The 288,358-nt window shown below is 38.1% G+C and overlaps 3 protein-coding genes, 1 non-coding gene and 2 pseudogenes across 8 annotated transcripts; 4 read left to right on the top strand and 2 right to left on the bottom strand.

Moving 5' to 3' along the window:
* Nucleotides 1-42,085: 42,085 nt before the first annotated feature.
* On the top strand, nucleotides 42,086-42,220 carry LOC111761905 (small nucleolar RNA SNORA70). Its single transcript, XR_002795139.1, has one exon. It is a non-coding gene; the product is annotated as a small nucleolar RNA SNORA70 (small nucleolar RNA).
* Nucleotides 42,221-71,364: 29,144 nt separating this feature from the next.
* Nucleotides 71,365-80,552, top strand: DORIP1 (dopamine receptor interacting protein 1). Of its 2 annotated transcripts, none has more exons than XM_004483423.5 (5): nucleotides 71,365-71,489; nucleotides 74,097-74,621; nucleotides 76,712-76,801; nucleotides 77,880-78,014; nucleotides 78,616-80,552. In XM_004483423.5, the coding sequence occupies exons 2-5, from the start codon at nucleotides 74,098-74,100 to the stop codon at nucleotides 78,797-78,799; spliced, it is 933 nt and encodes a 310-aa protein (XP_004483480.2). In that variant the 5' UTR covers nucleotides 71,365-71,489; nucleotide 74,097; the 3' UTR covers nucleotides 78,800-80,552. The 2 variants fall into 2 exon arrangements, with proteins under 2 accessions (XP_004483480.2, XP_058149460.1); XM_058293477.1 differs by lacking the exon at nucleotides 71,365-71,489 and adding an exon at nucleotides 71,491-71,618.
* Nucleotides 80,553-98,980: 18,428 nt separating this feature from the next.
* KLHL28 (kelch like family member 28) lies at nucleotides 98,981-125,043 on the bottom strand. Of its 4 annotated transcripts, none has more exons than XM_004483424.3 (5): nucleotides 124,523-125,043; nucleotides 114,583-115,481; nucleotides 106,735-107,178; nucleotides 104,807-105,015; nucleotides 98,981-103,442 (listed from the first exon to the last, which is right to left on the bottom strand). In XM_004483424.3, the coding sequence occupies exons 2-5, from the start codon at nucleotides 115,479-115,481 to the stop codon at nucleotides 103,279-103,281; spliced, it is 1,716 nt and encodes a 571-aa protein (XP_004483481.1). In that variant the 5' UTR covers nucleotides 124,523-125,043; the 3' UTR covers nucleotides 98,981-103,278. The 4 variants fall into 4 exon arrangements, with proteins under 4 accessions (XP_004483481.1, XP_004483482.1, XP_058149459.1 ...); XM_004483425.3 differs by having other exon boundaries at nucleotides 124,805-125,011; XM_058293476.2 differs by having other exon boundaries at nucleotides 123,879-124,919.
* Nucleotides 125,044-125,118: 75 nt separating this feature from the next.
* TOGARAM1 (TOG array regulator of axonemal microtubules 1) lies at nucleotides 125,119-252,669 on the top strand. The gene is given in 22 exon segments (XM_012521568.4): nucleotides 125,119-127,431; nucleotides 162,557-162,710; nucleotides 171,889-172,023; nucleotides 182,104-182,412; nucleotides 183,612-183,871; nucleotides 188,107-188,339; nucleotides 190,929-191,026; nucleotides 195,484-195,633; nucleotides 205,548-205,646; nucleotides 206,771-206,890; nucleotides 206,893-206,945; nucleotides 208,098-208,251; nucleotides 218,612-218,765; nucleotides 231,907-232,012; nucleotides 232,758-232,993; nucleotides 233,428-233,586; nucleotides 236,351-236,477; nucleotides 237,729-237,847; nucleotides 246,293-246,482; nucleotides 247,907-248,126; nucleotides 250,604-250,690; nucleotides 251,527-252,669. Coding segments are annotated over 22 exon segments (5,463 nt in total). The 5' UTR covers nucleotides 125,119-125,385; the 3' UTR covers nucleotides 251,781-252,669.
* Nucleotides 252,670-263,731: 11,062 nt separating this feature from the next.
* LOC101445329 (guanine nucleotide-binding protein subunit beta-4 pseudogene) lies at nucleotides 263,732-264,471 on the bottom strand (annotated as a pseudogene).
* Nucleotides 264,472-264,567: 96 nt separating this feature from the next.
* LOC101445778 (mitochondrial ornithine transporter 1 pseudogene) lies at nucleotides 264,568-277,011 on the top strand (annotated as a pseudogene).
* The last annotated feature ends 11,347 nt before the right edge of the window (nucleotides 277,012-288,358 follow it).

Below are 288,358 nucleotides of genomic sequence, written 5' to 3'. Positions count from 1 at the left end.
TTCATTTTGCAATAAAAAAATAAACTGCTTTTCTATCCTAAGCATACCCGCATGTTGAAAGTGCTGCTGAAACCCACCTACAGACAAAATCATCCATTTTCCACCCTCTCTGAATGATTTTTGTCTTACATACATGTAAAACCAGACAGGTAAAACTAACCAGAGAAGTTTCTATGCCTTTGCTATTCACTTCCTTCCTCCTCCCCAATCAAATTCCTGTCTCAACTGCTTCTTCTTCCAGAGAGTAAATTCATTATTGTCTGATAATCTACTTACTCTGCTACCCTTCCCAAAGGGTTTGCATTTTCACCAGGTAAAATGCCTGTTTAGACATATTTCAGACTTCAGGGACCTCAAATAAGGTCATAGCTTTTAAACTTCAGTATTATAAGGATCATTAAGAACTTATTTAGAATGCTATTCTCTTTTCTCATTCCACCAGATTTTTTTTCCCATAAATGTAAGGTAGAGCCCAGAGACCTGCATTTATAACAAAGCAGTCACCTATCTCTACCCCCGTGATGCTTATGCAAGGGGTCTGAAGATCACTCTGAGGAAATGTTGTAAAGGAAGATATTTGAGGACTAAGGAAGTCTTGGTTATCAGAAACTATTTGCAACTATATCTCTCTGCCTTTTTCTTTAACTAGTATTAGCACCTACTTGCAATTCATTTCCTAACCAATTGTAATTTCTCTGCTGCTCACCCTGCAAATCCAGATCCACAAGTGCCCACCTTTTCAACAGGCATATAAATTGCCTGTTTGTTCAGAGGACCTTCATTTTAATGTCAGGTTCCTTCTCTGTTATTCTAGTTCTGAGAGCTTTAGTCTAGTGACATATTTGATTCATATACCATGATCCCTGACCTTAGACTTCTCCCTTTTCTGCCCATTTAGCACGTGCCTGCCTACCAAGATTTCCAAGCTCAGAAAGTTGTCCATTTCTGGTGACTACAAACCCCATTCACTCTCCCATTTTACTGATGCAGAGCCCAGGATGCTGACTGTCTTCCAAAAGTCACTTAAATCTTTTAAAATGTGGATAGTTAGTGATGGGACCCAGAAACACATGTTTAATGAGTTCCCCAGGTAACTCCTTTATTTAATCCATGTGAGAATCACACTGATTAAATCACACTGATATTCTGTTCACAGAATATCAAACTTGCCTAATAATAAAGATCATCTAGAACAGAGGTTCTTAACAAGGGTCCACGAGCTTGAATTTAAATTTTTAAAAAAACATTATTCTTGTCGAGATGTGTTGTGAGGGTGTGATATATTTATTAAATAATACACAATATAGTGTGGACTTAGTAAGGGGTCCATGGTTTTCACCTGACTGGCAAAGGGGTCCGTGGAACAAAAAAGTTAAGAACCCCTGATCTACAGACTGGGTAAAAAAAAATACAGTTTCCCAAATCTCATCCTCTAGTGATTCTAATTAGACTTTATTTTTGACAAGTGTTCTAAGTAATACTAGTAATCAGGCAATTTGGGGAAACCGTGATCTAAAGTAATGATATTAAGGATTAAGGACAGAGAAAACTTTTTGAGTTCAGTTTTATATTAGGTTGAGTATTAAAGTTAGGAGAAGAAAGCTAGCTAGTATTAGAGAAGTAATCCTCAGAAGATAACATGTATCTTAACAAGGAGTCTGGCACTCATAATTCATGTCTCACAAATGCAAATATTGTAAGTGGTAATGAAGGGATTCTTTTTTAAAATACTTGAGTCCTTAAAACTGATGTGGCAAGAGAGATTTTTTTCAGTGCCTTTTAAAGAGATTCATTACTTCAATTCTTTGACTCATGTTTCAAATTTAGCCTTGCCAATAGAGCATTTAAATTAGGAAAATCTTTGGCAGATATACTGTAAATGTAAGACTGTTTAAACTATATATCTTTGAAACACAATTCTAAGTACATAACTACTACTGACATTTATTTTGAATGTTCTGAGTTAAATATTGGTAGCCCAGTTCTCTCTCATCATCCAGTAAATTTCTGCTAAATCTCAGAATCTCTTTGGAATTATTTTAGTAGTACAAATCATTGATGCCCTAAAATAAATAATGAGAATGGGAGGAAGGGTTCAAATATTGATTTAATAAGACTAGGCACCTGGTGTCACTCTTTTTACAAGTTGTTCAGTAATAATTAAATTACTAGAAGTTCATGGATTGCAGTTACAAATATATATTTATACAAATATGCTACAAAATGAAAAAAAATTTTTTTGAGAAGTACAGCTAGAAGTTGGAGGTGGAAAGCCCTATGTGGTCTCCAGTTTGTGCACATAATATATGGGATTCCTCTTTTCAGTAGTGTCATTCTTGAGGAAAGAACGAAAGGATTAGTTATTTTCAAATCTTCATCTGAGATAACAAGGGGTAATGAAAAAAAGCAGTTGGATTTTGGAGATATATGACCTGACTTCAAATCTTGAATGCCACTTATCAGCTGTGTGACCTGGCAAATTACATCATATTTTTGCACCTCAGTTGCCTCAACCATAAAGAAAAATAACAGCTTTTGCCTATTTCTACCACAAACGGTTATCCTGAGATGTTTCTAAAATGAAAGAAAACTCATTTATGAAAATGCTACATAAACTCAAGCTGCTTCACAAACCTAATGTATTGTTTCCCAACTCTGCTTTATCCAATTATGTTAATAATTTTCCTTATCACAAAATCTTTTTCAACAAAATATTTTCCCCACTTTCTTTCCTCTCTATATTTTATTGCACCATCCAAAGCTTTTTCACCAAAGTGTCTGCCAAGTTCAGAGAACTTTGGGGCCTCCCTGCCTTTGATACATCTGATGCTAACACAAACTACTGGTGCCAGTACTAGGAAGGATCAGAATGCTAAGGACCCTCATGCCGGTTAGGCCCCTGAAACACTCTCCACCCTAAACATGTGATCAGGCTTGCAGAGTGCTGCTGCTAATCCTCTTCTCACTTGCTCTACTAATTTCCTGTTGCTGCTAGAACAAATTACCACAGACCAAGTAGCTTAAAAAAACACAAATTTATTCTCCTACATTTCTGAACATCAAAAGAAGTCCTAAATGGGCCTTCGAGGGCTAAAATCAGAATATCATCAGGGTTGTATTCCTTCTGGAATCTCTAAAGAAGAATCCATTTCCTTACCTATTCTAGCTTCTAGAAGCCACCTGCATTCCTTGGCCATGGTCCCTTCCTTCATTGTCAAAGCCAAGATCACATCTTCATGTCTTTCTCTCTCCTTCTTCCGCCTCTTCCTTTCTCCTTGCCCCTCTTCCCTCCTACTTTCCTCCTCTCCTCCCCTCTTCCCCCAGCCCCTCCCTTCTGATCTCTTTCTCTGACTCTGACCCTCTTGCCTCCCTCTTATAAGGACCTTTGTGACTACATTGGGCCCACCTGGATAATCCAGGATAACCTCCCCAAATCAAGATCCTTAATCACATCTGCAAAGTCCCTTTTGCCAAGTAAGGCAATATATTCACAGATTTTGGGGGTTAGGGCATGACATCTTTGAGGGGAACATTATTCTGTCTACCATACTTGCTCTGTCTGCTCTGCCTTTGGAGGATATCTCCCCTAGATCAGCTGCAGAGTAGGAGTCTGTCTACCCAGGTCTCTATCCTTCTGTTCCCAACAATAATTGGCTACAAACACCTCTCATTTTTAAAGTTTTTATTGCTAATCACCATGGAAAATTAATAGGAGCAAAAAAATTTTTAAACGAGGAACATTATGACAAAGAAATATGACAAAATTAGACATAGTACACCACAGTGGGTGAGAACTCAGACTTTAATGTCAGCAAGACCTGAGTCAGAGTCGCGGTTACCAGCTTGTGCATTAACTACATCTCAATTTATTCATGTTGGTTACTACTCAAGTCAGACTGGGGATCTGCTTCAGTACATATAAGCCTCCTCTGGAGGGAGAGAATTTGACAGTTTAATCTTCAGGATTGAAAAAGAAATGGCCATAAATTGTTGTGAAGGAGTAGAATGTCTTAAATGGGGCGTGGCCTCTGGAGCCAGGCTACCTCCTCGATTACTTAAGTCTCAGGGCGTGTAAACCATTTAGACCAGTGCCTGGTACATAAAATATGCTGTGAAAGCGTTGGCTTTGCTGTGATCATGGGGTTTTCTTAGCCAAGAAATAGTCTAAAAGAGAGCCAGGCCTAATCCATTAACATATCTATTTTAAGTAGGCACAATTACAATGTGGATGATAAGAGTATTAGCTAAATTGTGAGTGCTTACTATGTGCCAGGCAGCTTGCTGGGCAATTCATATGATCTCATTTAATCCTCACAACACTATAAAAGAGGTCTATTACAATTTCCATTCAAGTGTGAGGGTCGTATAATCTACTTCCTTCCTGTCCCCAAGCCCCAGACAATGTTGTTTCTTACTCCATGTGTTTGCTCACTTTACCCTTACCACCCCATCCCACTTACACCCACTGTCTTACCATTTATTCACATACAAACACACACCCCATCTCCCAGGCTGGGCTAGGAGGGCTTCCTCTGTTCTCCCATAATCATCTGTTCATACTATTAATACTACTATCATAACACACAAAATCATATCATATCATATTTTTACATATCTCACTTCCCATTATACTGTGGAGTCTTGACAGCCAGGACCAAGTCTTCATAACAATTATATTTTAGCCTCTTATATAGTAGCTGGCACATAATAAATGTTCAACACAGTAAGGAAATATGAGAAGTTTATTAGACAAATGAAATCATGAGCAAAACATACAAAGCATTTAAAGATTTTTTATACGGGACTACTCATATCACAAGTTGGAGCTAATCTAAATGACCAGCAGTAGGGATTGGTTAAATGTATTCTATTTCCCCCAAAAAATCCTCTCCCATGTTTTCCAAGATATTTAAAGTCATGGAAAAGTGCTTGTTAGATAATGCTTAGGAAACAAGTAGGAAACAAAACAACATAGATAATGTGATTGTAACAGTGTTAAAAAATAACCATACAAATAGAAAATATACTGTAAAAACTACTAAAATACTAACACTAATTGCATGTCTATGAGCGAATTATGGGTGATTTTTATTACCTTCTGAAACTTTTCAATTTTTTCAAATATTTTCCAAAAATTTCAAAAAATTATCATTTTTATAAATACTTTTATACAATACACATCCACTATAGAAAAATTAGAAAATTCAGATAAACAATAGTAAGAAATTAAAATCACATGTAATACTACCATAACCACTGTTTACATACCAATAACAATCCAGATTTTTAACAGCCTGAACCTGGTAAGGTACAATCCAGAAACAGAATTCTTTTCCTACCACTTCTTTCAAACTGTCCGTCCGTCATCACTCCCTTCCCCTCCCCTTAGACATTTTGAGTGGGTCCCATTGCTTTGCTCTCACTTTCGGGTATAAGAACAATTTATCTTCTCGCCCATCTCAGAACTTATCCAAGGATTAGAGACCTTCTGGGCAGGGTGGGGAGGCCATGATTGTTCTTTAGCCCTCCTTGTTCTACCTCCTCCCTCCTTCTTCTGGCTGTGACTAGGAAGTTGGGTCTGACTTAGGAGGAAGGATGAGAAGAAAAGGACTTTTACTTAGCTGATACTGTTGTATCAATTACCTGCTGTCATGGCAGGTGAACAAATTTCGGTCCTCTATCATGGAGTGAAGGGCATTATCAAGGGTACATCCATCCAGATCATTCCCTGACACCAACAATGATCTCTGGGTACAAACCTGTCCCTCAGCATTTGCTTCTTAGAAATTCACCCACAACCATGGCTGCCCCCCGCCCCCGCCATGACAAGTAGCGCTCTTCAGTGTCCACTGGACTCACAATCTTTGCCCCTACCTATCCCCACGGCTGCACTCTCTCCAAAGTCCACAGGCAGCCTCCCAAAGTCAAGCCTGTCCAAACAAGGGGCAGTCATCAATTTCCTTACATTTGGCCCCAATGTCCTGGGCACAGATATCCAGTGTTCCCTAGAAATCGCTCATATTCCACACTGTGCATTTCCGCTCGGCACAGTGAAGGTCTGTGTGTGTGCGCTGTTCAGCAGACATCCAGGAGAAGAGGGAAATACTAAGGTCCCCTTCTTGCTAGAACCCCTCCTGGCTCATCAAGGGGCTTGCTTGGTGCCCCCTTCATTCAAAGACCTCTGCACTACTTCTTCAAAGAATCCTCCTCTCAAATATCCAGGCTGTACTTGCAAAGGCTGCTGATGGTGACAGATACCAGGCCGATCTGGCCCAGTATCTCATAGCCAGTCCCCCGGTGATGTGCCTTACACATCTTTTGAAATTGTGGGGACATTTATTGTCCATTGTCCTCAGCTTTGAGCTTTTAACCAGAATTCAATGACAACAGAAGCCGCATTTAACATCAGTTATGTATATACACCTTTTTTACAAAAATGGTATTTTAGGTACACATTAATAAGTATTATGTATCAATAGTACTGCTGGTCTATTATGTACTTGGTATCAACAAAGATAAAAAGATGAATATGATTAAAAAAAAATCTCTGTCCTTAAAAAGCCTGCTATCCAGCAGGGAAGGCAAAACATGTGAACAAATAGCCGCAAAAAAAGCATTACAAATGCCATAAAAGTGACCAAAAAAAGCTACAAAGCATTATATAGAAAAGGAAGATTGCTTCCAGTGTGGGATATAGAGGAACATTTCTTGGGAGACGTTAAATTTCAGCTCAACTTTGAAGAACTGGTGAGGTCTCAATAGAGTGAAATGAATTGGGGGGCAGGGGGGAAATAGGGACAGGGACACATATTCCAGGGACAGGAAACAGTGTGAGTAAAAGCACGGCATTTCTTTAGGGAATAGTGAGTAGTTCAGTTTTCTGAGGAATACCATATTATGGAGGAGGATTGTAAAAACATGTCTTGGGATTGCATCAGTGAGGGGTAGCTAGAATATTTCATTTGTTCATTTGGCAGTGGGGAAGGCCCCAAAGAACTGAGTTACAAAGACACCAAGCTCTGTAAGGGCTAAAGGCAAGAAAAGTAGCTTTCTAGAAGGAGTTTGCAATAATCCCTACCTGAACTAGGATAGTGGTCATGGGAATAAGAAGGAACACAGTGATCCAGGTGACCATCCTTAACTTCCCAAGCATGCAGCCCATCAATCACCCTGATAAAAGAAGTAAAGCCTTGCTGGAGAGGTTTTAGGCTTACTGTACACTAGTGACGACAGATTTGCACTAGGAATACAAATTCCACTCAAGGCCAGGGTAATACATTTTCAAAGAGGATGTCTAGTGTTAAGGGTCCAGGCTGAAATCACAGAAAGAAACAAAGTGAACTAGCTAAAAGGGACTCAAATTCACCAAGAGAGAGGCAAAGGGTCACAGGCTCATGTCAGGAATTTTAAATGGCAGGGAAGTGGAAAGGGATGGCAAACTGACTAGCATCTTCTTGAACCTACCTCCATAATAAACCTTCCCAGAATAGCCAAATCTCGGGATGCCCAGGGTGAGTAATGATCTGTGCTAACTGAATAATAACAACAAATTCTCCCAATGGATTGTGACTATTTAGACTTGTAGTGCTAATTTGAAGTGCTAGACAGCATTCAATTTCTATAATAGGTGCCCTAATAAAGTGCCATCCATAACCTGGAATTGTTAACATTCTAGGCAGTCTTTATAGTTATTATCATAAATGCCAAATTTAATGGCTACTAAGACTTTGCTGCATCCTAAACCAGATACAGCCCCATGTAGCTACCTTGATGTTTTACAAATTTCATTTTGGTGCCAGATATAATTAGTGATCAACATTTCAAGGTTGGGTCAAAAGGGGAAATAATGAAAGGAGAAGAAAACTATCATTGGCAAATGAAGGTCATCTTTGTAGAAGCAGGGACACCAACTGTGCATGACAAGCAGAAAAATCCTTGAGCGTCTTTGCTGGTACTGTACTGCCATCTAGAGGTAGAACAACATGCCTACGCCACGCAACAGTGGTCAAAGCCAACTTGAATGCTTTAAATAAATTCAAGTACAATTAAGATAAAATATGAAACGTGAAATTCTAAAGTTATCTTTTCAAAGAACTCCTGCTTCAAAAGGCAATAGGAATGGCTTCTGAATTAAAAATGAAGGTAAGGAAGTTTTGAGTAAAGGATATGCATTTTCCCAGATATATGAAATATGAGGGTCAGTGAATTTAGCATGCAATTTGCTACAGTATAAAGATCAAGACATAAACAAATTAAAAAGACACCGGGAGAAGACAAGAAAAAGGAAAAATTTGCTGCGAAGGCAAGAGCCATTAAGGGTTTGACCAGCAGAAAATGGTTCCAAATATTTGCAGAGACAGTAAAGTTTACTCAATTTTCAACAACAAGTAGCTAAATTATGAGTCATTTGCATGTTTAAAGACTAATTGAAGTAAATGATCCTCAATAGCATTTTGTTTTAACATGGAACAATGTTATAAACTATAACCTGGGCTAGAACTAATGAGGAGCCCAAAAAAAGAATGTCTAAAACACTGTTAGTTGCCCCAAGGATAAAGGCCCTTCACCTTCCCTAAGGCCAGAGTTCTGAGCTTTTGGCTCCACTCATGTAATATTTCAGAATTGAGAGGAGGTTTAGGAACACAAAAAGTAGGACAGTGTCACCCCAGTGACAACTGAGGTTACCCTGATCTCTGAAATGTGTAGGAATTGGCCTAAACCCCTATCTTAGGTCCCAAGGGAAGGCTACTCTCTCTAGGATTTCTGTGAATTCCTGAGAGCTCTTGGTCTCATAATTGTCTTGCCCTCAATTAATTTCTTGCTGAATTCCCTAAGGCATTCAAATCTCATCTTCCCAGTCATTCCCTGATATGGTACCAGGCCTTTCCTTAATATTCTCAAAACACTACTACCACAAGGCATGTGGAAAAGTCATACTTAATTGAGGGTTTAGGAAGACAAAGAACACACTGATATGGACAACCCTGTTCTTACAAAGTTGAATATGGGGAAATTATATGCCACTCCCTTAGGGCAGAAACAGCTCCAATCAGTGGTAGTTTTAAATAAGTGTTTTACTTCTGATTAACAACAGTCAATTCAATCTCTGGGCCCAAGAGACTGTTAGCAGGCACCTTCTCCCATGTCTTCCAATTCCTTCACATAGTACATTGGAAAAAATACTATATTTGTATAATATCACATATTTTTTTCAAAGTGCTATTGTGTAGCCTAACAAAGTGATTTAAAAAAAAAAAGTTAATCAAAAACTATCAAACTCATGGAGTTTCCCTTTGGGGTGATATTGTTTCAGAATTAGATAGAAGTAGTGATTGCACAACACTGTAGATATATTAAAAATGCCACTGAATTGTTTGCTTCGAAATGTTTAATTCTATGTTATGTGAATATCACCTCGATAAAAAAAAATAAAAACTCCCAAACTATTAAGAGGCCATGAGAAGGTGGTGTGGTTATTGATCATGAAACACCAAATGCTTCATAGAGTCAGTTTCTTCTGGGCTTTTAATGCCTTTTTATACTCTACTACTCAACCTTGATGTTGTTTGTCTGCTTATAAAACCTCTCAGCCACCACCCAGCAAAGCAGGGAAGCGCATGGAGTATGAGGAAAAAAAAACTTCCGTGGTAACAGATACTGTGTCAAGCATGAATTTATTCTCAGATTGAGAAAGTAAAGCTGATTTTTTTAATGTAACTGATATGTAGTGAATTTTTTAAAAATCGGTAGGCTCACAGATGTTTGCATATATTTAAATTTTGCATCCACGGCCTGTGTACCTAAGTGACCAATTCCAAGCATGAAGAGATTTAAAAGGGCAGCAGAGTAGGGCCATGGAGTTCTGCTGTTTCTTAAGCTTCAACCTCAAATTGTATCAGTTTTCTTAGTTATTTCTCCCTTTTTCTCCTTCTTACATGGGGAAATTATAACTTACCTGGCACTTACATTATCTAGTTTCAGATTAAGGTTTTATCTCCCTATGTCTATTCTTAACAAATACAAATAATCTCTAGATGGGAGGCCAGAACAAGCAAAGCCTTTTGAATTCCACAGAGCTCCATGCCTGGATTTGTCCTCACAAATCCCATATGCAAGGTCCTCCTGACTCTAGTGTTGGTTTTATGCTTACTTCTCAGCCCCCATAGCTAACTTTTATCCTTCCCTTTGCTCAAGTAGGTTGGCATATCACCTTTAGATATCATACATTGAATGGTCCCCAAGAGATTCTAGCTTTGCTGATTGTCATGTCCTTGCTGGGGTCATCTCTGCCCACCTCAGGCCATCTCCTATATCTCACACTCTCCCCAGCAGGCTTATACTTAGACAAAGATTTTGAAGTATTCATTGTGAACAGTGCCTTTGACTGTGTAAACTGTCACAATGAACAAGTAGGACTCCTGGTGTACAATAAGGAAGCAAGTTTATTTTGTCAGGCACTACTTGAAGCTAGATCAACACCCTTCCCAGACCAAAAAAAATGATAATAAGACAAGCTTCATGACTTTTCTGTTTCCTTTTAACAATGCCAACAGTTCTCCCTGTCGGAGTCGACGGACCTGAAGGGTATCGGGAATGAAAGACAAAGAGAGAAGGGAGGATGATGGGGGCAAGATGGTGGCTGAGTGAGCTTACCTGACGGTCTCTCCTGCAAAGAAGCAGCTGGGCAGCGTTGGAGGTTCTCCAGGGCCAGGCTGTTTCGGGATTTTTGCAGGGCAGGAAGTGTCTGGACATGGATTTGGTGGGAAGGTAACGGAGAGGATTAGTCTATAAGATATAATTGAAACTCTATTGCACGGAGGTGAGAGCTGCGTGCGGGCCCCTCCCTCCTGGGGGGGAGGGGTGGAGCCATGGAACTGGCACTGCGGTCACGCTTTTTGGAGGCTCTGCAGTACTGGGGAATTCCCGAGCCCTGGGTGGGCTGTTAGGGGGTTGACAGGATGGGACGCCTTTGCAGACCAATTTGGGGAGACAAACGGGGGTTTTGTTGTGGAGCAGGGAATTTTTGATTGCGGACACAAGTAATAGCGCTTCTGCCTGGAGCCCCACCCCCCCAAACCCGACTGCCGATCTGCAGCGGACTTAGATTGCTGGCAATAAAGGGACTTAATCGGGAGGCTGTTACAGGGTGTGGCAGAGTGGGGGTGGGGAACACGTCTGGAAGCCGATTAGGGAATATTTTGCGAAGCTTGGGAATTCCAGTTTTGGACTCTGTTGTCAGCATTTCTGGCTGGAGCCCCACCCCCGGGCCTGGCTTCTGATCTGCGTCATTAAATTCGCTGCAGTGTGGAGGCGCCCTCAGGTGGCCATTCCGGGGGCTTACAGGGTGGGAGCTGTCCTGAAGCCGAACTGATGATACATCCACAGAATAGACCCCAGTGAGTGAGTGAATTGCGGGGTTTAGACATAAGATAGAGTTTGCGGATCTGACTTCCCCCATAGGGCTGGCACCCAGCTGCGGAGATCCCTGAAGGCTGTGTTACACTGCGGTGCTCCCAGGCTCCCTGTTGACCAGATTTGAGGTTGCCAGGTCTGAGTCCCCTAAACCCTGGTGGCCCAAACCCCAGAGATTCACACATCTTGAGTCTTCAATATCTCAGACTTTCCATCCCTGAATCCATCACACCTTGAGGTTCATCTGAGGTCCTTGAATGCCCTAGCCCTCAACGTTTGCATTTTTTCTTTTTTGTTTCATTTTGTTCTATTTTTATTTTCATTTTATCTTATTTTTTTTTAATGTCCTGATTGCTAACATTGCATTATCCCCTAGTCTTTTCTTCCAGCGTATCCCCCAAAGTCTTTTTTTTTCCAGTTATTTAGGGTTTTTTTTTTTTTTTTTGGTGTTGCTGTTGTGGTTGATGTATATCTTTTTTTTCTTTCCCCTACCTGTTCCCCGCCCTTTACCCACCCCCTTTTTCTTTCTTCCTTTCTTCTCTTTTTTTTCTCTGTTTTTTCTCTCTCTCTTGTCCCTCATTTTCTTCTTATTTTATTTTATCTTAATTATACAATAGGTGCTTCAGGGAACACCTCACATTTGCTGGGTTTTCTCATCCTCCACTGCCTCATTTCTGTGTGAATTGATTTTGGCTACCTACACTATTCCCTTTCCCCTACATCTTGATATCCTCCATCATCTACTGTCTCTCCTATATTCCACCTCCCTTTCTTTGATCCACAAAGTGTCTAACTCTTAATTTCTAATACCTTTGTTTTGTTTTCTGTCTGTTATCCACTCTTGAAACTACTACCTTTCTTTTCTCTTTCCCTCTCTCATGAAAATACTAGCTTTTTAATTCATACCATATTCCTCCCATATTCAGTCGACTACCTCATTATAGGTACTATACCTACTGCTATAATTCTACACAACTTACATGAATCTAATATCCATCCTCCCAGATCTCATATTGTTGCTCTGTTAACATTTATGACCAATACTACTTTACACTTTTTCCTTGCTTACACAATTGCCTTTCCTTGGCCCTAATACTTTCCTTTAAAGTGAACTCAACCAGCAGTAAGAAATTAGAATAAGAAGAACAAAGTGACAAAGAGAAGATATAACACTTATGCAAAAACAACAGCTAATTAATCCCCAAGACTAGACAAAGAAGCTAAGGAACTGATTAAACCCATCAAGATAAAATGATGACCAGACAGCAACAAAAATCTACAAACCAAACCAGTAATCAGGAAAACATGGCTGAATCCAATGAACAAACTGAAAATCAGGAAGGGGAGCAGAACTTCGCACAAGAAATGAAAGATCTCAGAACATTTATCACCGACAAATTTAATGAAGTAAAGGAAGAGGTTAACAACATGAAGACAACACTTGGAGGGGAAATTGCAGACATAACCAAAAAGATAACAGATATGATGGGAATGAACACCACAGTTCAAGAAATCAAAAATACTCTTGCAGCAAATATCAGCAGACTAGAAGAGGCAGAGCAGAGAATTAGTGATGTGGAAGACAGTACATCGGAAATCAAACAGGTAGTAGAATTGGTTGATACAAAGATAGAAAAAATCCAGCTAGGACTTAGGGACCTGAATGATAATGCAAAATGCTCAAACATACATATTATAGGCATTCCAGAAGGAGAAGAGAAGGCAAAGGGGTCAGAAGGAGTGTTGCAGGAAATAATGGCTGAAAACTTCCCAAATCTACTGAAAGAGACAGATGTACATATCCAAGAAGCACAGCGCATTCCAATTGTCATAAACCCCAACAGGCCCACCCCAAGACATATACTTGTCAAATTATCCAACGCTCAAGACAAAGAGAAAATTCTAAAAGCAGCAAGAGAAAAGAAAACCATCACATACAAGGGAAGCTCCATAAGATTAAGTGCTGATTTCTCATCTGAAACCATGGAGGCAAGAAGGCAGTGGTATGATATAGTCAAGGTACTAAAGGAAAAAAATTTCCAACCAAGAATACTCTATCCAGCTAAACTAGCATTCAAAAATGATGGAGAGTTCAAAATATTCACAGATAAACAGAAACTGAAAGAGTATGCCAACAAGAAACCTCCCCTTCAAGAAATTCTAAAGGGATTCTGCAGGAAGAAAGGAAAAAACAGGACAGGTAGAGTTGGAGGAGAGTGTAAGAGCAACAAAAAAGATAAAAAGAGAAGGAAAAAAAATGCAAAATATGACAAACAACTCCAATCAAAATATGGCTAACACAAATAATTCCTTAGAAAGTAATAACACTGAATGTCAACAGATTAAACTCACCTATCAAAAGATTCAGACTGGGACATTGGATAAGGAAATATGACCCATCTATATGCTGTCTACAAGAGACACATCTTAGACCCAGAGATTCATGGAGGTTGAAAGTGAATGGCTGGAAAACAATCATACAAGCAAACAATAACCAAAAAAAAGCAGGAGTAGCTATATTAATATCAGACAAAATAGACTTTAAATGTGAAACAATTGTGAGAGACAAAGAAGGATACTACATTTTAGTAAAAGGGACAATCTGTCAAGAAGATCGAACAATCATAAATATTTATGCTTCTAACAAGAGTGCCTCTAAATACATGACGCAAACGCTGGAAAAACTAAGTGAAAGAATAGATGCATCTACAATTATAGTGGGGGATTTTAATACACCACTATCAACTCTGGACAGAACATCTCAAAAGAGAATCAACTAAAGAAACAAAATATTTGAACAGTATATTAGAGGAGCTGGATCTAATAGACATATATAGATCATTACACCCAAACACAGCAGGATATACATTTTTCTCAAGTGCACATGGATCATTCTCCAAGATAGACCATATGCTAGGCCACAAAGAAAGGCTTAATGAATTCAGAAAGAGCGAAATCATACAAAATAATATCTCTGACCACAGAGTGAAGCTGGAAATTTGCAAGGGCCAGAGGCCCAGATTTCACACCATGATTTGGAAATTAAACAGCACACTCTTAGAAAAACAGTGGGTCAAAGAGGAAATCTCAAAAGAAATCAACGACTGCCTTGAAACAAATGATAATGATAACACAACATACCAAAATTTATGGGATGCAGCAAAAGCAGTATTGAGAGGGAAATTTATAGCCATAAATTCATATATCAAAAAAGAAGAAAGAGCAAAAATTGAAGAACTAACTGCACATTTGGAGGAATTAGGGAAAAAAACAACAAAGTAATCCAACAGGAAGAAGAAGGAAGGAAATAACAAAGATAAGAGCAGAACTAAATGAAATAGAAAATAAGAAAGCACTTGAAAAGATAAACAAGACCAAGAGCTGGTTTTTTGAGAAGATCAACAAAATTGACAAACCTTTAGCAAGACTAACAAAGAAAAAGAGAGAGAAGATGCAAATACACAAAATAAGAAATGAGAAAGGAGATTTCACCACTGACCTCACAGAAATAAAGACTATCATAAGAGGATACTTTGAAAAACTATATTCCAACAAAAATGACAATTCAGAGGAAATGGACAAATTCCTAGAAACACATAAGCAGCCCATATTGATGAAAGAAGAAATTGATGATCTCAACAAACCAATCACAAGTAAAGAGATAGAATCCGTCATTAAAAGCCTCCCAACTAAGAAGAGCCCAGGGCCAGATGGCTTCACAGGTGAATTCCACAAAGCATCCGGAAAGAACTAACACCAATCCTGCTGAAACTATTCCAAAAAATTGAAACAGAAGGAACATTGCCTAACTCCTTCTATGATGCCAACATTACCCTAGTACCAAAGCCAAACAAAGACACCACAAGAAAGGAAAATTACAGACCAATTTCTCTAATGAACCTAGATGCAAAAATACTTAACAAAATACTTGCTAATCGTATTCAACAACACATTAAACAAATTATACACCACGACCAAGTGGGATTCATTCCAGGTTTGCAAGGATGGTTCAACATAAGAAAATCAATCAATGTAATACACCATATAAACAGATTGAAGGAAAAAAATCACATGGTTATATCTGTAGATGCAGAAAAAAGCATTTGACAAAATACATCACCCTTTCTTGATAAAAACAGTCCAAAAGATCAGAATACAAGGAAATTTTTTGAACATGATAAAGAGGATATATGAAAAACCTACAGCCAACATTGTTTACAATGGAGAAATCCTAAAATCCTTCCCTCTAAAGTCAGGAACAAGACAAGGATGCCCATTGTCTCCCCTTCTATTTAACATTGTCTTAGAAGTACTTGCTCGAGGCAAGAACCAGATATAAAAGGCATTCAAATTGGAAAGGAAGAAGTCAAAATTTCATTATTTGCAGATGACATGATCCTATACATAGAAAACCCTGACAGATCTACAACAAAACTTCTAGAACTCATAAATGAGTTTAGTAAAGTCGCAGGATATAAGATCAATGCGCAAAAATCAGTGGCATTTCTGTACACCAATAATGAGCAAGCTCAGGAGGAAATCAAGAAACAAATACCATTTACAATAGTAAATAAAAAAATCAAATATTTAGGAATAAATTTAACTAAAGATGTAAAAAACTTATACACTGAGAATTATACAAGACTGTTCAAGGAAATCAAAGAAGACCTAAATAAATGGAAGAATATTCCCTGTTCATGGATAGGAAGACTAAATATTATTAAGCTGTCTATCCTATCAAAACTGATCTACACATTCAATGCAATCCCAATAAAATCAACACAGCCTTCTTTAAGGAACTAGAAAAACTAACTATGAAATTTATTTGGAAAGGAAAGAGGCCCCAAATAGCCAAAGACATCTTGAAAAAGAAAAACAAAATTGGAGGAATCACACTACCGGACTTCAAAACATACTACAAAGCTACAGTAGTGAAAACAGCATGGTATTGGCATAAGGAGAGACACACAGATCCATGGAATCGAATTGAAAGTTCTGATATAGAACCTCATATATATAGCCATATAATATTCAATAAAGCCACCAAACCCTCTCAACTGGGAGAGAATGGCCTATTCAACAAATGGTGCCTGGAGAACTGGATATCCATATGTAGAAGAATGAAAGAGGATTACCATCTCACACCTTATACAACAATCAACTCAAGATGGATCAAAGACCTAAATATAAGAGCCAAGACCATAAAGACCTTGGAAAGCAGTGTAGGAAAACATCTACAGGACCTTGTAATAGGAAATAGCTTCATGAATATCACACCAAAAGCACAAGCAGCAAAAGAACTAATAGATAAATGGGACTTCCTCAACATAAGGTTCTCAAGATTCATCCATGTTATCACGTGTGTTTGTAGTGTATTTGTTCTTACAGCCGAGTAGTATTCCATTGTATGTATATACCACATTTTCTTGATCCACTCATCTGTTGATGGGCATTAGGTGGGGCTTTGCGGGTTTGAGGGGGGCTGGGGATCTGCAGATGGGTAATAGTGCCCAAAAAATGGGGGGGGGGGGGAAGGCTGGGGCAACATACGAACATAGGAGAGTGTCAGGTGTTGGTTGAGAGTAAAATGCTGAGAAAACTATCAAAATATAATTAAGAGGGTTACCTGTTTAGGATGCTCAGAGGGGATGGTCTGACACGGGACGGACTCCGGGGAAATGTCTGAATGCTCATTTTGCAAGGGTGGGTTGTACCATTGGATAGAGACCCAAGTAGCGAGAGTGGGGGTGGACCCACATCCTGGGGAGGACTAATGCTATCAAAAAAGAGGGAACTGTATCTCTCGAGAGAAAGGATGGCTCCCAGGGCATTAGGGCAGATATTTGAACACTGTTGCAAGTATCTCTGGATGTGGCTCCTCGGGAAATGGAGATTGGCTGTCACTGTGGGCCCCAAGGGGAGGGGAAAATGGATGTTAAATGGATGGAACCAAGGTAAATGTGGGGGTAAGAGAGGAGTCTCACAAGAGTACACAAGGATGGATATAAAACATGTAATATTACACCATAAACATATAGGGGATGACAGACTAATAATGTAAACCATAATGTAAAACATAGGACAACTAAAAATTTAGAAAACTGTATATCCTAAAGTGTGGACCACAATGTAAGCACAGATGTCACCTTGTTTGAAAGCTATTGTCTCAGAGTCTGTACATCAGTTTAAGTAAATATGATATGAATAAGTTATAAGAATATCGCTGTGGAAGGGAAAAGGTTTTATGGTGGATGTGTGGGAGTACTGTATATTGTATATATGAATTACTGTGATCTAGGGCTCTTGTGAAGAGAAGCTCTATAATTAGGAAAAAAGAAAAGAAAAAGATAGGATGTAGAATTTTTCCAAATCAATACGTATTCTATATCTAACCTTTAAACCCATCGCTATATTCCATTTTACTAGTAAGGGATCCTGACATTATATTGGGCTTCACTTTTCAGGAAGTTTTGGATCACAGAGTGGTTCAACAATGGCAGTGGAGGAATACTGGAATAGGATGTTATTGACAGGTGATATATGGTTGACAGGGAGTTATACAGGGCATATGTCCAGGGTGCATGGTAATGTTTGGATATACTCATAGTGGAAACAATTAAAAACAAAAGCTGGGGGGGTACTGGGTTCCTGGCCAGGGGTGCTCTGTCATGGTCCCTAGGGGAGCAGCAGCAGTCCCCCAGGTGCAACGGTAAGGACCAGGAAGGAATGAGGGTCCAACAGTGAGCCCCTGATACTAATGACTATGCTTGTGAGCCTATACGCCTGAAATAAGAACAAGGCCTAGAGCAGCACTGTGCCTAGGAGTTTCCTCCTGACAGCCTTCATGTTACTCAAATGTGGCCAGTCTCAAAGCCAAACTCAGCATGTAAATGCAATGCACTCCCCCCAGCGTGGGACATGACACCCGGGGATGAGCCTCCCTGGCACCGAGGGATCACTACCAAGTACCAGCTGATGATGCAACTAGAAAATGACCTTGAATTAAAGGTTCAATGCGGACCAGCAGAATATCCTTGTCTACATATAATAACAGGAGTTTAAAATGCTGTTTGACCTAATGTAAGGGGGAAATGGAAAGGAGAAATGAGTTTATATGGCTATGAGTCTCTAAAAAAGAGTCTGGAGGATGCCAGAAGGATTGTCCTAATGCACACCTGAGCAGAATCTCAGAGACAGATAAAGTAGATACAACCCCAGGTATTGGTTCTTTTGAGGGCTAAAGAGACCCACAGGTTCTATGGTCATGGCAGATAGAGTTCACTGCCATGTCAGTTGGCCCTTCTTTGGAGCTGGTGTTTCTGCGTGATGGAGCTGGACACAGATGGGATCTCTTTTCACAAGACTTTCCATGCTACTTTACTGGAATTGTAGTTGGTGCTGGGGTTTAAGATATATCTAGGGGATTTGAATCTCTGGACTGACAATATGATAGCCAGGCCCTGAGCCTCAAAAGACTTCAACTCCTACACTCTGATTTATTGGACTTACCCCACTCAGCTAACATGGAGTTGAAGAATGTCAACCACCACACCATGGAGCCTAGAATGCCTACAACTGAAAGCAGGAGGATTGCATCCAGTATCCATGTGGAATCTAAGCCTCCTCTTGACATAGATGTGCAATGGACACAACCAATCCAAGGTCCACAGAGAAAATGTGGCATTGGTGTGGGAAAAGTGGCCATGATGGCTGCTGGGTGCGGGGAATGGGAGGAAGAGATGAGATGTGGAGGCATTTTCGGGACTTTGAGTTGTCCTGGGTGGTGCTTCAGGGACAATTACCGGACATTGTAAATCCTCCCAGGGCCCACTGGATGGAACGTGAGAGAGTATGGACTATGATGTGGACCATGACGTGCAGCGATGCCCAGAGATATACTTACCAAATGCAATGGATATGTAATGATGATGGGAGAGACTGTTGCTGCGGGGGGAGTGGTGGGGTGGGGGTGGTGGGGTTGAATGGGACCTCATATTTTTTGAATGTAATATTTTTTAAAAATGAATTTAAAAATTAAATTTAAAAAAAGAGAGAAGGGAGAAGGAAACAGAGAAAGAAAGGGAGAGAGAAAAAGAACGAGAGAGCTGGGATCAGGGGATCTTCGAGTAGAGACTCATCAGACAACTTTATTGATTACGAGGGGCTCTTTATATACCACAGTATACGTGTCTACAAGCAGGACCACGACAGCCTACGTGCCAATAAGCACAGACCTAGCACAAACATAGCTTACGTGACAATAAGGAGCAACTGGTATTAACTATCAGCATTACCTATAGTCTAAGGAATTTTAGAAAAAAACCTTATCTCAAGGTACAAAGTCTAAGTGTTCTATACAGTACAAAAGGTATGAGCTCATCTTTTCTTTCAGCCTTTAACAGCTTCAGCCCATTTGCCCGGAACTCCCAATCACTGCATTCCTTAGGTTGCAAGCATAGTCATGGAGACAGCACGTCTCTCCTTGAGAGGCCACTGTGCCTCAGTTTCCAACACTCCCCTGCCCGAGTCACGTTTCCTTAACCCACCCCTGATTTCAACAGCAGTTATAGTTCTTGGTGAGCTCAGATTCACCCAGAAGCAACAGGATTAATAGAATGATGGAGCATACTATTAAAGACTCAGTTAAGGCACCAGCTCAGGAATAATACCCACAAGATAGGGGCACTGTCCTCCTGATGCAGTACATGTAATTCAACCTATGGCAGATGTACTGAGCTACTACTCAATAGCTAAATATACGTGTACAGACCCAAGGCGTGGTTTTGGCCCCTCTCCACCACTTCCAGTGATTCCACTTGCAAACATTTTGCTTTCCTTCCTGCCATCTTGGGTCCTCTGATAAGAGGACCTGTTTCTCACAGGTCTCTATTTCTACCAGGAGACTTGGCAAGGTGCCACTGAAACTGAAGCTACAATTGCTGCATGGATTTCTCATGCCAGTGAACAGCAAACAAATAAAGGAGTTATTACGCTGCAAGGACAATCTTGAGGAGCCAGGATTGCTGCTAGGTTGTGGGGGCATGGAGGGGTATGTTGGTACCTGGGACATTCATTTATATCTTTGAGTGCTTTCGTATCTGGTTAAAACAGCAAACAAGCAATTGCTTCAATGCCTAATAAAGCAAAATCCAAGGACTCAGACCCTTCAGGTATGATGATCTCAGTCACTGTCAGGCAAGCAAGCTAGACCCTGCCAAAGTGCTGACTGAGGGAAATTGAAAAGGGATGGTAGAAAAGGGAAAAAAGATGAATCATGGCCTTGTGACCCATTGCAGCAGCAGGGACTAAAGCTTTTCTTCTAACCCACTGTATTATGTCCTACATACATACTGAAGTCAGGCACCCATTAAAGACTCAGTGACAAAATGGACTTCACTGGGGTACAAGTGAATGAGCCCAGTGTGAAGCTGCAGTAAATGCCTCCAGTGTCCATATCTCATCCTCAAGGCACACCTCTGATTTTAGCCATAAATTATCTGCAGTAAAGTCAGACTCATCTCCACCCACTTGACCTGTCTCCACTTGGCCATTTCAAGCAAACACCACACTTAATTATGCATTCTATCCCAAGAGGAGGGCATATATCATGTCCAAAGCAAACCATAGCTCTCCCCAAAAGTCTTCCCTCTCTCCAACAACTTCCAACCCTGTTATACCCTAGATGAGAGTAAGGTGTTTAACAGAAATATAACCATTTTCGAATACCTTCTTTGAAAATTTGGCATCATGGACTCCTACCTCTTTTTTTTTTTTTTTCTTTTTTTTTTTTTTAGGGAGTACTGGGATTGAATCCAGGACCTCGTACATGGGAAGCAAGTATTTAAACACTGAGCTACATCCATTCCTTCCCCATTTTTAAATTTTTTATCATTGGTCTGCCCTTTTTTGAGTTGCTGTTTTTCATATTACTGAGTTTAAGAGTTCTTTATATATTCTGGATACAGCCCTTTATCAGATACATGCTTCACATACATTTTTCTCTTAGTCTATAGCTTGTCTCTGTATTCTCTTAACAGTGTCTTTTGAAAAGTGTAAGTTTTTAATTTGCTGAAATCCTACATATCCATTTTTTTCTTTTACAGTTGAGCTTTTTGGTGTCACACCTAAGAAATCTTTGCCGAACCCAAGGGCACAAAGATTTTCTCCTATGTTTTCTTATAGAATTTTGATTTTTTTAGGTCTTACATATAGGTCAATGATCCATTTTGAGTTAATTTTTGTGTATGGTATGCACCCAGGTTCCTTTTTTTTTTTGCAGATAGATAGCCAATTGTTTCTACTCTATTTGTTATAAAAGCTATCCTTTCCACAACCAATCCAAGGTCCACAGAGAAAAGGTGGCATTGGAGTGGGAAAAGTGGACATGGTGGCTGATGGGTATGGGGAATGGCAGGAAGAGATGAGAGGTGGAGGCGCCTTTGGGACTTAGAGTTGCCCTGGATGGTGCTTCAGGGGCAATCACCGGACATTGTAAATCCTCCCAGGGCCCACTGGATGGAATGTGGGAGAGTATGGGCCATGATGTGGACCACTGACCATGGGGTGCAGAGATGCCCAGAGATGTACTTACCAGGTGCAATGGATGTGTCATGATGATGGGAGTGAGGGTTGCTGGGGGGGGGGGGGGAGTGGTGGGGTGGGGGTGGTAGGGTTGAATAGGACCTCATATTTTTTTAATGTAATATTTTTACAAAATCAATTAAAAAAAAAAAAAAAGCTATCCTTTCTCCAGTGCATTGTCATTCTACTTTTGCCAAAAATCAGTTATTCATATTAACATATTTGTGGTATTATTTCTGGACTCCATTCTGTTCCTTTGATCTGTTTGTCTATCTTGATGCCACTACAATGCTATTTTGATTACTAGAGCTTTATAATAATTCTTGAAATCAGATAATATTAGACCTCGAACTTAGTTATTTTCTTTTTCTGGACTTTTGACTATTCTAGACTCTTTATATTTCCATACGCATTTTAGGATCAGCTTGTTGATTTCTACTACTGGCATTCTGACTGGAATTGTTTTGAGTCTATAGATCAGTTATGGGAGAACTGATATCTTAATATTGAGTCTTCCATTTTGTGGGTTTACTTACACAAGAAGTTTTCACACTTTATAACATATTTAAGGGAAGGAGATGTGGCTCAAGCAATTGGGTTCCCATCTACCATATGGGAGGCTCCGGGTTTGATTCCCGGGTCTCCTAGGGAAGGCAAACCTGGCACACACCATGGAGAGTTGACGGCACATGCAGGAGAGAGCTGGCACAGCAAGATGGCACAACAAAGGGACACACAGAGGAAAGACAGTGAGAGACGCAGCAGACCAGAGAGCTGAGATGGCTTAAGTAATTGAGTGCCTCCCTCCTATAACAGAGGTCCCAGGATCGGTTCCTGGTGCCTCCTAAGTAGAAGACAAGCAGACACAGAAAAACAAGCAGCAAATGGACACAAAGAGCAGACAGTGCGCGCAGGCGGTGGTGGGGGGGGTGGGGGAGGGATAAATTAAACAAATCTTTAAAAAAATAAAAATTTTTAAAAAAGAACATATTTAAGAATCCTCTGAGGATGTTTGTTAAGGTTCAGAGTCTCCAAAGATTTTGATTCTGTAGGTGTCAGGGAGGAATATTAATGGTAACTGTCTACTGTCTACTTTGAAATAATTTCAGAAATAATAATTACAGAAAAGTTTAAAAACATTCCAAAGAATTCCCATATTCCTTCACTCAGATTCCTCAGAAGTTAATATTTTACCTTGTTTCCATTTTCTCTCTCTTTCTCTCTGTCTCACTCTCTTTCTCTATATATACATACACACACACTTGTGTTATTTTCTGAACTCTTCTCCCACCTCATTTTGAAATGGATAATCTAGTGTTCTGCCACTTCAGAAGAAACATTTTTATATTAACATCTTAATAGTTGTTTTACTCCAAGTTTGACAAATCCCATATAATAGCTACATCAGGTCTTTCTCTTTTCTTTCTTCTTCCTTCCTTTCTTTCTCTCTCTCTCTAACTTTTTTATTGTGAAGCTTAACATACACACAAATGAAAGTATATAAAATATAGGTATTTTTAAAGTACAATAACAAAATGAACACTGACATCTAGTACCCACAATCTAGCTTAAACTGTTGGGTGTGTGTCAACAATTACACTGCCCTCCCTTCCCCCAGAGGAAACAATTTTCTTTTATTACATATTAATCATTCCTCTGGGTTTTTTTGTTTGTGTTTCACCACATGAATACATCCCATACAAAAATTGTGTACCTTTGCATGTTTTCAGTTTTAGATGAATGGAACTCTATTGCATATTTAACATCTTGATTTTTTTCTTCAACATTATATTTTTGAGATTCACACATGTTGTTCCAAATAAGTGTAATTATTTCATTGTATGACTGTACCATAATTTATCTATTTTACTCTTGATGGACATTTGGATTATTTCCAGTCTGTGGTAACTGCAAATAATACTGCCCTAAATCTTCTTTTATATTACTCCTACAAACATGTGCAAGATTTCCTTTGGGGTACATAACATTTATGAAATAGACTCTCCTTTCCCCAATAATCTCCTATGGCAGTTCCAAGTATATGTGAGTCTGTTTCAGGGCTCGCCATTCTGTTTCATTTATAAATACACCTATCTCTGCAGTCATATTATACAATTTTTTTCTTAAATTCTGTATTCTTTTTTCAGGTCTTTGAAAATTTTTCAAACTTACAAAAAAATTGTTAGTACATTATTGACACCTTTTTCTTGTCCTATACTATTTGAGACTAAGATGCTAACACCCCACTACCCATGAATACGTTAGTGTGTATTTTCTACCAACAAGCACATTCACTTATATAACCACAATACAACCAACAAAATCAGGATATTAACATTAATACACTGCCTTCTCTCCCCAGGGGAGGAAAAGGTTTTGCAATGCTGAGTTGTGTTTAAAAAAACTAGAGAGTCTGATTGTAAAATATTCCTGTATAAAGTAACCTCTAGATTATTAGTGCAAGTTTGCTAGAATATTGAAGATAAGCCTGAGTTAAGAAAACTTCCAAAGAGTTTTTTCATCATTATAGTTTCAACCACATACCTGACAATCTCCCATGTTCATCTGTTCCCCCCAACCCTCCCCCCAATTCCTTGGGCCATCTGACACATCCTCCCAACCCCAGCCCCACTCAAGCCTGCCAAGCCCCACCCAATAAAATCCCTATGCCCCCATCTTATCCCTTCCCTGTACAACTACTTACTTCCACTTTATCATAGATTTCACCCATGTAGGCGTCAGCTCACAAGTTCCCCTCCCCCGCTAATTTCCTTTAAGCCTATCATCCAGTCTCTAGCTCTCTGAGAGAGCTTGGTTTGCTAATTTCATATCACAGAGGTCATGCAGTATTTGTCCTTCAATGCCTGGCTTAGTTCACTCAACATAAGATCCCCAAAATTCATCCATGTTATCACATGTGTTTTCCTTCCTATAGCTGAGTAGTATTCCATTGTATGTATACACCACGTTTTGTTTTTCCATTCATCTGTCGATGGGCATTTGGGTTGATTCCAACTTTTGGCAATAGTGAATAATGCCACTATGAACATTGGTATGCATATATCGGTTTGTGTCCTTATTTTCAGTTCTTCTGGGTACATACCCAGCAGTGGAATTGCTGGGTCATATGGCAAATCTATAGCTAGTTTTTTTAGAAACTGCCAAACTGTCCTCCAGAATGACTGGATCCTTCTGCATTCCCACCAGCAGTGGATGAGTGTTCCCATTCTTCCACATCCTCTCCAACACTTGTAGTCTCCTGTTTTTTTAATAGCCACCAGCCTAATGGGAGTAAGATGGTATCTCATTGCAGTTTTGAACTGTGGTTGACACTGGAGTTAGTATATACTCAGGAGACTTGAATCTCTGGACTGGCCATGGGCCAGCTGGGTCTTGAACCTCAGCAGGGTTGCAACTCCTACTCTTCGTTTGTTGGATTTACCTAGGTCAGCTAACTGGGAGGTAAAGATGGTCAACCACCACACCAGGTAATCAGGAGTGTCTACAACTGCAAGCAGGAGAATCGCATCCATCAACCATGTGGGATCTAAGCCCCCTCTAGATTTAGAGGTGGAGTGGACATCACCATCTCAAGTGTCCACAAGATGGAGGAATAAAATATGGATTAGACTGGGCTTACTAGTATTCTACTATAGAACTATTGTGACTCTAACAATTGAAGAAATTGTATCACTGATGTGGAGACAGCGTCCACAGTAGTTGCTGAGAGCAGGGAGAGGGAAGAAGAGATGTGATGTGGGGGCATTTTTGGGACTTGGAGTTGTCCTAAATTACATTGCAGGTGCAGATGCTGGACATATATATCCTACCACAACCCACTGAATGTACACAGGGAGAGTGTAAACTACAATGTAAACTATAATCGATGCGGTACAGGAGTGCTCCAAAATGTAACCACCAAATGCAATGAATGCGCCATAATGATGAAAGAGATTGTTGATGTGGAAGGAGTGGGGTGGGGTGTGGGGTATATGGGCACCTCTTATTTTTTTTTAATGTAATATTTTTTGTGATCTATATATCTTTTTATAAAAAAGGCAATTAAATAAAAATATTTTTTTAAAAAAAGAGTAGGTGCTTGGGAGCCAGTGTAGCTCAGTGGTTGAGCACCAGCTTCCCTTATACAAGGTACCAGGCTCATTTCCCAGCCCCAGTATCTCAAAAACAAAACAAACGAAAAATGTGATTTTTGAAGGCAGTGCAGCTCAAGTGGTTGGGCACCAGCATACCATGTATGAGAGCCCAGGTTAGCCCTTTTACCTAAGAAAAAAAGAGTAGATCCTTGGTAAGAATTCAACTTCTTGATCTATTCTGGCAATACATCTCTTGGCAGAGAATGGCACTGGTGGTCATGTGCCCATAGGGAACACAGAAGCAGGGGGAAACCCCTCCTAGAGATTCTGCCTTTGCTCATGCTCTTTTTCCATTTTAGGTTTCTGTATTCTTAATTAAATAAATTGGCAACTTGCAGCAGGTGTGTATAGGGACCCCTCCTACCCTTGCATACCCCACTAGCACCTATGTATGGTAAAAATCATTTCATTTCCTCCATTCTCACTGCCCATGCACTACCACCACTGCTGCTGCTGCTTTCACTACCTCTACCAACTCATCTGTCAACAAAGTCCTCCACCACTCCTCCCACTTCCCATCTCCCCTGCTGGTGTGAATTGAATTGTATCCCAAAAATATATATGTTGAAGTTCTAATCCCCAGGACTTCAGAATGTAACGTAATTTGGAAATAGGGTTGTTAGAGATGGAATTGGGCAAGTGAAGATGAGGTCATAAACTAGTGTCTACAACTGCAAGCAAAATAGCCCCATCCATCTGCCCCATGGGATCTAAGCTCCCTCTCAGTTACAAGCAGAGTGGGCATCACCATCCAAAATCCTCAAGATTGGGGAATGAACAATGGACTAAAGTAGACTTATTGTCATTTTACTATACATCTATTATTATTCTAGCAATGGAAGATCTCTTATCACTGATATAAAGGCAGTGGCCATCAGAGGTTCTGAGGGATGGGACAGGGAAGAATAGATATAATATAGGGGCATTTTTGGGACAATGGAATTGTCTTGCATGACATAGAAGTGACAGATACAGGCCATTGTATATTTTGTCATAATCTACAAAGTTGTGTGGGACAGAGTGCAAAGTACAAGTAAACTGTAAGCCATGGTTAGTAGCAATGCTTCAGTATGTGTTCATCAATTGTAACAAATGTACCACACTAATGAGGGATATTGTTGATGTGGAAAAGTGTGGTGTGGAAGGAGGAGGGAGTAGGGCATACGGGAACCCCTTATATTTTTTAAGTAACATTTATGTAATCTAAAGCTACTTAAAATTTTTTTAAATTAATTTAAAAAAATATATGAGATCATACTGGTGCAGTGTGGGTTCTAATCCAACATGACTAGCGGCGGACTGGCCCAGTGGTTAGGGCGTCCGTCTATCACATGGGAGGTCCGCGGTTGAAACCCCGGGCCTCCTTGACCCATGTGGAGTTGGCCCATGCACAGTGCTGATGCGCCCAAGGAGTGCCCTGTCACGCAAGGGTGTCCCCCGCATAGGGGAGCCCCACACGCAAGGAGTGCACTCCGTAAGGAGAGCTGCCCAGTGTGAAAGAAAGTGCAGCCTGCCCAGGAACGGTGCCGCACACACGGAGAGCTGACACAACAAGATGACAGCAACAAAAAGAAACACAGATTCCCGTGCCGCTGACAACAATAGAAGTGGACAAAGAAGACGCAGCAAATAGACACAGAGAACAGACAACCGGGGGGGGGGGGTGGATAAATAATAAATAAATAAGTCTTAATCCAACATGACTGGTATCCTTATAAGAAAAGGAAATTTGAACACAGACAGGTAGGGGAGAACACCATGTGACAATGGAGGCATAGAACATGGTGGAATTTAGCAAGCCATCTCCAGAAGCAGGAGAAAGGCATAGAACAGATTCTTCCCTACAGACTTCAAAGGAAGCATGGCTCTGGCAACACCTTGAATTCAGATATTTTTGCATTCAGAACTATGAGACAATAAATTTGTTATTTTAAGCCATGCAGTTTTTGGTACCTTATTATATTACATTTCTTATATTGAACGACCCTTGCATACCTGGAATTTGATCTTGGTACATAATATTTTAATGTGCTGTTGGATTACATTTGCTAATATTTTGTTGAGGATTTTTGCACCAATATCCATAAGGGATATTGGTTGTAATTTTCTTTTCTTGTAATATTGTTACCTGGTTTTGGTATGAGAGCGATGTTGGCCTCCTAGAATCACTTCGGGAGTATTACCTCCTTGTCAATTTTTTGGAGTATGAGCAGGATTTGGTGTTAATTCTTCTTGGAATGTTTGATAATATTCACCTGTGCAGCCACCTGGCCCTGGGCTTTCTTTGTTGGGAGGTTTTTCATTACTGATTCAACCTCTTTACTTGTTACTGGTCTGTTGAGATACTGTTTCTTCTTCAATAGGTATAAATAGTTTATGTGTTTCTAGGAATTTGCCCATTACATCTATGTTACCTAATTTGTTGACATACAGTTGTTCATAGTATCCTCTTATAGTCCTTTTTGATTTTGTGGAGTTGGTAGTAATGTCCCCTTTTCATTTCTGATTTTCATTCTTTGTGTCCTCTTTCTTTTTCTTTTTCAGTCTACCTAAAGGTTTGTTAATTTTAGAGATCTTTTCAAAAAGTCAACTTTTGGTTTTGTTGTTTCTTTATTGGTTTTTAATTCTCTATTTCATTTATCTCTGCTATAATCTTTGTTATTTCCTTCCTTCTGCTTGCTTTAGGGTTTAGCTTGCTCTTCCTTTTCTAGATCCTCCAGTTACAAGATTAGGTGTCTAATTTGAGATCTTTTTTTTAATGTACACATTTGGAGCTATAGACTTCCTTCTCAGCTTTGCTATATCCCTTAAGTTTTCTTTGATTTTTACCTTTTGTTTTGTTTTATTATTTTTATTCCCACCCCCCACCCCCCACCCCCAAGACAGTTCCCTCATTTGTCTGCTATTTGTCTGCTTGTCTTCTTTAGGAGACACCGAGAACCCAAGACTTCCCATGTGGGAGGTGGGCACTCAATTGCTCGAGCCACATTCACACCCTTCCCTTAAGTTTTTATATACCGTGTTTTCATTTTCATTTACCTCAAGATATGTCCTAATTTTCCTTGTGACTTTTCCTTTGACCTATTGGTTAAGAGTACATTAATTTCCACATATTTATGAATTTTCTATTTCTCCCTCTGTTATTGATTCCCAGCTTCATTCCATTGTGGCTCAAGAAAATATATTCCATGACTTAAATATTTTTTAATTTATTGAGACTTGTTTTGTGACTTAACATATAGTCTGTCCTGGAAAATGACCTATGTGCATTATAGAAGAATGTATATTTTGCTGCTGTTAAGGAAAGTGTTCTATATATGTCTGTTAGATCTAGCTAGTTTAGAGTATCAAATCTTCTATTTCCTTACTGATCTTCTACCTAGATGTTCTATCCATTTTTAAAGTGGTAGATTAAAGTGGTAGATTCATTTTGGGGCTCTGCTGTTAGTTGTATATATATTTATAATTGCTATGTCTTCTTGTTTAACTGACCTAAACTTTATCAGTATATATTGACCCTCTTTGTCTCTCATAACAGTTTTTGACTTAAAGTTTGTTTTATCTGATATTAGTGCAGCTACCCCAACTCTTCTTTGGTTACTACTGTGTGGAAGATATTTTTCCATCCTTTCACTTCAATCTACTCATATCTGAATTGACGGTGAGTCCCTTGTAAACAGCATATGGTTGGATCATGCTTTTTTTGACTAGAGAGATTAATTCATTTACATTTAAAGTAACTACTGATAATGCAGGATGTTCTTCTGCCATTTTGCCATTTAATATTTGTAAGTCTTATACTTTTTTGACCCTCACTTCTTCCATTAATGTCAATTTTCATATTTTTTTTATTTTTTGTACTGTAACATTTTGAGTGTCCCTTCTCTTTTCTCTCTGAATATTTTTCATGTATTTTCTTTGTTGTTACCATGAAGCTAAAATTTAACTTCCTAGCCTATAACAGTCATATTTTACTTGATACCAACTTATCTTCAATAGCATACACATGCACTCTTCCTGTAGTCCTGTCCCCTACCTTTTACTGAACTTGTTACAAATTATATCTTTGTACATTGTATGTCCAAAACCATAAATTTATCATTACTTCTAATGCATTTTCATTTTAGCACCTATAGAAGAAGTGGAGTTACATACTGTAGCAGTTTGATATAGTTATGAATACCAAAAATAGATATTGGATTATATTTGTAAACTGGTCTGTACCTGGGCATGATTAAATTATGTATTGGGCTTTGATTGGGCCACGTCAGTAGGGCATTGAGTCCCCACCCCATGGTGGGTGGGAATTCACAGATAAAGGGCATGGCAAAGGACAGAGTTGGAGCTTTTTGATGCTAGAATTTTGATGCTGGAGTTTTGCTTTTGGAATTTTGATGCTGGAGTCTTGAGATGGAGCCCTTGGAAATAAGTACATAGAGGAGCTTGGTTGTGAGGAAAGTGAAGCAAGCCCCAGGAAGAGAGGAACCCTGAGCCCAGAGAGAAGCAAGTCCCAGGAAGCCTGAATCTTGGCAGACATCAGCAGGCATCTTACTCCAAAACGAAGCAAAAGACTTTGGTTAGGGAAGTAACTTACACCTAATGGGCTAATAACTATAAGCTTCTACACCAAATAAATATCCTTTATAAAAGCCAGCATATTTCTGGTATTTTGCATCAGTACCCCTTTGGCTGGCTAATATTCATACCAAAAAATACAATAGTACTGTCATTTATAATTACCCATAAGGTTTTGTTTACCAGAGATCTTTATTTCTTTATGCCACTTTGATCCACTGTCTAGTGTACTTCCCTTTCAGTCTGAAAAACTCCCTTTAGCATTTCTTATAGGGAAGGTCTAGTTTAAGTGAAGTCCCTCAACTTTTGTTTATCTGAGAATGTCTTAATTTCTCCATTTTTCTTTGTTTTGCTTTGTCTCCTTAATTTTTTAAACTGTATCCAGCTTTTATTAAATACTTTTCATAACTTTTCATAAGCAATCATCATATTTCAGGCAGGACATGGGCAGACAATCATTAACAGTATACAACAACTTTCAAACTCCCTTCTTCAATGGACTACCAAAATCAGAAAGCCACAATATAACCCAATGAAGTCTTCATCTGATGCTCTGAATAGGGGAAATTTAGAGTCAGAGTTGACATTTCACATTTAGCATGTTGTTTAACAACTTTTCAAGAGCCAATCCTGACTTTCGGGAAATGAAATGAAAACAGCAGAATTATCCACAATCTAAAAAGGGAGTCACTACTCTTTTGGCATCACTGGAAAGTTCAGATTGCCTGACTTCCTGGTAACAAAATTTTTGGGGATCAGGTGCCCAATAGGTCTCTAGGTTAAGGGAGTCAAGTGTAAGCTGAAGGCAGAGAGAGAAGTCATGAGGACATAAAAACAAATTTTAGTTTTTCCATACTGCAAGGCATCTGCACCAAGGTGAATAATGTTTATCAACATCAGGGATTCCCTTCTCCTGGGAGTAAAGAGGAAGTCTCTCAAAAAACTAGAGGGGAAAAGTGTTTCCTCCCATGTTAATCCAGCTTCAGAGATATTCTATTAGTGATGTTTGTCCCTTCCCCCCAAAACAATGAAGCGTTCTGTGTGCTAATAACATAGCTTAAAAAAAAGTAAAACAAAATTCTGCATTTTTATAAATATTGATTTAAAAAATAGTATTTCAAACTGTACCGTCACCAAAAGTACACAGTTAATCAAAAATGCACACACTTCACTTGGCATCTCCAGCACCTTCAGCTTTCTGTGCCTGGTCTGTTTTGGCATCTTCATTTTCTGCAGGGTTATTCCCATCCTTGCCAGCATCAGCTTTCCCTCTTTTCCCTTTGGGTACTTTCTCTCCTTTCTTTGCAGGGGCCTTATCAGGCTTGGGTTCTGGCTTTGGAGGAACAGTTTAACAGATCACCTTTCAAATCTTCTCCCCTCTGTGGCTTGGCTTTATCTCTTTTAATATCCCCTTCAGAATTTCTCTTCGGCATGGTGGCAGCAATGAAACATGGGTGCTGGATATGGGGATGCAGCAGCCCGCTGGCTTTGGTCAGTCCGGGGGTTGTTCTCACTTTCTTTTTTCCTGCTCCTGTCTCCTTCATTTTTCAAGCAGTTTTATTCAAATATTATACAATCCACCCAAAGTGTACAATCAAGTTTTGCCAGATATAAAATTCTTGGTTGGCAATTGTTTTCTTTCAGAACCTTAAGTATTTCATACCACTGCATTTTTGCCTCCATGCTTTCTGATGAGAAACTGGCACTTAATCTTATTTAGATTCTCTTGTACATAACTTGCTGCTTTTCTCCTGCAGCTTCCAGAACTCTCCCCTTGCTCTTGTCATTGGGCAATTTGATTACTATGTGTCTGGGCATGGTTCTCTCTAAATTTATCTTGTTTGGGTTTAACTGGGCTTACTGAATATGTATATTCATGTCCTTCATTAAATTTGGGCATTTTTCTGCAACAGTTCTTTGAATATTTCTCCTGCTCTTTTCTCTCTTTCTTCCTCTTCTGGTATTCCCATAATGCATATATTGGTATGTTTGATAGTGTCCCACTGGCCTCTTAGACTCTGTTCAGTCTTTCTAATTCTTATTTTCTTCTATTTCTCAGCCTTGAATCATTGCAATTGTCACCAATTTTTTTCTTCTACCACCTCCAATCTGCTGTTGAAACTGTCTAGGGAACTTTTCATTTCAGTTATTGTGTTCGATTCCAGTATTTCTGTTTGATTCCCACTAAGAATCTCAAATGGATTCTCATATTGTTCATTCATTAATTTCCTCATAACCTTTAGTTGATTTTTTGTATTTTTCTTTATCTCCTTTAGCATATTGAGGACCACCTTTTTTTTTTTAGGTATTTGTCTGGTAAATCCAATGCCTGGTCCTTTTCGTTGACAGTTCCTGGATTTTTATTTTGTTCCTTTGGATGGGCCATCATTTCTGTTTCTTTGTTTGTCTTGTAATCTTTTATACACTTGTGAATTATAGTCTTTTAAAGTGTTAATTCTGGAGTTTAGTCCCTGAACTGCCTGTTCCTTAAGTTTGGTTCCAGATAGTCAAGTTTTTTGAACGCCAAGTGCTAGTCAAAACAGACAAAATAAAGCAAAAAGCACCTTTTCATGTCATTTCAAATTGACTCTGCTTTGAATGATGGTCTCTTTCAGAGCTTACCTTCCCAGCAAGATCAGCCTAAGGCAAATGCGGTCCTCTCTTATCTCAACCTCTGTGGAGTCAAAGAACTTGCTTCTTTCCCCTAGGACCTTACAAATTCCCAGTTTAGAGTTTAGAGTTTACTGGAGTTCCAGTAAATGTCCCCTCTACTCCCTTTGAAATAGACTTTCACCCCCTCCAGGGTGCTCTCTTGAATGATTTAATGGAGGTAATCTGTCTGATTCCCTGGTTCCAATTCTATATACCTAGAAGTGTGATTGGCAGGTCATATAGTAGCTCTATGTTTAAGCTTTTTAAACAAAGAACTTTTTTTTCCATGGTGGCTGCACCATTTTAAATACCCACTATTATTACTTTTTAATAATTTCAGTCATAGCAGAGTTACACAAACATTACAAAGTATTCCTTGTACACCCATGGTTTTCCAATTCAGCAAGTGCCAGCAAAAATTGGTTGCAATTTGTCAGTTTTCCTAAGCCATATTTCCTACTTCAGAAAAAGAGTTCTAAGCTTAATTCCAGAGTAATTCGAATATATTCAAGATTAAATAGTCTATTTAGGGAGCGTCAGGGAAGTACGGAAGCATCACAACCCCTGTTCTTCCCTTGCTCTGTCTTGTTCAGACTATGTGCTTCTATTTTTCATATCTTTCTTTTCTTTTAGCCTGAAAGTAGATAGAATCACCTGAAGAGGATAGGGAATGGAGATGAGAAGAAGGAGGTAAAGATTTGAACTATTTACTTCCTCACCTGTCCAATGGTGATAGGAGAATCTCCCAGCCTGGCCAGTTAGTTGTGATAATAATTGTTTTAGTTTGCCAGAGATACTATGACAAAAACCACAAAATGGGTTCACTTAAACAGCATGTACTTATTGTCTCACTATTCTTAAAGCTAGAAGTTCAAAATGAAGATATCAGCAAGGTCATGTTTGGCATTGCTGCATCAACAGCATTTCCCAAGGCAAATCAAAGCTCCCACATTGCAGTTGCCAGCCATGGATCACCATAGTTTTGTGCTATCTTAAAGAAGGAGGATAAATAAAGAAAACAGGAAGGGAAAAAAAATAGAAAATTCCCTATGGCGTCTACGTTGTCAAGGTGCCAATGATTCCGTGCTAAACATTTTAGGACTACAGTCTGAAATTAGATTTAAATGACTTCAATTAAATCCAAAGTTTACAGAAACTCAAGTTGTTAGCCTGTGAAGCTGCTATTGTCTTATATTATCCTCAGGGGCTCAAGGAAAAGGAACAATCTCTGCCAAGTACTTCTCAGGAAAACCTCAGTTTCCTCAGCATCTTAATTCCCAAGGCCTTGGTTAACCATTACTATTCTAAAGACATCATCACAAAAAATTAAAACCCAATAAATAATAATCCTTTTCTTACTACCACAGAACATGACCATCTCTGGTCAAAAAACAAAAAAAGTGCCTGAACACCAAATCTCTGCCATTTTGAAGTTAGTTTTCTCTAGCCCCACCAAGAGTTTGCCTTTTTCTTTTGTACTCTGCCTACAATATTTGAAACTACCTCTGTAAATCTAAAATCACCTAAAGAAGTTCTCCTCACACCATAAAAATATTTTTCTCTCCTGTCAAGACCAGATCTCTACTTGTACAGGCTACAGTTTCAGTCATGCTACCCTGACCCCAAAATGAACCCCTTTTCTTGCCAAACCCAGCTAGGGCTCCATGCCAGCAATACCATCTGCTGCAGCTGGGTTGCCACAATTTAAGCCAGCTGCTGCACACCACACAGTACTGAAGCTCCCACCCAGCACTTTAACGCCAGAATCCAGATTTCCTAATCATACTCACTTAGCCCCACAGTGAACATCAATATTTAGGAATTCAAGGTGAAATCTGGATGGCATTAGACTGATATTAAGCTCAAGTCCTGTTCTACCACTCCTCTCTCTTGCCTGTTCATTTTCCAACTAAGAAAGATATAGTTATAGAATAGTAATCAGTAGGAAAATTGCCACTTTATTAATAGCAAAGCCAGCATCCAGTAACTCCCAATGCTGATGTCTGACAGAAATTGAAGAGTGTGGTTCATGCCTAGAGGCGTAAGTAGTGTTTCCCATCTCCTTCCCTTAAATCAACAATAGCTAAATCTGCAAAGAACACAGACTCTGGGATTATATAACCACACAACTGCAGACCTGGGAAGGGCAAAGTGAGAGAAAGCCAGAGACAGAGACAGACCTTGCCTAGATAGTTAATCACCACAACTCAAAATGGGAAGAGAGGAAGATGCCTAGTCTGTTGAAAAAGACCATCCTTGAGTGTGCTTACTTTGTGAGGGCAGGAAAAATAAAATAGGATACCAAACATAGGTGTTGACACCTAAGGCACAGTACCCTGTCTCCTAGTAATATAGAGCCCAATGAATGTCTTGACCCTAGCCAACCAGATTATCAACTTTTCCTCTGTTAGGTAGGGGACACTAAGAAAGGTTTGCATAGAGGATAGAAAGTATGGGAAAATACAGTTATATACACACAAACACCTGCCACACAAACATATAAATGTACCAGGTATCTACCTAAACTTGGGTATGGGACAGGACTTAATTCCTAGAGGCACATTAGGACAACATCACAGGTAAACACACAACTTCATAAGAGTAGGGATAAAGACATAAAACCAGTTCTGTTGACTAGATCAGGACAGGGACTAGCGTGAGCCAAGTGAGGTGCCTAGAGTCTCCTTAAATTTTGTGCCCTAGGCCTTTGACTTGCTTCACCCTAGACCTTGCCCTGGACTATATTAACTTGTGGAGTGGGAAGCAATGTGACTCAAAAGATAGTACAAAGGAAGCACAAAAATTTAGGGCTAGCAAGCAAACAAGACCCATAAAAAATGCAAAAACTTAGCAATCATCAACTAACCAGAACCCAGGTCTAAGAGAGTAAATGCATTCTTCCCTATTCCAAAAATCCATGAAGTATGTTGATAGAATATTAAAATTTTTAGTATAAGTCTCATTGTATTAATTATCTATTACTGCATAATAGATTATCCCCAAAACGTAATGGTTTAAAACAACAGCATTTCTTATCTCACAGTTTCATTGAGTCAGGAATCTGGGCATGTCTAAGCTGAGTCTCTCGCAGGCTGCAATCAAGATGTCTGCTGGGAGTGTAGTCCTCTTAAGGCTTACCTGGGGAAGAAAATGCTTCCCAGTTCTCTCACAAGTTTCAGTTCCCTGCTGACTGTCAACCAAAGGCCATCCTCAGTTCCCTGCCAAAGGGGCCTGTTCAGTGTGCAACTTGCTTCATCAAAGTAAGGAAGCTAAAAAGCTAAAAAAAAAAAAAGTGCCAGTAAGATGGAAGTCAATTTTTTTAGAACCCAGTATTGGAATTGAATTCCTATCACTTTTGCCCTATCCTCTTTGTTAGAGCCAAGTCATTAGGTACAGCCCACATGTAAAGGGATGAGATAATGCAAAGATATGAATACCAAGAGGAGTACTTCTGAACCATTTTTAAAGGCTGCCTACCATACCCATGAATATCAGAACTGAGAGATAGAAGATATATTTTTCAAAGCATAAAAGGCACATTCCACATTCACTTTGTACAGTGTCCCAAACAGAAATATCCCTACCTAAGTAAGATTAGGTGATTCCTATAGCTTTGCATCATTTAATTGAATGTGTAATGCTAACAAAGGCCTCATGAAAAATCACTGTAACATCAGGAGTCTATATATTATATTCAGATAGGTGGACCTCAAGAGGATATCTGTGTTTTTATCACCCCAACACACTTTTTTCCACTAGAAAAATGCCCCTTTTTCATATATGATTCTGATGAATTGGTGATCACAGGACCATTCATATCCCTTAGCTAGTCTTGTGACCATCTCCTTTTCAGTGATTGGCCAAAGGGGTGGACACTTGAGCCAAATAGGGCCAGAGTCCTTCCATGATATTTGATATAAATACAATAGAAGTAGAGTCTCTGTCCTATTGAATCATGAACAACAAAAATGAAAGCTTCAAGTTTTCAGCAGCACCTTTTCCACCACATGAGAGGGAATTTCAACTGAGCTGAAAGAGGGAGAAAGAAGAGAGAAAGCTAAGGATATCCTTTGAGCCCATGTAGAGAGTCATGAAGCACTCTTGCCATCTCCATTCTGAACTTCCCTGTTACATGAACCAGTAAAGTCCCCATTTTGCTCAAACTTTTTTGGATTTCTAACATTTGCTTGTAATCAAGAGTCTTGACTAACACAGGCTTGTTTCAAGCTAACTCTTCATACTAATTAATACATACATTCCAGCTGTTTCTCAAACATGCTAAAAGAATAGAGTCACCTTAACAGATTTTCAAAATTACAGATTTCTAGTCCCTACCCAAATCTACTGTTTCAGCATCCTTCGGGGTGGAATCCTTACATCTGAAGTTTTTTAAAACTCCACAAATGATTCGGAAGCCCAGGCAATATGGGCAGCCACTCATCTATTCTATCCACAAAAGGACAAACTCTGAATTCTAAAATGGCTTTCTTCTACTAGAATTGTAGGCATAGCTCTTTTGGTATGGAATCCTATAAGGGAACTAGGTAGGTTTCCCTATACTGACCACCATTAGACTCTTGCCCTCAGGAAATATTTTTTTAAATGCTTTTATAATATTTATTGATTTTTTATTCTACTGACAGAAATCACTGGTGGTCACAAATGATGTTAAAAAATTGTTTTGATGTTCCTTCAATCTTTTATCATAACCCTAGCACAAAAACCAAAGTGGGCAGTAATAACTACCTTTCAGTGCAAATTTCTCTACTAAAAGGCACAAAGCAGAGCTGACCTATGGTCCTACAACCTTTCTTTTACATCTGTACCTGGACAAATTGTTAAAATAATTTCATGTTCTCATGTTGCAATAAGCATTAAGAAAAAAGCATGTTTTAAAATAATGACATCTTGTATTTACAGACACTAGAATATTATTCATCCATAAAAACAGATAAATTCTGATACATCCTACAAGGTGAATGAACCTTGAAGACATCATGTTGAATGAAATCAGCCAGACACAGAAGGACAGATATTTGTCTGATTTCATTTATGTGAAACACTGAAACATGCAAATAGAGAGAGACAAGAAGTAAATTGCAGGCTGGGGTGGAGGGGAGAATGGGAGTTAATGCTTCATGGGTATAGAGTTTCTGTTTAAGGTGATGGAAAGTTCTGGTAATGGACAATGATGGTAGCACAACAGTATGAGTATTAATACCACTGAACTGTATATTGGAAAATAGTTAAATAGAAAATTTTATGTTGTATATATATGTTACAATAAAAACCAAAAAAAAAAAAAAGTCACACAAAGGCTGTTTCCAGTTGGTGATACAGGAAACATCTGGCCTGAAGACCCTTAAACAAGGCTGTATAGTAAGCTGATGGGGTTGGCAGGGACACTGCTCAGCCATTAGTAATGTCACAATATTCCCTTAAAAATTTGTGAATGTACTGATTTGAAAACTGCCATTATGAAAGCATGGAGACCAAACTTTGGGCCATTCTATTTCTACAGAATAATTTATATGGTATGTCAAGAGAAGACAACAAAAGCAAAAAAATGTTCTACAATCTATATCCCGAACAGTTGTGAGATTCTTTACATGATTGCTGTTTTGTATTATCAGCTCTGGGAGGAAAACCACTCTCACGGTCTCCTAAAAAGAATGAAAATCAGTGATTGTATATCACTACTGCCAATCACCTTGGGCATCAAATCAGGAGACAGGTCACCTCAGGACAAGCAATAATCAGATAACATCCACAGCTTCCCCATGACCACGTCTTTTCCAGTCCATCTCTTCTAGGATGGAAGACCAATGCAGAGGAATTTCCAGTTTGGCTTAGACTCTTGAAAATGTCAGGTAAGGGAGCTCATCAGCAGGGGATTGAAGGGGGAATGAGAAACCAGTAGAGATATTATCTATTAATGTTATCTTGGGTCAAAAATAAAGAAACTTCATTTTCAAAATATTTCTGACTTTTTATACCTGTCTCGTGGGGTTCTGATTCATTCACTATTTGCTTTATATCAAGGAACAGCTAATTCATTTGGGCCTGACAAGAAGAGGATCTCTCCAAATATTTTGCCAAAAATTCTCCCAATGCATGGTGTTAATAATAAGGGTGGTATTGGGAATCCTGTATTTTGTTCATGACAGTTCTATAAAGCACAACTTCTCTAATAAAGAAAAAAGCAGTTGAGCATGTTGTCCAATTATAGTCTCCTGAAACATTAATTAGGCCAATTCAAATTGTGTTTGCAGCCATTCTGGTATCCAGATGGATAGCTTATTCAACAGGTTAAGACAATTAGATATCTCTGAGAGTTTATTTAGCAAGTAACTTATCCTGGTGATCTCAAAGGTCAAAATGTTCAAAGACCTTATTGTGATCAATGGTTTATTTTAGAACTTAACCCATGCCTACCCATCCATCACATATACCCACACAAAACATGGTATTTTCCTAACATCTATCAAGGCACATTTACTAAAATCACAATTACAAAAATAGGAGATTAACTGTCCAATGTAAGCCCGATTGGCAGGTAATCTTGTCTCCCAAAACTTCCCTGGCTGATAGGGTGTTTTCCCAAAACTGGTTGTTATGCCTGTGCCTCTCTATCACATTTATTATCTTTTGTGATTTTACTACTGCTAGCAGCTCATCCTTTCCACATTTTCTAGCAATTGGAGGAATGACTACATAACATGCCCACATCTGCAAATGATTAAGAGACCCTGACCATTTTCATTGGCAATTCTCAGTTAAAAAGAAACTAGAAAATAGGTCTTGAAGAACTTTCATGTATGTTGCCTACTTGGGAGGGAGAAGTCTGTATTTTTTCAATAACTCATACTGTACCTCTAATTCAGAAGGACAAATGGATCCTGACCTAAAAGCTATGTTCAGCAAACTGGAATAGCCAATTGGGAATATCTTGATAGCAGCAGGCTTACAACAGACTTGTTATAATTATATCCTGTTCTGATCTAATTAATGTTCTCTGGTTTAGTAACAAGAAAATTTGTGTGGTTACACACATATCTGGGAATCATAAAGAGGAGTACAGTGGATACATCTTAAAGTCAGGTTTGTAATTACCTAACCTTGGGAAATGAAGGTAAAACAGGTTTCAATCTATGTAGGCAGTCTAACTCTGCTGATGTTATTCCTCCACTTAGAAACAGATTCAGAATTAAGACAATGAGTATGCGTCGACACAAAATTAAAAGTCATTTTAATCATTCAGCCAGGAAATAATAATGAAATTCTTGATATAGTAAACTTGTCTCCATAAATAAGATAAAGTGGCTGTGGCAGTAAGAGCCAAATACTACGTCTTCTTCCCAGATCTGGGCGATTAGAGAATATCAGGAAATAAGAGATTAAGCCTTCAGAGACAGAGAGAGTTCTGATGTTACAGCAATTCAAGAGAGGGCCTCAGAAGAAGCTGTTCTACTCTGACCAACAGGAGTTGGTGGTGGGAGGGCACACTGAAAGGTTAGAACCTTGTCCCAGACAGAGGCAGCTGCTGGTGGTCTTATATTCAACCCATTGGATTGATGTCCAAAGACCCAACCCCACTCCCCAAGTGCCCCAAGAACGAGAAAGATGAGAAGGCTGTGGTTCTCTGTCTGAACCATGTGCCCTCACCCAGGGGAAGTGCCAACAGACTAATTAAGAGAGTCATAGATTACAGCCTAGGATTGGAAAAAAAGGTTGCCAGGTGATTAATATCATTTTAATTTTACCTTTTGTCCAGGTACCAAAGTGGGGGGTGGGGTCATGTTAATGAGTGCTTAATTTAATTGCGTTCTGCAGACAGACTAGAGAGAATTAAAATAAGCTATAAATTATTGAAATTAGACCACAGGAGTCATTCCACAAAAAGAAGTCTCTCAGTGTCCTAGCTGCTAAAACAAATACCATATGGTAGGTTGGCTTAACAGAAATTTACACACAGTTTTAAAGCTAGGAGAAGTCCAATACCCACCCAGACATCAGTAAGGTGTTACCTTCTCCCTGAAGACTGTAGGGTTCTGGGGTTCACAGCTGGTGATCATTAGGTTCCTTGGTCTTTCTGTCACATGGTAATGTCTTTTTTTTTTAGTATTTATTTCTTTCTATTTTTTTAAAGATTTATTTATTTACTCCCCATCCTCCTCATTGTTTTGCACTCACTGTCTTCTGTGTCCATTTGCTGTGGCCTCTTTGTGTCTGTTTGTCTTCCTTTAGGAGGCACTGGGAACTAAACCTGGAACCTCCCATGTGGGAGAGAGGCATTCAATCACTTGAGCTACCTTAGCTCCCTGCTCTGTTGTGTCTCTCATTGTCTTTCCTCTTTGTGTCTCCTAGTAGTGTCAGCTTGTGTCAGCTCACCATGCCTGCCCATTACACCAGCTCGCTGTCTTGCTTTCTTCTCCAGGAGGCACTGGGAACTGAACATGGGACCTCCCATGTGGTAGGCAGGAGCTTAATTGCTTGAGCCACGTCTCCTTCCCAGTAATGTCTTCTTTCTCTTCTGGGTTCTGTTAACTTTCGACTTCTTTCCCTGTGGCCTTCTCTATAAGGCCTCCAGTAATAGGATTAAGACCCATCTTGATTCAGTTGGCCCCACCTTAACCAAAAATAACATCTTTGATAGGTCCAATTTACAATGGGCTCACACTCACTGGCTTAAGATAAGAAAATGTTTTTTTCTGCAGCCAATTAAGCCGATTGTCCCCCTCTCCCCATGGGGGCCTGGTGTGCAGTGGCTGCAGGCAGCAGCCCCCTTGGTAGTGTCTGCAGCCTGTTGCTTGTATGGGTTGCCTTAAGGGACCTTGGAGACAGCCCTTGCCTGTTGATGGTCCTGTCTGACCTCCAGTCATCCACAACCTAGGCTCCAGAAAGTTAAGCGAGGTGCCTTTGGAAAGCCCGAGGGGATGATGCCTGGGTCCACATCAGCCAAGTCATTATGTCCATCCACACCAAGCTTCAGAACAAGGTGCATGTGATTGAGGTGCTGTGCAGGACAAACTTCAAGTTCCCTGGCTGCTAGAAAATCCATATCTCCAAGAAGCGGGGTTTTACCAATGTATCACCATATACTTAACACCTTGGAAAGGAAGTGGAAAGGATGCTGATGAATTTGAAGACATAGTGGCTGAGAAGCGCCTCATCTCAAATGGCTGTGGGGTGAAATATATCCCCAGTCATGGTCCCTTGGACAAGTGGTGGGCCCTGCACTCATGAAGGCTTTGCCGGCACTGCCCTTGCCCAATTTGTGCCCTCCAATAAATGACTTCTTGCAAAACAAAAAACAAAAAAAACATGTTTTTCCAATGAGTAAACTCATGAAAGTAAACTCTGGAGTATAGGATACTCGAAAATTGAATATGGTTTGAAAATGGGAGCTGATGATTACTGTATGTAGAATTTTTAATAAAGTTTATTGTAAATGTATGGAAATGAATAGTTGATGGTAATACATTATAGTGAGTATAACACTGCTGATTTATAAATTTGATTGTGACTGAAAGGTGTAGTCTTGGAATGTAATATTTCAATTGAAAGGAAGCTAGAGAATAATGTAGGGACTATATAATATAGTTATTTTGGTGGTAGATGAAGATTGTGGTTAATAGTATAAGAATGTTCTTCCTTTCCAAAGTGTTAAGTATATGGTGATTACATGGGATAAATGTAATTTGTGGATTATAATTAACAGTAATATTTTAATACTTTAATATTTTAATACTTTTAATACTTAATAATATTTATTTTAATATTTTAAATATTTTGCAGCAATGGCAAAGAAGATATTAAAATTCTAAGGGACAACAATAAGGGGAAAGGGGATATGTGATTTTTCCTTTTAGAGTAATGAAAACCCTTCTAAAATTGACTGAGATTATGACAGCACAACTCTGTGATGAATATGACAGCCAATGAGTATACACTTTGAATGGACTGTACAAAGCATGGGACTGTACAACACAATGAACCCTATGGTGGAAGATGGGCTGTGGTTAACAAAACAAATATGAGAACATTCCCTCATGCATTATAACAAGTATGTAACACTAAAACAGGGTGTCATTAACAAGGTGGGTTAGGGGTAAAATGCACCAAATGGAAGATATTGGCTATAGCTAGTAGTAATGTTTGTTTTTTTTTTGGTTTTTTGTGGATTTTTTTTAAGATTTATTTTTTATTTTTTATTTATTTCTCTCCCCTTCCTTCCACCCCCCTCCCCACACCTGTTGTCTGCTCTCTGTGTCCATTCGCTGTGTGTTCTTGCTGTGTGTTCTTCTGTGACTGCTTCTATCCTTATCAGCGGCACTGGGAATCTGTGTCTTTTTTCGTTGCGTCATCTTGCTGTGTCAGCTCTCCGTGTGCGTGGCACCATTCCTGGGCAGGCTGCACCTTCTTTTGCACTGGGCAGCTCTCCTTACTGGGAGTAGTCCTTGCACGTGGGGCTCCCCTACGCGGGGGACACCCCTGCGTGGCACAGCACTCCTTGCGCACATCAGCACTGCACGTGGGCCAGTTTCACACGGGTCAAGAAGGCCCGGGGTTTGAACCGCGGACCTCCCATGTGGTAGACAGACGCCCTAACCACTGGGCCAAGTCCGCTTCCCTAGTAGTAATGTTTTGATGATGTTCTTTCGTAGACTGTAACATTTGTTTCACAACAATGCAAGGTGTTGCTGGTGGGGTGATGTATGGGAGCCCTGTATGGATGATGATATGCATGTTTGTTTTGTAAGTTCACAATTTATACTGTACACTTACTGTTTATGAATGTTCATGTGTGAATGACAAACTTCAAAAAAAAGTTAAAACAAAAAATAAATATTTTTCTGTACATAACTGCAAGCCACCTCAAAGTCCAACAGATGTCTGCTAACAATAAAGAAAGATGGGAAGCAGACATGGCTCAACTGATAGAGTGTCCGCCTACCATATGGAGGATCCAGGGTTCGATCCCCAGGGCCTCCTGATCTATGTGGTAAGCTGGCCCATGTGCACTGCTGCCACGCACAAGGAGTGCCATGCCACACAGGGGCACCCCTGTATGCAAAGAGTGAGCCCCGCAAGGAGAGCCGCCCTGTGTGATAAAATAAGTGCAGCCCACCCAGGAATGGCACCACACACATGGAGAGCTGATGTGGCAAGATGACGCAACCAAAAAGAGACTCAATTTCCTACTGCTGCCAGATAATGCAAGCGGACGCGGAAGAACACACAGCGAAAGGACACAAAGAGCAGACAACGGGGGAAGGGGAGAGAAATAAATTAAATAAATCTTAAAAAAAAAATAAAATAAAATAAAGAAAGAACTCAGTGTCAGCTATGATAATTATTGTTACTATCACTATTGAGTGCTGTTCACTATGCTTTAGGTACTGTTCTAAGTGCTTTTTCACATGTCATAACACATTTAATTCTCACGCCAACCCCTTGAGGTAGACAGCATACCAAATGGTCTCTCCATAGCTACTTGTGCCCATACCAATCTGTTCTCCATAATCAATAAACTCTGTGCAGCACTCCCTTTGAACACCCTACACAAATACACACACACACACATTTCATGGTTCTCACATGCGGCTTTCAGGATAGAGACAAAATGCCTTAACACGGTCTTCAAGAGTGCAACTCAAACTTAATAATTTGCATATGAATCATCCTGGAGATCTTGTTAAAATACAGCTTCTGATTTAGTAGATCTGGGGTGAAACCTGCGATCCAGCATTTCCCAACCTCCCAGGTGACAATGATCCTACAGCTCCTCAGAACACACTTTGAGTTCATTGTCCTTTATAAACTGGCCCCTACCTTCCTCTCAAGTCTTCTCTAGCACCATGTTCTTTTTCATTCATTCTATTCCAGTCTCTTCCCAGCACAGAGACATAGAGCATGCAGTTCCCTCAGTTTGCTTATCCCTCCACTTTGCCTTATTAGCTTATATATCCTTCCATCCTCAGTTCAAGAGTCATTTCTTCAAAGAAGCCTTCCAAGACTTCCCTAAGTCAAATACCAATGTTATAGACCCTAATGGACCTCTCCCTCAAAGTCCTTACTATAGTTGAAATTTGTTTTTATTTGTCAAATTTTTTAAATATTTTTTATATTTAAAGAAGCTTTAGATTTCATATATATTCAGTAAAAATACAGGGGATTCCCATATACCCCACCCCAACCCCTCCCACACTCTCCCACATTAATATCTTTCATTTGTGTGGTACATTTTTATAATTGATGAACACATATTGAAGCATTGCTACTAACCATGGACTATAGTTTACCATATAGTTTACACTGTGCCCTGCACAATTTAACTGGTTTTGACAAAATGTATAATGGCCTGTATCCATCATTGCAATGTCATGCAGGATAATTCCAATGTCCCAAAAATGTTTCCATGTTACACCTATTCTTCCTTCTCCTTCCCCTCAGAATCTCTGGTGGCCACTGCCTCTATATCAATAATACAAGTTCTTCCATTGCTAGAAAAATAATAGAATAATAATAAGTCCATTGTTCATTCCTCAATCTTGAGGATTTTGGGATAGTGATGCCCACTCTGTTTCTGATTGAGAGGGGGCTTAGATACCATAGGGCAGATGGATGGAACTGTCTTGCTTGCAGTTGTAGATACTCTGTTTTTTGAGATGTGTGTTGTCCATTATCATCCTTTTGTTAGTTGTCCTGGGTGAGTCCAATGAACTGGAGAGTAGGGATTGGCTGCAACTCTGCTGAGATTCAGGGCTCAACTGGCATATGAACAGACCAAAGATGTAAATGTCTGGGACATTTATTTAACAAGTATAGTGCTAATTATAGGTTAAAATAAATGGGCCAGAAGAGCCATGTGTAGGGAAATTGTACATGAATCTAAATCTGTTACACTGAAATTTGAAGGTAAGGCCCATTGGTAAGTGCCAAATTCCTGAGATAGTCAGCCCTGTTTATAGTGCCTAGATGTCTCTAGGGCCCTCAGGAGCCTTCCTGTTTGAGGCACTGTTTTATATTTGTTTTTATGAATACTTAATGTCTACCTGTAAGTATAGTGGGGCAGAGACAAAAAAGATATTTTACAACTAAAAATATCTAAAATGAAAAATTCATTGAATGTAGTTCATAGCAGATTAAACTATGCAAAGAGAAGATGCATAAATGTGAATACAGGGCAATAGAAATAATCTTAAGTCAACATGAGGAAAAAATGACCAAAAAAATGAACAGAGATTCAGTGAATTACCAGTTAATATCAAGTATTTACCTATATGTGCAATTAAAGTACCAGAATGAGGAGAGATTGATGCATAAAAAATATATATTTAAAGATGAATGGAAATTATTTTTTCCAAATTTGATGAAAAAATGTAATCCTACAGGTTCATGAACTTCAATAAGCCAAAGCAGGATAGGTGGGAAAGTACATCATAATAAAATTGCTAAAAACTATAAGAAAATCTTAAGAGCAGTAAAAAGAAAAAAATATGATATTCAGAGAACAACAGTAAGAATGGCCATTTCTTTCTCCTGAGAAAGAATGCAAGCCAGAAGGCACTGTAATGAATAACATCTTAGGCTTGGTACTGAAATAAAAAATAAAAAGACTTCCTATGCAGAACTCTAAAACCAACAAAAATAATACTCAAAAGTAATGATACTTTCATAAATATAAAACACGAGAGAATTTGTCGTCAACGGATGTTCCATGATGTCCAGTTATCTGTTACTGGGTAACAAACTACCCTGGAACTCTGTGGCTTAAAAAAATCAAACATTTTATTACATTTCACAATATTGTGAGTCATGGATTTGAATAGGGCATTGGGTGTTCCTTGTGGCATCAATGGAAGTCACTTGATGGTATTCATCTGGTGGACAGCTGGTCTAAAGGGCCTAGAATGGCTTCACCTACATATCTGGCACTCTGGCAGGAATGCTAGAAAGCTGGGCTTTGCTGAGACTGTCAACCAAAAAGCCTACACATGGCTCTTCTAATAGGGGGGTCTCAGAGTAGTTGGGCTTCTTACCTAGAGGTTCACAGATTCAAGAATAAGAGTTCTAGAAATTAAGGTAGAATCCATGTAGACTTTTATGATGCCCTAGAAATCACAAAGTATCACTACTACCATATCCTATTATATGAAGCAAAGAGACCCTCACCTACAGATGGAAGGAATGCCAAAGATTATGTAGAAATGATTTTAATTTACCACAGTTTTCCCTATGACCAAAAATTATCTACATTCCTCCTTCATGCAATATATACTAACCCCTTCCCAAGACCCCTCAAGTGTCTCATCTCATTATGGCATCAAGTTCCATCTCGGAGGGGTCCCGCAGTCTGCGTCCCCTGCCTGCGTGTCTCTAGGGTGCTCTGCCTCCCGGCCTGCTTTTTCTTAGAGCAGCTCCACCTGCTTGGACCCAGGCTGTAGTGCGAGAGAAGGTGCCACAGTCGAGTCTTGGAAGACAGTGATGCTGAACGGCCGGCGTCGGGGAAATTGAAAATGGCACTTTACCTATGCTAGGTCTATAATGGGAAGTGTGACATTTCAATGTTTTTGTTATGGATGCCTTTTTACATCTGTGACCTGTTGCTCTTTGTTTATTTTAATTTCAGTGAAGTGACTCAGCCACTTAAGAATGTGCCCATCAAGGTGTCTGGGCCCCATGGGTTATTCCCCCAAAAATTCTATCCTCGTTTCACTTGAGGTCCAAATCAAGTATTAGAGCCATAATTCAAAGCAAACAAGATTGATGATGTGATAGATAATCAGACTGATGATCCAGGAAAAGGCAACATGAGATTCTCCCCTGAATTGGGAGGCACCAGGAAGCGAACCCAGGACCTCCCATTTGGGAGGTGAGCCCTCGACTACTTGAGCCACATCTGCTCCCCCTCAAGTGATTTTTGACATGCCTGTCAAGCCCTCCCAGCTGGACTAGAACAGTCTGTTCAACAAATGGTACTGAGAAAATAGGAGTCAGTCTCCAAAAGAAAGAAAGAGAACTGCTATCTTACACTATATATAAAAATTAACTCAAAATGAATCAACTACCTAAACCATAAAACTTCTAGAAGAATATGTAAGGAAACATCTTCAAGATCTTGTGGTAGTTTCTTAAACCTTACTCCCAAAGCACAAGCAACAAAGGAAAAAATAAATAAATGGGAACTCCTCAAAATTCAACACTTTTACACCTCAAAGGATTTTATCAAAAGGGTGAAAAAGCAGCTGACTGATTGGGAGAAAATGTGTAGAAATCACATGTCCAATAAAGGTTTAATATTCATGATATATAAAGAGATGTTACAACCCAACAATAAAAGGACAAACTATCTAATTAAAAAATGAGCAAGACTTGAAGAGACATTTGTCCAAAGAAGAAACACAAATGCAAAAAAACTTTGAAAAAATGTTCAACATTACTAGTGATTAGGGAAATGCAAATCAAAGCCACAATGAGATATCATTTCCCACCTATTAGAATGGCTGCAATTAAAAAGAGAGAGAACTGCAAGTATTGGAGAGGATGTGGAGAGATAGGAATGCTTTTTTCACTTCTGGTAGGAATATAGAATGGTACAGCCACTGTGGAGGACTGTTTGGCAGTTCCTAAGGAAGTTGAATATAGACTTACCATGGGACCTGGTAGTACCACTACTGGGTATATACCCAGAAGAACTGAGAGCAGTGACACAAACAGACATCTGCACACCGATGTTCATAGCCGCAATATTCACAGTTGCCAAAAATGGAAACAACTCAGGTGTCTATCAGCTGATGAATGGATAAACAAACTGTGGTGTATATACATGACAGAATGTTATGCAACTGTAAGAAGAAATGAAGTTGTGAAGCATATGACAACGTGGATGAACCTGGAGAACATTATGTTGAGTGAAGCAAGCCAGACATAAAAGGACAAATTCTGTATGATTGCGCTATTATGAACTAAATATATTGTGTGAACTCATGAAGTTAATAATTAGAATATAGGTCACCAGAAAATAGAATGAAGGTAGTAGACAATGGAAGCTGAGAGTTAATCTGTGAAGAATTGGTAAAAAAGCTGTTTGTAAATCTTTGGAAATGAATAGAAATGTTGAAAGCTCGTCATAGTGTTTGTAACTCGAAGTGTTATTATATGGGTATGACAGTGGTTGAAAGGGAAAGGACATGTATATTACTAGAGGAAAAATATGTTCCATGAGACAGTATACTATAGTGAAACTTCATGTGAAATATGAATATGGGTAATATTGCATATATAAGACTTTTTATAAAGTAATAAATACAAATAAACTAGAGAGCAAGAAACAGAATAGCAGGTATGTACAGCAGGGGGAGCATAGAGACATTGAGAGGTGATGAGTGTTGGTTTGCTTTTTGTTTTTAATTATTACTGGAATAATGAAAATGTTAAAATAATGATTAAAATGATGAATGCACAGCTGTGTGATTATTCCAAGTACCATTGATTGTATACTTTGGCAGATTTATGCTTCATTAATGTGTATCAATAAAATTGATTTGTTTTAAAAAAAAAAAGTTCCATCTCAATGTTCAGGATTTCATCATAAGTCAAGTCGTCCAGGAATGGATGAGGTTCCATGGGTTCAGTTTTTTGAGTTCAGATCCTCTTGATTTAAAAACCTGTGAACTAAGAAGAGAAGTTATCTTCACCACACATACCTAACACATAACAGTGGGATATGCATAGGATAGGATCATTGCCATAGACATTTCCATTCAGTGAAGTAAGAAAATAGAAAGCACACAGAAGTCACCATGCCACTAATATTCTAAAATCCTGGTAGGTATATGTCACAAGTTCCTTGGCTAGGGCCCAATCCTGCTCCCTGAAAATGATTTTCCATGATTTTTTGGCTCACCTGTCTGGGATCCTGGTTTAGCTCTCTAAGTCATTCTTTCTTTTCCAAAAGAAATAGCCCATTCCTTGCATCTTTGTAGGCATCTCAGCTTGCATTCTGCCCATAGAAGTTTGGGATGCCAAAGCCTCTTTTCATTTTGTATAGTCTCTGTGCCTTTCAGTACAAGCTGGTATAATTCCTTTAAATTGTTTCTGGATTAGTGTGTGTGTGTGGCAATTTATAAACCACTCCATTACACAAAAATAAATACATCTTCTAGATTAACCCCTCTCTACCTTGGGCTCCCTGTGAGGCTCCTGTGAGACAATGCCCTTAAGAATCTTAGGGTGGCAGACTTGGCCCAGTGGTTAGGGCGGCCGTCTACCACATGGGAGGTCCGTGGTTCAAACCCCGGGCCTCCTTGACCTGTATAGAGCTGGTCCATGCGCAGTGCTGATGCGCGCAAGGAGTGCCCTCCCATTCAGTGGTGTCCCCGCGTAGGGGAGCCCCACGCGCAAAGAGTGCACCCCGTAAGGAGAGCCGCCCAGCGCAAAAGAAAGTGCAGCCTGCCCAGGAATGGCACTGCACACACGGAGAACTGACGCAGCGAGATGATGCAACAAAAAGAAACTCCCGTGCCACTGACAACAACAGAAGTGGACAAAGAAAACGCAGCAAATAGACACAGAGAACAGACAACTGGGGGGGGGGGGAAGGGGAAAGAAATAAATAAATCCTAAAAAAAAATAAAACGTATGACAGATGTCAAGATGGTGATGTAAGACATATCCTATAAAACTCCCCCCAGAAACAACTAATGAAAGGACAAGTCTCACTTGCTTGGAATTCTGGATGATGATAGAGACTGTAAAAAGACCCCACAAACACTGAATCAAAGAAAAAAGAGAAGAAGAGAAAAAACACTGACAAAAGGTAAGAGATTTACAACCCAGACCTGCCAGTCTAGACCCCTCTCCCTCATTTTGTCTCACAAAGGTTAAGTCACAAGAGGCAGCACAGTCCCTGTTCCTCCTGCCACAGGTGCAGACAAAAGAGCCACTCACAGGCATGAGTTAAAACCCCGCACGTATCCAGCACAGGGACCTATCCCTCAGAGACCCAGGTGGAACACAAGTAGCTGAAGAGTACTACATACAAAAGGGCCACCAGGAAATAAGAGCCTGGGTCAAACTGATGACCCACACAGTGTGAGAGGTTCACACACTCAACCTACACTCTGATAGCTGGCTCATTTAACCAAAAAAAACCGGACCTTTTTAGAGTGACCTCATATGGCTCCCAGGGTGGGATACCTAGCAGGAAAGTAACTGGAGACAGAAAAGCTTCACAGGAAAGAAAAAAAAAAAAGGAGGGGGAAACTGAACTTCTGTAAATCAGTATGGGTTCCAGACTGAAACAAATTACAGGCACTGCAGAGAAAATTCTGCATAAAAACAAACAGAAAAGCTCAGGAGTCCCAGAGAAGGAACAGAGGAAAGGAAGCTTTCTCCTGGAGATGAAACAACTGTACATCAAAGGGCAATCTTCAATGTTGTGCAACATATCCAGGGCAAGAATCAAATACAGAAGAACTGGGGAAATCTAAATACTTAAACAAGGGCTAAACTAAAGCTCTAGTATAAGTTGGAGCAAGTGTCAAAGAGCCTTAACACATAGGTGATCTACAAAAGATCCCTAGAAAAGAGGGACAAACTAACCATCAGAATTAGCACATCAAAATGATCAGATGCCCAGACATCAGCAAAAAATTACAAGCCATATTAAGAAACAGAAATACATGACTCATTCAGGGGAACAAATTAAAACTTCAGCAGAGACAGAGTTTGGAACAACTATTCAAAGAAGTTCAAACAAATCTCCTAAATCAACTCAAGGAGATGAAGGAAAACATGGATACACAGCTAAAGGATATTAAGAAGACAATATATGAGCATAAAGAAGAACTTAAAAGTAAAAAAATAAATACAACAGAAATTATGGGGATAAAAGGCAAAATAATAGAGATTAGAAACATGCTAGAGGGGGAAGCAGATGTGTCTCAAGTGATTGAGCTCCCACCTACCACATTAGAGGTCCTGGGTTTGGTTCCCAGTACCTCCTAGAGAAGATAAGCTGGTGCAACAGGCTGGCATGATGGGCTGGTGCACTGAGCTGATGCAACAAGATGACACAACAAGGAGATACAAAGAGGAAACAATGAGAGAGACAACAGAGCAGGGAGTGGAGGTGGTTCAAGCAGTTAAGCTCCTCTCTCCCACATGGGAGGTCCCAAGTTCAGTTCCCAGTGTCTCCTAAAGAGAACATGAGCAGACACAGCACACAGCGAATGGACACAAAGAACAAACTGCAAGTGCAAACAACAGGTAAAGGGGTTAAGTAAATAAAATAAATTTTTAAAAATATATATGCTAGAGGCATACAACAATAGATTTGAATAGGCAGAATAAAAAAATCAGTGAACAAGATGACAATCAGAATAATACAGTCAAAAGAATAGATAGAAGAAAAGAGAATAGAAAACATTAAGCAATGTCTCAGGGATTTGAGTAACAGCATGAAGTGTACAAACATACATGTCATGGATGTCCCAGAAGAAGACAACAAGGGAAGGGGAAGAATATTTGAAGAAAGAATGGCCAAAAATTTCCCAACTCTTGGGGAGTGGATATAGCTCAAGTGGTTGAGTGACTGCTTCCCATACGATGTCCCAGGTTCAATCCCCAGTACCTCCTAAAAACAAAACAAACAAAAAAACAACTCTCATTGGGGAGCAGAAGAAGCTCAGTGGTTCAACGCCTGCTTCCCATGTATAAGGTCCTGGATTCAATCCCTGGTACCTCCTAAAAAAAATTTCCCAACTCTTATGTAAGACATAAATATACATGTCCAAGAAGCACAATGTACTCCAAACAGAATAAATCCAAATAGACCTACCCTGAGACCCATACTAATCAGAATGTCAACTGCCAAAGAAAGGTAAAGAGAATTCTGAAAGCAGCAAGAGAAAAGCAATGCATCACATACAAGGGATTCTCAATAAGACTAAATACCAATTTCTCATCAGAAACCATGGCATCAAGAAAGCAGTGGTATGATATATTTAAGGTACTGAAAGAGAAATACAACTAGCCAAAAATTCTTTATCCAGTGAAGTTCTCCTTCAAAAATGAGGGAGGCAGTGAGACCCCCAAATAAAGGGGAGAATCAGGGCTGCATTGGAAGGAGCAGCACAGTCTGGGGTGAAAAGCTGGGCCTAACAGGCCATGCAGGTAGTGAGGTTCACTCTATGTGACCTGATGGTGCTGTTGTGGCCTCAGCCTAGAGAGGATTCAAGCCAACCAGTGAAGAACCTCTTCCCAAAAATGTTCAACTGAATGAAACAGACTTCAAAGTTATGGCATAAGATGAGTTAATTCTCAGATGGAAAAAATGTGAAGCATATGTGCAAGCTTTGGAGGGCAAGTACACAGATCTTAACTGACTTAAGGGAATCTGAAGAAAAATTAAAGCACTAACAACAAGAGTCTGCACACAGGGGAAAATATCCTCTACCAGCTACCAGCTGAGGCTACCAGCCAAGGAACAAGAAGATTCAAGAATATACTACTCAAATCCAATACCTGAAGCAAGTCCAGCAGTCTAGCATTGCCCAAATGAGATCAACAATGGTTGACCCAGCTATCAACCTGTTTTTCCTAAAAATGAAAGGTGAACTGAAACAGACTAATGACAAACTAGAACAAGCCCAAAATGAACTGAATACCTGGAAGTTTACACCTGACAGGTAAACATACTCCCCAGTCAAGACTTCAAGACTTCCCTGAGAGTCCCACTATGAGAAAGCAGTGGTGGAATAGCTGAATACTTGTTTTACACCAAGACTCAGACTTTTTAGCCACCCCACATACACACATACACACAAAAAAAGCTACATTCTTAGATTCACCAGCTTGTAAGGGTTCATTTAAACCTTACCAGATGAACCACATGTTTCAGCTTTTTTCTCTTCCCCTTGCCTTGCCCTCAAGGCCTGATGGCTACCTCTGAAAACTCCCCTTATGGAACACATAGACACATAAGAAATATTTCTCTTTGAAGAAAATAGAGGGATAAACAGAAGTCTTAAGTCTGTGGCACACTGTCTTCAGACAATTTGGAGGAATGAAAACCTAGGGATTTTAAATCATGAATTAAACATTTAAAATTCCAGTAAAACATAAAAACTGCATCACTCTTAACTTTGAGCATAGTGACTAAGATACAGTGTATATCAGTTTTGTAAATTAGACTGGGGACTTCATGCTTGTTTGCACTTCTGGGTCAAAACTCAAATGAGGTGAATTTTGCCTTTAAAGGGTTGTATGTAGTAAGAACCAACTTTTAATAGTCATGAGCAAATCAAATACTAGATGTCAGTATAAGCAGTTCATACACTTAATCATTTACTTTGCAGCTCTACATTACTTGATTGAGCCTTAAATTGATGTGATTTTAATAAATGTTTTGTTCTTTGAATTGTGGCTAATACTGCAGATAATCTCACGGAGAACTGTACAAAAATGAAGATGTGGTATCAAACTGCAGTTTTAAACTGTTCAAAGCATTATAAACATTCATTTCACAACTAGATCATATAAGGATATTGGCTATTATGAGACACAATGAATTATATTTTCAGTAGTGAAATTTATTAAGTCCCCATTCATTTAACAGGAACATGTTTAAAAAGTATTGTCATTGGTGTTAATGGGGGAATGTGCTCCTTCATGGTATTTAGGCCTTCTGTATTCCATTCCTGATATTAAATTAAATGTGCCTTGAAATAGATTTTCTTTAAAAAAAAAATTGAGGGAGAGTTTAAAGTATTCACAGATAAACAGAAACTGAGAGAGTTTGTCAATAAAAGACCTGCCCTAAAAGAATTATTAAGGGAGTTAAGCAGGTTGAAAAGAAAAATCAGAAGACAGTGGCTTAGAGTAGTGTAAAGAAATGAAAATCTTCAGTAAGGGTAACTAAAGGGGTAAATGCAAAACCCAATAGTAGTGTATCCTCAATATACAATTCTGCTCTTTAACTCCTGTAAGAGTCAGAATACAACTGAATAAGAAAAACGAATATTTCCTGATAAAGGGCATGCAAAATATAAAGAGGTAAAATGGGACAAAACACAACATAAAGAGAAAAAACAGACAGATCTGGGAGAAGAAAATGTATATATAATTGAAATAAAGTTGCTGTCTGTTCAGATTAGTAGGTTAGATGTACATTGTATAATATAAACCACAAGGTAACCACAAAGAAAATATTTTAAAAATACACAGAAACAGAAATGAGAAAGGGAAGAGTTGGCTGGAGCACCAAAGATCAACTATACAGAAAAGAAGATTGCAATAAAGGAAAAGAGAGACAAAAAAAGATATGACATATAAAAACCAAAGAACAAAATGGCTGAATAACTACCTTTGCATTAATAACACTGAATCTAAATGGACTAAACTATGCAATAAAAGGACACAGATGGGCAAAATGGATTTTTTAAAAAGCATAATCCAACTACATGCTCTTTACAAGAACATGTCTTTATTTAAATCAAAAGACACAAATAGGCTGAAAGTGAAAAAATAGAAAAAGATATTCCAGGCAAATAGTAACCAAAAAAAGAGCTGGGGTAGCTATACTAATATCAAACAAACTAGATCTTAATTCAAAGTCTGTTATAAGAGACAAAGATGGACACTATATTTTAATAAAAGGGACAATACACAAAGAAGTAATAACAATCATAAATATTTATCACCTAACCATGGTACCCCAAAAATACATGAGGCAAACACTGGAAAAACTGAAGAAAGAAAGACACTTCCACAATAATAGCTGTAGACTTTAATACACCACTCTTATCAATAGAGAGAATATCTAGACAGAATATGAATAGAGGCAGAGAACTTGAATAATATGATAAATGGATCAGACCTCACAGACATAAAATATTGCAACCCAAAACAGCAAGATATACATTCTACTCAAATACATATGGATCATTCTCCAGGACAGACCACAAGTTGGATCACAAAATAAATCTCAATAAATTTTAAAAGATTAATATTATACAAAACATCTTCTCTAACATAATGGAATGAAGCTGGAAATCAGTAATACACAAAGAACTGGAAAATCCACGATATATGGTAGTTAAGTAACACACTCTTAATCAGTGGGTCAAAGAGGTTGCAAGAGATATCAGTAAATATTTTGATACGAACAAAAATGAGACTAGAATATATCAAAACACATGGCATGCAGAGAAGGCAGTGCTGAGTGGGAAATCTATAGCCCTAAATGCTTACTTTAAAAAAGAAGAAAGAGCTAAAATCGAAGACCTAACTGCACACCTTGAGGAACTAGAAAAAGAACAGCAAACTAATTCCAAAGCAAGCACAAGGAAAGAAATAACAAAGATTAGAGAAGAAATAAATTAAATAGAGAATTAAAAAATAGAGGGAACAGATGTAGCTCAGTGGCTGAAAATTTGCTTCCCATGTAAGAGGTCCTGGGTTCAATCACTGGCACCTCCTAAACACACACACACACACACACACTAGAGAGCATTAACAATATTGAAAGTTGTTTCGTTGAAAGGAGCAATAAAATTGGCAAACCTTTAACTAAACTGATAAAGAATTAAAAAGAGAAGACACAAATAAAATCAGAAATGAGAGGGGGAGATTACTACTGACCCTCCAAAATAAAAAGGATCATAAGAGGATATTATGAACAACTTAATGCCAACAAATTAGATTATCTAGATTAAATGGAAAAATTCTTAGAAATAAACAATCTACATTGACACTAGAAGAAACAGAAGAGCTCAACAGACAAATTACAAGTACAGAGATTAAACCAGTCATCAAAAACTTCCCAACAAAGGAAAGTCCAAGACCAGATGGGTCCACAGGTGAATTCTACCAAACCTTACAAGAAGAATTAGTACCAATCCTGTTCAAACACTTCCAAAAAGTTGAATAGAACACTTACTCATTCTGAAGTCAACATCCCCCTAATACCAAAGCCAGATAAAGATACTACACAAGAAAAGAAAATTATAAACTATTTATCTTATGAATATGGATGCAGATCCTCAACAAAATACTTGGCCAATTGAATCCAAGAACACATTAAAAGAAGTATACACCATGATCAAGAGGGAATTGTCCCAGATAAACAAGGGTAGTTCAACATAAGAAAATCAATTCATTTAATACACTACATTAACAAAATGAAAGGAGAAAACCACATGATTACCTCAATTGATGCAGAAATGGCATTTGACAAAATCCAACAACCTTTCTTGATAAAAAGACTTAGAAAGAAGGAAATGTTCTCAACATGATAAAAGGTATGTGTGAAAAACTCACAGCTAAAACTATACTCAATGGTGAAAGGCCAGAAGCCTATTGTATGCAGTACCGTTTGGTTAGATTCAGTTCAGGGACCTTTTGATTAGATCACTTTTGATTAGACTGCTTTGGTTAGGGGCCTCTAATTAGATTTCAGGGCCCAGGACATGTCCTAATCTTTTTATTGGAGTTCTATATAAACAGAGGAACACACAGAGAAACAAAACTGTAAGCTTTTACCCTGCATATGAGAGAGGACTTCAGGATTGCCTATAGCCACAGAAAAACAGAGAAATCCCAAGAGGCTGAGAGAAAGGCCAGAAACTGAAATCAGTGGATCTACCCAAAACTGAAGAAATGTGGTCTGAGAAGAGACATACCATATGCCTGATCACCCATATCTGCACTCAGAGAGAAAGTGAGCATGAGAAAGTAGAGTCTAGCCACCATTTTGCCTTACCACATGGCAGGAGTCCAGGATCTGTCAGCAGCTGACCTGTGGTAAGAAAGCATCTCTGATTATGCCTTGATAAATTTCCATCATAAAGGCCAATCCATTTCTGATATATTTGCATTCGTAGACCATAGCAAACTAAAAGAAAAGGCACCCAAATTAGACAGAGATAAGTAAAACTTTCACTATTTGCAGACAGCAGGATAATCCTATATTGGGAAAGTCCCAAAAAACCTACAACAAAGATAGTAGAAAGAATAAACAAATTCAGCAAAGTGGTGGAGTACAAGATCAATACCTTAAAATCAATATGTTTCTATACACTAGTAATGAGCAATCTGAGGAGAAAAAAGGGAAAAAAAATACCATTGACAATAATAATCAAAAGAAGTAAATATCTAGGAATAAATTTAACCAAGAATGTAAAGGACTTATGCACAGAAAACAATAAACCTTTGGTAAAAGAAATCAAAGATCTAAACAAATAAAAGGACATTCCATTTTCATGAATTGGAAGAGTAATTATTTTTAAGATGTCAATTCCACACAAAGTGATTTACAGATTCAATGAAATCCCAATCAAAATTCCAACACGGGAAACAGATGTGGCTCAACCAACTGGGTTCCCGTCTACCATATAGGAGGTCCAGGGTTCAATGCCCAGGGCCTCCTGGTGAGGGCAAGCTGGGACACACAGCGAGCTGGCCCATGCAGCTTGCCGGCCCACACTAGAATGCCACCCGGCGCAGGAGTGCCCCCCTGTGTTGGGAATGCCTCCTAGTGTAGGAAAGCCTCCCTGCATAGGAGTGTCGGCCAACGCTGAGAGCTGGCGCAGCAAGATGACGCAACAAGAGACACAGAGGAGAGAAAATAAGAAGACACAGCAGAACAGGGAGTTGAGGTGGCGCAAGAGAGTAATCATCTCTCTCTCACTCTGGAAGGTCCCAGGATCAGTTCCGAGAGTCACCTAATAAGAATACAAGCAGACACAGAAGAACACACAGTGAATGGACACAGAGAGCAGACAATGGGGGGAATAGGAGAGAAAAAAATAAAATAAATCTTTAAAAGAGAAAAAAGAATTCTTAAAAAAAATAAAGGGCATTGGATTTCATAGGAAACCAATGATATTGAAATATAAATATCCATTTAAAAAAAAAAATTCCAACAGCCTACTTTGCAGAAATGGAAAAGTCAATCATCAAATTTATCTGGAAGGATAAAGGCCCCAAATAGCTAAAAAACATCTTGAGAGAGAAGCACAAAGTTGTAGGACTCACACCTCCTGACTTTAAAACCTATTACAGGGAAGCAGATGTGGCTCAAATGATAGAGCATCCGTCTACCATATGGAGGGTCCAGGGTTTGATTCCCAGGGCCTCCTGACCCATGTGGTAAGCTGGTCCAGGTACAGTGCTGCTGCCGTGTGCAAGGAGTGCCATGCCACACAGGTGCGTCCCTGCATAGGTGTCCCCCACACGCAAAGAGTGTGCCCCTCTAGGAGAGCTGCCCAGCTTGAAAAAAGCGTAGCCCACCCAGGAGTGGCACCACACACCTGAAGAGCTGATGCAGCAAGATGACACAGCAATATGATGCAACAAAAGAGAGACACAATTTCCCAGTGCCACAGGATAATACAAGTGGAAGCAGAAGAACACACAGTGAATGGACACAGCAGACAATGGGGGGGGAAGGGGAGAGGAATAAATAAAATAAATCTTTCAAAAAAAACTTATTACAAAGCTATAGTGGTCAAAACAGCATAGTACTGGTACAAAGATAGATATATAAACCAATGGAACCAAACTCAGAGTTCAGAAATAAATGCCCACGTCTATGGACAAACAAGTTTTACAAGGCTGCTAAGTCCACTCAATTGGGAAAAAATAGTCTCTTCAACAAATGGTGCTAGAAAACTGGATCCCATATGCAAAAAAAAGGAGGACCTCTTTCTCACACCATATACAAAAATTAACTCAAAATGCATCAAAGATCTAAATATGGGAATCGGGACTACATAAGGAAGCATCTTCGGGTTCATGTGCTAGGTAATAGTCTTTACACCCAAAGCACAAGCAACAAAAGAAATAATAGATAAATGTGACCTTATAAAAATAAAAACTTTCATCCATCAAAAGACTCTGTCATGAAGTGAAAAGACAACCTACTCAATGGAAGAAAATATTCAGAAATCACTTATCCAATAAGGGTTTAATATTCAGAATAAACAAAGAAATACTACCACTCAACAATAAAAGACAAAAAGCCCAATTTAAAAATGGGCAAAAGAATTGAATAGACATTTCTCCAAAGAGGATATGCAAATGGCCAGAAAGCACATGAAAAGATGCTCAACATCATTAGCTATTAGGGAATTGCAATCAAAAGTACAAGGAGGGAAACGGACTTTGGCCCAGTGGTTAGGGCGGCCGTCTACCATATGGGAGGTCCGCGGTTCAAACCCCGGGCCTCCTTGACCCGTGTGGAGCTGGCCATGCGCAGTGCTGATGCGCACAAGGAGTGCCGTGCCACGCAAGGGTGTCCCCCGCGTGGGGGAGCCCCACGCGCAAGGAGTGCGCCCGTGAGGAAAGCCGCCCAGCGTGAAAAGAAAGTACAGCCTGCCCAGGAATGGCGCCGCCCACACTTCCTGTGCCGCTGACGACAACAGAAGCGGACAAAGAAACAAGACGCAGCAAATAGACACAGAGAACAGACAACCAGGGGAGGAGGGGGGGAATTAAATAAATAAATAAATCTTTAAAAAAAAAAAAGTACAAGGAGATACCATTTCACACCCACTAGAATGGTTACAATTTAAAAAAAAAAACAGAAAATTGCAAGTGTTGGAGAGGATGTGGAGAAATAGGAACATTCATTGCTTGTAAAAATGAAAAATGGTGTAGCTCTGTGACAGACAGCTCGGCAGTTCCTCAGAAAGCACAGAATTACCATATGACCTAGCAATCTCTCTTCTAGGTATATACCCAAAAGAATTGAAGGCAGGGACTCAGATATTTGCACAAAGATGTTCTAAGTGGCATTATTCACTATTGCCAAAAGATGAAAGCAACCCAAGTGTCCACCAACCAATTAATAAATAAAATGTAGTATACACATATTTGATAATTTGAGACTGTGTATACCCCAGAAAACTATGATCTTAAAGCTGATCCATTCCTCTGTGTGTGTGAACCTATTGTAGGTGGGACCTTTTGATCAGATTACTTCGGTAGGGCATAATCCCAAGTGGACTTTAATCCTCTTACTGGAATCCTTTAAAGTGTGACACAGTATGGGTCTTAATACTTTCACTGAATTCTTTTATAATCAGAATCAATATGGAGAGAGACAAAGAGAGAAACCCCCAGAATCTGACAGAGGGGAAACACACAAAAGCACAGAGAAAAAAATCAGAGAAGCAGAAAGCCAGAGGAAGGCAGAAGCTGAAGCAACGAAACCCAGAGAAGGGAGAAAACAGCAGATACCACCACTGTGCCTTGCCATGTGACAGAGAAGTCAAAATCATTGGCAGCCAATCTTCAGAGAGAAATCATCACCTGATGATGCCTTGATTTCATCATTTTCAAGGTCTCAGAGCTGTAGGCTTAGAAGTAAATAAATTCCCACTATAAAAGTCAACCCATTTCTGGTATATTGCTTTTGGCAGTTTTTAGCAAACTAAAATAACATAGAATAGAATGTTATTCAGCAGTAAAAAGAAAAGAAGTTCTGATACATGGGACAACATGGGTGAACCTTGAGGTCATTATGCTGAGAGATATAAGCCAGACACAAAAAGACAAATTTTTTTAATACATTTTTTATTTTTTTTTAAAGGTACTTTAGATTACACAAGAGGAATTTCATCCATCATCCATGTGGAATCTAAGCCCCCTCTTGATCTAGAAGTGGAGTGGACATCACCATCCCAGGGTCCACAGGATGGAGGAATAAAATATAGGTTAGAGTGGACTTACTGATATTCTACTACAAAACTATTGTGACGAGTAATAGAAGAAATTGTAGCACTGAGATGGAGAAAGTGAACACTGTAGTTGCTGAGGGCAGGGAGAGGGAAGAAGAGATGTGATGTGGGGGTATTTTTGGGACTTTGAGTTGTCCTAAATGATATTGCAGGGTCAGATGCTGGACTTTATATATCCTGCCATAACCTACTGAATGTACTGGGGGAGAGTGTGAACTAGGGTAAACTATTATCTATGTAGTGCAGCTGTGCTCCAAAATGTGTTCACCGAATGCGAAGAGTGTGGCACAATGAGGGAGGAGGTTGTTGGTGTGGGAGGAGTGGAGTGGGGAATGGAGTATATGGGAACCTCTTATGTTTTTTATGTTTTTTAATGTAACATTCCTTGTGATCTATTAACTTTAATTTAAAAAGTGTTTTTTTAAAAAATGAAATGAATGTACCACACTAATGAAAGAAATTGTTGAAGTGGGAAATGTGGGGGGTGTGGGGAGTGGGGTATATGGGAATCTTCTATATTTTTATGTAACATTTTGTGTGATGAATGTATCTTTTAAAAATAAAACTATATTTTTAAAAATCTAAGTGTATGTGTGTGTATGTATATATATATGTGTGTGTGTGTGTGTGTGTGTGTGTGTGTATATATATATGTATATATGTATATATAGGGGATTCCTATTTACCCCATTCTGCCCCTTTTAAACTTTCCGACATTACAACATCCTTCATAAGTGTGGTACATTTGTTACAATTGATGAGCACATATTGAAGCATTGCCCTTAACTGTGGCTTACAGTTTACATTATAGTTTACACTCTGTTCTGCACAATTTTTTATGACAAAATATATAATGGCCTGTATCCATCATTGCAATGTCATGCAAGACAATTCTGTCCCAAAAATGAAAAGGACAAATATATGATGTCACTTATGAAACAATTAGAAAAAGCAAACTCATAAATTAGAATCTAGAATATAGAATATAGATTACCAGGGCAAGGAATGGGGAGTTAATGCTTAAATTGTACAGAGTTTCTATTTGAGTTGATTGTAAAATTTTGATAATTGGTGGTGATGATTTAGCACAACACTGTGAATGTCAATAACAGCAGTGAATTATATATATGAATGTGGCTAAAAGGGGAAATTTTAGATTGAATATATGTTACTAGAATAGAAATTTTTAAAAGGAAACTGGACTGTGCAACACAAGCAGTGAATCCCACTGTAAATGATGGACTGTGGTTAACAGCGCAATTATAAAAAGTTTTCGTGAATTTTAACAGATGTGCCACAATGGTGCAAGGTGTTGATGATGGGGGTAATATATGGGAACTCTGTATGTATTTCATGTATGATTTTTCTATAAGCCTACAACTTCTCTAATAAAAATAAAATAATAAAATAAAATAAAGCATGACAATCACAGCACAAAACATGGGAGTAAAATGGATTTTACCTTCTACAGTTGTAGAATCATTCATTTTTTTATCCCGCCGCCCCCCCCATGGCTTTTTGCTTGCTATCTGCTCTGTGTCCATTCGCTGTGTGTTCTTCTGTGTCTGTATTTTATTTTTTATTTATTTATCACCCCCCCCTCACGACTTGCTTGCTGTCTGCTCTGTGTCCTTTCACTGCACATTCTTCTGCATTTTTGCTTGTCTCCATTTTTGTTGCATCACCTTGCTGAGTCGGCTCTCCGTGGCGCTTGTAGGCTGGTGGCACTCCATGACACTTGCGGGCCAGTGGCACTCAACGGTGCCCAGGTCAGCGGCTCTCCACAGAGTGTGGGCGAGTCTGCCTTCACAAGGAAGCCCCAGGACACAAACCCAGGGCCTCCCATATGGTAGACAGGAGCCCAACTGATTGAGCCACAGCCGCTTCCCAAATCATTCATTTTCAAATTGTCAATACTGTAACCAATGAAGCAAGGGAGAGAGAAAAGGTATTACTCTCAAACAGTACAATAATAAAAGTAATGGCAACACGTCACTGTATCAGAGGAGAAGGAGAGTAATGTCAGGTTGTCTATTTCCTCAGGTCTCTCCTTGAGGGGCACACCTCTGTAAGTGACTGAAAGATGCGCTCTCCAAAAAGGTTCTCTATCTCCAGATTCAGATATCAGCAGCTTCCTCTTGACCCAGCAAGCACTGCTACTATCTCAGGTTACTCACTGCATATCCCTGTGGTGGGCTCTGAACCTACCTTTAACATCCACCAACAAAGTTTATAGACTCAAAGCAAAATTGCAACTTTTGAGAAAGGAAGATTAAAAATAGTTTACTTATGGGGGGCAGATGTAGCTCAAGTGGTTGAGCACCTGCTTCCCATGTATAGGTCCTGGGTTCAATCCCTGGTATCTCTTTTTAAAAAATAAAATAAATTTCCTTTTAAAAATAAAAAAAAAAAAGATTTTAAAAAGTTTATTAATAGTAAGCATTATAATATCAATCTTTAAAAAATATTTGTTAAGACTAATAGAATAACATCTGTATATGTTTAAGGAAAAACCATTATTTTGAAATAGTTGATATGAAAAATTGGAATGGACTATAAACCCATTCTTGTTATTACAAGGAATTTCAACCTTATATTTGTTGATAATAGAGCTGTTAAATAGAGAGCACAATTTTAAAAGTTCAAATTATCTGAATTCTGGTTAATAACAATAAAGATGCTCTTGCCAATTGGTGAAAAAGCAATAAATTATCTTCTGCTATTGGCCACCAACTACTTATTTGTACAAAGATTCTGGTCAATGGTAACTATCAAGAATATGAAGAGATAAATATTAACAAGGTGGCACAGTTGCCATATCTACTAAAGCTAAGCATATGTATACTCTGAACCCCAGCAATTCACTTCCTTATGTGGTCTCAACAGTAATACATTCACCAAAAGACATGGACTAGAATTTCAGAGAAGGACTCCTCATATAAGCGTCAAACTAGAAACTACCTAAATGCCTAACGTGCTGGTTAAGTTCATGTGCCAAGTTGTAGTTTATGGTACCCTGATGTTTGGTCAAGCAATCACTGGTTTTACTGTTACTGTGGGGACATTTTGTGGACTTAAATCATTAGTAAGCTGATTGCATTTATGGCTGATTACATCTGCAATTAACTGAGGAGATTACTAAAGACAATGAGAGAAATCTGATCCAACCAGTTGAATGCTTTAAAAGGAGAAGTGATGGTTTCCACAGTCAGAAGACAGAGTTTCCATCTCTCCTTCAGTCAGCTAGTTTCTCCTGGGGAATTCATCAAAAACAACTGGAGTTCCCTGCTTGCAATCTGCCCTATGGAATTGGACTTGTGTATCCCCACAGTTGTATGAGACAATTTTTATAAAACTCTCATATTTACAGGTATCTCCTGTCAGTTCTGTTTACCTAGAAAACCCTAATACAACTATTGTAACAGTTTGATATTTTTATGAATTCCAAAAATAGATAATGAATTATGTTTTTAAATGGGTCTGTTCCTCTGGGTGTATTAGATTGTATTAACTTCAGAGGTTTCACTTTTACTTAATTAAATTATGATTAGGGCTTTGATTAGGCCATAAGAGTAGAACATGGAGTCCCCACCCCCTTAGTGGGAGGGGACTCACAGAAAAGGAGATGGCAGAGGAGAAAGTTGAGAGATGAGTTTCGATGCTGGAGCCCTGGGAAGTAAATACACAGAGAAGCAAATATGTGAGGAAAGAAAGAGGGCTCCATTAGATACTGCAGAGGTCCCAAGAAGAGAATGAGCCTGATAGTCTACAGCTGACCTTGTAAAGGGAGCAGAGCAGCTGAGCCTGGAAAGAAACAAGCCTTATGCTAATCTACAGCTAAGGAAGGAAGGAGTTGGGACCATGGAGCCTTAAAAGGAAGAGGAAGTCTGAACCCTCACAGAGACTGGCTGCCATCTTGCTCCAACACATGGCAACAGACTTGGGTGAGGGAAGTAACTTATGCTTTATGGCCTGGTAACTATAAGCTTCTACCCCAAATAAATACCCTTCATAAATGCCAAAAGATTTCTGGTATTTTGCATCAGCACCCCTTTGGCTGACTAATAATCCTATCAACCATAAATTAGACAAATATTATTTACTATTTACAAAACAAGAATACTATACAGCAATAAGAACAACCAACATGCAACTACATGAATGAATCTCACAAATATAGTGATGAGAAGAAGAAATCAGACACAAAAGAATACATATTTGTCTCATATATAAACTAGGAAAATAGACACACTTATCTCTGCTGTTAGAAATCAAGAGAGTGGTCATTTTTGAGGCAGGAGGTAGTGACTGGAAGGCAAGGCTGGAGTGCTGTTAATGTTCTGCATCTTGACCAAAGTGCTGGTTACATGGTTGCAGTGGTTTAAAACATATCTATAAGTTCTTAGACACTCTTCCAATCAAAAGGTGAAGTCAAACTCCCTCTCCTTGAATACAGGCTGATCTTTTTGACTTGCCACTAGAAAACAGAATGTGCTGGAACTGACACTGCATGACTCCATGGCTAAGTTAGAAAAGGCAATATATTTTCCACCTGGTCCTCTTTCTTAGGATTGTCTCCCTTGGAATCCAGCCACCTCTCTGATGAAGTGAAGGAGCCACATAGAAGGGCCATGAGTAGGTATTACGGCCACAGACATAGCTAAGATCCCAGCTAACACACAAGCATCAACTGCCAGACATATAAGTAAGGGAGCCTTCACATGATTGCAGCCCCCATTCTTCAAGCTATCCCAGCCAAGCCTTGCCCAAATGGCAGAGTCATGAGCTAAATAAATGTTGCTATTTTAACTTAAGAAGTTTGGGGGTGATTTGCTATGCAGGTATCCTTAACTGGAACAAACAACAGGTATGTTCAGTTCGTGAAAGTTTAGCTATATACTTATGATACATACATTACTCCTTATGTATCTAATACTTCAATAAAAGGTTTAAAGTGAAATCATATCATAGAAGAAAGCTCAAGTTTCTCACCAAAATTTTAATACAATTTATTGAGACTTTTATACAAATTCAGTATTTAATATCTTCCCTAATACACTGCAATTTTCCTACAATTACAAAATATAAAGAAAATATAATTAAATTTTTCATCAAGTCCTCCACTCTCTGTCAGTTTACTCATGGACCGCCCAAATCTGATTATTTACCATATGTGCGATGATGTAAAATAAGTTAGAAAGCACTGTTTCAGTGAACATCTGCCCAGAACCATTCTCCCTTCTTCTGTTAATGGAGTCACCATGTCTTTGGGGGCATTACCTCCCTTCCTCTTATCAATCAAGATAGCTTAGACCTAGGAAGCGGACTTGGCCCAATGGATAGGGCATCGTTCTACCACATGAGAGGTCCACAGTTCAAACCCCGGGCCTCCTTGACATGTGTGCAGCTGACCCACGTGCAGTGCTGATGTGCACAAGGAGTGCCCTGCCACGCACGGTGTCCCCCGCGTGCGGGAGCCCCATACGCAAGGAGTGCGCCCCGTAAGGAGAGCCGCCCAGCGCTAAAGAAAGTGCAGCCTGCCCAGGAATGGCTCCGCGCACACACACACAGAGAGCTGACACAACAAAAAGAGACACAGATTCCCGGTGCCGCTGTTAAGGATAGAAGCGGTCACAGAAGAACACACATTGAATGGACACAGAGAGCAGACAACCGGGGGTGGGGGGTGGGGAGAAATAAATTTTTAAAATAATAATAATAATGATTAAAACTTTGATTGGGCCACATCAGTAGGATGTTGAGTCCCCACCCCTTTGGTGGGCAGGGACTCACAGAGAAACAGCACCCCAGAGAAGGGAGGTAGGAGTTTTGATCCTGGAGCCTGGGAAGTAAACACGCAGGAAAAGCAGACACATGAGGAAAGAAAAAAGATTCCGTTAGACATGGCAGAGGTCCCAGGAAGAGAGGGTTTACAGCTGACTTTGTGGAGAGAGGCAAGCAGCTGAGCCTGGAGAGAATTGAGCCCCTGGGAAGAGAGACAAAGCCTAGAGAGCCTGACCTGGTGGAGACAACAGAGCATCTAAGCCCAGAAAGAAATGAGCCCTGGAGAGACACGAGACTTATGCTAGCCTACAGCTGATATTGGAAGAAGCTGGGACTACGGAGCCTTAAGAGGAAGAGGAAGGCTGAACATCAGCAATCATCTTGCTCCAACACGTGAAAACAAACTTTGGTTAGGGAAGTTATTCATCCCTTATGGTTTGGAAACTGTAAGCTCCTATCCCAAATAAATATCCTTTTTAAAAGCCAACAGATTTCTGGTATTTTGCATCAGCACCCCTACTGCTGTCTAATACACTGTCTGATTCCATTTACATAAAACTTTAGAAAATGCAAATGAATCTATACTGACAGAAAGCAGAACCCTTGCTTGGGTGTGGGAAGTAGGGAGAGATGGAAGAGGTGGATTAAAAAGGAGCACAAAGGAACTTTTAGGGGCAACAGATATAGTCACTTGATTGTAGTGATGGTTTCATGGTTACATCAGAGTCAAAACTTATCAAATTGTACACTTTTAAAATGTTGCTTTGAAAGACTCTCACTTCTAGACTTTAAATCATATTACCTGGCTACATTGGTAAAAACAGCATTGTACTGGCAGACTTTAAATCATATTACCTGGCTACATTGGTAAAAACAGCATTGTACTGGCATAAAGATAGACACAGAGACCAATGGAACCGAACTAATGGTTCAGAAACAGACCCTTACATCTATAGTCAAGTGATTTTTAACAAGCCTGTGAACCCACTCAGCTGGGGCAAAACAGTCCATTCAACAAATGGTGCTGGGAGAACTGGATATTCATAGCTAAAAGAAAGAAAGAGGACCCCTGTCTCACATCTTATACAAAAATTAACTCAAATGGGTCAAAGACCTAAATATAAAAGCTAGAAAGCTAGAACCATAGAACTCCTGGAAGAAAACATTTTCAAGAACTAGTGGCAAGCAGTGGATTCTTAAACCATTTACAGAAAGCACAACAAAAGAAAATATGGATAAATGGAACCTCCTCAAACTTAAACACTTTTGTGACTCAAAGGACTTCATGAAGAAGGTGAAAAGGCAGCCTCACTGACATGGTTGAATCAAAGCCCTATTCTTAACAGATAATTTAATCAAGGGCCCCTCAACTGAATCCAAAACAATCAAAGGGTGTCACACCCAGAAGAGCAGACCCATTTACAAACATAATCTTTCTCTTTTTGGGATTCACAAAAATAATCTCAAACTGTCACAGGAAGGAATCCACCCTTGCTCTGTGTTAGCAGTTTGAGCCATCTCATGGCTATTCTCTAGAAATCGTGTCAAGCACGATTGTTGGGTCTATTTGGGGGAAGAGAATGACCCAACCTGAATAAAATTAATTCCATGCCTTATGAGAGGTTGTCTGTTAAACACATACAAACATTTTCAAAGGGCTTCTCTACTAGCAGGATAAGTTTAATATTGAGAACAGATTTTTTGCACGTAAACCCCAACACAGACACACACCAGTTGTTTAATATTTGGGATCTTTGTTTCCTCATCTGTAAAATGTCACCATTAAAGTGGCAAAAAGAAAAATCAGGAAACTAGAAAGAGCAGGCTTTGTCAGGGTTAATTTTTCTTTTTGGGGTCAGAGTCATCTGTGACGGTTTAAAGCTGCATGGACCCCAGAAAATCATGTCCTTAGAGCTCATCTATTCCTGTGAACCTTATGTAGGTGGGTCATATGGATAGATCACTTCAGTTAAGGGCCTTGAAATCCCTTCAGTAAGGTTTGACCCCAGGTGGGTTTTAATCATCCTACTGGAGTCCTTTATAAACAGGGTGAATATGGAGAGAGATATCACAGAGAATAAAGACACAGGAGCTCAAAGAAGAACCCAAAGAAGCTATGAGAGAAAGTCAAAGAGCAGCCAGAAGCTGAAAGTACCAGAGCCTGGAGTGAAGGCAGAGACCAGCAAAAACTACCATGTGCCTTCCCATTGGACAAAGAAGTCCAGGATAGCCCATAGCTGGTTTTCAGGGAGAGAGTGTGTAGCCTCATGATGCCTTAATTTGGAGACTTTCCTCAACCTCAGAATCGTAAGCTTGCAAGCCAACAAACGTGCATTGTAAGAGCCGACCTATTTCCAGTATACTGCTTTCGGCAGCTTTTCACAAACTAAAACACCATCTTCCGTCTGGGTTGTCCATTTCTTCCCATCCTCAGTAACCCAATCTTGAGTAAGTTAAGTTTCTTTCCCAGCCCCAATCCCTTCATCACTAGACTCCTTGAGAAAAGTCCATGAGTAATGTCTATGCCATAGCCCTGGATGATGTGGTCATCAGTCAAGAAAGCATCCAACCTCCCCCTGGTTCAGCCTATGACTGAGAACCATCTTGACTTGCTGGTCTTGCCTTGAGCTCCCCCAAGGGTCTTCATGCATGCTGGAGCTTCGGATCCACTTTCCAGATGCTCAATATTTATTGAATGGATGATGGGGAAAATCTCAACAGCATCTCCATTTCTAATTGTGAGCAGAGTTAGATTCGCAGGATGGTCTGTGCCTCCTGGGAGCTGAGGCTTTGACTCTTCAATGGAGAAACAAGAACTAGAGGGAATGGTGGTTGAGTATACAGACTGTAGCACTAAGCACACTTACTTTTGACTTCCTGTTCTGCCACTTGCTCTGTGGGACTATATTATCTTCAAAATTCAACGTTTCATCCTACCATGTACCTAAAGCCACCTAATTTTAAAACGGTATTATTTTCCATTGTAAATTACAGTATATTGGCCAATCGATTACCTTGACTATCAAAGATAGCTATTTGAACTTCTTTTTTTAATATACTTAAACCAAAAGTTTGAATAACTAATAACTTATTGCGAAAACAAAACTTTCTCCCTCTGAGTTAGGAACTTCAGCAGTCCAGATCTGGAAACGCAAACTAAAACTAAGTAAAACCCTAAAACGGTACAAACCTCAAAAAACCGAGAGGGTTTGCCAACAAAGCTCCGCCTCTGTGCAAACCCTGCCCACTTCCGGGTGCCCCACCCACCCAACTAACACTGGGACCCCGCCCTGAGTTCCCGCCCCCACACCTGATCCTGGTTTCCCATTGGGCGAATCTGGACGCTGTATACACACCCGACACGCGCACGTTTGGCCCGGGCGTCTTCGCGCCTGCGTAGCAGAGCCGTCAGGCGGCTGGGGGCGGGGGTCAGGCCGAATCTTCCTCCGTAATAAGAAGGGACGCGTCCTGCTGTCCTGGCTCCCAGGGTCGGGTGGAATCGGGCCCGGGCGCTGGAGCGGCTGTGGCTCCTACCGCGAAGGGGGCGATGGAGGCCGTGCCGGAGCCCAGCACTCGCTCCAGGGTAGGCCGAGACAGCCGGCGGTGCTAGTAGATGAGGCGACGGCAGCAGCGGCGGCAGCCCCGGCTCTCCATGAGCAAGCGGCGGCGGCGACGGGTGCGGCGGCACCGGCGGTTTTCGGTCCCCGGGGAGGTACGAGGTGTCGGCTTCCTGGTGGACGGAGACTGGCCGGTGTGGGAGCGCCTTCCGCGGCCCGGCCCCTCTGCCCCTCTGCCCGCAGTCGTCGGCGCTCGGCGGCGGCCATGCCCGGGCGGGGGTGGGGGGCCCAGCAGTGTCGCTCGTTCCTGGTGTGGGGACCCGCCCTGTGCGCGGGGCGGGCGGGAGCGGCCTGGCCTCCCGGGTGCGGTGGGTCGGGGCCGGGTGGGCGGGGCCGGGGGTGGGCGCCCCCCACGCGCGCCGCCAGCCCGGCGCGGCTTGGACGGAGCGCGTGGCGGTTTTCCAGAAGAGTATTTCGGGCGCTCATTCGAGAGGTGTCCCTTTACTGAGTCCTTAGGGAGTCCGGCATTCAGTGCCTTGGGTAGTGGTCTGTACGCTGCTGTCAGCGTGGAGTACAGACTTCCTGGGAAATAACCAAAAAAAGGGTTTGCTAGGGAAGTGCGGGTCGGGGGAGATTGCCAGGTTTACTCAAACTGGCGGGCGAGATGAGGCTGGTAAATAAACCTAAGTACCTCTTTCTGGGCATCCAATACAGTGCCTAACGAAATAGACTGAGGTGTTTCAGTGGTGTGTCGAAAATTTAAGAAATAAAGCTCTTTGCAGTCATCTCTCCATCTTATCTTCTTCACACACTGTATAGTAAATTACTAAGGATTAGATCACCAAGTTAACGCTGTAACCAGGTTATATTCTTCAGTTCCCCTCTCTCCCTCGCCCCCCCCCCTTTTTATTCAGAAAAAGAGAAAACTAAAGGAGTTCCATGCTTTATATCTTGTGATTTAATTATTTTAGAGTACAAATACTGCTTTACGGAGCTATAGTTATTTTAATTTGGCTTTATGTAAAAGACATCTTGAAGAAAAATAGACTTGAACGCTAATCATAACTCAGGCTCTTAATCTTAAGAAAGTATTTTATATTTCAACAGAAATAAATAAAACAATGAAAAACATTATTTTCACTTTTGAAGTAGTTGAATGCTTTATGGTATTTTTTTAATCTGCTGGGGAAACATGGCAGTTGCTAATAAACTTTTTCTAGGCAGAAGATTTGCCACACCCTCTTCCTCCTAAAGGATTGGTTTACTAGAGCCAAGTTGTTAGCGGACTATATATAAACATCAACACTTCAAACTAAATATAGTGTTGAATGTTTTAGAGTCCACAGTATCAAGTCGAAAACACTGTGAGTTTATGGGGGGGGGCGGGGAGCGGTATTTAATACCTTACGGAACTGAATAGTCTCCTTGTATTGTCACATCATTTTGAACTTAAAACATATAGGTCTGCAGTATTATTGGGTATTGGGTTCTGTTATGCCTGGGAGGATTTGGCACATGAAAAGTGCGGAATAAAATACTCATGTAGTCACTCACTCTCTGTCCCTATTCCCCTGATGTGTCTCTTTTTTTTTTTCATAAAGGCACATTTTTCCATCAAAAGTAACATTGGAAAACCATACACTAATTTTAGTTTATACATTTTTTGCCCAAAGTAATGTAAAGCAGTTTTTTCAATACAATCTCATCAGGACCTCATTCCCTTTTTTTTTTTTTTTTGCTTTACATAACATGTAACACCAACATGTTTATTAAAACACTGCCAACAGATTTAAAAGCAAAATGCGTAACTATCCTCAAGGTCGGGAGATGGATTTGTTCTGGCCAGTTGAGAGAGGGAGGAGGGTATTAAGTTCTGAATTAGATCTTCACAGCATAACCTCTGTTTAAAATTATAGGGTATTTAATACAGTCCTAAATTCTAAGTACAAATTCCACAGTCAATAGAAATTATTTTTGTATTAGCTACTCTTCAGTTAAGTTCTCATCATGTGCCTCATATGTCATCTTTCAAAACTAAATGCCAGAATTAGTCTGTTAAAACGATTTATATTTATTATGTAGGTTTTCTGTGTCACCGATAAAATGTAGTATAACTGATATAAAGGCTATAAGATGGCCATTATTCTGTACCCCAGCAAGTATTACAATATATCACTTTCTTAAATGGGACTATGCATTTTAACAAGAAAGTAAAGTGTAGCTTTATTTTGGAGAGAGGAATACACCTAAGCAAATTCAGTTTATATCTTTAAATAACTTTATTTTCATTTAGGACTTTTATTACATGTTTTTTTTTTAATATCACAGATAAAATATGTAATTAGCATAATGGCCCATTAAATGACCATTCTGTACCTCAAAAACAAGTTGCACTTTCTTAAATGGTGTATCCATAGACCATGCATATTGCCAAGAATATGGCGCATAGCTTGAATTGTTTTATTTTGTTTGTTTTTTCTTTTTCTAGCCTGAATTGTTTTAAAATGTTTCGTTACTTTAGAACATCTGACCAAATATAGTTTGAATCTTTACATAGCTTTATTTTCATTTGAACATTTTTCATGCCCTTAACATACAAAATCACAGTTTTATTTTAAACTTTTAAAATGCAGGATGAAGACACTGTTTGAAGAGATCAAAGCATCAATTAAAAATAACTATAACCAAGATCGCTCATTTTGGAGACCTGTTCTTCCTTGGGGAGGTGTTTTTACTATCAAAGCTGGCCGCAAAGCAGTATCCTGTACACCACTCTATGTTGAAATAAGACTGAAAAATACCTGCACCATAGATGGATTCTTAATGTTGTTATATGTTATTCTTAATGAAAATGAAAATTTCCCCAGGGAACTCTCTCTTCATTTAGGTAGAGAGTTTGTAGACTGTTTTCTTTATTTAATGGACACTTACAGTTTTACAACTGTGAAGCTACTTTGGATTTGGGACAAAATGGGAAAACAGCAATACAAATCTGAAGTTCATAAAGTTTCATTAATAATTGATTTATTTGGGAATGAGCATGATAATTTTACAAGAAATCTCGAAAATCTCATGTCTACCATTCAAGAGAGTTATTGTTCCAACTGGCGATGCCCAACTCGAGTGCAGGAAGATCAGCAGCGCATAATTAGTATAAAGTAAGTTGCTATAAAATCTTTTGTCCCTTTTAGCAAAAATAAAATAGTATACTTTTTTAATAAACACTGCTTTAAAATCATATATATGTATTATATATTGAAAGCACTTGTTAAAGTACAGATCCTGTGTAACTACTTAATAATAAAGCTACTCAAAAATGCTAGATCGGCTCGGTATATCCTATACAAAACATGTTACAATCTATAACATCCAGACATCTTAGAATTTACTATTTCAATAGCAAAGTTATGCATTATTCATTACACAAAATGTTTTACATTTGATTTGAGTTTAATATGACCATGATAGATACTTAATTAACTCCTTGTATCCCAAATTTAACCTCTTGAGCATTTATTACTTTCGTGTTATGTCAGGTAGGCTAATTCCACATGAACACAAAAATTCAGAGTACCCCTTCCATTCGTGGCCAGGGCACAGTTACAGACAGAAACTCCAGACTCGGAATCTGATGCTCAAAGGGAATGTGGATGAGGAATCTAATACTAACTGCTGGAAGCCAGCTGATTTGGGCTTTCAAAAAGAGGACAGTCCTCTAAGCTAGTAAAAGACAGGGAGGAAGACCAAACTGACAAGCCCTTTTGGAGTGTTGGGAAACATTAAAGCCTCGAGGAGACATGAACTGGAAAAGGGATAATTGCCAGTGGAAGAAAAACAAATCCAAATACTTTGTTGTCAGGGTATTTGGCCATATGGTCTAAGAAAAGCAGCCTAAAACAGTGTTCTCATTTGGGAATGTAGATTACATACCCTAATTTAGTAAGCTCACATTTCTTCGTAGGATGTTCAGTTTAATATTATGGCATCATGCTGCTTAAAGAAATTTGAAGATACTTTTCCTTTTTATATCTACCATTTAAAATCTCTGTTTTCTGAAATACAGTTTGTCCATTTCCCTGTACTGTATTTTTTGGTTCCTTTCATTGCTTCCAGAATCTCTGTTTTTTACTATAGAAATATTACCTTCTAATTTAGGTAATGCTATTGGATTTTAAATTTTAAATATTTTCCATGCATTTAGTGTGAATTTTAAGTTCTGTATGAATATGCACACTTTTAATTAAAAATTTTTGTACTAAGAAATTTTATTTGTGTTCATAAGTAAATACCTTGTTCATTGCTACCCTACCAAATTTTTAAAAAGATAAGTTATTTCTCAACCTGCCTTCATGAATTTTATTAGAAATTGAACCATTTTAGACTGCCTAAAATTTTATATATGTTCAGAATTTTTCATTGAACTCTTGCCCAAATATTTTGCCATTTTGAATATAAAAATTCCTCAGTTGAAAAGGTCAAAGCTAGTAAACCGTACCCATTTTAGATTTAACTGTCTTGTAATTTCTGATTTTTTATTTATTATAGCGTAGTTAATGATGCTGTGTATTAAAGAATTCTTGCCGTTATGCTCATGTTGATTTGAAACCTTTATTGGGGGAAAAATTAACTTACTCTATATCATAATGCACTGAAAATGTTTCAGAAATGTATCTTGTTTCTTAAAAGTAATACCTTAATTTGTAAATGTTTTGAAACTATAATGAAATATTAATAGTTCTATAATGCTAATATTTTATTTATATGATACTTAAAATATTTTACACACTTGATAATATTTTAAGCTTTTGCCTATTTGTAAGCCTACATTTAAAACAATTACATAGGGAAAATTATTTTTAACACGTCAGGTATCTCAGGTCAAGTATGACTACAGGTAACGAATTGTCTGCTCTCCTGACTCTGGGTCCTTCTTTCTTCCCTCCATATGAGATTGCCTCTGTTGAATTCTTTTAAAATTCTTTTGAATTAAAGTAGTAACAACTGCATATTTCAGGGTCAATTTACAGAAAGATTTAATGTTTCTTGAAGAGTTCCATGCATTAACATTTATTGTGTTAAACTGGTTTCTATATGCTACGCATAATAAATACAAAGATGGATAACAGAGGTTATTCTTTGTACACTCAGTTTTTCTAATAATGAACTCACTCACAAAGTTCGTTATCCTAAGGTATATTAACCCATAAAATGTTGAAGCAGTCTTACGTGAATTTTGCAATTATTGTAGTCCTCCCCAAGAAATTCCACATGGAAACTTGATACGACTGGCTGTGGATGAGTTATTCTGTTCCAAAATTGAACTGTGTGAAGAGCGTGGGTGAGTATGTGATACACATAGATGAAAGTATTCCTGTGTTATTTATGAAAAGACCTGGGCCAATATGCTGTTTAACGTTAATACTTCCATGCATAACTCGTAAGTATTTAGGAAGCCTAACACTTTTGGAATGTTAACAACACTTAATATTTATTATGACGTTTATCTTTTGTTATTCTCAAAATATCAGTATATGGATTAAGATACTTCAGCTGATTGATGACTAAAAAGCAAATGCCTTTTCTTTTTTCTCACTGCTGAGTAGGTACAATAAAACCTTGGTTAACCGGAACCCAGCTAATCGGGACCCTCAATTAACTGGAATTTTTTCTGCACTCCACATTTAGGAGAAAGAGGTAAATGACAACCAAAAAATTTAACATAGTAATAAACAAAGTACAAAGGGGCAGAACATAATGAGCCCAATCTTCATGTATCTGTATTTACAATATTGTGCAATGAGAATTAATACTTAGTAATAGGATCTTACAGCTAATCATGAAAGAAGGAAAGATTAAAATATGTTCAGTTAATTATACTTAAGTCCTGAAAGTGAACTAATATATTTTAGAAATATTTTTAACAACAAACAGTGAAACAAAATGGTTTTCTGGTTAACATAGTTTAATCAATAATGTTTGTTAACCAGAATATTGTGTCCTGAGCATTCCGGTTAATCGAGATTTTACTGTATAATTGTATATGTTATGTTCTGATCCATATGTTTAATACCTGAAGATTCATATTCCTTTCTTTGTCATTATTCTACACTGAAACCAGTTCAAAAAGAAAAGTGTATCTATAAATCAAAGTTTTTATATCACTCAGCAAACTACATGCTTTTATACGCTTAGACAGAAATAGGTTTTCTTAGAATTTTAAAAGTATTGTTTCTAAATATACACTCTCAGCTTATAAACTTCTGGGAGTAGATGTATAAGGTAATAATATACTAAGCTCAAACCTATAATAGGTAATTATGCTTATTAGGAAAGTAAAGATATAAAGACGACCCAATATTGTTAAAAGGTGGCTTTGTCCCAAGTGTAACAGTGTTCATATTTATTTTCCATTTTAGGTGTGGTGGCCTAAGAGAATTTTCCCAACGAGTTTTCTGCCATGGTGCACCCCCTTTTGTTGTCCTAAATATGCAGCATTGGAAATCTGAAGACCTGGCATATGTACCCTATTACTTGGATTTATCTGATCACAAGTAGGTATTTTCTCTTGTTTGATAAAACTAGTAGAATAATATTCATTTACATTTTTTCTGCTATTCTATCATGATTTTGATTTACCCTTAAAAAGACATTTTTAAAAAACCATAGCTTTTTCTAAAATCCTGTGTTCTGAATAGTATCAGAGTCTTTAACATGGAGTCAGTCAGTGGCAGCATGCTTAGTGATTAAATGCTTCACTATCTAGGTTCATATCTCAGCTCTACCTTTTATAAACCATATCAAGGATAACCAGTTTGTTCCTCAGTTTTCTTGTTTATAATTATAATTTATAATACAAATTAGAACATACAGGGGTCTTTTAACGTTTTGCCTTTAAAAGTTTTTTGCTTGTGTTTTCTGTTTCTTAATAGAAGCACACAGGAGATGAGTTAATCTGTTAACATGTTTTTTCAAATTCTTAAATTACAGTAATTAAGTAGATTACTAAACATTTATACAAATAGATCTCTTTTTCAGGGAACAGAATGCAAACAATGTCAATTTTTTAATTCCTTAGTTAAGAATTTAAGGAATGTTTGTCTTTTTTTTAAAAGTATTATCATATCCTGCTACATATTGCCATTTAATTTGCAGGTATTTATTGGAAGGTGCCACATTATTTAACAAAGAGGAACATCATTATTCTGCAGCTTTCCAGATTGATGGACATTGGATGCACTATGATGGCCTCAGAAATGTGAATTTAATTTTGTTAAATAAACCCCCAGAGTTTCTCCTCTTGTCATCATTGGTTTATATTCGAGCAACAGAGAAATAAATATAGACTGATGCTAAATTAAATTGTTTTCCCTCCTGCCCATGCTCCCCCAGATTAAGGGCTTTTATTTGGTGTATACTTGGTATCCAAGGAAATAGTTCAACTATACTAGTTTCAGAGGTGTATTACCCAGTGTTTAGTCCCAGGTTAATCGTTTATATAGAGGATCTATGCAAAATGTTTGTATTTCTTTTTATATTTTCTGGGTTATTTTTATACAAGCATATTTTATGTTGAAATAAAATTTATCTTGTAGCCTTTGTATTTTTTATTTATAGGTACCTCAGAGATTTTTACAAATCTACCCTTGAAGCCAAGAAAATACTATGTCCTTTAAAGTCTAATTTTTTTAATGTCCAAAAAAAAACCTGGATAAAATCAGTATTTCAGTTTCTATAAATTTAATAGTTAAAAATATATCTGACTATATACCTTTGCCCTACCTCACTATCATCCTACGTGCACTATTCGATCTAGTACGGATTTGAATGTACAATTTATGGATAGCTTAGTTTTTTTTACCCATTGATTTGCCTAATTTTCCTGCAGCAATTTTAAAAAATACTTCAGTGAGTGTGTTTTATTATGGGCTTGAGCTATTTCTTTATAATGACAAATTACTTTTAACTACTTGCTAAATTATTAGAAACCTGCCTGTGGTTTTTAAGTGTTCACTAAGCTTCCAAGCTTAATTCAAGTTGTTATAAATAGATTATATAACTATCCTAACCATTTATCTCATAAACATAATAGAAATTGTCTGTTAAGAATTTATTTTGCAGATAACGATAAAAATATTAGGCAACTGGATGTTTACTAGTGTTGGATTAACATGTACTTTAAATATATATATTTAAGAGGAAAATTGGTCCCTGGGAATATTTCTTTTTATCCAAAATCTTATATTGGCACAGAGAAAACATTACTTAAGTTTTTGTGGTGACATCTGCTGGGTCCCTTTTAAGTGGTAAACTGATGATTTGGTTTGCAATATAAATCACTAGAATTTTATAGTTATCAGAATATTATTTTTCTTTATAAGATCCTAAGATCTCTCTTCATTTTGTAATTTGAAAGAAAAAATAAAGTAAAATTCTCAAGGAAAAATACTTTTTGAAATTTAGCAACCTTTATTTTAGTGTTTTCTTTTTAATTAATAGTCTGCATTAGATCTGGTGTTGAGATTAAGCGCAATATATTTGGAGACTTCTCCATAACAACAGAATTCACTGCCATATGCCAAATCGTTGAGGTTTAATTCGGTAAATTAAATTTTACATTGGCTTGGTGCCATGTTGAGATAACTTAACCTAAGAATAGATAAATGTAGATGACATTGCTGAGAATGCCTCACTTTGAGCAAATACTATGGAAATTCCTTTTTTACGTAAGGTAAAATATAGTGATTTATTTTTAAAAAGAATTCAACCCAGGGTTTATTTAAATAATTTCTAAATTGTATTTAAATAGGATTTGATTTACAGTAAACTTTTTTAGGGACACTTTATAGCATGAATCAAAGTATACAAAAACACAAATATTAAAGTATACATAAATTATGTCATTACCAAAAGTATTCCTAATGCTGATTTATTATTTTCACAATTGCACTTTATTTGGAATAATTCTAGTTTATCACAAAACAATGACTTACCTACCTCACAGGGTTGTTGTGAGGGTTAAGATGTTTGTTAAAATCTTGATACCTTGAAATGTGCTAATAAAATACATATTTTTCTACCTCTTCTATGTACAGGCAAGTCTCCCAGATTCTCTTTCTGAAGAATTTTTGAGATTTTTAAAAAATTATTTATTTAGGTACTAACTCATATCAGTAATGGATTCCAAGTAGAAGTACTTCTTAAAGTGCCTTCTTGTTTTTACTTCTGGATTACAAAGAAAAGATTTGCAAAGTGTCCTCCAAAGCATGAATATCATGAAATATCTGTTGCACATACTTACTTACAATGTATATTACATTAGAGTAAATACATTTGAATGGAGCATACGTGTATGAATGTAGCATACTTAGCTGACATCTCAGCTTCTCCACCCATAGCTATACGTCAAGTGACTGAAATTTTTGCAGAATAGATTGGGATCGTTTTTTCTCTCAGTTTATTTATACTTTCATTTTTTGTGCTTCATTTTGATTTATTTACCTTCAGATCCTATACATGTGTCTATAGTCCCCTGAAATACTTTTCTCTGGTAGAAAGAGATTTTAGGACATATGTTCTATACCTAATTTGCTTAATGGTAGTGTTGAGAATGAGAGGAGCAAACTAGAGAATGTTTTCTTTGAATCATGAAAGTAATATCTTTTGGCATTTATTTTACTTTGCAACAGATTTGCTCAGTATTTCTCGGTCTTGGTCCTATTGATATTTTAGGCTGGGTAATTCATTATTGGGAGGGCTTGTGGTCTTGTGCATTGTTTTGCAACATCTCTGGTCTCTACCCTTTACCAGTAGCACCTCTCCCCACATACCCCCACAGGAGTTAAAACGTCTCTAGACATGTCCCATAAGGGGGAAAATTGCCCCCAGTTGAGAACCACTGAGTTATCTGGGGAAATACGGTTAGTCAGTACTAGTAAACTTCATTTTAATTATATAAATTACTTCCCATACACTCATAAATCTGCAACTTAGTGTCTGCCCTACTATTAACATCCATTCTATTTCTTTTAAATTATCTGAGAAGTTTATGAATAAAGCTTGATACTATAAGTATAAGGACAATTCATGACATGCAAAGTTGTAAGTATTCCATTTGGTGTCCCTGGTGCAGAATGTACTTGGTATTTGAACCTTTTTTTTTTTTAAGACTTATTTTGTCTCCTCTTCCCCCACCCCCCAATTGTCTGCTCTTTGTGTCCATTTGCTGTGTTTTCTGTGTCCACTTTCTATTCTTGTCAGCGGCCCAGAAATCTATGTCTCTTTTTGTTGCTGTTGTTGTTGCATCATCTTGTATCAGCTCTCTGTGCGTGTGGTGCCACTCCTGGGCAGGCTGGTCTTACTTTTGCGCTGGACGGCTCTCCTTATGGGGCGCACTCCTTGCGTGTGGGGCTCCCCTATGCCAGGGACACCCCTGCATGGCACGGCACTCCTTGCGCACATCAGCACTGCGCGTGGATCAGCTCCACACCGGACAAGGAGGTCCTGTGTTTGAACTTTGGACCTCCCGTGTGGTAGGCGGATGCTCTATCCTGAGCCAAGTCCTCGTCCCTAAACCTTCTTTTAATTGAGATGACAACAGTAAGGGGAAAAGAAGGGAGGGGACCAGATTGTTATGTAATAGTTATTTTTCCCTTTGGAAACTAAAATCACTTAATGCTTAGTAACTCTTCTTCCTTAAAAAAAAAAAAAAAAAAAAAAGAGGGATGGAGAGCAGAAAGAATATGGCCCTTAGTAACAAAAAGATCTGTTAAGATCTGTGACGTAAATATGGATTAACTGTCAAGGATGGGGTGATTGTACTGCAGTCCTTCACAGACATTATCCAGGAATAATTCAGAGACAGATTCTCTAAATTTCTCCAGCAGTGGTCATTAATTATCAGTTAATGACCTGGGATTCAGCTTCTATTCATTTGTCAGGTCTTCTGCAGTCAGAGATTCTCTGGAGAAATAAGCAGGAACTTCCTGTGGTAACTATCCCTCTATTCTTAAGTTCCCTTCATACACTTTAGCTGAGGTTGTCAGGCACTGACTAAATAAGTGAAATTACTGCTTCCCCATTAACCAAACACCACAATAAAAATAAACTACCTCAACCATCTGAGACCTTTCTATAACTAAAGATAAAATTCTCCAGCCAAAAGAAGAAATTAGCCCTTTCTGTCAGTGAATAGAAAAAGAACCAAAAAGAATGAGCTGAATTAGATTACAGAATGTGAAGGTGAGGGTATGGAGAATTCTCTAAGCACTCTAGAGAGACTTCTCTTTGTTAGTAGGAAAAGGATTGGGAGAAATGGATATTTTCAAAAATTTGCAGCCTTTGAAATAAGAATAATCTACTCAGAGGAGGAGCAAAAGATAAAGGGGAATAATTCTGAATATAATTTTAATCAAAATGCCGCAAACCACTGCTATATTTGCAAAGAAAGCAAAATGGTTTTAAAACCTGCCCAAAAGCAGAGGGAGATAAAGAACAAACAAATCAAATTTAAGGAAGAATCCACCTTGCTCCTTGTGGTTTGGAACTATGTACCCCAGAAAAACATTTTCTTAATCCATTCTTGTGAGTGTGAACCCTTTGTAAGTAGGAGCTTTTTATGAGGTTACTGTCTGGTAAGGTATTGCCCAACTCAATCAGCCTGGGTCTTAATCCTATTACTTTATAAGCAGAATGACATTCAGACAGAGAGAGAAAGCCATGGGAAGCAAGAAGCTGAAGTTCCCCACACCCAGAAGAGAAGGGAGAGCATTGTTCTATGACAGAGAAGCCAAGGATCACCAGCAGCAAGCCCCAGAATGCCAGTCTTGGAGGGGGAGGGGAGGCATGCCTTGATGATACCTTGATTTGGGCTTCCCCTAGCCTCAAAACCATGAGCCAATAATTTCCCATTGTTTAAGTCAACCATTGTACAGTGTTGTTACAGCAAAGCCAGGAGTTCTGAACCGTAGAAACTCAAGACCGGCAATCCAGAAAGATGCATGAACAGTTTTATTATGTGCGGGCCCAGAGGAGAGTCAATCTCCAAATTCTGGCCCCATTTTTCAATTTTCATAGGTTTTTGTAAGGTTTCAGAGGGGATCAGCCTAACTTTTGTTCATTGACTAATGCGTTGCTAGGTGAAATTTGCAAGCAGGGGGTTTACAGAGGCAGAATGCAGCTGCAAGTTTGGGAGCTGATTTATAGAAGGGGGGGTGAAGTCACTCATTTGATATCTTTCTACTAGGCCATGTTTTCACAGGCTGATTTACAGAAACAGGTAGAAGTTATTTGATATTCTCCTGCAAGGCCATGCCCTCACAGGCTGATCCACAGAAGCAGAGGCAGGTGTGACTTGTTAGATATTTTGCAAGGTTATGCTTTTTATTCCTCAACTTATTTGCTTTAGCAAAACACAATTCTCTTAAGCAAAAGAGGCATTTCTTCCTCCTCTTCTGCAAGTAACCTTACTTAGATTTATCCCCCAAAGAAGCTTTATGTTTATAAATTGAATTGGTTTAATATCTGAAGCATTGCTACTGGATCTGATTCAATTAAAGAGGAAAAGAAACTAAGGATAACTCTGAATACTACAGTTATGTTTACTAGGATGAATGCCTATGTTCATTTCATTCTTAGAGTATGAGCAAACAACTAAGCTACATAAGCTGATAACTACTATAACACAAAAAGCTGTACAAATTAAGCGTATGAACAGTTTAACTTCACAATTAGATGATTTAATGACATTTCATTATTTGAATAACTGTGAATGCACTAAAGTAGGTGTAAAAGGTAAGCAGTTCTCATAAACTGATGGTAGTTATTACTACTAAACTATAGCCAAAGCAAACGTTTGTTTCCCCATCTTCTTTTGTTAATGCTCTAACATTTAAAATCAGCATCAAATTCTTCTGCCCTAAAATCGCATAGTTCTTAAAATTCATCCTATTGAGGTATTTATGCAAAGGTCTTAAATCTGACTTCCCTATTAGCAAGGTTTCTTACATGTCACCCAACTGGCCCAGGGCTATCTGGCCATCCTGGACAGCCTCCTTTAACCTCAAATTTAAGGGATCCCTGGGAAAACACAACCTTTTTGTTTCTGGGAAGGCGAAGAGGAGAAAATTAATAGGGAGTCCTCTGTAGCTAGTTGATTTCTTTATATGCTGATATCTGAGGATGATTATTTGTCCTCAAATGACCAACCAATTCCATAGTCCATCTACTGTTTTCTTAATGAGATCTTCTGCAATGGATCAAGAGGAATATCATTTTAAAAATGAAAAAGTGAACTTCTCTGACAGGACCCTTAAAAAGGATGTGAAATACAATAGGAGCTTTGGGAGTAAATTAGTTGTGTAGACAAGTTAGCCATGGTAAAACTAGAAACCTGTCATTTATAGGGTTTGCTGTATTTTCATTGCATGCTTGTTTTCCCTTTCTTCATCATGAAGTCTTATATATTTTTAAAATTATTAAAATACATGCTCATTGCAAAAAAAAAACTAACGAAAAGTATAAAGTAGAAAATAAAGATCCTTCATAATTTCTCCACCCAGTGATAACTGACCTGGCCCTCAGGTCAAACGAACTGGCACCTGAAAGAGGGAGTGCAAATTGGGGGACAAGAGGCGAGAGAAATGGAGACAAGACAGGATTCTGATCAAGTCTCCATTTATTGAGGGTAGAGCATCAGAATATATACTAAGGGGAGGGTATTAGCAGGGGGTGATAGGCTGACGAAGCGTCCATATAAGGCAATATAAGGCAATAAAATGCTGTTACACCCTTTAATGCTGGTCATGGGTTCAACATCTTGTTGCACAGGCGCGACACTTTTTGCCCGGGAAACTGGGGAAAGGGGAAGAAGAAGGCGGAAGCACAGGGGTGGAGTAGGCGTAGTTATGAAAACCGCCATGTTGCTGGAGACCGCAAATGCACGTAGCTCCAGGTGGCTCCCCACAGGTCCCCCTTCTTTATTATATTTTATGAAGCACCCTGAGTTCAGGGGGAACTGTGCCTGTCTTAGGTCAGGGCATGCAAATGGTTAGGCTGATTGCCTTACCAGTCATGGAGAATGCAACAGCGGCGAAAGGCTGTGTCTCTGTCTTAGGTGGCTCTGCCATGGAACCGATCACGCCCAGTTGCCCATCATTGGCTATCCAGTTCATCACCTCAGAACCTGACAGGGTTCATATGTATTTGAGAACCGCTGCCAGCAGTCAGGGTGCTCCTATTTTGGTTATAATGTGTGGAGGCCAGAGGGAGGTGTGGTACGCACCGCGTTCTCTTACTGCAGTTTCATAATGGAGGTTTGGGGAGGTGAAAGCAAGAGGGGGAGAGAGAAACATGAGGGAGCTGTAGCAAGGATGGGCTCTTCAGTCGCAAGCAGCTGGCGCTGGCGGATGTGGTGTGCAGCATTGGCCGATACTCTCTTAGGTTGTACTAAAGTCTCGGAGTGCCAGCGTCACAGGAGGATTCCAAGGGGGGCTGTACAGCCGCATGGGTTTTAGCGTTGGTTGCTCTCCTGTAAGAAAACAGAGTTCATCTCAGGGAGAGTTCTCTACCCTGGATAGGTTGTTATTATCTATTTGTTTTACCAATCGTTCTGGCAGCCACCTGGCTGCAACTAGTTCTTTGGAATAGACACAAACTGATCCTCTGCCCCATATTAGGACGGGATCGGGTCCATGCCAGGTATTATCCATAGGGTCTTTCCATAGGACTGTGGCATGTTTTGTGCTGGTATTAGGGTGCCAGAAGCGGTCAGCCGCAGAATGTCCTTTTTGATCTAAGCTTAAAAAATTTAGAATAAAGAGAGAGTGGGATAATAGATTTTTGGGGGATCCTTTGACGGGGTACCACTCTCCCTTTTTTATTTTTTCTATGATTTTTTTGGAGACAGATGTGCTCTTTCAACTATACCTTGGCCTTGGGGGTTATATTATTTCCTGCCATATGAAACCCCAGGTAGGTATAAGGGTCTTGTAATTGTACTTTATCAGGGGCAATTTGAAGCCCGTGTGCCTTTAAGGCTGTTTTCATATCATGGTAACATGTTAGGACATCTTGTTCCTTTTTACCAGCCATTAAAATGTCATCCATGTAGTGAATAACATAAAGGTCTTTCCACATTGCCCTTACTTCTCTTATGGCGGCAGCCACAAATATTTGACATAAGGTAGGGCTGTTTGTCATGCCTTGGGGCAAAACCTTCCAGTGATATCTCCTCATAGGTTCTTTGAAATTCACAGAGGGGAGGCTAAATGCAAAGCGTTTTTGATTCACCGGGTGTAATGGGATAGTAAAGAAACAATCTTTTAGATCTATGATAATTTTATAATATCCAAAGGGGATGGCTACAGGGGTTGGAAGACTAGGCTGCAAGGCTCCCATAGGTATCATTGTTTTGTTCACTGCTCTTAAGTCTTGCAATAATCACCATTTTCCAGATTTCTTTTTAAGGACAAAAATAGGAGTATTCTAGGGAGAGTCACTTTCTGTAATATGTCCTGCCACTAGCTGTTCCTGCACTAACCGCTGGGCGGCCTGTAGCTTGTCTGAGGATAAAGGCCATTGATCAACCCATACGGGTTCATCTGAAAGCCAGGTGATTTGGTCTGCATGGGGTACAGGAAGATCAACGACCCCTAGGCTAAATTTCCTAAGCTTCTTCTATCACATTGTCCCTTTATCGATAAAGGTTGGGGGATGCCTGATTTAAATTTTCCTAAGCCCTTACCTGGCTTGAAGCCTTGTGAGAGCATTTGAGCTGTAATCATGCTGTTGGGACTGCACATGATAAGTTGCATCTGGGAAAGTATGTCCCATCCCCAGAGGTTGATGGGGAGGTTAGCTATGACGTAAGGTTGCACTGAACCTTGGTTGCCCTCGCTGTCTCTCCAGGTAAGCAGTTTTGAGCTTCTTTCGGGGTTAGTAGTCTGCCCTATGCCAGTCAAATGTGTAAGCGTTGGGACAAGGGGCCAGGATTGGGGCCAGTCTTTCTTTTTTATAATAGTTACATTTGCCCCTGTGTCTATGAGTCTGGTAAAATTTTTTCCATCTAAGAGTAGAGACAACATTGGTTTGCCGGGTGAAATGGCTTGAGCCCAAAATACAGCAGAAGAACCAAATCCCTTATCTCTATGGTCACCGCCTTTTACTGTATTGTCAGTTTGTACTAGAGGGAGGATTAATAACTGGGCAATCCGTTGCCCTGCAGGGAAGGAGATAATACTTTGTGCGGCTGAAGCCATTACCTTTATCTCACTGGTGAAATCATTATCAATGACCCCAGGAGAAATCTGGAGGCCACTGATAAGGGAACTGCCTCATCAGATTATTAGGCCAAAGGTGTTTTTTGGCATGGGGCCAAACACGCCTGTAGGCAGGGCTTGAACTCCCATAGGTAGTACTGTGTGGGAGGAGGTACAGAGGTCCAATCCTGCGCTCCCTGAGGTGGCTCTACAGACATTGGAAATAGATTGCAGCTGGCGGGAACAAAGCTGATTGCCCCATAAGTCTGATTGTTTGTCGGGGCCTGGGGCTGGCCCCTCCTCCCGTTTCCCTGATAAGGAGGGAGTGGGTGACCTAAAGAATCGGTTCTTGATTTGCATTCATTAGCCCAGTGTCTGCCCTTGTGGCAACGGGGGCAGGAGTTGGAAAGGGGGGGTGGCTTTTGGCTAGCAGGGGGGCGGCAACAACAATCTCTGGCTAGATGGCCGGGGTTGCCGCAAGAGAAACAGGCCCTAGGTGCACGGGGCACTGGGGATGGAAGCACTTCTCTCAAGGCCGCGGCGAAGGCTTGGGCCTGTTCAGAGGTGGCCTCCCTTATGGCGGCAGCTATAGCTGGGCCCTGCTGCTTTGTGAGGCCTATGTCTGAGCAAAGCTTAATGTGGCCAGAGAGATTTTCCCTTTTTCTATAGGGCCAGATAGCCGCTTGGCAGGCTGCATTAGCATTTTCAAAGGCAAGTTGTTTTACATAGTCAGCATCAGTATTTGCATCACCAAATATTCTCTCAGCGGCAGTGCAAAGTCTACCTACGAGAATAGTTCCTCGGGGGCCCTGACGGATAGAAGTTAAGGAGGTAAGGGACTGTCCCTTGGTAGGCAGTCTTTTCCAGGCCTTAAGGGCTGCAGCTTGGACTTGTTGGAAAAGTCCGGCATCATAATACAACTGATTTGAGTTCTGCTTAAAATCTCCTGCACGGAGAAGCATGTCCTCGGTCCACCCATTCTCAGTTCTGAGATTCCGCTGTGCGGTTTCCTTGCAAAACTCACAATATTCTGACTTCCAGAGGAGATAATCTTCTGCACTGAGAGCGGAGCGGGCAAGGGTGTGCCAGTCATGGGGGGTGAGCCACCCATCAGCAATGTGTTCTAACAGAGAGAGGGTGTATGGGGCAGTAGGGCCATAGGTGGTGACCGCGGACTTAAGGTCCTTCAAGGTTTTGAAAGGGAAAGGGTAATAGATGCGCTCAGGCTCAGGTTCAACAGCAACCTCGCTCCCCTCACTAGCCTCATTAGGGCTTCCAGGCCTCTTGATAACAAGGAATGAAAAAAGGGGTGGTTTGCCAAAGTTGGCAGTTAGGGGATTTTTTAGAGGAGGGGTTAAGTTGAGCTGACGCTGCAGAGTTGCGCATTGAGATTGTAGATCCCTTCTCTCTTTTAAAAGAGAGAGCCATAACTTTAGATCTGCATTGGGGTCTAGGCTAGCGGGGGCGGAAGCGGGGGTGCATCTGGGGGTGGGCAGAAACCAACAGAGCATTTTTCAGCCTCAGGGTTGGAGTTATCAGAATCCCTACACGGGGCGTTAGGGTTTGGATTACTAATAACTCTCCTCCTCTGATTAGGGCCAGCTCTTCTCTTAGAGATATTATTTTTGCAAGGGGACGGGCACTCTCATCATCGCTATCTATTTTAATAGACACCGAGTCTGATGACACCGAGTCTGACTCGGGGGGATGGTATTTAGCAGGACTTTTTGCCGGGGGGGATTTAGACCTGTCCTGTGCTAGGAGTTCCTCGCCTTTAGCAACTACTTGTGCAGCCAATACGTTGGTGTGGCGGATTGCGAAGAAGTCATTGATAACATTCCAGTAGAAGAAAGCAGTTACGGGAACTCTCTCAGGGCCAAAGGTTCTATAAAAGTCTTGTAGAGCGTCCCCAACTCTACTCCACCACCTTTCATTTATGGTCCCTTCCTAAGGAAGCCACGGACAGACTTCTCTCAAAAATCTAAAGAATTCTATTAGCTCCTTAAATTTAACCTTTATTCCTCTTGCCTTTAACGCCTCTCCGAGGCTCTTAATAAAAAGTTTGTGCTCACTCATTGCTTGTCCCATATTCGCCAATCACTTACCGAGGCTTCGCAACCGGGAGGCAGGTTCCCTCATGGCGTCCTCTTATTACTCTCTGATTCTCCTTTTTGATTTCTGAACGTTACACTTGGTCCGGCCAGACTGTCTGTCGGCGTTCCACACTGGATCCCTCGTTTTCAGGTCCCTGTTCGGGCGCCAATTGACCTGGCCCGCAGGTCAAACGAACTGGCACCTGAAAGAGGGAGTGGGAATTGGGGGACAAGAGGCAAGAGAAATGGAGACAAGACAGGATTCTGATCAAGTCTCCGTTTATTGAGGGTAGAGCATCAGAATATATACTAAGGGGAGGGTATTAGCAGGGGGTGATAGGCTGACGAAGCAGCTCTTCCATATAAGGCAATAAAATGCTGTTACACCCTTTAATGCTGGTCATGGGTTCAACATCTTGTTGCGCAGGCGTGACACTTTTTGACCGGGAAACTGGGGAAAGGGGAAGAGAAGGCGGAAGCACAGGGGTGGAGTAGGCGTAGTTATGAAAACCGCCATGTTGCTGGAGACCGCAAATGCACGTAGCTCCGGGCGGCTCCCCACAGATAACCACTGAGTCATGCTGATAAATTTCGGCATACTTCACTTGCCTATGAGAACCAAATACCAAGGAGTCAGAGCTTTGAAAGAATTGTATACTCCTAGGGGCTGGCAGAGTGGTGACAGAGCTAAACAGCATGAGAACACTCCAAGAGGAAGGCAAGTCTCTGAGGAAGATTGCTGTGCCATCTGTTCAGACTTTTCTTTTCACTGGACACTTACTTTTGGAAGCTATTTTCTTCTCAAACCTCCGAGAACCTAATAGTTTAGTTTATAAAGGATGCCATTCCTTTACATTTCCCTGTCCATATCTCTGTGCTAGTATCCCAGGTGCCAGAGTTGAGAAGCAAGACCCTAGTGAAATAAATCACCCTGAAACAGGTAGAATCAAATACATTTCCTATGTTTCCCTGTTAGAATCTAACACAGAAGTATAACAAGGAAATAGTGAAATGCACTGAGCACAATTAGCTTGCTTTAAGGGAGGGATCGGAAAAACCTGTATGAAAGAGTTTGCAAAGAAGAGACATACTTTCTCAGCAGCATTCATTTCATAAATATTTATTGAATGTCTACTATTTGCCAGTTGAAATAATATGATTTCTGACATGGAAGAAATCTAATTCATGTCTAGAAAGGGTGAAAGATAAATAAATCAATAATGAGTCATCAATGATTGTTGGAGATTTGGACTCGAAGGGTATTGGGAATGAAAGAAAGAGAGAGAAAAAAAAGAGAGCTGGGATTAGGGTCTGCGAGTAGAGACTCCTCCAACAACTTTATTGTTTACAAGGGGCTCTCTATATACCCCAGTCTACGTGACAACAAGCAACAATATGCAGTTAACTATTAGCATTACTAAGGAACTCAGAAAATCTTATCTCAAGGTACAAAGTCTAAGTGTTCTATTTACTACAAAAGGTATGTGCACATCTTTTCTTTCAGCCTTTAACAGCTTCATCCCGTTTGTCAGGAACTCTTAATTACCGCATTCCTTAGGGTGCAAGCATAGCCATGGAAACAGGACGTCTCTCCTTGTGAGACCACTGTGCCTCAGTTTCCAACAAATGATGACTAAGAATGAAGTACTATGGCAATATAAGAGCCTGGGGCTTTGCGAGTGCAGAAGTGGGGCAGCTCTACAGACAACTGCTGGAAGTATCTGCATGTGCTTCTCACAGTTACTGCCTAGGGCCCCTGCAGGAAGATTGCAAAGGAAAGAGACTACAGATTTCCAGCTTACGATTTCAAGGGTAATTGCTAGGACCTAATGCCTGTACCTCTACCTCCATCCTCCAGATCTAACCACTTTTAATTAACATTCTACAAGGCAAAATAAAAGGCAGAATGCTGAAGCACTTCCAGTTTTTAAAAAAATTATTCGAGCCAAAGTCACGCGCAAGAATTAATCATCTCAAATATTTTCTACTTCTGATAAGAGGGAAGGGATTTGAGAGGAAAGCGAGAAGGTCACCTGGGGTGGTTTCTCTTTAAATACTGTTAAGTGAATTAATTGTCTGGGGACTTTAGGAGGAATGTGACTGTTGATTCCCAACTCCTGCAGTGTAATCTATGACCAGTAGGTGGCGAGAAGCTCCTTGCTATGTAACGTAAAGGAACCAGAGAGAAAATACCTCAACTTTCTGGCCACAAAGTATTTGTTTGAGGCAAGTCCAGTTTTCCTTCTGTTCTTTGTATGACTCCATACACACTCATAGCTTGGCAAAAACATACAGTCCTGACCCATTTGATGAGGCTGGCTGGGCTTGCTCTTTCTGCAACCGCACTTAGACTCTAATTGTAAACTGACTCTAGGGTTTTCCTCCTCCCGTCTCCTTTTATGAGAAGAGTTAGGAGTTTCTGTCCCTAGAGAGTTTATGGACTTGCCAGAAGACCTAATTCAGGATTGATATTCATCACCCAGGAAAGATCATGGAATTGCCGGATAGAATTCTAGGTGAATTGTGATTTGTGCTCACCTTACCACTAGATTATCTCTATTATTCATTAGATATTGATTACTGATTTTCAGGCTGCCAAAGAGAGATAAGTATAGAGGTTAAATACCTGAACTCTGCAGCCAGATTGCCTGGGCTCATATTAGGCTCTGTCACTGACTTTCTGAGGCTTTGGGCCTGTTTTTAACCTCTCTGATCTTCAGTTTCCTCACTGTAAAATGGAGATAATAATAGAACATATCTCTTAAATTTGTGGCGGGGATTAAATGAATTATTATGCATAGCACTTGGTGCCTGACACACACCCAGTTAGTACTATGGAAGTGTTAGCGATCATTAATGTTGATACATCATTCAATATTTTACTAAGAAATTAAATTAGTAGGTAGGTAGTGCGGCTGCAGGAAATAAACATAATTCTGTGAAAATTTCAGGTTTGTTGGCTGAAAGCATTGCTAATATTTCTGTGGTAATTATACTGAGAAAATTGTAGTATTAAAACAGTAAAAAAATGTTAAATACATGAATTAGTTTTGAAATGCAAAAACAAAGCAAAAGTAAAAATGTGGGGGAGAATGAGTCACTTAAATTTCCCTAGACACCAAATGATAGTGAAATATTCTGTTAATATCTTGTTCCTGCTCAAAATCATTTATCTACCGGACAAATATATGAATATGGGATTTGAAAATCTTCTAATATCTGGCTCTAAAACCTTTTGAAACTTATATAGCTCTACTCAATGAGACACACCTACTCTAGTATAATTCACAGATGCACTAAGAGAACCTGGTGCTTTTCTTAATCTAGGATCTTTTATTCCCCACCCTCCCCTTCTGCCCCAACCTGTGCCCATTTAAACTCTTAATACTTCAGATGCACACAAGAATATTTTTTCCAAGACTTCCTTCCTTATCACCACCACAGAAGTGATTGATCCATCCTGATTTATATGCTGCCTTACTCAACAAGGGATTTAAAGCTGCTTTTAATGTACACTAAAACATGGAACTTTTCACTTCTTTAATCACATATATATGTATTTATTTCTTAATTATATTATTTAATTACATATAATATATTACAAATTACACATAGTTAATTTACTTGATTGAAAGTTTTCTTATTGTACATAAAGTGTCTTATGTAGTGTTCTCAGCTTTGTTCACACTAATTTCAATGAATTGTATTTTGGTTTTCTCTGCCCAGTTGCTGCTATTGCTTTTTTTTTCTTTCAGGATCTAGGTGGGTACTTTCATATAAAATCTTATTTTTAATTTTTTCTTTGGCAATTCTTTCCTGGATTCTTTGCTTTGCATAATTATACACTACAATGGAAGCAGCATCCTAAAGCCATCAAAACAAATCCTCCTACTCCAACATCACTTGATCTTCTAATTCTACTAGTTAATAAAAAAACGCCCAAGGCCAGCCACAACAGATACCAATGAACCATATAATAAAGAATCCTTGAGGCTCTGCCTCAAGAGGGGTGGGTGTGAAGATCATCCCTTTGGGATGGCCCTGCTGTCTACAAGAACCATCCAGAAGGGAAACTCTCATCAGCCCATTTGAGCCGCTTCCCTCGTCTTTCTTGAATTATATTCCAGTGTTAGACATAGTCTGAGTCAGAATGAACCTGAAGCCAAGTGTCACTTTTTAATAAGCCCTTGAGTGGATAGACTAATAAAAAACAACCTACAAACACTCTTGTCTATTGTTAATGGTAATGCAAAATGTTACAGTCTCTTATGAAAATTTGGCAAGATCTAGCAAAATCACATAACATCTAACTTTGACCCAGGTATTCCACTTCTAAAAACCTATCCCCAAAATACAAAATGACAAATGCACAAAGCTATTTATTGCAGCATTATTTGTAAAGGCAAAAGTCTGGAAACAACCCAAACATTGATCAGCAGAATGCTAGCTAAAAGCCCTATCTATGGCAGATCCACACAGTAAAGTACTATGCAAATGTAAAAAAGAATAAGGACAATCTCTATACATTGATATGTAATAATCTCCAGAATATAAGTGAAAAAAAGGAAGTTGAAGACAATATTTTTATAATATGCTATACTTTTTTTGCAAGGACATGGGGAAGGGATTTGTCTGTTTTCCTAAATGAAAGAATGGAATCAAAATCTAATAAAATAGTTACCTACAGAGGAATAAAGTAAACAAGGTAAAAGATGGAAATGCAGACAAAATTCTGTGAATACATCTTCTCCTATAATTTAAACTTTGGAGCCAAGTAAATATTTTGTATAATTAAAAGCAAAAAATTAAACCTTGAAATAAAATAACCTATACCCTAAGGCCGTATTCTTATACAAAGTAATCTTTTTTTAAAAAATTTATTTATTTTATTTATTTCTCTCCCCTTTCCGTTGTCTGTTCTCTGTCTATTTTGCTGTGTGTTCTTCTTTGTCCACTTCTGTTGTTGTCAGCGGCACAGGAATCTGTGTTTCTTTTTGTTGCGTCATCTTGTTGTGTCAGCTCTCTGTGTGTGTGACGCCATTCCTGGGCAGTCTGAACTTTCTTTCGCGCTGGGCAGCTCTCCTTATGGGGCACATTCCTTGCGCATGGGGTTCCCCTACACAGGGACACCCCTGCGTGGCACGGCACTCCTTGCACGCATCAGTGCTAGGCATGGGCCAGCTCCACAAGGGTCAAGGAGGCCCAGGGTTTGAACTGCAAACCTCCCGTGTGGTAGACGGATGCCCTAACCACTGGGCCAAGTCCGCTTCCCATACAAAGTGATTTTAAAACTGCATTCATTGGTATTATTATTTATAGCTATACTAGTACTGTCATTTTGATTCCATGTCATAAGATAAGGCAAATAGGTAATTCTGTTAATGTTGATAGAAACCAAGATTTTCAGTCCCCTTTCTTTAAAAATCAGAACAAAGCCAGTATTTCCTGACTCTGCCTGCTGAATAGCCTAGAAGCAATGACAAGCCAGTAGTAGGAGGAGCATCACTAGCAACCTGATTGAGATATCTAAACGCCATTTCCCATTCCCTAACAAAATAAGCCTTGGTCGCTTGGATGAATGGTTGATTCTAGATCTAGGGAAGAAAATGTAAAAGGATAAGCCAAAGTGCAAGGATATTTGAATTCGATACCTGGACTGTAGTTACTTAAGAGAATATCCTTATTTTTAGGACATATACACTAAGGTATCAAGGGATAAAGAGACATAATGTGTACAATCTACTTTCAAGGGGGTTGCAAAATATAAGGGATGATAAAAAACAAACATGGCAAAATGTACAAGAATTCTCTATCATTCTTACAACTTTTCTATAAGTTTGACTGTGACAGTTTGAATTTGGTGAATCCCAAAAAGATTATGCTTTTTTTTTTTTTTGAGGTACTGGGGCCAGGGATTGAACCCAGAATCCCGTATGTAAGAAGCACACGTTCAACTGCTGAGCCACATTGGCTCCCCTGAGTTGATTTTTTCATTTGTTTGCTTGTTGTTGTTTGTTTTTAGGAGGCACTGGGTACCGAACCCAGGACCTCCCATGTGGGAAGCAGGCACTCAACTGCTTGAGCCACTCTGCTCCCCAAGATTATGTTCTTGAACTAATCTATTTCTGTGGGTGTGGGGCCCTTTTGATTGGACTACAACAGTGAGGTGTGACTCAGGTTAGGCCTCTGCCCTCTTACTAGAGCTTTCTATAAAGGGAGACGTGCAGAGGAAAAGGGAATTCTGCCATTTTGACCTGGCCCTTGGAGTGAGAGGACTCCAGGGTCGTCTAAAGCTGCAGAAAGGCAGAGAAGCCAGAGTCTGGATTCAGCATAGTACAGAGACACGAAAAGAGGTCCCTGAGGAGCTGGGCCCAAGGTGCCGCTCAAGGCTGGAGGAGATGAGCCCCACTGTATATGCCTGATTGCCACGTGGCAGGATGCCAGGTTCACCAGCAGCTGACTTTGGTGAGAAAGAATCTCTGATTTGGACACTTCACTGCCTTAGAACTGTAAGCTTTTGCCCCAAATAAAATTCCCATTATAAAAGCCTACCCATTTCTGATACTTGGCATTGGCAGCCCTGCGGCAAACTAAGATACATTATTCTAAAGTATTTCAAAATAATTTTTTAAAAAGCAAGGAAGCTTTAAATGTACTTAATGGATGTCCACAGGTCTAATATGGGTCAATTGATTTAAACACAATAAATATATAAAAATTCATGAATTCATGATACTTGAGCACCTTTGGAAGTTACTCTAAATATTAAGAAAGAAAAAAGTGAAACATCCTTTCCTGCCTTTCTTGTAGACAGTATCTCAGGGTAAAGAAATAAGTGATGAAGAAATGCTTTCCTTTATAGAATTCCAGCTAATAAAACCAGAAGAAATAAAAGAATTAGAAAATTATCACTTTGCAACTCCTAATATGAGATTTAGCAATAGACATCAATTGCAGCTAAAAACATCAAGTGAGAATTTGATGAGGAACTTGATAATGAAAGTATCAGGTTGACAACACCTGAAACCAAACCCAATCCCAGTGATTAGCATCACAAGAAGTGGGGAAACAAGATATACCTCATGATGTGATGCAATGGAGTATACACATCAACTTTGTTGCCAAAAAAAAAAAAAAAAGTACCCGAATCTAACCAACACTCTACATCCAATTATCATTTAATAGAAAATTAGAAGGATAGAATAAGTTAAACGATACAAAGCAACCAGCCTAATCCAGAATGTGGGATAATGTACTAGAAAAATGCCCTGGTGTATTCAACAAATAAATGGCAAGGCTAGAGTGGTTAAAAGGGACTTAAGAAACATACTAGTCAAATGCAATGTATAAACCTTTAGATCCTGACTCAAATCAGCTAACTGTAACCAAAAAGAAAAGAAAAAGAAAAAATCAGGGAAATTTGAATATAGACTAGGTACTAGATGTTACAAAAGTGTTTAAGTATATCGGTGTGGCTTATAAATTAAATTTTCTTAAATACCCATACCAGCTAGAGATGTAACCTTAATTATTTAGTGGTAACATTGCATAATTCCTGGGATTTCCTTTAAAATACTCCAGCAAGAAAAAACGGTGGGTGAAAAGATGAAATAAGCAAAATTGTGGTTAAGTGTTGAAGATGGGAGAATATGTGGGAGTTCCATTTCTACTAAAAAAAAAAAAAAGTTGGAAGGTGTATCTAAACTCACTTGTGCTGTTCTCAGTCCTCTCACTCAGTTTTACTTCTAGCGTAGGAGTTCTAAATCTCCACTGGAACAACTCTTTGAACTCCTTTATTGATATCTGCTATAATCGATCTATCACACTGTCATTGAAACTCCCAATCCCTTTAATGCCTTGGCCACAAACAAAAGGAACATCTAGGAATTTTATGGAAGAACCAAAGAGGCACAGATAGAGCTGTTCCATTCTTACTTTTTATTTTCTGTGAAAAAGGAAAAAAGTCTGAGGTGTCTATTACATCCCACAGGTGATTTGCAGGTTTTGAATTATATTACTTCATAATACTTTCCAACACGTCTTACACATTTTAAGCTTTCAGTAACTATCTTGATTTCATAATAACTTCTGGGTAATTTGAATGCTATCTGCACATGCCTTAACATAAAAAAACATAACTTCAAGAAGCATTAGCTTAATTAAGAAATCTTAATCTCAATATCTTAATATGTACTCCACTCAAAGTGCATATTCGTAAAGTTTTCATTCACAAAAAAAAGTATTTACTTAAGTATTTTTAAATACTTCAGCATATGTCTGTAAATTTCAAATTCAAGTCAAGGAATTGCACTCATTAAAAGTGCAGTTGAAGGATTGTTAGTTGGTGTCCTAATCAGGAAACTCATACTCAAGGTGGCTCCAAGTACTTGTCAGTCATAATTCAATGTTTTCCAAATTAGCATACTAAACATCAGGAACATTCATTGGGAAACAGTGGCTCATTGATTAACATAATGAATATCTGAAAGCTGCTCTTAGTGGTGAAACCAAAGACATCTCTAGATATGTGAGTTGGCTAAACATATGACTCTCCATCCTTGCATGAATAGGCTATTTGAATCCATTCCAGCCTGTCACGTACAACTCCCTTAAAAATGGCACCTGCGGCCCAATCCCTAAATAGTACTTGTTAGAGGTTTGCAGTAATTAAGCTGAAGCTCAGTTTCCCGATATGCACTGGGGAAAGGCTAACCCCATCCCACTTAAGCTTACATGTCTAAGGGCACGGCACTTCCCCACAGGTTAAACAAAGAAACCGCACAGAAGGGAGTAAAAGGAAATGGAAACCTTCTCTACCTGCATATCAGAGGGAGATAAAGAAACCCTTTAATCCCTACAGATCAAAGAAACATCTGCTCCTGCAGTATTCCAAGTAACTCCCTAACTCACTCACTATCTTCTAGTCACTATCAGGGAAAGTTTTCATCAACAGTGCTTACCAACCCAAGTGTATTAACTGCTTTGTGCTGTGTTTTTCAAATGAGTATCTCTTTAATAAGTGTCTCAATATGTAGCACACTTTGAAGTAAGAAATGTTTTCATAATAACGTGGTAATGGCCACTTCCTATTTACCAAAAAGAACCTCAGAGTTGAGCATCACAAAGTTAATCTGGGTCAGTTCACAACAATGATCATATGACACAGAAAGGTCATATTTTTCAAATTTATTTTTAACATTTCACATTAAATGAAATATAACCATAATCATTACAGAGCATTACAATAGTACACACAAAGAACTATTAAAATAAAAGACAAAAGAATACAACCTTGATCAAGTTAAATGCCATTTTACTATGTAAACAAAAATAAAACCCTGATACTAAAAAGGTACATAATATTCAGAGGTAAAATACATATACAAAACCATTTAAACATTGACTTAATCCACGAGATCACATTCTTTTCAACAGACTACAAATATTAGTTACTTTACATCTACAAAATTTCAGAATCCTGTTAAAATCTCAACCATCTCTGGTTTATGATACAGCACAATTCATAAGGCAAAAATATAGGCATTATTATCCAGTTCTTTAATTTCACTTGTACTTTAAGGCAAACTGGGAACTTTTTGCTTAGTATTTTAAAATAAAAGGGACTTACACATGATAACCTGACAAAATTCACAATAAATTATCTCTAGTTAAATATGTATAATATGAAAAACATATGGATAACAATTTTTCTCTCTGCAGAGATGTAAACTGGCTTTTTGATTCCAAATTCACACCAGTAGGAAAACTTGTAAACTTATTGTATTTAAAACATATTGTACTACTCACTTTTTTCACATGTCCATCAACAATGAACCAATATACTATAAGTGAAAACTTATGTATATCCAGCCACAGAATAATCATTTCTAGTTAAGTTATATCTAATTAAAGTGCTGTTTACAAAGGAAAAAAGTCATGGAGTAGATAGAACTGGATGTTAACTTGACATATGACATCTTATAATTTCTTAACTTTCAGACTACAGAGGTTATAGAGGTTATTATAAGTTTATTGAACTTTAAGCAGTAAATTTATTGTAGAATCTGATTTTCCTGAAAATGAGCACTTAGGTGACAATACCAGTTATCCAACACCAAAACTGAAAATAAACACAGCATTATATGTACATATATTTCCTTCAATGGTAGCCACAGCTTTTATACTATAGGAAATATATATATTTTTAGGTTTCTATAATTTTGGTTTTGTACTAAAAAATACATTACCTAATTCCAGGAAATTTAGAATTCTATGAACATTAATTTTAAAATTCTTTTTCATGCCAACAAAACTTTATTGAACCTTAAAGAAAAGTTTATATATAAACTGGGTCTCTAATCACTTTTTATGATGTTGAAGATAAGGAATTAAAATCCACACTTTATCATAATAGTTATATGGGTATACGTCTCTCCCACTATATTTCACTCTGTGTGAACAGAGTATACTTATATTTTTAACCACCACAGTATCTAGTACAATATCTCACACATACAACAGACCCTCCATATTTGCCAATTTAGCAAAATTATTTTTCAAAACCTAACACCATTTCTTATCACCTGGTACCACTTCCTACAACTTAATATTCATGAGTATTTAAAACAACATTAGCAATAACACTGGAACTCATATAAATATCCTTTGGGCTACACTGAGAATCACTTAAGTTCTATTACTAAACCCAACAAATAATAAATAGCTGAACATTTCTAACAGATTAAGCCTTCATAATTATAGAAAGCAATTTTCTTGCAACTGATTACACTAAACTTTATTTCCTACTGCAACTTTTTTCCAAAATATTTCTGGGCAATCTTAAATAGCTTCCCTGACCATGAATTAATAAATAAAGTTATTTCCAATACCTTTAACTTTGGGAATTTATTACCATTCTGATCCTTTTTAACATAAGAAATATGTAGCTTTAAGTTCATGAACTTAAAGAGTAATTAAAATGAAACTAATCACAAATCTCTAGAAGTTATCAGCTGTCAGGTCATATTAGTAGTACTGGCCTTGAAGAACAGTACAGTAGGTTTAGCAGTCCTAAAATAAATATATTTCTAAAATTTGGATGCTTTTTCTCTTCCTTTCACAGGTTTTCATAATTTGCTCTCTGGCATATGGCTCCTACTATATCCTAAGATGTTTCAAATTTACTCTTTACCAAGATGAAGCTCATATTTTTCAAAGACAATGATCAATACATGCCTTTAATCTAATTTACCAAATGATTATATTTTTAATACTAATTTGATAGTGGGGATGATATATTAGTAAAAAACATTGTTAAAAATAAAGTGTACACTATCGATTTATTTTTACAATTAAAATATTATCTTTCTATAGTCTCTTTCAAATTCCCCCATCTTCTGGGGAGAGGGTTAAAAATAGGATGTATTTAACAATTTGAATGACATAAACTAAAAGAAAATTGACTTTGGTGATCAGAAACTATGTATGTGATGGAATCTATTTTAAATTGCTATTCTTTAGAGTCTAGGCCAACCACAATAGTGCACCTTTTTTCTATTTAACAGATTTATTTATCAATTAAAAAGTTATTGCTATATATCATTGTTATTCATACAAGCAACATAGAAAATATTCAGTCTGTCAATTTTATTAGTAGCTCCTGTTGATTCTAAATTAGAAGAGACTAAAAATCACTTGCAAATATTCATAAAGCTTGATACTACTTTTATGATTAAAAATGATTTCACATAGTTTTGTAGTATATATTCAAATGTACAACTGGAAGTTCACAGAAGAACAAGGAAAACTGCAAACTGCTTGGCTATACATTTTAAGAATAACATATGCTAACAAATGAATCTATATTTTATAATTACAAATGGCTTCTTAACAATAGTTTAGAACATATGGCACTTAAGAATGGAGTATGAATTTTTCTTAGGAAAAAAATATAAATTGGTTTTGCAGAGACTATAGATAGTGGGCAGGTAAAAATATATATACACATTGAGGAAAAGAAAAATGACTTCAGTACCAAAAATATAAGTACCGGCATCATAATAAAATGCGAGTTATTGTGTTTAAGACTAACAGACATTTACTAGAACATGCAAAAGTAAAATAAGTAACTACTTCTTTTAAATAAACTGTCACTTGGCTATAACAAACAATTTTGCTTCAAAAGATCATTTCTTTAGTCAAAGTAGAATCAAATTTAGAACCATTACTCAAGTAAACATAGCAGTTCCAGTTTTCCTTAATAATTTTAAAATATTCAGTTACCTAAGAAATATACAAACTAATGCATAACTGCCTAGTGCTTTATATTTAATGCATATATTTCTCTGTTTAAGAAGGGCATATAATATCAAGCACAGAAGAAATAAGATCAAAAACTCATTTTTCTTTGAATCACTATTCAGGAACCATAAAAAGCAATAACATAGGCCATTTTAGATGATTTTTGGATGTTAACATTAGTATCATCAATATTTTTAATTAGCAGAAATAAATCAAGCCAATAAAAACATGCCAAAAGACTGAACATCCAAAAGAACATCAGTTATAGCCTTATTATACAGATCCTACAGTTAGCACCATTTTTATCTGAACACTTTGAAAGAGCAAAGATTTTTAAAAACCAAAATAATTATAAGGATGTATGAAAAAATCAATATGCACTGAGGCTGGTACTATATATTTCTTAAATATTTATATCAACACTGGGAAGCCTGCTGTACTACTAAAGAAAAACTATGAAACAATTGATCATAACATAGATGAGTAACTAAATTCATCCAGCATTAACCTGCACATATAAAAAAGGCATTAAGTATCAGACTTCTTAAAATTGTTCCCTAAACATTATGATAGTGAAAGCATTTGTCTTGAAAACTTATTACCATTTATCCCCCGTTCTAAAGTATTTAGCAGGAAGATCAGATGACTCACTATCGCATGTTATTTACAACACTTAAAAGTACCGAAAAAAAAAGCAGCCTTTTATTTGCTTAAAAAAAAAAAAAGCATTTGGATTTACATCCAACAGGCAGTATCAACATTCTGCCAGACAATCAACACACTCAAGCATCTAAGCATCTCTCACCCTAGTAAATCATAGTGCATATCAAGGAGGGAGAGAGTCAAACTTAAAAAAAAAAAAGAAAAAAAAAAGCAGCAAGTTTTCTGCACATGTACACTGACAAACTACTGTATCTCTGTCTCAGAAGGAAAAAAAGGGCACAATTCAATTGGCAAAGTCTTTCCATTATTATTATTTGATTATTGATTTATTGTGTAATCAAGAGCAACCAAAGCTACTTGTCAATTCAAAGTACCCCAAAAACTGAGTCTTCATACCACTTCAAGTTAAAAAAGAAAGCAATGCAGCTTTTGGGTCTCAGAAAACTGGGCATCTTTTCATGCAGCACAAGTTTCACCATCACACTGTTTCCATGAGTTCACACTTGTCAAAGTGCAGTTAATCCAAAGTTACAGCGACAGTATATCATGCCAGCTGAATCCAGCCATGTATCCGAGATAGGGTCATATTTCTGCACAGTATTCAGATAGGATGATCCAGAATGTCCACCAACTACATAAAGGTAGTTATCAATTACTGCAGCACCAACCCCTAGGAAAGTGGGTAAAAAAGAGGAAAGAAACACATTAACCATGATAATAGCTTCTTCTCACTAAAAAAAAAAAAGAATTTATACTTTAATATTTTCTTAAAATGCTTTATGTTTCAATAATATATTATTATTAATTACATGAGCAAAGCAGAAATACATGCTCTGGGGAGAAAAAAATACCTTAATATAAAAGTAAGAGTTGAAGTTTGCCTTCACCTTTCCTTCCCAATCCCACCCCCTCTCCTACCAGAGGAAACTAAAAAGAATATAGTATCTTTCCAGTTGCTTTTGTATCAACTGATACTTACATATATTTTTCTAGAAATCATTCCTTTTATCAGGCTTTCAAATATATTGAAATATTTGAAATATATATTGAACTATACAGTTTATGCTTTAAAAATTCTACCTCATGTATTATCACATATAGTTTTTTAAATGACAAATCTATCCTTTTTTTATATATAGAAGCTTTAGATTACATAAATGCTACATAAAAAATATTGGGGGGAGCAGAGGTGGCTCAAGTGGTTGAACGCTTGCCTCCCACATGAGGATGCTTAGTTCGGTCCTGGTGTCTCCTGAAAACAAAAACAAAAACAAAAAAACAAAAACAAAACAAAAATATAGGGAATTTCTATATATCTCTCTCCTCCCCCTTCTCATCCACATTTTTAAAGTTCTCATTGCTTCATGGCTTTTCTTCTCAAAAATACCACAGAAACTAATTTCTTTCAACCTTGAAGTAGTTTACTCCATTTTGTCCTTTCAGTTACCCTTGCATGTTTATACTGCCGGTTTTTTCTTCAAACATAAAATCAAGAAATAGTCCTAAGGCATTCCCATCAGTAACTTACACCTTCTTCTTAAAATAGTGAGCTTTGAGTTTGGATTCAAAGATAAGAGACATATTTGTTTTTCTTTAAGAACTCTGAAATCAACTCTTTTTTGATCAACTATACCCTCAAGGAGAAGAAAACATTTGAAAGCAAACATATGGGTTGCTGACATACAATAAAAAGCAAAACAGGACAAGCCAAGGATTTCCAATAGCATAAAAAGATGACCTCTGTTAAATGGAAAAAAGAACTTTCTATAAGATAGACTCTATTAGCAGCATTTCCCAAAATGTGTTCTTCAAGTTTGAGAAACAATCATACGTACATTAGCACACTAAAATTACAGTAAAAAAAATGTGTAGTTTTGCCTAATATAGGTGTCTCTCAAGCTTACCACAAAAAAGGGTTTGTTTTTCTGGACAAGTAATTAATACCCTTACTGTTAGAGTCCAAAGAACTAGTATTCCAAGAACATCGTTATAAAAAACATTGCCCTATATGTTTAGAAAATAATAAATTATTACCTGTTCTGGGTTCCTTCATTGGTCTACACAAAGTCCACTGATTTTGATGGGGGTCATATCTTTCAATGCTTGACAAATGTGAGACACCATTATGTCCACCCACGACAAAAATAAAACCTAGCATGACACCCACGCCAAAGTGAATCCTTTTATCTGCCATGGATGATACCATCTCCCAGGAGTCCTTACTTGGATCATAACGCTCCACACTGCAGATATTCACAAAAGAAAGAATTAATTCACAGATCCTTTGTGTCATTTTTCCTACTAAAGCATATTTGTCAAGAGAATTAAAAAAACTGAAACTCACCATAGTTTTAAAGGTTCAAATAAACATACATGCACCGAACAAGAGTAGTCTGACCCAAATGTTACATGTTCCTGATAAGACAACAGGGATAAAAGCTTACCTTGTGGGCAGGGTACAGCAATTACTATATGCTATCCATTATATCATTTAAGCAGGAAAGAATATTAAAAAGGACATAGATCTTAGAGTCAGAAGGCCTGAGTTTAAGTGTTAATGCTGTATAGCAAGAGCTGAATGAACCCCTTAGCCCTACTTGGGATTCTGTGTAATCCTAGATAAGTTATTTCTTCTCATCTGTGAAAATGGGGAAATAACAGCCTTGAATGATTCTTACAAGAATAGAGTCCAAAGAATAAGCATGTGAAAGTATTTTAAAAACCACAAGTTGAATACAGATGCTTTCTAAGGTACTAAGGATCCCCCTACATAGTTAAGAAATAGAAAAGATGAAGTGAAGAAGAAAGTAAAAAAAAAATTTTCTTATACGAAAATTAATAGTGTCTTACTGTGAAGCAACTGCTGCAAGATTCCACAAACAAGACTGGCTAATTTAATAATATGAGAGTGATTTAGTTGAATTCAGAGATTTAAGTCAGATCTGTATTCCAGAGGAACACTTGGCATGTCCAAGCTACATTATAGAAATTCAAATCAAATTGCAATTTCCAAGAAAGTTTCCCTAAACAATTTCAGAAGACTTTTAAAGCTTCATGAGCATCAAAATTAAAATACTTAACTTGTATCTTATACCTTTCTACCAGCAACTTTTCAAAGACTAGAAATGCATGTCTGGGCCCCAAATACTTTTCCTTCTACTAAGGAAGCAATAAAAAGACATAATACATGAGCTTAAAAAGAAAGAAAAACATACAGGTGAAAATGTATTGTGCCATCACTTTCTTAGTTGACAAAACACAACACACTCTTTCATAAAAATGTTCATAATCAAATATGTGCCATTCTGAATATTCTTACAGATAAAATCTTTAGAACATCAATTTTCAACAAAAGTTCAGAATTATGGTTCATTTTCTATATAAACAGTCACTTAATGCTTTTATTTTCTCATATATATATATATTTCTCTTTTATTTGGAGAATATTCCATAATACAGCAATCTCAAATTCCAACTCCAGCACAACTCAGATATACATGATGATTAGAGGACAGAAATCCAGAAAGGAATACTAAAATAAGGATTTAAGTTTATGTTACAGTACCTTTCAGGCATATGAGAATTACATTTTTCCACTTCTCTATTCTATTAATAAATGTAATAACAGACTAGATCTGTATACTACCCAAAATTCTCAAGTTGTCTAACTTCATTTTATTTTCAGGTTTCTAAATTTTAAAATCCAGTCCATTTATATCAAATGAACAAATATAAATTTTAATAAAAGGGATTTGCTTCTTAGGTTTGTATTAAACTCCCAAATAAAACAATTACAACTGTACTCGTGGAGCAGATTAAATTTCCCATATGCCTTTCAGTGTTACTTAAAATATAAAAAAAGGAAGATCATCTATATACACAAATTTTTTAAAACTCAGAAATCATCGCTAATGAAACTTTTAAAAAATCTTAAGCATATACAATTTGATTAAGTTGTATACCTGTTCATGTGGGCAGGACCATACCCACCAATGGCATATATCATTCCATCCAGTACAGCTGCAGCAAAACAACTTCTTGTTGTAGTCATTGGCGCCACAGGTTGCCATTTTCTTATTTTGGGAATATACTTCTCTACAGATTGTAAATAAGATTGTCCATCATAACCACCTAAAGCATAAAGTTCTCCTGCAAGTACTACTACTCCAAGGGTACTTCGATGTTCATTCATTCTTTCTAGAGAAGTCCAGGTATTTGTATCAGGATTCCAACATTCTACTGAATTTTCATGTTTTCTGATAGCAACGCCTGGACGCACGTTAGTTTCAATACCACCTATAACATACACTTTTTGGTCTAAAACGCATATTCCAAATTCATAGCGAGGAATGTTTAGGGGTGCCAAACCAATCCAAGAGTCATTTTGAGGAAAGTACATCTCCATGCTAAAGAATAAGCAGAAAAAAAAAAATTTTTTTAAAAACCAAAATGATGCACAAATTAAAATATATTTCTCATTAACAGTCACAGAAATGCAAATTAAAGCCACAATATACTATTACACCCCTTCCACAATGGTAAACACTTAAAAATCAGATAACAGTTGTTGGCAAGAATGTGGAACAAGAAATGCATACTCTGTTGGTTAGGGTGGTGAACTGGTATAAACCATTCTGGAAACGATTCCACAGTATCTAATAAAGTTGAAGATACACACATGCTCTAAACCATCAGTTTCGCTCTATGTATCTACTCTACTGAATGCCTATTACAGTCAGTTTTGCACAGGCCATATAGACAGAAATGTTAAAAGCAACACAATATAATCCTTCATCAAAAGAACACATATATGATGTACAGTATATCTTCCCTATGACTGAGCAATTCGTAGGTATGTACTCAAGAGAAATGTATGCAAAGGTATATGTAAAAGAATGTTTATAGTAGCATTATTAATAATAGCCAAAAACTGGAAAAATTCAAATGTCCATCAACAATATACAAATTGTGGAAAATCATACGAGAATAGTATACAGCAATGAAAATGAACTAACTACAGCTGCATACAATAGGGATGAATCTTACACATAAAATGTTGAGGGGAAAGAAGTTAAATTCAAAGAATATCTTCTATATAATTTCATTTACATCAAGTTCACAAATAATCTCTTGGTTAGAAATGAGGATAATGGTTTTCTAGAGGAGGCTCGGAAAGGGTTCAAAAATGGCTTCTGGGTGCTGGTCATGCTCTATTTCTTGAACTGGTTTGTAATGTTCTCTTTGTGATAATATACTGAGCTGTACCCAGCTTAATAAGCCAGTTATAAAATCTTCAACAAATTAAGTAGCCAAGGAGACAGCAGGTGGTGGCAACATGGAGGGATATTAAGGGATATAGCCTAATAGCAAACGCTTGAAATAAGCTGAGGTTTTTGAAAAAGGGAAGAGGAAAAAAGTAGGGGAACTGGCTATGAGGAGCAAAGATGACACCTACCCAACACCTCTAGTATATGAACTATGGGGGAATAAAACAACAGCTTTAAGAGGACTCTAGGAAAAACTAGGTCCTTAAAGATAAGGGTATACCATTAGAACAAGAGACAGAGGGCAAAGGGAATTTTTCTTATGATAGAAATCATATTATCACAAAGGATGTGCAAAAAGATTTGAGAACAATGAGGACTCAAAAAAAAAGTTTGAGAAATTGTTAATAGATAGGACCATATGATAATTTTTAAGAGTCCAGGTTATAATGATGGATTATCTAGAAGCCATAGATTTCTGGAGATGATTTAGTTAAGTAGATATACAAGATAAAAAGGTCTGTTGGGGGTGGGGTGGGGTAAGCAGGTAATCAGTTTTAATTAGAGCTTCTTTCCCTTTTTTTTTTTAAGATTTATTTTGTTAATTTATTCCCCTCCCCCTGTTGTTTGTGCTGGCTGTCTGCTCTGCATCCATTTTGCTGTGTGTTCTGTGAATGCTCGTTCTCTTTAGGAGGAACCAGAAAACTGAACCTGGGACATCCTATGTCACTTGGGCCACCTCTGTTCCCTAGAGCTTCTTTCTTTTATTTTTTTTTAAAGATTTATTTATTTCTCTCCCCTCCCCCCACCCCCACCCCGGTTGTTTGTTCTCTGTGTCTATTTGCTGCGTCTTCTTAGTCCGCTTCTGTTGTTGTCAGCTGCACGGGAATCTGTGTTTCTTTTTGTTGTGTCATCTTGTGGTGTCAGCTCTCGGTGTGGGCGGTGCCATTCTTAGGCAGGCTGCACTTTCTTTCGTGCTGGGCGGCTCTCCTTACAGGGTGCACTCCTTGTGTGTGGGGCTCCCCTATGCGGGGACACCCGTGTGTGGCAGGGCACTCCTTGCACGCATCACCACTGTGCATGGACCAGCTCCACATGGGTCAAGGAGGCCTGGGGTTTGAACTGCAGACCTCCCATGTGGTAGATGGATGCCCTAACCACTGGGCCAAGTCCACTTCCCTAGAGCTTCTTTCTTATAAGTAGACTCATGGTTTATAGTGCTGAGCTCAGTGAATGGTGATGTTATAGCACAAAGTGGTTTTAAAGGTCCACTTAATATTTAATGTATTTGCACAATCATTCAAATATGCTTTTGCTATACTGCCATCCTTATGACTCACTGTAAGTCAACTAGAAACAATACTGTTCTCAGTGCTTCCCCACTTAAGCCCCCTACTAGCCTTTCTAATAGATTTCTTCTCCTAAAGGAAAAAAACTGAGGCCATTAGACAGGATCTATCTTAAATCTTTGCTTCCAACCCCCTCCACACCCCCTTCATGCTCTTGTCTTGGAGTATGAGGAGTCCTTATTCCTGTTTAAAACCTACCTTTGCTTGTGCAACCATCATCTTCTATTTCCTCTAAGATCTTGCTTCATAAATGACCATTCCTCTGTCCACCATCTTTACCCTTTTTACTGGCATCTGATTAAAAACATACATTTCTCTCTCTTCAAGACCAAAATAAAACCAAGCAAAAACTCCCTTCATGGGGAGTTACTGCTTAATAGTAAAGTTTCTATTTGGGTGATGGAAAAGTTTTAAACAAAATGCAAGGAGGCTAGCACAACAATGTAAAAGTAATTAATGCCACTGAATTGTACATTTAAATGGTTAAAATGGGGAAGTGGAACCAACCACTCTCAACTATCAGTTACTGTATTATTTCTCCCCACCCTTCTCAGCCAAGATTTTAAAAAGAGTTTTACATTCACAGTATCTATTTCCTTACTTTTTATTCATTTCTTAACCAGCTGTAATGTAGCTTCAGCATTCCCACAAGTCTGCTTAATTTCTTATACCAAGGATAATTAATGATCTCCATATTGCCAAATCAAATAGACACCTTTCCATTCTTATATCTCTGGACCTTTCGATTGCATTTTCATTGTTGAGCACCCTCCCACCTTCCTGGCACACTTAAATTTCTTGGCTTTCACGACACAATTATCTCTTGGTTCTCTTACCACTAAGACTGTTCCTGCTGCCCTTTTCTTGAATATTATTCAACAGCATTTCATTCATGAATCAATCTTTTTCCTTTCTATGTTCTCACTGGGCAAAAAAAAAGGATATTTAAACCAGTCAAGTTTATGGCTTTAATTTATGGCTCTAAATTATATTATATGTTCATGTCTTCCAAATCTCCAGCCCTGATCTCCTCTCTGAGCTTCCCATTCATATCCAGCTAGCAGCTGAATGACATTTACTTGGATATTTTACAGGCACTTCAAACTTATTAGGACCCAAACTAAACATATTATCTTTCCCCTTAAAATGGCTCTTCTTACAATTTAAAAAAACAAAAAATAAACTAAAAAAGGGAAAAATATAAAAAAACAAAAAAGAAAAATAAAATAAACATATATATTTTTAAATGGCTTCTCCTATATTCTCTCTTGGAATAATCATCCACCCAGTCATCTAATCAAGAAATCTGATTCATCTTTAGTTCTTCCCTCTCCCTCACCATCCCACACCGTCCATTCATGCACCAAATCACGTCAATCTCCTCTCTTAAAACCTTTCTCAAATTAATGCCCAATTAGCTAACTACATCTGCCTTAATTCAGGACCTTATAACCTCTTCCCTGGACTGTTAGAAAAAAACTCTGATCTAATCACTGTGATGTCAATCCTGACGCCCCCAATCTATTTCCATAATTCAGCAAGAATGACCTAATATAAAAATCTGACCATCTCATGACCTTCCTTGAACAAGTTTTGCAACCAACATAATATCTCTTTAGCATGGCATAAAATACCTTCTTTGACTTGGCCCGTATTGACTATTGCCTGCCACTTGCTGTTTAGAACTTGATACTTTTTATGATGGTTATGTTCATGTGTCAACTTGGCTAGGTTAGGGTACCCAGTTGTTTGGTCAGTTAAGCAAGCACTAGCCTAATTGTTACTAAGAGAATATTTCAGATTTAAATCACGAATAAGTTGATTGCATCTATGGTTGATGTGATGGTTTGAGTCTTCTATGGATCCCAGAAAATCCTGTTCTTAAAGCAAACCCATTCCTATGCTTGTAAACCCACTGTAGATGGGACCTTTTGATTTGGTTGAGTTAAGGGCCTTTGATTAGATTGTAGGACCCAGCACAGATCTTAACACTCTTAATGGAGTCCTTTATAAACTGAGGACAAAAAGGTTGTAGACATGGGAAAAAAGTAGCTGAGATGGAAAGGCCTCCAGAAGCTGATAAGCCTGGTAAAGAGAAAAGTGTCCAAAGGAGAGGAGAGGAGACTAGCAGACTGGCATTATGCCTGCCATGTGCTTGATCACCCACAGCCCTGGAAGAAAACATCTTTAGATGTGTGCCTGATGGCCTACAAGTGCAACTTGGTGAAAAAGCATCTCTTAATGAAGCTTTTATCTGGACACTTTCATGGCCTCAGAACTGTTAATCTTCGTGTGTACCAAACAATTTCTAGTACACTGCTTTGGCAGCATTTAGCAAACTAAAACAGATGATTTCATCTACAATCAACTGAGGAGATTGCCTTCACAATGAGAAATGTTTCAATCAGCTGAAGGTCTTAAAAGGAGATGTTATGATTTCAGCAGTCAGAAGAGAGAATCTCCTGGGATGTTCTTAAAGCTAACCCATTCCAGTGGATGTAAACCTATTGTAAGCAGAACCTTTTGAATAGGTTACTACAGTTAAGGCGTGGCCCAGGGTGGGCCTTAATCTTCTTACTGTAATCTTTACAAATGGGAGGGAGAGAGAGGGAAAGCGGGAGGGAGGGAGAGATATATGGAGAGAGGGAGGGAGGGAGGCAGGAAAGAGGGAGAGGGAAGGAGGGAGGGAGGGAGAGATGGAAATCGATCGCTGGCAGCTGGTCTTCAGGGAGAAAACATCACCTTGATGATGTCTTGATTTGAACATTTTTCTCAGCTTCAAAACTGTAAGACTGTAAGCTAATAAGCTAATAAATTCCCACTGTTAAAAGGAAACCCATTTTATGGTGCCTGCTTTCAACAGCTAAGCAAACTAAAACATGGGGAGTTCATCACAAAGCACTATCAGAGTCCTATCTTACAGCCTACCCTACAGAATTTCAGCTTGCCTATCCCCACAGTCATGTAAGCCAATTCCTTTAGTAAATCTCACAACGTTTCGATCTATCCATCCATCCATCTGCATCTATCCTATTGGTTCTGATTCCCCAGAGAACCTAGTACACTTTTAATATCAAATGGCTTTTACTTTCCTGTATACATGTACTGTATACCATGCCACTGTGCCTTTGTTCATTTCCTGTGACCTTCCCACCCTTCTTTCCTGGGCTCCTGCACAGCCTTAAACACTTAGCTCGGACGATATCTTCTCCACAATATCTTCTCTAAATCCCCCAGAGAGAATAAATGTCTCTCCTTAACACTTCCACAAAATTATATTTATCACAGCATTAACATACATATTATAAAGTATTTGTCTCTTTTACTAAGTAATAAACTGCCGAAGGCCCAATATCTAGCACAGTGTATCTCATGCACAGGTGTTTAATGTTTTTGTAGAATTAAACTGAATAATCACTCAGCCTGGTTCCAATCTTTCTACTATTATAAATAATGCTGCAATAAACATCTTTGTGCAATTATTTTTAATCAGCAATGTTTTTTCTTATGATAGAGTCCAGGAAGTAAGATTAATGCCTGGGTCTAAAGATATAAACAGTTTTATGACTTTTCAATAATTTATGTTTCTCATTTTTCATACTTTAGGGATGAGAGGCAAATGTTCAAGAATTTTTATAATACAAACCCATATCTGGAAAATTTTTATCATGACTTTTGACTAATATAATGTTTACTTCACGCCAATAATCAATGCCTTTAAGAATGAGTTATCAATTCACGTAGCCACCATAACTAATACTCTATATGTAACCCAATTTCAACAGTACTAGTTTTGGACTACAATTAAACGCATAGTCAATACTTTTAAAAAGATATAGAATATAACAGTTGCAATGATAAAAATTCTTGGGGGGAGGGGAGAAACAATCTACCGAATTTTTGGAAACGGTCAGAAACAAGTCTATAGTATTAAGGAAAAATACCAAACACAAAAATTTTCATGAAAGCAAAGATAACATTCAGCTATATATTCTACAAATCTAAGAGTTGTTTGTATAATGCTTTTTTTTTTTTTTTAAGGTACTGGGGGCCAGGGATTGAACCTGGGGCCTAGTATTTGGGAAGCTGGCACTCAACCACTGAGCCACACTGGCTTCCCTGAGTTGGTTTTTTTTTGTTTTGCTTGTTGTTTTTTGCTTGTTGTTTGTTTTTGTTTTTTTCAGGAGGCCCCCAGGCACTGAACCTGGGACTTCCCATGTGGGAGGGGCGCTCAACTACTTGAGAGACATCCGCTCCCCATATTGCTCTAATTCAGGGGTTGGCAGACTATGCCAAGAGCCAAATCCAACCCACCATCTATTTTTTTAAATAAGGTTTTACTGGAACAGTGCCTCACTTATCATTTATGTATTGGCTATGGCTTTTTTTGTGGTGCAACGACAGAATTTAATAGTTTTAACAGAGACCAAATGACCCACAAATTCTGAAATATTACCTTGCTCTTTATAGAAAAGTTTGCCTGCTCTAAATTATTAGAAAAGAAAATAGTATACTACTGTATTTAAAAAATATTGGGGAGCGGATGTGGCTCAAGCTATTGAGCACCTGCTTCCCACATGGGAGGTCCCAGGTTCGGTTCTCAGTAACTCAGGGGAGCTGATGTGACTCAGGGGTTGAGTGCATGCATCCCACACATGAGGTCCTGGGTTCGATCCCTGGACACGGTACCTAAAAAAAAAAAAAATTACACTGAAGAAACTAAAATGCACATTAAGTCCATGATTTATATCATTTCCCTATTTTTTTATTTCTTTGATGGTTCTTCGAATTAAGTGTTTTCATTCAAACCCTTTCTTGCCCTTAGTCTGTACTCATCACAGATTCCTAGCTCTCTTTAGCACTTCTGATATAGCTGGTAGTAATAAAGCCATTCCTACTTAGTGTGACTCAAAGATATAAACGGTTTCATTGAGGAAAAAAAAAAGATACATAAGAAAAAGTTAGTTAATAAACAGGATAGATAAGGTATGTGTTGGGTAGGCTTAATACTTCAAGTGTGTTGTACAGAATAGATGACAGTATGATTAAAACAATCCACTAAGTGTTTTAAGTAGAAAAGAAAACAAAAAGAAACATAAAAGAGAAAATCAAACTATTCTAAAAATGTAGAAAATTAGCACATTTAAAAAACATAAAATCTATTAATATTGATTCTTAAAAAAGGTTTTCTATTTACCTATCCAAACAGGCAAACAGTCCAGACTTTCCTCCTACTGCACAAAGTACTTTGGGAGCACAGCGAGGTCGTGTCATTAAGACTGTCTGATGTGAGAGTCTATGTTCAGGCATAAAGTGGTACTTCAGGGCTTCATTTAAAAGATGTTTACAAGTGCGATCATCACGAATAAGATGATTTGCTTCATACAGTCTAGTGAGAAACTTAACACTTAGCAGTGGTAATCGCACACTGTTAAGTAGCTGTGCTAAGTATTTCTGTCGTTCTTGTACATCATACTTAATCCAAGACTCTAGAGCATAAAAAACAGTCTCTTCAGTAGCTACATTCAAACAGTCACTGGAAACAATTTCATCCAACTCAGCATTTGTAAGCTCAAAAAACTCTTCAGTCTGGCAAACAGATTCAAAATTCTGGCATATATACTTAGTAGCTGCCAAATAAAGGTCATGACAACCATATGTTTCTGCAAAACGAGAAATTCCAATACAATTACCAGGATCAAGTTGGCTTTCAAGAAATGCACAACATTCTTTCAGGACAAGTTTTATCTGGAGTAAGTTTGCTGCTGGAAGGAGAGATTCAACAGTATCCTGAGAAATAAAAACAGTCCCTGTATAGGCATATTCCACGATGGCCTGAAGAGCTGTTTCTTCAATGCACTGAAACTCAACCTCGCTGTTCTCTTTTTCAGAAAGGTTCCCAGTGAACATAGCTTTGAAATATGGGCTGATGCTGGCAAGTACCACTTTGTGAGCATGGATTTTAACATCACCTACTCGAAGAACGATGTCACAAAGTTCGTGATGTTGACGAAGAAGATTCAAGCCCTGAAGAAGCTGTTCAGAATGTAAGTGAGTTAAGTTAGCAAGCATGTAGGTCGGAGATGTGTGGTCCATCTACAAAAAACCAAAAAGCACAAGTGAGTTATTTCAAAACTCCTTGCACAATATTATTCTTTTTTCCAATAGTACAAAATAAATCAGATTTGCTATTTGTATGTCTATTTGTTGATTTTTAAATCCCTTATACAAAATAATAGAACAGAGCTTTTAGAATTAGAAGGGATTGTAACATCATATAATTCAACTCCTTTAATATAAATAATTAGGAAACCAAGGCCAGAAAGGTTGTGATAAACCACAAATCTTAAAGGTCTCTTGACAGTGGACTTGTGGATCAGAACTATGACAACTCTTCTATTCTGTTTCCTTTCATTAAATTCAAGTCCAAACTATCACTGAAACAAAATGCAAATGCTAAAAAAACCACTCTTCCCTAAAGTAAAATTAGTTTAAAAAAATGCTAGCTATTGTCTCAAAAATATTAATTATTGCCAACCAAATCAACAGATGCTTTCATCTGAAATTTCATAATGCTAATGCATATACTTTAATGCAAAAACTCAAAAATAATTGCTTTGATACAAGATGCTAAATGTAACAAAGATACTGTTATTCCCAATTAATACAAAAACAAAAATGTATTGCCTATAATGAGAGCACTTACACACCTGGAGCATATCCTCTCAAACTTTTTTTTTCCTTAAAGATTTTTAAAAAATTTATTTCTCTCCCCTTTCCCCCACCCAAGTTGTCTGCTCTCTGTGTCCATTTGCTATGTATTCTTCTGCATCCGCCTGTATTCTTGTCAGCAGCACAGGGAATCTGAATCTCTTTTTGTTGCGTCATCTTGCTATGTCAGATCTCCGTGTGTGTGGCGCCACTCCTGGGAAGGCCACATATTTTTCGCATGGGGCAGCTCTCCATATGGGGCGCGCTCCTTGCACGTGGGGCTCCCCTACATGGGGGACACCTCTGTGTGGCACAGCACTCCTTGCGCACATCAGCACTACACTTGGGCCAGCTCACCACACCAGCCAGGAGGCCCTGGGTTTGAACCCTGAACCTCTCATGTGGTCCCATACTCTATCCCTTGAGCCAAATCTGCTTCTCCCACTCAACTCTTTTTTTTTTTTTTTTAAAAGATTTATTTATTTATTTATTTAATTCCCCCCCCTCCCCTGGTTGTCTGTTCTTGGTGTCTATTTGCTGCATCTTGTTTCTTTGTCCGCTTCTGTTGTCATCAGTGGCACGGGAAGTGTGGGCGGCGCCATTCCTGGGCAGGCTGCTCTTTCTTTTCACACTGGGCGGCTTTCCTCACGGGCGCACTCCTTGCGCGTGGGGCTCCCCCACGCGGGGGACACCCTTGCGTGGCACGGCACTCCTTGCGCGCATCAGCACTGCGCATGGCCAACTCCACACGGGTCAAGGAGGCCCAGGGTTTGAACCGCGGACCTCCCATATGGTAGACGGACGCCCTAACCACTGGGCCAAAGTCCGTTTCCCTCCCACTCAACTCTTGATCATAAATACAGATCACACCCACCCAATCTACTTGCCACTTTGGGCTTTTGAAAGAGGAGTTTAAAAAAAAATAAGACAGAAGAAAAGGGATAAGATGGGAAAAAAGAAGAAAGATTGCAAAGGCAACAGGGATTGTAGTAGACTGAAAAATGCCCCTCTCTACCACCCACCCACCCACAGAGATCTCTGCATCCTAATACCTGGAAGCTGTGAATGTTGATTTACATGGCAAAAAAGGAATTTACAGATTAGGCTAAGGATTTGGAGATGAGAGATTTTCCTGGACTCTCCAGGTTAGCCATAAATGCAATCAGACATAGCCTTGTAAGAGGGTGACAGAGGGAGACTTAACAAAAACAGAAAAGGAGGCAGCCATGACCATGAAGGCAGAAATGAGAGTGCTGCAGCCACAAACCAAGGAAGGCTGGCAGCCACTGAAAACTAGAAGAGTACACAGACCTTGGAGATACAAGATCATGAATTTTAGTCCCAATTGGGGCAATTAATATTATATGGCATTTTACAATTCTTAATCTAAGTATTAATGGCCTTGCTTAAAAAAGAATACCCCTACTCCTCTCAGTAAAGTACCATAGTTTGAAGTGCTATGAATACAGCACTTAAGATTCACTTGACTAAACTGCCTCCTCCCATGATTTCCACTTTTACTAACTCCCATTCTTTCCCACAATGACCTTTTGCTATAATAAGGCTCATCTAATAGTTCTATACAACATTTACTATCACTCAAATATTTTCTTAACACATACCAGATTTTGTCTATAACCTCTCTCCTTATTCACTGCCCTTCCTCCAAATCAAACTCTCAAAGGGCTAGATCAAAATTAACTTCAGCGGGGAGCCTATAAACATTTAAATTTGCAATTTCTTTACATGCAAAACATTTAATCATATAGGTTGTGGTGCAAAAGCATACCCCTTCAACTCTCATACGTCTGATTTAACAAAAAGAATGATATTCAGATTAAGAAGTGAAGGATGAACAAAAACAAAGGCAAGTGAATATAGAAATTAAAGGGACTGAAAAGGGAAACCTAGCTACTTAGAAAAACCTGCAAATGAGATCCCTGAATTACTGCCAGTGCTATAGGACTGGAGACTATTTTAAAAAATAAGACAGTAAATTCTACAAATAATCAGGTAAGATTAATGTTGATTTTAGATAACATTCTAAAATAAATTAAAATAATAAAAAAAAGATTTTATTTATTTCTCCCTATCCCCTTGTTGTTTGCACTTGCTGTGTCTGTTCATCTTCCTTGCTTCTTTAAGAGGCACTGGAACCGAATGTGGGACCTCCAACGTGGGAAGGAGGCACATAATCACTTGAGCCACCTCTGTTCCCTGCATTATGTTTTCCTTCTTATGTCTCTTGTTGCATCATCTTGTTGTGTCAGCTTGCCACACCTGCCTATCATACCAGCTCACTGTCTTATTTAGGAGGAACCAGGAACTGGACCAGGGACCTCCCATGTGTTAGACAGGAGCTCAATTGCTCAAGCCACATCCGTTTCCCAAATTATTAAATTTGTGATCTGTGAATACCTAGATGAGGATGTAGCAATCTCTAAGAATAGGATGGATAAGCTAGTCCATCCTAGGACTATGATTAGGATCCAAAAGAAGGATGGATAAGACATGCCACAGACTAATCTTGTATCTGATATGCTTAGAAGACCTGCAGATCAGGAAAATACAATTGATGTTTAACTAGATGTTAACAAAGAATTTTACAATGTCTTTCATGATTCCCTTGAAAATGAAATGAAAATATATAAGCTGGTTCAGTCAGCTAAATTACCAACTGGTTGAACAATCACACCGAGTATATCACTTAATGGAATGCAGTCTATCTGAAGGGAGATTTCTATAAGGCACCACTGGGTTACTAAATAGGTAAGTTTCTATGTAGAAGTAGTCGGTTAATAAATAAAGAAGGATGATAGATATCACCATTTTGAACCCTTAATGAATTAATGGAGATAGACACTGATGATGAAGAGCTGCTAACATCATACAGAGTGACAACAGACATCAGATTTTCCAATGGAAGAACATAATACATAACACTACGAGCATTTTTTCACCCTCCCCACACCAAAGTCAACATGAATCCAATCAACCTTCTAGATCCAGCGAGTAATTTACAAGAAATACATAGAACAGAAAAAGCATGTTAAACTATAATAGAGGGATGCAATTAAAACATCCTGATGGTGAGAAATTTTATAGATCAAATAACCTGGATTCTTCAACAAATTTCAAGAATAAAGAGAAGGAGAGAGTGAACCTATAGAATAAAATAGACCTAGAAGACATCAATCAAATGCAACCTGCTAACCATACATATACACATGCACTCACAGACACATTTAGGAGACAATTAGAAATTTGTTCCCTGATGGTGTAACTGATAATATTAACTAATCACTATTACGTTTTTATGTTAAATGATGGTATTATAGTTATGTTTTTAAGAGTTTTTGTCTTTCAAAAATAGTGATATAGCTGTAGATGAAATAATATGATGTCAGGGATTTGCTTCAAAATAATATGGGATGGAGGAGTGGATGGGGATGAATCAAGATTGGCCATGAGTTTATAACTGTTATAGCTGGTTGTTATTACAAGTACATTGTTCATCATAATATTCTACTTTTGCATGTTTTTGAAATGTTGCACAGTAAAAAAGTTTTAAAAAGCAGACTATATGTAAATCACTTAATTTGGCATAAGACTTATGTATCAAGAATTCTGAATTTCAGAAAGTTTAAATGAATTAAGACCACAGAACTAGTAAAAGAAACTATTGAGGCAAGAATGTTTTCTTAATCTTACAGCAATTTTCTCTACATGTACATTCAAAACGTTACAAAGGCAAACAGTGTTGAGCTGCTTAAAGTATTTATTGAAGCAATCTATAATTGTTGCCACTCCTGAAAAGGCTAAATTACTCTCTAAAGAGGATCTAGAACAGAAGTTCTTAATTTTTTTGTTCCATGGACCCCTTTGCCAGTCACAGAGCTCTTATTAAGTTCGCACTATACTGTGTATTATTTAATGAATATATCACACCCGCACCAAAATATCCTCACAAGAATATTTTTTTGAATTTCAACTCAAGGTCATGGACACCTTGTTAAGAACCCCTGATCTAGAATAATTATATTCCATTGTCATAAGGTGCCCGGCACTGTTCTAAGCTCTTTTCATCATCACAGTAAAAACAGTAACCCCATGAAATAGGCACCATTATTATTCTCATTTTATGGTACAGATACCTGAAACACGGAGGAATTAACCATAAGGCAAGAGCTAAACACTGGCAGTCTGTCTCCTGAGTTCTTAAAAACTATGCCTCACTACTAAATAAGCTCAATAAATTCTTAACCTTATTAAAGTTTGGACTCAGACAAAAACAAAAAGGTTCAGAATAGAAATCCAAAAAGCATAGATCAGATATTATAAATACATATCACATAATCAGATATAAAAACATACCAGCGTTTTAAAATGAAATAAAGAGGGATTCATGGAACAAGCACTCCCTTTTATTACTTATATAATAACAAGGTTGAGTCTCCTTCCCCCACAATCCTGCCACATTTATGTATTTTTTAAATTTGGGGACCATAAAATAAATACTTAGGAATAGTCTAAATCCAGGTATCTAGATTAGTCAATATTGAATAAATAGTACCCATTTGAAAAGTCTTAAAAAGGTAATAGTACTGTACTTATAATTATATTTTTGTTATATAAATATACACAATATATGAATACTGTTAAATGAAATTAAAATCAGCCTTTCCATAGTCTACAGTAGTTTCACAATTTTAGGTTCTGAAACCAAGATAATAAACATAAAGCTATGACTTTAGTAGCTACTTGATACCTAAGCTACAAGCAGTGGTGCTGAAATCAGTTGGGAGGTAATTATCTGCTTCCATATAAATATAGATCACAATGAGAGCAAATAATTGGTGAAAAGAAATAAGGATTGCTTTTTAAAAAATCTAAACACATATACACTTGTTAAAAAAATTGTGAGTTTTTGAAATTAGGAGAATATTTTATATCTGCTCTTTTCTTAAATTTATTTTCTAGAGTTCAACTTTTCTCAGAGGAATTCAACTAATAATGGAATATAATTTTATCATTGAGCCTATAGAACATATTGGTATAGCTTCCTTTTCTCTATATTGACTTTTTTTTAATCTGGAGAACCAAAAGTAAAATTAGAAGCCTGTCTTTTAACATGAATCATAACATAGATTCAGAAATAACACAGAAGAAATCAAGTCCATAAAGCCACACTACATTCAGTAAAAGCTCTAACTTACATAATTAACCTGTCCACTGAAAAATGGTTGCAATGATGTGAAATCCTGTTAAATTATACAAATGAATGCTTAATGTAACAGAAATTTGGGTTTGTTTAAAATGATAGTTTTGGATCAGGACAGAAATGCTTCGCAACATAAACCTAAGTAGATGAAAATACATCATTGACATACAACAAAAACATATTTAATTTTACATATATATAAATAAGCTCATAATTTCTTAACCTTATTTACAGTTTCACTCACACAAGAACCTAAACAGGTTCTGAAATCCAAAAGAGTAGACACACATATCAAAAAGAAAACATAATAAAAGATCATATGATTAATAATGCAAAAATCTAATGTTACCCTATAATTTCAATACTCTCTCCCATCAAAACTTTCCCAAAGCTCTAGGCAAGTAGCTAAATTAACTAATTTGAGTTTTTTTCCTTCCTTTGCCCCTTTACTCTCCAGTGGGAATACCTATAAAATGTGCCATAATATAAATGTAACCTCAAAAAATTGTTCTAAGGTTTAAATGAGTCACTATTCATTAAATGCCTACCAGTTTTTGGCACTTAGCAGACAATTAATGGTGGTATTACTGTAATTAATTGCTAATATTAAAAGCACCCTTAATCTACATAGCATTACTTCACAATATCTCAAATGATACAAAATTCTTAGTAGTTCATGGAATTTACACTGAATTCCATTATTTCTAGATGTCTATAAAACTGGAATAAGGACACAAAAAATTATACTAGTTAATCCAATTACAATCTCTCTGTGGAAATAAAGGAATTTTTTTACAGCAATCTTAAAGATTGCTCAAAAAAGTATATCACAAACATTCCTGTAATCCATTAATTTTACTAAACTCCTGAAATTTTCAACTTGTTTTACCTGTATTGCTATATTCAGGGTATATTAACTAACCCCCTTCCAACTTTCAACAGTACACTATAGATCCACTATCTGGAATGCGATAAAACCTTTTCCCTTTCTATATATATGATTAGATAGAAAATGTTTTTGTACTTAACATACAAGGAGTCCCTAAAATTCAAGAATAAGATTAAAAAAAAAAAAAGCTTTGTAATAGAAACAAACAAACAATTAAATGGATATTTATCTCCCACAAAATAGTTAGATATGTGATGCTGATGATGAGGTCCCGTTTCTTAAATATCCACTACAGAGACTAAGGCATCTTCTAGTCTTCATCAAGAACGCTAAATGTTAACGGATGTAAAATAAATTGCAATCTGTAAGGTATGGTGATCTGCAGGGACCTGAGAAAAAGGAAGGTCAAAATGACTCATTTTTCTCTGTGTCAGGGAAAAGAATATGATAACTAGTTGGTATATGTATCCAGGTCTCTATAAGAGTATTCTCTATATTGGGGAAGCGGACTTGGCCCAGTGATTAGGGCGTCTGTCTACCACATGGGAAGTCCGCGGTTCAAACCCTGTGCCTCCTTGACCCGTGTGTAGCTGGCCCACGCACAGTGCTGATGCATGCAAGGAGTACCCTGCCATGCAGGGGTGTCCCCCGCATAGGGGAGCCCCACACGCAAGGAGAGCGCCCAGCGTGAAAGAAAGTGCGGCCTGCCTAAGAATGGCGCTGCCCACATGTAGAGCTGACACAAGATGACCGCAACAAAAAGAAACACAGATTCCCGTGCCGCTGACAACAACAGAAGCAAAGACCACGACGTAGCAAACACACACAGAGAAGGGGGGGATTATAAATAAATATATCTTAAAAAAAAAAAGTATTCTTTATATAAAGAAGGGATCATTTCTAAACTTCTACCATAAATAATCTTGATGAACTGTCACTCAAGATTTCCAGGTTCCTTTTCTTTGACTTCATGCTTACCACACAAGCTTCTACTTTAGTTTCGCAAGTTTTTAAGATACAGGAAAGAGTGCACTGGATTTTTAATCTGAAAATTCTGATCAATGGAAAGGGCTATCTTCTATTTCAGCATAAACTGGCATTCTAATGTATACATTCTAATGCGTACATCATACTTGGTTAGTTTGAATTGTGTTTCTGAAGTTTGAACAAATCTGAAAGTATAAAACTGAGCTTTTAACATTGGAAATATGAGAAGTAGACATACAACTCATTGACAATTACAGCAATCATCTCTTGGTCTTCATTCTTCTTTCTCCCCAAAATTAAATCTTTTTTTTGTTTGGTCTACCGAAATATATAGTCCAAATCAAATTTAGGCAGATTCATTTGAACATCAAAATGATTAATTAAAATCATTTGAACATCAAAATGATTAATGAAAATCAAAACAGCCTAGAATTTTAAACCAAAACACAAGGCTGCATGTTTACATAAGCCTCATTTACATTAACACTTTATTCTCCAAAGAAAAAAGAAACCGACGATAGTCAGGTTGTACTTTAAAGCCAACATTCAAATATTGTTTTTGAACTTGCATTAGCCAGAAACATTACTTATAAAGTGGTTTAGCATATGTGACTCATATTATTATTATTCCAAGACTTAAAAAAATTTTAATAAAAAATTTAAAAATGTAATAACCATCTCGTACTGCGCTGAGTAGGAACACTTGCATTTATTTGAAGCTCATAAATTTGAGACTCGACGTGATAATTCAGACTTTTCCCACCGGGTCATTCAAAAGTAACTGTGTTATTCAAAAAAAAAGAAAGAAACTCTTCCACACTCCAAAGAATTCAGCCTCACACCAGAAACTCCAGCTTTTCAACTCTGGCCCAGTCCCACATCCCAAATCCTCAGTTCGCCTAAAACAAAGAAATGTCCACTACCAGCTCTAAATCCGTAGGGCAGAATTCTCTTAGGATCATGATGCTAAGTACTTCATCCTCAACTGAAACTGTCTTTGCAATCTCCGTTTCCAGGAGACTGAAAGACTGCAGAGACGCGTGAGGATTCTGTAGGGAGGTTGGGGCAGCGGTAGAAGCGGGGGTCGGGGGGGGGGGGGGGGGGAGTCAGCCCCACAGAGAAACTGCATTAGAACAAAAGACTTTAAAAACCGGTAAGGGGAAGGCGGTTAGCTAGAAAAAAAAATTAGTTATCTTCAGACTATGTACGTCTTGAAGTGAACTTTAAATGGTGGGAGGAAAAGGAAAAAGTGACAGAAAACCATTAACCCCCCAACGACCCGACGGTAGAGAAGATCAGGGAGAGAGGGAGAGGAAGGGCCCCAAACACCTGGATTTGCAGAGAAGGAAAAAAAAAGTCCACGAGCTATGAGTCTGTCCAGGTCCGGATCTTCCGTCTCGATAAACAGAGGACTGGTGGAAAGTATCCCACTTCCTCCGGGTTCTAGAGAGTAACGCATTTACAACGGTAACGAACCCTGCACCAAAAAGATGTCGCCTGTCTCCCAGCTTGCTTCCGTTCATTCCTTCACCTCTCACTCTAGGACCAGTCGCAATCCGGATAAAGATCTGTCAACATCTCCGCCGCAGGAGCACACCATAGGGCAAATACCTGAGTCCCAGAAATCACGCCAGGAGCGATAGCAGGAGGAGGAGCCGTGGACCACTAGAGCCCAGGAAGGAACCTCACTTGCCTCGGGTCAAAACCTAACTCTTACGGGTGGGGCGGGGAACTTCCGCCCCGAGCAAGGAACCGTCACTTCCGCTTAATTCCTACACCCGTCCTTCCCTTCGCGGCGCTTAGCGACCTTCGCAATGCGTCTGACTTCCTCTTCCAGGAGACTTCTGTCTAGTTTTAAGACCTGACGTAGACTACATGTCCCAGCGTTCATCACGGCCAGTTGATTTCCGGGTCAAGAGGTCTGCACTGAGAAAATCACCATGGAAGCGATCGGTTTGGTCACGTGGTGCCCCTGGTTACGCCCGGTGGCATCTGCGGGGTCTGGGGCCCAGGCGGGGGCCATTTTGCCGAAGGTTGCCTCTCGGAGCCTGGGGCGGTTTGGCAGCTGGCGAAGCTGCTGGTTTTTTTCCTCTACAGCTTTGGGCCTGGAGAGGAACAGGAAGACTGGGCTCCGTCGAGCCCTTAGGATATTGCAATGTTTCCCTTCAGCCACCGTCACCTGACGACCCTCCATGGCGGCTGCGCCCCCCGCTCTGCTTCTGTTGCCCCCTTCCCCTTCCCGCTGTGTCTGTCGCCTCCAGAACCGCGGTTGGCCTTTGACCTCAGAAACTGATGAAAGTCGAATTGGAGGCACCATGAGAGGAGAGAAAAACTTCTGCTGCCGTGGAGCTGCTGGCGACCACGGTCCCTGCCCCCCGACACCTTCTCCTCTGGCCTCGACCCTCTTGATGCCTACGGAGGCAGTCTCAAGTAGCTGGTCTGGGTCTGGAGGCGGTTTGTCAGGGGGAGATGAAGAGGAGACTCGGCTTCTTCAACTTCTGCGCACCGCGCCGAATCCTTCTGAAGCCTTCCAGGCTTTGCAGGCTGCTTTGCCGCGACGGGGCGGTCGACTTGGCTTCCCCCGACGCAAGGAAGCTTTGTATCGGGCCCTAGGACGAGTGCTTGTTGAAGGATGTAGTGATGAGAAGCGACTCTGCTTGCAACTTCTCTGGGACGTCCTCAGGGATCAGGGGGAAGCAGGCCAGCTGGAAGAGGCCTTTAGCTTAACACTTCTGCCTCAGCTAGTTGTCTCCTTACGAGAAGAGAATTCAGCCTTGCGGAAAGATGCGCTGCAGATCCTGCACATCTGTCTGAAACGTAGTTCTGGCCAGGTGCTGAGAACGCTTATACAACAGGGACTGGAAAGTACGGATTCCCGGCTTAGAGCTTCCACAGCTCTCCTGCTCCCTATCTTGCTTACTCCTGAGGATTTGTTGCTTGGCCTAGATCTTACCGAGGTGATATTATCCCTAGCCAGAAAACTTGGCGATCAGGAGATCGAAGAAGAAGTTGAGACAGCTTTTTCTGCACTTCAACAAATTGGGGAACGACTTGGCCAAGAGAAGTTTCAATCTTATATTTCTCGCCTACCGTCTGCCCTGAGAAGACACTACAATCGTCGCCTGGAGTCTCAGTTTGGAAGTCAGGTTCCTTATTATTTGGAACTTGAAACCTCTGGATTTCCTGAAGACCCACTTCCCTGTGCAGTGACTCTTTCCAGCAGCAATCTGAAATTTGGGATTATTCCTCAGGAGCTGCATTCAAGATTGTTAGATCAAGAAGACTATAAGAACCGAACTCAGGCCATTGAAGAGCTAAAGCAGGTGCTGGGAAGATTTAACCCTAGTTCTACCCCTCATTCTAGTCTTGTCGGTTTCATTAGCTTGCTATATAATTTGTTAGATGATTCTAATTTCAAAGTGGTCCATGGCACACTTCAGGTCCTGCATTTACTGGTTATTCGTCTTGGAGACCAGGTACAACAGTTCTTAGGACCAGTTATAGCAGCTTCTGTCAAAGTGCTGGCAGACAACAAGTTGGTGATCAAGCAAGAATACATGAAAATCTTCCTCAAGCTGATGAAGGAGGTGGGTCCTCAACGGGTACTTTGTTTACTCCTGGAACATCTCAAACATAAACATTCCAGAGTGAGAGAGGAGGTGGTGAATATTTGCATCTGCTCTCTCCTGACCTATCCTAGTGAGGATTTTGACTTATCAAAATTGTCTTTTGATCTTGCTCCAGCTCTTGTAGACGGTAAGCGCAGGGTACGCCAAGCAGCCCTAGAAGTTTTTGCTGTGTTGGCATCATCAATGGGCTCAAGTAAAACCAGTGTCCTTTTCAAAGCTGTGGATACGGTTGAATTGCAAGATAATGGAGATGGAGTGATGAATGCTGTGCAGGCCAGATTAGCTAGGAAAACCCTCCCAAGGCTAACAGAAAAGGGATTTGTGGAATATGCGATACTCTTGCCATCTTCTGCACAGGGTAGGTCAAGCCATTTGGCACATGGAGCAGATACGGACTGGCTTTTGGCTGGAAACAGAACTCAAAGTGCACACTGTCATTGTGGTGACCATACGAGGGATAGCATGCAGATTTATGGGTCTTACAGTCCAACTATCTGTACCCGAAGGGTGCTAAGTGCAGGAAAAGGGAAAAATAAATTACCATGGGAAAATGAGCAACCTGGAGTCATGGGAGAAAACCAGACCTCCAATTCTAAGGATATAGAGCAGGTATGCTTCTTCTCTGTTTTCTTTGAGTTGAAATCGTGAAATAATTTTAAATGAAAATATGCTTTTTTTAAGCATTTTAATTACTTAAGAGTGAAGCTGCTGATGGTTGTTTGTGCTTTGTTTTTAAATCGGCTTGTGTGGTGGTATGGGTATCCATTATAATGGGACAGATCAGATAGAACCCTGTAATAGAATTCCTTTCCTGCCTGTTAGGTTTGATTGAATTTGAGGGACAATGTGATATAGACAATACCTGGATTTTAGTTTTGGCTTGTCACCTTGGGCATGGCATTTATACAACAAACACTGAATATGTAATAAGTGCCATATACAGAGCTAAATTCTGGGAATGAAGATAATACCTGTTCCATTCAGTTTAGGGAAAAAGTCAGACCTTTACACAGGCAGTTACAAAATTGTTAAGTGCTAAAACAGTACTATGACAGACCTGTGGAAATATTGAAGATCACTTAGCTAATTCCACTGGAAAAGTCAAAACCTTCAGAAATGTGACATTTGAACTGAGATTTTGATTTTGAAAATTCCAAATCTACAGATAAAAGAATGGAAGTAATACTCATATATCTCACCTTTACTTAGTTAACATTTTGCATTAATTGTCCCATAGTTGCTGCACCTTTTGAAAGTTGCAGATATCTTACCATTTCATTTTATTTAGGGTTCTTAATATTCTGCATGTGTCTTCTAAGAATAAAGACATTCTCTTGTCACACCCCAGAATATCAATAGTAATTCAATAATATCTAATATTTAGTAATATTAAAATACATAACCTGTATTTTAATTTTTCCAGTTGTCTCAAAGATGCATTTTATAGTTTTTGTTTTAATTTTTTCATCCAGAATCCAGTTACAATTCATGTGGATAATGTGTGTTTTTCATGTAGAACAATAATACCTCTGCCTGTTCAGTTTTTTCTCGACATTGACTTTTTTGAAGAGTCTGGGGTAGTTTGGAGAAGCTCCACATTTGTAGTTTTTCTGATTGCATTCCTATGATTAGATGCAAAACAAAAATTTCTGTCAAGAACTATTATATAGGGAATATTGTGAATTTCACATTACATCACATCATGAGACATATATCTGATTGTCCAATTATGGTGATGCTAAGTTTCATTACTTGGTTCAGATGGTGATAGTGTATCAATGCATTGTAAAGGTATATCTCCTCTTATAATTAGCAGATAATCTGTAGGGTGATACTTGGAGACCCTGTAATGCCCTAACAACATTTTACCCACTGTTCTTAGCATCCACTAATGATCCTTGCCTGTATCATTTATTACATTGAGGATGACATAAAGGGTGATTTTTAAAAAATCTAACATTTCATCTGTATTTGTTATTTGGCATTTCTTTAAATTCTATGTATAATTACTAAGTACATAAATTATTCTTTACAATACTAAACTTGTCCCAAATTTGACCAATAACTGTCTTTGTACATTTGACATGACTCCATTAGTCTTTGAGCAATTCCTTAATTTAAACACAATGCCAGGCTTACTGTGTACTTTTCTTGCTCCAGACCTTAAATCAGCCATTTCCTAAAAGAGCCCTAGAACTGCTCTTTTGGTGGAGAGAGGTATTTACAAACCAAAGTCTGAGCGTAGAGATGCTGCTCATTGCTGCTGCTTGCCATTGCATTTCGAACCTTTCAGTAGACAGAGCCAGGAAATATCTTTTTTAAAAAAATGAGTTCATACTTATACTCCAGTTCAAATTCAGCATGACAGGGTTCTTCCTCATCCTCCTTTATTCTGTATTGTATCCTCTTCTCCCTCAGAAAACCCTGGTTCCTAACATCAGTCATATTTACTCATGCTGTGTCCTACAGTACACAAAAAGTAATTACCTTATCAGTAACACAACAACCTCTCTAGATTTCTTTACACTTCTTTTTGTGCTTGGAATTATCCCGTAGTTAAACTTCTATGTTATTTTTCTCTGAGTGATTATAGTTCGAACAATGTGTTGAAAGATGATTAAGAATTTGCAAAGTGTGGATGGGTCCCAGTGAATTTCACACATAAGGAATGGCATGTTCGAAGACACTGAGTTATGAAAGGACTTAGTAAATTAATAAGAGAATGGTGAGTTTCTGTATGGCTGACACAAGACGTCTATGGGGAAGTAGCAGAAGGTAACACTGGAGATGTAGGCAGGAGCAAGGTATGGAGATCAGTCTTGCAAGTAAGGAGTTTGGACTTTTTTGCAGTAGGCCTCAAATCTCTTCAGTAGTGGATGAATTTAGTATTTTCTATGATGCCTTCCAGTTCCAAATTTGAAGATATTTTGAAATATCTTTTAGATTTAGTAAAAATAAATTGGATATAAAAATGCAAGAGGTCAAGTTCAAGCTGTTATTGCACCAAATATTCCCTGATATATTTATACATCTTTTGTACTTAAAACATTTTAAATGTCCTCAAATTTTGTTTGACAAAATCAGTTTTGCCTGGGGTTATTCTTGTAGATTGTAAACATTACCTATCTGACAGTGAATGATTTCCTGTAAACATTGATTTTTTTAAAAAATAGACTTTATTTTTTAGAGCAGTTATAAGTTTGTAGAGAAATTACACAGAAAAACAGAGTTCCCATGTACCTTTCTCTCCCACCCCTACAGTTTTCCCTGTTATTAACATTTTGCATTAATATGGTACATTTGTTACAATTGATGAACCAATATTATCAGAATTATATTGTTAACCAAAGTCCATAGTTTTTCAACATTGATCTTAACACTGCTTGCTGGGTATCAAATCCAAGATGTCAGTGCATAAATTAAGTTTCTGGTGCTGGTGCAAAGACCAAGATTCTGAAAATAAGTTCATATTCTGAAATGCTAGTAGAGACGTATATTGCTTTTGAAAGGTGCTGCAGTAAAATAAAAACCTAAGAATTCTAGTTATAATTACTTGCTCAGACACAGTTTGCAGAAGAGCTACATTGCAATATCCTAATGAAGGACAAGGATTAAATAAATATTTTTAATGTGTGATGTTAGTTTGTGGTTTCCTTTCTTTTTTTTCCTCTGGTGTTCCATGGTCTTTCCCGACTTTCCAGGAGTGACAGGGAATTTCTCTCCAAGAATGAGCATGTCAAGTTCAAATTCAGATCAAATTACTTGATTACTTTGATAAATGTATTTCCTATTTTAAACTGATTTAGTATTGCTCCAAAACAATAGCAGAATTAGTCTAAGTTTTAAATCTCAGGTCACCTATGTTTCATGTGAAAGAGCTGGAACAGATTTCTAGAAACTAATTGTGATTGTTCATTAAAAAAATGTAGACCAGTATTTATGCCCTAATTGTCGTTAAAATTGTCCTTGTGCTTAATGCAGGGATTCTTAACTTTTTTTGCTCCATGGACCCCTTTGCCAGTCAGGCGAAAACCATGGGCCCCTTACTAAGTCCACACTATGCTCTGTATTATTTATTTATTTTGTTTGTTTGTTTTAATGAGCATTTATTTTTATTATATTTTTTTAAGATACATAGATCACAAAAAATGTATTATTTAATAAATATATCACACCTGCACCAACAACTCCCCAAAAGAATGTTTTTTAAAATTTCAATTCAAGCTCATGGACCCCTTGTTAACAATCCCTGTTATAGCCCAAGTTTTGTGTAATTCTCTGGCTTAAATCGTCCATGTCCCTGAGTTAGTTTCTTTACTAAAAATATTTTTTTTCTTTAGCAACTTGATTACTTTTATTTCTTTTTAAAAATTAGTGGTTATCACTCTTGATTTCTTTAACATTTCAAAAAAAAAATAGCAATTCCTTCACTATTCTTGCCTAAATAAAAGTGTATAATTCTGAAAAAGAAAATTATTAGAACACCCCTACATTAATCAACTGAAAACCTTCATTTACTAAATTATCCTGGAATTCATGAATTCCACAGGTGCCCTGCCAAGTGAAAGCCAAAACGTTGAAGCACGTTTATTTTGTGTTATAGGGAATAGTCATGTCTAATGTAAGTTAATAGAAATAAACTCTAGTGTCTTCCAGAAGTGTACATCCTGCTATAGGATTTGGGTTCCCCATATTACCTAACTTCCTACTTTTTTTTTTTTTTTTGAAACCGGGATGCTCCAGTGTTCAGTAGGTGAGTTTAAACCCTCCTCCTTTTAAGTGATCTAGAATGAGGCAGTTTTGGTATCAAGATAATTTCTTGTTATTAAAGAACACTGAAAATATTTCCTGATGTTTTAGTAGTATTGAGAAGGTCATGCTTTATAAATCTTCTTAGTCATGTTAACTGGAGAGTATATTTAGCACCTTTATACTACTGTTTATACAGTTTTTAAAAATTCACTGTGAGATAAGGTAAAAGTGAATGATTCCTGAATCACCTGCAAGGCCTTCAGAATTGATCTTTAAAAGCAAAATGGCTCCAACAACCTTCAAGATAAAATACAAATATGTCATTAGTGGCCCTTTCTCCCATTACTACGGCCACAAAAATTCCCCTACTGTTGTGTCTTACCCATATGATTTTAATCATTGAGTCTTGCAGCTTACCATAGGCTGGTCACTACCTAGATCATCCTTCCATATCCCCTCTCCTGCCTTCTTTTTCTGGATTACATCTATTCCTCCTTTGACTCATCTCGGGTCGTTTTCCACATGCTTCCTCTCTTTCTATGCTTCCCCTGTCACAGTGCTTATTATATTGTATTGAAACTGATTCTTCACAAATCTTTTCTGTCTCCCCACTATACTGGAGCTCAATGGAAAGAGAGAATCTCTTTAGTTTTATTATCCAGGGCCTTGCACCATGCTTGGCACTAGGTATCATTTTTGTTAAGCCAATAAAATTCCTCTCAAGTATAGATAGATTGTTTAATCAAGCTTTATATTTTTTAAAAAGTAACTTTTTAAATACCGGAAATGTGATGCTATTAAATATTTTAAACTTTTAGTTACCAGTCATGATGTGTATAATTGATAGGAAACCAGCACAAGATACGGGGTTCTATGTCTTAGGTGAAACTCAATGATAAAGATTTGGTTCTTTATTGTTAATTTAGCAATATGAAGGTAATTCTTTAGTCCTACATTCTTAAAGTAGGTTAGAGACAGTTTTGATGTTATTACCAACAGGATGTCTCTTTACTAACTATAGTAGTGTCCTATCACTCTAATTCTAAGCCTCAAGTATTTTAAATACCAGAAAACATTAATTTTACTTAAAATTGCTTAAATGATTAAGAACAGAGCACTAAGCATACAATTATTACTGTTTATATATCAGTAATTTAGTGAAATCAGGCACGTTTTCTAAGTATTAAAATAAGGCCCAAAGTGATCAGTTATAGTCATCAAATGCCTCTAACTCCTCATATTCTCCTTTATACATATGATTGATTCATTAACACAGCAAAAATAATTTGGAAATTCTTAAACCTCAGTGTATATAGGATAAAATTAGACTGATTTCTTAAGAAATTTATAGTTCTTCCTATCGTTTTTAATCAGTTTGAAGACTACACAGAGGGAAATTTTAAATATATTGGTTTTCATGAAGGTGTTAAAATATATGATAGGCTTTGGTCTTTTTGAAAAGAAATGGACAGTATCACATAATCTGGTTTAAGAGAGTATAAATGGTTTCTGTTTTTATAATTACTAACATGAGAATTTGAGGGTAAACTCAGCTCCATTATTGCTGCCTTAGCCACTGAAGCGTCAAGCTTTTGTACGTACATTCAGAATCAAAGGCTGGACTACCTAAGACCTTAAAGTCATTACAATCTGCCATGAGGAAGAAAAACAATGTTTTCATTTTATTGCTTTTTTCTAATTTGCTTTGAGATTAATTTGTTCAAAATTTGTTATTTTAGTACCCCTCTGTTAGGAGACATCCTACATAGAGTAAAAATTCTGTTAGGAGACATCCTACATAGAGTAAAAATGTATGAATATATTTGTGTGGGTGCTTGTGTGTACAGGGATGTGCATTCCAAAAGAAAAGAGGGTTCTGATGAAAACAGTTTAAGGATCATGAAGCATTAAGTTACTTAGTAGCAAAATCTGGAGTAAAGTTAGTTTTTTTCTCTCCTCTCTATCCCTAGTCTGCTCCCCCAAAAAAGCAGAGATTACAAAGAACAATTGGTTGTTAGGTAAAAGGGAAAAAAGTTTAGCTGAATATCAATCAGCCTTCCCTTAATTTACTTTACATATAGGGTACCATACATGGGTAACATGGATATCAAAATGAGATATTTGTGTTTAAAGGTTTTGAAGTTAGGAAGACAGGATGTCTACATTGAAAGATAACGTATCAAATAGCAAAGTTAAATGATAGAAGCAGTATTTACTAAAAGAGGATCAGAGAAGAAGCTAAGGTGAATTTTGACATATTAGAACAATAGTTAAGAGACTGTGTTCTAGTACTAGTTTAGCTCTGTGATTATGGACTTGACATAAATTTTATATGTAACTTTAGTCATCTATAAATCACCAATAATTAATATAAATCAAAAATGATAATAGTAATTAGAAGGATTAATATTAATATTATTAAAGGCAGTTTACTCTGTGCCAGGTTCTAATATATACACAAAAATTAAATAACTTCCTTAAGGTCTTTTAGCTAATGAGTGACAGAGCTGGTGATTTGAACCTAGGCAGTATAGCTCCAGAATCTGTGCTCTTAACCACTATACTATCAAGTAAAGGGCTATAATTACCTTTTCTTCCTGCACACATGCTTTCATTACAAAAGCTTAGGAATTGGCAAAGGGTACCTGAACAAGGCGAATTTGACCTGTTCCTTGACAGAAGCTAAAGCTTTAGTGGAGAAGTGGGTGAAATGCATTCCTGACAAGGGGAATAGCACAAAGAATAAAAGGCATGTTATGGATACAGAAATGAGCTTGGCTTGTCTTAGGTCTGGAATCCGATGTTCCTAATGAACCACTAAGCCACTAAGTAAAATGTAACATATTATTACTTTAATACCGAATAAGCAAACTTAGACTGAGGATGAGCTTATTTAATAACTGAGGCTGACTGCCTCTAGACATAAGATAAGACTAAGCATTTCCTTTTATGCATGTCAGATATTCAGTTGTCTTCCATTCTCAGGCACAGGCCTGGCACTTGTTCTAATTTATGCTGACTGTGGGCTCTACATGAACATTTATAGTCCACTGTAAGTCAGTTTTTGCCCTGTCTGCTTGTGACATAGGTTAATGATATTATATAGCAAAGCATCCAAAAAAATCATGAATAATTTAATTACATATTCCTATAGCTTATTTTGAAGATAGACTAGTTTAGTTGAAAAGATTTTTTTCACATAGCTGTGGGAAATAAGATTACAAAAGGGAGATAGAAAGTAGATGGGAGACCCTTAAATGCCAAGCTAAACTGTTTAGCCTGTTTTGGCAGTGATTTGAGATTGTAGTTTTTTGTTCTGTTTTCTTTGCCTTGCTTTGCTTATTAAGCGATTTTTTGGGAAAATTTCAACTGTACTGATGTGTAGGTTTTCTTTATATATAGTTATATATATATATAAATTTCAGTAAGTACTGGGGATTGAACCCAGGACCTTGTACATAGGAGGCAGGCACTCAGCCACTGAGTTATATCTGCTCCCTTTGTAGCTTTTTAGAAGAGAAAACTAGAGACTTGTGACTAGCAGATCAATTAGACATTTATTGGGCTGCTTTAGGCGAGAGATATGGGCTTTATAAGAATTAGCAGGGTATCATTGAGACTGGAAAGAAAGGGATGGATGCAAGAGATATTTGAAAGGATTTAGTGTCTGATCAGCTGTTGGAAGAGAGGGAGAAAGAGGAATAACTCTAAAATTTGAACAAGGGAACTAAAGTACCTGATGGATCTATGAATAGAAATATGAAGGCCCAAAAGGAGAAAGTTAATTCTGGTGAAAAAAATGTTTTAGGTGAAGGAGGATAGAACATTTCAGTTGAGCTTGAAGGCTACGACTCAGGAGAGATGTGAAGAGAACTGGAGGCTTTGATTTTGGACATTCCTGTGTTGAGAAACAGTTGCCGAAACTAAAGAATGGATGGGTTCTTCAATGAATAAACTATACAGCAAGAATAGATTGCTGAGACAAAATCTTGGCATGCCTACTTAGAAAATAGAAGTAAGAAATAGAACCAAACAAGGCAAAGAGAAAGGAGTCTAATAGTTGGAAGAGAACCAAGAAAGTACAAAATTTTAGAAATCAAGTGAGGAGGGAGTTTTAAGGAGGAGTCATCAGTATCGTTAACTGTAGCACAGAGATTGAGGAAAATGAAAACTGAAAAGTATAACTTGTCCTTATTATATTCTGCTTCTATAAAATACTTTTTGAAGATACTTTACTCTTAATTTTATCTTTCTTCAATTTCCCCCTAGTAATTCTGATTATAAAAAATTATACATGTTTGCTTTAGCAAATTTGGAAAATATGAAGAAACACAAAAAAATTTTAAATTTTTAGCAATCCTATTACTGAAAGAGAGCCACAGTTAATACTGTGTTTCCTGTGCTTCCAGTATCATTTCATTTATTTATATAGGGATAAATTCTTTTTTCCATACATGAGAATCTCCTGTTTTCACTTACTTTATCATAAACTTTTTTCTTTAATATCAAATATTCTTATGTAGTATGATTTTTAATGGTTATTTAATATTAGATCATATAATATTATGATCTGTTTAACTGATCTCTTACTTTTGAGCGTTTAGGCTTTTTAATTCTGTTTTTTTTCCTACCATTTTATGGATTATTTGTGTTCTCAGATATATTAAAGACTGATATACAGATGCCTGTGATAGTCTAACTTTATATTTCTTTCTGTGTTTTTATGAGTATTTTAATGGGTTAGTGGGGTCAAGTGAATCAGGCATCACTGACTGGCTGTATTTTTCCTAACAGTTCTTTACAAGGTAATGGTAGTAGGAGTCATAGTAGGCAGTAACAGAGAATGAAAAATAAGTTTTCTGCTTTTGCATGTGTGTGTACTTAATAGATTTTGCAAGGTAAAAATTTCGTTAGTGCAGGTCATTGAACGTCATTGGGATTTATTCATTACCTATCTTTTTTATCATCTACTATGTGCCAAAATAAACTATTTAAAGACTGTCCTAAACTATTTTTAAATTTAATAGTTTAAATTTTTAATTCAAATTTTAAATTTAAACTTTTAAATTTAATAGTTTAAATTTTAAACTATTTAAAATATTTAAAGACTCTTCTTTAAAGTACTTACCTAGCATTTTTGTGTCTTTGGTTATTAAGCACTTGTCATTCATATCTTCTTTCTTCTTCAAAGGTGACGATCACTATGATGATAAGGGGACAGCTTGTTTTTGTTGTTTTAACAGTACTGGCTGCAATACTGTGCTCAACAATCAGTATTAAACAAGTATCTGTAAAACAAGAAAACATTTAAGGGTTTGACAGTAAAAAAAAAAGAACTAGCAAGATAATAGCACAAGGATACAGCAGGATGACTTATTTCTTTGTTAGCTTTTTTTAAAAAATCAGTTTTGTGATACATATTAATAAAGCGTACAATCCATCCAAAGTATATAATCAATGGTATTTGGTATAATCACATACATAGTTGTGCATTCATCACTTCAATCATTATTAGATCATTTTCATTATTTCAATAATAATAATTAAAAAACAAAAAAGCCAAATATTCGTCACCTTTCAGTCTCTCTGTGCTTCCCCTGATGTACATAACTGCTATTTCTGGCTATTCTTACATATTTATTTATTTATTTATTTATTTATTTTAATTTTCTTTTAAAGCAGTTTTATTGAGCTATATTCACATATCATACATTCTATCCAAAGTATATAATCAGTGGCTTTGGTATAATTACACTGTTGTGCATTCATCACCACAGAAAATTTTAGAACAATTTCATTACTCCAAAAAGAAAAACTCCACACCCCTTAGCAGTCACCTCTCAACCCGTCTATCCTTCCCCAGCCCTACATAACCACTAATTTAATTTCATCTCTATAAGTTGATTTATATTTACATTTTATATAAATGGAATCATGCTATGTGTAGTGCTTTGTGTCTGGTTTCTTTCACTTAGCATAAGTTTAATAATTTACATGATGGTAGGCTTTCCCTTTAAACCACTGTCATACCCATATAATAACAACTCTAGTTATAAACATTATGTTGTGCTTTCGTCTTTTCTACTCATTTCCAAAGATAAACATACATCCTTCTTACCAATTCTACACAAGGTAACCCTCAGCTTTCCATTCTCTAACTTCATTCTGTTTTCTAGTGACCCATTTTCAAGTTATTAACTCCATGAGATTACACAATATATTTAGTTCATAATAGCGCAGTCATTCCTTATTTGTCTGTGGCTTGCTTCACTCCACATAATGTCTTCCAGGCTCATCTATGTTGTCATATGCCTTACGAATTCATTTCTTCTTATAGGTGCATAATATGCCATCATGTGTATACACCACAGTTTGTTTATCCATTCATTGGTTGATGGATACCTAGGTTGTTTCCATCTTTTAGCAGTTATGAAAAATACCACTATGAACATTGGTGTGCAGATGTTTGTTCATGTCACTGCTCTTAAGTTCTTCTGGGTGTATACCCAGTAGTGGTATTGGGTCACATGGCAAATGTATATTCCACTTATTTAAGAGCTTTCTTTTAGGAGGTACCAGGGATTGAATCCAGGACCTTGACATACAAAGCAAGCACTCATCCACTAAGCTACACCCACTTCATATATTCAACTTCTTTAGGAACTGCCAAACAGTCCTTCACAGTGACTGTACCATTCTACATTCTGACCATCGGTGAATAAGTGACCCTATCTTGGGAAGCGGACTTGGCCCAATGGATAGGGCATCCACCTACCACATGGGAGGTCCACAGTTCAAATCCCGGGCCTTGACCCATGTGGAGCTGGCCCATGAGCAGTGCTGCTGTGCGTGAAGAGTGCCCTGCCATGCAGGGATGTCCCCCGCGTAGGGGAGCCCCATGCACAAGGAGTGTGCCGCATAAGGAGAGCTGCCTAGCGCAAAAGAAATTGCAGCCTGCCCAAGAATGGCGCCACACACACAGAGAGCTGACACAACAAGATGACACAACAAAAAGAAACACAGGTTCCTGGTGCCGCTGATAATGATAGAAGTGGTCACAGAAGAACACACAGTGAATGGACACAGAGAGCAGACAACTGGGGCGGGGGGAAGGGGGAGAAATAAATTTTTAAAAAAATAATAAAATCTTTAAAAAAAAAAAGTATTCCTATCTCCCCACATTCTCTTCAACACTTGTAGTTCTCTTTCTTTTTAATAATGGCCATTCTAATAGGTGGAAATGATATCTCATTGTGGCTTCTGATTTGCATTTCCCTAATTGCTAGTTGTGTTGAACATTTTTTCACCTGTTTTTCACCGTTTGTATTTCTTTTTTGGACAGATATCTTCAAGTCTTTTGCCCAGTTTTGAATTGGGTCATTTGTCTTTTTATTGTTGAGTTATAACGTCTCTTTCTGTATCAGGGATATTAAACCCTTATTGGATGTAATTTCCAAATATTTTCTCCCAGTGAGTCAGCTGCCTTTTCACACTTTTGACACAGTACTATGAAGTGCAAAAATGTTTAATTTTGAGCAGGTCCCATTTATCTGTTTTTCCATTTGTTGCTCATACTTTGGATGTAAGGTCCAAGGAGCTACCACCTACCATGAGATCTTGAAGATGTTTCTCTACATTTTCTTCTAGCTGTTTTATGGTCCTGGCTTTTATATTTAGATCTTTGATCCATTTGAGTTGATTCTTGTGTAGGGAGTGAGAAAGGGGTTCTCTTTCATTCTTTTGGTTATGGATATCCAGTTCTCCCAGCACCATTTGTTGAAGAGACTATTTTGTCCCATTAACATGGACTTGGTATGTTTGTCAAAAACCAGTTGACTGTAGAAGTGAGGTTTTATGTCTGACTCTCAGTTCTATTCCACTGACCCATGTGTCTCTGTTTATGTCAATACCATGCTGTGGTTTTTTTTGTGTTTTTTTTTTAAGATTTATTTTTTATTTTTTTCTCCCCCCTTCCCCTCTGTTGTCTGCTCTCTGTGTTCATTCACTGTGTGTTCTTCTGCATCTGCTTGTATTATCAGGCAGCACTGGGAAACTGCATCTCCTTTTTGTTACTTCATCTTGTTGCGTCAGCTCTGTGTGTGCAGCGCCACTCCTGGGCGGGCTGTGCTTTTTTTATGCAGGGTGGCTCTCCTTGTGGAGTGCACTCCTTGTGCGTGGGGCTCCCCTATGTGGGGGCACCCCTGCATGGCACGGCACCTCTTGCGCACAGCAGCACTGCACGTTGGCCGCTCACCACATGGGTCAGGAGGTCCTGTGTATAGAACCCTGGACCCTCCATGTGGTAAGCAGATGGTTTATCATTTGAACCATGTCCGCTTCCCAATACCATGTCGTTTTGACCACTGTATGTTTCAGGCAGTGAAATTGCTCCCACATTGCTCTTTTCTTTTTAGAATGCTTTGGCTGTTTGAGTGCTCTTTCCCTTCTAAATAGATTTGGTAAGTGTTTTCTATTTCTGTAAAGGAGGCTGTTGGAATTTTGATTGGTATTGCATTGACTCTATAAATCAGTTTGTGTAGGATTGATAGCTTCACGATGTTTAGTATTCCAATCCATGAACACAGCATGTTTTCCATTTGTTTAGATCTTCATTGATTTCTTTTAGCATTGTTTTATAGTTTTCTGAATGTAGGTGTTATACTATTTTGGTTAAAATTGATTCCTAGATATTGAGTCATTTTGTTGCTATCGTTTATGGACTTTTCCCCCTAATTTTCTTCTCAAGTTGTTCAGTGCTAGTATACAGACACATTATTGATTTTTGTATGTTGAGCTTGTATCCTACCACTTTGCTGAACTCATTTATTAGCTTAAGTAGCTTTGCTGTAGAAATTTTAGAATTTTCTAAATATAGGACCATGTCATCTGCAAATACTGAGAGTTTTACTTCCTCTTTTCCTATTTGGATGCCGTTTATTTATTTATTTCATTAATTTTCTTGTTTATTTGTTCTAGCTAGACCTTTTAGCACAATGTTGAATAACAGTGCTGACACTGGGCATCTTTGTCTTCTTCCCGATCTCACAAGGAAAATTTTCAACCTTTCCCCATTAAGTACAATGTTGGCTGTGGGTTTTTCCTATATGCCTTTTATCATATTGAGGAATTTTCCTTCTATTCCTATCTTTCAAAGTGTTTTTATCAAGAAAGGATGCTCTTCAGGTAGGAAGGGGAGTGAGGGAAAGGATAATAATGGATTTTTGCCACTTGTCTTTTCTGCAGCAATTGAGATTATCATGTGATTTTTTTCCTTCAATTTGTTAATGTGGTATGTTACATTGACTGATTTTCTTATGTTTAACCACCCTTCCATACCAGGAATAAATCCCACTTGGTCTTGATGGTCTTTTTTTTTTTTTAATCCCCCCATCCCTTGCAACTTTTTGCTTGCTGTCTTCTTTCTGTGTACATTCGCTGTGCATTCTTCTGTGTCTGTATGTTATTATTTATTTATTTATTTCCTCCCCACCCCTTGCGGCTTGCTTGCTGTCTGATCTCTATATCCGTTTGCTGCATGTTCTTCTGCATTTTTGCTTGTCTCCCTTTTTGTTGTGTCACCTTGCTGAGTCAGCTCTCTATCATACTTGCCAGCTGGGTGGAACATCAAGGCGCTTGCGGGCCGGTGGTTCTGTGCAGCATGCAGGCAAGCCTGCCTTCACAAGGAGGCCCCAGGACGCGAATCCAGCACTTCCCATATGGTAGACGGGAGCCCAACTGATTAAGCCACAGCTGCTTCCCTTAATGGTCTTTTGATACGCTGTTGGATTCTGTTTGCAAGCATTTTGTTGAAAAATTTTACATCTATGTTCATTAGAGATTGGTTTGTAATTTTCTTGTAGTCTGGCTTTGGTATTAGGGTAATGTTGGCTTTATAAAATGTGTTGAGTAATTTTCCCTCCTTTTCAGTTTTTTGGAAGCATACAAACAGGATTTGTATTGATTCTTCTTGAAATGTTTGTAGAATTTACCTGTGAAGCCATCTGGTCCTGCACTTTTCAAGATTTTTGAAGACTGATGCAATCTCTTTAAATGTGATTGGTTTGTTAAGTTCTTCTATTTCTTGTAGAGTTAGTGTAGGTTTGTGGGGGTCCAGTGAGTCCCCTCCCTTAGGGAAACTCAGTCTGCAGTATGCAGCTAGCCTAAATGCCCCAGGACACAAGGTAAAATGTAACAGACCTCCGCACAGGGAAACAATGTACATATGGTATCGTAATCTAATTTTCTGCAGGCTGTACAGTTCCTTCCTACAATAATGTCACCAGACCCAATTTATGTAACTCTGTTTTGAAATGTCTTTGTTCTGAGACCTATATATTGCCCCAAAAATTCCTGGAACACTGTCTTCATTCTCTGGACTGCTGCCACCAGAGAGAATCTGTTCTTCTGTAAGTCCCAATAAAGCTTATGGCAGACACTGTGCCAAGTGTGTCCTTGGTCTTTTGGCTCCTCCGACTATGTGCCCTTCAGGAGCTGGATTGGAACATGGCTGTTTGTGCATTTCTCAGAATTTGTCCAGTTCATCTAGGTTGTCTAGTTTGTTGGCATAGAGTTAGTCATAATATCCTCTTATGATCATTTTTAATTCTGTGCGGTCAGTCATAACTTCTCCACTTTTATTTCTGATTTTATTTATTTTCATCTTCTCTCTTTTTTTCTTTGTTAGTCTAGTTAAGGGTTTGTCAATTTTATTGATCTTCTTGAAGAGTCAGTTTTTGGTTTTACTGATTTTTCTTGATTGTTTTCCTGTTCTCGTTTTCATTTATTTCTACTCTAATCTTTATTATTTCTTTCCTTCTACTTACTTTGGGAATGGTTTGTTGTTCTTTTCCTAGTTTCTCTAGTTGTTCAGCTAGATCTTTGATTTTAGCTCTTTTTAATATAGGTGTTTAGAGCTATAAATTTCCTTCTCAGCACTGTCTTTGCTATATCCCATAAGTTTTTTTTTTAAAGATTTATTTTTTTTTAAAGATTTATTTTATTTATTTCTCTCCCCTTCCCCCACCCCGCCCCAGTTGTCTGTTCTCTGTGTCCATTTGCTGCGTGTTCTTTTTATCTACTTCTGTTGTTATCAATGGCACAGGAATTTCTTTCGTGCTGGGCAGCTCTCCTTACTGGGCGCACTTCTTACGCGTGGGGATCCCCTACGCGGGGGATCCCCTACGCGGGGAACACCCCTACGTGGGGAACACCCCAACGTGGCTCGGCACTCCTTGTGCGCATCAGCACTGCGCACGGGCCAGCTCCACACGGGTCAAGGAGGCCTGGGATTTGAACTGCAGACCTCCCATGTGGTAGATGGACGCCCTATCCACTGGGCCAAGTCTGCTTCCCTATCCCATAAGTTTTGATAAGCTGTGTTTTCATTTTCATTTCATTCATCTCAATATATTTACTAATTTCACTTACATTGCATCTTTGACATTTCTTCTTTGTCATTCTTTCTTTTTGTATTTTCCCTTTTCCCATCTATTATTGATTTCCAGTTTCATTCCATTATCTGAGAAGGTGCTTTGCATAATTTCACTCTTTTTGTATTTATTGAGCCCTGCCTTGTGATCTAACATGTGGTCTATCCTGGAGCAAAATCCATAAACACTTCTTTTTTTTTTTTTTAACATTTTTTATTTATTTCTCTCCTCCTCCCTTCCCCACCCCCCCCAGTTGTCTGCTCTCTGTGTCCATTCTCTGTGTTCTTCTGTGACTGCTTCTATCCTTCTCAGTGGCACCAGGAATCTGTGTTTCTTTTTTTTTAATAGTGTAGATTTGTTAATTTTTTTAAAACGCTTTTATTTATTTACTTATTTTTATACCCCCCCCAGTTGTCTGTTCTCTGTGTCTGTTTGCTGCGTGTTCTTTGTCTGCTTCTGTTGTTGTCAGCGGTACAGGAATCTGTTTCTTTTTGTCACATCAGTTCTCTGTGTGTGCAGCTCCATTCCTGGGCAGGCTGCACTTTCTTTCGTGCTGGGCGGCTCTCCTTACGTGGCACACTCCTTGCGCGTGGGGCTCCCCTATGTGGGGACACCCCTGCGTGGCACAGTACTCCTTGTGTGCATCAGCACTGCACATGGGCCAGCTCCACACGAGTTAAGGAGGCCTGGGGTTTGAACCGTGGACCTCCCATGTGGTAGACAGCCGCCCTAACCACTGGGCCAAGTCTGCCGCCTAAATATTATATTATTATATTGATTTTACCATCTTAAGAAAACTGAACAATTCCCTTGACAAATGGACAAAACATATTCATTAACATGTATATGTATTTCTGTTTCCCTATAACTGTTGTTCCTAGGACAATCTCAGCTGTATCTGTTAATTACAACCTTATCTAAAGAAACCAACATTCATTTCCTCTCAGACAGGAAAAACATCTTAACCAAGAACTATCTTGTCATTTTGTCCATGAGTATACATCTCCTATCCTTTTTATACTTTTTTAAGTGGCACAAATGAACACATATATTAACTTTATCCAAAGGCATTCCACCGGTAGAGGAAGTCTAAGAAATTTGATTTAATTGGACTTTACCTGAGAAAATAAGTTCATGACTACACAAACAAGTATATTATACTAATACTGTTTCTGCATGCTAGGTGAAGACAGCTGTTTTTCAAATGAGTCTGTTTTGTCCAAAGAGTATTTTAGCTAGGATTGTTACTTGAACTTTTTTCTATGTAACTATATATCAGATATTAAAACTTTTAAGTTTATTTAAGAGCAATTTGTTTGTTTGTCCTGTAGCCTAGTAACCAAGGTTATTAATTTAAACTTTCAGCTAACCATTACTTTCCCTGAATTTGCAGCTTTTGGCAAAAACATTTTTTCTGTAAAGAGATAGTACATTTAAATCTTAAGAAGAAAAAGGAAAAAAACTTTGAGTTTTACTTAGTTTAGCCTGATCAACACTTTACATAGTAATATGATTTTATTAGCCAATTTTGACAGGAGCTTGTTCCAATAGATTTTATCTTCAATTTATTAATGCCATCCATAGGCAGACAAGGTGTAACAATTTATTTGCTCCAAAAATGTGTCATAGTCATAAAATGGCAATTTTTGCCTTTTATATAACTTAGAGGATCTAATTGTGACAAAGCAGCAAAATTTAAGGTAGAAGGAAAAGCCAGTCTATTAAGAATGCATATCAGTTAAAGAAACAAAAACGTATCAGCACCATTATGTTCCTTGTGGAAGCATCATTGTTCCGTGTGGTAGCTTTAAATATATGTCCACAAATTGTTTGAGACTCTTCCCTTCAAGAGTTAGAGCCCTATTCCCTTTTCCCAGAGCATGTCTGGACGAACTAAATAAAGTAGAAGTGATGGTATGTGACTTCAGAAACTAGGTCATAAAATGGCACTGCATCTTCCATCTTGGTTGGTGTCTGTATCTGTCTGTCTGTATCTCTTTTTCTCCCCTTCTGTCTCCCCTGCTCCCATCTTCTCTCGCTTATCACTTGTCTGGGGAAGCGAACTGCCATGTCATGAGCAGCCCTCTGGAAAAACCCAAGCCCAAATGGCAGTGAACTGAGAGCTCCTGCCAGTAGCCATATGAGTGAACCTCAGTGATCCTCCAATCTCAGGCAAGGCTTCAAATGACTGCAGCCTAGTATCATCCAGCTAAGCTGCTTTTAGATCCACAGAAACAGAGATAATAAATGTTTATTGTTTTAAGCCACTTAAGTTTTAGAGAAATTGTTACACAGCAGATTATCAATAGATTGAGAACTGTAATTCCCAGGAATTTAGTATCCAATAATGACATTGAATTCTCTTGGTTTCTTAAAAACTAACCTTGCTTAAAGTTTGAAAAACTATTAAATATTGTTTTATTTGGCTTCTGGAAGTTGTAGTATTTCTGACTCAGTTTGCCTTATTTATAATTAAATATTTCTTTGCTATCCTTTCTTAGCTTTATTTAAAGAGTCCTGATGTAAGATTAATTTGCAATTATTCAGTGAGTTAAAAAAGTCAAAGAAAGCTGATTTTGATCGATTGTCATGTACTGATTTTGTTTCCTAATATCCTAGGCACAAGAATTCCATTTTTGTAGCTTTTGACAGATGTTGGGCTCACAATAAGTAAACTTGAAAAAGCCTAAAGTTCTGGATGTAAAGGAACTCATATTGGTTTGGTACATTCACAAAATAAATGCAAGAAAACCAAAAAGGCCAGTAAGGAAACCAGATTTCAGATTCCCTGTCTGCTGCCACCTGACCAGGATACTATCATTTGACAGAAATCACTTAATAGACTAAAGAATCAAAACCTGTTCCCATCTCTGCTGCCATCTGTGTGCACACAGTTGTCCATCTGTTCATTCAGAATCAGAACCAGAAACAGCCTTAGACAAGAATCACATCAGCCTACAAGAGCCAAATTGCTCTGTCTTTTATATGAGGGAAGGTTAACAAAGACTTCAAGAATCCAGGTCCAGAAAAGGTTTCTTTTGACTCTGCTAATAGGATCCCATGGGACAATATATTAGTGAAACCTCCAGAAGTAAAAGTCAGTGATTCAGGGACATTTGGCTAGTCATTCACACACTGTTTAGTTATTGTTGCGTGCAAATTCTTTTCTTACATGGACAGAGTCTGTTAATAGGCCATATAAAAGAAAAAAACAACATTGATAACAGAAGAGAAAGAAAAAGTATTGCAGACTAGGTAGACTAGGTCTTGTTTGCATATTTTATGGGTAAACTGGTTAGCTGACAGCTACAGAGTTCTTTCTGGGTATTCTGCCCTTGTGCAGAAATCTATGGGTATCAAAGAAAATTATTTTAGCTGTGTAGCATATGTGACAGTCTTTCTAATATCTACCGATCTCCTTTTATCACCACTGCTAACTTAAGCCAGATCTGTACCAGTTCCCTTATTGGAATTTCTTCTTTATCAATATAAAAAAAATGGAAGCAACCCAAGTGTTCCATAGTAGGAGAATGGAACATCTAGTTGATGGAAAATTATGCAGCCATTGAAAGTAGTTTGTATCCTTAGCTCTAACAATTACTTTTTTAGGATTTGTGTTCTATAAAAAATACTCATGTAATGTGCTTTCAACATTCATTTCAAGATTGTAGTAGTGAAAAGTTGAGATAAAAAAAAAGTCTGTCTATAAGGGGCTGTGAGTCCAACCATCATGTGGAATAATAAAGGAGATGTATATATTAACATAGTAGGATGGCTGCAATATGCTGAGTACTTACTATGTGCCACACAGAATGCTGTTTGGTTCATTTTTGTTTTTTGAATAATGGAATAGCTTTTTGAAATATATGCAGAAAAAGACCTGGAAAGAACAGGATTTACCAATAAGACTGCAGGGATAGGGGTGCCAAAGGGGAATTTGAACTATATCTTATTTACTTCTATATTGTTTACATGTTTTACATTGTTACTATTTTATGATTAAAGTTTATAGCACTTATAAAGTATTGTGACAATATGGGAAGTACTTTAAGTACTTAAAATGGTAAGTGCAAAAAAGCAGGATATAAATAAAGCTTTATATATGGTATCAATTTTTTCTTAACGTGTGCACAGAAATGACTTGAAAGAAAAACACAAACTTGTTTATAGAAGGTGACTTTGGGTAATGGGAATAAAATTTTTAATGACCCCCATTAAGGGGTCGGGTTGGGGTCCAGGTAAAACTACAAAGAACTGGTAGAAGGTAAAAGTCCAAAAACTGGAGGTCAAGATAAAAATTTAATACAAGTTTAGTAAAGAGAAACACGTAGGTAGTTTCTGAGAGAATTAGCTGTTAAAAGGTTGCTTCCTGATAAATTGCTACTAATGCTATCAAAATAGAAGCAAAATTGTTTTTGTGGTATTTTCATACCCTCTACCAAAAGCTAAAACAATATGCATAAGGGCAAAGGATTAAATGAGCAAGTTTTAATTCTGTTTTCTAAAAATATATATATACATAGAATCAAATGCAATGGTAAAGAGTCAGTAAACAGCACAAGTAAAATATTAGGTAAGTCTATATAAATTTCAAATCATTTCTTCTGCTTTGTTTCTCACTAAAAAATTTTGAAGCACATCATTTATAAAGAAACATACATAAACAATAAGTACATTGTCAAAGTATTGCTACTATTATAGTTCATATCTGACATTTGGTCTGTTTTCCTCCCAGCCCACCCTATTCATAATCATATAGTTTATCTAAAATAAATAATAAATGGCATTTGGGATAATCACAGAATTTTGCATGCATCACTTCAATCAATATTAGAACATTTTCATTGCTCCAGAAAAAAAACAAACTGTCATACCCATATGTTATCACTATTAATTACAAATCCTGTTATGTGCCATCATCATTTCTGTTCATTTATAAACAACTTTTTACCAATTCTGCACAGCTTAAACCTCAGCTTTCCATTCTATTCTCTGGTAACTTATTTATACATTGTAGTTATTAACTCCTTGAGTTTGCTCATTATATTTAGTTCAAACTACCAAAATCATACAATATTTGTCCTTTTGTGCCTGGCTTACTTTACTCAACATAATGTCCTCCAGGTTCATATATGTTGTCATATGCTTCACATCTTCATTTCTTCTTACTGCTGAATAATATTCCATAATGTGTATGTACTACAGATCCTTTATCCATTCATCATTTGATGGGTACCTTGGTTGTTTCCATCTTTTGGCAATTTTGAATAATTGCTGCTAGGAACATCAGTATGCAGATGTCTGTTAGTTACTGCTCTCTGTTCTTCTGAATACAGTAGTGGTATTGCCAGGTCACATGGAATCTCTATATCTAACTTCCTTACAAACCACCAAACAGACTTCCATCGTGACTGTACCATTCTACATTCCCACCAACAGTGAATAAGCATTCCTGTCTCTACATCCTCTCCAACTCTTGTAGTTTTTGTTTTTTTCAATAGTGGACTTTCTAATAGGTGTGAAATGGTTATCTCATTTTAGCTTTGATTTGCATTTCCCTAATAACCAGTTATGTTGAACATTTTTTCATGTGTTTTTTCACCATTTGTATTTCTTCTTTAGAAAAACATCTGTTCAAGTTTTTGCCCATTTTTGAATTTTGTCATTTTTCTTTTTATTGTTGAGTTATAGGATCTCTTTATATACCTGGGACTTTAGACCCTTGTCAGATGTGTGATTTCCAAATATTTTCTTCCATTGAGTAGACTGCCTTTTTACCCTCTTCACAAAGTTCTTTGAGGCGCAAAGGTGCTTAATTTTTTGAGGAGGTCCCATTTATCTATTTTTTCTTTTGTTGCTTGTGCTTTGGTATAAGGTTTAAGAGCCCCACCTACTACAAGGTCTTGTAGATGTTTCTCTACATTGTCTTCTAGGAGGTTTATGGAACTAGCTTTTACGTTTAGGTCTTTGATCCATTTTCAATTACTTCTTGTATAAGGAGTGAGATAGGGGTCCTCTTTCATTCTTTTTGGTTATGGATATCCAGTTTTCCCAGCACCATTTGTTGAAAAGACTGTTCTGTCCCATAAAAGTGGACTTGGTAGGCTTATCAAAAATCAGTTGACCATAGAGATGAGGGTCTATTTCTGAATTCTCAGTTTGATTCCAGTGATCAATTTATCTCTCTTTATGCCATTATCATGCTCTTTTGACCACTGTAACTTTATAATACACTTCAAGGTCAGGAAGCATGAGTCTTCTAACTTTACTCTTCTTTTTAAAGGATGTTTGGTTATTTAGGATTCTTTTCCCTTCAAATAAATTTGGTAATTGACTGTTATTTCCGAAAAATACCCTGTTGGAATCTTGATTGATATTGCATTGACTCTATAAATCACTTTGGGTAGAAATGATATCTTCATGATATTTCATCTGCCAGTTCATAAACATGAAATGACCTTTGATTTCTTTAGATCTTGTTTGATTTCTTTCAGCAGTGTTTTCTAGTTTTCTGACTACATATCCTTTATATTCTTGGTTAAATTAATTCCTAGATATTTGAGTCTTTTTGTTGTTACTGTAAATTCAATTTTTTTCTTGATTTTCTCCTCAGCTTGCTCATTACTAGTGTACAGAAACTAGTGTATAATAACTGATTTTTACATGTTGATTTGGTATCCTCTCACTTTGTTGAACTCATTTATTAGCTTTTAGCTTTGTTGTAGATATTTCAGAATTTTCTAAATATTATGCCATCTGCAAATAATGAGTTTTACTTCCTCTTTTCCAATTTGAATGCCTTTTATTTCTTTTTCTTACATAATTGCCCTACCTAGAACTTCTAGCACAATATTGAATAACAGTGGTGACAGTGGGCATCCTTGTCTTGTTCCTGATTTTAGAGGGAAAGCTCTCAACGTCTCCCCATTGAATACAATGTTGGCTGTGGTATTTTCATATATGCCTTTTATCATGTTGAGGAATTTTCCTTCTATTCCTATCTTGTGAAGTGTTCTTATCAAGAAAGAATGCTGGGTTTTGTCAACTGCCTTTTCTGCATCAATTGAGATGATTACATGGTTTTTTTCCTTTAATGACATAATGTGGTGTATTATGTTAATTGATTTTCTTATGTTGAACCACCCTTGCATACCAGGAATAAAACCCACTTGACTGTGGTTTATAATTTTAATATGCTGTTGGATACGATTTGCAAGTGTTTGGTTGAGAGTTTATGTATCTTTGTTCATCAGAGAGACTAATCTATAATTTCCTCTTCCTTTTTTTCTTTTTTTTTCTGAAGTACCAGGACTGGATATTGAACACAGGATCTCTTATGGGCGAGGCTGGTGCTCAGTCAGCAACGACAGCTCCCAAGTTGACTCCCTCATCTGTTTACTCATTGTTTTTGCTTTTTGTCTGCTCATTGTCTACTCATTGTTTTTGCCGGTTGTCTGCTCATTTTTTTTGCTCATTGTCTGTCACTGTTTGTTTTCTTTAGGAAGCACTGGGACTGAATCTGGAACCTCCCATATGGGAGGTAGCTGCTCAACTGCTTAAGCCATATCTGCCCCCCCCCCCCCCCGTAATTTTCTTTTCTTGTAGTCTGTTTATCTAGCTTTGGTATTAGGGTGATGTTGGCTTTATAGAATGTGTTGGGTAATTATCCCTCTTTTTCAGTTTTTTGGAAGAATGTAAACAAGATTGGTATTAATTATTGAAATGTTTGGGAGAATTTACTTGTGAAGCCATCTGGTCCTGGACTTTTCTTTGTTGCAAAATTTTTGATGACTGATTCAGTCTCTTGTGATTGGTTTGTTGAGTTCTTATACTTCTTGTAGAGTCAATGTAGATTGTGCATTTCTGGGAATTTGTCCTTTCCATTTAGGTTGTCTGATTTGTTGGCATACAGTTTCTCAAAATATCCTCTTAGGATACTTTTTATTTCTGTGTGGTCAGTCATAATGTCCCCTCTCTCATTTCTGATTTTATTTATTTGCATCTTCTCTCTTTTTTTCTTTGTTAGTCTAACTAAGGGTTTGTCCATTTTATTGATCTCAAAAAATCAGCTTCCGGTTTTGTTGATTTTCTCTTTTTTTTCCTCAACTTCATTTACTTTTACTCTAATCTTGATTTGTTTTAGGATTTGTTTGCTGTTTTTTACCTAGTTTCTCCATGTGTTCAGTTAGAGCTTTGATTTTAACTTTTTTTTTTTTTAGATATTACTGTATGTTATATTTATTAAAGTGGATTATGGATACATGTGTTTATTTTAATATTATTTTTGTGATTGACATATGTTATATATATTCTCTTCAGTATTCTCAGAAATAGATAAAATTCTTAAATTTAAAAACTCTGTAAACTGTAGTACATGCTCATAGTCTTGAATTGCTAACTAAAACTTCCTCACCAAAACTAGCTTTAAAAGTGACCATGTAGGGGAGTGGGTGTAACTCAGTGGTTGAGTGCCTGCTTCGCATATATAAGGTCCTGGGTTCAGTGAGATCCTGGGTTCAGTCCCCAGTACCTCCTCAGTTTCTTCCACTTTGTCTATGTTGGAGATCATGGATGAAAGAAAATCTACTCGCAGCTGAGGCAAAGCGAATCCAGGGGCCGAGCACAGGCTCGGGCTGGTCGCCCTTGGTGATCTGGGTTGGCGGTGGCAGCGGCCATGGGCCAGGCCTCCTCCCCTTCCCCCGCACCCGTCCCCTGCCACTGCAGGCACCCAGGCTGGAAAGCACTGGGTGTGAACCTCTTCTTTTTTAATATAGACATTTAGGGCTGTATAGTTCCCTCTCAGCACTGCCTTTGCTATATCCCATAAATTTTGAGAAGCGTTCTCATTTTTATTCGTCACAAGATATCTAGTAATTTCGCAAGCAATTTCTTCTCTTTTTTTAATTTTTAAAAAAGATACTTAGATTACATAAATGTTACATAAAAAATATAGGGGATTCCCATATTTTCTGCTCCCCACACTACCCACATTTACCCCCATTAACAAAATCCTTTATTAGTGAGGTACATTCATTGCAATTGATGAACACATTTTGGAGCATTGCCCCTAAGCATGGATTATAGTTTACATTGTAATTTACTCTGTCTCCCACACAATTTTGTAGGTTATGGCAAGGTATATAATGGCCTGTATCTGTTGTTGCAGTGTCATTCAGGACAATTCCCAAGTCCCGAGAATGCCCCCATATTACACCTGTTTTCCTTTTCCTTGATGTAAGAACCTTCAGTGGCTACTGCTTCCACATCAATGGTATAAGTTCTTCGATTGCTAGAATCACAGTAAGTTTATAGTAGAATTCTGGTTAATCCATAGTTCATCCCCCAATACTGAGGATTCTGGGATGGTGATGTCCACTTTACCTGTAATTGAGAGGAGACTTCAGGCCCATAAGGCTGATGGATGGGACTCTTTGGCTTGCAGTTGTAGGCTTTCTTGATTCCTTGGTATGGTGGTTGTCCATCCTCACCTCCTAGTTAGTTGTCCTGAGTGAGTCCAATGAACTGGGGAGTAGGTGTTACAACTCCATTGAGGCTCAGGGCCCAGCTAGCACATGAACAGTCCAAAGATTCAGGTCTCTTGGCTGTACACCTACCAACTCCAGCACCAACTATCGGTTTAAATAGAAGGGACAGAAGAGCCATGTGTAGGGAAACCACAACTTAGTCCAGTTCTGTCACACTGGGGAGCACAAACCCCAAAGTAGGACCCACTGGCAAGGCACCAAACTCATGAGCTATCTGCCCTGACCATAGTGTCTGGGTGTCTCCAGAGCCCTCAGCGGCCTCAATATTTGGGGTAGTGTCTAATTTGGCAGTCAATGAGATCTTGCTGAGATGTGCATAAGCGTTACCTCTGGAATGACCTCTTGACTCACTTTGAAATGTCTTAGTCGTCTGAACTCATTTTTCCTTTTCCCCCTTTTGGTCAAGGTCTTTTTCCATTTGCATTGCTAGTCAGTGCTTGGTAGTAATCCCTTGATGCCAGAGAGGCTCATGCCTGAGAGTCATGTTCCATGCTGGGGGGATGTTACTGCATTTATATGCTGAGTTCGACTTAGAGAGAAGCCACATTTGAGCAACAAGGAGGCTCTCAGGAGGTTATGCTTAGACACCCTGTAAGACTATGCTAAGTTTCAATTTCAGGAGTTCATAAGCACAGTCATAAATATCAAGGGCCCATCAATGGACCATCCTCCTTTACTAGCCATTTCTTCTGTACTTGGAGGATTCTTACTGTTTCATCAGAGAATGTGACAGAGCTCCTCAGGACGGAATTCAGTATTCTTTTCAGTTATTGTGTGAATCTCCACCCACTTTGACAATGCCTCATGAACATTTGAACACATTTATATGCCTTATATGTATGCTCAAGTGAACCACCTCCCATATATCCCCCTTCACTGACAGCTCCACACAAATGGTCCTCCCCTGCCACAGTTGTAACCCTTCTGTGATCCAAAACATCTTCAAAAATGGAGCCAATAAAATAGCCAAATACAATTAGTAAGAAAATGAAATTATAGTTTAAAAATAGGAAATAAAATATAAAAACATTTAAAAAATAAAAAATATAAAAATTTGGGATAATAAAAAATAATTTAAAAACTAAAAAATATTTTTTGACATTTGCCTTTAATCACTAAAATCTGTTTCCTTTATGCAGTTTCTTCTTCAATCCACTGATTCTTTTTTTTTTAATTATTTATTTTTAAAAATTACATTCAAAAAATATGAGATCCCATTCAACCCCACCGCCCCCACCCCCCAATCCACTGATTCTTTAGGAGTGTGTTGTTTGGCCTCCATGTATTTGCATAGTTTCCCCTTTCCCACATATTATTGATTTCCAGGCTTTATTCCATTAAGATCAGAGAAAGTTTTTTGTATAATTTCAATCTTCTTAAATTTATTGAGGACTGTATTGTGGCCCAAAATATGGTCTGTCCTGGAGACAGATCCATGAACACTTGAGAAGAATAGGTAACTGCAATGTCCTGTATATATCTTGGGTACAGTTTGTTTATCATATTGTTCAAGTTCTCTCTTTCCTTGTTGATGTTCTCTCTAGTTCTGTCTGTTGATACAAGTGGCATGTTGAAGTCTCCAACTATTATTTTAGACACTTCTTTTTCTCCTCTCACTTCTGCTAGAGTTTGCCTCATGTATTTTAGGGGCCCCTAGTTAGGTACATAGATATTTATGTGTGTATCTCCTTCCTGGTGAATTGTCCTTTTTATTAATATATAATGACCTTCATCTCACTTTTTTGCATTTAAAGTCTTTTTTTATGCAACACCAGTATAGCTACCACTTCTCTCTTTTGGTTACTGCTTGCATGAAGTATCTTTTTCCAACCTTTTACTTTCAGTCTGTTTGCATCCTTGGGTCTCAGGTGAGTCTCCTGCAGACAACATATGGATGGCTCATATTTCCTTAACCATTCTGTCAGCTTTTGATTGGGGAGTTCATTCCATTAAAATTCAATGTTATTACTGTAAAGGCATCACTTACTTCCACCATTTTATCCTTTGACTTTCATATGTAATCTTATTTTTGTCTGTCTTTTTACCCTTTTGGTTAGCCTTTCTGATAGTCTTCACTTCCACACTCTCCTCCACGCCTCTCTCTTGCCTTTTCTTTTCTGGCTCCAGAACTCCCTTTAGTGTTTCTTGCAGAGCTGGATTCTTGTTTATGAACTCTCGTAGTTTCTCTTTATCTGTGAATATTTTAAACTCACTGTAATATTTAAAGGAGAGTTTTGCTGGATAAAGCCAAGAATACTCTCAATTATAATTATATCTCTTTCAGTACCTCAATTATAATTATACCACTGCCTTGTAGCCTCTGTGGTTTCTGAATAGAAATCTGGACTGTCTTACTGAACATCCCTTGCATTTGATGTTTCATTTCTGTTTTACTGCTTTCAGAATTTTCTCTTTATTGTTGGCATTTGGTATTGAATATTGTGTCCTGAGGTAGGTCTATTTGGATTTATTCTAATTGGAGTACGCAGTGCTTCCTGGACACATATATTCATGTCCTTCAGGAGAGTTGGGAATTTTTGGCCATTATTTCCTCAAATACTCTTTTATTTTTATTTTTAGATTAAAAAAATAAATTTATTTCTCTCCCCTCCCCACCCCCAGTTGTCTACTCTCTGTGTCCATTCACTGTGTGTTCTTCTGTGTCTGCTTTTATTCTTGTCAGAGGCCCAGGAATCTGTCTCTTTTGTTGCATCATCTTGCTGCATCAGCTCTCTGTGTGTGCGGCGCCACTCCTGCGCAGGCTGGACTTTTCTTTCACACTGGGTGGCTCTCCTTACTGGGCGCACTCCTTGCACATGGGGCACCCGTACATGGAAGACACCCCTGCGTGGCACGGCACTCCTTGCGTGCATGAGCACTGCGCATAGGCCAGCTCCACATGGGTCAGGGAGGTCCTGGGTTTGAACCGCGGAACTCCCATATAGTAGGCAGATGCCCTATCCATTGAGCCAAGTCCACTTTCCCTCAAATATTCTTTCTACCCCTTTTCCCTTCTCTTCTCCTTCTGAAACACCATAATACATAAAGTGCTTCATGTTGTCATTCAACCTGAGCCCCTGCTCGGTTTTTTTTCCATTTTTTCCTCTTCTCCAGTTTCAGCTGTTCTGTCCTCTATATCACTGATTCTTTCTTCCATGATCTCAAATCTGCTGTTGTATGTCTCTATTGTCTTTTTAACCTCACTTATTTTGTCTTTCATTCTCATAAGCTGTTATTTTTCTATTCAAGATTTCAAATAGTTTTTGTGCTGACCCAGTATCTTGATGTCTTTTATTTCTTTAGCCGTGTTGTTCTTCAACTCTGTGATTTGATTTAGGAGATTTGATTTGATTAGTTGTTTTAAGTCCTATGTCTTGTCTGGAGCTTTGATTTTTCATGTTGTGTCAGTCATATCTTCCTTTTTTTTTTAGTATGACTTCTAATTTTTTGCTGATGTCTAGGCATCTGAATATGATGCTGAGTTTATTCTGATGTTCAGTTTCTCTCACTTACCTAGGGATTTACTCTTTTTTGAGTCCTATTGAGATATATTCACATTAGGGATTTACTCTTAAGTAGCTATATACTACCACTGTTTTTTGATTTTGGGTTCCACTTGTTCTATATATTTAGGATTCCCTGTTTAACTGCTCAAACCAGGGCAAAGGACCTGGTAATGGGGTACAGACCCTATTTGTCTCTTATTTTTTTTAATTCTTTTTCCCTTATTTTTGTGTACTTTTATGTTTTGCCAGCAGATGGCGTGCTTTGGCAGGCCTCTCAACTCAGACCCCAGATGCTAGTTGGGAATGCATTCACTGTAACACAGCCTGGGTGGGCAGTGCAGAAGCAATGTCCTCAGGGGTGCCAAACCTCACAAACAGATTTTCTTAGAAGCTGTTCTCCTCCCTTGGCTGCAGTACTCTCCCTCCCTCTTTGTCCTCAACAGGCAGCTCAAGGCAGTAGGGAGGGTGTCTGAGAAGATAAATTATCTTTTTTTTTTTTTTTTTTAAACTGGGATTTTTTAAAAAAAAAGATTTATTTATTTATTTTTATTTAATTCCCCTCCCCTCCCCCGGTTGTCTGTTTTCTGTGTCTTTTTGCTGCGTCTTGTTTCTTTGTCTGCTTCTGTTGTCGTCAGCGGCACGGGAAGTGTGGGCGGCGCCATTCCTCGGCAGGCTTCTCCCTCCTTCGCGCTGGGCGGCTCTCCTTATGGGTGCACTCCCCTGTGTAGCACGGCACTCCTTGCGCGCATCAGCACTGCGCATGGGCCAGCTCCACACGGGTCAAGGAGGCCCGGGGCTTGAACCGCAGACCTCCCATGTGGTAGACGGACGCCCTAACCACTGGGCCAAAGTCCGTTTCCCTAAATTATCTTTAGCTTCCTGCCAGCTGTCATGGCAAACAGTGTTGCTGCCATTCCAAGTCTGGAAGTGTACCACCCCTCCAAGGCAGCAGATCAAGATTGCTGGCCAAAATTTGAATTTGCTCTAGGCTGTGTCCCTCCATTTCCCCTCTCTTGGGGCAAAGGATCCTGCAACCCAGTCAGTACACACCTTCCTACCAGGGGCCAGAGGACCCACTTCTATTTGCTCCAAAGGTGGGGGAATGGACTCCAGCAGCTGCTGCTGTAGGTGTTTGAAATTTTTCCAGCCAGCCAAGACTCCTTTCTTTTGCCTTTCTCTTCTGTGTGGTGTCTAGCCTTCCCCTGGTGTTGCTAAACCCCAGAACAGCACTCCAGACAATCTATACATGTCCTTTAGCTATTTTTCTGGAAGAGAAGTGATCCCTCTGCCTGTAATCCTCCATAAAACCATCTTCAATAAGTGTGAAACTTGCTTTTTTTTTAACACTTTCCTTTACCATGACTGTAAGGAATTAATACTTTGTAATAGATATTATCTTTCTTAATGAGCCTTACTTACATTCCAGTACTTCTGCGAGAACTGGATTAGTCTTAACTAAAAAGTATCAGAGAGTCTTCTTTGAATATATTTTAAAACACAGATACATGTTCCAAAACACAAAATAAGAAAAGATGAAAATCATCCTGGAATGAGATTTTTAATTATATCTGACATTTATAAGTTTTAAGAGAAGGGAACAATTCAGTGACATTCTCTATGTCTCAAATTATTTGCTAGTACTGTAAAACTTTTAAGGAATTGTTCAAGTTCCTCTTTAAAACTTTTAAGGAATTGTTCAAGTTCCTCTTTTGCTAATATGATGAATCATTACAATCTTGTTGTTTTAGTTTGCTGAAAGCTCTTGGGAGCAATATACCAAAAATGGATTGGCTTTTATAATGGAAATTATTAGGTTAAAAGCTTACAGTTCTGAGGTAGAAGTGTCTACTTCAAGGCATCATCAGGAAATGCATTCTCACCACGTTGCAGCTGTGGGTGATCAGATACATGGCAGTGTCATCTAAAGATCCTTTCTTTCCAAGCTTAGCTGTTTGTTATCAGGCACATGACAAAGCATAATGGCTGCTCTGCCATTCTTTGCCAATCTTTGCCTGACTCTGCCTTCTCACAGGCTCAGTTTCTCCCTCAGCTCAGATGTGGGTTGTCAGGCATATGGCTTGTCTCTCCTCTGTCTTCTGGGCTTTGTCTCTTTCATTCTCTCAGGGGTCTCTTTCCATGCCTCTGTGCTCCACTGATTCCAGTCTCCAGCCTTTGGGACCTCACTCTCAGCCTGTTTCTCTGTCTGTGCAGCTTTTTTCCTATGTCTGGGGCTTTTATTCCTCCATTTATAAAGGACTTCAGTAAGAGGATTAAGACCCATTAAGAGCTTGGGAAGCAGACATGGCTCAACTGATAGAGCAACCACTTATCATATAGGAGGCCCAGGGTTCAAACCCAGGGCCTCCTGGCCCGTGTGGTGAGCTGGCCCACATGCAACACTGCTGCGCCACACAGGAGTGTCCCCCATGTTGGGGAGCCCCATGCACAAAGAGTACGCCCTGCATTGAGCCACCTTGTACAAGAAAAGCACAACCCGCCCAGGAGTGGCACCGCACACACAGAGCTGACACAGCAAGGTGATGCAACAAAAAGAGACACAGATTCCCAGTGCTGCTGAGAATGCAAATGGACACAGAAGAACACACAGCAAAAGGACTCAGAGAGCAGACAATGGGGGGAGGGGAGGAGGGAGAGAAATACCTAATAAAATATATCTTTAAAAAAAGGCCTATTAAGGGCTACCCTCTACTGAAGCAATATAATCAAATGGCCCTTACTGATCTAAGCTAATCAAAGGTTCACAATAGGTTCAATTTAAGAACATAATTTTCTGGGGTCCACATAAAACCCTCAAACTGACACACATGGTAATGGATAATTTTTTTTTCTAGACAATCTTATCTTTGTCCCTCTTTTTGCACCATTAGAAAACTCTTGACCCCACTTTCCCCTTTCTTTCCTGCTTTTCTTTACAGCAAAACATTTTAAGACATGTCTAGGTTTGCTTTCTCCATTTTATCTCTTCTCTTTCTCCCTTGAGTCCAGTCCAAGCAAATTTATGAAATGTTCCATATTTTTTACCCTGAAAAAACAAAAGTCTATAGTTTAACTTAGGATTCACTGTACAGTGTAGTTGCATGGACTTTACAATTTTTTTTATTCTTATACCATATATACAAACATTTTTCTTTTAATCATACTCAGAAATATATATATATACACAAATATATATTGGTGCTATATATATCAGTGCTGTTAATTGCATTCACAATGTTATGCTACCATCACTGCCATCCATTACCAAAACATTTCATTCATTCCAAATAGGAGCCCTGTACATTGTAAGCCTTAGCTTCCCATTCCTTCTTCCCACCTCATGCCTTGGTATCCAAATTCTAGAATCTGACTCTATAAATTTCCTTATTCTAATTGTTTCAAACAGTGAGATCATACATTATTTGTCCTTTTGTGCCTGGCTTCTTTCACTCTACCTGGTATCTTCAGGAATCATCCATGTCGTCACATCTATCAGTACTTCATTTCTTTTCACAGCTAAATATTCTGTATGTATATACCACATTGGATTTATTTATCCATTCATTTTTGAATGAGAATCTTACCAGATATAAAATTCTTGGCTGGTAGTTGTTTTTCCTCAGTACTTGAAGTATTTCAACCTACTGTCTTCTTGCCTCCCTGGTTTCTGATGAAAAATCTGCACTCAATATAATTGGGACTCCATTCCCTTTTACATAACACATTGCTTTTCTCTTCCAGTTTTCAGAACTCCCTCCTTATCCTTTGCATTTTATAGTGTAATTAATTATTTTTCTTCATATTTATACTGTTTGGTGTTCTCCGAGCTTCTTCTTGGATGTGCATATTTGCATCTTTTGCTAAGTTTGGGAGATAGTGTCTGTCCCTTTCTCTCTTTCTTCTCTTTCTGGGACTCCCATAATGAGTATTTTGGTGCATTTGATGGTTTCCCATAGCTGTCTTGGGCTATTTTCACCTTTAATATTTCCTTTTTCTTTCTCCTCCTCAATCTTACTCATTTCAAGTGTCTTGTCTTCAAGTTCACTGATTCTTTTGCCAGCTCCAGTCTGCTCTTGAAATCCTCCTGGGCATTTTTCATTTTAGTTATTATGGTCTTCAACTCCATTAGTTCTGTTTGGTTCCTTTTTAAAATTTCTGTTTCTTTACTTAGACTCTCATATTGTTCATTCTTTCTTTTCCTGATATACTTCAGTTCTTTCTCCATACTTTCCTTTATCTCCTTGAGCATTTTTAAGATCTTTTTTTAAAAAGGCTTTTTTCAGTTTGTTCATATTCTCGTCATCTTCATTGGTGTTTTCTGTATTTTCACCCTCTTTCTTTGAGTGGAACATCATTTCTATATCTTTGTCTCATATGTTTTTTTTTTAATCCCCCCCTTACGGCTTTTTTAGCATGCTGTCTGCTCTGTGTCCATTTGCTGTGCATTCTTCTGTGTCTGTATTTATTTATTTTTATTTCCCCTCTCCCCCCTGCAGCTTGCTTGCTGTCTGCTCTCTCTGTCCATTTGCTGTGGGCTCTTCTCTATTCTCGCTTGTCTCCCTTCTTTTTGTTACATCACCTTGCTGAGTCAGCTCTCCATGATGCCTGTGGGCCAGGTGGCACTCTGCAGCGTGCAGGCAAGCCTGCCTTCATAAGGAGGCCCCAGGACACAAACTGAGAGCCTCCCATGTGGTAGATGGGAGCTTATCTAATTGAGCCACAGCCACTTCCCTGTCTTGTATTTTTTTGATGTGCACTGTACTTGTTTAATATTTTTAAATGCTTACTCTTGGATTTACTCCCTGGGATGTCTATTTCTTGGTTTTGTTACCAACTGGTGATAAGACAGAAAGTTTCTTGAGCTTCAACCCTTCTATCAAGAAGGTCTGCCCAAGGCAAATGCAGTGTGCAGGATTTTTCCTGTCTTTCCAAGTCTGTATTGTCCTGGGCTTTTGCATGGTAGTTGTTTTGGAGTTTCCTTGTCTATAGTAGTTTTTTGTCCCTTTGTTTCCTAGGAGACAGACCTCTGCCTTCTGGATATTTGTAGCCCTCAGGCCTTTTTCTCAGACTCTCCTCCTCTATAGTTTTTAACACACCTTTCACTGTTTCATACTTCTTTTGCCTGGAGGGTAAATTTTGGGAGAAGGGTCACCTTGGAGAGAACATTCCCAAGTTAGTCTTTCCCAGTCAAAACATGGCCAGGGACCCGTGACAGGGGGGTGCATACTATCTTCAAAGTGTCCTGGGAAGGGGAACAAAAAAAGTGTCAAAAGCTTCTCCAACACCTCCCCAAAGCTGAATTTCCCTGGCCTGCTCAACAAATGCAGCCCATAAGCTAATTGTCCCCTAAAGTCCTGATGAAGTGCTGCATCTTTAAATCTTCACCGCCTCCATTTCTGTCCATTGTGGGTTGAAACAATGACTGCAGCCATATTTGTCCTAGGAAGGTTGATAAAATAACTGCCCTCAGAGCCAGGACCCAGGAATCCAAATTTGCTAATCAAAAGCTGTTATCAGTGTTCAGCCATGCCCAGCCCTGTTATTGGGAATAGGATTTTTTGACCCTTTCTGTCACCAACAGCTAGACAGGGTCTGGACTCTGCAGTGGCCTGCCAGAGGAGTGGGTAATGGGTACCAGTAGCTGCCTCATGGAGAGCAGTTTGCAGTTCTTTACTGTAACTTATCAGCCTCTTCCTTCCACTCTTCCCTGGATGCTTATAATGTTCTCCTGGCCTCCAGAGTTTCAGAATAGCTGTTCTGCCTGCTTAATAGTTTTGGTGGAAGGACTGAGTCCTGGAGCTCCCTTCTCCGCCACCTCCTCCAGAAGTTCCTCATTTAGTTATTTAACTATAACTAGGTAGGACTTCAGAATTCTTTCCTGATATTTTTGTACCTTAAAGATTAAATGGGTTACATAAAAAAGGACTTAGACACTAGATATATATTAAAGTATTTTGTACTTCGTTTTTACTAAGTGACCCGTCTTAAGAAAATCTACTAAATGAATCTTGACACAGGTTACCACATGTGTAGGCTGCAGATTGTGTCTAGTAAATTTGCCTCAGTAAGAATAGTACTGTGGGATGCTCATCTATTCAGTTACCTTTAGTGGGCATTCCTGTCTAACTAAAAAAATGAAGGTGTAGTATGAGTGGTTATATTGCTGAATCAGGCATGTTCTGTTCCCCACTCAAGTTGTTATTTTTCCCTTTTTGTCATGTGTATTCTTTCCTTCCTAGCTGCCGCATATATACTGTAGGATGTGAAGATACTGAAATGGGTTGGGTTCAAAGAGAAAGAGAAAAAAATTAGCATTTCTATCATGGAATGAAGTTTATTGTTATTATTGTTACACTATGTGTGGATGTTTATTTGTATCATGGGGTATTTACTCAATTTTTTAAATTTTATTCTGAATTATATAGTTGGGTCAAAGATACCCTGTCATGTTTATTACAAAGTATATTTAACATATGTTTGCTAATTTATTATTCTGTTCTTATAGTTCTCAGCATATGATTTCATCCCATCTCCAAAATTAAAGTCCTCTCAAGGAATGCCAGTCAATGATGATTTATGTTTTAGCAGAAAAAGAGTGTCACGAAACTTATTTCATAATAGCCGGGATATTAACCCAGATTCTCTTCCTCTATGTGCTGGTAAGTAACAGTTTCAGACAGTAAACATGTTGAAATATTAATATGTTAAAAGACTTCTTTTAACTTCAAAGTTCATGCAAGGACTCTTGGAATTGATAATCTAATAGGCAAATGAGATTCATTAAACATTTATTGAAGACCTGGTAAGGATGGACATTTTGACACAATTGTCTCATAAGACTGTCATAGAAACCCTTTAAGTAGCAGTGTAGGGCAATATTTATATAATCAACAACCTTTATTTATTGAGCATCTCCTATGTGTCAGGTACTTTTCTAATTACTAGGGATAGAGTAGTTAACAAAAGAGAGAAAACTTCCTTTCTAATAGATCTTGCATTCTTTTGGGGATAGCAAGGGAGCAGACATTAAAATGCTATATATACTGGGTTACATGGTAATAAATGCTATGGGGAACTTCTTGTTTCTGGTTCAACATGCAAAGAGCCTGGAGTTAGGTACTCCTGTCCTCACAACAAGAAAAAAGGACTGAAAATCAGCAACTCTTCTTAGGATTGTCAGAGAGTTGAGGTCACAAGACAAACCACTGCTACAAAAACAGGAGAAATAGGTAGATACAGAGAACCACAGCTTACTGGGAAGAGAAATTACTGCCAGCAGGAATACTTAAATGGTAATTAACTACTTGCTGGAGACTGACTATGGGCTAGCTTGAGAAATAAAAACTCCTGGAAGCCATTCTTAGAGAGCGAGTGTTTCTTCCAGCCACCCCAGTAGGTTTCCTTTGTAAAGAGTGGAGAAAAGTCCCCTGACGTTTCCCATAGTGTGTTTGAGGGGGTGGGGAAGGCGTAGAACTAACTATTTTGAAATACTCAAAGCTCTCTATTCTCCTTAACATGGTCTGTCCTCAAGGGGAGTTATTTTACCAGATTCTAACCAACTTGGATTTTACCAGAGCCTAACCCACATGGGGGAAGTGCAATACCCAACTCCACCTCTCTGTTGCCTTCCTGTCTTACCTAAAGGGAAAACACATACATACACATAAACAAAACTGAGAAGCACTTCTTAAGATCATAGCCCAGGGACACAGTCTCAGTTAAAAACAGACTTAGTCATAGGATTATAGAACACTTACCCCATTGGGTTCCTGTATAATAACAGGATTAGAGCTGGAAAAGAGCTATAAAGCTCAGGCCCTATTTAAAAAGAAATCTCTGAGGGAACCTAAAAATAGTAGAGGAGACCAAAATAAAGACACCTGAGGAAATTTTAGCCTCTGACATCTAGAGTTACAGCAAACAATAAACGCAGCCTAGCACCTTGCCAGATAAACCTGAAGCTTCACAGTAAGGCAGTATATACCTCAGTTCCTTTACCTAATATATTATTTATAGCCTTCAACAAAAATTACAGGACATGTTAAAACACAGTCTGGCAAGATGGAGCAAGTATCAGAAACAGATTCAAATATGAAAGAGATTTTGAAATTATCTGACCAGGAATTTAAAATAACTGATTAATTATCCTAAGAGTTCTAGTGGAAAAAGTGGACAACAAGAAGGAACAGATGGGTAATGTAAGAAGAGAGATGACGATTCTAAAAAAGATTCGAAAGGAAATGCTATAAATACTGTAACTATCAGAAATGAAAGAGGGACCATCAATACTGATATTATGGACATTAAAAGGATAATAAAGGAATATTATATACAACTATGCCCACAAATTTGATAACTTAAATGAAATAGACAAATTCCTTGAAAGCCACAATCTACCAAGACTTATACTAGGAGAAATAGACATTTCACTAGACCTGTATCTATTAAAGAAATTGAATCAGCACGTAATAATCTTCCAGAACAGCACCAGGCCCAGATGGTTTCACTGGTGAATTCTACCACACATTAAAAGAAATGATATCAGTCTTCCATAGTCTCTTCCAGAAAATAGACGCAGGAGGAATACTTCCTAACACATTTTATGAGGCCTACATTATTCTAATACCAAAACTTACAAGAAAGGAAAATTACAGACCTTTATCTCATGACAATAGATATAAAAATCCTCAACAAATATTAACAAATAGAATCCAGTAATTTATAAAAAGAATTATTTAGTAAAGTAGATTTATTCCAGGTATACAAAGCTGGTTCAACATTTGAAAATCAGTTAATGTAATCCACCACAGCAATAGCTTGAAGAAGAAAAATCATATGATTATGTCAATACATGCAGAAAAAGAATTTGATAAAACCCAATACCCATTCATGGTAAAAACTCTCAGCAAACTTGGAATAAAGGAGAACTTCTTCAGCTTGATAAAGAACATCTGTAAAAACCGTGCCACAAGTATTCTACTTAATGGTACCCAACAGGATGCTTTCCACCTAAGATTAGGAATAAGACAAGGATGCCCCAAATTACCATTCCTATTTAATATAGTACTAGAAATCCAAGTTAGCCCTGTAAGACAAGAAAAGGAAATAGAAAATACACCTTTTGGGAAGGGAGTAATAGAAAGGTCTTTGTTCACAGATTGTCTATGTAGAAAATCCCAGTATTCAACAAAATTTCCTGGAACTAACTAGTGATTATAGTAAAGATCAATATGTAAAAGTCAATTGTTTTTCTATATAATAGGAATGAACAGTTAAACTTTTAAATTAATAACTCAACATCATTGGGAGCAGATGTGATTCAACTGGTTGAATGCCAATTTCCACGTGGGAGGTCCTGGGTTCAGTTCCCAGTACCTCCTAAAATAAATAAACAACAAGCAAACAAATAAAAAAACCAACTTGGGGAGCTCAGTGGTTGAGCACTGGCTTCCCCCTTGCAAGGTCCCAAGTTAAATCTCCGGCCCTGTATCTCAAAACAAACAAACAAACAAAAAATGCCACAAAACCTCAACCTCATTTACCTTAGCACCAAAAAAAGAAAAGAAAAGAAAAAAAAGGTATAAATCTGACAAAAATATATGCAAGATCTATGTGAAAATAATAAAACTCTGATAAAAGATATCAAAGAAGTGTTCTTGAATAGAAAGACTCAGTAACTTTAAGATGTCATGTCTTCCCAAAGTAATGTATGTATTTGATGCAAACCCATTCAAAATCCAGAAGTAACTTTGTAGATCCTGACAAATTGATTCTAAAGTTTATATGGAAAGGCAGAAGACCCAGAATAGCCAACTGTACTGGAGAAGAATAAAGTTACAGAACTAACCTACTTAAGCCTTATTACCATTGCTATAAAGCTACAGTGATCAAAACTGTATGGTTTTACTGAAAGAATAGACAAATAGATCAATGGAACAGGATGGAGAGCTCAGAAACAGACAAGAGATTAAAGGCGTTTCTATGGAGAAAGGATAGTCTTTCCAACAATGGATCTTAGAACAACTGGACATCTACATACAAAATACACACACACACACACACACACACATAGACACAGATCTTACACCTTTCACATTTGCTTCAAATGGATCATAGACCTAAATGTAAAATGCAAAACTATGGAAGTTCTCAAAGATAACATAGGAAAAACTTCAAGGTGACCTTGGGTTTGGTGGTGACTTCTAGGATACAACTCCAAAAGCCCAATTCATGAAAGAAAATAATAAGTTGGACTTTATTAATATTGAAAATTCCTGCTCTGCAGAAGGCACTGTTAGGATAGTGAAGAGACAAGCTGTAGACTGGGAGAAAATACTTGCAAGACATATATCTGACAATGAACTTATATCTAAAATATACAAAAATCCCTTAAAATTTAATAATAAATAGACAACCCAATTAAAAATTGGACAAAAATGCTGAACTTATTCCTCACCAAAGACAAACAGATGCCAAATAAGTATATGAAAAGACGCTTATCATCATATATTATTATAGACTTGTAAATTAAAACAGCAAAGAGATACTACTACGTATCTATTTAAATGGCTAAAATCCAAAACACTGACAACAAATGCTGGTGAGAAGGTGGAGCAAGAGCAACTCTGATTTATTGCTGGTGAGAACGCACAATGGTACAACCACTTTGGAAGATAGTTTGGTAGTTTCTTACAAATCTAAACATAGGTTTACCATATGATCCAGCAATTGCACTCCTAGTGTTTACCCAAAGGAATTGAAAATCTATGTCCACACAAATCTGCACTTGAATGATTATAGCAGCTCTGTGTATAATTGCCAAAAATTTGGAAGTAACCAAGATGACCTTCCATAGGTGAATGGATAGAACAATGGTACATTGATACAAGGAATATTATTCAATGATAAAATGAAATAAGCTATTTAAATGTATATTGCTAAGTGAAAGAAGCCAGTCTCAAAAGGTACTCTGTGATTCCAACTATATGACGTGGAAAAGGCGAAACTATAGCAATAGTAAAAAAAATCAGTGCAGGCTGAGGTAGGGAAAGGCACGAATATGTGAAGCACAGGGCATTTTTAGTGCAGTATCTGTATGACACTATAGTGGTGGATACCTGACATTATGCATTTGTCCAAATCCATAGAATGGTATACACCAAGAGTAAATCCTAATGTAAATGATGGACTTTAATTACTAATATTCTGTCAGTGTTGGTTCACCAGTTGTAACAACGGAACCACACTAATGCAAGATATTAATAATAGGGGAAAGTGTATCTTATGGTGGTAGGTGGGGATGTATATGAGAATTCTCTGTACTTTCTGTGCAATTTTTCTATAAACCTAAAACTGCTCTAAAATAGTTTATTAAAAAAAACTATAAATTAAGAATTCCTTTAATGGGCTCATCAGTAGACATGGACAAAGAAGGAACCAATGAGCCTGAAGATATACCAGTAGAAATTTCCCAAACTGAAAAAGAAAAAAGACTGGAAAACAAAAAAATAGAACAGAATATCCAGAGTACTTTGGGACAATTGCAAAGGGTATAACATATGTGAAACGGTAGTACCGAAAGGAGAAGAAAGGAATAGAAGAAATATTTGAAATAATAATGACTGAAAATTTTCTACAATAATGAATAGATGCCAAACCACACATCCAGAATGCATGGATAATAACAAGCAGGATAAATACTTAAAAATCTATACCAGGGTGTATCATATGCAAACTGCAGAAAAACAAAGAAAAAAAACAGAATAAAAAAACCTTACCATTACATTACATTATACGTCTCTTTAGAAATCTTGAAGCAAGAAGAGAAATTATCCTTCAAAAGAAAAGGAGAAATAAATGCTATGGGGGAAAATAAAGCAGAGAAGAGGAATTTGGAAGGGGAACTATTTTAAATAAAGTAGAAAAGAAGGCCATATTCAGAAGGGAATATTTGAAGAAATAAGGCAAGACACTACACAGACACTAGGAGACCAGGCAAATAAGTCCAGGAAGAGGTAAATGTCAATGCAGAGTAACTGAGATGAAGTGTGTTAAACATGTTTGAGAAAAATCAAAGAGGCTAGTATGTCTGGAATGGAATGAATAAAGGAAAGAGTAGTCGAAATCAATAAGGTAATTTAGGTCCTTATTTACCAGGTCTAGAGGTTATTGAATGAACTTTGTTTTTTATTCTCTGTGCAGAATATCTTGAGGAAAGAAGTGGCATAATTTGCCTTATGTTTTTCAGGCTCATTTTGGGTGTTGTGTTTAGGACAGACTAAAAGAGGCTAAAATGAGAAGACTTATTAAGAGTCTATTGTAGTGATCCTGGCTACAGTTGATCTGGTTATATATCAAAGATAGGGTTGATAGCATTTACTGATGTTTTAGGATGTAGTATAAGAAAGGGGAATCAAGAATAGCTCAAAGGCAGGGGTTCTTAACTTTTTCTGTTCCATGGACCCCTTTGCCAGTCAGGTGAAAACTACAGACCCCTTACTAAGTCCACACTATACTGCATATTATTTAATGAGTATATCACACCTGCACCAACACATCCCTACAAGAATAATGTTTTTTTGAATGTCAGTTCAAGCTCACAGACCCCTTAATAAGAATCCCTGTTCTAAGGGAAAAAGAGAGACACTCATTCATTGCTGGTGGGGAATGTAAAATGATGCAGCTGCTGTGGAAGACAGTTTGGCAGTTCCTCAGGAAGCTAAGAATAGAATTGCCATATGACCCAGCAATCCCACTACTAGGTATATACCCAGAAGAACTGAAAGCAGGGCCTTGAACAGATATTTGCACACTGATGTTCATAGAGGCATTATTCACAGATGCCAAAAAATGTAAGCAACCCCAGTGTTTGTCAACCAATGAATGGATAAACAAAATGTGGTATATTCATACAATAGAATATTATTTAGCTATAAAAAGAAATGAAGTCCTGATGCATGCAACAACATGAATGAACCTTTTGTGTCCAGCTTATTTCACTCAACACAATGATGTGAAATAAGCCGGACACAAAAGGAGAAATATATGATTTTAGTGTTACAAGTTAATTGTAATAAGCAAACTCTTAGAGTTAGAATTTGGAATGTAGGTTACTAGGAGATAGATCAGGGTTAGAGAATGGGGAGTTGATGCTTAACTTGTACAGCATTTCTGTTTAGGCTGATGGTGAAGTGTCGGAAAGAACTGGTGGTGATGGTAGCACATAATGTGAGTATAATCAAGAGCACTGAATTGAATAGGTGAATGTCGTTAAAAGAGGAAACTTAAAAGGTAAAACATAGGACTGTACAACTCAGTGAACCCTATTGTACATGATGGACTATAGTTAATAGTACAAGTGTAAGAGTGTTCTTTCATGAAGTATAGCAAGTATTTCAAGTATATAGCAGTATAGTATATACTGATACAAAGTGGTAATAATAGGGTAGTATATGGGAAAAATACACCTAATGTAAATAATGGATGATAGAGCTATTTTAGTAATCTTTCATCAATTATGACAAAGGTAACTACTATTGAAAAAATAGTATAATTATTTAAAAAGTGCTGTCATCAGTAGTAACAGATGTTCCACACCAATGCAAGGTGTTGGTGGTAGGATGGAGTAGGCAAAGCCTGTATTTTATGCATGATAGTTTTGTAACTCACAGCTTCTCTAATAATTTTTTTTAAAATCTGATGTAAACTATGGAATACAGTTAATAGTGCTATTTCACTATTCTTTCATCAGTTGTAACAAAGGCACCACACTTATGTAAAGTGTCAACAATAGGGTGGTATTTTCTGTAAACCTATGATTTCTCTAATTTAAAAAATAATAATAATTTAAGGAAGACATTAGGCTAAGTCAAATAAACCAGACACAAAGTACTACATATTACATGATTCCATTTATACAAAATGTAAATGTAAATAAATCTATAGAGACAGAAATAGTGGTTATGTAGTACTGGGGAAAGATAGATTGAGAGGTTTCTTCTAAGGGGTTTGGAGTTTTTCTTTTTGGAGTAAAAAAATTGTTCTAAAATTGCTTGTGGTGATGAATGCACAACTCTGTGTTATACTAAAAACCACTGATTGTACACTTTGAATGAATTGTTTGGTATATGAGTATATCTCAATAAACCCTTTTTTTTTTTTTAAAAAGAATGACTCTAAGATTTTTTTACTGGAGCAACAGAAAAGATACTTAAATGCCTAAGTAAATATTATAGAAAGTGAATATTTTGGTAGTTTAGAGGATGTGGTCATTGTCATGGGCATAAGGGCATAAGAATACTTGAAATGCATCTTTTTTGCAGTTTGGTAGCATATAATACAAGTGCTTAGAGAGGTATGGGGCAGCAAAGGATTATATTTGGAATGGGCTTGAGATATTTCTGGGAACTGCGTCAAGGCAAGATTAATTTTGGGTGGTAAAAGATCAATTGAGATATAGAGAACCTGTATGTAAGGCTTGGAAATTTGAGCTTATACTTGTAAGCTATAGGGAGCTAATGGAAATTTTTTTCATTAAGGAAAAAAGAAGCTAGGGTGACAAGGTTGTTTGCAGATGAAGTAGAAAGTAATAATCAGGAATATATGATGGCTGGATGTAGAAGATGAAGAAAGGGAAGAGAGAAATATCAAGATTTAGCACCCAGGTAATTAGAAAAATGGTGATGTGTTGACAAAATAATACTAACTGGAAAGGGAAAATAGTTTAGAAATTATGGATTGTGTTTGTTATAGATGTTGACATTTAATATCCAAATGATATCAGTTGTTGAAATATGTGGACTTTCAGTTAGGACACAGTGGATTTAGCAAACATTGTTCCCCTATGGGAAATTTGGACCCTTTTGCAGTAATTCCATACATACTATTTTAATATAAAAATGACATGTTACAATGTAGTTTAATTTGCTTATTTAATAGAGAAAAAGAAATGCAAGAATATACAGTTCTGACCATACCATTATTTGGAGTCTTTATAAGGGCCATTGTTCTTTGCCATTGAGAAGCTCATTATCTAGTTATGCCTATTTTAAACAACTGGAGAATAAGGCAACATATAGCCTAATGCTAGATTGGATATATGAATTATAAATACTATAGGAATTCAAGAAAGGAAGAGGTCACAGAGATTGAAGTGGTTTGGGAAAACTCTAGGAAGGAGATTGGACTTGAGCTGGACTTTTAAAAATTGGGTTTGGGATTGACAGTGAGTCAAGAGACTGTTTCAGGCAGGGAGAAGGTATAACCAAAGGCATGGAGGTGAGAATTTAGAATATATCCAGTACATGAAGGATGTCTTGAAATTATAGAGAATTTTTGAAATCATACAATCTCAGAACTACAAGGAATCAGTTCATTTTATCAATAAATAAACTGAACTCCAGAGAAAGCATCATCCCTTCTTTTCTTCAGACCCACTCACCTACCCTTAGGAATAACCTTATACTCCAGGAATAATCTTAACTCATCAGTGGTGACAGAAAGGGCTCTGGGGTACATACTTGGATAAGCTTGGAAGCTATGAGAATGCTGTGTGATTCTGCTGTAGAACTTTTTTGGTTGTAGGGTATACTTCATACACTGGGAGTAAGGAAACCAGGTCTGATGAAACACTCTGTTCTGAGAAGAGGGAAGTATGGGAGAACTTTGCTTTTGTACATATTCTTCAGTACACCATAGTTTTATCCCCTTCTTGTCTACTTGGCAGACTGTATATTCCTATATTTATTCCAACCAAATTATGCTAATATATGTGAAATAAGATATATTCATGAACTGGAGTTAACCTTTACTTTAATGTTTTTCTCCTTCCTTCAAAAGGTACTACTGGGACTCATCAGACAGAGCTTTCTGGGAAATGTGGACCACTTGGATTTTCACAGCTATGTGGTAAAACTGGCAGTGTGGATTCTGATTTACAGTTTCTGGGGACAACTAACAGTCATCAAGATAAAGGTATAAATTCCAAATTTATTTGGATACAAATGTTTTAAATCTAGCTTATGTCATTTTATATGCAAAAAAATTGTCATTTTATAAAATTATGCTTATCACAAAAAAGAAAAGGATGTTGGTTGTATTTTTTAATTTTAATAACATTTGTTAGTAATTGTTATCATAAAATAGCTTTAGTAATCTTGAATAAGTAAAACTGATTAAAATGAGAGTTTAGAAACTCATCATCCAGATGAGAATTTTAATATAAAGTCATTGAAAACAACATTACCCATTACAGAGTTCTGTGTTAGCAAAGGGGACTCTGTGCCCACTAGGTCCTGCAGTGTAAAGCACAGTTATTTTCTATGAGTTTTAAACTTTCAGATATTCAGAATTTATTATGTCCCCTGTTAGGAACCGTCACTTCCTGATTAGCTATCATTTTAGATAAGACATACGATATAAAACAAGAGGGGGCTTAGAGTCCACATGGATGATGGATGCAATTCTCCTGCTTGCAGCTGTAGGCACTCTTGGCTCCCTGGTTTGGTGGTTGACCCTCTTCACCTACCTGTCAGCTGGCCAGGGTAAGTCCAACAAACCAGAGGGTAGGAGCCACAAGTCTGCTGAGGCTCAGGGCCTGGCTGTCACATGGACAGTCCAGAGATTCAGGTTTCCTGAGTGTACAACAACCCAAACACCAACCACAGGTCCGGTAAAAATAACAGAAGAGGCATGTGTAGGAAGGTCTTATCTGAGTCCAACTCTAACACACTCAGGAACACAAGCTCCAAAGTAGGGCCAGCTGCCTTGGCCCTGAACTCCAGAACCATCTGCTATGACCATAGAACCTTTGGGTCTCTGCATCCCTTAGGAGAACCAGCACCTGGGTTTCCATCTATCTTGGCTATCTCTGGTACCTTGCTGAGGCGTACATAAGCATTACCCCTCTGATGGCCTCCTGACTCTGTTTTGGAGACTAATAGCCATATAAACTCACTTGTCCTTTCTGTTTCCCCCTTTCATACAAAGTCAAAAAGCAGTTTTTAATACCTAATATTACATGTAGGCTGAGATACTCTGCCAGTCTGAGTTGACCCCTTTATTCAAGATCTTTTTCTAGTTACATCATCAGCTGGTGTTTCGTAGTAATCCCTCAGTGCCAGGGAGGCTTATCCCAGGAGTCATGTCCCACGCTGGGGGGAAGGCAGTGCATTTACATGCTGAATTTGGCTTAGAGAGTGGCCACAGTTCACAGACTCTCAGGAGGTAACTCTTAGGCGCCCTGCAGCTCTAAGCCTAGTTCATATTTCAGGCACACAAGACATAACCATCCCAGGGTCCACAGGATGGAGGAATAGAGTATGGATTAGAGTGAATTTACTGGTGTTCTGCTGGGGAACTATTGTGATTAGTAAGGGAAGAAATTGTAATAGTGATGTGGAGAGGGTGGCCATGATGGCTGTTGATGGTAGGGAGATGGAAGAAGAGATATGGTGGGGGACATTTTCAGGATTTGGAGTTGTCCTAGGTGGTGCTGCAGGGATGGATACTGGACGTTGTGTGTCCTTCCATGGCCCACTGGTGGACTGGAGGAGAGTGTGGACTAAAATGTGGACCACTGTCCATGTGCTGCAGCAGTGCTCCAGAATGTATTCACCAGGTGCAGTTGATGTGCCACGATGATGGAAGAGGTTTTTCATGTGGGAGTGGTGGGGTGGGGGAGTATATGAAGACCTCATGTTTTTCTTAATGTAACATTTAAAAGAAAATAAAGAAGAAAAATAAAAAATAGTCACCTCTGAAAGAAAATAGAGAGAACAAAAGAACAGGTTTTTTTTTTTTTAAATGACTTTTACTGTTTTGTTTTGTTTTTTTTAAGATTTATTTTTATTTATTTAATTCCCCTCCCCTCCCCCAGTTGTCTGTTTTCTGTGTCTTTTTGCTGCGTCTTGTTTCTTTGTCCGCTTCTGTTGTCGTCAGCGGCACGGGAAGTGTGGGCGGCGCCATTCCTCGGCAGGCTGCTCCCTCCTTCGCGCTGGGCGGCTCTCCTTATGGGTGCACTCCTTGCGCGTGGGGTTCCCCTACGCGGGGGACACCCCTGTGTGGCAGGGCACTCCTTGCACGCATCAGTGCTGCGCATGGGCTAGCTCCATACGGGTCAAGGAGGCCCGGGGCTTGAACAGGGGACCTCCCATGTGGTAGATGGACGCCCTAACCACTGGGCCAAAGTCCGTTTCCCAGAACAGGTTCTTGGTGCTTGTTGTCAGTCACATGAATTTTGGGTTTGAAGAGATTTCTTAAATTTCAAGTATTATTTAGAAATAGGATCAAATTAAATATTTTTAGAGGTATTTTAATTTTTTTGTAGTCCTTTCCTAAAAATTCTTTTAAAGTTGATAAGAGATGTATTTCTTTCTTTATTGGTTGATGCAAAAGTAGTGCTCATTTGAGATTAGTAAAAAGATTTAGTTAATACAACACTTCCATTTTAGCTATCCTTTCATCTACCTACAAAGCACCACATGACTCCTTAAAGTTTTTTTTTGTGGCATTATTCTCAATAAAATAGGTCATTTTTGTTACTGATATTGGTATTCCCTAAATCTTGACCCTTGGAGATTGTATTATTCAGCTAAAGCGGTGCTTATACAAAGTACCAGAAATTGTTGGCTTTTATAAAGGGTATTTTATTTGAGGTATACGCCTACAATCACAAGGCCATAAAGAATAAGTTACTTCCCTCACCTAAATCTGTTGCCGTGTGGTGGAGCAAGATGGCTGCCTGTCTCTGCAAAGGTTCAGCCTTCTTCTTCCTCTTCAGGCTCCATGGTCCCAGCTTCTTCCCATCTCAGCTATAGGCTGGCATAAGGCTCGTCTCTCTTCCCAGGGCTCATCTCTTTCCAGGCTCAGCTGCTCTGCTCTCTCCACAAGGCCAGATGTAAACTATCAGGCAAATAGCTGAGCTCTCTCCCCAGGGCTCCAATGTCAGAAACTCTGCTCTCTCCTCTACCATGTAGTTTTCTTTGTGAATGTCTGCCCACCAAGGGGGCAGGGACTCAGTGTCCTACTGTCATGGCAGAATCAAAGCCCTAATCTTAATTTAATCAAGTAAAAGTGAAACCTTTGAACTTAATACAATCAAAGGGTATCACAAGCCCAGAACAGACCAGTTTACATAATAACAAACATAATCAGTATTTCTTTTTGGAATTCAGCAATAATATCAAACTGCCACAGAGACCTTTGGGATCCATCTTACATATACAGATTAGTAGAAGCAGATAGGATTCACTATGTTAGCCTGTTATGATATCCTTGGATGATTTTATTACCTTTGAAGACTTCTTCTACTTTGTGTTTAGTCAGAACTGCTTAGTGGCTTTTGGTTTTCTAAAATTTCTCAGAATACTTATTAGAGCAGGTATTAAAGAAATGTACTGCTCTTCTGAAGTCAGGATTTAAGTTAATTACCTAGCTAAAATTAAAAATTCTGTCAGAACTACCACTGTTTCAACTAAGATTCCCAGTGGGATTTCTAAAGGACCTGGGATATGGATGCCAGATGTCAAACCATCTAAAAGTTCTAAAAGTTGCAATGATCCATACAGAGTGCTGAAATGTTAGTATGTTATGTTGTAATGCATTGATCTATTTACATTATTTATATGCGTGAAAAGCTTTGATGTACTTCATTTGATTTCTTTGTAAGAAAATATTTTTAAATCTCCTAATAAAAGAAATGTATAATGAGGCATTATTATGAAACTATCAGAAGCTATTAATAGAGAGCTGTAATTGAAATCAGCACTCCGAAAGTATAATTTTAGTTCCATATTTAAATCTGTGACCCCTTGAGGCTCCTAGAGTCCTCTCTTCTCCCAAAAAAGGATTTAGGTAGAAGTAGTAGTCCTAACAATGTCAGATAAGAATTAAAAATAAATAATATTAAATATAAAGAGTTGTTAAGTCATTAGAAGAATATTTGTTTTACTTGTATGTAGTAAACATAAGCTAGGTTTTTTGTCACGGAGCGTCTTTAAAAACAATAGGGGGAGCGGATGTAGTTCAAGCATTGAGCGCCTCCTTCTACATGGGAGGTCCCAGGCTCTGTTCCTGGTGCCTCCTAACAAAAACAAACAAGCAAAACAAATTAAAAAACCAATGCAGGGGAGCCTTTGTGACTCAGTGGTTGAGTGCTGACTTCCAGCATATAAGGTACCAGGTTCAATCCCCAGTCCCTGGTACCTTAAAAAAAATAAAAAAGGAAAATTCATGGTAAGCTTAGACTTTTATACTGGTTGAGGAAAAAAGAGAAGTAAAAAAGAAAAGATAAATTCAATAAAGAGCAGGAAAAGAGGGAAAAAGTAGTAAAGAAAAAGCATGATAAATAGAAAGCTTTCAAGAGCCATTTCTAAAACACAACATAAATAGTTTGGGAAAAGGCAAACCATGGAAAAGATACGCTAGGCAAATGCTGACGCAAAGCAAGTAGGTATAGATAAATTGATGTTAAGGGGGAAAAATGCACACAAAAGCTAAAAAAATGTTATGACTAAAGCATGTTACTATTATGAGAACAAACAGATGTTTCTCAATTTGTCCATACCTATCAGTTTTTAATTATGTAAAAAATTTTGATAGGCTAAAGAAACTTTGAATTAGAAGATATAGAATATTTAGATAACACAGTTAAGCCTGCCAAAATCGTCTCAGTTAGAAGTAGAAAACCTGAATAGACCTATAATCATTATCAGAATTTTAGGTTTAAAATTCTACCCATCAAAAGAAAAATACCTGGCCCAGATAGTTTTCTTAATGTTCTGTAAAACCTTCAAAGACTAGGAATTCTTACCTTATACAGGCTAAGGAATTATGACCAAATGAGCTCACTGGATGAAGGAAAATGTTGGGTTACTTACATGAAAGTCAAAGTTCTAAAAGAAGGATTAGGAAACCAAATTTAGCTGTATGATTTTTAAATGTATATGCTATATATATTATGTCTAAGTAGTGTTTTTTTTTTCCCAGAAAAATAAGTGGTATAACCTTATTCCATATAGGAGGGAAATGTAATTATGTCAATAGATGTGGTGAAATTTGATAAAAATTCAGCCATGCATGATTACAAAGTAACAATCTAATAATAAAAGAATTTTCTTAACCTTATTGATGTCATTGATACCTATAACAAATATATTTAATGGTAGAATGTTAGAAGTATTCATTTTAAAGTCAAGAGCAAAGTAAAAGTGCTCATTGTTACACTTCCCATTGAAGACTAATTCTTCATAGGTATAGGGAGTCATGCAGTATTCAATGATCTAGAGATCTCACAGTGACCAAAATCTAGTAGGAGGAAAAGAAGATAAACAAGTGAAATAAGCAGTAAGAAAGAAAATAAATGCAATGAATAAAAATAAGGTAGGGTAAGGGGACAGAATGTGACAAAAGGACAGAATATGACAAAAACCTAAATGAAATGAGGAAGTGAGCTTACGTAGGTATCTGGAGAAAGAACATTCCAGATAGAACAGCAAGTATGAATGTCTTGAAGTAGGAGCATATTTAGTTTATAAGAGGAATAACATGAAGATCAATGGAATGAGTGGGGGAGAATAATTATAAAAGAGAGCATGGGGTTTATAAGCCATGGTAAGGATTGGGGATTTTATTCTGAATTGGCTGGGAAGGCATGGGGAGTTTTTGAGAAGAGATAGCATGTTCTGACTGTGATTTAAAAGGATCACAACTGCTATATAGAGTCTAGTCTTGGGAGGGATAGGGCAGAGTGCAAAGCAAACCAGTTAGGAGGCTATGGCGGTAGTTCAAGTGAGAGATGATGTGACCCTGTATGATAAGAAAGCAAATAAGCGTGATGAAAATAGATTGGATTCTGGTATACAAGGTGACCATAAAGTTTGGAAACAGATCATTTTATTTTATTATGTATTCTAATGTAGTATTAGTAAACATATATTTTGTATTCACCTACATTTCTAGACTTGGTGATCACCTGTATTTCTAACAGAGAGCCAACATGATTTGCTAATGGATTGAATATGAAGGTTGAGATTGAAAAGAGTCAGAAGATAAATCTGGTGTGGTTGGCCTGAACAACTTGAAGAGTGGAGTTGCCATTTACCAAGAAAGGGAAAAATTAGGAGAATGTAGAATTAACTGGGAAACAGGAGTTTGGTTTTAGATGTTAAAGTTTGAGACATCTATCTCTTTTTTTTTTTAGGAGGTACCGGGGATCTAACCCAGGACCTCATACATGCAAAGCAAACACCCAGCCACTTAGTTACACTCACTCCCTAGAAACAGCTTCTCTTAACAAGAGAACATGTTGAGTGACATTTTGATGTTGAGGCTGGAGTTCATGGTGCCAATGAGTGCTAAGGATTTGGGAGGCATTATACTCCCTAACTAGGGAAGAACTAGCTAGTAATTAAATGTATAAGATTTAAAGAGGAAGAAACAAATATTGTCATTCCCAGATAAAATGTGAAACGATGCAGTGGTTAAAAGTAGCAGCTTAGAAGCCAGACTGCCTTGGTTCATATCCCAGCTTATTATTTCCTAATGGGTGACTTTTGCCAAGTTACTTGCCCTATTGTACTTCATTTTTTAATCTGTAAAATAGGAATGTTACTTATCCCCACAGCATTATTTTAAGGAATGAATAAATATATATATAAAGTGCTTAGAACACCACCTGGCACATAGTAAATGTTCAGTAAATATTAGCTGTCATTATTATCATCATCACCATCATCATTATTACCATATTAGATTATTTACGTAGGAAATCCAAGAGCATCTACAGAAACACTATTAAAACTAATAAAAGAACTCAGCAAGGTTGCCAGATATAAAATCTGAATAAAAGTCAGTAAAGTTCAGAATGCTTGATAAAGTTCAGCAATTTTCAGAAAAGGTAATTTTCAGAAAATGTAATTACAAAAAAAGTTTTGTATGAAGAAAATTTTTAAGTTACCCGGAAATTTTAGGAAAGAGTTTCATACCCTTTATAATGAAAACTATAATACTTGTTTGAAAGACATCAAAGAAGACTTAAATAAATGAAAAGTAATACCATATTTTTAAATAGGGAGACTCAATTTTAGAAAAATGTACTTCTTTCAAGATTAATCTATAAATTCAATGCCATTCCACTCAAAATGGCAGGCTATTTTATGGAACCAGGCAGGCAGATATTAAGAAAGGATGGAGGGCCAAGACTGGCCAAGATAATTTTAAAGAAGATGAAAAGGAGTTTGTCCTATCAAATAGAGTGATAATAAATAAAGCATTTTGATTCTGGTGCAGGGATAGACAAATAGAGGAAAGCAACCAATGAGGAGCACATAAGGATAGACCCAGATATATTGGGGAACTTTATAGATGACAGGGAAAGGATTGACAGTTCAAAAAAATGGTGCTGAAGGCTAGGTGTAGCATAAGTACACTCAGCAATGGGACAGGGAAATAACCAGGATGGTGTGGGGAAGACTGGACACGAATTTATTTTTTTAAATTTTTTTAGATTTGTTTCTCTCTCCTTCCCCCCATTGTCTGCTCTGTGTCCATTCACTGTGTGTTCTGGTTTCACTTGCACCCTCTGTGGCACCGGGAAACTGCGTGTCTTTTTTTGTTGTGTCATCTTGCTGTGTCAGCTCTCTGTTTGTGCCACGCCACTCCTGGGCTGGCTGCCCTTTTTTTCGCATGGGGCGTCTCCCTTGTAGGGCACAGTCCTTGTGCATGGGGCACCCCAATGTGGGGGCGCCCCTGCGTGGCACAGCACTCCTTGTGCCGGCAGCTCTGTGCGTGGGCCAGCTCACCCCCACAGGTCAGGAGGCCCTGGGTCTCAAACCCTGGACCCTCCCATATGGTAGGTGGACGCTATACCACTTGAGCCATGTCTGCTTCCCTGGACCCAAATTTAGAAGAGAAACCAGAGTCCTGGTTGGGGGTAGGGTTGGAAAGGCAAGGGAAAGATTCCATCCAAGTCTTTCACTAGTATGTACACACATGCACATTCCTGTGGCCTGGAATCCAAGTTCATTTCCTGGTCACTACAGAGGCCAGAAGCCAGGAGTGAGCTATGTGGCACATGGCCTCTCTCACCATGGGTTAAGACCATTGTTCCTAGCCCCAAAGATCCTCAAGAAGTTGCCAGTGGACTGACCTGAGTTCCTGGCTCTGAGTTCCTCAGAATAGTCATCTGCTACTGATTGGTAGCGTGAGTCCTGCTGGCTTAAACTGAGGACAGACAGAGCACCTGGAGGTTACTGAAAAACTGTTAGGCGGTTGGGACAATCAGTGGCTAGGGAACACAGGTCAGTTAACAGGGAGGTGAAGATGGTCAAACACCACACAAGGGAATGAGAGTGTCTACAACTGCAAGCAGAATTGCATCCATCATCCCTGTGGAATCTAAGCCCCCTCTGGATATAAAGGTGGAGTGGACGTCACCATCCCAGGGTCCACAGGATGGAGGAATAAAATATGGATTAGAGTGGACTTACTGATATTCTACTATGGAACTCTTGTGACTAGTAATGGAAGAAATTGTAGCATTGATGGGGAGAAAGTGGCCACAGTAGTTGCTGAGGGCAGGGAGTTGGAAGAAGAGATGTGATGAAGGGGCATTTTGGGGACTTTGGAGTTGTCCTAAATGATATTGCAGGGTCAGATGCTGGACTTCGTATATCCTACCATAACCTACTGAATGTACTGGGGGAGAGTGTGAACTACAGAGTAATCTATTATCCACTTGGTGCAGCAGTGCTCCAAAATGTGTTTGCCAAGTGCAATGAGTGTGCCACAACGATGGGGGAGGTTGTTGGTGTGGGAGGAGTGGGGTGTGGGGATGGGGGTGTATGGGAATCTCTTATGTTTTTTATAATGTAACCTTTGTTGTGATGTATGTATCTTCAAAAAAATAAAATTTACAAAAATGATGGGAGTGGGTGGAGTGTGGGTTATATGGGAACCTCTTTTTTTTTTTTTTCAAAGATTTATTTTATTTATTTCTCTCCCCTTCCCCCTCCTCCTCAGTTGTCTGTTCTTTGTGTCCATTTGCTACATGTTCTTCTTTGTCCGCTTCTGTTGTTGTCAGCGGCACAGGACTCTGTATCTCTTTTCGTTGCGTCATCTTGCTGTGTCAATTCTCCGTGTGTGCGGCACCATTCCTGGGCAGGCTGCATTTTCTTTCGCGCTGGGCGGCTCTCCTTACGGGATGCACTCCTTATGCATGGGGCTCCCCAACGTGGGGGGCACCCCTGCATGGCACAGCACTCCTTGCGCACATCAGCACTGCCCGTGGGCCAGCTCCACACGGGTCAAGGAGGCCGGGGGTTTGAACCGCGGACCTCCCATGAGGTAAACAGACGTCCTATCCATTGAGCCAAATCCACTTCCCTATGGTTTTTTTTTAATGTAACATTCTATGTGATCTATTAACTTCAATAAAAATTTAAAAAGAAAAAAAAAAGAAACTAGGTAGTATTTGCAAATAGTATGTAAATCATCTTTCACTTAAAATATGATATTGATCTATATCTATTCAATTGTTGTTATTTACTTTTGTAAAATAAAGTTAAATTTTTTTCTGGATATCTAGTGAGACTTTAGGTTGATTTTTGGGGGAAGGGGGGTCCAGGGACATAAAAAACCCCACAAAAATGGAACTGGATTTTACCAGTGAAAAAATTGACATTTTAGTTGCTAAGCAAGAGCTTATTTCTGCTTACAGTATTTTGTTAAAAAAGAAGAAAATAATAGAAATAAATATTTTTTCTTCTTTTAAAGAGTTTGTGGACTGCCTCAAAACAATTCTAGTCTCATCTTTCAGGAACTTATAGTCTATAAGTATGTGAAAAATCTATTAAATTTATTATTTATTTTTTTAAAAAGTTTGCTGAGAAAATTGGACTATCAATATAAAAAAACATCAATGAATTTTTATCCTACAGCATAGAAAAATATAAATACCAGATGGGATAAAAATCTGAACATAAAAAGAAAGAGAAATCCTTTAAACTCTTAGAAATTGTGTATACATAAATAACATTTTCTTTTGTCTGATTACAGTGTGTGGTAGCCTAAACTTTGGCAGTAAGACACAACAAACATTTGGTAGTCAAACAGAGCGTACTTTATTATACTCCAGTCCAAATCCAAGTCCAGGAACCTTCATCCTTCCATCCTATCCTCTCTCATCACCTCGAGCCAGTCCAAAGCACACATCCCCTCTTGCTGGATCTCCAAAGAAGTGTCAAGATAGTTCTGTTCTTTTCTCAAATTCCTGGCCTCTTAAGAGCTATGAAGGACTATCAAAGCCAAGTCCACAGAAAAAACTTGTCAATCATAAATCATCTGATCCTACAGGTAGAAATGATGGTAAGAATCAATACTTGGTTTAAATTTATTTGTATGCTTGGATTATTACTTTGGAGTTAGCATATGGATTTGTTACATCTTTAAAATCTGAGAAACTATATTTCTTTGAGTTAGAAAATATTTAGGAAAATATTCAGCAGTAAGTTAAATACATCAAATGTATAATATAAAAGTCATTCAAAATTGTCATTTCTTTCTTTTCTTATGCACCACTTCAGAATCCCTTTTTGGAACTAGGCAAATAAATAATGTTTTTGTGAATTTATAATGGACACGAATATCATGTTTCCCACAAATCTGATAACAAATTTTAGTTTTATAAATATAAAATGTTAATTCATATATTTAATGTAATATATGTCCATTGTTCATTCATTCATCAAACATTTATTGAATTTTATTATATGCTGAAATTCTTTTGAAGGGTTTTCTACTATTTGTTATAAACTAAAATATTATTTTCTTAGCAAAAGCCTACTCCAAAATCATGAACTTATATAAGTTCATTCAGGACAGATGGAGTCTCAAAATAAAAAGTCTATTAAACACAAAATAAGAAAAATTTTTTTACAAAAGTCTATTCAAGACAACTCTTTTATCCCACATGCTTTCTTATCCCCAGCCCCTGGGGTAAGATAGTCTACCTTTAAACTACTCCACAATACCAGTGCCCTACTTTATAACCATAAGACCAATTTATTGTATATTCCATCAATTTTATCACTTTCTCTCACACTGAGCCTTCATTCTCTTCTTTTAATTTCTTTCTTTCCCACAAGATCAAGCATTCCATTGAGACCTGAGACTTCTACTTATTCTCCCCCAATGCCCAATATTACGGCTTTGCATATTATAGGTATCCAGTTAAATCAAACTAGAAAAGCAGCCCTTCTAACTTATTATGGACTTTACCATAAAAAAATTGATCATGATAATGTGGAAGAAGATAGATATAAAAAGTTAGCGTAGTATGTATAATACTTTTATTTAACATGAAAGGAGTATGTGTGGCTCATTGTTTTTGTTTTATTTGTCTGGGGACACTATAACATTTATCTCATTTTAGATAGTGATCTTTATTTCACTTTATTTTATTAGAAAGATAATGTACTTTTCTATTTTAAAACACTATATTCCAAACACTGATGACTATGTGAAATTAAAAAAAGTAAAAAGTAAAATATGTATTTTTTATGCAGGAGAAAATTCTCAAGAAAAACCTCCAGTTCAACTTATACCTGCTTTGGTGAGATCACCATCTTCCCGACGAGGCCTAAATGGGACAAAGCCTGTCCCTCCCATACCACGGGGAATAAGCCTTTTGCCTGATAAAACAGATTTAAGTAAGGTTGGACACAAAAAGAAAGAGCCTGAAGATACTTGGAAGAGTGAAAAAGATAATCTTACAATTGATCTTTCAGAATTAAATGTGAGGGATAAAGATTTGGATCAAGAAGAGGTTAGAACCAAATATCATTTTTTAAATATTTTTAAAATTCTTGCATTTTCTACATATTATACTTGTTATGTAAGAAAAAATCAAGTACTTTCTATCCCATAGCATTTTTTCTTATTTATGAAAGTATTTCATTTCATTATTTAAAAACGTGTAAAATATAGGAAGTATTAGGAAGAAAATCATCATACCATATTCCACTACCAAGAAAAAGTCACTATTAATATTCTAATTTATTTCCTTCCATTATTTTTTCAATGCACATATTATTCCTTTTTAAAATTAAAAGTATGAATAATAAAATAACATACCTATGCACTGATATCCCCCCAAAATAAACAGTTTCTTTTATTCATTTCTTATTTTTTTTAAAGTGAAACATAATGTGGTTCCCAGCCCGATCCATTCCTCTCCCTCCATCACCAGAGACAATCACTATCATTTTGTGCTTTTATGTATGTTTTTGTACTTTTTATATTAATGTGTTAATATTTTATATATTTATTTATGGTGTATTCATTCATATGATAGATTTTGGCTTATTACCAGTTTTTTGCTATTGCAAATAATGCTGCAAGGAACATCCTTTACCACAATCCTTATGTGTATATGTGCAAGTTTTTTATTTTATGAAATCAAGGTCATGTTTGCACTCATCTTTGAATCCCGCATCACTCTGTTTATACTTTTTTTTTTTTTTTTTAAAGATTTATTTATTTATTTAATTTCCCCCCCTCCCCTGGTTGTCTGTTCTTGGTGTCTATTTGTTGCATCTTGTTTCTTTGTCTGCTTTTGTTTCTTTGTCCGCTTCTGTTGTCGTCAGCGGCACGGGAAGTGTGGGCGGCGCCATTCCTGGGCAGGCTGCACTTTCTTTTCACGCTGGGCGGCTTTCCTCACGGGCGCACTCCTTGCGCGTGGGGGCTCCCCCACGCGGGGGACACCCTTGCGTGGCAAGGCACTCCTTGCGCGCATCAGCACTGCGCATGGCCAGCTCCACACGGGTCGAGGAGGCCCGGGGTTTGAACCGCGGACCTCCCATATGGTAGACGGACGCCCTAACCACTGGGCCAACTCTGTTTATACTTTAATAATGTATTGCCAATATGATAACTCTGTACATGCTAATTATGTCAGAGAAGGCAAGGTGGTTGCTGTATTACTTTGGATTCAGAGCACTTTTCCATAGTTGCCGCCTTGTTATTTCAATTTACCTAATATGAGGTTTAAAAAAGTATATAAACTAAGTACATAAACTAAACCACTAAATCGTATTTTTGTGATCTTACTTTAGCCTATTTTTAAGATGTAAGCATCTTTTACTGACTGATTGGCTCAATAAAATAGAATTAATATATAGTCATTTTCAAAGTATGTTCATAGTATTAAAGATGCATAAAACTAATTTATAAAGTGCCCAGATTGTTTTTTTTTAAGATTTATTTAATTTAATTTATTTCCCCTTGCCCCCCCACCACTTTCACTTGCTGTCTGCTTTCTGTGTCCATTAGCTGTGCATTCCCTTGTGTCTGCTTGTCTTTTCATCTTTTCTTTAGGAGGCACTGGGAACCAATCCTGGGACCTCCAACATGGGAGAGAGGCACCTAATCGCTTGAGCTACCTCACCACCCTGGTTTGTTGTGTCTCTCATTGTCTTTCCTCTGCATCTCTTTTTTTGTTGCATCATCTTGTATCAGCTCGCTGCATGGGCTAGCTCTCCATGGTGTGGACCAGCTTCACCTTCACCAGGAATCAAATCCCGAGAACTGAATTCAGGACCCCCCCCATATGGTAGATGGGAGTCTGATTGCCTGAGCCACATCTGCTTCCCCCAGATTGGTTCTTCATGAATTAATTAGCTACTATAACTTCTAACTACTTGTAAAATATTTCCTTAAATTTTTTTGCCCAACTCATTTGTATTTCAAGAGGGCTAGGAAGGGAATTCATTTGGAGGAAAGAAAAATACAGAAGAAGCATTTTCCTATATAACTCTTACTTAAATAACAGCTGATCCTACACATTTTTGCAGTGTTTTTATTATCACCTAAAAATATCCTTTTTTCTTTTAGTGGATAATTGAAGATTGAATTTCTTTTATATAATTATTAATAAATACAAAAGGATAGTACTGTTTTTAGATATTCAGCCTTCCAAGAATTTAATAGGGAAGAGGCCATACTTTTTTTTTTTAAGATTTATTTTATTTATTTCTCCCCCTCCCCTCCCCGTTCCCCCTGTTGTCTGCTCTCTGTGTCCATTTGCTGTGTGTTCTTCTGTGTCTGCTTGTATTCTCATTAGGCGACTCTGGGAACCAATCCCGGGACCTTCTGGAGTGGGAGAGAGATGATTACTCTCTTGCATCACCTCAACTCCCTGTTCTGCTGTGTCTTCTTATTTTATCTCCTCTGTGTCTCTTGTTGTGTCATCTTGCTGCGCCAGCTCTCTGTGTCGGCCGGCACTCCTGCGCAGGGCAGCTTTCCTACCCTGGGCAGCATTCCCACGCAGGGCAGCACTCCTGCATGGGGCAGCATTCCCGTGTGGACTGGCACTCCGCATGGGCCAGCTTGCTGCATGAGGACCAGCTTGCCCTCATCAGGAGGCCCAGGGCATCAAACCCTGGACCTCCTAGATGGTAGATGGGAGCCCAGTTGGTTGATCCACATCTGTTTCCGGAGGCCATACTTTTGAATCAACCTAAATACGATATTTCATACAGTCATTGTTTATCTTTTTAGGTGTGAGTTGAAAGGCATTACATGTTTTATGGATTCAGTTTGTATTCTTGTGTCACAAAGGAAAGTACATTAATCAAATTTTTCAGTTTAATTTTACTTCTATATGCATTTTTATATTGAAATTATTTGTTTTCATAGCATGTAATATATAATATTTGTTCATTCATGTGTTTACTGACCCTGCCTATCAAGTGTGTAGACTTAAGACATTTATGGATGCTATCATTTATTGAAGACAGATGCTTTCATTAAATGTTTAACCTTATGAATTGAGTATGTTTTATGGATGTTTCTAGTTCATTCATTTGTTCAATGTTCTCTTCCCAACCTTAGTATATTAGTTTGTATTAATGATTTCTACTCTTCGTTTCTAGAAGTACTTGGCTTCATAAGGCACATACAATGATCTGTTAACATTTGCAAGTTTGATATAAACTTCAAACATTAGAAAGTTGATTACTTTTGGTTAACCTTTTCATAGCACTATTAAGTAGTTATGTCAGCACAACTAGTGATTAAGTGTAGTCTGGACATCTGTGACTCAACTCTGATGTCTACTATCCAGTTCATTGATTCATGTCTACATTTTATTAGTCATTATGTCCAATGCCAGAGATATGGTAAACAATAGCTTGAGATCCTTCTTCTCAATGAAGTTACAACTAGTAGGTTGTTAATAAATACCTGAATGATGAAAATATGTATATTTATAGTATGTACTTATATATTAACATCCATTTTGTTAGACTGGGTTGGAGAATGACTAGGTACACTTAATGGAATTTAAATTCTAAGGATAACTTTTACTATTATAAAGAATTCAGGGAAGCAGATATGGCTCAAGTGATAGGGCCTCTGCCTACCATATGGGAAGAACGGGGTTCAAACCTGAGGCCTCTTGGTGAAAAAGAAGAAGAGAAAGCATGCATACACGGCAAGCCAGTACCTGTGTAGCAAGCCAAGCACCTGCACGGTGAGCCAAGTGCCCACGCAGTGAACTAGGTGCCTGCATGGTGAGCTGAGTGCCCGCATGAGTGCCCATATTGCAAGCCAAGCATCCACGTGGTAAGCCGAGTGCCCACACAAGTTCCTGCATTTTAAGCTGAGTGCCTGCGCAGCAAGCCAAGTACTTGGTGTGAGTGCTCATGTGCTGAGCCAGTGCCTCCGTGGTGAGCCGAGTTCCCATGCAAAGTGAGTCACGCCGCAGGTTGATGACACAACAAAAGAGAGACGAAGGGGAGAGTCGAGGCGAAGCACTGCAGAGACCAGGAACTGAGATGGCACAATTGACAGTGAATCTCTCTCCACATCAGAGGTCCCCAGGATTGAATCCTAGAGGAGAAAGATGATAAGACAAAAAGAGAACTAGATACAGAAGATCACACAGGGAATGAATAGACAGCAGGGTGGGGGCAAGGTAGGGGGAAGGGAAGGAAAAAATCGAAAAAAAAAAATTCATATTATCCTGTAAAGTTAATTTTTTTTTTTCAATTTTTTCCTTAGATGCAGAGCTCTCTTAGGTCACTTCGGAATAGTGCAGCTAAGAAAAGAGCAAAACTGAGTGGCAGTACACCTGACCTTGAAAGCCCTGATTCTGCAATTAAGCTTGACTTGGCTATGGATTCCCCATCTCGATCTTCCTCTCCAAACATCAGCTCTTACAGTGAGAGTGGAGTTTACAGCCAAGAATCACTGACTTCTTCTCTGTCTACAACTCCCCAGGGGAAGAGAATAATGTATTTCATTTTTTGGCCTGTTAAATGCATGATAATCTTTAATTTATAGACTGAAACTGTAATATCATATATGAGAAAAACTTTAAAACCACTAATTTTCTAGTTGTTAAGATTTTTAAATGCATTAAAAGAAAATGGAAAAGTTGACAGATATAGCTTTGCTTAGGTTTGGTTTGGGGTGGAGGTGGGAAGAAATAGTAAACCCTTATTATAGTTGGAGTGCCTAAATTAATATAAGCCCTATCCCAAAGCCCTAATTGTTATTTTGCTTATCTAAAAACTATCCTAATATTTTTTGGCCTATAGTTCTTTTCTGGATCATTGACTCTTTTTCCCTATTGACCTACAGCTTTCATTTTAAACTAAGCACCAATTTCCTTCCTTATATCTTGTTATTTTCATTATCTGGTAGAAGCTTAGGACTCCATGCCACAGCTCTCACAGCTTCCAGTAGTTCCTCTATAGCAATAGTGCTAGAATTAGTACTGGCCACCCCACTCTAATGGATAATTATTTTCCAGCATAGCAATTGCACTGGCTTCTCCAGATTACCTCTATAAATTCTGAAGTCTTAAACAGTGGTCTCATCCCTGGCTTTGGGGCATCTCTGTGAGATCGTTTCGGGGATTTGACAAAAACATAGTAGAACTGCTGGGCCATAGGATAGGTGTATATTTAACTTTTTAAGAAACTGCTAAACAGTTTTTCAAGATGGTTGTACCATTTGGTGCTCATATCAGAAATGAATGTTCAAGAGATCCAATTGTTTCACATCCTTGCTAATATTTGGTGTAGTCAGTTTTTTAAATTCTATTTTTCTTTGATTTTTATGTTAAACCATTTTTATGGTGGTAAACCAGTTATTAGAAGTATTTAAATGAAATTAAAATTATTTTTGCTTGCATAAACTGGAACCTCTAACAATGTAGATAAAGATTACATAATCAAAGGAGAGGTGGTATGTTATTAAATTTAGTGAAAAAGGATGCATGATTTCAGTTTATAGAATTAAATTCAATTTTTGTGTCCCTTTATGAGAGATTTATCTCAACCCTGATTTTCTCTTCCACATTTTATCTTAATTAGCACCTAATTTTACAGTTATAATTTTTTCTTACTGGAAATTTCTTTCTTGTAATTGCCTAAGTAGAGTCCCGTAATACCATATATTTACAAAATGAATTTCAAATGGTTACAGAGGCTGGTGAAATAAATATGTTTCCATTAAATTACGAGATATTTTAAAAATACATATTTAACAATTATTTTAGACCTAAAGTTTCTTCCCTGATCTTCTATGAAAGTGAAATTTTATGTTACATACTCCTGTAGTTGCAAGGTTATAAAAATAACTGGAAACCTAGTGGGAGGGCACGGGAGTCCTTTTTATAACATCTAGGATTCACAATTTCCAATATTGTCTTAGTTATCCTGTTCAGATATAGAACTCTGAAAAGGGCATTCAGTGCACATTCATTAGACAGTTACTTTTAATTAATTTAAACATTTAAGTTTAATAATTTTAGAGCAGTTATTCCCATTTAGTTTACACTTCCCATTAAGAATCACAACTAAAGGGGAACAGATGTGGCTCAAACAGTTGAGTGTCTGCTTCCCACAAGGGAAGCTCCAGGTTTGGTTCCTGGTGCCTCCTGAAAAACAAAAACAAACAACAAGCAAAACAAATGAAAAAACCGTCTTAGGGAAGCCAACGTGTCTCAGTGATTGAGTGCCATCTTGCCACATACAAGGTCCCAGGTTCAATCCTTGGCCCCCAGTACCTTAAAAAAAAAAAAAATCACAACTAAAGAAAGCCACTATTACCTAACATGAGGCTTTCATCTATTAGATGAGTTGGGTGGAAAAATTTTGAGACTAGATTATTTTCTTTAATCCAGGACAAATATACTGAGTTGTATATAATTTTACAGCAACCTGTTCTAGAGAAATTACTCTTTTAAAATCTTTAACTTTGCTTTCTCAATATGCCCATTGACAAATAATGCCTACCCAACTACAAGAATTGTACTCCTTTGTAAAATCTCCACTTTGTATTATCCATTGTGATTTATTGACATTACAACTCTTATCAATTTCAAAGTTTCCTTGCATTCAGATTTATCATTCTTCAGTTTGCTTTCCTTATGAAATAAGGTCTTTCAGCCTTTATGATCTCAGTAAAGTACAACAAAAAATATCCCAAGAAGAAAGCAGCATTTGCCAAACTTACTTGTTGCTGATCTCTTATTTATAATATAGACAAGTTTCTATTGTCATTATATGTAAAGATGGATAGTATGTTAAATAATTAGGGGTCATTTGATTTGGTTTTTAATGGACTCTTTGAATCAGTTTTTTATCCATTCTTGAGGCAATCCTCTTCTGGATAATTAGAAATGTTTAAAAGATTGAAAGTCTAAAAGGTAGGTTAAGAATACCAATTTAAAAAATTCTCAGCCATAGTTTTTCAACTTATTGCTGCCTTATTATGTAAAAGTTTGTGAGGTAACAAAAGTAGAGAAAGTGTGGTATGAGTGTTGAAAACTGACGATCTTAAATGTTTATAGAAATTGCTCTGTTTCATTGTAGGTCAGACATGTTTCCAACATTTGGATCAAAATCTTGTTCAACAAGACTTTCTTCTGCAAAGAATAAAAACTCTCAAATGACTGAAAGCTCCAGTGCAGGTATTCTATGACTGTTTTATGCATATGTTCTATTAAAAATATGACTTTTAGACGATATGAAAAATGATAGAGTATATTTCATATTTACAATTTTTGTACTTAGAAATCAATAGTAATCCTTTTTTTTTTTTTTAGCAATCATTTTTTAACACCTTAAAAGTCAATTTAGGGCGGTGGACTTGGCCCAGTGGTTAGGGTGTCTGTCTACCACATGGGAGGTCCACAGTTCAAACCCCAGGCCTTCTTGACCCAGGTGGAGCTGGCCCATGTGCAGTGCTGATGCGCACAAGGAGTGCCGTGTCACGCAGGGGTGTCCCCCTTGTAGGGGAGCCCTACGCACAAGGAGTGAGCCCCGTAAGGAGAGCCGCCCAGTGCGAAAGAAAGTTCAACCTGCCCAGGAATGGCACCGCACACACGGAGAGCTGACACAACAAAAAGAAACACAGATTCCTGTGCCGCTGACAACAGAAGCGGACAAAGGAGATGCAGCAAATAGACACAGAGAACAGACAACCGGGGGGGGGAGAGAGAAATAAATAAATAAATAAATATTTAAAATTTTTTAAAAAAGTCAATTTAGCCAAGAATAAATGTTATATTATTCTTGGAAGAAAAAATATTTGCCTGGATAATTGATCCTCTTTCAAGCCCATAGGTATACCTAAGTGTGGCTCCCAACTCCAGATATTCTGATTTATTAATAGTATGGGGTGCACCCAATTTTAAAAAGCTCACTGGTGATTCTAGTGTGCAGCAAAGTTTGGTAACCATTTGGGAACTGTTTGTGGCATCACAAAAGACAATTTCCTTTATAAGGAATATTTCATTAGTGGTTAAGTTCAGGTGTATCTTGCTTTAAGAATTTCATGAGCTGATCTAGAAGTCTCTCATTTACAACATCACTTTTTTATGATTAGTAAAGCTATATTGAACTGTGAATGAAATGCAATAAATTGTGATACAATATTTATTTTCACCTAATCTCAATGTAACAGTCATAACAAATTTAAGGTTCTTTTACTTTATGTAATAACTTATTAAAAAGCTGTGTATATATATCTGATTGTTTGCTAAGATTTTTAATCTCTTATTTTTCTCTTCATTTCTCCTACTTCTTTTCTCCACTACCATTGCTTTTGTTCACACTCTTTCCACATTTCTTGCCTGCTCAGCCTCCTAAATTTTCTCTCCAGTTTCCACATCATTCTTTTCCAATCCATCCCCACAATGCAAATCTAGCTCTATTTCCCAACCTAGATTTGTTCAAGGCATTCTTCCACGATCTAGTGCCCTCTTACTTCTCCAGACTTGTTTTTCACTTTCCTCTTTCTATTTTGTGCTACAATTAAATCATACCACCTTCACTACCATTTCCTAACTCTTTGCATTTGTACATACTATTTATTCTAGATGAAATCCGGAATTCATACCGCTATTCATCTCTGAAAACACAACTCAGTTGCTTTCTCTGGGAAGTCTTCCCCAATTTACAAACAAAATTATTATCTCTTCTACCAATCTCTTCTACCAATAGTACAAGTTATTTTATTTTTCTTATATTATCAGACTCTCGACACCCCAACCCCAAGATTGTTACCTTTGATTACCTACCAGTGTCTGCCATAATCCTGAATGTCTGAGTCATGTGTATGCTTGGTATATTGGCTTGTACAAAGCTAGTGTTCAGCAAAGAGATGGCTACTCAACTAGGCACAGAAAGACAGTGTATATGAGCTTTGGGGTCTGAGAAACTCCATTTGGAATCCCAATTTGATAACTAATAACTGTATTCACACTGTACAAGTTACTTCTTTGAAACTCAGTTCTCTCATCTGGTAATATAAGCCTTGAGAAAGGGTAATGAAGATTTAAATATATAACACCTATAAAGCAGCTAGTGTATAATAGGTATTAAGTGTCAGTTCTCTTTATTGGGGAGACACATATAAAAACTTGAACTTATCCTTTAATCCTTTTTAAGTCTGATCATTCTAAAAAATGTATTTTATAATTTTACAAATGTTTATATATATATATATATATAATTTTGAAGAGACATTATAGTTACCAGGTTGTATCTAATTTGTAAAAATGGAACATCCTTTTGGAAGAATATCATTGGGATAGGAAAAAAAATGGATTTGTGTAACCTGGGTTTGATTTCCCCTCTTACTCTAGTTGTGTGACCTTGTGAGTTATTTAAATATATATTGGTAGAGTGATAGGTCTTATTATAGCACATACTTCTATGTAAAATATTCAGTGTTTCCCAAACTTGCCTAATCTTAGGAATCATCTGGGGTGCAGATTGCAAATGTAGATTCTGGGGACTTGCCTAATACTTAATGAATCAGTCTTCAAGGTTAGAAATATGTGTTTTTAACATGTAACTTAGGTATTTCTAGAATCAAGTTTTTGAAGCACTACTGTTGCTGAATTCACACTATAAGAAACTCTTCGTTAAATTTAATATGTTCTTAAAATATTAAATTGGTAATGATATAGGATTTTATAAATTTGGTTTTATATTTTTTGTTTACGTGGGATAGGTTTTGTTTTAATTTAAATAAACAAGTGCTGTCTACAAGTTTATTGGTGTTGAACTGGTAAATTATAACAATGATAATGCTCAGAATAAATATCTGAAGATCAAAAAATAAAAGTTACTTAAAAATTATAAATCCAATCTGTCTTTCAACAGTATTTCTAATAAAGGTCTCCACATATATTCCATCACTTCCTGTTACAGCATGTTGTGCTAAATTTCCTGATTGATACTATAGTAAATTTTTCTTCCTGTAATTTTCTATTACTGTCACCTATTAATAGAAAGCATTTTCACCCAAAGCTAGTATCTTTATGTAGCTTACTTAAAGAATTGTCATTTAAGAAGCTTACTTAAAGAATTAATTGTCTTTTTAAGAAGAATTCAGAAAAATATTCAAGTTACTTCCAGAGATTCTTTATTATTTAACATAAAATCTTTCTTGAATCTTTTTTTATAAACTGACTTAGTGCCCTGTACTTCTTTACCCTACCTGCAATCAGCCACTTCTTCTTCCCACCATCCTGATTTATTAAAATATCTACAGCATTATTTAAAATAAATATTTTATTATTATTTACAGATAATGCTTTAAATAGGAGTATATAAATGGACAGTGATACAAATGTTTATCATCTAGGTTTTTTCCTGTAGTACACATTTTGTGGCTTTAACAGCTGCAAAGTATTAGTGTAAGTGTCCAGTTTAAACACTCAAATGTAGCTTAAAATTTGGGGTATTTGTTAAAGTAGTTCCAAAAGAGTTTTGTTTTTGTTTTATTTTTAATTAGAAATAGAATAAAATTTGGGTATTTCCTATGTGTTAGGCTCTGTCCTAAGCCTTTAACATGTGCTTTCTTCATATAATCTTCACAACAGTTCTGGAAGAGATAGTACTATTATCGTACTAGAGCCTTGCACAGGTTCTCTCAGCAGATTAAGTATCAGCAGTATAATTTAAAGCCAAATGGTATTATTCTGATTATGAGCTCTTAATCATTTGTATTTTACTACCTCACCAGCCAGACCAGCATAGGCCCATTACATGGAAGGGGAGGGAAAAGAAATGGAGAATATATGTGGCTCTCAGGCCACAGTTTAAAACTTCTGAATTTAAAAAATTCTCTTTTTGGTTTAAAGTTAAAAATTTCAATTAAACAATTAAGTGCCTGCCATATTTTAAAAATATAAGTATTTGATTATCTCTTTCAAACATAGAATTTGTATTTCATTGTAATTTTTTTTTTAAAGATTTACTTATTTATTTCTCTCCCTTCCGCCCCCGCCCCGGCCCCCCGGTTGTCTGTTCTCTGTGTCTGTTTGCTGCGTCTTCTTCGTCTGCTTCTGTTGTCGTCAGCGGCTCGGGAATCTGTGTTTCTTTTTGTTTCGTCATCTTGTTGTGTCAGCTCTCCGTGTGTGCGGCACCATTCTTGGGCAGGTTGAACTTTCTTTCGTGCTGGGTGGCTCTCCTTACGGGGCACACTCCTTGCGCATGGGGCTCCCCTACACGGGGACACTCCTGCATGGCACGGCACTCCTTGCGCGCATCAGCACTGCGCATGGGCCAGCTGCACACGGGTCAAGGAGGCCTGGGGTTTGAACCGTGGACCTCCCATGTGGTAGACGGATGCCCTAACCACTGGGCCAAGTCCACTTTCCTCACTGTAATTTTAAAACCTATTTTATTAAATGTTATAGTATAGCTTATAATAAATATTCTTATATTAGTCAAATAAAAAATATTACAGATTTTAAAATAGTTTAAAACTATAAAATTGCTGTAATGTTGTATTTTCTAACATTATTTTACTGGCATAAAAGGTCAGAAGGCCAGATAGATTTAAAGGAGAGAGAGGTATCTGTCATAATAACTATATCATTCCAATAAATATTTTTATTTTATTATTTTATAGGGTCTGCAACATCTAATGTAAGCGTAATTGGTCAGCGTATCAACTATGGATATGGATGTGGTGATTTTGAAGATGATAAGTCGCATGACATTTCACCCAGTGTTTTAAAAATACAAAATAAGGAACACCCAAAACATAAGCATACAAAAGGTTAGTAAATTTTACGACAAGTTGATTTTAAGATTGAATGTCTGTAAATCCAAATCCTTCCTAAGAAAAGTGAACTAAGAGTTCTCAATTTTGATACTTCTGCTGAACTGTTGCTGTGTAAATACTTTTGCCATCTGGAGAATGCATAGGTTTATATAATATTGGTTTATGGGCTTTCCTGAGGAGCCAATGGGTGAGAAGCAATCGCTTGTGAGATTAAAACTAGGGAATCCCTCAAAATACATACATACATGTACACTCACATACAGTTTTTACAAGACATTTTACCACTAAAATGGGGTGGAGGAAATTGAGTAAATAATCCCAGATGCCTAGTTAGGTTGTAACCATGGAGTAAAGCTATGGTGATGAGAGTAATTTCCCTGTAGTGGAACCTGGGAAGCCTTCTTTGTTATCATTAACCATTATTAACTATTTACATTCTTTTTCAAATTTTATCTTAGTAGCAAGTAGCCCCTCTGTAACTGCTTTGACCATTTGCTCAGAGATCCTATTACAGCTACATTTCTAATTTTCCATTAGAGCAGGGAAGCAGTGATTTTAAGGGTATATGTATTTAAGTAAATAGAGTAATTAGAATTTACCTGTAAGTAAGTCTTGTAATCTACTAATAAGTGGTAAGAAACTGTCATAGTTGGTTTTTGTTTTTTCAATGGTAGGTCAACTTTTGAACTTTGTTATATCTGATCATCTTAAAATCATGTATGTGCAATCAATCAGGTATTTTAGAACATGTATATTTTTTGTGGAAATAACCCAAATTGAGTAAGAGGGAAACTTTGCCTTTTATTTTTTTTGTAATTTTTCTGTTACAGTTCTTGAAACTTAATTCTTCATTTAATTCAATATCTGTTCTATGTGGAAGAGATCAGTTGGGCATTGTTTTTATAAAGGAATGACATGGTTTTTCTATATTTAGCTTACATATTTAATTTCTCATGTAAAGAATTACTTTCTGAAAGTAATTCATACCCAAAACATTTTATAATTTTTTTAATTATCTTTTTTTAAAATTCCTTTGAAATAATTGCTGAGTATGTTCATTTACTGCTAGTAGAATCATTTTTCTTGGACAGCAGAGCTGTATTTATTTTTTATCTTTGACCTGCTCTTCTTCCTTTGTTATCCATTTTTATTGGTAGCATTAACATTTCCCCAGTTATGGAGACTTAAAACTTTAGAGTCATTTTAGTGGTCAGCGAACAGGGTACTGATGCAAAATAAATCTGTTGGTTTTTATAAAAGGGCTGTATTTGGGATAGAAGCTTATAGTCACAAGGCCCTAAAGAGTCTAACTCAAGGTACCATAAGAGGTACTTCCTCACCCAGTCTGTTGCCATATGTCGATGCAAGATGGTGAGCGATATTTGCGAGGGTTCAGTCTTCCTCCTCCCAAGGCTTGATGGTCCCAGCTTCTTCCAGTCTCAGCTGCAGGCTGGGACAAGTCTTGTCTCTTTCCCAGGGCTCATTTCTCTCCGGGCTCAGCTGCTTTGCTCTGGCTATAAGGCCAGGTATAAACTGTCAGGTAAATGGCTTGTCTCTTTTCCTGGGGCCTCTGCCATGTCTAATGAAACCTCTCTTTCCTCACATATCTGCTTCTCTGTGCTTACTTCTCGGTCTCCAGGATCAAAACCCCAACTAACTCCTGCCGTGTCATTTTCTCTGTGAGTCCTACTGACGTGGCCCAAGTAAAGCCTTAATCATAATTTAATCAAGTAAGAGTGAAATCTCTGAATCTAATACAATGTAATATGCCCAGAGGAACAGACCAGTTTACAAACATAATCCAATATCTATTTTTGGAATTCATGAACAATATCAAACTGCCGCACTTCATCCTCTGAATTCCAAAAATCTGATTCTGGGAATTCAAAGCCTCTAGAAATCAACCCCCAGATGATAGTGTCCCATTCAAGGACTTAACTAAACTTGGAACTTGTAAATCAAGATTAAAAATGCAGTTATTATCTAGGAAAGACTTGTGAAAAGTCTTATTGTCTGATGGCTTGGAAACCTGCTTCCTGCATGCTAAACTAATAAACTTGAGAGAGCTGTATAAGCAAAATCGCTGTCAGCCTGGAATAAAAGGGACATGGAAGGGAGAGATTGAAGGGGAAACAACTTTAAGAGGAAAAGCATGAAACTGAGATCTGAAATTAAGACATCACCTTGGGCCAAGAGAGAAACCCCGCCATGTTTACAGAGAGGATGGTTTTGCCCCGAAGAGGGTGGATGGTCCCGCCCACTGTTCAGGGAGAGTTTTGCTGCCGTAGACTATAGAGAGGGTGGAGCATATTCCCCAAGAATTAGGGAGGTTAAAAAAAAAAAAAAAAGAATTAGGGAGGTTAAAGTTGCCACCCCATAGGTCTGAGAGGGGTGGGCTTGTCCGTCATGAATTAGTGAAGGCCAGGTCCCTAACTCGTTGCTCTGAGGGTTGGGCCTGTATGCCAAATGTTAGGGAGAATGTAGTCTTCACTTCACTGTACTAGGGGAGTTAAGACTTTCACCCTAAGATTGGATAAAATGTCACTCATTGCTGACAGCAGTCTCCCTGGTTGATTGTAGATGTAATCCGCCATCTATACAGTAAACTCACTGATGACTAAAGTCCATAAATATCCTTGTATTACAGTTAGCCCTTTGCTTGCTTGACCAAACTGGACACACTTAACTGGCCAAGTTGACACATTAGCCTAACCATCACAATCATCTTTGTCTGTTTCTCCCCACCCTCCAAGTTCAGGCTGTGGCCCATCATACCATTTCTTCTGAGTCTAACTTTGTGTATCTGCTGCCACAATTCAATTTGGTCTTTCATTACCTCTTCCCTGGATAAATACAGTAACCTTTTTGCAAGGTACTTTGCCTCTTATTTTCATTCCTTTTTAATCCAGGCTGTATTATCTTCCAGAATTATCTTTCTCAAGTGCAGTTATCATCTCTTCCATATTCAAAACCTTATGTGGTTCCTTATTTCCCAAAGAATAAAGTTTCTACTCTGTAGTGTGACTCTAAAAACAATTTATTTCTTTTTAATTGTGATAAAAAATATATAAAAATAATTTTAACCATTTTAAGTGGACAGTTCTTTGACATTAAGTGGATTGACAATACTGTGTAACTTTCATCACTACCTATTTCCAGACTATTTTCATCATCCCAAAACTCACACTCATTTAGCAATAACCCCATTCTCCCATCCCCCCACCCATTAACCATTATTTTACTTACTCTTTCTAATAATTTGCTTATTCTATATGTTTCGTATATGAGAAATCATATGATATTTGTCCTTTGTGTCTGGCTTATTTCACTCAAAATGAAGTCATCAAGATTCATCCATGTTGTAGCATGTACCAATACTTTGCTTATTTTTATGGCTGAATAATATTCCATTGTATGGATATACCCCATTTTATTTATCCGTTCATATGCTGATGAACACTTGGGTTGCTTCCACCTTTTGATTTTGTCAATCATGTTGTGATGAAATATCTGTCCAAGTCTCTGTTTTCAGTTTTGGGGGATATACCTGGGAGTGGGATTTTCAGGTCATATGGAAATTCTATACTTAACTTTCTGAGGAACCACCAAACTGTTTTTCACAGAAGCTGCACCATTTTATATTCCTTCCAGCATGTACCAGGATTCTATTTCTCTGTATATTCACCAGCACTTGTTATTTTATTTTTTATTAATAGCCATTCTAGTGGCTGTGAGGTGGCAGGTCATTGTGGTTTTGAGTTCATTTCCCAAAATAGATGTTAAGCATCGTTTCATGTGTTTATTGATCATTTGTATATCTTCTTTGAAGAAATATCTTTTTAATTCCTTTGATTATTTTTTAATTGGGTTGTCCTTTTTCGTTGAATTGTAGGTGTTCTTTATATATTCTGGATATTAAACCCTTATCAGATACATGATTTCCACATATTTTCTCCCATTCCATAGGTAGTCTTTTCACTTTAGAAAGATGGATTTACTTCTGCCATTTAGCTATTTATTTTCTATAGGTCTTGTATGTTTTTTGTTCCTAAATTACTCCATTACTGCATTTTCTAAATTTAGCTGCTTTTTTGTAGTGTACCATTTTGATATCTTTCCTCTTTCCTTTTCTCTATATGATTTAGTTATTTCTTAGTGGTTATCTTTGTAATTACAAATAATATCTTAAACTAATAACTTAGTTCAACTAGCACCAACCTATAGTCAATAGTATACAAACTCATTCTATATATCTTGCTTCCTCCCCCTTTATATTGCTGTTGTTTTCTATTACATCTTTATACATTATATACTCATTAACAGAGATTTTAAATATATTTTACACATTTACCTGTTAAGTCATGGGGTGGGAGGAAGCAAAGCAACTATGAAACAAAAGTACAAGAATACATAATCTTATATTTATCTATGTAATTACTTTTACCAGTGTTCATTATTTCTTCTTATGGGTTAGAGTTCCTTTTTAGAGTCCTTTTCTTTCAGCCTGAAAGACGTCCTTTAGCATTTCTTATAGTGCAGGTCTTCTGGTAATGAGCCCTTTCAGCTTTTGTTTATCTGTAAATGTCTTAATTTCTTCTTCATTTTTGAAAGATAATTTTGCCAGACACAGAATTCTTGGTTGACAGCTAGTTTATTTTTCTTTTCTTTTCTTTTCTTTTTTTTTATATATAACAATAGTTAGATTATATAAATGTTACATAAAAAATATAAGGGATTCCAATATACCCCACTCCCCACACCTCCCACAATTTCCCACATTAACAACATCCTTCATTAGTGTGGTACATTCATTGCAATTGATGAACACATTTTTTTTTTTTTATTGACTTTGTAATAATATTACATCAAAAATATATATGTGAGGTCCCATTCAACCCCACTCCCCCACCCCCCCCCTCTCCCCCCCCCCAACAACACTCGTTCCCATCATCATGACACATCCATTGGATTTGGTAAGTACATCTTTGGGCACCTCTGCACCTCATAGTCAATGGTCCACATCATGGCCCATACTCTCCTCCATTCCATCCAGTGGGCCCTGTGAGGATTTACAATGTCCGGTGATTGCCTCTGAAGCACCATCCAGGGCAGCTCCATGTCCCAAAGACACCTCCACCTCTCATCTCTTCCTGCCTTTCCCCATACCCATCGTCCACCATGTCCACTTTTCTCAATCCAATACCACCTCTTCTATGTGGACATTGGATTGGTTGTGTCCATTGCACCTCTATGTCAAGAGGAGGCTCAAATTCCACATGGATGCTGGATGCAATCCTCCCATTTTCAGTTGTAATCACTCTAGGCTCCATGGTGTGGTGATTGTCCTTCTTCAACTCCATCTTAGCTGAGTGTGGTAAGTCCAATAAATCAGATTGTAGGTGCTGGAGTCTGTTGAGGCTCAGGACCTGGCTATCACATTGTCAGTCCAGAGATTCAAATCCCCTAAATATATCTTAAATCCCAACGTTAACTGCACCTCCAGCACATTAGCATGAAAGTCTTATGAAGGGAGATCCCATCTGAGTCCAGATTCATCACACATAAACACCATTTCCAAAGAGGGGCCATCTGCCCTGGTAGTTAACCCCATCGGCCATGGCCATAACTCTCATGGGTCTCTTTAGCCTTCAAAGGAACCAATATCTGGGGGTTGTATCTGCTTTATCTGTCTCTCTGACTCTGCTCAGTTGTGCATGAGGGCAATCCTTCTGCCAGCCTCCAGACTCTTTTTTAGAAACTCGTAGCCATATAAACTCATTTCTCCTTTCCATTTCCCCCTTACTTTAGGTCAAACAGCATTTTAAAGTCATGTTATTTTATGTAGACATGGATATTCTGCTGATCCGCATTGAACCTTCCATATAAGGTCCTTTTCCAGTTGCATCATCAGTTAGTATTTGATAGTGGTCCCTCGTTGCCAGGGAGGCTCGTCCCCGGGTGTCATGTCCCACGCTGGAGGGAAGGCATTGCATTTACATGCTGAGTTTGGCTTCGAGACTGGCCACATTTGAGTAACATGAAGGCTGACAGGAGGAAATTCCCAGGCACAATGTTGCTCTAGGCCTTGTTCTTATTTTAGGTTTATCAGCTCACAAGCATAGTCATTAGCATCAGGGGCTCACTGTTGAACCCTCACTCCCTCCAGGTCCCCACCGCTGTACCTGGGAGACTGTCGCTGCTCCCCTAGGGACCGCGACAGAGCACCACTGGCCAGGAACCCAGTACCCCCCTGCTGTGGTTTTTAATTGTTGCCACTATGAGTATATCCAATTGATGAACACATTTTGGAGCATGGATTAAAGTTTACATTGTTGTTTACACTCATTCCCACCCAGTTCTGTAGGTTGTGGCAAGATATATAATGACTTGTATCTGTCGTTGCAATATCATTCAGGACAATTCCCAAGTCCTGAAAATGTCCTCATATCACACTTGTTTTTCCCTTTCCCTGCCCTCAAAACCTTCAGTGGCCACTGCTTCCACATCAATGATATAATTTCTTCCTTTGCTAGAATCACAATAAATTATAGTAGAATACTACCAGTAAGTCTACTTTAATGCTGTTTTCTTTAAGAACATTAAATATGTCTTCCCACTGTCTTCTGGCCTCCATGGTTTCTAATGAAAAAACAGTTGTTAATCTTATTGAAGAGCCCTTACATATGACAAGTTGACCTTCTCTTGCTGCTTTCAAAATCTTCTCTTTGACTTTGGATTTGGACAGTTTCACCATACTGTGTCTTGGTATAAATCTCTTAGAGTTTATCCTGCTTGCAGTTTTTTAATCTTGCTGAATGTGCATATTTATGTCTTTCATCAATTTGGAAAGTTTTAGGCCATCATTTCTTTTTTTTTTTTTTTTTTTTTTTTAAAGGTTTATTTATTTATTTAATTTCCCCCCCTCCCCTGGTTGTCTGTTCTTGGTGTCTGTTTGCTGCGTCTTGTTTCTTTGTCCGCTTCTGTTGTCGTCAGCGGCACGGGAAGTGTGGGCGGCGCCATTCCTGGGCAGGCTGCTCTTTCTTTTCACGCTGGGCGGCTTTCCTCACGGGCGCACTCGTTGCGCGTGGGGCTCCCCCACGCGGGGGACACCCTTGCGTGGCAAGGCACTCCTTGCGCGCATCAGCACTGCGCATGGCCAGCTCCACACGGGTCAAGGAGGCCCGGGGTTTGAACCGCGGACCTCCCATATGGTAGACGGACGCCCTAACCACTGGGCCAAAGTCCGTTTCCCGCATCATTTCTTCAAATACTTTTTTTTGCCTCTTTCTCTCTTGTCCTTCTGGTACTCTAATGATGCATATATTAGTATACTTGATGGTATCCCAAAAGTTCCTCAGGCTGTATTCATTTTTCTTCTTTATTTTTTCCTGTATGCTTTTCATGCTGGATAATTTCAGTTGTCTTGTCTTCAAGTTAATGGATTACTCCTTCTGCTTATTCAAATCTGTTGTTGAATCTGTCTAATGAGGTTTTCATTTCAATTACTATGCTCTGAAATCCCAAAATTTCAGTTTGGCTCCTTTTTATAATTTCTTTCTCTTTTATTTTGTTCAGGCAAGATTTTCTTTCTTAATTTCCTCTATTTTTTTTGTGTATGGATTCCTTTAGTTCATTGAACATATATAAAACAGTTGATTTAAAGCCTTTGACTAATAGTTCCAATATATAAGTATCCTCAGGGATGGTTTCTGGCAAGTTGTTTTTTTCCCATGAGTGGGCCATTTATCACAATTTACCATTCTTTCTCTAGTTCCTCTCTGGCTGCTGCACAGTGTTCCACTAGATGCCAGAGTTCTAATATGATTGATTCAAAAGTCCTTGCCAGTTAAATAGTGGTTTTTATGATGCAACAAGAGACACAGAGGAGAGACAATAAGAAGACATAGCAGAACAGGGAGATGAGGTGGAACAAGAGAGTAATCACCTCTCTCCCACTCCAGAAGATCCCAGGATCGGTTCCTGGAGCCACCTGACGAGAACACAAGCAGACACAGAAGAACACAGAGAGCAGACAACAGGGTATGGGTAGGGGAGAAATAAATAAAAATAAATTTTTAAAAAACATTAAAAAAAATTTTTAAGTGTAAAAAAAAGAAGACACGGGAAGAGAGAGAAAACTCCATAGACAGGGCAGAGGAGAGAACTTTGATCCTGCACCCCCAAAAAGAGAAGTGAGCCATTCACCTGATAGTTTGCAGTTGAGCTTGGAAAGAAACAAGCCCTATGCCAGGCTGTAGCTGAGAGAGGGGAAGGCTGAATGCTCACAGAGATTACCCACCATCTTGCTTCAACACCTGACCACAGACTTTGGTGAAAAACAGCCTTGGGTTGGATTCTTTAAGGCCTTGTAACTGTAATTTTTACCCTAAATTATACCCTTTATAAAAGCCAACAGATTTCTGGTACTTTGCATCAGCACCCCTTTGGCTGACTAATAAAGATAGTGTCCTAGTCATCTTTATACCTCTATCATGCTTTGTACCTACTGTTGCTCATTGAACGCAAGTTAAATGAATGGCATGGTAATGAGCCATTCAAAACTAATAGCCTTGGACACAGCCACTAAAAAACTGCATTATCAAATACACAGGTTAAAATGAATTTTGAGCATACTGCTGAAAAGAATTAAAAGACTTCTAAAAGATATGTGTGAATAAGTACATTTTACAAGAAATCTCAGACTTCTTAAGATTATCTCTTAGAATGATACCCTTCTTTTCCATCCTTCTCTACTGCTGGCTAGCATTATAACTTGGAACACCAATTAATAACTTTGTAAAGTGATTAATGATGGATATTTGATATGTTGGTAAATTCTAGATCCTATGTGTTAATGTTTTCTTTCTGTATTTGAATGAACTGGACAGAAGTAAGGTAAGATTATGTAAGGACAGTGCATGTATGAAGAAGCCTTTAAACATGTTTTTCTTATATTTAGAATTGAGACTTGGGCAATGTTATAGTGCAAAAAATGAAAACTCTGATAAATGAAATTAAATTACATAAAGATAGCATGTGCTTGGTATTTTTTTCCTCAATGAAATTTGTATAATTATTCAATATGTCTTGACAGTGTATAGATTTTGTTTTGTATACTATTGTTGGGAAGATTGTTCTATTTACTGAAATATGCTTTCCTTTGTCACTGAACACTTTTCTGGGATACCTTATTTTTCTTTCAGTTGGTGTGTACTATAAGAATGCACACTAATTTTTATTATTTCAAACTAAAGTAAGAAGGTAAATGTGAAAAATTATCACATACATGGGTTTCTTTAATCTCTGCCATGTTCACATAAAGCCAGAACAAGTCATTTGCCTTAACAGGTTTGTAAAATATTAATAATATGCTTATTTTTAAAAGTAGGTACTTAATTAAATATATGTAATTAACTGCTTTGCTTTCATAAACTCAAATAATTATAATTTTGCTTTTCATTTTTTTCTGCTTTGATATATTCATCTAACATATTTATTGGATACCTACTATGTGCCAAGCCCTGGAAATAAATGATAATCAAAAACTAATATAAGTCCTGTCCCCATGGACCTTATAGTATAATTAAATAAATACAAACTGACATAAAAACCTAGAAAACGACAGGAGCTATAAGATGGACCTGATCTGTTTTGGGTAATTAGAGAAGGCTTTCCCTTCATCATTATGCCTTTTTCCCACTCTAATCTGTGATCTATAGTAGGTATTAAAAGTATTTATTGAGCTAATGGACATGTGTAAATAAAAAATTGTAAACTCTGACTATATGAAATAAAATTTCAGCCTTAAAAAGCCATATTACAATATCCTAAAAATACCATATAAAAAGTAAATATTTTTAATGTGGGCCTCTATTTTTGTTTTTTTGTTTGTTTCGTTTTGTTTTTAGGATATACAGGGTCATCATCAAATTTACCACAAATTTCCAGTTTTGACTTCACATCCACAAATACTTTATCAGAAGACTCAGTAGTAGTTGTTGGAAAAGGTATTTCAAAGTTATTTAGCTTTTAATTGTATGTGTTCTTCACACATAAGGAAAGTATATTGATGAAGAATAGAGAAGAGGGTATTTCATGTTGAAAGAGATTTCTTTTTTAAAAAATTATTAAATTGAAAAAATTAGAAGTGAATACTTACCTTCACATTTTTGTTTTCCAAAGAAACTAAGGCAGATTTATGTCAATTTTCAGAGAGATATACTATGTAATAGCTTTAGTTTAAGTATTTCTAAGACAGTTTTAGAACAGGTAAGACACTTTTAGAATAGTTTAAATTCATGGCAATCCTTAATTATCAGCTTATTAAATCAATATAAATTTAATATAATTTATGGTCTCCCATTAAAAGTCTAAGTAAATCACAATTTAACTCCTAAGTTATATATTTTTGGGATAATAGTGGGCCTTTCAACAATACATTTGCAGATATCCTTTATAACTTGCCTTGGTTTCTGGTAATAGTTTCTTTTTTCACTTGTAAAACTAGAATGCAGTGATACACATTGAGAGTGTACATCTTTAACTATTTTTGTTCAATATAATTAAATACAATGAAATACTTGAAAATATTTCCTAACTTCTTTGCTTGATAGAGTCTCAGCTAGAGTTAATCCCCCTTCAGGTTGTCTCCAGCCCACTCTCACATGCTTATTTTCTAATTTTCCTCTGTTTGCTTTCTCCCAGTCCAAATTTATTTCTTCACTCCACATACAGGCTTCATATTTGTTCAACTCTGCTCACAAGCATCCCCATCTCATAAAATGTCCTCCCCTCCTTCCTCACTACCTGTCTATATTTAGCCTGTCTTCTAATCCAACTCAAGTCCTTGCTCCTTAAAACCATCATAAATGCCCTGCCAACATTAACCTCTCCTTCTGTGATCTCAGCACTAAAGTATGCAGTTCTCAGTTGATAATATTCATGAACTGCTTTGTGACACCTCTTATTTTTGTTTTATTAGCTTATATGTTTTTATTTTTATGATTATTTAACTTGTGTTTTCTTAATATGTTGTTTGCCTCTTGGAAGCAAGAGCCCTGTCTTACACTTTGCCATGCAGAGTGCTATCACATAAATACCTAATGACTATTTAATGGTTGGTTAATTTCAGGTGTATTTGGAAATCCAAATTCAGCACCAGCAACTTGTAGCCAGTCAGTGCTGTCTTCTTTGGAAAACGGGGATACATTTTCTGTTAAACAAAGTACTGAACCACCGTCAGGGATTTATGGAGAGCAGTCCAACAAAGTGTTCCATCCTATCTTGATGTTGAGGATGAAAAATATGTAAGTTTATTTACTAATCATAAGGATAAATTTAAGCCCACATGATATTGTTGTTTTGTGTATCTCAAATTTGGGGTGGAGTTCATGTCTTGATTAAGATTTTTAAAAATCCTGTTGGTATCATTGACCTTTCTGATCCTTAATCATTTAAAGAATAGGTATAGATAATTCACCTTTCCCACAACATGTTTTTAATCTAGGATTAAAGTATATGATATATAAGAATATGTGTACATATATATGTGTGTATGTATGTATATATAAAGGAAATAATACAGAATATAGTATAAGGTGTATATGTTCTATTTATACATACATGTATATGCATATACTATATATGTGTATGTACAGTCAAATCTTATTATTCACACTTTTACAGTCATTCATGGACATGTGTATTGGCAAAATATTTTCTTATTTTCAGTTTCCTAGTGTACACATTCCCTACTGAGGTCAAGCAAGTTGATGCTGTGCCTTCTTATTTCAGTTCTTATCCTGTAAATAAATGTACCTTTTGCAATACATTTAAGGCCATGTTTTTCACATTTATGTTTTTTTTTTTCTTGTTTATTTCACTGTTTAAAATGGTTCCCAAATGTAGTTCTGAAGTGCTGTCTAGTATTCCTAAGTTCAAGAAGCTGTGATATACTGTAGGGAGAAACTATATAGATAACTTCCTCCATGCATGAGTTATAGTGCTCTTGACTGAATTCAGTGTTATTGAATAAACCACCTATATTAAATAAGATGACTTTAAATAGAAATAAACATAAAACAAGGTTATGTATTGATTGGTTGACATGAATGTGATCCAAGGCTTGCCAGAAACTAACCCTGTATTTCCCCTATGAGCAATGATTCAGTATTTACTGATTGAGTGTCCATGGCAACTTTCTAGACCATAACTTGCATAAATAACAAGAATCAACTGTATATTACAGCAGTTTTCTAGGATACACTCAAGGAGTGACGAACTAATATTACCAGCACAAGTTTAATTCTAGATTTTAGGATTCTTGGAATAATGACTAAGAAATATATAGTTTATTTTATATAGATATTTAATGTTTATATACTGATGTTTGAAATCAACATAGTTATTTTAAATTTTAAATTCCTGAACACTTTCATATATTTCAAATTTTCATGCAGACTAAAGTTCCTATTTCAAAATCTACTTATGACAAAATGAGACAAAAAAGGAAAGAGGAAAAAGAACTTTTTGACATTAAAGATTGTGAGAAGAAGGAACAGAATCCTTGGGAACAAATGAAACCTACAGGAACAGAAAAAATGGCATCTGAAAGTAAGCAGAATTCAATTTTCAGTAATGTTTTTTGACTAGTAACATTCTAAAAGTAGTGTAATATGGCTTAACTGAGGGTCATATGTGACTAAGATTATAATACGTTGACCTATGACACTGAATTTTATAAGATCCAGTAGCTTCTATTACAATAAATATTAATTTTCTTCTCATTTAAAAAGGAATTTGATTGATCTTCTCCCTTCTATACTTAAATATTTTTGAAGATGAGGTGAGAATATCAAAAAATGAAAGTTCCCCTTTAGAAAACATTGTCTTCCGCCCTCCACTGAAAGTAGGGACCACTTTAAAAAGGTCACCATCTTTAGTGTTTTCCGATTCAGGTAAGTTGTTTAAATGCAAAGAATAATGTCACAAAGGACTTCCGGAAAGATGGCAGACTAGAAAGACACAGGACTCTTCTCTCCCATAAAAATAGCTAGAAGATAGACAGAAACATCCTGGGAAAAAAATCTTCTAGGATTTAGGATATCAGATGCAGGCTGGACGCTGCCCAGAAGAGAGAGAGACAAAGGAAAAGAAAAGCAATGGCAAAATTTTGAGTTAAAACCACAACTGCTACTGCTGACGTCCTCCCCTACACTAAAGACACTTTAGAATTCTCAGGCCTCTGGCTTAGCAGTGGATACAGACAAAGTGGCCCCCAGGGATCTACCTCTGCAGGAAAGGGAAAGGGAAGAGAGCGGGACACACCTAAGGCTGACTCAGCTTTTGACCCACAAATTTGGTCTGCTGTGTCCCACAGAGCCCTTCCAGGTTGGGTGGGTTCACGCCATTGTTTGCCTTAGGAGCTGGCACAGGACTAAAAAGATCCAACCCTCTCAGTCTCCCTTTCTACTAACCAGGACTGTTTTTTGAGGATGTAGTAGGGAGTGGAATTCTTTCCTACCTGGGAAAAGGGAGGAGTCAGCCAGCAAAGGTCTCTAAGAAAGTTAAAATTACAAGTCTCTCAAGTCTCCAGACAGGATCCTCTGCCACAATGATCCTGTCCATGTTGCAGCAAAAACACTCCAACCAGGCAATGAACTGAGAGGGGTGCCAAAGCAAGTCATCTGCTGGCAGACCAAGGAAGTACATGTGAGGAAATTAAAAGTAAATAAGAGGTAAGTGGATTTGACTCAGCAGATAGAGTGTCTGCCCACCACATGGGAGGTCCAGAGATCAAACCCAGGGCCTCCTAACCCACGTGGTGAACAGGCTCATGCACAGTGCTGATGTGCATAAGGAGTTCTGTGCCACACAGGTGTCCCAAGCGCAGGGGAGCCCCATGCACAAGGAATGCGCTCCATAAGGAGAGCCGCCCCACACGAAAAAAGTGCAGCCTGCCCAGGAATGGCGCTGCCCACATGGAGAACTTATGCAGCAAGATGACAGAACAGAAAGAGAAACAGATTCCCCATGCCGCTGACAAGAATAAAAGCAGACACAGAAGAATACACAGCAAATGGACATAGAGAGCTGACAAACTGGGAAGGGCGGTGGGGAAAGGGAAGAGAAATAAATAAAAATAAAGTAAATAAGGGGATTTTTTGCTTTATAGCAGTCTCCCTCCCCAAAACCCTAGGAAGCAGGTTTGCAACCCATTACTGCAACCCAGAGCCTAGTTTTGAGCAACTAAGAGGATCAATCCTAAAGACTCAGGTTGAGGGAAACGGACTTTGGCCCAGTGGTTAGGGCGTCCGTCTACCATATGGGAGGTCCGCGGTTCAAACCCCGGGCCTCCTTGACCCGTGTGGAGCTGGCCATGCGCAGTGCTGATGCGCGCAAGGGGTACCGAGCCACGCAAGGGTGTCCCCCGCATGGGGGAGCCCCACGCACGAGGAGTGCGCCCATGAGGAAAGCCGCCCAGCGGGAAAAGAAAGTGCAGCCTGCCCAGGAATGGCGCCGCCCACACTTCCCGTGCCGCTGACGACAACAGAAGCGGACAAAGAAACAAGACGCAGCAAATAGACACCAAGAACAGACAACCAGGGGAGGGGGGGGAATTAAATAAATAAATAAATCTTTAAAAAAAAAAAAAAAGACTCGGTTGAAACAAGAATCAAAGAACAGCAATAACAGCCTCCTACCACTAAATCCCTACAAAAGTCAGGGAAGTTAAGCATCAGAGTAAAGCTCACCATTGTAATCCAATGCCTGGAAAGCAGCAAAAAATTATGAGCCATACTAAGAAAATGGAAGACATGGCCCAAGAAAAGGAGTACATAAAAGCCCCAGAAGAGACACAGGATTTGAGACTAATTAATGAGAAACACAAAAGTTTCCAAAATCAAATTAATGAGTTGAAAGACAATATGGCTAAAGAGATAAGCAACATCATGAAGACATTGAGCATGCAAAAAGGAGAATTTGAAAACCTGAATAGAAAAGTAACAGAGCTCATGGGAACGAAAGACAAGATGATAGGTGAGATAAAAAACATATTAGAGGGAGTGGAAGTAGCTCATGTGATTGGGTGCCTCCCTCCCACATGGAAGGTCCCGGGTTTGGTTCCCAGTACCTCTTAAAATTGAAGACAAACAGAAAGCAGACAACTAACATAGACAACAATGGGGAGAGGAGAAATGAATAAATAAAAAGAAATCTTTAAAAAAGGAGAGAAAAACATATTAGGGGGAACGGATGTGGCTCAAGTAGTTAAGCATTCGCCTCTCACATGGGAGGTCCTGGGTTTGGTTCCCAGTGCCTCCTAAAGACAAAAAAACAAGCAGAAGAGAAAACAACAACAACAACAAAAACAATGTGCAAACAAGCAGACAATGAATAACAAAAAATAACAATGAGCAAACAGACAAGAGAGCCAACTCAGGGCAGTGGGGAGGGACACCTCAGGGAAGCCTATGTGGCTCAGTGGTTGAGTGCCAGCTTCCCACATACAAGGTCTTGGGTTCAATCCCCAGCCCCTGGTGCATAAAACACACACACACACACACACACACACACATTAGAGACATACAGCAATAGTCCCAAAATGATAGAAGAAAGTGGAAGTGATACTGAAGACAGAACAGCTGAAATTAAAAAGAGAAATGAAAGGGAAAAATTGAGCAGGGGCTCAGGATGTTGAATGACAACATGAAACGCAGCAACATAAGTTTCATGGAAGTTCAAAAGGAGAAGAGAAGGGAAAAGGGAAAAAGAATATTTGAGGAAATAAGAGCTGAAAATTTCCCAACTCTCATGAAAGAAATGAACTTACATGTCCAAGAAATACAGATATGCCAATTAGAATAAATCTGAACATACCTATACCAAGACACATACTACTCAGAATGTCAAATGTCAAAGATAAGGAGAACATTCTGAGAGCAGCAAGAGAGAAGCAAACCTTACAAGGGACACCCAATAAGACTTAGTGTGGATTTCTCATTAGAAACCATGGAAGTGAGAAGACAATGGTATGATACAATTAGGATAATGAACTAGAAAAGTTGCCAGCCGAGAATTCTTTATCCAACAAAATTTTCCTCCAAATATGGAGGTGAGGATAAAATATTCATGAACAGAAATTAAGTATTCATAAAAAAGAATCCACCTTTTTAGAAAATAAAAGGGAGCCTTAGGGGCCTGAAAGGTAAAGAACAGAGAAAAAGGCTAAGAGGAGAATATAGAAGAAAAAAGTGGCAGAGAGGATAACCAAAAGAGTGAAAAGATGAAAATAAGATATGACATATGAAAACCAAAGGACAAAATGGTGGAAGTAAATAATCCAATGATAGTAATATCATTGAACATGAATGGATTAAACTCCCCAAACAAAAGATATAGGCTCACAGAATAGATTAAAAAAACTTGAACCATCCATATGCTGCTTACAAGGTACCCACCTTAGACCCAGGGATACAAACCAGCTGAAAGTGAAAGGTTGGAAAAAGATACTCCATGCAAACAGTAACTGAAAGAAAGCATGGGTATCTATACTAATATAAGAGAAAACAGACTTTAAATGCAGAAAAGTTATAGGAGACACAGAAGGCCATTACATATTAGTTAAATGGGGCAATCCACCAGGGAGAATTAACAGTAAATTTCTATGCATCTAACCAGGGTGCCCCAAAATACATGAGGTAATCTCTGGCAAAACTAAACTGAGAAAGTGATATCTCTACAATAATAGTTGAAGACTTCAACACATCATTAGATAGAACACTTAGAGGATCATCAAGGAAACAGAGAACTTGAACAATATAATGAACAAGTTAGACCTAAAGGACATATATAGAACATTGCATCCTAAATCAGCAGGTTATACATTCTTCTCAAGTAGTCATGGATATTTCTCCAGGATAGACCACACATTAGGTCACAATGCAGCACTCAGTATATATAAAAAGACTGAAGTTATACAAAGCACTTCCTCAGATCATAATGGAATGAAACTGGAAATCAATAATAGATAGGAAAGAGGAAAATTCAAAAATGTGTAGAGGCTAAACAAAACACTCCTAAATAATCAGTGGGTCAAAGAAGAAATTGCAGGGAAGCGGACTTGGCCCAGTGGTTAGGGCGTCCATCTACCACATGGGAGGTCCACGGTTCAAACCACAGTCCTCCTTGACACGTGTGGAGCTGGCCCATGCTCAGTGCTGATGCATGCAAGGAGTTCTGTGCCACGCAGGGGTGTCCCCGCATAGGGGAGCCCCATGCGCAAGGAGTGCGCCCCATAAGGAGAGCCACCCAGTGTGAAAGAAAGTGCATCCTCCCCAAGAATGGCGCCGCACACACAGAGAGCTGACACACAAGATGATGCAACAAAAAGAAACACAGATTCCCGTGCCAATGACAACAACAGAAGTGGACAAAGAAGACGACACAGCAAATAGACATAGAGAACAGACAACTGGGGTGTGGGGGAAGGGGAGAGAAATAAATAAAATAAATAAATCTTAAAAAAAAAAAGAAATTGCAAGTGAAATCAGTAAATATATCGAGACAAATGAAAACAAGAACACAACTTATCAAACTTATGGAATAGAGCAAAGGCAGTCTTGAGAGGGAAATTTATAGCTCTTAATAGCTATATTAAAAAACAAGAAAGAGCTAAAATCAAAGATCTAACTGAACTAGTGGAGAAAACTAGAAAAAGAACAGCAAACCAACCCCAAGCAAAAAGAAGGAAAGAAATAATAAAATTAGAGCAGAAATAAAATGAGAACAAAAACAACAACAATAACCAAAAACCAATAGAGAAAATCAACAAAACCAAAAGCTGGTTCTTTGAGAAGATCAATAAAATTGACAAACCCCTACATAGACTAACAAAAAAGAGAAGACACAAATAAATAAAATCAGAAATGAATGTGGGGGAGTTACCACTGACCCCACAGAAATAAAAATGATCATAAGAGGATATCATGAGAAACTGTATGCCAACAAACTAGACAACCTAGATGTAATTGACAAATTCCTAGAAATGTACAAACAACCTACACTGACAATACAAGAAACACAAGAACTTAACAAATTAATCACATTTGAAGAGAATGAATCTATCATCAAAAATCTCCCAACAAAGAAAAGTCTAGGACCAGATGGTTTCACAGATGACTTGTACCAAGCATTTCAAAAAGAATTAACACCAATCCTGTTTAAACTCTTCAGAAAATTGAAGAGTAGGGAAAATTACCTAACACATTGTATGAAGCCAATGTCACCCTAATACCAAAGCCAGATAAAGACACTATAAGAAAAGAAAATCACAGACCAATCTCTCTAATGAACAAAGGTGTAAAAATTCTCAGCAAAATACTTACAATTTGAATCCAACAGCATATAAAAAGACTTATACATCATCACCAAGTGGATTTTATTCCTGGTATGCAAGACTGGTTCAACATAAGACAATCAATGAATGTAATACACCACATTAACAAGTTGAAGGAAAAAACCACATGATCATCCTAATCAATGCAGAAAAGGTATTCAACAAAACACAGCATTCTTCCATGATAAAAACACTTAGGAAGATGGGAATAAAAGGAAAATTCCTCAATATGATAAAAACCATATATGAAAATCCATGGCCAGTATCATACACAGTGGGGAAAGGTGGAAAGCTTTCCCTCTAAGATCAGGAACAAGGCAGGTTTCCCACTGTCACCATTGTTATTCAACATTGTAATAGAAGTTCTAGCTAGAGCAATTAGACAAGTAAAAAAAAGAAAAAAATTAAAGGCATCCAATTAGTAGAAGAGGAAGTCAAATTCTAGTGACTATTTGCAGATGATGGTCCTATATTTAGAAAATTTTGAAATGTCTACAACAGAGCTACCTGAGCAAATAAATGAATTCAGCAAGGTGGCAGGATACAAGATCAACATGCAAAAATCAATAATGTTTTTGAACTCTAGTATTGAACAATCTGAGGAGGAAATCAGGGAAAAAATGCCATTTACAATAGCAACAAAAAGAGTCAATATCTAGGAATCAATTTTACCAAAGAAGTACAGGAACTATATACAGAAAACTACAAAATAATGCTAAAAGAAATCAGTGAATACCTAAACAAATGGAAAGACATTCCGTGTTCATGGGTTGGAAGACTAAATATCATGAAGATGTGAATCCTATCCAAACTGATTTATAGATTCAGTACAATACCAGTCAAAATTCCACTTTAAAGAAACAGAAAAGACAAATTACCAAATTCATTTGGGAGGGAAAGTACACCAAATAGCCAAAAGCATTCTAAAAAAAAAAGAGTGACATGGGAAGAATTTCACCGCTGACCTTGAAACACATTACAAAGCTACAGTAGTCAAAACAGCATGGTACTGGCATAAAGATAGATAATAGTGGAATAGAATCGAGAGTTCAGAAATAAACCCTAACCTCTACAGCCAAGTGGTTTTTTACAAACCTACAAAGTCCATGTTAACAGGATGAAAACGTCTCTTCAACAAATGATCTGTAAGAACTGTGTATCTATGACCAAAAGAATGAAAGAGGACCCCTCTCTCACTCCCTATATAAGAATAAACTCAAGGTGGATCAAAGACCTAAATATAAAAGCCAGGACTATAAAATGCTTCGAAGAAAATGCAGGTAAGTATCTTAAAAACCTTGTAGTAGGTGGTGGTTTCTTGGACCTTTCACCCAAAGCACGCACAACGAAAGAATAGACAAATGGAAGTTCTTCAAAATTAAACACTTTTACACTTCATAGGACTTTGTCAAAAAAGTGAAAAGGCAGCTGACTCAATGGGAGTAAATATTTGGAAATCACATATCCGATAAGGGTTTAATATCCATGATATATAAAGAGATGTTACAAATCAACAATAAAAAGACAACCCAGTTTAAAAATGAGCAAAAGCCTTGAATAGACACTTGTCCAAAGAAGAAATACAAATGGCAAAAAAAACAAGTGTGAAAATGTTCATCACTGGGGATTAGAGAAATACAAATCAAGGCAAAAATGAGATATCATTTCACACCTATCAAAATGGTCACTATTGAAAAGACAGAACTACAAGTGTTGGAGAGGAGGTGGGGAGATAGGAACACTTAATCACTGTTGGGCAGAATGTATTCTAGAATGGTACAGCCACTGTGGAGGACTGCTTGGCAGTTCCTAAAGAAGTTGAATATAGATTTGCAACATGACCCTAACACCACTACTGGGTATATATACACCCAGAAGAACTGAGGGCTGTGACATGAACAGACATCTGTACATCAATGGCATTATTCACGATTGTCAAAATTGGAAACAACCCAACTGTCCAGCCAATAAAGGGATAAATAAAGTGGTCTATTTGCATGATGAAATATTATTCAGCTGTAAGAAATGAAGCCATAAAGCACATGACAACATAGATAAACTTGGAGGACATTATATTGAGTGAAGCAAGCCAGATACAAAAGTACAAACACTCTATGATTGCACTATTATGAACTAAATGTGTTGTGTAACATTGTATGAATCCCTTTATATAAAATGTAAATAATCAATTTATAAAGATGAAATTAGATTAGTAGTTATGTAGGGCTGGGAAGGCTTGCTAAAGAGTGTGGAGGTTTTCTTTTTGGAGTAATGAAACAGTTCTAAAATTTTTTGTGGTGATGAATGCACAACATTGTGATTTCACTAAAAGCCACTGATGATATGCTTTAAATAGATCATAGGGTATGTGACTATATCTGAATAAAACTGCTGAATAAATAAATAAATAATTGTGTGAGAACAGCCAGAAATAGCAGCTATCTACAGTTGGGGAAACAGAGAGATTGAGAGGTGAAGAATTTCTTATTTACTTTTATTATTATTATTATTATTATTGAAATAATAAAAATGCTCTAATAATGATTGAAGTGATGAATGCACAAATATGTGATTATACCAATTATACCATTAAGTGTACATTTCGATGAATTCTATGCTTTATTAATATGTACCAGTAACATTGATTTGTTTAAAAAAATAAAAAGTAATGTCATAAATGCCTACTAAGCTGAAGAGACCACATGTGCATTTGTGATTTAGAGAGCTCTAATCTCAAGTCAGGAAACTGCTTTCTTAAAAATCAGTTCTGCCTTTAATTAGCTTTGTGTCCTGGAAAAACTCATTTAACATCTCTGGCCTCAATTTTCTCTCTCCCTATGAGTATCTAAATTATATCCATTTTGTGTGATCTATATATGTTTTAAAAATAAATTAAAAATATATTAAAAATCAATCAATCAATAATATCCCCTGGTCAAGAATACTCTAAAATTCTCCCATACTTCTTGAAAATTTTTCTGAATTTCTGAGGAATGGTATCCCATTTTATAATAAGCTAAGGTAATTGAGATAGTGAAGCTGATTTATATTAGATCATGATCAAAGAAGTTCTTACATTTGTCATTTATTCAGCTTATTCATTGAGCATCTATTATATTCTATGCCTGGCCAAGAGTAGACTCCACCTTTCCTGTACTATTTTTATTTTTTTAAAGATTTATTTTTTATTTATTCCTCTCCCCTCCCTCCCCTACCCCCCACCGTTGTCTGCTCTCTGTGTCCATTCGCTTTGTGTTCTTCTGCTTCCAGTTGCATTATCCTGCAGTACTGGAAAAGTGCATCTCTTTTTTGTTGCATCATCTTGCTACGTCAGCTCTCTGTGTGTGTGGTGCCACTCCTAAGCGGGCTGCGCTTTTTTTCACGCGGGACGACTCTCTTTGCAGGGCACACTCCTTGCACATAGGGCACCCCTACACGGGAACTCCCCTATGTGGATGGCACTCCTTGCGTGTAGCAACACTGCGTGTGGGCCAGCTTACCGCACAAGTCAGAAGGTCCTGGGAAACGAACCCTGGACCCTCCAAATGGTAGACAGACACTCAATCAGTTGAGCCACATCTACTTCCCACTGTACTGTTTTTAAAACATATTATATTGGTCTTAAGTGTAGTAGCAACTAGGAAAAATTAGAGGTTGAAATGGGAAATTGTGTGAACTATATTAAATATTAAGGCTTATTGCTTAGTTATTGTTGATGCTAAATTATTATTAATAATCTTAAATTTATGTTGCATCTGAAGTCTGGATATCAATAAAATAGTCAAAAAGTATAGAAGAGATAAATGCAGAGATGATCTTGAACAACATACTTAACCTCTTTCAAAGATAATTATATAAGACATTTGCACTAGATAAATGTCTGAGATTCTTCCAACATGTATTCCTTTTATAATGCAAGAAGTGTAGTAAACTTTTATAAATTCTCTATTCCCAAAGCTAATATATGTAGATGGTATGCCTGGTCAGAGGTGTTAGCCTATAAAATTGCTGGCTGAACATAGCTGTAGGATTAAATGTAGGCATTTGTGAAATTTAAGCCTATTTGTTAGCATTCTCAAATAATTTGTCTATAATTAATGTCATAAAACCCCAGGGAAAACAATTACCTAAGCCAGTAATTGACAATACGAATAGAAGCACAAGTAATAGCAAAAAGTATGCATTGTGACAGATCACAAATTTTTGACGTACTCATTCTTCCTAGGGACATAACTAACTTTTTGGTTTTCACCTATAATTTAGTCTTAACAGGTTTTGTTTCTAAGAAATGTGAGAGTGCTTTCTTAAAGTCATTCCTCTATTATTTGAATATAAGAATATACTTATAACTGTAAAACCTCATATATTTATATAATGTAATTTGTTAGTAACTTGTTATATAAAAAGTAAAGTTTCAAATAGCTTTGGTTTCTGGGTATTACAGGTTTTTTTTGTAGACTAAATTAATAGTACTAGTTTCTATAAAAAATATTCATACCATCTATAGTTGGAATACCATTTGTATCCCTTTGTATAAAGGTTCTCCAATGCTTTATTTAATATGGTTTGATTTAGGTGATGCATCTCCTGGAGCCATTGAACAATATAAAGAAAGAATACCATCTGTCACTCATAGTCCAGAAATAATGGACTCATCAGAGCTGCGGCCGTTTTCCAAACCAGAAATATCACTGACAGAAGCACTAAGGCTTTTAGCTGATGAGGATTGGTAAGTTTACCATCTCTAACTTAGAACTAAGCCAAGTTCCAAAAGCTTATTTTAAATTTTTTGATTAAAAACTTTGAAATACATTTCTCTTTAACATATTCTTACAGATGATTGCTTTAGTTTTTAGGCAATCTAAAAGAGTCTTTTTAGTTTATTAATGTAGCTGACCTCTGATCTTAACAATACTGTGTTACCAGTTATTTGATTTTTATATATCATAAGGACATAGTTTAGCTTTATGATAACGTAAGCTAACCTTTGGTATTGAAATATAAATCTCACCATTTCTCTAAGTGTTTCTCTGTGAAATATCTTCTATAGCAGTCCTGAAATTGCTTATCTTCTCCTCCCACAGCTGCAGCAGTCACTCAGCCAGTCAGTAACTCAACAGAAACAAAGAACACTGGCAAATGTGTGTCCCACTTGCTTCAGCTGGAGCATCCACTGGTTACCCTTGTCCCATTTCCTCCCTTATTTCTTAATTTCTCTCTCCATCCCACCCTACCTACTCCTCCTCATTAATTTTTGCTTCCCTACATCACATTCATCAACCTAAAAATGTGCTATAGTATCTCCTGTTTTTAAAATCCTCCCTAACTGCACATCTTCACATTTATTCCTTATCTTTTGTAGCAAAACTCCTCAAAAGGGCTAACTCACTATTTATGATTTTTTTTTACCTTCTCAACCATTTTTAATTCACTTTCAGTTCTTTCTACCACAATTACCTTTTCACTGAAACTGCAAAAATGACTATCTTGTTAAATCTACCCTGGTCATTTATAAGAAAGGTCATCTTATCTTTCAGCAACATTTGACAAAGTTGACACTCCTGTCTTCTTGGTATACCTTATTTTCATTTCTCCTTGGAAACATCAGCCTTTCCACATCTCTTGCCACGTCACTATTTTCTGATTCTTTCTCTTCCTTTTGACTTCAAACTTTTGGAGAGTGCTCCAGGATTCAGTCTACTGGCATTCTGCTCTATCTACATTCATTCCGTAGATCAGGAGTTTGTGATCACCATCTTTTCTGCAAAGGGCCAGATAGTGAATATTTCTGTTTGTGGAGCATATTGGTCTCTCTCATGATGATTCAACTCTGCTTTTGTAATTCAAAAGCAGCCTGAAACAGTATGAAAACAAATGGGCCTGATCGTGTCCCAGTAAAACTTTGCTTATAGAAATAGGCCATGCCAGCCATAAAAAAGGATGAAGTTCTGCTACATGCTACAACATGGACGAACCTTGAAAACACAAGTGAAATAAGCCAAACACAAAAGGACAAATATTGTATGACTCTACTTATATGAGATATCTTAGAACAAATAAATTCATAGAAACAGAAAGTAGATTAGAGATTATCAGGAGTTCGTGTGTGGGGGGGGACAATAAGGAATTATTGCTTAATGAGTACGAAGTTTCTGTTTTGGGTAATGAAAAAGTCTTAGGAATGGATGGTGGTGATTGTAACACAGTATTGTTAATATAATAGTGTTGTTAAATTATAAACCTAAAAATGGTAAAATGGCAACTTTTATGTTATATATGTTACCACATTAAAAATTAAAAAAAAAAAAAAAACAGTTGATAGGGCTTGAGCCTGTTGGAGAAGAGACCCCTGTTACTACCTCCAGCAAAAGAGCCCCACCACATGGTGACTAGCAAAGAGCATAATAATATTTGTCACCAGGAACAGCAGTCCTAAGATCTGAGCCTACTCCATGGTTTGCAGGAGTCAGGATTGCCAACAAAAGCACAACTCACACTGTCACTGTTTAAAATAATGCTTTACTCACATAAAGAAGAGACAGAGCAAGATTAGTTTCAGTAGTGGGCATCAGTCCTCCATACCAGAGAGTCTTGATCCACAGCTGACACAGAGATGGTATGTACACACACTTCTTGTGCTGCAGGCAAAGGACCCTGCTTTCTCCTCACTAGGAACAGATATAGTGGGGGGGAGGGAAGGGCAGGGAAGTGCCATAAAAAGAATACATTTAACCACATAGTCTCCATGAGTGTTTACATATGTTCAGGGCAAAGGGAGGGAATGTGCCAGGAGACCACTATCTGCTAGGGGATCTGTTTTATATCAAGGCATTCCAAGGAGGGAGTCATCCCACATTCATTATCCATCCTAAGCACTGGGCTAAGGCATCCTAGGCACCATCCTAGACATCTGATCCTAAGCTCAGATTTCATTTGTGGGTCTCAGGGAAAGGCAGCAGGCCATGCCAGACTGTCACCTTCCACTGGTCTGAATCTGGCCCATAAGCCATAGTTTGCTAACTCCTTTGTTAAATTATCTAATCCAGTCCCATAGCTCTAAATTCTGCCCATACTCTAATTCCTCATAAACATATGCATTTCTGGTATCTTTCTTGAGCTCTAAATTTGTAATCCAACTGCCTAATTGATACCTTAACTTCAATACCAATAGGCATCTTAAATTTAACATGTTAAAAGCATCCTGCCAAGTTGGGTTAACAGGGACTGGATTTACCTTCCCATGTGCTAAAAATCATACAAAATATATAAAACAGTGGTTTTCAAGATATTATTCACCAAGCAATGAAATACAATGATTCCTGAAAGAAGGGAAACTGTTGAAGGGTATACAATTGTCACCACCACCACTCCCCCTTACTTCTGGAGGGAGGTATAGCTCAAGGAGGGGAAATGCAGTCGTATACCAGCAGAATGCCAGAGAGGATAGAGGTGTACAGAGAACTTCAGAGATCTAGAGGATGCTATTCAAATATTAAATATTTAGCTAAGTTCTGGTCAGGACATGCATGTGAGTAAACTACATGAGACCAGAAAAAAAGTCCACCTGAAAAAGCAAAGGAACAATCTTTGGAGTACATCGAGGACCAAGAATGCTTTCTGTTCCCAATAGCAGAGTAGAAAACCTTTTACTTCACAGAGCATTGGGTAGAATACCCAGAAGGATTTTACTTCATGTGGTAAAGTGACCCGTAGCTTAAAGGCTGTTTTTGTTCTACCTAACAAGGCTTAAAAGCAAGACCTGAGAAGACCAAACTGTTTCCTAGTAACCTAACTGCATCTTAGAACAAAGATCAAGAATATTTAAAGGATAGATAAAGAACTTGGATAAAGTTAGATAAAGAACTTAGATAAAGAATGTTGACTTGAAAAAATTCCACATCCTATTTTTTTCTTTTTTTTTTTTTTTTTTCCCCCCCCCCCCCTAATTATTCAGCTTTTCTTCACAGGAGTCCTAGACCACAGCAATGTATATATATAATATACAGCACTCCCACACATCCACCAGAAAACCTTTTCCCTTCCACAGTGATACTCTTACGCCCTATTCATATCATATTTACTTAAAGTGATGTACAGAGTCTGAGACATTAGCTTTCTAACCAGGTGACATCTGTGTTTACATTATGGTGCATACTTTAGGATACACAGTTCTTTACATAAAGGTGCAATGGACACAACCAATCCAGTGTCCACATAGAAGAGGTGGCATTGGATTGGGAAAAGTGGACATAATGGACAAAGGGTATGGGGAAAGGCAGGAAGAGATGAGAGGTGGAGGCGTCTTCGGGACATGGAGCTGCCCTGGATGGTGCTTCAGAGGTAATCACCGGACATTGTAAATCCTCACAGGGCCTACATGATGGAATAGAGGAGAGTATGGGCCATGATGTGAACCAATGTATATGAGGTGCAGAGGTGCCCAAAGATGTACTTACCAAATCCAATGGATGTGTCATGATGATGGGAACGAGTGTTGTGGGGGGGGGGGGAGAGGGGGGGTGGGGGGGGTGGGGTTGAATGGGACCTCACATATATATTTTTAATGTAATATTATTACAAAGTCAATAAAAAATAAAAAAAATTAAAAAAAAAAAAAAAAGAATATTTAAAGGAGGGAACGGATGTGGCTCAAGCAGAAATTTAAAAGGATTTGTATTATGAAAGTATGCTCTCTGATCACATTGGAATTAAATTATAGATTGGCAACAGAGATAATGGGGGAAATCCTCATATATTTGGAAACTAAGTAACAATTATAAATAACCCATGGGTCTAAAGATTCAAAAATATTTTGAATTTAATGAAATTAAGAATGAAAATATCGAAATATGCGGGATGCAGCTAAAGCAGTAAGTAGAGGGCATTTTAGTGCTATAAAACTACATTAGAAAAGAAGAAATGTTTTCTATCAATAACCTCAGCTTCCCCCTTAAGAAACTAGAAAAAGAAGAGCATATGAAAGCCAAAGTAAGCATAAGAGAGAAAAATCATCATGATTAGAGCAGAGATCAATGAAATAGAAAACAGTGAAAGAAATCTGTGAAAGTAAAAGCTGATTCTTTGGGCAGCAGACTTGGCCCAGTGGTTAGGGCGTCAGTCTACCACGTGGGAGGTCTGCGGTTCAAACCCCAGGCCTCCTTGACCTGTGTGGAGCTGGCCCATGCACAGTGCTGACATGCATAAGGAGTTCCCTGCCACGCTGGGGTGTCCCCCACATAGGGGAGCCCCATACGCAAGGAGTGCACCCCGCAAGGAGTGCCGCTCATTGTGAAAGAAAGTGCAGCCTGCCCAAGAATAGCACTGCACACACGGAGAGCTGACACAACAAGATGACGCAACAAAAAGCAACAAAAATAAACACAGATTCCCGTGCCGCTGACAACAACAGAAGCGGACAAAGAAGAAGACACAGCAAATAGACACAGAAAACAGACAACTGGGGTGGGGGGGGAGGTGGGGGGAGAAGTAAATAAATAAATAAATCTTTTTTTTTAAAAAGCTGATTCTTTGAAAGATCCATAAAATTGATAAACCTCTAGTCAGATTAAAAAGCAAATTATATTAGTAATTAGTTACTAACGTCAGAAATGAGAGGAAGAAAATCACTACCAATTGGTCATACAGCTGTTAAATGGATAAAAAAGAAATTTGATAAGCATTCTATGCTCATAAATCCAACAACTTAGTTAAAATGGACACATTCCTTGAAAGACACAGATACCAAAACTCAGAATAAATAGATTAAATGTATAACCAAGTACCTATTAAGGAGATTAATTTGGGTTTAAAACTTTCTCACAAAAAAACTCCAGGTTCTGATGGCTTCACTAGTAAGTTCTACCAATATTTAAGGAAGAAACCAATTCTACACAAACCTCCAGAGCTTTGAAGAAAAGGGAATAGTCTTTTCACTTGGATTTGCATGTGTGGTAATACATGTACCATCAAATTTGCCATTTTAACCATATTTATTTATTTTTCTAATGTTTTTATTTTTATTTTATTTTTTTATTCATTTTTTAAAAATATTACATTCAAAAAATATGAGGTCCCATTCAACCCCACCGCCCCCACCCCACCACTCCCCCCACAGCAACACTGTCTCCCATCATCATGACACATCCATTGCATTTGGTAAGTACATCTCTGGACATTGCTGCACCTCATGGTCAGTGGTCCACATCATAGCCCATACTCTCCCATGTTCCATCCAGTGGGCCCTGGGAGGATCTACAATGTCCAGTAATTGTCCCTGAAGCACCACCCAGGACAACTCCAAGTCCCGAAAACGCCTCCACATCTCATCTCTTCCTCCCATTCCCCGCACGCAGCAGCCACCATGGCCACTTTTTCCACACCAATGCCACATTTTCTCTGTGGACCTTGGATTGGTTGTGTCCATTGCACATCTATGTCAAGAGGGGGCTTAGATTCCACATGGATACTGGTTGCAATCCTCCTGCTTTCAGTTGTAGGCACTCTAGGCTCCATGGTGTGGTGGTTGACATTCTTCAACTCCATGTTAGCTGAGTGGGGTAAGTCCAATAAATCAGAGTGTAGGAGTTGAAGTCTGTTGAGGCTCAGGGCCTGGCTATCATATTGTCAGTCCAGAGATTCAAATCCCCTAGATATATCTTAAACCCCAGCACCAACTACAATTCCAGTAAAGTAGCATGAAAGTCTTGTGAAAAGAGATCCCATCTGAGTCCAGTTCCATCACGCAGAAACACCAGCTCCAAAGAAGGGCCAACTGACATGGCCATGACCATAGAACCCGTGGGTCTCTTTAGCCCTCAAAAGAACCAATACCTGGGGTTGTATTTACTTTATCTGTCTCTGAGATTCTGCTCAGGTGTGCATAAGGGCAATCCTTCTGACAACCTCCAGACTCTTTTTTAGAAACTCATAGCCATATAAACTCATTTCTCCTTTCCATTTCCCCCTTACATTAGGTCAAACACATTTTAAACTCCTGTTATTATATGTAGACAGGGATATTCTGCTGGTCCGCGTTGAATCTTTAATTCAAGGTCATTTTCTAGTTGCATCATCAGCTGGTATTTGGTAGTGATCCCTTGGTGCCAGGGAGGCTCATCCCCGGGTGTCATGTTCCACGCTGGGGGGAATGCATTGCATTTACATGCTGAGTTTGGCTTCGAGACTGGCCACATTTGAGTAACATGAAGGCTGTCAGGAGGAAACTCCTAGGCACAGTGCTGCTCTAGGCCTTGTTCTTATTTCAGGCATATAGGCTCACAAGCATAGTCATTAGTATCAGGGGCTCACTGTTGGACCCTCATTCCTTCCTGGTCCTTACCGTTGCACCTGGGGGACTGCCGCTGCTCCCCTAGGGACCACGACAGAGCACCCCCGGCCAGGAACCCAGTACCCCCCCAGCTGTTGTTTTTAATTGTTTCCACTATGAGTATATCCAAACATTACCATGCACCCTGGACATATGCCCTGTATAACTCCCTGTCAACCATATATCACCTGTCAATAACATCCCATACCAGTATTCCTCTGCTGCTGTTGAACCACTCTGTGATCCAAAACTTCCTGAAAAGTGAAGCCCAATATAATATCAGTTTAACCATATTTAAATGTGCAATTCAGTGGCATTGATTATGTTTACATTGTGCTACCATCACCACCATCCATCACCAAAAAAATGTTTTCATCATCCCAAATATAAACTCTGTACCCATTAAGCAATAGCTCCCAATTTCTTCCTCCTCCCAGTGCCTGATAACTCCTAACCTAGTTTTTTCTGTACAGATAATTGTTTATAATAAATATTTCATGTAAGTGAAATCATACAGTAGTTGCCCTTTTGTGTCTGGCTCATTTCACTCAGCATAATGTTTTCATTGCTGTAGCACGTATCAAACCTTCATTACTTTTTATGGCAAAATATTCCATTGTGTGTTTATCCATTCATCTATCAGTGGACAGTTGGGCTATTTCCCCCTTAAATTATTGTGAATAGTGCTGCTATGAACATTAGTTTACCAGTTATCTATTTGAGTCCTTGCTTTTAGTTCTTTTGGATATATATCTAAGGCTAGAATTGCCAAGTTCTATAGTAATTCTGTTATTGAGGAACCACTAGACTGTTTTCCACCAGACTGTGCACCATTTTACATTAGAGTTCTTATTCTCCACATCCTTTCTGGCACTTACATTTTTGTTTTTTTTAAAGATTTATTTATTTCTTCACATCCGTGCATTGTTTTTACTTGCTGGGTCTAGTCGTCTTGTTTCTTTTTAGGCAGCACAGCACTGGCAAACCCAAGACCTCTGATGTGGGAGAGAGATGCCTAACCGCTTGAAGCATCTCCATTCCCTGCTTTGTTGTATCTCATTATGTTTTTCTTCTTGTGCCTCTTGTTGTGTCATCTTGTTGCATCAGGTTGCTGCACCTGCCCATCATTCAGCTTGCTGTCTTGCTCGTCTTCTTTAGGAGGCACTGGGAACCTCCATTCCTTGTTTTGTTGTGTATCTCATTAAGTTTTTCTTCTTGTGTCTCTCGTTGCCTCAGCTTGCTGCACCTGACTGTCGCACCAGCTTGCTGTCTTCTTTAAGGAGGCACCAGGAACTGAACCAGGTACCTCCCAAGTGGTAGGCGGGATCTCAATCACTTGAGCCATATCCACTTCTCTGTTCATTTTTTAATAATAGCCATCTTAGTGAGTGTGAAGTGTAGTATCTCATTGTGATTTTGATTTGTATTTCCCTGATGGCTAATGATGTTGAGCATCTTTTCATATTCTTATTGGCCATTTGAATGTCTCCAGAAATGTCTATTCAAATCCTTTGCCCATTTTTAATTGGTTATTTTTTTCTTGTTGAGTTGTAGGAGTTATTTATATATTCTGGATATTAAAGCTTTATGAGATATATGACTTGCAAATATTTTCTCCCATTCTGTAAGTTATCTTTTCACTTTCTTGATAATACCCTTTGATATACACGAGTTTTTAATTTGGATGAAGTCCAGTTTATCTATTTTTTTTTTGTTACTTCTGCTTTTGGTGTCATCTCAAAGAATCCATTGCCTTAAATAACGTCCTGAAGTTTTTTCTCTATATTTTCTTCTAAGAGTTTTATGGTTTTAGCTCTTGTATTTAGGTTTGTGGCCCATTTTGAGTTATATTTTGTATATGGTGTGAGATAGAGGGAGAGCTTATTCTTAAAAAAAAGAAAAGATACATAAACCATTGGAACAAAAAATAAGGAACAAAGTAAAAATGTGCAAAATAAGGAAGGGGAAAATGTCCATACAAACAACAAGGAAATTGAGGAGCAGATGTGGCTCAAGCAGTTGAACACCCGCCTCCCACATGGGAGGTCCTGGGTTTGGTTCCCCATGCCTCCTGAAAAAAACAAACAAACAACAAGCAAAACAAATGAAAAAAAACAACTCGGGGAGCAGATGTGACTCAAGCAGTTGAGCACCTGCTTCCCCCATGGGAGGTCCTGTGTTTGGTTCCTGGTTCCTCTAGAAAAAATGAAAATAAAAAACAAGCAGAACAGGTGAAAAAACCAACTCAGGAGAGCCAATGTGGCTCAGTGGTTGAGCACTGACTTCCACATATGAAGTCCCGGGTTTAATCCCTGGCCCCTGGTACCTGAAAAAAAAAAACCCACCACCACCACCACTAAGGAAATTAAAAGAATCTGGAGAGACTGTTTTTATATACTCATTTCAGATATTTCAAATGCATTTGAAATACCTGAATGAAATTGATAAGTGCCTAAGAAAACATGATTTACCAAAATTGCACCAGAAGAGAGAGAAAAATCTAAGCAGGCAGATTTCCACAGAGGAAACTTTTAAAACTTGAAAAAATGCTATCCACCCTCCCCCCAAAGTAGCCCAAACTCTTTCACAAAGATTTCTACAATGGAAATGCCTGAGATTACCTAGGGAGAGATATAAAAAGGTAAAAGAGAAGGATCTAGTATAGAGCAGATATGTGGAAGTACAAGAGGATGATTAGAATGAAGATGGGAAAGGTATCCAAAGAGATAGAAGCACCAGGATGGTATGGTAACAGAAACCAAAGAAGAGTTTATCCAGAAGGAATTTTTAATCAGCTGTTTACTGCCACAAGTAAATTGTGAGATGCTTTGAGTCTAAATTCTGACATAACTTTCAAGACCATATTCTGGCCCCAAATTAACTTTCTAACTTCGTTTCCAATATGTCCATATTACTTTTGTCTAACTCTATTTTTTATATCACATTCATTCTTACCTTAATGCTTTTTTTTTTTCATTTAGGAAGTTTCTTCTTCTCCTTCCCAAATTCTCTCTCTTCAGTGTCTCATCCATTCCATAAAGATCTTCCTGACTACTTAAACCTTCTCAAATCTATCTCTGTTCCAAAAGTCCCACAACCCTAAAGATTGGATGACCTAAAACACCATTTTCTATTACTTCCTGATTATGTAATATAGAATTGGGCTATTTCTGCATCTAAACTGTCACTGTAAACTGTTTTATGTATAACCCAAAAATAAAAATTTTAAACTTTACAAATATTGAAGTAAATAGGTTTTCTATTGCCACCTTGGAGTCTTAGATCTTTTCTCCACATTTTTATAATTTGTTCAGAGATTTAAAGGTTTTAAAATGGCTGTCATCAAAATTACCAACTGAAGAAGCTCTTCTTAGTTCACGTTATTCAAACCCCCAAGATGAAAAGTCAAACTGGAAATGTTGTATCAAAATCCCTCCTGAACTATACTTTTGTTGATAGTATCCATTTACTCTTCAGTTGGATCATTAGGTCAAATAATGAAAAAGAAATATGGTTCAACATCTAATGTGGTTCTTTGCACTTTGATCATATACTTATCAATAAGACATGGTAGTTACTTTTCTCCCTCCATTAAAAAAACATAATATTATGATAAAATACATATAACATAATTTTCCATAAGACCATCTTAAAGTGTACAGTTCAGTCGCATTACACATATTCATGATGTGTACAACCATCACAACTATGTAGTTCCAGAACTTTTTTTCATTTGAGCACTTTTAGGTTTACAGAAAAATTATGCAGAAAGTACAAATTTCCCATGTACACCCCCACACCTCATTTATTTGGTTTTCCCTATCACTAACATTTTGCATTAGTATGGAAACTTTGTTACAATTGATGAAGCAATAGTATAATAAGTATTATTAACTGTAATCCACAATTTCCATTATCATTAACTCTTTTTTTTAATCTGGCCGAAGAGCATTAACTTTTTTATATGTTTTGTTTTGTTTTGTTTTTAAAGATTTATTTATTTCTCTCCCCTCCCCCACCACCCTGGTTGTCTGTTCTCTGTGTCTTTTTGCTGCATCTTGTTTCTTTGTCTGCGTCTGTTGTCAGTGGCGCGGGAATCTGTGTCTCTTTTTGTTGTGTCATCTTGGTTTGTCAGCTCTCCGTGTGGGCGGTGCCATTCTTAGGCATCTTTCGCACTGGGCAGCTCTCCTTATGGGGCGCACTCCTTGCGCACGGGGCTCCCCTACCGGGGGGGACATCCCTGCGTGGCAGGGCACTCCTTGCGCGCATCAGCACTGCGCATGGGCCAGCTCCACATGGGTCAAGGAGGCCCAGGGCTTGAACTGCAGACCTCCCATGTGGTAGACGGACGCCCTAACCACTGGGCCAAGTCCGTTTGCCTTGTTTTTTTTTTGTTTTCATTTTTGATTTTGATTTAGCCAAAGAGCCTATGCCTTACTTTTTATTTTTTTTTAAAGGTATAGATTACCTAAATGTTACATAAAAAGTATAGGGGATTTCCATATGCCCCACTCCCTAGCCCTCTAACACTTTCCCACATTAACAACATCCTTCATTAGTGTGGTATGTTTCTTCCAACTGATGAACACATGTTGCAGCATTGCCACTAAGTGTGGATTATGTTTAATCTTTTCTCCCACACAATTTTGTAAGTTATGACAAGATATATAATGGCCTGTATCTGTCATTGCAACATTATTCAGGACAATTCCAGTGTCCCAAAAATGCCCCCATGCTACACCTATTTTCCCTCTCCCTCCCCTCCAGTGGCCACTGCCTCTACCTCTACATCAATGATAAAAGTTCTTCCATTGCTAGAATAACAATAGGTCTATAGTTGAAGAACAATAATCTGCTCTAGTCCGTCATTCATTCCCCAGTCCTGAGGATTCTGGAACAGTGATTCCTACTCTGCCTCTAATAGAGAGGGGGCTTAGATCCCATGGGGCAGATGGATGGGGCTATCCTGCTTGTAGTTATAGACTCTCTCTGTTCCTTGGGATGGTCATTGTCCATCCATCATTTCCTTGTAATCATTGTCTTGAGTGAGTCCAATGTTGTGGAGAGTTGGTGTTACAACTCTGTTGAGATTCAGGGTCCACCTGGCACATGGAAAGCCCAAAGATTTAAGTTTCTTGGACATTATCCTGTCAACTCTAGTACTAACTATAGGTTCACATAGAAGGGTCAGAAGACCCATGTATAGGGAAACTACAACTGAATCCAACTCTGTTGCACTGGGGAGCATAAATTCCAAAGTAGGGCCCACTGGCAAGGCACCAAACTCTTTACCATTTTAACCTCTTTTAAGTATTAATAGTGGTACTAATTACATTCATAATGTTGTGCTACCACCACCACCATCCATTACCAAAACTTTTCCATCATCCCAAACAGAGATTCTGGACCAATTAAACATTTGTTCCCATTCCCCAACCCCCCTGCACCTGGTAACCTGTATATTACAGAACTTTTTTTCAACCCAAATGGTAATGCCATATACATTAAGCAGTTATTTCCAATTCCCTTTCCTGTCTTAACCCTCTTCCCTAGCAAGGAAAACTATGCTTTTTTTTCTCTACTAATTTGCCTATTCTATATATTTCGTATTAATGGAATCATAATTTATAGCCGTTTGTGTCTGGCTTCTTTGACTTAACATAATGTTTTCAAGGTTCATCCATGTTACAACATGTATCGGTACCTTATTCCTTTTTTATTGTATTAAAATATTATTTTGTATTTTACATTGTATATGTATATAACACATTTTATTTATCCATTCATCCAATGATGTACATTTAGACTGTTTCCACTTTGGGCTATTGTGAGTAATTCTACTATAAACTTTCATGTACAAGTTTCTGTTTGTACACAAATGGAATTGCTGGGTTCTATGGTAAGTCTATGTTTAACTTGTTGAGGAACTACCAAATTGTTCTCTGTGGTAACTGCATTATTTTACATTCTCACCAGCAATGTATAAGGAAGGATTCTAGTTTTTCCACATTCTTGTCAACACTTGTTATTTTTCTGTTGTTGTTGTTTTTTTAATTATGGTCATCCTAGTGGGTGTGAACTACTATCATATATTTTCTCTCTCTCCATGTTTTTTTTACTGCTTCCCTCTTTTGTTTTATTCCTTTCACTTCTACTCTGTAGAAGGACTATAGCATTCTTACTAAAGTGAAAATGTTCCATTTAATTACAAAGAATGAACTTAGTTTGACTGTCAGTAGTTGTTTTGGCTCTTAAAAGATCTTTTGCCTGTGATTATACCAAGAGCCATTGATTGTACACTTTGAGTGGATTGTATGGTGTGTGAGTAAAACTTAAAAAAAAAAAAGATCTTTTGAATTATAAAAGAGAACTCTATTGGAGCAAACAAAATTTTACGTATTTTTAATTTACAATTCCAAATGATAAGGGAGAATAGGCAGTATCTCCTCTTTGGCAATATTCCATACACAAAAAGAAAACACCTAAGATCCTGTTCTACTTGAGCCCAATTTAATGTTTTTGTTAATTGTTTCTTTTTCAATAGGGAGAAGAAAATTGAAGGCCTGAATTTTATTAGATGCTTAGCTGCCTTTCATTCTGAAATATTGAACACAAAGTTGCATGAAACAAGTTTTGCAGTAGTTCAAGAGGTAAAGTTATTTTTCATTTGAATTAAGAATTGTTTTAATGACATTCAATATATATGTCACATTTATTTGATCTTTAAAAAAACTATTAAATGATATGAATAGACTTGTATGTAAAGTAATCCATGCCTTTGCAACATTTTTAAATTTTATCAGATGCTGATTTTAGAATACTTATTAAAATACATTCCTTCGGGAAATGAATATTGCTCAACCAGTTGGGCTCCCGTCTACCATATAGGAGGTCCAGAGTTTGATGCCCAGGGCCCCCTGGTGAGAACAAGCTGGCCCACACAAGAATGCTGCCCCGTGTAGGAGTTCCACTCTGCGTGGGAATGCCGTCCTGTGCAGGAATGCCGTCCTGTGCAGGAGTGTCAGCCAACATTGAGAGCTAGTGCAGCAAGATGATGCAACAAGAGGCACAGGGGAGAAAATAAGAAGACGTAGCAGAACAGGGAGTTGAGGTGGCGCAAGAGAGCAATCACCTCTCTCCCACACCAGATGGTCCCAGGATCGGTTCCTGGAGCCACCTAATGAGAATATAAGCAGACACAGGAGAACACACAGCGACTGGACACAGAGAGCAGACAATGGGGGGGAACTGGGGGAGAGGGACATAAATAAAAATAAATCTTTAAAATAACAATAAAATGCATTCCTTTAATAGTAAAAGTGGTTTCCAAGTCATTACTACTGATTTTCTTTCAGAACATCAACAAAATATATACTCTTTGGAAATTTTTTTTAGGTGAAAAATTTACGCTCTGGAGTTTCTCGTGCTGCTGTGGTCTGTTTAAGTGATCTTTTCACTTACCTGAAAAAGAGCATGGATCAAGAATTAGATACTACAGTAAAAGTTTTGTTGCACAAGGCTGGAGAATCAAATACATTTATAAGAGAAGATGTTGACAAAGCACTGAGGGCTATGGTTAATAATGTAACTCCTGCACGAGCTATTGTTTCTCTTATCAATGGAGGACAAAGGTAATAATCATAATAATCTTGAGATGTCCTTAAACTGAAAATGGAATCATTTGCATCCTATATTGAAGGACAAAAAAAGCAAATGTCAGTATCATTTCACTCAAAAAAATTTTTTTTTGAATAATACCCTTGAGAAAGGCATTGTATTAGGTGCTAATGATATTGCTTAAAGTTGTAGCTCTGGAACTAAATAAATGTCAGTAATGCTGAGTTTTTTTTCTTTTGCTTCATTTTTATCTTCTTGGAGAGGGATAACTAATGCACATAATTTACCACTTTAGCCTGCAAAGATCATTGCTGAGTGTTAGGAGCATTTAATCTTTTCACTTTAAAGGTTTCTGGAAAATGGTTCATACTTCAACGTTTCAAAATTGCTTTTTATTTTTTTATATAGCTTTGTCAACTTTGTTTTAATTGAGCATGTCTCCTTATAGCCATTTGCACATTGCAGTAAGAAGATGTACAGCCCAGCACTTATCAGATGTAGTAGAATTTATGGAACCAGAACGTATTTTATCTGGAACAAAGGATATGGCTGACAGAATATTACCAGCTGCCGCTAGGTTTGCCCAGGACAGCTCACAAGAAACCAGGTGAATAGATGATAATATTTGCTTATTATATTAGCATAAGGGCTTAAAAGTAGGAAGCAAAGGTTTTAAAAAAATGAACATTTTTCTAAATGTAGAAGTAGGATCTACTGGAATTGATGAATGAGGATTTAACAGAGGGAATGCACAGTGAATTCTCCAAACTTACAGATGACACTACATACTTTTGGTTAGTGCTGAGTTATAAGGATAAACTGCATGAAAAAGGCAAAAGACTGTATGAGTGGGCAGAAAAGTGGTGGAAGAACTTCATTGTGGGCAAGTGTAAGTTTAGGGAAAAATGATAAGTTTCCAAGCTGTCAGGTAAATCAAGGAAACAGAAACACATGGAAAAGTCAGGTAACAAAATGGAAAACAAAGCATTACCTCGCTATACTTGAAGAACCACTTTATGATGGTAAAGAACACTCCCAGAAAAATGACTGAAAAATTAAGATGTGAGTGGTACCTTAGCTGTGGTAGTGACAGAAATTTTAAACAGAGTCATAAGCCCAGATTCCATTTCTAGCACCAAATTACTGTTTTCCCTGAAGCAAGGTACTTAACTCTTTCCTCATCTATAAAAATGAGAGTGTGACTAGTTGATCTATAATGTCCCGTACCAATCTAAAATTTTATAACAATTATATATGAAGATAGATTAAAAGAGCGAAGGAAGAATCCTGAGTTCATAGAGATTAAAGAAGGATATTACATTTTTAATATTTTAAGATATAGAAGTCCATTGTTTTAGGGTATTGGAGTCAATCTTGTGGAACCCATTATACCAACATCTAATGCAGATGGTAAATGTACTGGTTTCCTTTTGCTGTATAACAAATTGCCACAAACATAGTGGCTTAAGGGAACATAAATTAATTAGTTCACAGTTATTTAGGTTAAAAGTCCAGCATGACTCAACAGTTGCTTAGGGTCTCACAAGACCAAAATCAAAGTGACAGCCCTTGTGGGCTCTTACCTAGAGGCTCTGTGGAAGAAGCCACTTCCAAGCTCATTCAGATTGTTGGCTGTTGTAGAACTGAGGTCCCCATTTCCTTCCTTGCTGACTGTCCTTTGGAGACTGCTGTCAGCTCCTTAAGTCCACCTGCATATTTTATCACACAGCCCCTTCAGTCTTAAAGCCAGCAATGACAGTCAAATCCCCTCATGCTTAGAATCTCTCTGACTTCCTCTTCTGCCACCGGCCACAAAAACTCTCTGCTTTTTTTTTAAAAAAGATTTATTTATTTATTTAATTTCCCCCCCTCCCCGGTTGTCTGTTCTCTGTCTATTTGCTGCGTCTTGTGTCTTTGTCCGCTTCTGCTGTCATCAGCAGCATGGGAAGTGTGGGCGGCGCCATTCCTGGGCAGGGTGCACTTTCTTTTCACGCTGGGCGGCTCTCCTTACGGGGCGCACTCCTTGCACGTGGGGCTCCCCTACGCGGGGGACACCCCTGCGTGGCAGGGCACTCCTTGCGCGCATCAGCGCTGTGCATGGGCCAGCTCCACACGGGTCAAGGAGGCCCGGGGTTTGAACCGCGGACCTCCCATGTGGTAGACGGACGCCCTAACCACTGGGCCAAGTCCATTTCCCAAAACTCTCTGCTTTTAAGGGCTTCTGTGTTCACATTAGGCCCACCCAGATAATCTTAAGGTCACCTGGGCCTGTAACATAACATAATCATAGGAGTGATATAGTCACAGGTTCTGGGAATTAGGGTAGGATATATTTGGGAAGCCATTTTAGAAATTCTGCATACCACAACAAAGTTGGGGGAAAAAATCATCAGAGTCAGATCATGAAAGACTTATTACGAATAAAAAAAGATTCTTAATGCTTGCTTTGTGTACATCTTAACGTTTTTTTAATGGCATTATCATTCTTCTAATCCATTTTAGCATTTCTTAGATTCTTATTTGAAGTTTTAAAATTATAAAATGGTTAAAATTAATTTTCAAGTTGTACTGTTTCTCACATTTTGTGTCCCTTTTGCTTACTTGCTTGTTTGTGTTAGCCCTTCCAGTATTCTTGGGCCCTATAGTGGACATACAGTTTTCAACTCTTCAAACTAAAAAAAGTATAATCAGCTATAGCTGATTAAGATTTACTTATCTGGACGTAGACCTAATTCTGGTTGTAGGGAGAGAAAAGTAATACTTATTCTCCTGTATCAGCTAGCTTTCCTCCCTTTCTGCAATTTCATAATATTTGAAGGGATCTGATATGATATAGATGATCCCCAAATCATCTTTATCTCTCGCTCCCCAAAAAAAACTTGTCTTCTCTGATTCCTCCAGTACCATATATTCCAAGTTATGGGCAAAAGTATTACTGTAATTAATTTTAGGGCCAGACCTCCTTAAAAACAGGACGAAAGTCTATATGGTATCATTGTGAACTGCTTTCCGACCCCTTTGTCCAAAAATTGTCTCCAAAACACCCTTCCATGATATCTGAAATTACACTATTCCCTGCTATAACAATTTTTCAGTATTATACCACTTAAGGTATTGTCCCTAAACTCAAATATTTAGCCCTCCATATGACCCTCATCTGAAAGATTGGAAGTTATAATGATTTTTATAAAAGGCAAGGCAATCTGATATTCTCTAGTCCAGTTACTACATTTCATTTCTTTACTTTAAAATAGAGATGGGGATCTTGATATTGGTAGATATTTTTCTCTTTGAAAAAATTGCAGCTAAGGATAGAAAGTAAAATTGTTGTTGTATATAAAATTATTTAAATATTTCTCAAATATCCATAGGTATTATGGCCGAAAAATGCTTTTCCTTATGATGTGTCATCCTAATTTTGATAAAATGCTTGAAAAGTATGTCCCATCTAAAGATTTGCCCTATATTAAGGAATCTGTTAAAAACTTACGCCAAAAGGTATGTGGAAAAAGTTTGTTTTATAAACTTTAAAAGTGGAGTTTATTTGCCCTAGAAGGTAGAAGATAGAAATAACTATTTCTTTGATTATTGTTCTGTTAATCATTCAGAGTGTATCTATAATAGCATTTCAGCAACCACACAGTACTCAGTAAATATACATATTGTGTCAGGCCTTAGAAGTGAATGTTTATTGAATAGAAACTTGATGTTTGGTAGAATGCAATATGGCTTATTGGAGTTACAAGACCTGCATTTGAGTCACAATTCTGAGAGTTGGCAACTGTAATTTTAGACACCTCATTTCATATCTCTCACCAGAATTTTTATAACATGAAGACAGTAATATTTACTATGCTTGGTCCCAACTTTATTTACCTTGTATGTTCCATTATAAGAGCTCCTTCCACACTGCAGAGCATTTATAGGAGTTCCTTGAGTATAAACGCCATGTCTTATTTATCCTCGTAGATATTGGGGATTCATTAATGTCTGTTGAATGAGTCACTGAAGGATTACCAAGTGAAATAAAATGTGAAGAGTGTCTTATGAAAAAGTAGTCTATTAACGTATTCTTTTCCAAAAATATTTGCCTTAGTAGTGTATAATTTTTGTGCTGTAATTTGTCATTCCTCTCTGGAAACTTTGGGCTAAGAATTCATTTAGGACGGAATAATATTTCAAAGATGTGTGGTGGGATGTTCATTTTAGAATATTTTTTTCTGCATATTAATCTAAAAGATTTTAGCTTAATTTATATAAAATGATTAAACATAGCCATGCAAAAAATTATTTTACTAAAATGAGGCAGATTGCATTTTGTGAATTATTCCAAGTACAATTACCAGTAAAAAAAAAAAGAGGCTTTAAATAGTTCTTATCGAAATATTTACTCTCATACTCTGTGTTGCATAAGAATTCACTGTTTATGAAATGTGTCCATATTTTCTAGATTTTAAGTTTTTTAAGGAGTAATTATAAAATACAGCATATTAAATTTATTTTAAACATTTTCTTTTACCAGGTCAATATAATTTCCTATTAGGAGATCACATATTTTGTTAATTTACTAATTACAAGATTTTTATGTACCTGGTACCCATTAAAGTGTAAGAATATCAGATTACTAAAATGCATTCAGTCATAAAAAAGATCAATAATTACTCCTATGAAAATTACATTATCTAAGTTATTTCACCTGATTAGTTTTAAGATATGTATTACACTGCCTTTCTTCATATCTACTTAAAGGGTTTGGGAGAATTACCACTAGAAACTCCTTCAGCAAAAGGAAGACGTTCTCATACTGGCAGTGTTGTAAATACAAGGTCAACATCTGTTTCTAGAGATACTTTCAATTCTTCAGAAAGGTAAGATCATTTAATAGTCCACATCATTAGAGAAATCACTCCCTAGTGATAATAGTCTTATTTGAATGTTTTCATGAACTATCCCAGGGGTATGGGTCAAATTTTAATGGAGTTATTAAAGTGTGGGAAGGTCTTATAAAGTGTGAGATAATTAGATTTAATAAGGCAATTATTTATTCCCAGCAACTTGCTTTTACATGAGCCAAACATATTTGTTTTCATTAGTAAAGCTTCAGCGTTATTGAACTTAATATTAGGCCTGAGAAGCGGATGTGGCTCAACTGATAGAGCATCCACCTACCACATAGGAGGTCCGGGGTTCAAACCCAGGGCCTCCTGACCCATGTGGTGAGCTGAGCCATGTGCAGTGCTGATGCACTCCATGCAGGAGTGTCCCCTGCGTAGGGGTGCCCCACGTGCAAGGAGTTCGCCCCGCAAGGAGAGACACCCTGCCTGACGAAAAGTGCAACCTGCCCAGGCGGGGTGATGCATAAACGGAGAGCTGACGCAGCAAAATGACGCAAGAAAAAGAGACACAGATTCCCGGTGCCGCTGAAAAGAATGCAAGCAGGCACAGTAGAACATAGAGCAAATGGCCACAGAGAGCAGACAATGGCGGGGGGGGGGGGGGAATAAATTTTAAAAAATCTTTTGAAACATATATATATTAGGCCTAAGTTTTACAAATCTGAGTTTTTAAAAATTCATAACCTTTATTATTTTTCCTAAGTATAAAAGTAATACATAGTTACGGTTTTAAAAAAACTTCATATAATTCAAACTTTAAAAGAAGACTTTAACCAATCACCTGTCATTTCCCCAACCAGAAAAAAGCTACTCTCAGACATTTTTTTTTCTATTGGAATCATCTGGGGAGCTTTATGCAATCCTGATGCCCAGGCTGAACCCCAGACAAATAAACTCAGAATCTCTGTGGGTCAGACCCAGGCATGAGAAGTTTTTAAAGCCCTTCAGGTGATTCCAATATGCAGCCAAGTTTGAGAACACTGCGATGGTTTCTTGTGATTGGTGGGCATTATCTATTTTTTCTTAATAACTCTGAGATATGAAAGAATCTTGTAGTAAGAATTTTTATTAGAAATAGAGTGAATTTCAGCCTTAATATCTTTAAGCTGGAATGGCCAATACAAATGCCTGCACGGATCTAACAGGAGATCTGATGAGTGAAGCAAGCAGGTGACCACTGGAGAGACCGGGAGCTCATGCCTGGTTAAACATGGGCAGCTATTCCCTAGCTCCAGCACAGTGTTGCCATGTGACTGCTTTATCTAGTTCTTCCAATTTTCAATTTTTAAAGAAAAGACAATTTAAAAAATAATAATAAACTCACAATTTTTATGTGTTAGTAACTAATTCAGAATTTTAAAAAATATTGTACTGGCCAGACAAACTGGTTTGCCAGCTAATAGTACCCAGCCTCTGCTTTAAGAATGTGAAGGACCATTCGAGATAGATGGATGGATAGATGGATGGATGGATCAGTGAATAGAATGATATGGCAAATGTAACAAAATGTTAAAATTGGTGAATCTTGGTATGTGGGGTTTAGGGATACATTGGAGTTCTCTATATGAGATTTGTATTATTTTTGTAACTGTCCTGGAAGTTTGAAAATATTTTTAAATAAAAAATTTAAAATAAAAAAAAAAATAGGGGAGTGGATATAGCTCAATGGTTGAGTGCCTGCTTCCCATGTTTGAGGTCCCAGGTTCGATCCCCACATACCTCCTAATAAGTAAATGGATGGTTGGATGGATGGATGGATGGATGGATGGACAGACGAACAGACAACAATGAATGTTAAGGACTAGCCTAAACATCCCAGCCAATTTTTTATAGATTTGGATTTTCCTATCCTGGGCTGCATTCTGCCTCTCCTCCAAGACTGTTTTTATTTCCCAAATAATACCCTAGACTTGCATAGATCATTTTTCTTCTCAACAGATGTACATTGCTTCAAGCTTCACATATTGTTTAGAAATCTTACGTTATTTGTAATATTAATTAGGACTTGCTTGTTTTTATTTTATGTCATAATCCTTTTCTTGTGATAAGACTTTTAGAAGCCCATGTTTCATTTTATTTTATTATTTCAGTCTAGTTAAGATATGTCAAACCAAGACTACAGCCTTATTGGGCAGACTAGGAACAAGGCTTGCAAAGTGTTAATTTACGTATCTGGCCAGCCTCCTCCTGATTAGGTGGTGAGCCTTCACTTCAAGGGGATGATTTACTACAATGATTTCACAGATTATCCTGTCTAAGATGCTTAGGTCAGTGTGCTAAAATACAGACTCTCAAGTCCCCCCCCCACACACACACACATATTCTCAATCTTGAAATTTCATTTGGGACTCAGGAATCTGCATTTTTAAACAAGTTCTCCAGGAGATTTGATGTACAGTTCCACAGACCACATTTTGAGAAACACTAATTTATAGGGAGGCGTTTTGTTCTCTGTATCGCCCATCGTTTAGGAAGGTTTTGCCCTCAGGCCCACTGAGCAATACAGTTGATCAGGCAAGACACAATATAAAGTGCTTATGTGGAGAGAAGTTACCTTAAGCTATCCCTATATGCTTTTACTCTGAAGGGACTTTTATGGTTTCAGTTGACATGGGTGAAAAAGGTGCTATATTTCTTTTTATATAAATTAAATTTTTTGTATTTTATAAGCAGGATATATGTAGTAATATCCTATTTATTTGGCATTGTAGGGAGCATTGTATAGATAACTCAAGTTTACTTTTAAGTAAACTTAAAAGTAATGGATGGCTGAAACTGCAGATATTAAGCGAATACCAACACCCTATTATTCATATAGCAGTTAATTTTGCAGTTTAAGGTACAACAGAAAAACTAGCACAAATTTTGTCTTTATGCTTCATTACTTCATGAATCAAAGATTTGTTCTTTCCATACAACTTGGCAGACTCCGCATACGATTTTCTTTTCTTTTTTAATCATATCGAGGTTTTTTCACTTTTTCACTTATTGGAGCCACTTCTCAGTTTCTCTTAGACTTAGAAGCACTACCAGCACCACTACTCTTGTGCTTTGGGGCCATTATTATAATAAATAAGGGTTCTCTTAAACAGAGGCACTGCAATAATGCTGCAATGAATGCAATCAGTGAGAACGCTAGAAGCATACTGCAGTCAAGTTTCACAGGGAGTTTGGGTATAGGGATAAAGGGAGATTAGGCATGTACTGTGCTGGCGGACTTCATCATGTTTCAGCCTATACATGCTTAGTGGGCGGTTTGAAACTTATGAACCATTTAGCTTTTTATTTTCTGGAATTTTCCAAATGTCCAATGTTTTAATTTTTTCACCGTGATTAACCATGGATGACTGTTTTAGTTTGCCAAAGGGTTGCCAATGCAAAGTACCAGAAATATGTTGGCTTTTATAAAGGATATTTATTTGGAGTAAGTCTCACAGTTCCAAGGCTGTGAAAAGTCCAACTCAAGGTACCATAAGAGGTGCTTTCTCACCAAAGTCAACTGTTGATCCTGGTGTTGTTGCCACATGGTGAAGCAAGATGGCCACCAAGCCTTTGCAGAGGTCTCTGCCTTCCCCTTCAGAATCCACTGTCTCTTAGAGCTCAGATTTGAGCAACCAGGCTAGGGCTTGCCACCAATGTCAGTCTTGGCTGTTCTGCTGTCTTCCCAAGTTCAGCTGTAAGCTATTAAGCATATAGCAGGGCTGGTCTCCTCTTGATCTGCTCCGTGGGCCCATCCTCTTGGGAACTTTGTGCTTAAGCAGTCCTCTCTCTCATTGCAGAATCAGATACCTCTTTTTTTCTCTGAGTGAGTTTCTGTGTCTCCTTTTATATCAGACCCAGAAAGAGAACCATGAATCAACATGAGTCATGTCCCACTGATGTAATCCAGTCGAATGGGTGTCATATGCACAGGAATGGATTAGTTTAAAACATAAAAATTGGCGGTGGACTTGGCCCAACGGTTAGGGCGTCCATCTACCACATGGGAGTTCCGCGGTTCAAACCCCGGGCCTCCTTGACCCATGTGGAGCTGGCCCATGCGCAGTGCTGATGCGCGCAAGGAGTGCCCTGCCACGCAGGGATATCCCCCACATAGGGGAGCCCCATGCGCAAGGAGTGCACCCCGTAAGGAGAGCCACCCAGCGCAAAAGAAAGCGCAGCCTGCCCAGAAACAGTGCTGCCCCCACAGAGAGCTGACACAACAAGATGACACAACAAAAAGAAACAGATTCCCGTGCCACTGACAACAGAAGCGGACAAAGAAGATGCAGCAAACAGACAAAGAGAACAGACAACCAGTGTGTGTGTGGGGGGAGGGGAGATAGATAGATAGATAGATAGATAGATAGATAGATAGATAGATAGATAGATAGATAAATAAATAAATAAATAAATCTTTTTTTTTAAAGTTCCTGCACTTGCTATTTTAAAAAAAAAACATAAAATTCTTCATTTGGGGATTCATAATTTTAAACTGCCACAGTAACTAAATCAACAGATAACGAATCAGTGGATATGGGGCACAACTGTACATCTCTTTAACTTTATTTCACTATTCCAGGAAACTATTTCTTAATTAGTATACATTTTCCTGCTTTTGCAAACAGAATCTATTAAAGAAAATTAAACCTTTAGGGTCATCATTTATATTTTTCATTCTTTCAGCCCTGTTTAGGTTTGTTAAAGCCTCACTGATTGGTCCAAATGGCTTTGCTCTTTGAGTTCCTTAATAGTTTTTATAGCACTTCTTTTTATTCACTATTATGTGTTATTTCTCTCTGCTGTTATTGTACCTGCCTCTAGGAATCTTTCTCCAATTTAGTATAGGGTGAGAAATCATGTAAAGCATACTATATGTCAAGTAACATTAAATAGGATCTAAGTGAGACTTTGAAAAGTTTTTCTAGTAATAAAATGAATGAACTTTGCTTCCTTGACTTCATGACATTATTTTAGTGGCTCAAATACCTTCCTTTAACATGCTTTCTGTTCAACTATAGTCATATCTGACCTCTAGATAACTGAGATGCCATTATAAATTATTTCCCTCAATCTATTAAACCATTATCTCCTCAGTTTTTCACTGTTTTTATATGTACAGTTCTATAATGTGAAACTTGAATGGTAAAATTCAACTGAAATTTTCTCAGGTCATGTTTTTTTTCATGATAAAGTGTTTTTGATTCAGTGTTACTGTGATTTAGAGCTGTAAATTAGTTGTATTCCTGTGAAATTCAATCATTCAGTCATCATGAAGTAAAGGTATTACAAAAAATAAATAAAAGGAAAATTTAACCAGTCACCCATAATTCTACAAACCAGAAAATGTGTTTATAAATATATATATACATTTTTGTAACCTGTTTAAACTATTAAACAATATTTAATACATTGATTACACACTTCTTTTAAAAAATCTTTCAGAAATAGTCCTTGGAACATTCTGGTGTATGTTTAAATATATTTTGAGCATTATTTTTAAACTTTTGAAATAGATACATAAGTATCTGTAATATTTTCTGGTTTTGTATACTTGCAAAATACCCTTCATCTTTTATGCTATTGTTATCATGTACTTTACTTCTATATATACAATACATTGTTATTACATTTGCTTTGTATAGTCAATGTATTATATAACTAATGCTGCTGTGTACTGTGGTCATTTTTAATGTTTTTTCTTTTTTCTGAATTTTATTAGTGTTCATATACTAGTAAATCATTCCATATGGCTGTTACTTTACCTTTTTCCTCTTAAGGCATATTAAATGTTATTTTTACTATCAATTCCATCCTGTTTTAAATCCTTAAATTTTCTGAGGTAGCTTAAAAAGCTGTCTTTCAAAACAGGTTGCAGTATTTAGATGGCTACTTGAGGATCTTTCTCTTCTACTCTTTTTCATTTATTTGCCTTTTATGTATTGTGTAGCCTTCAGTTTAAAAACAAATTTTATTCTCCTTTTAGAATTAATAATTTCACAAATTAACCCCCATATTAATTTATTTAAACAAAAATATAAGGAAAATGCATCTAGAATCTACATTTAATCTCTATCCTGTGTCTGTATTCAGGATAATTCTGAATCATCCATTTATCTCTACTCTTAAAACAACCATGGTACTCATTTTAATAGTGCAAGTCACTGAAATAGGGGTAACTTTGGCAATTGTGACCATTGTCTTTAAAACCTGCCAATTTGCAGGTTTTAGTTTTGAAAGGGATCATCATCTGCCACATTGAGTTACCTCTTTATAACCATAGAATGCTTTTTGCTACTGGTACTAAATCAGTGCAATAGTAGTAAATCCTGCAGGTCTCAATTACCTAATTTTCCCATGCATGTTCCCTGTAGAAACTGTATAGAAAAGTAATAATGTAGAAGACTGCCATCCGTAGAAAATCCTGCATGCTAAGTTGGCCCTTGGCTGGCATCTGGGAACTTGGATTTCAGAAGAATTCCTACCGTTCCTTGAGAAGATCGGCTCATTTAATTTTCACTGGGACGTGAGATTGGAAAAGAGGTTCATATAACTCAACTAGATCTCAACAGGGCAGAGAACCTTTACAGAAAAGAGTTAAATTAGAAGGCCTGAGATTACTCTCCATAGAAAGACCTGCTTACAAGATCAGCCCTTGCTTATCATCTGGCAAAGAGAATTTCAAGAACTGTTATCACTATTCCGTAATAATAAGGGTGGTTTACTGTGCCTAAATAGTTTAGGCAATGGTACGGTTTGTGGTAAAGACCTACTTTCCTTCTGGGAGTCTGCAATTATGGTATGTGCTAAGCAGAGGATTCTTACTTGACCAGTCCCAGTAAAAATCCTGCATACTGAGTCTCTAATAAGCTTCCCTAGCTGACAACATTTCACACATGTATTCGCAATTCAGTGCTGAAGGAATCAAGCATAGCCTGTGTGACTCCACTACTCATGGGAGCTTGTACCTGGTTCCCTCCGGACTTGCCCTGCACTCCTTTTCTCTTTACTGATTTTGCATTATACCTTTTGCTATAATAGATCTTAGCCATTCATATGACTGTATGCTGAGTCCTATGAGTCCACCTAAAGAATCACGGAACCAAGGGGTCGTTCTGGGCATGACACAGATATTATGGCTGTGGGTTACTCTCTAATATTAAGAACACAGGTTGTAACCCATAAAGGAAATCTGAAGATAAGTTTCATAGCTCAAACAGAAACATTTTGTGAATTTCTGAAATATAAATGTATAATGAGAATTCTTTATTAGAAGGTTGGTGCAAAAGGAAAAAGTTTTGGACCACGAATTTTAAATCATCATAACTAGGCTCAGACACATCTTTATTAATCAGAACAGGAACCATTACACTCAACACATTTTTGCCAACAAGAAATAAGTTTGTTTATTCTTGTAGCATAAAAATCCATGCTTTAGGGTTCAGTGAACTCTTGGAAAGCATTTTCTGCATCCTGGTTGTGGAAGCATTTTCCCTGCAAAAAGTTGTCAAAATGCCTGAAGAAGTGGTAATCATTTGGCGAGAGGTCAGTTGAATATGGCAGATGAGGCAAAACTTCGTAGCCCAAATTGTTCAACTTTTGAAGCGTTGGTTTTGTGATGTGCAGACGTTGTGGAGAAGAGTTGGGCCCTTTCTCTTGGCCAGTGTTGCATTTTCGGTGCATTTCATCGGTCCAACCACTGAGTTGGTCGTCACCAGTTGTCATATAAAATCCACCTTTCTTGCACGTCACAATCTGATTGAGAAATGGTTAGTTGTTGTGGCTTAGAATCAGAGAAGACGACACTTCAAAAAGACAATTTTTTTTATTTTCGGTAAGCTCATGAGGCACCCTCTTATCGAGCTTTTTCACCCTTCCAATTTGCTTCAACTGCTGAAGAACAATAGAATGGTCATTGTTGAGTTCTTCGGCAACTTTTCATGTAGTTATAAGAGGATCAGTTTCAATGACTGCTCTCAATTGATCGTTGTCAACTTCTGATGGCCAGCCACTATGCTCCTCATCTTCAAGGTGCCCATTGCCTTCACAGTTTCTTAAATCACCACTGCACTGTACATTTGTTAGCAGTTCCTGGCCAAATGCGTTGTTGATGTTGCAAGTTGTCTTCACTGCTTTACAACCCATTTTGAACTCAAATAAGAGAATCCCTAGAATTTACTTTTTGTCTAACATAATTTCCATAGTCTAAAATAAATATAAAATAAACACCAAGTAATAAGGCAATAGCAAAAAAACATAAAGGGAGAAATGCACATTAAAATGATGTATAACATAACCAATATTTAAGAATGTATGACAATATCAAATGTCAAATTTCAACAATGCAAAACTGCAGTTACTGTTACACCAACCTAGTATGTTTGTGTTTTTTAATAAGGTGTTAACAATGAAATTAAATTTACCTTTCTTTCACTTTAGAGAGGTAACCGAAATTCGTGAAATCACCAGAAAATCAGTTCCCCGTAATTCCTTAGAAAGTGCTGAGTATATTAAAGTTCTAACAAGTTTACTAAATGCAAAAGACTTTCGTGATCGTATTAATGGAATTAAGCAGCTTTTATCAGATACTGAAAACAATCAAGAGCTTGTTGTTGGAAACATTGTGAAGGTAAGGACCTATTGAAACTAATCTTCATTTGAAATTTGTGGCATTAATATAAAATTGCCTCTAAATCTTAGTATTTTATTAAAGTAAGTTTATCAGAAAGAATTAAATTATTTTTAATGATTAAATACGATGCCATTAAATTGACCTTCCTTGCCCTTATTTTTTAGTTTTCAATTCTTCTCTATCTCAACTTCAATTTCACATCTTACACAAATTAACTCAAAGCAGATCGTAGATTTAAGCTTAAGAACTAACTACAAAATTTTTAGAAGATAACATAAGAGAATATCTTCAGGACCTTAGAGCTTAGGTTTTGCTATATGTTAAAAGTACATAAGTGGGAACGGGGTGCTGATGTGGCTCAGTGGTTGAGTGCTCGCTTCCTACATACAAGGTCCTGGGTTCAATTCCCAGCCCCAATACCTCAAGAGAAAAAAAAAAAGTACATAATGGGGAGCAAGTGTAGTTCAGTGGTTGAGCACCTGCTTCCCATATATGAGGTCCCAGGTTCATTTCCTGGTGCCTCCTTTAAAAAAAAAGGTACATAAGGACAATTCAAAGTAATTGAAAAACTAATAAGCAAATAGCCACTGATTTATCTGATTGTTCCCATTAGATGGTAAGCTCCTTGAGAGATCTATAGTCTCAGAGTTCTTAGAACCTGGCATTCAATAAATATATGTTGAGTGAATCAATAAATATTTTAAAAACAAAGATGTTTAAGAGACCTGACAATGCACCAGAATAAATTATAAAACTTCACGTGTGGGTTAGAAGTCTATGTATACCAATTTACATACCTACCTTTAGGAAGAAAGCCAGCAATAAAATGAAATATTAATAAGTGTCAGTAGTTCCAGAGCATAGAAAACTTATGTTTCATCAGAATTTAGTTTAAGCTAATTCTATAATGTATTAAATTCTTTTTTTTAGATTTATATAAATTTGCATTAAACTTAGCAAACATACCATAGATTCACTTACTTACAGTTGTGTTGTCTCTTAATTTTCAAAAGAAAAGTGCCACATTACCAGGTTATGTAAACTAGAAAGTTAAATTCAATAAATTTAATGCAGTCAAAGGGTATCACACACAGAGGAACAGATTAGCTTTACAAACATAATCTTTCTCTTTTTGGGATTCATAAAATAATCTCAAACTGCCACACCAACCTTAATTTATTAGGATGTTTAAAGTCTTAAAGAGTGATTTTGAAGCTTTCTCTTTTTGCTAAGGAAATTAAGATACTTAGATTTAGTATCCACATTTTTATAAAGTTTCCGTTATCAAAGTTCAGGTTAAATAGGATGTTGTATGTATGTTTTTAAACAGTAGAATAAAGGAATACTATGAAATGCTATAGTGAAATTGAAATATAATAACTAAACATTTTACTTTAAATTATTTACCAATTTACTTTCAGATCTTTGATGCTTTTAAATCTCGACTTCATGATTCCAATAGTAAAGTAAATTTGGTGGCTCTGGAAACAATGCACAAAATGATTCCTTTGCTTAGAGACAACTTATCTCCTATAATCAACATGCTAATTCCAGCAATAGTAGATAACAACCTGAATTCTAAGAATCCAGGGATCTATGCTGCTGCCACAAATGTTGTTCAGGCATTGAGTCAGCATGTAGGTAAGAAATCTCAAATTATTTTTACTTTACTTAAGCATTCCTACTCTTGTTTCTTTACCAATTTTTAAATATAAGTTATTATAAAGGTAATAAATCAAAATTAAGGGAAAAAATTTGATCACCAGTAATTCTTCTATTTTAATACAACTCATTTCAATTTAGCATTTTTCCTGATCTCTCATATATATGCATACATACATACATACATACATATATATACACATGCTTTTTTTTAAGGTACTGGAGCAGGGATTAAACCCAGGACCTTGTATAAGGGAAGCCAGTGCTCAAACACTGAGCTACATCAACTTCATGGAATTGGTTTTTTCATTTGTTTTGCTTGTTTGTTTTGTTTGTTTTTTTTAGGAGGTCCCAGGAACCAAACCTGAGACCTCACATGGAGGAGGCGGGTGTTCAACCTCTTGAGCCACATCCACTCCCCTGCTCCTATATATTTATATATATAGCTGAAATCCTAGCTATCCAATTTTTAAATTCAACATTGTCATAAACAACTTTTTTCATTTTTCTACAGTACTTTAAATTATGTTAATGATTACTAATGTAATAATTTAAATAGTATCTCATTAAAATGACCTTCAGTATTTTTCTCTATCTCAACCTCAACTTCACATCTGATAGAAAATTAACTCAGAATGGATCTTAGATTTAAATGTAATTTAACTACAAAGCTTTTAGAAGATAACATAAAAGAAAGTCTTAGGGACATTAGGGCTTGGCGAAAAGTTATTAGACATTATACCAAAGCACTATCCATAAAAGAAAAATCAATCAGTTGGACTTCATCAAAATTTAAAACATTTGTTCTGCATAAGATGCTATTATGAAGATAAAAAGACAAACTACAGACTGGGAGAAAATATTTATAAACTACGTATCTGACACAGGACTCATATCTAGAACATATAAAAAACTCAGAATTCAACAGTTTAAAAAGCCAAACATCCAATTAGAAAACAGGTAAAAGACAGGAAGAAAGAGTCTTTCACTGACGAGGATATAGGAATGACAAACAAGCACATGAAAAGATGTTCAAGACCACTAGCCATTAGGGAAATACACATGCAAATTAAGGTCATGATCTCTGTATACCTATTAGAACAGCTAAAATAAAAAATAGTGACAATACCAAATGCTGACAGACTGGATCTCTCATGCATTGCTAGTGAGAATATGAAATGGTATGGCCACTCTGGAAAATAGCTTCTTTAAAAAAAAACAACTAAATTTACAATTATACAACCCATCAAGTACTCCTGGGCATGTCTGCCAGAAAAATAAAAATTTATGTTCACACAAAAACCTTACACATTTGTTCCTAGCTGCTTTGTTTGTAATAATAGCCAAAAACTGGAGACCACCCAAGTATCATTTAGCAGCTGAATGGTTACATAAATGGTGATACATCCATGTCATGAAATAAAACTCAGCAATAAAATGATAGAAAATACTGAGAACGCACAGCAATTTGAATGGATCTCAAGGGTATTGTGCTGAGTGAGAAAAGCCAATCTCCAAAGGTCATGTACAGGGGAGTGGGTGTGGCTCAAGTCATTGAGCACCTGCTTCCCAGATGGGAGGTCCCAGGTTCAGGCCCCTGTGCCTCTTAAAAACAAATAACAAGCAAGCAAGCAAACAAACCAGTACAGGGGAGCTGATGTGTTGAATGCCAGCTTCCTAAATATAAGGTCCTGGACTCATTCCTTGGCCCCAATACCATTTTTTTAAAAAACGTTATGTATAACATTCTCAAAATAATAAAATTATAGAGAAGGAAAACAGTGGTTGCCAGAGGTTTGGAATGGTGGGAGGGGAGGGGGATGGATGTTACTCTAAAGGGGTAGGATGAGGAAGGCCTTCATGGTGATGAAATAGTTGTGTGTCTTGACTGCAGTGGTGGTTACATAAATTTACATGTGTGATAAAATGACACTGAGCTACTACACACACATTGTACCAATGTCAAATTCCTGGTTTTGATATTGTACTATAATTATATAAAATGTAACCGTTGGAGGAAACAGGGAGAAAGTTATACTGGATCTCTCTCTTATCTTTGCAACTTCTTGTGAATTTATAATTATTTCAAAATTAAGAGTGTAAAAAAATCAGTAAAGATGAAAAATATCCCAAAAAGGTAATTTTTTTTCTGTTTTTTTAATAAACTTATACTATCATTTGGAATAAGATACCTAAGAGATCAGTGAATATTTTACTTTCTTATACATATGGTAGATCCTAATACTCTGAGTTATTTTTATTTTTCATTTACTATAAGATTATTCCTGTTACAGTGTTATAGAGATTTTAAATAGTGATTAACTATGTAGATTTACAAAATCTTAAGACGTTTCCATTCTAAAAATGAATCATTTTTTTCCTTTCAATGCTATATATTGGAAAATAATAAGATCTCATTAATCTTTAAACATGTCTGTATTGTCCCTTTTGTTTAGACAATTACTTACTTCTGCAGCCATTTTGCACAAAAGCTCAGTTTTTAAATGGAAAAGCAAAACAGGATATGACTGAAAAGCTTGCAGGTAAGTATTTTTTATTGTATTTTCTAAAATTGTTCATTAACTTAAGATCGGCATTTCAATGTAATTTTAGGATAGTTACCAAATTAAATACTATTACCTTATATAGTAGAAATAAATTGTGTAATGATGTACTAAAGGACCTTTTGAAACTTTTATCCAAAAAAATGTACTTTAAAAAATTTCGTGCTTATTTTCAGTCAGTGTTTAATCATCTTTTTAGCAGAAATAATACAGGAAAAATACAGGCAATCAAATTTTGGTGCTTATGGAAAACTCATATTTTAAAATATGCGTTTTATATAAGTTCTATAATTTAATTACATTTGGAAATGTAAATTTGGAAATGTAAATGTAATTACATTTGGAAAACATCAAGATGAATTTTGGGTTTGATTTCTGTATCAGTTTTTCTTAAACTAATCATTATATGTGGAATTCTCAGGCTTGAAAATTCCAATCTTTGGTAGGAAAGTTTCTGACCTCTTATTTCATTACATTTAAGATGCTTGACATTTTAAGAAAGATGGTGTGGGAAGAAGCTTAGTATAATTTAGGTGTTATTTAATTGCTAAGCAAATTTATTTAAAAATATTAATGTATATATATATAAGGAAAGAGGATGTGGCTCAGGTGATTGAGCTCCTGCCTACCACATGGGAGGTCTAGGTCTGGTTCCCAGTGCCTCCTAAAAAGAGAAGACCAGCACACAACAAACAGACATAGCAAATGCAAAAAAAAAAAAAAAAAAAAAAAAGGGTGGGGAGAAATAAGTTTAAAAAATAAATCTTTAAAATATATATAAATGTATATAAAACCTCTGTGTTTCTGTGTTTCAGATATTGTTATGGAACTTTATCAAAGGAAGCCCCATGCCACAGAACAGAAAGTGTTGATTGTTTTATGGCACCTCTTAGGAAACATGACAAATAGTGGGTCTTTACCTGGAGCTGGAGGAAATATACGAACAGCTACAGCTAAATTATCTAAAGCACTTTTTGCACAGATGGGTCAGAATTTGTTAAACCAGGCTGCATCTCAATCACCACATATCAAAAAGAGTTTGGAAGAATTGCTTGATATGACAGTTTAAAATGAATTATGAATCTTACTTTGATGAAATATGTAAACATACTGTTTACATGATGACAAATGGAACTTTTTTAAAGTTACATTTTCAGTGCCTGCACTTCTCATTCAGTAAATTAAGTAAATGGCTATTTTTATCTGTAGCCATTGAGTACACATCTGTCCTGTATCAACCCTATCACTTGCGTTTATCACAGAAAAACCTAAAACTATAAATATAGCCTAATATTCATTAAATTGAGGTAACACAGAATCCAATTTTAATATTTTTGAGGAAAGTCCACTCATTTGCTCTATTCAATAGAAACTATAATTTGTTGTCCTATATGTACAATTAGATTTGTGATTAAAAATATACTTTTATTATGTAATCATGTTCTGCTATCTCTCATTACTCAACCTTAGTTTATGAAGTGGAAGACAAGTCATTGAACTATGTTATCAGAAGCTAAGTTTTGTGTGCTATTTGTGGAAAACATGTATTTCTGAAATCAGTCTGCTAATATGATTGTACAGTATTAGCTTGCTTTTGCTGCTGTTAATGTGATATATTTGCATATGTTTGGGGTTCAATCATCTATATAATTGTGAAATTTAACAAGTTATAATAAAGCATGATGACCAAAGTTTCAGAAAACATTTCAACATTTTAAATGCACGTTTTAAGAAAACGTGTTGAATGTAACTTCCCTATTTTTTGTGTGCAAACACAAAAATTTTATTTGTATATGTCATGACATTTATAAAGGTGTTATTTTGCTGCCCAGTTGTGTAATTCTCAAATATAGTGCCAGGCCTTCCTATTGCTTTCCTCAGAATTCTTGAGCTACAAGTACTGTATGCATCTCTAAAAAGAAAAGGAATGTTATAAAATAAAAGGATTTATTTCTGTAGATGTGTGAGAGGTGTCCTATTTTTCCAACTTCCATAAATGTTAAAATGGAAAAATATATGTTGTAATATTGACATATCATTTTCATTCTAACTGTAGAGTGGACCTCCAACTTTGCAGGTAATTAGCTGTGTGACCTTGGGCAAGTCACTTAACCTAGTTTGGATGTCAGTTTTTTTTCATCTCTAAACTGATTTTTAAGGCTCTATCCTACTCTAAATTTCTGTGAATCTATGTTATGGTTTACTCTATCACTTTACTACAATTGTGAACTATGTTCATTTTTTTTTTCTCACTTCTTGTGTCATTGACCAATTTCCTAATGTATTTGGCTGCTTTTTAAATTGTGGTTCCTTTTCTGTTAATCTGCAACACTTATTAGGGAAAAAAAATGGGTTTGCTTATATTTACCTTTTTCAGACACTAAGCTGAAAGGAGAGTAAGAACTTGCTTATGTGTTCTATTTATATGCACTGTTTTATTATTTAGGCCAAACTTCTGGCACAGTTTGCCAACCCTTGGTTTAGACTTGAGCTCAGTTTTACCTCTGAAATGGTCTTTGAATTTTGCCTCCACCCATTGTAAAATGCATCATTGAAAGAATAACTGCACATTCCAATTTTCATTAATTATGTTCATTCCTTTATGTCATTGCAAATGTGCTCACTAAATTTGCAGTGATTGATTGTTGGATATGTTGAAGATAAATTTTAAATTTCAAAGACAAAAGGGAGGACCAGTACTATTTATAAGCTTCAGTATCCCTTATTTTTAATATAGATTGAGCTTTACATTAAAAAATAGTGCAGTACGTATTATCACTATTAATGTGAAAATTTTACTTCACAAAATCTATGTGCTATCCTTTATTATAAAGAAGTCATTATTGTAACCAAGTGCCAAGCCTTAAAGATTTTCTCCATTTTAGTAACTTCTTGATATTGAGCACTTACATGTCTAGCACTGTTAACAACTATTACCAATTCCCAAAAGTCAACAAAGAATTGGATACTGATAATTAATTGAAAGAACTAAAAAAAAGGTTCAAGGCCTAAACAAATTGGAATAAAGGAACTTATTTTTATAAGAAGCAATAATTTAACGCCTCTAGCACTGTAAAAAAATCAGAAAAAAAATTTTAATGACATTTAGCCAATGGAATCCATATCATGTAGACATTTAAAAATCATGTTTTAATCACAGAACAATGTTCACAGTGTGTTAAAGAGATAAAATTACTAACTACAAAATGAGTACATTGTATGTATTTCTCAATATATATGCACACCAAAATAGGCCTGGAATTATATACATATTAATAGTGGTAGTCTGTGAGTAATGAAATAATTTTTTTAGTGTACTTTCCTACAATTTCTGTCTTTTCAGAAATGAACAACATATTGCTTATGTAATCAGATTTATAATTTAAATTTTATGTAAATTTAATTATATTTTTTAATTACAGTAAGTGAAGGTAATCTGATAAGAATCTGGAAAAAAGGTAATGAAAAGAGAGAATATGACAAAGAGGAGAAATTGTAGTGAATATCAGAAAGTGCTTAGGGAGTGAATAGCGGTATAACTAGAAGAGAAATGATACAGGGAGGCAAGATATTATAAAGACAAAGAATATGAGACTTAGAGTCAGAAAGCTTGGATTTGGGACCCCATTTTATTACTACTTGCCAAACCATACATCCTGGGGTTGTTGCTTGCAACCAGTTAAATACTAAATTATTGTTAATTATAGTCTCATGACATATATAATGTGTACTATAAAGTCATACTTAACATACAAACACTTCTCAGAGAACAATACAATTAGGAGAGACTTAAAGACATTAAATTGCAGGTTTGGCAAAGTAATTTTTTTTTTAACTGGAGCATGGAATGTTTGAGACAAAGTAAGGTAAGATGATGACAGAATGATCCGGTGGTACCACAATATGACCAACTTGAATGACTTGTTCACCAATGACTTTTGTTCACCTATGCCTAGAATAGTACCTTGGCCCATAGTAGGTTATCAATAAATATTTATGAAATAATATGTTGAATTATATAAAAGTTTGACACATTCTGGAGACAGGAAGCAATATTTTCAAGTATGGAGGTGATGTGTTTGAAAAATTACTCATAGCAGATGGGCAGTTGGGTGAATCAGGAAAAGAGTGTAGGCAAAGAAATCAGTTTGTAAGCAACAGTCCATAGTCCATCTATGGCAAATGTATTTCATCACATGTGCTGGCCTGAGGATTGACAATGTTTGTCTGTGCAGTATGATGGAAAAAATTGTGAGATTACAGCTAGTATCAAAAGGAAGCAATGCAGGGGAGCCAGTGTATCTCAATGGTTGCAACGGCTTCCCACACAAAAGGTCCCAGGTTCAATCCCCCACTCTGGTACATCAAAACACACACACCCATGAAAAAACAGTGCAGTGGTCTGCTATCCAGGGCTCAGAGCCAGCCTCTAGATAGTAAAGGCCTAAGCTATAGCAGAAGTGGGAAAGTATGGATTTGAGAAGTATTCTCATGGTAAAGTTGACTGAATTGATGACAATTGGATTAGGAGGATAAAGAAGTCAAAAGTAAAGAAGTTTATAACACCAGCTACTGGCGAGTGGGGATGCCATTAACTGAAATGGAGAAGGTTGAAAGAGAGACATTGGTGAGGAAAAGATTAATATAATGAGTTTGAAGATGCCAATAAGAGAACTCTTACTCTGAAGGAAGAGTACCTGGATTCAAATCTCAGCTCCTCAAAAGATTATTGTGGAGAGTTACAAAATGGCGGAGTAGGGTGCAGCAGGCTGAATTCCTCCTCCAGGAACTGGGAAGGTAGGCAGGTTTACCTGGCAGACGGGAAGCCATGGGCCCACGGGGACAATTGGAAAGGGCAGCCAGAGAGGGGGCCCCATTGGTGGGGATAGAGGGAAGCCATGAGAGATAAGGCAGGCAAGCCAGCGCCCGCCGGCAGAGAAGGAAGCTGGGAAAGATTTGGCTGGAAAACGGCGCTCAGCCAGCCCCTAGAGTGCGGAAGGCCAGCGGACGCCAGGGGCGCATCCCGGTGCCAAGATGGGGGAGCGACAGGAGAAACAGGTGTGGAGACTCGCAGCCAGCCAGCTAAGGGAGACGAGAGTGGGGAGGGGGAGATGGGGCGGGCGGGACTGATCTCAGCTGGTTTCTGGAAAAGGAGGACACTAGTCAGCTCTGAAGGGACTCCAGGGAGAAGGGAGGGGGGAGCTGATCAGGCAAGCTGTCGCTCCCCTCGCCCTGGAGAGAGGAACTGGGGCAGTGGCGGGGTGGGCTGACTGGCACCCAACAGCCCTGGTGAGGGAGGAGCCAGACGCCAATGAACCTGCGGGAAAGGGGGACGGGGAGAGGTCGTCTGCGAGCCAAGCTGTCAGGTGCCCAAACGGCCGGGAAGAGAAGGGAGCCAGGGAGCTCTCCATGGGGTTGGCGGCACCCAGCCGGCTCCCTGGGGGCGGGGAGGCGGCGGGACGAGCGGCCTTGCTGCAGAGAACTTAGACTGAGATTTATTTTAGGTTTTTATTATTATTTATTATTTTTCTCTATATCTAGGTACCTTAACTGTGGAGGGCCGGCTGAAGGGCCTGAGACGGTTGCCAGTGGTCTGAGGGGGAGGCCTATTTTTCTCTACATTTTTCTGTTTCCTCTTATTCCTTTTTTCTCCTTATTTTCTTTATTTCTTTTCTTTCTTTCATTTTTCCATCTCCTTTGCTTTTCTTTCATTCCACCTTCTCTTGTTTAGTCTTCATTTCCTTTCTTATCTTTCTCTAGTTTAATTTTTCCCTATTTTTCTTTGTCTTCTTCATTTTTTATTTTTTATTTTTTATGATTTTTCCCTCTTACTTATTTTTTCCTGACTTTTTTATAGTTCCTATTCCATCCTTTTTAAAATTATTAAGAGCAGATGTGGCTCAAGCAGTTGAGTGCCCACCTCCCACATGGGCGGTCCCCAGGTTTGGTTCCTGATGCCTCCTGAAAAAAAACAAAAACAAACAATAAGCAAAACGATTGAAAAAACAACTCAAGGAAGCTGATGTGGCTCAGTGCTTGAGTGCCAGCTTCCCACATACAATGTCCTGGGTTCAATTCCCAAGCCCCCTGTACCAGAAAAGAAAAAGTTGTTATTATTCTCTTCATCTTTCTTTCCTTTTTATGGTCTTAATACTTTTTTGGAGGAACATGGACAACTATAAGGATATAGAATAAGTGGAACCAAGTGTCAAAGAGGACCCCTTGGGGGAGGTTAAGGACTCATCCTATGCTTGTAAATAAATCAGATCATTACTCCTACTTTAAAAAGAAAAAAAAGGACCTTTCACACAAAACAAAATGAAATAAAACTCTAGGAAAAGAAGCTAACCAACTGAATAAGCCTATCAAGATAAACAGATGCCTAGACACCAGTAAAAAAAAAATTACAAGCCATACTAAGAAACAGGAAGACATGGCACTGTTTAATGAACTAAAAAGCAGGCGAGAGAATGTAGTTCAAGGATTTTCAAACAAATATGATGAGTCAACTTATTGAACTGAAGGAACAGATGAAAGATATTAAGACACAGGGAAGTGGACATGGCTCAACTGATAGAGCAACTGTCTACCATATGGAGGGTCCAGGGTTCAATCCCCAGGGCCTCCTGACCCGTGTGGTAAGCTGGCTCACACACAGTGCTGCTGCGCGAAAGGAGTGCCAAGCCACATAGGGGCACCCCGCGTAGGAGTGCCCCATGCTCAAGGAGTGTGCCCCACAAGGACAGCCACCTAGGATTGGCACCCAGGAGTGGTACCACACACACACAGAGCTGATGCAGCAAGATGATGCAACAAAAAAAAGATGCAGTTTCCCGGTGCCACTAGATAATGTAGATGCAGAAGAACACACAGTGAATGGATAGAGAGAGCAAACAATGGGGAGGAAGGGGAGAGAAATAAATAAAAAATAGAAAATCTTTAAAAAAATGACATGGGAGAACATACAAAAGAAATCATAAAAATACATAAAAAGATAACATCTGATGGTGATGAAAGGCACAATGCAAGAAAATGAAAATATATTGGAAGCACATAAGAGCAGATTTGAACAAACAGAGGAAAGAACTTGTGATGTTGAAGGTAGAAATCTGAACTCTCACAGATAGTACAATAAGATAGATAAAAAAATATAGAAAAATTTAGTAGGGACCCAGGGCATTGAATGACAATATGAAACACACAAACATATGCATTATAGGCATCCCAGAAGGAGAAGAGAAGGGAGAGGGGGCAAAATGAGTGCTGGATGATGGGCGGCAGACTTGGCCCAGTGGTTAGGGCATCTGTCTACCACTTGGGAGGGCCGCAGTTCAAACCCTGGGCCTCCTTGACCCATGTGGAGCTGGCCCATGCACAGTGGTGATGCGCGCAAGGAGTGCCCTGCCACACGGGTGTCCCCGCGTAGGGGAGCCCCTCATGCAAGGAGTGCACCCATATGGAGAGCCGCCCAGAGCAAAAGAAAGTGCAGCCTGCCCAGGAATGGTGCCGCACACATGGAGAGCTGACACAACAAGATGACGCAACAAAAAGAAACACAGATTTCCGTGCCGCTGACAACAGAAGTGGACAAAGAAGACGCAGCAAATAGACACAGAGAACAGACAACCGGGATGGGGGGGGAAGGGGAGAGAAATAAATAAATCTTAAAAAAAAAAAATGAGTGCTGGATGAAATAATGGCCAAAAATTTCCCACCTCTTATGAAGGACATGTCTGTACATGTCCAGGAAGTGCAACACACTCCAAACAGTATAAATCCTACCAGGCTTACCCCAAGACACATACTTATCAGATTGTCAAAAGAGAGAGAATTCTGAAAGCAGTAAGGGAAAAGAGATCCATCACATACCAGGGAAGCTCAGTAAGATCACGTGCTAACTTCTCATCTAAAACAATGGGGGTGAAATGGCAGTGGAATGGCATAATTAAGGTAATAAAAGAAAAAAACTTCTGGCCAAGAATTCTATATCCAGCAAAGCTGATATTCAAAAATGAAGAAGAGGGAAGTGGATTTGGTTCAATTGATAGAGCGTCCGCCTACCACATGGGAGATCCAGAGTTCAAACCCAGGGCCTCCTGACCTGTGTGGTGAGGTGGCCCACGCGCAGTGCTGATGCGCACAAGAAGTGCTGTGCTGAGCAGCAGTGTCCCCTGTGTAGGGGAGCCCCACATGCAAGGAGTGCACCCTACAAGGAGAGTTGCCCAATAGATAAAGCACAGCCTGCCCAGTGTGGCACTGACACAGCAAGATGAAGCTATAGAAAGAGACATACATTCCCAGTGCCACTGACAAGAAAGCAAGTGGACACAGAAGAATACACAGCAAATGGCCACAGAGAGCAGACAATGGGGGGAGAGGGAGAGAAATAAATAAAAAATAAATCTTTAAAAAAAAAATGAAGAAGAGTTCAAAATATTCACAGATAAAGGGAAATTGAGAGAAGAGTCCTGCCCTTCAAGAAATACTAAAGAGAGTTCTGCAGGCTTAAAGGTAAAAAACAGGAGACAGGATTGCAAGAGAGTGTAGAAGGACGATTAGTAAGAATAATTAAAAGAATGAAAAGAGGAAAAAAACGACATATATAAACCTAAAGAAAAATGGCTAATGTATGTAATGCCTTGACAGTAATAACATTGAATGTTAATGGTTTAAACTCTCCAGTCAAAAGACACATTGTCAGAATAGATACGGAAATAGAATCCATCTATACACTGTCTACAAGAAACTCACCCTAGACCCAGGGTTGCAAGTGACACGTTGGAAAACTACTTTACATGCAAACAACAACCAAAAAAGGGCAGGAGTAACTATACTAAATATACTTTTTTGTTTAATATTTATTTTTTATTTATTTTTCTCCCCTTCCCCCCTCCCCCATTGTCTGCTCTCTGTGTCCATTCGCTGTGTGTTCTTCTGTGTCCACTTGCATTCTTGTCAGCAGCACCAGGAATCTCTCTTTTTGTTGCATCATCTTGCTGTGTCAGCTCTCTGTGCATGCAGCGCCACTCCTGGACAGTCTGCGCTTTTTTCGCACAGAGCAGCTCTCCTTGCGGTGCACACTCCTTGCGCACTCCTATGCGGGGACACCCCTGCATGGCACGGCACTCCTTGCGCACATCAGCACTATGCATGGGCCATCTCACCACATGGGTCAGGAGGCCCTGAGTTTGAACCCTGGTCCTCCCATATGGTAGGCAGACGCTCTATCAGTTGAGCCAAATTTGCTTCCCCTAAATAGGCTTTAAATGTAAAACTTGTAAGAGACAAAGAAATACACTATATATTAATAAAAGGGGTAATCTATCAAAAAGGAAGAACAGGAGCAGATGTGACTTAACCATATGAGCACCCACATCCTTCATGGGAGGTCCTGGGTTCAGTTCCCAGTGCCTCCTAAAGAAAACAAATGAGCAAAACAATGACCAAACAATGAGCAAACAAACAAGGGAGCCAACATGCCTTGGTGGTTGAGCACCAGCCTCCCACATATGTGGTCCTAAATTCAATCCCCAGTTCCAGAACCTCAAAAAAAAAAATCATAAATATTTCTGCACCTAACCAGGGTGTCCCAAGTACATGAAACAATGGTGCAACTAACAGGAGACATAGATGCCTTTACAGTCATAGTGGGGAACTTAATTACACTATTATCACCGTTAGAGAGGATTAATAAAGAAACAGACACCTTGAATAATATGTTGGAGAAACTAGACCTAATAGACATATACAGAACATTACACCCAAATACAGCAGGATATACATTCTTCTCAAGTGCACATGGATCATTCTTTAGGTAGACCAAATACTAGGTCAAAGAAGTCTCAAAGAATTTAGAAAGACTGAAAGTATACAACGTAAGTTCTCTGACTACAATGGAATGAAGTTGGAAATTAATAAGCAGCAGGGAACTAGAATAGGCGCAAATATATGGAAGTTAAACACACTATTTTAATACTTAAAAAAATTTTTTAAGGATACTTAGATTGCATAAATGTTATATAAAAATGTATGAGATTCCCATATGCTCCACTCCCTAGCCCTCCCCTACTTTCCCACATTAACAACATCCTTCATTAGTATGGTACATTTGTTACAAATGATGAAGAGATATTTGAGCATTGCCACTAGGTGTGAATTATCTTTTACATTTTAGTTTAAACTCTCTCCTGCGCAATTTTGTAAGTATGACAAGATACATTATGGCCTGTGTCTGTCATTGCAACATCATTCAGGACAATTCCAGTGTTCCAAAAATGCTCCCATATTACACCTATTTTTCCCTCTCCCTTCCCTCAGAACCTGGAATCACAGAAAAATTTTCTGTAGTTTCTTTTAAATAAAAATTTACTTTGGTATAATATGAGAATTTAATACAATACACAGTGCATTATCCAAAATCAAAGGTAACTGATGGAGTGGTAGAATTTAGTGATGATTCCTTTTTTTAATTTTTTAATTTTCAGTTTGCATAGCATAGAAGGATATTACTATATGGAAACTTTGCTATTTCTTGTGGCTTATCTTTGAAATTGAACCAAGATTGTGTTTGGTAGCTCTTTCTTTTCTGGGTAATTTTTAACAGAAGTATTATTCTATCCTAACTTCTTGTTCAAAAAGAGCATATTACACTATTTAAGGGATTTTTCTTTTAGCCTCTCATGTCTACTGACACTAAAAACAAAACAAAACAACTGGCATTTCAAATATACTTGAATTCCTAATGCATATCAATCTCTTTGTTTTTGAGACAGACTAAATACATTAAAATTTTTCAGCAATAAATGAATAAAACATTTAGCTTGCACCAAGCAAGAAAATATAAATAACAGTTGAATGCATTAATTATGAAGATAGTAACATTAATATTGTTACGATGTAGCACAGAAGTTATTCTTATAGTAAACTTGGGTTCAAACACTGAGTCTTTTTTTCTTTAGGGAGGTACTGGGGATTGAACCTGGGACCTCATAAATGGTGTAGCAGTTTGATATGGTTATGAATTCCAAAAATAGATATTGGATTATATTTGTAATCTGGTCTCTACCTGGGTGTGATTAAGTTATGATTAGGGGGGAAGCAGACTTGGTCCAATGGATAGGGCATCTGCTTACCACATGGGAGGTCCACGGTTCAAACCCCGGGCTTCCTCAACCCATGTGGAGCTGGCCCATGCATAGTGCTGATGCGTGCAACTAGTGCCCTGCCATGCAGGGGTGTCCCACACGTAGGGGAGTCCCACATGCAAGGAGTGTGCCCCATAAGGAGAGCCGCCCAGCGCAAAAGAAAGTGCAGCCTGCCCAGGAATGGTGCCGCACACACAGAGAGCTGACACAACAAGATGACGCAGCAAAAAGAAACACAGATTCCTGGTGTCACTGATAAGGATAGAAGCGGTCACAGAAGAACACACAGCAAATGGACACAGAGAGCAGACAACGGGGGGGGCGGGGCGGGGGAGAAGGGGAGAAGGGGAGAGAAATAATAAAAAATAAATCTTTAAAAAAATAGTTATGTTTAGGCTTTGATTGGGCCATGTCATTAGGACATTGAGTCCCCACCCCAACCCTTGGTGGATGGGAACTCACAGATAAAAGGCATGGCAAAGGACAGAGTTGAGGGTTTTAATGTTGGAGTTTTGATGTTGGAGTTTGATGCTGAAGCTTTAAGCTGGAGTTCCTGGAAGTAAGCTCACAGGGGAAACAGATGCAAGCCCCTGAAAGAGAGGAACACTGAGCCCAGGAAGAAACAAGCCCTGGGAAGAGAGGAAACCTGAACCCAGAGAGAAGCAAGACCCTGGAAGGGAGGAACCCAAGAAGCCTGAACCCTTGCAGATATGGGCAGCCATCTGGCTCCAACACATGAAAATAGACTTTGGTGAGGGGAGTAACTTATGCTTATGGCCTGGTATCTGTAAGCTCCTACCCCGAATAAATAGTCTTTATAAAAATCAACCAATTTCTGATATTTTGCATCAGCACCCGTTTGGCTGACTAATACACATGGGAAGCAGGCACTCAACCACTGAGCTATACCCTCCCCCCTGAATCTTTTTTTTTTTAAGATTTATTTTTTTAAATTTATTTCCCTCCCTGTCCCGTCCCCGGTTGCCTGCTCTCTGTGTCCTTTCGCTGTGTGTTCTTCTGTAACTGCTTCTATCCTTATCAGTGGCATCAGGAATCTGTGTTTCTTTTTGTTGCGTCATCTTGTTGTGTCAGCTCTCCGTGTGTGTGGCGCCATTCTTGGGCAGGCTGCACTTTCTTTCACGCTGGGCAGCTCTCCATATGGGGTGCACTTCTTGCATGTGGGGCTCCCCTACGTGTGGGACACCCCTGTGTAGCAGGGCACTCCTTGTGCACATCAGCACTGCGCATGGGCCAGCTCCACACCAGTCAAGGAAGCCCAGGGTTTGAACTGCAGACCTCCCATGTGGTAGGCAGACGCCCTATCCATTGGGCCAAGTCCACTCCCCACCCCACCCCCCGAAGCATTTGACTGATAAATGACTCAAAGACATTTGTAAAGCCATGCCACTGTGTTTTGGAAGTCTTTAACTACTTTAAGATTGCAAAATGATAGGTGGTGGTTTATTCAATTTGATTTTAAATGAGGGTAGTCTATTGGATTATATTATTTGAAACTATAAATCTTTTTTAAAAAACAGATGTGCATAAATGGTTAAGTAATTTTAATTTTCTTCCCCAAATATAGAGTTAAAATGAGTTTCTTATTGAGGGTGTGATGGTAAGAAGTCTTTCTTACTATTTATAAAGAAGTTCTGCATGATAGTACATAACATGAACCCACCCAGATGGTGTTTACATTTGACACCAATAAAAATTTGGATCTTTTTTTTTTTTTTTTTGAATCAAACTCATATTATTTAGGGATTTAATGTTGTGAGAGCATATCATTTACAAGAATCCTTGAGGGCAAGTTGTTTTTAAAATCATGCTGTAGAGTTCAGCAGTTTAAATGGACAATAACTTTTTCTTAGAAATGCTATTCACTTACGCTGACAGCATTAATATCTGACACATGTCCAGTGAAAGACTGTTTACACATTCCATCTCGAATATCCCATAGTTTGGAAGAGGCATCGCAAGCACCAGAAATGAAAGTCCTCATGTCAGGACTGAGAGAAAGACTCATCACATCTCCAGAATGCCCAGTGAATGTGGTTGTCTGCTGGGCAGTTTCGATGTCCCATAAAGCACAAGTTGTATCTCCTGAACTTGTAACAATTTGGCTGTCATCTAAAAAACGACAGCAGGACAAGTAGCCTGTGTGACCTGGTAATTCTCGGCTCACTCTCACATTTCCCTCTCGAGTTTTTAAATTGTATATAGAGCAGATATTGTCCAGTCCTCCACAAGCAACATAATTACCAGAAGGAGCATAAGCACAGGTCATCACCCAGGAGGACCTCAAAGGAATAGCATGCATCTTATTTGTTGTATAGCTATCCCAAATAATTAATTTTCCATCTTGAGAGGCACTGACTAGTAGCCTTGAATCATATCCCCAATGCATAGCATAAATTTTAGCTAGGTGACCCCTCAGTGTACGTCTCGTTCGCATTTGTATTCGACCCACAGAGTCCATATTTGATGTGATCTGAACAAGTGTTGCATCATTACATGCTTTCCCAGCATCCTGGATCTGATTTCGCAGTTGTTCTGCCTCCTGCCTCAACTGTTCCAGTTCACTCATTTTTCAATTTGTTTACTTCAGGAACTAACAATCGAAAACAGGAGGGAGCTCCAACCCGCGTCGACCTGGCGCTGCGGTGTCCGCTCGGCGCTCACCGGCCCTCGCGAGCCAAGGCAGCGTGCAGAATGCAGCGCACCGTGGCCGGCAGCGCAGCCGAGACCCGCCGGCCACACCCTGGCCCCCGCCGCCGGGCGGCCAACTCCGCCGGGCGGGGGCGGAGACGTCAAAAATTTGGATCTTTATGGAAGTAATATACTTGGGAGATATTTCTTTTATTCTGGAGAAAACAGAATTCAGAGTATGAATTTAAAGCTGTTTTCATGAATACTTTTTTTTAAAGATTTATTTATTTATTTACTTCTCTCCCCTTCCCCCCCTTCCCCCCCTTCCTCCCCCTTCCCCCCCTTCCGCCCCCTTCCTCCCCTTCGCCCCCTTCCCCCCCCCTTGTCTGTTCTCTGTGTCTATTTGCTGCTGCTTCTTTGTCTGCTTCTGTTGTTGTCAGTGGCATGGGAATCTGTGTTTCTTTTTGTTGCGTCATCTTATTGTGTCAGCTCTCTGTGTGTGCGGCACCATTCCTGGGCAGACTGTACTTTCTTTTCCACTGGGCGGCTCTCCTTAACGGGTGCACTCCTTGCTCGTGGAGCTCCCCTATGCGGGGGACACCCCTGCGTGGCAGGGCACTCCTTGCACGCATCAGCACTGCACATGGGCCAGCTCCACATGGGTCAAGGAGGCCCAGGGTTTGAACCACGGACCTCCCATGTGGTAGACGGACGCCCTAACCACTGGGCCAAGTCCGCTGCCTAATGAATACTTCTGATCAGTGATAGTTTCTACCCAAATTTTCAACAATATAAGTGAATTCCAAGTTTTTCAGAGTATATACTTTTACTATTGAGAAAATGTTTAATTAGTATGGTTTAGTGTATGTATTTTACCAAAAATCTAAACATTAACTACAAAATCCCAAGAGCACATATATCCACCATTAATGTATCTACCAAGTCCATTTCTGTTTTTCTTTAAACTACAAATAAAAGATATAGCATAGGGGCTTTTGGAATAAAAACAACACTGAGCTGCACTGAGTACTTCCTTCAAAATAGAAACGTTACTCTCTCGTGCAGAATTTACCAAAGGTAGCATTGTTAGATACAAAGAATAGAAAATCCAACAAGTATCATTTTTATGTAAATAAGGGAAAATGGTGTTTTAAAATTCAGTTCGTTGGGTTAATTCAGTCCAAGTTTGTGGGAGAAAATAATTTTTTTGAAAACACAGATATGTATTAAAACGATGGCAAGTGGAGCAAGTGTAGCTCAAGTAGTTGAATGCCTGCTTCCCATGTACAAGGTCCCAGTTTCAATTCCCAGTACTTCCTAAAAACAAAATAAAACAAATGAAAAAACTAACTCTCGTTGGAGAGTAGGTATAGCTCAGTGATTGAGTGCCTGTTTCCCACATATGAAGTCTTCGGTGCATTCCCTGGTATCTCCCTAAAAAAAAAAAAAGCCATATCTACAGTTTGACAAGTATGAAAGGGGCTTTAAATTGTTATTCCTCACTATTCCCTGAACATTAATCAGTAAATAGCCACATTTTCAGTCAGCAAAAGATTAGCATTTGTTAGGATTTTTCTACTTGCTACTAAAATCAGCTGGTATCCCAGACCATGAAATGGACTTCATATAATAGGCATCCATGTCATTTTTCAACTTGAAATATTAAGTTGTGGCTATTTTATTTCAAAGTCGAGTTTGAACACTAGAAAAACATTGCTCAGTGATTTGTAATTTGGGGCTTGGATTATTTATCTAGGGATGTTTGTATATTTTATAAGAATAATATTGTGCTGCCATCATAGTGACTGTCATCTATATATTTATATAGATGGTTCTATATAAATACCATCTATCTCTACCTCTGTGTGGCATGTTTTCAGTGGTTTGGGAGTTTTGTATAAATATTTTCAACACAATGTCATAAAATAAAATGCTGTTTACTGGGAAAAAAACCTTATGGGATGCAGCTAAAGCAGTCCTAAGAGGGAAATTTATAACCACAAATGCCTATATTTAAAAAAGAAGAAAAGTAAAATCAAAGACCTACCTGCACACATGGAGGAACTAGAAAAAGAACAATAAACTAATCCCAAAGCAAGCAGAAAGAAGGTAATAACAAAGATTAGAGTCAAATTAAATGAAATTGAGAATGAAAAAACACTAGAAAAAATTAACAAAACCAAAAGCTGCTTCTTTGAGATGAATAAAATAAAGCCTTAGCTAGACTAGTAAAGAAAAAAGAGAGAAGATGCAAATAAAATAATAAATGAGAGAGGGCTATCACCAATACCACAGAAATAGTATTGTAAGAGGATACGTTGAAAAGTATATGCCAACAAGATGGAAAACTTAGATGAAACGGACAAATTTTATCTAAACGAAACACTGCAAAGATGCTTGCATCATAGTAAGCAATGGTAGAGTTGTTCAAGATGAAATGAGATACAAGCAAAGCAAAATGGAGGACCGAAAAATTTGGATGTTTACCCCTAAAACTTTCTACAGGAAATCATGGCCGATTTTAAGCAGATCAGTCTGGGGGCACCCAGGAGAATGGAATGGAAAGGTGCAATACTCAATATAGAGAAATTACTTGAGGCTGTTTTAGTAATCCAATAGAAAAACGTCTGTAGCCTAACCTAAGATGATGCGGCAGTTTGATATTATTTATGAATTCTAAAAAAAAGGGATATTGATTATGATTGTAAACTGGTCTATTCCTCTGGTCATGATACCCTTTGATTGATTTAAATTCAAAAGGTTTTACATTTACTTGATTAAATCAAGGTTAGGGCTTTGATTCAACCATGTCGCTAGGGTCATTAGGGCATGCAGGTTTGAGTCCCTGACCCCTTGATGGGCTATATAATTGGACACTCAATCAAGAAGATAGGGAAGCAGACTTGGCCCAATGGGTAGGGCATCTCCCTACCACATAGGAGGTCTGTGGTTCAAACCCCAGGCCTTCTTGACCCGTGTGGAGCTGGCCCATGTGCATTGCTGATGCACGCAAGGAGTGCCATGCCATGCAGGGGTGTCCCCTGCATAGGGGAGCCCCACACACAAGGAGTGCGCCCCATAAGGAGAGCTGCCCAGCACAAAAGAAAGTGCAGCCTGCCCAAGAATGTCACTGCACACACAGAGAGCTGACACAACAAGATGATGAAACAAAAAGAAACACAGATTCCTGGTGCCACTGATAAGGATAGAAGCGGTCACAGAAGAACACACAGTGAATGGACACAGCAGACAACTGGGAAGGGTGGGGAAGGGGAGAGAAATAAATTAATTAATTAAAAAAAAAAGAAGAAGATACACAGAGAACTAGAGAAAGCTCTATAGACACGAAAGAGGAGAGAAATTGTCTACTTTGATCCTGTGGCCCCAGGAAGAGAGATGATCCATTAGCCTGATAGTTTACAACTGACCTTGTGAAGAGAACAGAACAGCTGTGCCCAGGAAGAAATAAGCCCTCCAGACTACAGATGAAATCAGAAGAAGCTGGGTCCATGGAGCTTTAAGATGAAAGAGGAAGGCTGAACCCTTGTGGATATTGGCAACCATCTTGCTTCAACATGGGGCAACAGATATTTGGTGAGAAAGTACCTCGTATGGTAACTTGAGTGGGACTCTTTAGGGCCTTGTAACTGTAAACTTCTACCCCAAATAAATACCCTTTATAAAAGCCAATAGATTTCTCATACTTTGCATCAGCACACCTTTGGCTGATTAATGCAGATGGTGACTGTAGAGATACAAAAAGGTTGACAGGTTCAAGAAATACTTATGAGTTATAATTGATAGAGTTGGTAAGTTATTGGACATTTGAAGACTAGAATGACTCCAAGTTTTTCTGATTTGATCATCAAAGTGGATGGCAATACCATTAACTGAGAAAAGAATCCCTGGCAGAGGTGGAAGTGTGAAGATTCAAGTAGAAATGTGCCATAGATAGATGGAAAGATGTGTCCTGAACTTGAGAGAGAGATGACTTTGGCTGATTTAAGCATAAAAAGAGGCCTGTTAATTTGGTAGCTCATACAATTTCCTAAAGAACTAGAGAATCAAGCTGAGACTATGAAGCCAAGGACAATTCCTAAAATCTCTCTGTAGAGCTGGTCCAATGAAGACACCACTAATACTACCATTAAACATAGACACTACAACTTGGGCTGTCAAGGCAAACAACCTAGGACACTAGGCTACTACCTAAATTTAATTTAATTTAATTTTCGTGGCCTACAATTAGTAAAACACAGCTATATCTGGAAACTGGATGTAGCTGCCTCCACTTTCACAAGAATGGAGTCCATATGGTTCCTGGCTTTTTGTCACTAGTTTCCAATACTGAGCTTGGAATTGGTGCAATCTGGTTGGCAGAATTTAGGTCATTTGCCCATGCCCTGACTGTCAGTCTTTTTCAGTATCTGTAGTGAGAAGTGGTTCTCCAACATAAGAAGGGGTTGTGCTGTGTTGTGTTTTAAGAGCGTGACAAATATTTTCTGTAGTCCACCTCTTGGACTCCTCAACATTTCAAGCTTATGCTTCTCAAAAGAGTTTCTCTCACCTAAGGTAATAGAACTATTTCTCCTACAACTGAAAATGTAGTAAGTCCCTTTCTAAAACAAGTCAACAAAAAGTTTCAAGTTAATGCATCAAGCACTAAACACAGGTCTCTGGATGATACCCATTCTCCCTCTAATGCTGTCAAGATCTCCCTTGGAATTTCATTTTTATCTAAACTGTAGAGTTCATCACCATCAATACATCCTTAATAAAACAGTGGTGCAAGGTTAACATAAAAAATATATATGCATTTAACACCACAAGAAAGAAAATGAAGGGTGATACTACAGTTGGCATTTTTTTTTTTAAAGATTTATTTTTATTTATTTAATTCCCTTCCCCTCCCCCGGTTGTCTGTTTTCTGTGTCTTTTTGCTGCGTCTTGTTTCTTTGTCCGCTTCTGTTGTCAGCGGCATGGGAAGTGTGGGCCGCGCCATTCCTCGGCAGGCTGCTCCCTCCTTCGCGCTGGGCGGCTCTCCTTATGGGTGCACTCCTTGCGCGTGGGGCTCCCCTATGTGGGGGACACCCCTGTGTAGCATGGCACTCCTTGCGCGCATCAGCACTGCGCTTGGGCCAGCTCCACATGGGTCAAGGAGGCCCAGGGCTTGAACCGCGGATCTCCCATGTGGTAGACAGATGCCCTAACCACTGGGCCAAAGTCCGTTTCCCTACAGTTGGCATTTTTGAAATCAGTCATGAAGTCATAATATTTACCTTCTTTTCTACCATACATTCCAAATTCCCTTTGCCTAAGAACCTCAAGTTTCTTTGTCAATGACTGTGATCCAGAATTTTATTTCTGAGGAACAAAATTTCTTGTCAGTTTTGCCTGCATGGTTTTTCTTAACACTATATATAGCTTTTCTAGGAATCCCCTGAGTTCCATCTGTGCTCCTCCCTGTTTCTATAATATAGCAGCATGTGGTGGCTTGGAACTGTATGTACCCCCCAAAATCATGTTCTTAAAGCTAATCTATTCCTGTGGGTATAAACCTGTATAGTAAGTAGGATCTTTTGAATAGGGTCTTAATTCTCTTACTGGATTCCTTTATAAGAGAATGTAATTCAGACAAAGAGCGAGAAAAGCCACAGAAGCAATAAGCTGAAAGCAAGGAAACCCAGAAGAGAACGGAGAGACCAGCAGAGGCCTCCATGTGCTTTGTTATATTCCAAAGGACTCCAAGATCTCCTGAGGCCAGTTTTCAGGAAGAAAGGATTGCCTGATGATGCCTTGATTTGGACATTTTTCTCTGTCTCAAAACTTTAAGCTTGTAAGCTAATAAATTCCCATTATTAATGCCAATGCATTTCATACTATCTGCTTTGGGCAGTGTAGCAAGCTGAAACACAGTAGTATTTACTTGTGGTTGTTAGTATTAGTTATCCTAACCAACACCAAAACTCCATTCTTTTCCTCTTACTCAGTGGCATGAATTTCCAAAAGAAAAGCAGTTCAAATCTGACTTGACACTCACAATGTAAGGGATCCAGGTCCATTAAGCATGACCTCAACTCATGGTCCAAGATGTGAAAAATGTGTTGCAGGTACCAGGATGGAAGAAGGGACAAAAGAAATAAGAGAACAAAAGACGAATACATGCTACGTTTAAGGCTTCCAGAAACAGTTATTTCCATCCCATTGGCCAAATCTAAGTCACATGTGCACACCTAATTGCAGGATATTTATTCTAAATTGCCAAATGACCAAAGGACAATTCAATTCTTATGGAAGAAGAAGAGAAAAGACACCAGGAAGCAGCAATTTCTACAACTTGGGACAATGTATCTAATTAATATTCTGCCAAGTGGGTGACTGGTCACCCAGGAGAATGATATATCAAGAGCACCAGAGCCAATGGTCCTATTAATTGAAACCTTAGCAGTAGCAGTAACCAGATCAGCCTTGGTGGGGGGAAATGCATGTTGTTGAGTCCATGCATAGTCTTTCTTTTGCCATGACCATTTTGCTCAAGATTTTACTTCTCAAGATTCTACTGTGTAATCATAAGGAAGGCTAGAGAAAGACTCACTAGCAGAGGTCAAATCATCTCTTTCCACCTTAATATTGAAAAGCTCTCTCACTGGGGGCTTTTCATAATCATATGAAACACAAATCTTTTCCTCATTTTCTGAGACATACATCTTAATAACTCTTCCCTGACATCAATTCTCTCTTCCTTCTCAGATGGATCATCTTGCAAAAGTCCATTATTTGATAGAGATCCTTGAGTCGGGATATTTTGCCTTCCAAACAAAGATTCTTCCCTTTGAGCATATTTCTCATCTCTACTTTCCTTCAGACCCATCCCCAAATGAGGCTGTATTGCCACAGCAGTCCACTTTATGTTGGTGCCTATGTAACATGAGAGCCATTAACATATTAGGATAATGAATTTTGTTTCTGAGTTGACTGATCATAGGAAAATCCCAAGAAGCTTTTTATGTAGGCTGATGGATAGTTAAGGGTACAGTAGAAATTTTGAGGAAACTGCTTATGAAAAAGGCTGAAGCTTGGCCTGCTGGTGGATGCTACTGGGAAAATTGAACTTCACTTCACCCAACTTGTAGTAAGCACTTAAAAAATAACTTCAGCACCTCATTATGATAACCATATAGATTAATATCTGAAGTGGGATTGACAAGTATACTACAGACCATAACATTTAAATTGATTTGAGAGAGATTCAGGGAAACAGAAAAGAAGTAGTGGTGAAGAGACAAAATTGTGATTATACTAAAAGCCATTGATATTGCATAGTATGTGTATATATCTCAATAAAACTGCTAAAAAAAAAAGTCGAGTGGCTGCCATTCTATTCTGCTGGGCTGCCAAAATGCAATATCCCAGAAATGGGCTGGCTTTTACAATGGGGATTTATTAGCTTACAGGTGTACGGTTCTGAGGCCATAAAATGTCCAAATCAAGGCATCATCAGGAAATACTTTCTTCCTGAAAATTGGATGCCAGCAATTTTGAACTCCTCTGTTACATGGCAAGGCACATGGCAGCATCTGCTGTTATCACCCTTCTCTTCTGGGTTTTGTTGTTTTCAGCTTCTGACTTCCGTGGCTTTCTGTGTCAACTTCTGTGTCAGTTTTTTTTCTCATTCTCTCTCTCCATATTCATCCTGTTCATAAAGGCCCTCAGTAATAGGATTAAGACCCACCCTGGATCATGTCTTCACTGAAATAATCTAACCAAAAGGTCCCACGTACCATAGGTCTGCATTCACAGGAATGGATTAACTCTAAGAACATACTTTTCTGGTCCATAAAACCTCAAACCATCACAAACACTTTTACAGTTTCCTGGTTGGTTCATTTATCTTAGGACAAAGGCAACTGAACCATGAAGCTATTTCTCAGGAAGCTCATTGGTAAGGGAAATGAGATAGTAAGCATCTATCCAATATCCTAGATGAAGAAACTGATGGTAATTTTGGAGACGCTAAATGGTCTTAGGACTCCCTCAAAACCCCATCATACTTAGCAACTTTACAAGCTGAAGACTGGATAGGTGGTGAGAATTGGATGTTGCAGCCATGAGAGATGAGCAAAGAAACACTTTAGCTCTCCACGAGGCAAATGTCAGCAGTTGTCAGATATGCAGGAAACATGAAAGAAAATTAAACTACTATCCAATTTTTCAAATGTGAGCAGGGGTAATAACAATATTAAGAAAAATTCTATCTTTACTGCTCTCCCTTTAAAAATTCTAAGAGCAATATTTTAATACTGTGTAAATATTCTAAAATGTAGGTTGTGCTCTTAGGTACTTACCAATTGACTTGAAAATGTGTATTCACATCAAAATCTGCACAGGAACCTTTTTTTTTTAAGATTTATTTTGTATTTATTTCTCTCCCCTTCCTGCCCCACCCCCACCCCCAGTTGTCTGCTCTGTGTGTCCATTCGCTGTGTGTTCTTCTGTGTCCGCTTGTGTCAGCAGAACCCGGAATCTGTGTCTCATTTTTGTTGCATCATCTTGCTGTGTCAGCTCTCCATGAGTGCGGTGCCACTCCTGGACAGGCTGCACTTTTTTTCATGCTGGGCGGCTCTCCTTACAGGGTGCACTCCTTGCGCGTGGGGCTCCCCTACGTGGGGAACACCCCTGGGTGGCAGGACACTCCTTGTGCACATCAGCACTGCGCATGGGCCAGCTCCACACAGGTCAAGGAGGCCCAGGGTTTGAACCATGGACCTCCCACATAGTAGGTGGATGCCCTATCCGTTGGGCCAAATCCGCTTCCCTGCACAGGAACATTTTAGCAACTTTATACATATCTGTCCCAAACTGGAAGTTTGTTCTTCAATAGATAAGTGGATAAATAAATTATGATTTATCCATGCAATGAAATACTACTTGGCAATAAGAAGTGCATTATCAAGATACTACACAAAAAAACATGGATGAATCTTAAATGCATACCGATAAGAGGAAGAAGCCAGCATGAGAATTCTATACACTGTATGATCCTATTTATTTAATATTCTGAAAAGACAAAACTAGAGAGATGGTAAACAGATTTGTGATGGCCAAGGGTTTGGAGGGGGGTGTCACTGAAAAATTGAAGAACAAAGGATATTTTACAGTGGTGAAATTTTCTGTATGATACTATAATGGTGGACACATGCACTTACCAAAACATACAGAACTTCTTAGAACAAAGAGTGAAACTTACATTTTAGTTTCCTTGGCTGCTCAAGCAAATATCATGCAGTGGGTTGGTATAAACAATGATCATTCTTATGGTTTTGAGGCTAAGAGAAAGTCCACATCTAGGCATCATAAAAGCAATACTTTCTCCCCAAAGACAGGCATTCTGGGGCTGATTGCCTGAGATCCTTGGTCCTTGGTACCTCTGTCACATGGCAATGCACATGACAGACTCTCCTGGCCTCTCAGTTCTCTTCCAGCTTCTTTTGAATTTCAGCTTTTTGTTTCGATGGCTTTTTCTCTGTGTGTCTGAATTTATTTCTCTTATAAAGGACTCCAGTAACAGGATTAAGGCCCACCCTGATTGAGGTGGGACACATCTTAAGTGAAGTAAGGGCATCAAAAGTTCCTACTTAGGGAAACGGACTTTGGCCCAGTGGTTAGGGCGTCCGTCTACCATATGGGAGGTCCGCGGTTCAAACCCCGGGCCTCCTCGACCCGTGTGGAGCTGGCCATGCGCAGTGCTGATGCGCGCAAGGAGTGCCGTGCCACACAAGGGTGTCCCCCGCGTGGGGGAGCCCCCACGCGCAAGGAGTGCACCCGTGAGGAAAGCCGCCCAGCGTGAAAAGAAAGTACAGCCTGCCCAGGAATGGCGCCGCCCACACTTCCTGTGCCGCTGACGACAACAGAAGCGGACAAAGAAACAAAAGCAGACAAAGAAACAAGACACAACAAATAGACACCAAGAACAGACAACCAGGGGAGGGGGGGAAATTAAATAAATAAATAAATCTTTAAAAAAAAAAAAAAAGTTCCTACTTAAAATGGGTTCACACCCACAGGAATGGATTAAATTGAAGAACACATTTTTATGGATACACACCACCAAGCTACCATACCATCCTACTCAGGTTTTTGTTCCTGTTAAAGTCAAATACAAACTCCCCAATCCCCACTCTTGCCTTATCAACCACTACAGCTTCACTCATACAATATTTATAAAGGCATAGTCCCCATGTCTAACCTTTTGTTCTATGCCTGCTTGGTTGAACCTATCCTCTTACTGTGTTTTCCTGTGTGACCTTGTGAGGCATACTACCCCTCTCTGTTCTAGGATCCATGCATACTAATAAACCTCCCTTTCATATATCTCTAGTGGCATTTGTCCTTGCCACACCTGACTATCCAAATAAAGACCCTTACATCTTAATGGTAGATGGTAAAAGCCAGGTTTCTCACTGTTGCAATGGGAGGTTACAGGACAAGCAAAGAGGGAAGGGAGGAATGATCTGTGTGGTACTGGATTAAAGTTGGAGACATCAGTATGAACTCGTGTTTAGCTTAATATAGACAAAGATGGATACATAGGAAAATATTGACAGATGTGTGTATATGCATGGTTTCGTATATAAACATATACTCCTTAAGTGTATGCTGCACATATGATTTTCTTCCAAAGTGTATAGTACAAAAAAGGGAAAAAGAGTAAATTTACAGTGGAGAATGCTCACAAACACTACCTCAGCTGGGTGATTAAGGTTAACATCATCAGTGATACATCCTTTTTATTGCATGTACCCTTGACATGACATGATGAGAATGGTCCTTTACCTCTGTGGTCTTCTTCCCCCAAATTGATAACCCCAGTCTAATCATAAGAAAAATATCTGGTAAACTGTAATTGAAAGGCATTCTATAAAATACTTGACTAGTACTCCTGAAAACTGTCAAAAGTCTGAGAAACAGTCACAATCTAGAGGACCTGAAGGAAACATGATGACTAAATGTAATGTTGTATGTTGGATAGGATCTTGGAACAGAAAAATGACATTAAGTAAAAAACAATGTTATCTAAAGAAAGTATGGACTTTAGTTAATAATATAGGGAAACGGATGCGGCTCAAGTGATAGAGCTTCTGCCTACCATATGGGAGGAGCTGTGTTTGATCCCTGGGCCCTCCTGGTGAAAAAGAAGAAGAGAAAGCATGCCCGCGCGGTAAGCCAGTGCCCGCGTGGTGAGCAAGTACCTGCATAGTGAACCAGTGCCCGTGCAAGTGAGTCACGCAGCAAGATGATGATGCAGCAAAGAAGAGACAAGGGGAAAATCAAGGTGAAGAACAGCAGAAACCAGGAATTGAGGTGGTGCAATTGACAGGGAACCTCTCTCCCCATAAGAGGTCTCCAGGATCGAATCCCAGTGAATCCTAGAGGAGAAAAAATGAGAAGACAACACAGACAACAAAAAACAGCAGGGCAGGAGGAGGGGAAGGGGGATAAATAAATAAATAAATAAATCTTTAAAAAAAAAAAATATATATATATATATATATATCATATTGAACTGAGAGGAGGCAGGAGAGTGGGCGGCCGGCACCCAGCATTTGGCAAGTTGGAGGTGAGGTGTCCATCATAAGCTCCAGAGAGTTCTCTTCCCAGGAAACCAACAGACTAGTGAGCAAACAAGAACTCACATCCTGCTATCCAGGTTGCCTTCAGCCTCACAGTGGGGGCCTCAGGGGACACAGCATGAGTGCTGAATGGGCAGTCGTTCAACACGATGAAAGTGAAGATGCAGATGTTCCCTGACCTATACAGGGGGCTATTGACTGTTGCCTCAGGCCTACTCCCAGGCGGGCTTCTGGGGTTTCTACAAGGGGACCAGCCCAGGGCTGATCACCGACATTGCTGAGAACTCCAACCTCTTCATGTGCTACAACTTCTGCCAGCAAGTCATGAGGAAGGTGGTTGGACCAGACAAGCAGGCAAAGCTGAGTGAGCTACCACCACTGGCTCCTTCACCTCTGCCTTTGCTGAACTGATGCGTTGTCCCACTGAGCTCCTGAAGTGCTGCCTACAGACCATGTATGAAATGGAGACAAAAGCCATAATACAGTTTGGTCTGTCGCGCAGAGCATCCTTAGAAAAGATGCCCCTTGGGTTTCTACCATGGACTCTCCAGGACTTTGCCTTGAAAAATACCAGGCTATTTCTTCTTCAGTGACTATATGTTGAACTGATCATTTTTTATATCAATGAACTAGGGCCTGTCCCTTTGATGTTAAGTGGTGGAATTTGCCTCTGGCTGGCTGCATACCCAGTGGGTCTTATCAAATCCAGAATTCGGGTTTATCCATGGCTGTTATGAAAAATGAAAGAATAACAACCTTATATTCTGGACTGAAGCCTACCATGATTCACACATTCTCTGCCAATGGGACACTGTTTTTGGCGTATGAGTACAGCAGGAGGTTGATGATGAGCCAGCTTGCTAAAGTGTCCTGGTGAACCTGGATCCAAGTACATAGGTATTTAGGCACTACAGTTCATCTCGTGGTTTCACAGAGTTCAAGACGAATGTGGAATTATTTTGACTATTAGTTTTTTTTGTTTTTTTTTTTTTGTCTTCCCTTCTTCTAAATCTTAGGTTTTATGGAAGGGTCTCTATTTTACATCATATAATTTCTGCCCATAATTTTACTGAAATAGAAAAGTTGCTGCTTTTGTCCCTGGTGGAATATATAGGCTGAGCCAGTGGCCCTATGCACCTTCTCTGAAAGGTCCAATATAGGTATATCAGGACTTTTACACAAACCTATAGATATATATGCAGTTTGAATGGTTATGTGTTGAGTGAAACACACAATTGGGTTCTATGTTTAACCTCAGATATCACAGAAAACCCCTGCATTAATCATGGTCTGTGAAGATGGTTGTAAATGATTGCTTAACCCATGTAAGATGTAGTCTTCTTTAAAGTCTGCTTAACATGTGCACTATACTAAACAGTTTTTAAAAAGGTTTAAGTGGAGCTTGAGAAGCAAAATATCCATCTAGATTTTTAATAGGGTAATGCACCTGCATTTTGGTGTGGCTTCCATATTCTTGAGTTATAGTTTCACAGTATGCATTGCAGATTTTCCCAAGATGTTCCATTCTTACTTAAAATAGTGCCAATTCAATTCCCAAGTGGAATCATATTCCTCACTCTAACTATACTGTCAGGCCTTTGGGGAGTAGCTTCACCTTCAACCATGTCAACCTCCCCTCTTTCCTCTCCATTAGAACTTTTACTGTGCTGGGCTTTAGATTGAGGAAGGGAAAGAGGGGGCAGGGCTGTGCTGCCATGCTTTGATGGAGACTGGTGGCTGACAGCAGCTCTTAACTTCTGGTTTTTGGGCAGGATTCCTGTTGGCTCATGTAGAAACCATTAATCCACCTTGGACCACTCACTGTCCTCTGCCCCTACCAAGCAGAAACCCTTCCAGGGAACAGAGAGTACCAAAACCTTCAAGGGAATCCTTTGTTCCCTGTTAAGATATTGAATGACAGTACTCATGGATGAAGTCCTTTCCTCTCAGACAGGACTAAATAGAACTTAGTGCTTGTACTAGGCAGTGATTGTACCAGGCAGTGAGTAATGTTAGGGTTAACCCATCCTGAAATTTACCTTAAGGACCATCAGTTCTTGCCATGCTTTAAAAATGCTGGAGCCTTCTAAAATTGGGTACTGGAAGTCAGTGAATTTTAATGTAATTATATATAGGGTGTGACTATAAAGTAATGAAAGCAATTTTATTATACTCTCCTGTATGTATGAATATGTGCACTGACACAAACCTCCACAGTTCACCTGGTCCTCACAGACTTGGCAATGGGCAGCAGTTCTTTGGCTATATTGTGTAAGGCAGTCATCCTTGTGACCACTTCAGTAAGCCTCATCATTCCATGATGCTCCCAAACCAGCAGGGTATCTCTCAATAAAAATGTTCTTAACAACTGGTATGGCTGAAAGCAAGTAGCCAACAATGTCAATAATGGCCATACCGTACGTCTCACTGTCACCTTGTCTCTGGCCTCCAGTTTCCCTAAACTTCTTGCTCTCCATGATGCCTCTTTGGTAGCTACAGCCACAGTGACAGAAGAGGTTCAGGGAAGTGAGCTGCTGTAGACATGTGGACATGCCAAGTGGACATCCAGGAAGGCCTGCTCAGCCTGGTGCCTGAAGTGTTCCAGAATTGTAGGCTAGCCTCCCATTGGCTTTCTTGCTAAAAGAAATCAGTTTTCTACTTTCTCTCCACACTCAAAGGACAGTAACTACTGGGTGCTGCTTCATCCAAGGTAGATGAATTAAAATAGAATAGAGGGAAGTGAATTTGGCCCAATGGATAGGGCGTCCGCCTACCACATGGGAGGTCTGCGGTTCAAACCCCGGGCCTCCTTAACCCGTGTGGAGCTGGCCCATGCGCAGTGCTGATACATGCAAAGAGTGCCCTGCCACGCAGGGGTGCCCCTGCGTAGGGGAGCCCCACGCGCAAGTAGTGTGCCCCATAAGGAGAGCTGCTCAGCGCGAAAGAAAGTGCAGCCTGCCCAGGAATGGCACTGCACACACAGAGAGCTGACACAACAAGATGATGCAACCAAAAGAAACACAGATTCCTAGTGCCGCTGATAAGGATACAAGCGGTCACAGAAGAACACACAGCGAATAGGCACAGAGCAGACAACTGGGAGGGGGGGAGAGAAATAAATAAAAAATAAAAAACAAACAAACAAACAAACAAAAAACAGAATAGAAAATGGACTGGATCCCAGCAGAAAGTGGATAGTGCTGAGGACACAGTGCCCTGCCCAGGCCTGTTGTCAGCAGACCTTTTCCTCCCCTGTTGTCTGTTGAAGATTTAACTAGGTATCTTAAATAGAAATAATTTCAGGCAAGTACATGGGAGAGGTGAATGAGTGGAAGGGAGTTAAGTCAGGAGAATTTTTTTCATTCAATTTGCTTAATTCATATTTAATATTGGGGTACAATTTACACTATTTCCAATCTGCACTTCAGGCAAAAATATGATCATTTGAAATATTGTGTTTAAAGGAATTTGGGCATTCTTTCATTAAATTATGTACCTAATAAAAAATAATACTGTTTCAATATTGGCTCATTAATTTTGACAAATGTTCTATGTAATGTAAGATGTTAACAAGAGAGGAAATAGGGTGAGAGGTATTATGGGAACTCTCTGTACTATATTCACAACTGTTTAAAAATAAGTCTAAAACTACTCTAAAATTAAGTTTGTTTTCTTAAAAGATGTGCATTAAATCTTGCCTCTAACAGGTAGTTGTGATCTTTGAGTTTTGTGAGTAGTACAAACTATTTTTTAACATGTGCTCTGAGAGCTGGAACTGGAAATTTTTTTTTCACTTAGTGTAAGCATTTCCCAAATGAAATGGCAAAAGTATTTCATAGAGATGGGAAACTTCAATTGGTCAAAGTGTTGAAAATAATTTTTAAAACTTCTGTTTGAAAGATAAATGTTTAGTTGTATATGACTTGACCAGGCATTATACAAATGTTTAAAGTGTCTGAGAATTAGGTAACTATAAGTTTAACCTGAGTGATTTAAAATGGTATTGAGATAATGTAACTGAGTGCCCAACGTTTCTCCTTTAAATATAATTTTACTATAAAGAAGATTATACCAGACTGAAATAAGAGGGTTGAAGCTGGTTATACAAATGTGGTCTCTCCAAGATAACATTCTTGGTGGGGATTCAATAAAGGAAGCAAAAGCTATCCTAGCTTTTTAAAGTAAAAAATGATTTTTTCTTTTATATTTTAAAAAGCTCTTTTGAGATGTAATTGACATACAACAAACTGCACATTTAAAGTGTATAATTTGGTGAGTTTTGACATATACATATATTCCCATGACTCTATCACCAGAAATTAAGATAATGGAAATATTCATCATCCCCAACAGATGCCACCATGTACCTTCCCATGTGGCAAAAGAGCCATGGATCACCAGTAGCCAGTCTTCAGGAAGAAAGCATCACCTTGATGATGCCTTGATTTGGACATTTTCTTGGCTTCAAAACTGTAAGCTAATAAATTCCCATTATTCAAGCCAAACAATTTAATGGCAATTGCTTTAAGCAGCCTAGGAAACTAAAACAGATTTTGGTATGAGTGAAGTGCTGCTATTGCAAGTACCAAAAATGTGGAAACAGCTTTGGAATTGGATAATGGGTAGAGGCTGGAAGAATTGTGAGGTACTTGATAGAAAAGGCCTAGATTTCTCAGAAGAAACTGTTGATAGAAATATGGATGCTAATGGTACTTCCCATGAGGCATTAGATGGAAATGATGATTCTGTTACTGTTATTTAGAAGAATGGCAATCCTTATTTTAAAATGGCAGAGAAATTGGTGATATTGAGTTCTGATGTTGGATGGAAGGCAGACTTTGAAAGACATGAGCTTGAATATTTAGCTGAGGAGATTTCCAAGCTAAGTGTGGACAGTGCAGCCTAGTTTCCCCTTGCAGTTTTATTAAAATGCAAGAGGAAAGGGATAAATCAAAAACCGAACTCCTGGGCACAAAGAAACCAGAAATGATGTTTGGAATATTCTGAGTTTCTGAAAAATGAGTCCCCAGAGAATCAAGCTCTGTGGGAGAGTTTAACTGAACATGGTTAGTTATTTCAATTCAGGTCAGTATTGGAAATGCAGAAGGTTTGTGGAAAGTTCTTCTGTCCTTTGGTGTGTACCCCTGTGTGCTACATGTGAAACTGACAAGGTTTTTTGTGAGATCTGTGTGAACAGAACCACTGCCAGCCTGGACGAAAAGAGATAGATTGATAGAAAAATCACTTGAAGGGCAGGATAATGGAAGGTGAAGTCTGGGCCAAGAAGAGTGGACTTACCCATGTGTGCTGCCCCTTGGAGAGGGCTAGTGTTCCACCCCATTGTCCAGGAAGAATGCTGCCACCCCAGTTTTTTCAGATGCCCCAGGGATTGTAGAGGGTCTGGCTGCCACTCCAATGTTTAACAAGGGTGGGCCCTATGCCCCAGGGATAGCAGAAAACTTGGCCACCATTCTGATGCTTGAAGAGATTGGCACTTTTGCCTACTGTTTGGGGAGAGCATGGGCCCAAGAAAGTATGTGGAAGGCTTGGGGCTGTCACTCTATCAAGCCCAGAGGACAAAACACCATTCCATAGATGACTCTCAGACCTTGAAATATAAGGGAGTATGCCCTGCTGGGTTTTGGAATTGCTTGGGACCTGCAATCCCTGCTTTCCTTCCAATTTCTCCCTTTAGGAATGAGAATGTTTATCCTATACCTGTCTCTCCTTTATATATTGGAAGCAGATAACCTGTTCTCTAGGTTTAATAGGTCCACAGACAGAGGGAAATTGTGTCCCTGGACAGATCATACTTATAACCAATTTTGATGAGACTTTGCACTTAGAATTATTAGAGAAATGACTTGAGGCTTTTGGGATATTGTGATAGAATGAATGTATTTTTGCATAAGGAAAGAACAAGTCTTTTTGGGGTCCAGAGGGTGGAATGTGGTGGTTTGAAACTGTATGTACCCCCAGAAAATCATATTTTTAAAGCTAATCCATTCTTGTGGGTATAAACCCATTGTAAGTAGGACCTTTTCATCAGAATATTTCAGTTAAGGTATGACACACCTCATTCAGATTGGCCTTAATCCTATTACTGGAGTAGTTTATAAATGGAATAAAATTCAGACTAAGAGAGAAAAGGCCACAGAAGCAAGAAGCTGAAATCAATCAATCTTGGAAGAGGAAGGAGAGATCAGCAGATGCCGCCATGTGCTTTGCTGTGACAAAGAAACCAAGGATCACTGGCTGCTGATTTGTGAGGAGAAAAGCATTGCCTTGATAATGCCTTGATTTCAACATTTTCTTGGCCTCAAAACTGTAAGCTAATAAAGTTCTACTGTTCAAGCCAAACTATTCATAGTATTTGCTTTAAGCGACCTAGAAAACTAAAACACCTGCTTGCAGTAAAAGATAATATAAAGACTATGGATATCTACCCAAAAGGAGTTGGCAGATATTTCTGTAAAGAACAGATAATAAATATTTTAGGCTTTGAGGGCCATATTGTCTCTGTAAGGAGTACTCAAATTTTTTGTTGTGGCATGCAAGCAACCCTAGATAATATTCAAATAAAGGAGTGTGTCTGTGTCCCAAAATAGCTTTATTTACAAAAATAAATAGCAGGCTGGATTTGGTTTGAGGGCTGTAGTTTGCCAATCCCTGCTCAAGAGCAATGCAAAGATTCGACCATGCAAATATTTATTTATATTATCTTTGCTCAAAATAGTCAAAAGCTAAAAAAGAAAACCCAAGTACCTATCAACAAATGAATGGGTAAGCCAATTATAGCAAATCCACATGATAAAATACCATTCAGTGGTAAGAAGAAATGAACTACTGATAAGTACACAAACATGGGTGAACGTTTAAAACTTTATTTCATTTATGTAAACCCTGGAAAAGTCTAACCTAATCTACAATGACAGAAAGCAGATCAGTAATAACCTGGAACCAGTAGTACTGAGGGGAATGGCTCAGAAGGGCATGAGTGGTTAAAATGCTCTTTGTGTTGATTGTGCTGATGCGTACACAGGTGTATACATTTGCCAAATGTCATGGAACTGTATGCTTAATGGTAGATTTTATTTTTTATTTTTAAAAAAATTTAGGCAGTACCAGAAATTGAACTTGGGACCTTGTATATGAGAAGCAGGCCCTCAAACCACTGAGCTACACTCACTCCCCAATTTAGGCAGATTTTATTGCCATTTGACACTCATGAAAGAGATAGGGTTGCTATATCTGATTTTGCAGTTTGTGCATTACACAAGGGCCCCAGTCACGGTAAAGAGTGAGCACTGAAACCCAGCCAAAGATCCTCTCAACTGCATTTTCTAATTTGTGCAAAGGTTAAGCACTGGCACTGGAGAAGAGTCATCTAGACTTGCACAATTATAGGGCTCTTGAGTCAAGGATCAAAGAAAATAAAACTTTTAAATTTAGAGAAACCATAATCTAAACAATGGACACTCAATCAAGAACATGGAAGCAGAAACACGGAGAAGAACACAGAGGAAGAAAGACAGCTCCATAGACACAGCAGAGGACCTGGGAAAAGAGATGAACCTGAGAGTCTACAGCTGACCTTGTTAAGAGAACAGAACAGCTGAGCCCAGAGAGAAATAAGCCCTCCGGCCTACAGCTGAGATTGGAAGAAGCTGGACCTATGGAACCTTAAGAGGAAGAGGAAGACTGAACTCTCGCAGACATAGCCCATCATCTTGCTTCAACACATGACAACAGTGTGTGGTGAGGAAGTAACTTTGGACTCTTCAGGGCCTTATAACTATAAACTTCTACCCCAAATAAATACCCTTTATAAAGGCCAACAGATTTTTGGTACTTTGCATCAGCACCCCTTAGGGCTGACTAATACACAAGGTTACAGCATACTATTTCTTAACTGCAGAAAAGGAGGAATTAAGAGATTTACGGCATGTCTCATTCTCCAGCATGCCCCTGGTCCCTGCCTTGAACCATGAACTTTTCTCATTTTCTTGTTCCTTAATAACTCTTTACTCCCTTGCCTACCCTATGGCATGTCCTTAAATTCTTTTATGCAACATAAGCCAAGAATCTAGAAGCCCAGAGCTCAGAGCCATATGATAACATTATTTGGTGAACCAAGCCAGGAGACAGAGAGGCAAGTAGCACTCTCTGACCTCTTCTGGAGTGCCACTTGCCTCTCTGTCTGCTTGTGCCAAGGAACTTGTAAATCAGATTTGGGGTTCGCCTGTTACAAATTAGATAATGGTAAAAGGTGTGGATTAGATTGCTGCCTGGTGGAATACTCAACCCTCAGAGTTGGACTTCAATTCTTATAGCCCAGCAGTCGCCAGAGTCCCGTTATCTCCAAGGACTGGGGTGTGGGGGCCTCCCACTTTGATTTTGATGTTCCTAAATAAATTAGCATTATATGTATTAAGTCTTTAAGGTGATGAAAATGGTAAATTCATGTTTAAAGAAATTAAGATAAAGGTAAATTTCATTGGTTGCTAATTGTAATTTAATAAGCTTATTTAAAAGTAACTAGTTTCTGTGGTTATAGCTAATTATAAGAAGTTTATAAAAGCATCTTCTAAGCTAAAGCATTTAAATGGCTAATTCCAGGAAGTCATTATTAATTAGAAACCTAAATTGATATTAACAAAAAATAACTTCATAACAGGGAAACCTGTAAGAGGCTACTTCAACCTGCATATTAAAGCAGTGGTAAGGAAAGATAACCTTGATTCCATTGGGAATCTTCAGTTTTCCTAAAATGATGGAGAAAGTAGATTTTCCTGTACAGGTATAGTAAAATACCTGTTAATTAACATCAGCATGGTAAAGGTGTAGAAAGTAAACTACTAAAATAATGTTCATTTGATGCATTAAAAAAAGAGATTTGCCATCAAACTCTAAAAATTTCCACTGACTTCTTCTTTTGGGGCTTGCATTATTATCTTGAATTGGGAAATAAAAGTCAAACAGCAGAAATGTTTTCACCATTTCTTTTACTCTAGGCTCCATTCAAAATTGGCAAAATTTGGGATATCTAGTAAGTGAGTGGGAATAGCACAACCAAAAGAGTTATACATTGCCTCTAAAATCCAAAGAGACCCACCAAATGTTGTGCCTCTTTCTTAAAAGCAGGGAGTAAAAGGTGCAGCAACTTGTCCATTAATTTGGAGACAATATTCCAATCAGTGCCCACCCCCATTCTAATTCACTTAAGGGAAGCTGTTTGAGGTACAATTTTGAGAGATTTTTCTCCGAATTTCTGGATGCATGTATTTTATAAAAGGGTTTAGAATATATATAACTTCTTATCTTTAAGGTCCTAATAGTGTGATATCATCAACGAAGTAGGAAAGTCAGTATGATGTCCTATGAGATGGTAAGAATAAAATGGGCCCAGATGACTAATTGTGGGCCAAAACTACAAAGGTAATGCACACCTGAAACAGGTGAAAGCAAGTTGAGTTTATTCTTTTATTATTGGGGTCAGAAAAAAGAGTTTTTGCTACAGGAGATTTGCTGGTTTTTTCCTACAAGGATTTCGTATCTGGAATATCAACTGCAAAATGGAATCACCACCTGGTTACAGTTATAATCCATTATCATTCTTTAAGTCCATCTTTCTTGGCCAGAAAGTAGGTGGGCTAAATGGGGGATTCTATAGGCTGACAACCCCCTGAATCTTCAAGACTTCGAGGTACTCATCTCTATGATTCCCTCAGGAAATTCTGTTGTCCTTTACTTAATGTTTTTGTAAGAAATGTCTTAGAATGGTAACTCTAAGATCCTCTAGATCTCAGTACTGATGTTGTTGTTTCAGTTGGAATTCTTTTGACTATAATTAATAGAAACTCGAATTAGCAGTAGCTTAATCAAATTGGTATGGGCTAGTGCCATATTATAAGAAGTTTAGAAATATGCAGTTGCTAAGCATTGAGTCTGTGGCTTGATGATATCAGAGTTGGTTTCTCTGAGATTCTCTTGGCTTTCTCCTCATGCCTCTTGGTTATACAATGATAGCTTCTTCAAACATTATGATTATGATCAAGCTTCAGACAGAAAAAAGTAGGAGAGAGCAAGGGCAAAGGAGTTTCTCTAGTTAGACTTTGCCTTTTAATTTAGGAAAGATGTCCCTTCCTGTGTACTCCCGCTTACATTTCATTCCTCTCTTTCATCCTGCTAGGACATTGTTAGCTGGGCCCAAACAAAAGTTAGGGAGCAAGGCAACCTGCTGATGTTGTCCATAAGGTCCAATCTCTGGAGCATGGAGCAGGATGGAGAAGGGTGGACAGTGCTCTGAAGGGACAAATGGAAGAAATCCATCACATTAATAAACAACACCTCAACAAATGCAATGAATGTGCCACAGTAACGAAAGAGGTTGTTGATGTGGGAGGAGTGGGGTGGGGTGGGTGTTGGGTATATGGGAGCCTCTTATATATATATATATATTTTAAGACTTTTAAAATTTATTTCTCTCCCCTTCCCCCCCTCCCGCCCCAGTTGTCTATTCTCTGTTCTCTGCGTCTATTTGCTGTGTGTTCTTCTTTTGTCCGCTTCTGTTGTTGTCAGCAGCATGGGAATCTGTGTTTTTTTGTTACATCACCTTCTTGTGTCAGCTCTCCGTGTGTGTGGCACCATTCCTGGGCAGGCTGCACTTTCTTTCGTGCTGGGCGGCTCTCCTTATGGGGTGCACTGCTTGCGCTTGGGGCTCCCCTATGCGGGGGACACCCCCGCGTGGCACAGCCCTCCTTGTGCGCATCAGCACTGCACATGGGCCAGCTCCACACAGGTCAAGGAGGCCCAGGGTTTGAACCGTGGACCTCCCATGTGGTAGACAGATGCCCTATCCACTGGGCCGCTTCCCTCTTATATTTTTTAATGTACATTTTTTGTGATTTATGTATCTTAAAAAAATACAATTAAAAAAAGAAAAAATAATAATACCTTTCTCCCATCTATCTGATCTCTTCTTTCTTTCTATTTCTGACATCACCTGACTTTAAATACTGTCTTCTAACCCCTTCAAGGCTCCAAGAACCAGACAAGGGGGTGAAAAGGCTATTGGTACTCAGAATCACTGTGGGAAGGTAGTTCCTCCAGGAAACTCTGGTATGTCCTCCAAATACATCATTCCCAAATACATAAAAGCTGCTGATTGGTGGCAGACTTGGGCCAGTGGTTAGGGCATCTGTCTACCACATGGGAGGTCCGCGGTTCAAACCCCAAGCCTCCTTTACCCGTGTGGAGCTGGCCCATGCGCAGTGCTGATGTGCGCAAGGAGTGCCCTGCCACGCAGGGGTATCCCCCACGTAGGAGAGCCCCAGCGCCCCGTAAGGAGAGCCGCCCAGCGTGAAAGAAAGTGCAGCCTGCCCAGGAATGGCACTACACACATGGAGAGTTGACACAAGATGACACAACAAAAAGAAACACAGATTCCTGTGCTGCTGACAACAACAGAAGTGGACAAAGAAGAAGATGCAGCAAGCAGACAAATAGACACAGAGAACAGACAAGGGGATGGCGGGGGAAGGGGAGCGAAATAAATAAATCTTTAAAAATAAAAAATAAAAAAAATAAAAGCTGCTGATTGAACTTGTGAAGAGCATGGCAGCACTGACAGGATCCAACATTGTTGGATATCAGGGGCACTGGAAAGAGAAAGAGGCAACTAGGGCAGTTTGACGAACATGAAAGGATGTGGAAAAGACATTAATTGGCAGAGAAACAATTCTGGAAGCAGAAAGATGTCAGAGGAGGAAGTTGCAGGTCAGTTATGATACTACTAAGCCATACAAGAGACTGCATGGCAAGTCACTGGCAAACACGAGCCCCATTGTGCAAGCATCCTAAAGGAAGAGAGGCCAGATTTGAAAACAAGCCAAACTTTAGAAGGTGGGATGGGGTACAACCAAAGCGGACTGCTAAGAAATGTCAACACGATGCAGACTCCTTTTGTCCAGAGGATAATTTTACCTATCTCCTTAATAGTCAGTTCCGCCAAGACCAGGATCGCTTCATCTCCAGAAGATGCGAGTGGGTCCGGAGGCCTTATTACTCTGAGATTTGGAGTTTAAGGTTGAATTTCTGCCCATTTCTAGGAAGAAGAGTAATACGTTGGGCAATTGTTGGGAAAACAGTATTTGTTCCTAAAGAATAACGAACTTTTTCTTTGGGAGAGGGCGGGGCGCGTCCGTGTCTAAGATCTAGGGTGT

Source organism: Dasypus novemcinctus, chromosome 3 (genome assembly GCF_030445035.2).
Source record: "Dasypus novemcinctus isolate mDasNov1 chromosome 3, mDasNov1.1.hap2, whole genome shotgun sequence".
Classification (NCBI taxonomy): Eukaryota; Metazoa; Chordata; class Mammalia; order Cingulata; family Dasypodidae; genus Dasypus; species Dasypus novemcinctus.
This window is presented reverse-complemented; position numbering and strand designations above follow the sequence as displayed.

Coding starts and splice junctions, on each gene's coding strand:
- DORIP1 (XM_004483423.5), top strand. CDS start 74,098: ATGAAGACACTGTTTGAAGAGATCAAAGCATCAATTAAAAATAACTAT. Junction 74,622..76,711: donor CAGCGCATAATTAGTATAAA/GTAAGTTGCTAT, acceptor CAATTATTGTAG/TCCTCCCCAAGAAATTCCAC. Junction 76,802..77,879: donor GAACTGTGTGAAGAGCGTGG/GTGAGTATGTGA, acceptor TTTCCATTTTAG/GTGTGGTGGCCTAAGAGAAT.
- KLHL28 (XM_058293476.2), bottom strand. CDS start 123,902: ATGCAAGTGTTCCTACTCAGCGCA. Junction 107,179..114,582: donor CTGTTTGCCTGTTTGGATAG/GTAAATAGAAAA, acceptor CTTATTCTTTAG/CATGGAGATGTACTTTCCTC. Junction 103,443..104,806: donor AATGAAGGAACCCAGAACAG/GTAATAATTTAT, acceptor CCACTTTCCTAG/GGGTTGGTGCTGCAGTAATT.